The sequence below is a fragment of the Eschrichtius robustus genome, chromosome 1 (assembly GCF_028021215.1).
Source record: "Eschrichtius robustus isolate mEscRob2 chromosome 1, mEscRob2.pri, whole genome shotgun sequence".
In the NCBI taxonomy this organism is placed as follows: Eukaryota; Metazoa; Chordata; class Mammalia; order Artiodactyla; family Eschrichtiidae; genus Eschrichtius; species Eschrichtius robustus.
This window is the reverse complement of record NC_090824.1, coordinates 9,450,752-9,671,592: the sequence shown is the minus strand read 5'-3', so window position 1 is coordinate 9,671,592 and position 220,841 is coordinate 9,450,752. Positions and strand designations below refer to the sequence as shown.

Sequence of the window (220,841 nt, the reverse complement as noted above, 5' to 3'; positions counted from 1 at the left end):
ATAAATTATTTGTATCCAGAATATATAAAGAATTCTTACAACTCAAAAAAGACAACTCAACTAAAAAAAAATGGGCAAAATATTTGAACAGAAGCATTATCTGTGAAAATATACAAATAGCAAAAACATAAAAAGTTCCTCAACATCATTAGTCATTAGAAAAATGTAAGTTAAAACTCCATCGCATACCTACTAGAATGGCTAAAAAAACTAACCTTATGGCTAAAAAGACTGACCAGAATAAAGAACAATTAGAACTCTCATACATTGCTGATGGGAATTCAAATAACCCCTTTGGAAGACAGTTTGGCGATTTCTTGTAAATGTAAATATATACTTTCCACATAACCTAGCAATCTCACTCCTAGATGTTTACCTTAAAGAAATAAAAACAAATGTCCACGTAAAGACCTGTATGTGAATGTTATTGCAACCTTATTCACAATAGCCGAAAACTGGAAACAACCCAAATGTCTATCAGTTGGCAAATAGAGAAACAGATTGTGGTTCATCCAGAGAACGAAAGACTATGCAACAGTAAAAAAAGGAACGAGCTATTGATATAGGCAGTGACACTGTTGAATCACAAAAGTATTATGCCAAGTGAAAGAAACCAGACACAAAAGGTTACATCCTGTAGAATTACATTTATACGACATTCTGGAAAAGGCAAAACTATAGGGAAAGAAATCACATCTGTGGCTGCTGGGGGCAAAAGGTGAGGAGGAGGGGATTGACTACAAAAGGGCTCCAGGGAACTGAAGTACTAGTAGCCAGGTAAAGGATAGGGAACAGTCCAGGTAGAAGGAACAGGATGCCCAAAACCCAAAGACAAGGAGTTATGGCTCATTCAAGGAATTGAAAAGTCCAGTATTGACCCAAACAGAGAGCAAGAGATGAGAGATAGGAAAATGGCACCAGAACACAAAGGGACGTGTGTATCATGTTAAGGGTTTACTGTTTCATAGAAACCATAGAAAAGTTTTTAAGCCAAAGGTGACGTGATCAGATATACATTTGAAAAAGTTAACTTCATTCAGCCAGTGTAGAAAATGGAGAAGAGCAAAACTGAAGTGTTCGTTTGCAATAGTGTGAAAGATGTGGTAGCTTTGATGAGGTTAGGCTTAATGGGAGAGAGATGTAGCTGAATTAGACATATTTGGTAGGTAAAAATGTAAGTGTTCTACTCTCCCTTTTTATAGTTGTGGTTTCAAGACCACCAAGGCTCTATTTTCAAGGAAGTTGAAGGTGCAATTAGAACACTGCCAGGCAGTAGAGTTTTTCCACCTGGCCAAAAAGCCTTGCTAACTGTGTTTAAGATTAGCAGTCTTAAGAAGATACACAGATTGCCAACAAACACATGAAAGAATGCTCAACATCATTAATCATTAGAGAAATGCAAATCAAAACTACAATGAGATATCATCTCACACCGGTCAGAATGGCCATCATCACAAAATCTAGAATCAATAAATGCTGGAGAGGGTGTGGAGAAAAGGGAACACTCTTGCACTGTTGGTGGGAATGTAAATTGATACAGCCACTATGGAGAACAGTATGGAGGCTCCTTAAAAAACTAAAAATAGAACTACCATACGACCCAGCAATCCCACTACTGGGCATATACCCTGAGAAAACCATAATTCAAAAAGAGTCATGTACCAAAATGTTCATTGCAGCTCTGTTTACAATAGCCAGGACGTGGAAGCAACCTAAATGTCCATCATCAGATGAATGGATAAAGAAGATGTGGCACATATATACAATGGAATATTACTCAGCCATAAAAAGAAATGAAATGGGGTTATTTTAGTGAGGAGGATGGAGTTAGAGTCTGTCATACAGAGTGAAGTAAGTCAGAAAGAGAAAAACAAATACAGTATGCTAACACATATATATGGAATCTAAGGAAAAAAAAAAAAAAAGGCCATGAAGAACCTAGTGGCAAGACGGGAATAAAGACACAGACCTACTAGAGAACGGACTTGAGGATATGGGGAGGGGGAAGGGTAAGATGTGACAAAGTGAGAGAGTGGCATGGACATATATACACTACCAAACGTAAAATAGATAGCTAGTGGGAAGCAACCGCATAGCACAGGGAGATCAGCTCTGTGCTTTGTGACCACCTAGAGGGGTGGGATAGGGAGGGTGGGAGGGAGGGAGATGCAAGAGGGAAGAGTTATGGGAACATATGTATATGTATAACTGATTCACTTTGTTATAAAGCAGAAACTAACACACCACTGTAAAGCAATTATACTCCAATAAAGATGTTAAAAAAAAAAGATTAGATTAGATTTGTCACAGGATTAAAATTTTGTTGTTATTGTGCTTTGTTTTTAACAAAATACTTAAAACAGCTAAACATGAAACTTAATCTACTCAAATAGAATCTTCAGTTAGAATAAAATGTGGGAAAAAAATATACCAGTTGGGGCACATTCAGTATCTTTTTCATTGCCCCAGATCATAATTATATCATGCCTCTCTTTAGACTTAAGTGAAATTAACTCAGTATTTCTTGGCATCTCCTTTTTCAGGTTGACTTTTACTTCAATGATGTCTTTTGCCTTCACATCAATACTGAATCCCTGAGGCTTGTTTAATTTAGAACTGAAGAACCTTGACCTTCAGAGTATGCAATCTTTTGCCAGGAAGTTATCTAAAACTACTTTCTGCTTTTCCCAGTACCTTGAATAGCTCTCCTACAGAGTTTCAGTATCTTTTCACTCCTACAGGGGAAAATAAAACAACAGAAAAATTACAGCCATGGGTACTCACATCAGTGTCACAGCATTTGATTGACTTTTCCCACGAACTGGAATAAAACAATTTTCCTCTACCTTAGCATCAGCTCTTTTTCATTTGGAAAACACGTAATCTTAATTTATATTGCATTTTACTTAGTAAACAACATTCACACGGTGTTAGTGCTTCTGATGAACGATTTTCTAAAGGAGCTAAGAATTACAAAATCAAGTTTGCCCAGATTATTTTAATGTGGTTAAACCAAACTACAGACTTTAAAATTGATTTTAAATAACTTTATCATTCTTTCTCTCTTCACTACCCCTCACCAACCTATTTTCTTAGACAAATTAAATTTATTATGGTTTTTCCTCTTAGTTCTCATCCTCATAGATTTTCTTCCATGCAATTCTCTTACATCTTCCCCGTGTGACATGAGCCAAGCAAATCAGAATAAAAATACTACCAGGGTAGTTACCTGCTGTGATCTGAATGTTTGTGTCCCCCAAAATTTATGTGTTGAAATCCCAAGTTGATGGGTTTTAGGAGGTGGGCCTATACAGGTGATTAGGTCATGAGGGTGGAGCCCTCATGAATGAGATGAGTGCCCTTATAAAAGGAGCCCCAGAGAGCTTGCTTTCACCTTCTACCCATGTGAGGACACAGCGAGAAATCAGCAGTCTACAACCTAGAAAAGGGCTTTCACCAGAACCTGGTCATGCTAACACCATGATTTTGGATTTCCAGCCTCCAGAACTGTGAGAAATAAATTTCTGTCATTCATACGAGCCTGTGGTATTTTGTTATAGTAGTCCAAACAGACTAAGACTCTCCTATGTACATCCAGTATCTGGGAGAATTTTGACATACTGTATGTATTAGCTTGCTAGGGCTGCCATAACAAAATACTACAGACTGGGAGGCTTAAACAACAGAAACTTATTTCCCAAAGTTTTGGAGGCTGGAAGTCCAGGATCAAGATGTTAGGAGGTTTCATTTCTTCTGAGGCCTCTCTCCTTGGCTTGGAGGTGGTCACCTTCTCCCTGTGTCTTCACATGGTCTTTCCTCCGTGTACCCACACCCTTGGTGTCTCTTTTTGTATGTCTAATTTCCTCTTCTTGTGATGACACCACTCATTGAATTAGGGCCCACCATTATTTACCCATTTTACCTTAGTCATCTCCTTAAAGGCCCTATCTTCAATACAGTCACATTCTGAAGTACTGAGGGTTAGGGCTTCAACATACGAATTTTGTGGGGACACAGTCCAGCCCATAACACTATACAATGCTTCTGCCATCAATAAGGTCCTAGGATGCACATAACTGACCCCCGGAATGCCATCCTGACCTGAACACTGGCGGCAGCCACCTCCTTTGCTTGTTCAGTGTCCTGTTATAACCTTCTCTCTCACCTCATAATTCAGAGGAAAAAGAGAGGCTCTTAGGTGTGAATTCCCTGAAATCTCTGGCACCTAAAAACTCATTTCTTTCCAGATCTAGGGGTACCTCTCTCTATGTCATATACCACATTGCTTCTAGACCAGTTTTTTTCTGACACAGAGATCTGATTGGCTCGTCTCACTGCTTAAACTCTTCAGTTGCACCCCATCCAAACTTTTGAGCATGGCACTCAAGCCCCCCAGGACCCAGCTTCGATCTGGGTTTCTGGCCTCCCATCCTGCTCCCTGATCTCCTTGTTGCCTAGGTTCCAGCAACACTGACCTCTTCGTGCTGCTGGGAAAACACTCTCCTTTCCAAAGGCAGGGTGTTTGGGTCCCTGTGTTTTGACTTATTAATGGAGTTATTCTCTAGGTACTTGCTGGAAAACCTTCTCTTCTCTTTGTCTGCAGAGCTCCTTGTTCTTCAAAATTTTGCTTGAGTATCACCTCATCACGTCACTTCCCTGACTCCTCTCCCCCACAGCGAGTTCATGGTTCCTCCTTGATCCCGCAGCCCACTTCCCCGCTAAGCTGAGCTCCTCAAGGACACAAATAGTGGTTCTTGTGTCTTACTCATCCCTGTATCTCCAAAGTCCACACACAGCAAAAGTAAAAAGAAAGAAAGAGAGTGGGGGAGCGAGGAGGGAGAGAGAGAGAAGAGAATTCAAGTCTTTGCATGAGTGGCACTCACCACTCCCTTCGCGCTGTGTCTCCCCGCCTGAGCTGGCAGCCCCTTGGGAGCAGGAAGTGTGTCACATTCCTCTTTGTACCTCATGCACGTTGCACCATTCCAGGCACAAAGCAACAGCTCAGTAAAATCCCGCTGAACGAATGAACCCTGAAGGCAAAGACATCTGCCCTTTCGAAGTGACCGTCACTGAACCGGCTTTTGAACAGATACCAAAGAATATAGACTAGGCTGGAAGCAGAAACAAACGCATTTCCACAGGCTTCATCCGTGGCCGCCTCTCGTGAAGCCCCAGGTTTCAGCTGCAGGCTGAAGTAGACCCACTTTGCAAAGCTCCACCACGTGCTCTGTGGAACCATGAGTTTTTAGGGTGGTGAAACTATCCACGTCTTGTCTTTCCTGTGAGGTTTGGCGACTGAGCAGTGGAAATGTTTCTCCAATTTCCCACCCACGGTCTCTCAGCAAAAATCCAGTAGCGTCTCAAGAATGTGCATCTTGACTCAAATTGACGTTTCCTTGAGGCCTCCCCCCAAAATGAGCTGCGCCAGGCCCCCTTTGACTGTGCCAGGCCAAGGTGAGCTACTTCCTCAGCAGTCCAGCATTGTTAGGAGTTTTGCTTTGGGAATGGCATTGCAGCTCAGATGTGCTGCAGAGCGGCTTCTGGCGGGAACCGTTGCTGTCTGCTTTAAAGCCACAGAAGCCTGAACTGGTGCTGCCAGAAAGGCTGCAGCCCAGTGATTTGTTGCAGACATGCTGTTTTCTTAGTTGATTGTTCATTACAGCTTGTCTGTATCAATCAGTTTTGGGAGGTGGCAACTAATAAAAACCAAAACTTGCTACCTTAATTGACAAAGGGATTTTGTTGGAAGGATACTGTTAAATGCCACAATATATCCCTGTTGTATCCGAAGGACTGCTGAATAATCTGGGGGGTGGGCAGGAAGCAGGACAGGTATGAGAACCTTGACCGCAGAAGTTCGCACACCATCTCTCTGGCATTCTGCCATGTATATGACTTAACACCCACAAGTCCCAGTTCAAAATTCCACAAACCTGGGAGAAAGAATCTGATTGGCCCAGCTTAAGTCATGTGTCCACTCTTAGACCAAGTGAAAGAAACAAGGCTGTTGAGTCTCCCACTATGGGTGGGTGTCTTAGTTTCCTATTGCTGCTGTAACAGGTTACTGCAAATTCAGTGGCTTCAAACAGCAGAAATGTATTCTTTTACAAGTCTGGAGGTCGGAAGTCTGAAATCAGTTTCATCGGACTAAAGCCAATGTGTTGGCAGGGCTGGTTCCTTCTGGAACCTCTGAGGGGAGAATCCATCTCCTTGCCTTTTTCCCCTTCTAGTGGCCACCTGTATTCTTTGGTTCGTGGCCCCTTCATCTGTCTTCAAAGTGCATCATTCTGTTCCCAACATTACATAGCCTTCTCCTCTTCTGTAGTCAAATCTCTTTCTGCCTCCCTCTTGTAAGGACACTTATAATTACCTTTAGCATTGACCCAGATAATCCAGGATAATCTCTCCATCTCAGGATCCTTAACTTAACCTCATCCGCGAAGTGCCTTTTGCCACATAAGGTAACATTCATAGGTTCCAGGGATTCAGACTTGAATATCTTTGGAGGTCATTATTCAGCCTACCACAGTGAGGTAGGAGGTTTTCAGAGAATGACAGGTGGACAAACCATCCCAAAGATACCCACTACTGTGGTATCAGCTGATGAAATCAAGTGATGGCTATGCCCCAAGCATTATGCCGAATACCTTACATGCATTAATTTATTTGACCTTCAGTGCTGCTTTTAGAGTGGCCGTTATTGTTATCCCAATTTTGCAAATAAATTGGCTCATAGACAAAGACACAGATTATCAATAGAAGATTCGGTAATTAAGGGCATAGACACCAGTTAGTAGTGGACTTGGGATTTAAACCCAAGACTGACTTCAAGGGCTGAGTCACTAGACTTTTTACCCCTAGGCTATGCTCTCCCAAAGCCAATCCATAATGTTTCCGGGTTCATTGACATATGGGAGACACTGGGAGATTTGTAAGGACAAATTCTAAAGTGGACAAAGTTGTCTTCAACACTCTTTATGGCATTTTTTTCCTCTCCAACAACATTTTCCCAATACTTCATGCTGCTCCTTGGTAAATTCAATCCTTCCTCCAGATTTCCCCTCCCCAAATAAAAACACATGCTCCTGACTCATCCCATTTCATCAAGGTGACTATTTAATTTATTGTCAAAACCTGGGCAATAGTGAAGTAGGACACTATTAAAAATAATATCAGAACAATACTTGTAAACTGGCACTGTCCTAGGCAAGCTGGGTGTATAGTCAACACACACTTGTGTGTTCTGTGATTTATCTCCTCAGGGCCCCATTTGCAGACAGCTCAATGAAAGCAAGAAGGAAATAGGACACTGCAAACTTTTAATAGATAATGATGGGTTACTATCCCTCTCAGGGGTATGTATTAGTATTCTGAAAGAGATTTCTGGAATCACAATGATTTTCACTCCAAAAGGGAAAATCACAAATGCTAGTATTTCCAGTATTGAGAGAGCCTGGGGGCTAGGTGTGTGTTTGGGGTGGAGGAATGATGACACAGGGGAACCGCAGAAGGAAAGAATATTTTAGGTGGAGGTATTTCTATACATCTCATAAAAAACCACAACAGTAGAAACTCCTCTGCATTCCCTAAGGCTAGTCTTAGTCTTAGAGCTTCCCACCTTTGCTGTTGGCTATCTGATGCCCTTAATGGCAAGTCATCATGGGTCTCAGCAGTGGACCAACGGGAAAAGGCAGAGAGTAGGAACTGGATGGGGGTCGGGGTTTGTGAGAGTAGGGCACCTGTAAACTGGAGTCAGTGAGGTTCCCAGGATGCAAAAGATGTTGACAGGTCTGGGCTTGGTCCAAGAGGACTTAAATCTGTTGCATGGGGCCCAGTAGCAGATAAGATTCTCAGACAGCATCATGACTTCACATAATTTTCTAGTTTGTGATTAGATTCCAACTGGTAAGTGAGGATATTTAGATAATAGTATGGGGCTCCAAGGAATGAGATAGAAAAGGCTGGGCAAAGTATCCAAGTTCTAGCCTAGTTGGCAGGATCCAGGGCTGTTTTTGAACCTTTGCTTAGAGAACCAGGAGACAAACCAAGAACTTGGGCAGAAGCCCAGAACCATAGATTGGGGGCAAACAAGGCTGGAATATGGAGCAAATTTTCAAATTGGTGATCAAACAAGGACTACTGACAAGCCACCCAGCTTAGAGCGTTACCAGTTACAGCAAGGCAGGCAGGGCCCCCAGCTCCCAGCTCTCCCAGTGCCCAGCCTTGCAGCTGTAGGGGAGGAAAAATAATTTTCTTTCTACCGTCTGAGTTCTTGGCTGAGACCCCTGTACTAAAAGGCAGATTAACAAGAGAAAACAAATAGTTTGTTAAAACATGCAGCACACATCACGTGGGAGAAACCTAAACCAAAAGTAACTCAAAGTGGTGATTTAGAATTCCAAAGATATGGCATCTTCAATAAAAAATAATAAATTTGTAGAGAAATGACAGGACAAAGGAAAGCAGTTTCAGGCTCCCAAGGAAGGCAAACTTGGAAGGTGGGAGGGTAAACACATAGGAGGAAATGAATGGACTGATGTTCATTTGCAGATTCCTCTGGTGCTACCTCTGTGCTGATACGAATGTCTTCTTTCCTCCTCATCCAGGGAGGGTACCTTTCACATAGGAGTTTTATCTCCTGCTTTTAGGAAGAAAACAGGAGGGTCAGAGTGTCCTTATACTTGCCGTTTCTTGAATGCTTGTAATTCAAAATAATCCATATGCCAAAGTGGCATATTTTGGGGAGACACGTTCTGGTTTCCTTCACAGTGTAAGTAGCTTTCCCAGAGCCTGGCTTCTGCAGGACAGTGGTCAGCAGCGCCTAGCACCTACCACCCAGCGCCTTCCACTGGTGGTTTCATAGCGCCTCCGTGAGGTACCTCTCCAAGAACAACTTTCCCAACCACCTAGAAGATGGATTTCCAGCAAGTTCTGCCAGCGTGGCACCACAGCAGCTACTCTGACATCCAGTAAGCCTGCCCTGCCCTCTGACAATTTCCAGATATCAGCTCTCACCTCTTTTTTACCTGCAATTCGTCTATCCTTTAACGTTCTCTTCTTAATAGTCAATCCCTCATGACACCAGTCCCTGTTATAGTTAATAATTCTTTATATTAAAATTTCCCTTTCAGGGACTTCCCTGGTGGCGCAGTGGTTAAGAGTCCACCTGCCAATGCAGGGGACACAGGTTTGATCCCTGGTCCGGGAAGATCCCACATGTTGCAGGGCAACTGAACCCGTGTGCCACGACTCCTGAGCCTGTGCTCTAGAGCCCGCGAGCCACAACTACTGAGCCTGTGCTCTAGAGCCCGCGAGTCACGACTTCTGAGCCCGCGTGCCACAAGTACTGAAGCCCGCGCGCCTAGAGTCCGTGCTCTGCAACAAGAGATGCCACCGCAATGAGAAGCCCCCGCACCACAACGAAGAGTAGCCCCCATTCGCCGCAGCTAGAGAAAGCCCGCGCTCAGCAATGAAGGCCCAACACAGCCCAAAATAAATAAACAAATAAATTTACAAAATTAAAAAAAAATTTCCCTTTCAAATTCCTCTTTGGTTTCTGTCTCCTCATTGAACCCTCATTAATACAGAGAGTATTGATCACAGAGCCCGGGCATGTACTGAAATGGGGCTTGTGGCGCACTCTGTTAATGCCACCCAGTCTCCATTCTCTTATTCTATTAGTGAGGGTCCTTAAACTAGGTTCACAGACCCCAAAAAGCCTTTGAGTAGAATTCAGGGTGTCCATGCACCAGACTGAGAAAAAAAATCACATCTTTGTTTTGACTACCCTCTAACTGAAATTTAGCATTTCCTTCAGTTATGAATGTAGGTGATGGCCACGGTAGGATTAATACCGCCTGTGACTTTGTCACCAGAAGGAATCACAGATATTTTTATATCACATTACGACTGCAGATACCTTGAAGTTTTGTTTATGCTCATCATGACTTTGAAGTTATCGTAGTGATTAAACCTGCTGCCGTATTTGTTATCAATGCAATAATAAGAAGCACGGTTGCAACTATTTTCACAATTATTTTTAATGCAAATATTTTAAACGTTTTTTAATTAAAAATTTTGTTTGAGAATTCTGTGAAGCAGTTTCATCAGACTGACAAAGGGGTCCATGGCATAAGAAAGGCTAACAACCCCTGCTCTAGAATGATAGAAGTTTTAGGGAGGCATGTGGATAGCCAACTAAATGCTTCATTTCCCAGCATCCCTGGTAGCTAGTTGTGGCCATGTGACCAAGTTTTGGTTAACGAGATGTGAACAGAAATAATGTGTGCAACTTCTGGGTCAAACCTTTAGGTATGACCTCCTCTTTTCTCCCTTTTTTGGGACTAGAATAGGATAGGGCATACAGTGGTAGGGAACCAGATCTGTCGTTTTAGACAAGATGATAGAAGCTGCATGTTGAAGATGACAGAGCTTCAAGATGGAAAGAGCTTGGAATCCCAGTACCTTGGAGCCACCGTTGAGTCTAAACTTCGGTGAGAAACATAACCTTGTACCTTGTTTAGATCACTGGCATTTGGGGTTTTATTCTGGTAGAGGTATCAATATCCCAATACAAAAATTCTGTGAAGTCTGCAGAAAAATCTGAACAATATTAGAAACTGAATCTAAATTATTTGGGCTAAAACCTGCCCTCTTTGATGAACCTTGCTAGCTGAGAAAACTGCTCTGGAGATGGGGGATGTAGGTGGCTTTACTTCAGCTGCTCCTGGGTGGGCAGCTGACTGGCCCTTGTTCACTGTGGGTTCCAGTGTGTCTGGCAAGGATTCATTCCACTCCTTCCTCGGCTGAATCATTTGACCAATTTCAAGTATGACACACATTATATTTAATCCAAAAGAAGGGATTTTTTTCAAGGATTTAATTTTTTTATTGTTCCATCCATCCATCCAACCATCCATCCATCCATCCATCCATCCATCCATCCATCCATCCATTTATTTATTCATTCATTCTTCAACAAAAGTCTTTGGAGCACTGGCCGTATTCTAATATTCCCCTAAAGACTGGGGACACAATGGCAAATAAGTCCTAGTGTCTGACTTTGGGAAGCTCTCAGTCCAGTGTGAGGGCAGGAGATGAAGGTAAACTAGGTGTAGTATTACCCTAATGCTTTGCAGTTGCTTTATGGGGCAACATTGAATAGACTAAGTAACCAAGCCTCTGATTTAAGGTTTAATGATCTTGTATGCAATAAAACAGGTTTTCTAGTGATCTCTGTGATTCTAGTGATTGTATTTTGCTTAATATAAAGAAAGCCAGTTATATAACTTTCCTACAAAGTATCTATGAAAATGAGTATCTGAAAAAATCAACAAAAGATGACTTAGTTTTTGAGATAAATAAGAATAGTAATAATAGCGGTAATAATAATAGATTACGTGGATAGAACACTTTTTATGTGCCATTTACTGTGCCAACAGGTGGATCATAATCAAATGCCTGAGCACTCCTTCTCTGAACATCCTGTCCTGTTTAAGATGTCACCCAAGTCCAGTTAGTGGCCTAGTGCCATCCATTGCAGAGGTGAATTTGAACTCCTTCTGAGATTCTGTTTCGTCCTCTTTATACTGTCACTGCCCTGGTTCTAATCCTCTATTTCTCTTCTGAACTCGTTATAATAGCTTCCCAACCAGTCTCTCTGACCTCTAGTCTTAACCCGCTACAGTCTACCTCCGCTTTGCTTCCAGATGACTGTTCTCTTGTCTCTGCCCTGCTGGGAAGTTCTCAGTGCTCCCCAGTGTTCGCAAACTTATCACCCTGGAGTTCCAGGTCCTGCAGAAGCTGGTCCCTGCTTATGTATCTTCTTGCCCCATCATCTTACTAAGCTTCAGCCAAGCAGCCTACCCTGTTTTCTAAACGCATGATGAAATTTCACACCTCTGTGCAGTACTTCATGCTGTTCCTCTTGCCTGAAATGCCCTTCCTCTCTTCCTGTGCCCTTACAAAGCCTCCTGAGGTCACCCCATTCTGAGACCTGATGCCTCTCTGCTCCAGCCCCTACTCCCTGCGGCAGAACGAAGTCTTCCTTCTCTCTCCTTTCAAGGCACATCGCGTATACTTTTATTCTAGCACTTATTACAGGGTGTGGTGACCTGGCCCTGCGTGGAAACATCACCTCTGACCACGTCCTTTTGTTACCCTGAAATGCTGGTCAGCTGAAGGTAACTGAGAACACCATGGCCTCGCCTTACCCTCACCCCTAGATTTCCATTTCCCTCTCACCTCTCCAGCACTTTCCAAAAGTCCTTTCCCCTCCCGAGGGTCATTTAATCTCATCCCATCCCAATGACTGTGGCTTTAGGGAAAGCAGAGTAATTCCTTTTATATCTTCAAACCTCAGCCTTTCTTGGGCAACACAGGATCGGCAGATCACCGAATGTCAGCCTGGGCTGGAGGCTGCCTTAAAACTGTTCAACTGTTCAGAGTTCCTGAGGGCAGCGTCCTCGTGTTAATTATGTTTATATCTCTCAGAGTCTTGCAAAATGCTCAGAGCGTGAAATCATTTACAAAACTCCTAAATGAAACTCATCATGAAAGTGAACTAAGATCCATAAAGTACAAAACTCAGAGATATCCAATTCAAAGTATTTACAGTAGATGGAGCTATATATTTCCACTGTGATCTACTCTGTACTTCATATATCACGTGAAATTTTTAACATTTCGGCAGTTACTCGTCAGTTCTTTTTGCTTAAATAAATTAAAAGCCATGGGACTCACTTGCCCTGTTTATCCTTGTTAGCTATAAATTGTTAGAAAATGCTATTGAAGAGTTTCCCTAGAAACTGTACTCTGATTAAAAGCATTTGGAACAAGTAATAGACATTATTAAAAGCCAGAGATAAACCCTAATGTAAACTATGGACTTTGGATGATCATGATGTGTCATCAGTTGTAACAAATGTATCTCTCTGGTGTAGGATGTTGGTAACAGGAAAGGCTGAACGTAGCTGCAAGGAAGGCTGGAAAATTGTCTTTACTAAGAGGCGAGGTGCTGAACTAAATACCTACAACAGATAGTAAGGTACTGCTAATAGTATGCCACAGTAGGATGTTTTAAAACTTTTTATTATGGAAAATTTCAAGCATATAAAAGATGTATGATGAATTTCAAGGTGCCCATCATAAATCTTCAACTGTTAGCCAACCTTGCTTCATCCTGCTCACTTCCCCACAACCTACAGGTTTTTTTCTGGATTTAAAAAACAATTGTGGTAAAATACAGTCCCGTGGTATCTACTGGGGATTGGTTCCAGGATCCCCATGGATACAAAACTTCACAGGTGCTCAAGTCCCTTGTATAAAATAGCATAGTTCACTAGTGGCAAGACGGGAATAAAGACACAGACCTACTAGAGAATGGACTTGAGGATATGGGGAGGGGGAGGGGTAAGATGTGACAGGGTGAGAGAGTGGCATGGACATATATACACTACCAAACGTAAAATAGGTAGCTAGTGGGAAGCAGCCGCATAGCACAGGGAGATCAGCTCTGTGCTTTGTGACCACCTAGAGGGGTGGGATAGGGAGGGCGGGAGGGAGGGAGATGCAAGAGGGAAGAGATATGGGGACATATGTATATGTATAACTGATTCACTTTGTTATAAAGCAGAAACTAACACGCCATTGTAAAGCAATTATACTCCCATAAAGATGTTAAAAAATAAAATAAAATAAAATAAAATAGCATAGTTCAGTGGTCCTTTGTATCCGTGGATTCTGCATCTGTGGATACAACCAACCGCAGATGGAATTCAGTCTGCAGTTGGTTGAATCTGCAGATACAGAAGGCCAACTGTGTATGTACATAAAAGCTGGATTATCTTTAGCATGACATCTTACCCATAAATACGTCACAATGCCTCTCTGGTAATGACTTTTAAAAACATAATCATCTGCCATTTTTATACATTACAATATTAATAATTTGTTAATATCATCTAATTTCCAGTCCATATTAAAGTTACCCCAGATACCAAAATCAAACAAACAAAAAAACCCCACCAGGCTTTTTATAGTTGTTCATTCAAATCAGAGTCCAGACAAAGTCCATACACTGCATATTGTTGTTATAAGTCTCCTTTATCCTGTAACATCTCCCCAAGACCTGCTTTTTAAAATGTCATCAATTTATTAGGGAGACAAGGCCATTTTTCCTGAGTATAATATCCCACAATAAGTTGATAACGTCTGTTGAATTAGGTCCTCAGGAAACGTTCTTTAGAATAAACCTCTAGAATTTTCTGGTCCAAGGGCATGAACCTCTGTGTGGCTCTTGCTCACCACACTTACAAGCAGAAGTGTTTCTTCAGTACCTACCTAACTGCCACTGGTTAGGTATTATTATCCTGTCACATTCCTCACAGCTTGGTGAACACCAGGGCGCATTTGAAATTGTATGCTAATTTAGCACGTGTAAAATAATACCTTTATTTACATTTTATAAATTTAACATGCTTAAAGTAGCACTTGTAAGTTACGTTTCTTTGGTTGCCCTTTCCACCCGCGTATCTATTTACAGTTCATGCTCTCTCTTATGTGACTTGATTGTTCGACTCCTCTAATCCTCTAATGCTGCACCCCTCTAACCCCTCTAGGCAACTCTGTAGTAACTCCCTGTTATAATCATGGCTGTTCCTCATCTTTTGTTTTTAATTAAATTTTTTAAAAAGTTAGTACACTTTTTATTTTGTAGAGCAGTTCTTGGGTTAGGGAAAAATTGAGGAGAAAGTACAGAGGTTCCCATATACGCTACTCCCCCTTCCAGTTTCCCCTATTATTGACATCTTGCATCCATTTGTTACAGTTGATGAACGATACTTTACATTAAGTTCACTCTTTGTGTTGTATAGTTCAATGGGTCTTGACAAATGTATAATGTCAGATATTCACCATTAGAGTATTGTACAGAATAGTTTCACTGCCCTAAAAATCCCCTGTGTTTCCCCTATTCACCCCTCCTACCCTTCCCCATGAACCTTGGCAACTATTGTTCTTTTTACTGTCTCCATAGTTTTGCCTTTTTCAGAATGTCATGTAGTTGGAATCATACAGTATGTAGCCTTTGCATTCTGACTTCTTTCACTTTGCAATATGCATTTAAGAATCCTCCCTGGGGGCTTGCCTGGGGGCGCAGTGGTTGAGAATCTGCCTGCCGATGCAGGGGACACGGGTTCGAGCCCTGGTCTGGGAAGATCCCACGTGCCGTGGGGCAACTGGGCCCATGAGCCACAACTACTGAGCCTGCGTGTCTGGAGCCTGTGCTCCGCAACAAGAGAGGCCGCGATAATGAGAGGCCCGCGCACCGCGATGAAGAGTGGCCCCCGCTCTCCGCAACTGGAGAAAGCCCTCGCACAGAAACGAAGACCCAACACAGCCATAAATAAATAAATAAATAAATAAATAAATAAATAAATAAATAAATAAATAAATAAATAAATAAATAAATAAAATATTTAAAAAAAAGAATCCTCCCTATATTTTCATGACTTCGTAGCTCATTTCTTCATAGCTCATAGCTCATTTCTTTTTTTTTTTTTTTTTTTTGGTTGTGCCCCATGGCTTGTGGGATCTTAGTTCCTCGACCAGGGATTGAACCCAGTCCCTCGGCAGTGAAAGCATGAAGTCCTAACCACTGGACCACCAGGGAATTCCTGCTCATTTCTTTATATTGCTGAATAATATTTCATTGTCTGGATGTACCACAGTTTTTTCATCCATTCACCTCTTGAAGAATATCTTGGTTGCTTCCAAGTTTTGGCAATTATGAATAAAGCTGCTATAAACATTCATGTACAGGTTTTTTTGTGGACATAAGTTTTCAACTCACTTGGGTAAGTACCAAGGAGCATGATTTTTGGATCTTATGGTAAGACTATGTTTAATTTTGTAAGAAACTGCCACTCTGTCTTCCAAAGTGGCTGTACCATTTTGCATTCTCACCAGCAACAAATGAGAGTTCCTGTTGCTCCATAGCCTTGCCAGCATTTGGTGATGTCAGTGTTCTGGATCTCAGCCATTCTAATAGGTATGTAGTGGTATCTCATGTTGTTTTAATTTGCAGTTCCCTAATGACATATGATGTTGAGCATCTTTTCATATGCTTATTTACTACCTGTATATCTTCACTGGTGGGTGTCTATTCAGATCTTTTTCTCAGTTTCAATTGAGTTGTTTGTTTTCTTATTGAGTTTTAAGAGTTCTTTGTATATTATGGATACAAGTCCTTTAACAGATATGTTTTTCAAATATTTTCTTCCAGCCTGTGGCTTGTCTTTTCATTCTCTTAATGCCTTTTACAGTTAAACTTTTATTTCCAGATAATTGTAGGTTCACACGGAGTTGTAAGATGTAATACAGAGAGCTCCTCTGTACCCTTAACTCAGTTTCTCCCAATGGTAACATCTTGCACAACTATGGTACAATATCACAACCAGGATACTAACATTGATACAGTCAAGATACAGAACATTTCCATCACTGCAAGGATCCCTCGTGTTACCTGTCCCTCATCTTTTGAATGGTCTTTCTACACCTAGAGAAATTCCCGCCTATGGAGTCCTGCTCCCAATATAAGAACGAGAACTCTTATGAGAATTGAAGCTAGCATATGACATGGACACACCCATGTAAAACTGATTTGGAAGTGGGCAAAGTGAGAAAACAGGCTCTTGTATTGCTGCTGGTGTGGTGGTGATGGGGGCATCTGGCTTTGGGGGAGGCAACCATGGTGGGGGCCTGCAAAGTTGAGCTCCTTGTGTTGAATGGGCAGCGGGGGGCAGGGGCTGGTGCCTTTCCTGAGGGCTCAGTGGGGCAGGACCCCTGCAGAGATTTTCTCATCAAATTGGGTATTGTTCTCCAAGCTTTAGCCTCAAACCTGGTTCTCTACCCCTCCCAACAATTCTATGAACAAGCCCATATGCTTTTATTTACTTATTTAGTTTATTTTGGAGGACTTTATGGCCAGTTATACGAACGTAATAAATAAACAACACCCTCCCCAGCCCCTCCCCAGCATTATTCCTACTCCATCCCTATCATCTTAATTTACGTCTTTCTGCTTAATCATCCAGAATAAATTTCTTTTGCTTGGAACTAAGGCTTCTCACTGATCAATTTCCTTAAGACTCAGGTTCCACTGGACTCCAAGAGACAAGTGAACTTTCAAGCACTTGTGTTTACAGGAGTTTTGCTACAAAAATATCTGTGGAAACCAAAATAAAGCAGATGGCCATCTGAGACTGCGTACCAGATTGTTTATATCAGTGAGTTAACCCATGAGACAGGCAGCAAAGGAACATAGCCAAGATACAAAAGATGCTGAATTTCGAAGAATAATCTTCCGCATGAAAATCTCTCAGCCCCAGCCCTTCCTCTGAAGCAATCATCAAGATGTATGTTCAGCTACAGTGGAAAGTTAGATTTTAGGGACAGAGACATCAGGGTTAAAATTTAGATATTGTCATCAATTGCCTGTGTGCCACCTTGGACGAGGCACTTGATATTTCTCAGTCTCCATTTATTTCTTCATCTATAAAATGGGGAGGATAATAATCTACCTTCGGGGTTATTATTGTGAAGGTTGAAGGAGAACATGAGCGTGAAGTGTCTGACAACATTTCTGGTTTATGATAGATACTTAATTAGTGGTCATTATCATCAGTTGTTCCATTGGGAAAATAATGAGCTAAATCCATTTCCCAAGATGGATAAGAGGAGGCTGGAGCAGACAGTCCTCCCCAGGATTTGTTCTTTCTTTCTTTATCAACATATTCTTCTTTCTCACGGGGCAGCAAAATTCCTAGCTACAGAACTACATTTCCCAACCTCCCTTGCAGCCCAGGGCTGGCCATATTTCACAGTGTCGGCTAATGGGTTTTACATGAGAGTCTGTGGGGTCTATTTTATTTTCTGCTTGTAGTTTCCTTTTACTTTCTTGGCACAGAGATGTGAGGCTGGGGCTGCAGAGGCCATCTTGTGACCAGAAGAGACCATGATGGGGAAGCCACATGCTACGATGGCAGAATAGAAGACGGAAGAAACCTGAGCCCTTGATGACATCATGGAGCCACTGCACCTCAGGACCAACTGCTTCAATGTCCTGTGTGAGAAATTAACCCTGTGTGGTGAAAGCATTGTAGCCAGATTTCCGTAACATGCAGCTGAATTTAGTCCCTAAATGATGTGGAGACCACATCTACCAGGGCCATAGACCCAGGGATGAATTAGGTTTTTTTCCTTTTTTTAAAAAATTAATTACTTTATTTCTTTTTGGCTGCATTGGGTCTTTGTTGCTGCGTGCCAGCTTTCTCTAGTTGAGGCGAGTGGGGGCTACTCTTCGTTGCAGTGCGCGGGCTTCTCATTGCAGTGGCTTCTCTTGTTGCAGAGCAGGGGCTCTAGGTGCACGGGCTTCAGTAGTTGTGGCACGTGGACTCAGTAGTTGTGGCTCGCGGGTTCTAGAGCACAGGCTCAGTAGTTGAGGCGCACGGGCTTAGTTGCTCCACGACATGTGGGATCTTCCCGGACCAGGGCTGGAACCCGTGTCCCCTGCATTGGCAGGCGGATTCTCAACCACTGCGCCACCAGGGAAGTCCATGAATTAGTTCTTAATAATGACTTTGAAACATGAGTTATAGAATGTGCTAGGGAAGGGGAGGGCAGCCTAGACTTTTATCCCACTTATCACACAGTTGCTAAAAGTGAAAGCTACTACTTTTTGATAGATTTAGAAAAACTAAACATTTTCCCATAGCATCTATGTAATGGGGTGTCCATCTCTGGTTACAGGTCTCATTGGTCCCTGGAGTGCAACACCAGCTACTATTTCACATGACATACATAGGAGGACATTTCGGGATTTGACCCCCTCCCCAGTTTGTGTCCAGGCCTCCCTGAGTGTTTCAAAGGTGGGGAGAAGTCTGGTTTGGTTCAGTCCTGTCTGGTGCCTTGATGATCCTGGAGGATGCAGGCTTACTGAAGCCAGGCGTTCACCTGTGTCTGCAGGGTGACAGTTGGACAAAATCTCCTGCATCTCTGGTAGCCACAGGCCCTAGACAGTGCCTCGCCCTGGCAGGATGTAATTCTTCTAGTGGCGGGCCGGCCTACTTGCCAGAGCTGTGTTCGGTGAGGGAGGCTCATGGCTGGACCGGTCCAGGCTGGTTGGGACAAAACTCCTATGACTCCTTCATCAGCCACTTCCCAGGGCACTTGGGCAGCCCTGGTGCGGATGGGCTTGTGTGGTGTCGGCTACCTCAAGTGGGTGCTGCAGTGGGGCTGCCCCTCGTCCCCCCCTCCTCATCAGATCAAATGACCTTTCTCAGTCCAGCTATACCATCAGTCAAATAAGAAATACCACAGGCCTTTATGAAACTTAGAGGGATACCATCAAAACAACATTAGACCACATGTCTTCAAGTGCCTTGTACTCTTTGCAAGCAAACTGAAAATTATTAGAAAATAAACCAGTCAGCTGTGACCTAGAAGTTTAGATAAGTAGTGACTATTCATGAAAAACTATTGTGCTTGCACTGAGACAAAAACAAAGATGATAATTTCCCTTTAGAAGGTAGGAGGTGCAGGTGGTTTCAGGCAGTGCTACTCATGGGGCTTGTCTCTGGCTTCCTGCAGGTCCCTGGGCCTCTACGAGGTAAATTCATCTTCCAGGGATGCAACAGGATAATTTTTTGTCTATTGAATCTAATAATAAAAAATTAGGACTTGTATTCTTTATGTCTTTTTTTTTTGGTGGGGGGGTTTGTTTGTTTGTTTGTTTGTTTATTTATTTATTTATGGCTGTGTTGGGTCTTCGTTTCTGTGCGAGGGCTTTCTCTAGTTGCGGCGAGCGGGGGCCTCTCTTCATCACGGTGCGCGGGCCTCTCATTATCGCGGCCTCTCTTGTTGCGGAGCACAGGCTCCAGACGCGCAGGCTCAGTAGTTGTGGCTCACGGGCCCAGTTGCTCCGCGGCACGTGGGATCTTCCCAGACCAGGGCTCGAACCCGTGTCCCCTGCATTGGCAGGCAGACTCTCAACCACTGCGCCACCAGGGAAGCCCCTATGTCATTTTTTAATTTCATTTTTGGGGTATTTAATTTGTGTTGTATTTTACAAAAGTTGGTCTATGATAGATTGGAAATAAATACATTTTAAAAATGTCCTTTACCAGATAGCTTGGGAAGGCCTAGATTTTGGTTTTAGGGAACTCTGTGCTCAGATGTGCGGGGCTGCAGTCCTCGGTGCTCACCAGGCTCCGTCTTTGGGTGCACATTCCTGCAAGGGGTGTCGTCTGGGACCCTCCAGGGTCTCCAGGGACTGAGCTAATGTTGGTATTTCTTAGCGAGTAATTTCACATAAAATGGCACCTATGTGATTTGAAAGCGAACTGTACCCACCCCTGCCCCCAAACAGACAATCAACTTACAAGATGAAAGACTACACTCAGCCTTTAGTTTCTTTTTGTGGTCACTACAGACTGGCCAATATAACCCAGTAGGGCTGACTTAACATAAGGATTCTCAAACTGTCGGCAGTGGTGAAGCTCTCTACGTGAATTAATTCTGCCCCTTCATGCCAAATCTCAGTAGCTGGGACATCGCTGCCCAGGGCCAGAGAGAAGTGTAGGGTAGAAACGCTGCTGTCCAGCTAGAACATTGAAGCTGTCAGGACATTTCGAGGGTGATGGCAGTGGCACAAAAGAGTCTGCCAATGATGAATATTGGGTAGGAGGGGGTTGAGTTATAAGACAAAGATAATTGGAACTTTAGGACTCTGTTGTTTAAGGGAGAAAGAAAGAAGGATGCTCTTCTAATATCATGAACATTTGTCTTTGGGTTATTTCTTGGGTATTTTCACAGACAGTATCTCATTTCAGGCCTTGCCTTGGGGCTGTTATTGCTATTTCACATTTGAAGGAACTGAGGCCTGGGAACGTTGAGACTTACCTGGGGTCCCTAGGAGAGCTGACCCTGATACAGGGTGGCCAGGGAAGCTCCCCTGTCCAGTTTTCCGCCCCATGGCAGGATGTGGGCCTCAGACTGGAAATGGCAGCTGCTCTCTCCCTCCGGGCCTCTGTGAGCCCTGTCTGGGAGCAGCCGTGGACCCTGTGCCTCAGTTCACGTTCTCTCGGGGGCCATTTCCGGCGGGGGGCACAGAGGGCAGGCTGACGTGATGGGAAAAGTCTGGTGTCCCCATGTTCTTATTCTAACTCAGCTGGGCAGCATGTGAATGAAATCATTTTTCCCACCCTCATTTTTCCGGCCCCCCTTTTTCCCCACCTTCATTTTTTTCCTGCCCCTTCTCGTGGGCAGGATGTGGCCACCACCCCACGGGGTGTTTTGAAAGATTTATGATCGTGCAATGAGTTTCTAGTCCAGCATCTGGGAGCGCTCCAGAAATGGTAGCAGCGCCCATTGGGCAACGTTAATCATGATTTTTTAGTGATACCATCTATCCAGTGGTGTGATTTTTCTCCATGTTTTCCAATGCAATTAAATTCCAACTAAATGTTCATGCTTATTATTTAAAAAAAAAGAAAGAAAGAAAGAAAGAAAAGGTAGCCGCCCTCCATAGGCATCACTTTCCTCTCCGGCTCGTCAGAGAGCTCCTTCCAAGGACGGACTTGATCTCATTCCTGTCTTTATCACCGACGCCGAGCCCCGTGGACCCAGGAGGCCTTCCATACAAGACTGTGTAAGGAAGAAACTGCCCACATCCGGCCCAACCTGACAGGCAGGACTGAGCCAAGTGTCACCAAAGCTGCTAGCTGTCCTACAGCCCTCTTCCTCTTAGCAATTCACTGAGCAGCGTGCTTGGTCCAAGGACCCACGTCCTGCCTCCCTGGCAGCTGTGACCAGGGACTCAGCTCAGGCAATGGGATGAAAGCTGATGTGTGGTTCTTCTGGGAAGTCTTACAGGCGGGGGGGCCCACTTCTGCCTCTCCTTCCATTCCACAGCACAGGACACGGATGTGTGGTCTGGATGGACGGACGCCATCTTGGACCACGAGGACAAAGATGGTGCTCTAGGGAGAATGCAGCTAGAAGAACACTGGGGGCCGCGGGAAGGATGAGAAGCTGTCCAGCCAACCTGGATCGATGGCCTCTCTCTCAGAGAGACAAGAGTAGAACTTCCATTGGGTGTAAGCCACTGCTTTTGTGGGTTTTCTGTCAGAGGCAGCTAAAACTAATCCTACGTGTTAAGACAATCAATGGAAATAAAAATATCACCCCATCTTCCTTTGAGCTTTCTGTAGTATCGCCACCTTGTCCGAATTAAGACTCAAGCCCCCAAGTTCAAACATGATTATGCACAGCTGGTTACAGGCTTCAGCGATCCAAGTGCAGGGTCTCTCTTCCTATCATGTTACCCTCCCGCACCCTTTTTAATATGATCAGATGGTTCGATGTGTTTTCACCCTACACTTTCTCCATTCAAGCACGGACCAGCTTCTGCACATGTCAAGGGAGGTTTATGACGGGCCTTCTGGCATCTGCGTTCGAAAGATTAAAGACAGCAGGGGGAGAGGAGGGAAGGCCCGCCTTGGGGTGGGGTGCAGAGCTGGGGGCAGTGACAGAGCACCCAGTCTGGGGGCTCCTCGGGAATGGCCTCCTGGTACACAGGGGACCTGGGCTTCCAAAACCCATCAGGGGTCCCCAAGCCTCAAATGCGACATAGCAGCAGAGCAGCTAGGGGCCATCGGGGCTGGGCCATCCCGGGGTTGGCAGGTGACCAGTCACCCCTGGGGCATTCCCCACACTGTAGGACCGTGTACACTTGGGAAAGGAGACATCTACCAGTCATCTCAAATTAGCGTGGCAAGTTCAGACTCGAAACCTCTCCTCCCATGTCTCCCCCGTCTCAGCCCAGAGCACCTCCACCCTTCCTGCTGCTCAAGCCAAACTTTGGAGCCTTTCTTGACCCTTTCTGTCACACCCCACACCCAATCCATTAGCAAATCCAGAGGGTCTGCTCTCATAGTATCGATATATCCAAATTTAACCACTGCTCATCACCACCACGGTTCCCACCTTGGTCTGTACCATCGTCATCTCTCCCCTGCATTGTTGCAGTGGCCTCCTAGCTGGCCTCCATGCCCTGCCTTTGTTCCCCAGTCTACTCTCATCATGGCAGCCAGGGTGAGCCTGCTAAAATGTAAGTCAACATGTGCTCAAAACCCTCCAGGGGATCCAGCTCACTCAGGGTGAAGGCCAAGGTCCTTATAACATCCAACACAGCCCTACCTGACCTGCCCCAGTTAAGTCCTCACCTACTTCTCTCCCCTCTCACTCACTGTACTTTAGCCACACCAGGCTCTTTGGCGCCCCCTAAAAACACCAGCCATGATCCCACCACAGTGCCTTTGCACCTGCTTCTCCCTTTGCTTAGACAGCTGTCTTTAGTCAAATGTCTCCCTCTCAAAGAGGCCTCTCCGGATTATTAACACTATATCACCTCCCCATCCACCCCCAAACTGGTGCTCCTGTCCTGATCATTCTTACAAGCACTTATTGATAGGTATCTGACATACTGTATATGTTACCTATTTTGTTTATGTCTCTCTCCGCCACTAGAATGTAAGCTCTCCGAGTACAAGGACTTTGGTTTCGTTTATTACTCTATTCTCAGCGACCAGAACAGTGCCTGATGCCTAGTAGGTACACGATAAATACCTGTTGCACCACTTTTGATTTGCTTTCCCTCCTTCCTTGCCTCACTCTTGCTGCCCTGGGATTGCACCCACGCCCGTATCCCCCTGGCAATAATGCATAAGCACATAAGGTTTGACTCAGGCTTTGTTTTCTGGAAGACCCCGGCTACTATAGTAACTTGTTACAAATCACACAGTCGGTAAGAGACAGACCCAGGATTCAAACCCAAGCAGGCAGCATAACTCCACAGCCATAGAGCCACCATCACTCCTACAATAACTGCCACCACCACTACCATTATTGTTCCTTCTTGGAGATTTACCTGCAAAGGCTCAAGACAAGTTAATAGTTAAAAAGGGTAGATTCCCTTTTCTCTACAATTCTACAGCCAATTGGTGTCACCTTTACCTGGCAATAGTACTCTTTGTTGGGACAAAGGAAAGATAGAATCTTTTCTGGTTGGCTAAGGCGTGAACATACGTGGAAATAAGAATTATCAATGAGCTGGTCAATTCATGAAATTTATACTCAAAATTTTTCTTAAGGTTACATGTAATTTTACAAGACCATTCATCATAGCACCAAGCCTAATAGTCCTTAAGAGAAAACAGTCGAATAACAAATACTCCAGTTAATTTCCCACAGGTATAAATTATGCAAATAGTCATTTATATCTTCATTTACAATAGTCAATAAATAAGAGTGCATGTTCATACAATTTTTTTTACAAAGATACCTTTTTTACAAAGCTACATCTATGTATGTACTAAATAGACAAAATATTTCTTGTACTACAAAATAACATTTTGCTTTTTTTTCAATAGTTCTCTTAGAGCTCTCAGTAAAAATATTCAGACATTATCAATTAAGTCCTGCCATGACATTACAAGAAACTGTAGCATTAAATCTGTTAAACGTATTACAGACCTTGAAAAAATAAATACCTATCATCATCCAATACAATACACTTTGAACAAACTCCTGCTTCCAGGTTTAATAATTGGTCCTGACCATGTACGGTAGGGAACAACCATCCTTCCTCTTTTACTCTTTGTCTTTGGCTGATGTTACCAACACCAATGCAAGTGATGCAGGTAGCTAAATTAGGGTGCAATTTCAAGGAGACAGGGTCTCTGCTTCATGGCACCCCTTCCCCCAGTCCCACTCCCACCCCAGGGACATTCTATACAAACATGCCAGTCTTTGGCTTCAGGGATCCAGTGCTAGAATGCAAGCAGCCTCTGATTCGAGTGGAATTTCTGTGTCTATCTATTTCGAGTCTATGAGGGGATGGGGAAAGAGATGGGAAGGATAGAAAGGTCCAGTTGTTTACATCTATATATGCCTGCAGCTGAACTTGTGAATTTCAAAGAATCCAAGAATATTGCCTCGGATGCTGACTTAATTTAAGGAAACCAGTTTAGTTCTGGGAGTCCTAGGAAGCAGATCTCCCACATTCTACTCCAAACTCTCACCCCACACCTTCAACAGACTACCTTTTATTTTACCAAACCCTTTCCAAAGGCACCTTTCTCAGATACTAAGGCCGGAAGCCATGCCCTAAGCTTTGGAATTCACTTACAAATGCAGAGGTGCATTTATTCTAAGCAAACAGGCCACTTACTGGGATTAAAAAGAAAACAAAACTAATTTGCTAACCTTTGGATTTTTAAACCTAGGAAAGACTTTTAAAAGGAGGTCTTCCACCTTTCCACCCAGAGAGGTAAATGAATTATTCAAGGTGTCACAGCAAGTGGGCCGGAGCTAGGACCTGGGGTCCTGATGACCAGGCCAGTGCTATCCTACTTCGGAACAATGTCAGCTCTCTAGGTTACAGACACTTTCAGAGTTTCCTTTTTTTTTTTTTTTTTTTTTAATTTTTGGCCATACTATGCAGCTTGTGGGATCTTAGTTCCCCGACCAGGGATCGAACCTGCACCCCCTGCATTGGAAGGTGGAGTCTTAATCACTGGGGAAGTCCCCAGAGTTTCCTTTTAAATAGTGTTTCAATCCTTGCATGACATTTAAGAATACAGGCATGTGGTGGTTGTCCTCATAGCAAAGTCTTACAGAGAATAGGCTGGTACTGACTTCCGGTGGGTCTAAAAGAAGTCTGAACTTTTGCAAATGGAAAACAAACCTATTAAGAGACATTTTTCTATTCCTTTCTGCAACAATGCAAAAATCACAACTTTTCAATTCAAAACAAAGGAAAAATAATGATTCCTATCTCACAGGCCAACCAGTTCTAACTTCCCCCAAGTAATCCATGGTCTCGTCCCTATTTTACTTGTGCTCTGCCCAGCACAGTGAGATTTTCTTTTTGAAGGAGGAAGCCTCACTTCTACTCTGAAAAGCGTGTGTGAGAAGAAGTGAAGAGTGACTACCTGGGGGCAGTTAATTAAAGTCATTCAATCTTGGATGTTAGACACTGAGGTTATGCTGCTAAAGGCCCTTTAGACGCAGTCATTTTGGTTGTCAATTTGCAACCTTAGGTTAAAACCTGAACTTGGGGTGTCCTCAGTCATTTTAAATTTTTTAAATTTATTTTTTAATTGAAGTATAGTTGATGTACAGTATTAGTCATTTTTACCAAATGAGGATGAAGGAGATATTTAAGCAGTGTTGATATGGGTTGGGGGGTCAAAGTATGCAGAAACTTGGGAAGGGGAAGAACGCCAGGTGAGGGTTTGCAATGCGACTGCTAAACCCGCCCAACTCTGAGATTTCCACCCACGCGTGCCAACAAGGCCAAAGTCACCAACAATCAGAATCGCGTTAAGGCGTGACTTATTTTCTAAGCAGCAAAGTCTAGGGTGGAAATCAACGTTTGGAAGGAAGAGTCCTTTGATCATGGTTCTGCCACTTGCCAGCTCTATGACCTTGTTATCTTTCCTTCTTGTGTTTTAGCTTCCTCTCTGAAAGAACCACCTCCCGTGACTGTTGTTAAGGGTCCAGTGAGTTCGTGGGTACACGCTGGCTTCGGCTTCCTCTCGTAAAAGGCATGAGCTAGCTTTGAGAGAGCAGCTGGCAAGATCGAGGCGGATTGGAGAGAGGCTAGAAGAAGCGATGGTAAACTGAACGAACTGAAAGGAGGTCTAGTCAAAGCTTGGCGAGGAGGGACATGCAGACACGGAGCTACTGAGCATTTTACGACATTATAACAAGCTCACAAGGAAGCTATTACTCACTCAGCAAATATGTACTGAGTGTCGATTCTGTACAGAAGATGCTCAGAGAGGTAATTTGCCCAGTCATCCAGATACCTGGAGACAGAGCTGGGACTTGAACCTAGATCTGGCTGATTCCTGAACCTGCCCTCTTCCCCTATTCCATAAAACCTCCCGGAGAAGGGAGAAGGGATTGATAAAAAAAAAAGGGGCGGGGGGAGTTTCAGTTAAAGAGATTCCTGCTAGATGAAAGCTGGCCTTGACATCTAAGTGTCAGGGATTTTGAAGTTAGCAGTGGGATCAGGGCGGTAGATTATGGAGTGGTGTGTGTGTTTAAAACCACGTGGTCAAACAGCGTAAAATACTGGCTGTCTTCTTCCCATAAACGAGGATATTTTTCTGGCTTGTTGGTGCTACAGCCCAGGGCTGGGTTTTCATCAAGGTTCTCAGAACGAATTATAAGCACCTAAGTCGGTCTTCCCGCCGCTGAGGGGTCCGGCAATTCCAGAAGAGTCAGAGGGGCCCCGGAACTCTGATGACCTCTGCTGACCCTAGGGAAGTAGGGGCTTCTGAGAGCCTCCAGGCCTTTGCCCCTTCCCAAGCTGGTCGCGCCCACGGGGGTGGAGGACTTTGAAGGCTTGCAGGTCACTGTGGTGCTGTCACACGTCAGAGCAAGGAGGGCCAGGGCTCACCTGGAGCCTGAAGCCAGGGGGTGTGCATGAGATGGGAATGGAAGATTCTGGGCGCAATGCATGCAGAGTCCACGCTTCATGGGTATGGGGCTCACTTCCCTGCGCTGACTATTGTTCCTCCCCAAAGCGCCTGACAAGAGGCAGAGCCGAAAAGATCTATGGGACTCAACATCCAGCAAAGAACCCACGTCTCATTTCTTGGCTCCCTGACACCGGCTAACCGTTAAGGCAAAGTCCGCAGCTATTTCCAGCAAATAAGCGAGTTATCACTCACGCCAGCTCTCAGCCTTCAGCGGCTCAGCCCAGGTCAAGGCCTTCGTCCTGAGAGCAGCTGGACGGGCCGGAGGAAGAGCCTGATACTCAGCGGGGACTCTAGACAGCAGCTGCAGCCCCAGGACGCTAAGTCTCGCCCCAAAGGCGGTGTCAGCAGAGATGATGCAATGTCAGGGCAAGAGAAATAACACATCTGCACCCGGAGGGTTTCGTGGGCTCTTGTTTCCTGGCCAGAGTATCACTGGGAAGGTTCTGAGGAGCCACGTGGATCTGAAACTCCCACATTGACCACCTCGGGGACTTTAGGACGTGAACAGAAATTGCTGGGAAGGTCTCCAAGCCAAAAGGAAAGAGAGGCCACGGCTCCAAACTGCAGTGGGCCTTCTGGAGGGTTAAGGAAAACCGAGCTTGCATGAAAGAGTGTGTCACAGGGCTGCTCTCCAGTGACACGACCACGGAAAGAGAACAACTCTTAACAAAGAAGCCACCGTGAATTCTGATATTCAGAGATACATTCTTTCCTGGTTTACTCTGGCTTGTGTTTCAGAGATCAGCTCTGCGATGTTCTGAGTCCTTGGTGACGAGGGAAGTGCAGCTTAGCTGCAGGGGCTGGAGGCTGGAGGCTGGAGTTCTGTAGGAAACTTGGCATCCAGACGTCCCTCCCGAGGGCACTAACGAGCAGTGCGACTAGTCATTTCTCCTTCCCGATCGTCAGTTTTCTCATTTCCTAAATGAGGCACTAGACCCCGACGTGATCCCTAAGGCTATCCAATAACCTATAATTTATGAAGATCGACTACACAGGCAGGCAGCCTCCAAATCTTCCGCCTTCTATGAGCTCGACCCTCACAAAGATCAGGCCAGCACTGCACGGGGACAGGAAGAGAGAGCTGGGGAAACTCCGCTGAACCCCAGAAAGGGAGAAGCAGCCTGTGCCCAGGGTGGCTTCCAGGGGGCACGGAGTGGGGTACTCCCTGGTCCCCAGTCCTGGTGGGAGCCCCACTCCCGACAGAGGCCGGGCTTGACCAGGAGGAACTGCTCACAGAGTTCCAAACAGCCATCCAACAGAGGGAGCAGCCGGTTTGCTCGCGGGCTGACACCAGTGTGGACTACTTGTTTCCCAGCGAAGTGACGGTGGCAAAGAAACCCTAGAAAGTGCATGACTCCAGGAAGCTGGCGGGGAGCGGGAGCTCTAAGGTAGTTTTGTCGGGGCAGGAGGTGGAAAGGAGGGAAGGAAGGAGAATCCTATCTGTACCGTGGCATCCAGGGGAGCTCCAGGTGCTCTCTCGCCTCTCCTCACGCGGCCCAGCATCACATGAAGGCGCTCGCAGACCATGGCTCAGCAGGACTCAGGGCGCGTTCACAAGCGCGTCCACAGGGCAGCGAGCCACCTAACAAGCAGGGAGAGAGCGAACGTGGGACCTGCGATGCAAGATGGTGTCTTCCCTGGTGAAACCCCACGGAAATAAGAGCAAAGGAATGGAAGTGATGGAATCATAAAGACAAAGGGATGAAGAGGAGATGACAGTAGGCGAGAGATGTCAACCCACTTATGGCAGGGGCAGAACTGAGGGAGACGGGAGCAGGGCCGAGGAATCCCCACACCACGCACTGCCCGGGCAGAGGAGAGACACCAGCACCAAGCAGCGTCAGCAGACGACTCCTCGGGGGGAAGCAGAGGAGCTCTAACCCAGGGACACCAGGCACGGCGAGGCGGGAGCGATTCAGTGAGTCTACACACTGATCGTGATGAGATGCCTGCTCAGAGTCAGGATGCGGGCACTCAGGTGTGTGCCGGCACTCAGGTGTGCGCCGGCATCTCTGGGTACGGCCCTCCAGTCCGTGCACGGCACAAAGGTGCTTGGCTAAGGGGGCAATTGGGAGTTAAAATCTAGCCCTTACTCTGCTCCTCCAGCCTTTCCCTGGAGAAAGAGGCAAAAGATGCCTTCTGCCAGTTTGGCCAAGTGTCCATGGGTGGTTTCTGCACACAGGGGCACCTATTTCTAAGTCATCCATCCACTCAGAGGGAATGCCCTTTTTGAAACTGCATGAGGGCCCTGCATAGGCTCGTAGCAGCTCTGCGTATGTCCCTTTATCTCAGGCAGGAGAGAAGTGGAAATATCTCTAAGGAAACACAATGAGAAAAGACCTGCAAATATTGTTATGTGTGGTCCTCCCATGAAGAGTCCAGGTGCCCACCTGGTGACCCTACAGAAATATCCACCAGTTGACACACAGAACTTCCTATCCATTTTTTGATGTATCATTCTTACATACAAACCGATCCACCGGATCACTAGATATCTGAAGAAAACGTGTAATGTGAAAGACAGAGAGTGCGACTAAAAGAAAGGGAACTTAGAGGAAATAAAGGCAAAACAGAGAGCAGAAAAGAACTTCCCCCAAACCCCACTATCATGAACATCCACAGAGAAATAAGTTCTGCACCCATGAAACAAGAACAGGACACTATAAAACGTTTTGGAAATTAAAAATTAATAAAACATTCATCAGGTATATTGAGAAGATAAAGCTAAATAACTACCTTTGAAAGCAGATCAAAAAAAAAATTAAGAGATGAGAAATAGAAAAGATAAAAAAATATTAGAAGTCTAGCCTGGGAAGTCCAACATTGGAACAACAGGTGGTATAGAAAGAAAGAATGTGAACAATTACAAGAAACTTTAAGAAGTTTCTCATGAGAACCCAGCACGAGGTACACCATCAAGGGTACAATACCATCAGGACAGTTCAGAACACTAAGAATGAAGGGATCTTAAATGTTTCCTGGGAGGGTGGAGAAACCCAAGTCACAGCTAAAGGCCTGGGAATCAGAATGGCATCAGGAATCTCAACAACCACGCTGGGGGGTGGTGGGAGGGTATTACTTTCCACCCACAATTCTATATCCAGCTACACCTGGGTAAGGGCAGAATAAGGATATTTTAAGTTATGCAAAATCTCAAAATATTTACAATAATATTTACTTCCCATGTTCTTTTCTAAGAAAGTTACTAAGGAATGTGCCACACCAAAATCATCATCATCATCATCAATCATCATCATCAAGGAGGGAGAAAAAATTTGACAAGAAAGGACGTGTAACTATAGTACACTACTTGGCTCACAAGTAAACAGTCCTCATATGCCCACAATGAAGAGAGATGTACCAAATAACATATCTAACTATACTGGATAAACAAAGCATGGTATGGGTAAGAGTAAGATCCTTCTCTACCACGGTAGCAAGCCAGTAGATGTTTCTAGATTAATTTTAAAAGTAAAAGAAGTATAAGCATGTTATGTAGAAATGCGAAGGTAAATATTAGAAGAAACAGCTAAAAGAGGTGAAAGTGTTACTTCTAGAGAGCAACCCATAGGGGATTGCTAGTTTTCATTAAAAGTCTTATAGTATTTGTTTCTTTTTAAACTATGAACATGTATTACTTGGATAAGAGTTAAAAATAAATTCTTAAATACAAGCCATGGAGTGGTTTGTCCTGCAGGCTTCTTACCCACCTTCTATATCTGACTTCTTTCACACACGCCTGTAATCAAGTGAGATTTTTTTTTTCTTTTTAAAAAAAATCAGTTTGCTGCCACCCTGAACCAAATGACTTTCAGGCTTCTTGCCAGTAGATGGTTTTAAACAACATTACACTTTGTAATGGGTGAGAGAAGAAACCTGCAGAGACTTTTCTGAACAAGGTCTAGACCCGTAAAATGAAATGATTAACGTTCGGGTCAGCTCTTCCCTGGCTTTTCAAGCATCTAATTTAGGTGAGGACCGCATGGTGTCCAGGGTTATAAAATATCACACACGTAGTCTTTATTATCTGTACCTTTCAGCTTTCAGTGATGCCAGGGAGGTCACTAATTAGCTCATTTTCCATGGGACACTCGGCCTTCGAGATGGAATCGCTCCAAACTCCCAACAGCTTTCAGCTGGGAAGGCTTAGATTCGTTCGTGGAGAGAAAGCAGCCTATAGCCAGAGTGGGTTAGAGCCCAGGCTTTGGATGTCATCGACTCAGATGCGCTACATCAATTCTTTTGGCCATGCTGGAATTCTGTAAACTTGAGACCCCCGTTTGAAATAAGCAAATCCCTGCCTTGCTGAGAGAGAAGCGTGATTCCTGGAGTAACAACAAAACTGGTGTGTCAGCTGACAAGCTGTTAGAGCTGTCGAGGGTATTCCAGAAGGAACAGGCAATGAGCCTGAAAGTGAACAAAACTTCCTCATGGGAAAATCACGAGAAAAAACAAAGGTCGGTGGTTGACCTAAAAATTCTGGTTTTGTTTAAATGAGGACATTCTTATCTATTCATTTTATTATTTTTTTTTCAGGACATTCATGGGCCCAATGGAAGTTCCCTAAAAGAGGGGACAGCTCTGGATGGGGCATCAGGTGGCCTGGGTACACTTGCAAGTCCTCTGCTGGTTGGCTGTGTGATCTTGGTCAACCAGCTCTGCATCTCTGGGTTCAGCAGAGGAGATGCCGTCTGAATGCCCCTCCTGACCTAATAGGCTGTGGTTTTATAAGTCTCACCATATACACGCTTTCTGAGGGGGAGGACAATGGGAGGAGCAAGTAATACACAGGGATGCATGGCCTGCATCTTGGCAGGAAGCAGGGAGCGGAGGGAGCCCAGGGCAGAAGGAAGATGGAAGGGCAGGTGGATGCCTCTGTCCTCTCACCACCTGCCTGTTCTGGTTACTTCTCAGGGTGCTTTCCAGAAACCCTTTTCCTTTTCAAGAAACCCATCATAACTGACCACAAAAGATGCCCGTGCTGAGACTCGCATTGTGAGGCAGGTGTGCACAAAAGCTCTCTCGGAGCAGGAACGTGCTGGACCACTTCCTGCTCTAACATCAGTCAGAGCTCATTCTCAGCCAGGCCACTTCTGCATTCCTCCTCGGGGCTTTCGGGGGCTTTTTTTTGACAGTGCCCTGCGGGGCCTTGGGTACCAGCACAGATGCTTCAGGAGGCACGAGTGGAAGCCAGGAGCTGCCCGGGCAAAGCGAGAGGAATCCCAGGCCTTGCCCTGTGTCAGCCAAAGCTCTGCTTTTCATGTATCAACTAGACTGGCCCCTGAGAATCCACTTGAAAGGAGGATTCCATAGATGGGAAAGGTTTGAAAATCACAGCTTTACCTCAGTTCAATCAATGCAAAAGCAAAATTGAAATGCATGCCCCCCACAAAAAAGAAAACGAGGGTGAACAAGTGTGCACTGCAGCTCACGACCTAGCCTTCACTTTCCTCGAATTTTGCCGTTCATGGACGCCCTTTGCTGGACCCGGCAGCTTTGTGCTGCTCTGATATCCCCCCAAAGAAAACGACCAATCACCAGACCACAACAGGTGCGTGGACCCCCAGCACCTTCACTCAGACTCCCCTCTCGGAGGAAAGTAGGGCAGTTTTCTTCCCAGTGGGGGTCTCCCTGAGGCATCCATCCTATTTCTCATCGGGAGGCAAGAAACTCAAGTCCATCTGGGACCTTAAAAACCAGCACGTGGGGCGAGCTAAGGCCCAGTTATGAGTATTAATAACAAAGCTTAATACCTGACAGAGCAAGGCACTCAAACAAACCCCACCCAAGGATCTGGCCACACACGTGAGCGTTGAGTCCATAGCCAAAGAGAAAAGCGTGCTTAGGACTCACAGGAGAAAAAGGAAACGTGAAAAAGAAAAGTGGAGAGAGGGAGTCTAACTTTCCTCGGAGGTCCTCCACCATCTGCAGAAGTGCCCCATCCAGAACAGGCAGTAAAAGGAAGTAAGGAGACTGCCCGCCCCTGGCCAGGATCCTGTCTTTTTATTATGCAGACGCACGCATCAGAGTCTGTTGATGTCCAGCTGGGGGAAGAGCAGCAGGCAATAAACCAGGAGCCAGAGGAAGAGGATAAAGTACATCACGTCTGGCTGCTGGACGAACTGCATCAGCGAGTCACTCTGTGGGCTGTGGATCTCTTGCAGCTTGGCTTCGCCTGAGTTGTTGGCCTTCCTGCAGGAGGGGAGACACACCAAGGCAGTCACAAGTGGGTCCCCAGCCCAGTGGAGCCCCCTCCCTCCCTGTACTCCAGCCTCACTGCCCAACTGGAGAGCTGAGGGCTTCCCAGTGAGGTGCAGACCCAGGCGGAGGGCTGGGTCCCGGGGTGCTTTGAGCTTTCAAACCCACTCAGTTCATCTTCACAGCGCCAAGAGGGAGGAGCTGTTGGCCCCATTCTGCAGATGGGCAAACTGAGCCTCATGGAGAGGGGGTGGGAGGGGGGCTTGCTCAAGGCCAAACAGTGACTTTGTGATACAGCTGGGACCTGGGCCAGGTCTACACCCAGTCCAGGATGCTTTCCCTTACATCACAGTGCCCTTAACGCAGAGTTAGAAGCTGATGGCTCTTTGTCCTTCCCTAGGAATAGAGGGGACTTCCTAAGGAATCTAAAGAAAGAAATGGAGGTTCCCTGATGACAGATCATTTAAAAACAGCCATCAGCAACAAAAAGACACACCTCTGTACCACCAAGGTTTTGTTTTTGTTTTTGGAATCTAACCTTGCAAATAATTACCAGGTTACCAGCTTTTGGTCAGATGTATCTTTCTTCTCTTATTTTAACAGAAGGTAGTGCTAAAGTGACATTTTAGTTTTGCCTGGTGGAGAAAGCCCAGAAGGGGATTGTGTGGTGGTGACAGGAAAGGGTCAGAAGCCATAATCTGATTGCAGTTGGGCGTGGGGGCCTCTGCTTGCAGCTGCATTTGTAGAACCTAGAGTGTAAGCTTCTCAGGGTCATTTGGGGCTTCTCAAGGTCATCAGGGTGATGGAGATTATGAGAAGCGAAAACTACCTCCTTCTCCCTAGACCATCTCCTGATACAATGAAAGGCCAGGCCAAGAGGGGATTAAACCTTTGCCCTGGTCTGGAAACTGAGCGATTCCCACGCAGATAACAGACAACGGACAGAATTCCTTTCTCCTTCTTAAAACTGTTTTTAGAGAAATTTTAAACTGTATATTTTTATTGCAAGGGTAATAAATGCTCAAAAGCATGGAAAACACGACTGCACTTCTCAACCTTGCGGGTTCAATTTTCAAAGACTCTATCTCATAAAAGCTAAAAGTACTATTTTCCTATGAGGATGTCAAGGCTGGTGGAAAAGGTGAATTAATATTTCCATTTTATGGCAGGGGAGGGAAACAAATCTTGCCTCTTTTTTTAGTAGCCAGACAGGTGGACCTGTAAAGATTACACTCCTGGGTGTTGGACAATTTTCAGACAAGGTCTTTCCATTCCAATAATCTAAGTCCTTCCAAGCTAATTCAACCCATGGCAAATACTAAAAAAAAATCAATTAAATTAAGTAATTCAATAACTTTAACAGAGATAGGGGCATCTCAGAGTTGTCAGAGTTTTAGATTTCTCTGCCTGCCTATGCTCTAAATGGGCGGTGTTACAGCAATTCGACACGCTTAGTCTAGGTCATTTAGTTCTCCAACAGTAAGAAATACTTTCATAGACATCCTGGCATGTTTGCATTCCCTCTTCATGTCTGTTCTGATGCCATAAAACTGTAAAATCAGCTCAGTGAGCTTCTGAGTACTGTACCTGCAGTGGCGACACAGAATGAACACAGTTGTCAGGGGCTACAGCGTTTAGAACACACACAGTATCCCGTCCCCACCTCTTCCGCCTGGCTCTGCCTCAGAGGGCCAGCTTATACCACTGTGTCATCTAAATACAGCTACAGGCTCATGACCCAGACCTGTCTTTAAACCGAGTCATTTTCTGAACCATGCCCTGCCCATCAACATGAATTCATATCTACTTTCCCCTCCCACTCATATTCAATTTCCATTCATTTTTTCCGGAACGGATATTTTCTTTCATGAGCCCAGACTATTAATACTGTTATCCAACACAGCCTCGTTGGAGAATAGCCACCCCCAGAAGGTAGGCTGCATAATTAAAGAAAAAATATCCTTTTAAGCCCCACCAAGCTTGGAGTACTGCCACCTACCTGGTTAGCATTCGGTTTCTTCTGTCATCCAGATCTGCTGCGTTCCTCAACTGAGCATAGTTAAAATGTTCCTACAGTGAAATTTATAAACAAAACCCCGCAACCCAATTAGTAAAGATGAAATCTCTGAAACAGAAAATGAAATGATTTTAAACATACAAAGTCGAGCATGCCATGATTTTCTCAATCTTGCAAACATCTAGTTCCGAAGTAAAATGACTATGCAGTATTATTCTACGTTATTCCCACGGGCGGATGGAAGGGTCCCCTCCCCCATAACAACCTGGATCAGGGCAAGCTGTGGATCCCAGGGCTTTGGGTCCCAACACATCCACAGCTAAGTGGTTGCGAAGACAAAGCGAATCCTCTGCTTATGTGGCACCTCTGTCTTTGAACGTGATCTTTCTGGATGCGTGTGCAGGGGTGGGGTCTTGGATGCGTTTGTTATGACAAAGATGCCTTTGGGCTTTAAAATCATCACTTTATTTACATCCCCTATTGCCCAAACTGCACATCTGATTGGACTATGCTTAGGGACAAGGTTTCAATTTGCTTGTCTTCTATCCCAAAGCATAGCTGTTGCACGTCAGTCATTTCAAAGCTCTGGGCTGGGGAGGAGGAAGGATGGAAAGGAATTGATGAGCAGGGGCCGGATGAAAGAAGATGAAATTCACATACTAACCGATTCCAAAGACCTATTAGCATGTCGTCGAATGTAAATGCTGGAGTCACTGTGACTTGTCCTGCAAAATAAACACACGTTTTGAATTGGTGCCACCAAGAACTTCTTGCTGCCTCCATCCCGAGGCTGCCACGTGTGGATGTAGGCAAGCTCTGATTTCTGACCTAGTGACGGAAATGAGACATGGTACCAGTAGACCCCCCCGGGGTGGAGTGTGCTTACAAACGGCAGGATGATGTGAAAGGGACACACTGAGCCCTCGGCGACAAGAAAAAATAAAAAGAAAACAGTGAGAAAGAATTTCAAATAGAAAGCAGACCACATATTCTTAAAAATCATAGGATCTTGGGGCAGGAAGGGATCTCTTTTTCTAAGTATCCCGAAGTCTTGGGACTCACCAGATGTCCTCTGCAAGCTAAGGTCAGACCTGGGCTGAGACCTGGGACCCGGACTCCCTTTGCAGTGCTCCTTGCTGTGCCCAATGCTGCTGACTGCCTCGCTCTTGGGTGGACCACCTCTTTTCCTTTCATACACGAGGAGGCTAATTTTCTGACTATATCTTTGAGGCTGATGTGTTTCTCTGATCTTCTAATAAAGCTGGCTCACTCAGGGCTAAGGCAAAAAGATACCCAACAAGAGGCCTGGGCTGTCATCCTGGCTCCTGGTTGATTAACTGGCAACCTTGGTCAAATATTTACATCCCTGATCAGTTTTCCTTATCTGTGAAATGGCTCATCATTCCCACCCTACCTACTTCATGGAGCTGGCGGGGATACTAGCCTACTGCAGGTCAAAATGGCCCTGTCTTATTGCTCCACAGGAGAAAGAGGTGTTGCATGTGGATGGGCCTGATACAGAGACAGTCATGTCAGTTTCCTCAAGGCAGACCTACTATGTGGCATTATGGGGTCCAGGAAAGAGGCACCTGACCCACGAGTTTATTCCCATCATTGGCAGCCTTGTTGTTCCCGCCCATGGCTGTCCTCCAGACATCCCCAAGCTCTTCCCTTTCCTGGGGCACGTTTCCAGCTAACAGGTTTTGAGCACCTACTACATGCCAGGGGCGGGGCTAGGCCTAGGGAAACTTCAGTCCTTTTCCTTAATCCAAAGCCTGTGCTAGTTTTTCCTGGCTGGTATCACAGCACAGAAATGAAACAAAATGCACCTACAAAGAAAAAAAATAGACACTGGTGCCTGGAACCCAACAGTGTCCATAAGAGTCAACTCAACAAGTGGTCCTGGAAACGCAGGACCACTCTCCACTCCCCCCACCCCAGACCACGTATTTGTAATGTTTTCTAGTAAAAAAGCTCATCCTTGGTGGGGGGGGGAATCTCATTTTTCCCTCTCCCTCTTTTTTTTCAGTATGCTTTCTTGAAGGTGGTTTTTGTCTTACAGTAAAATCAATATGAGACGTATTCACGCTTGCATCCTGAACGTCACTCTTTCAGCAAGCATGATGAGGAGGCTACTGTGTGCGGCCCCGAGCGAGGTGCTGAGGACGCGCTCCGCCAGGAGCCTGCCGCGGACTGAGAGCACAGCCATTCACTTATCATTCCCCGCAAAGAGCTTTTGTTCTTTGAATGCCGACTATAAGGCAGGTGCCGAGCTAAATGCTGGGGTATGCTGGTGTGCCCTCCCCGCCTCCAGGGAGCTGGCTCACATGTCTAGGGGAAGAGCAGGTGATAAATACATCCTTCCATAAATGATTATGGAAATTATTGCTTTGATCAATGCTGCGGAGAAAAAGAACAGAGGCTATGAGAACACAGAAAGGGGAATCAAAAACAGCCTGGAAGAATCCAAGAAGGCTGCTTGGAGGAAGTGGTAGTGGAGCTGAGACCCAAGGGAGCAGGCAGGGGACAGAGGGTCCTCAAGGATGAAGGAACTTATGTTGGGGGGGCATTCCAGGACCTCAACTAAGGCCAGGGTGCTTAGTGTGCTAGGGATGGGGGAGAGGGTGACCGAGGGTGGACGGAGATGAGGCTGGGGGACAGGCCATGAGGGGTGGGGTCCTGCAGGCTCTGGACCAGCGACCTTTCTGCTGAGACCAACGGGAAGCCAAGGGGGTGACTGAGAGCCAGGAAAACAACCTGTGCCTTCCCTGGGAAGAGATGCCGGGGCTCTGTCCCATTCCATAGTCTCGGCCAAGCAATGACCTCTCTGAAAACGGGGAGGGCGGGTGAGATGGCCGTGAGCACAGGACGGGCGCCGGGGTGCGCATTCATTCATGGGCATGAGCGCCCCTCTATGCTCTCCGATTATTTCTGGCATGTAGCTTCTACCTCGGCTAAAATGCTTCATAATAGTTACAGCTTCGCCTGAAGTGAGATGGGATGGAGGAACTGGGAGATCAGAGTAAAACCTTTGCACTGAAAGGTCAGCCAGGCCTCACGCCCACAAACGCCGAAATATCAGTTTACTTTTCCATATCCCTCCCCCACGGTCCCATCTTCACCGGGGCAGGTTTTGCTGGTCCTTCCGAAGCAGCACGCACCCAATTCACTTGCTCTGCCCCACCATGCCCCCTGGTCTCTCCTCCCGTGCCCCCTCGCATTCAACAAATATTACCTGAGGTGCCTGCTACATGCCAGCTGTTCCTCAGGCTGTTTCTTCCATTGGAAAGTCCCCTGCTTCCCTCTCCCAAACCCAAATCCCACTCATCCCTCTAGGCGGAATTCAAATGACATCTCAGCGCCTAGGCTGCCCTGACCCTCTCCGCCTGCCTCTGAGGTCTCACCGTGAAACCTCATTTGACTCTCACACCTTAGGTGCCCACCCAGTCCCAGCAGGACAGATGGAGCACGTCTCCTCTCCCTCCAGCTGGGCGACCCTGGAGGGCAGAGCCATGGCGGACCTCTTCCGAAGTCCCCATGTCTCCATCACATAGTGACCGCTCAAAGACTGGTGAGGATTGACCTACTTAGGGAGAAGCGGGGCAGTCTGGCAAATGACCAGTGGCCCCTCCTGAGTTGTGGTTGAGTAGATGACAGCCCTGGACCACTTGCCAGGAAGTGCTCATCTGCACTTAGAGCGGGGTCGGGTCCAGCGGCACCTGAGACATAGATGTCTGCTGGCTAGTCACAGCCAAGGGCAGGGAGAAGGACTCTGGGAGTCACGGGCTAAGGGGGCAGCAGCCTTCCGTGGTGCCTTGAGCCTGCTCCCCCGGGGTCCCGTCTGCTCTCCCTTTGTCCCCCCACAGCTCAGCATGGGAGCCAAGAGGAGGGCAGGTGGGAAGCAGGGCATCGGCCGGCCTCTCCTCCGGCTCTCCCTGTATGGGCTTCCCCACTCACTCCCCCAATGCTTAGCTCAATAATTTCCCTTTGCATCCAGCATGGCTCACCCAGCACAGGCAACGCAGGGTCACAGAAGGAACATGGACCGTGGCATCTGACAGGTCTGGGTCCAAGACCCCAGCTCCGCCATCTCCTAAGCTGGGAGGTACCCCCCAAGTTTCCCAATGAGGCACAATCCCACCTACCTGCCTATCGGGGTGCCCACAAGAATTGATGAACAAATGTATGGGAAATGCCTCATACATAAGGGCTGGTAAATGGTGATCGTTGTGATGATGAGTGATAATGGGGAGAGACCAGGGTCTTCTGACATTCAGCAGCTACATATTTTCCCCGGGACAAATCCGGACCACCCAGTGGCCTCAGAGTGACAGAGCAGATGTGTGCCACAAGCTCCTAGCACTTCTAGCTCACCATCCTCCCTGCCTCCTCCTCCCCTGTGGTAAATCGACCATCCTTACTGCCTTGGACCCAAACTCGTGGGTGAAGCGGTCATACTAAAGTCCAGTTTCCATGCGACAGTGATAAATGGTCCCCTCCACGCATATGCAGTGCCTCCCTTCTGATCCTGTAAGATGCTTATAAACAGCTAAGTTTGGTCTCTACCTAGCCTGACCGGAGGTTATCAGGGGCCAGAGACGGCCGGCAGAGTCTCCAAGGCTATTACTTTTCATACCCGACCCCTACCTACGGTTCAGCCACCTCTCTGCTCACTGCCGGTTTCCACCCAGAGCTACTTGGAGTGAGGAGAGAAGGCAAAGTCCTTCTGGTTTTGCTGATTACGGGCAGGTCTGATATTGGCTGGGGGCCGGAGAGGGGGGAGCCCAGGTGTGAAGAACGAGGACTTTGCCTGAATCTGTTTTCCCTGCTGTCCAGCCCCACCCTTGCGTCCCCCATCCAATCAGAAACTGGAAATGGGATGAGTTCAGAGAGTAGCTTCCCAGCTCAGGCTCTGGGGTGAGAAGTCGTTAATAAAATACCTGGAAAGGACTTTGTGGTCACGGGTGTCTTCTTCCAGGTCATCTGAGGAGCGAACAGTTCCGGGTGCTATAAATATTGAACTTTCTACGTGGTCCACATGTTTTCTTTTTTCCTTTTTTTTACTGCTGATCGGTTCTTCCATTACCTTTTCTTCTAATGGGTTTGCTAAGTTTTCCGAGTTTGGAAGTTCCTGGGACTGAAGGACAAGACAACCAAACACAAATCAGAATTTTATGCTGAGATGTTGAGTGTGTGACACCACCCGGCAGCGCCCTGCTCCACCTTGACTCCGAGGCCCAGCTAGGGCGCCCCTTCCAATCCTGCCTCTTCCATGGGTTCCTTCCAGCACGGCCCGCCATGGAGGAGAAGCCCACCCGAACTCCTGCTCCCTGTGCAGAGTTCCAAATGCTCCAGACTGATGGATCAAAAACAGCGTGGGTTTTACAGTCAGTAAGACCTGGTTTCAAATCCTGGCTAAGTCAGCTATCTGACCTTGAGCAACTGACTATCTCTCTGATCCTTGGTTTCCTTGTCTGTCAAATGGGTATAATGATTATCAGCCTCTTCCCACTATACCACAGTGCTTCCTATAAAGGATGTCCCTCACAGTGGACAATGGTTGGACCCTTCACACAACCATCATCCACTTAAACAGAGGAACAAATCCTAGAGGCCAGGTGGGCCAAGGGGTGTGAAGGTGGCTCCTGTGTTTGGAGAGATGAATCTTCACTGTGCTTTTGGCCGAAGGTGGATGGTAGTGCCACCTTTGTAGCATTCATGTGATAAGGAAGATTCTTTGACCTCCACCCCCAACCCCAGGCACTCTGAAACCCACCAGCGACACTCCCACGTGAAATCGAGAAGCGTGAGAATTGCTGGCAGCACCTCTCAAGAATTCTCACAGGGGCTGGAAAAACCTGCTCAACAGGTGTCCCAATAAGAGGATCAGAGTGGCCAGGCCGTGCAGCCCAGGAGAACAAAGCTCCCTGCAGAAATTAAAACCGCTCTCAGCAATCTGAAAGGCCAGTTGCTCCTCCATCATCAATGAGCAAATGCTACCTTTTCTGAAAGGTGAAATGAGGAGAGGGCTTATTTTCTTAAAGACTAGAAGCAGAGCTTGCCATTTTCTAGTCTATTTAGAAGATAGTTTTCTCTTTTCTTTTTAAAGAAGGGCCAGGTATCAGAGAAATTCTCCACCCCCTGTCATCTTCTCTGCCTGGAGGCAAGTCATCCTGGGCTGCACCCCTTCCCCTCCCCCGCCCCTGCTCACTCACGGGGATCCGGGCTAGGGCTACACTCGGGAGCCAATGGCAAGGTGTGCTTGGGAGCAGTGGGCACCTGCTCGTCAGACAGGTGAGCGCCAGAGGAAGCAGATCAGAGCTGAGAGATGCGGGCGGCGCCAGTATCGCTCCCACACTGGACCCGAGAAACGCAAGCCCTCCCCCTCCAGCTCAGTGTAAGACGGATTCAAGCCTAGGTCTCCCGATCCCACTCCCAGCCCAGGGTTCTTCCAACCCCGTCCCAAATCACCTGTCCACATTCTGGCCACACACAGGTGCGCAGCCTGCTTTCGGAAGGAGAGCAGAAGAGAATGAAGTGCCTCATCTGCGTGCCCACAGGTCGCACTCCATCACTGGGGGAGGGGAACTCAGGCGCTCATTAGCCATTCTAAGTCACACAGAGGGGCAGAAAGGCACCTCAGGCTCTCCCCAACCCCAGGCCCCTTTCTTTTGTTCTAAAAGAGCTTTTGGCCTGTAATAATCCAGAGAATCACCCCAGTTGCTGTTGTCACCCCCCCAACCTGGGGACCCCGAGACCTGATGTCGCTGAGGGGCATTTCTCACCCCGCCGGATCTTCCGGTCTCCCACAGGACAAGCCTGCTCTGACAGACAGCAGACAGAGGGCTAGGGGCAGGAGGACAGGACGAGGTTCCTTTCCCCTGGGCAGAAGGGGAAGGTGGCAGGCAGGTCTCTCGCACGTATGGAGCCGCCCAGCCCTCTTCTCCAGCCGAAGACGGACAGAGAGTGGGTGTTCGGCACCAAAGGACAGGTCCGGGCACACGTGGCTTCTGGACTGTCAGTGCCAGAGAACTCTGCTCCCCGTGCTCGGGCAGCTACTCCCCACCGCCTGGAGTTGGCAAACCCATAAATGATGCTACCGCTTCTGGCCCATCTAAATCCTAAACGTCTTTTAAGGCTACTCAGATTCCCCTTCTCCTGCAGCCTCCCCAGGGCAAGGCTTTCTCACCCCTCCGGGTACCGCTGGGCCTCCGCTGGGTCCTGTCCTGACTTTCCATCACCTCAGGGTTTAATTTACCTGCCCTCCCCTGATACCCCAAACTGTCATGCAATGCACCTTGTTTCCTGTCAGGCTGGCCTCTGGAGCCCAGAGATTAATACACAAATGCTCACTCTCTCCCAGGAGAGAAAAATCACAACCCGCGAAAGCAGCAGCAGTCCACTAGAGAACCGTCGAGAATGTTATCACTCTAGATGGAAGAGTGACCGCTCTGCCTGGAGAGGGGCTGGGCAGGCTCCCGGGAGGGGCTGCTATTGGCATTGGGCTTTGAAGATGAGTAAGTGCTCGCCAAGCCAAGTGTGGGGAAGGGCGTCCAGATGGGGGACCGGCTCCAGCAAAGCCCAGGGGCAGGCTGGGAGGCAGGGAGGAGGTGGGCTTGTCCGGAGGGGAGGGCGGGGAGGGGGACCCAGAGGGACTTGCAGTCAGGGTTCCCCACACCCTCTCACTGCTCACTCTGGGGGGGCCCCTCTGAAGCTGCTGGGCCAGATGACATGGAGACACGAGGTGGCAGAGGAGCACGTGCCCAGCTGCTCCGGCTCAGAAGTGCGCATCCACCTTGCCCTGTTGACACAACCCACTTCTAACCACAGGAGCCAAACAATAGCGCTCAACAGGCAAAAGGCCTTTAAAAATCAAGGCTGGAGTCCAGTGTGAGGTCTAGCTTGGTTTTCCCAGGCTGCTGCGGGGCGGGCGGTAAAGTTCACTAAGTGCCTGCTAGGTAGAGCTGCGATTACTACTTAAAATGATTTCTGCTACTGCTATGCTGGACCCTCAAGCACCTCCAGCATGACCTCATCTGATCTCTTTGGCAGCCTGTGGGCAGGGCCCAGACTAGGGGGAGGCCAGCGAGGCACCCAGGGTGCAAAATTGACAAGTGTTCCTCTCGGGTGCTAACCCTGACCTTGCCTGAGCCTGAGTGAGTGTCTCCTTCAATTCTGGACCTGGGATGCCTGAGGGAAGCTGCTTTTATCTATTTTATGGAGGAAGAAGCCGAGCTTAGGAGAAGCACACAATTCCCCACTCAGCGTTCCCGAACCCGCAGTCAAGTACCTGATGGCCCTGCACGGGGACACTCTCTGCGGCCTCCCTTGGCTGGTGGTCCTCCTGCGGGGATGGGGGAGTGGGTTCCGAGGCTGGTCTGGCATCCTCCGCGATGCTGGCCTGGGGGTGGTCCTTGCCCAGCCAGCGGAAGCTGCAGCTGCTCTGGGAGGCCTCGGCCTCCTCGGCCTCCTCCTCCCTGGCCCCCAGGTCCAGCAGATACCCCTCTGGCTCTTCGAGGTCCACTTCTTCGTTTTTCAAATCCTCCACGCCTTCTGCATAAGCCTCCAAAACCGCAGCCAGGGGAATCTCATAATGCGGGTAGTAGAAAAGGTCATGGGGGATGATGGAGATCCTGGAGAGCGGTGGAGACGGCTTGAAATCCAGGCTTTCTTCGCTGGGGCTGTGGAGGGTCTCCAAGCTGACGCTGCTGCTTGGTGGATTGGAAGGCAATTCTCCCCCAAGGCCCCGTGGGCCCTCGGCTTCCCCTTCCTCCTCGTCCCGACGGCGCCGGGGGGACTTGTGCTTGGCCTTTTCATACACTTCTGGCTTTTTATCCACTGGTGCCTCCTCAGGGGCCAAAGAATAGCCTTGGTCTTCTGGACCAGGGTCCTTGTGAGGTTCTTGCTGGTTGGGCTTCACGGGGGGCTCATCCAAACCTGTCTTCCTGTGCGTAGATTTACCTCTTCTTTTACCCAACTTCTCAGCACGATCCTCTGACACCTCCTCCTCGGCAGGTGTTTTCTCATGAGGCGAAGGAACCTCGTGGAAAGCCTGGCTGGTGGAGGGAAAATCTACGAGGTCACTGTTAAATTTCGAGGCTTTTAATGGTATGCCTTCGAAAGAGTCTTCCTTATCCATAGCTTCTACAGTCAGCAGCTTAACCTTGATCTCCATGGAATCGGCCACAATGGTATCCTCTCCCAGGGATGAGGGGGAACGGCCCTCTTCCCCTGGGCTAGCTGCCCTCTCCGACGCCCCATTCCAGGAGGGAGAGGTCTGGGAAGTCGGAGGATGACTGACCTTACCATCCACCGAAGACACGTCGCTGGGGGCCTCACTGGAGGCTGCTTCCAGGATCTCTGGGGCCTCCTGTGTCAGTGTTTCTTCAGCAACCTCAGCTGCCAAGACCTGTCCGTCCTGCCTGGACGACTCCTTGGTCTCTCTTGGGCTTCCTTCGAAGCGAAGGTCTGGACTGTAGAAAGGGTCTCTACTGCAGGAGGCATCCTTGTAGGTGTCAGCTTCAAAGTGCACAGTTTTCTTGATTGGCAGAGAGTTGGACCTCTGGTTGTCCTTTGTGGATGATAAGATGGAAGATTCTGGAGCCAGCTCGCTGGTGCTGTTGATATTCCCTGGGGTCCCTTGGAGAACCTGGTCAACAATCTGGTGCATGAACTTAGAGGAGATGTCTGCCAGCTCCGGGCTGGTAACGCAGGGTTCCTTCACGTCCTCAGGCTTGTCACAGATGAAGACTTTGGAGGGTGGAGGGTGGCTCGTTTCGTGGTTGACGGTGTAGGCACGCTCCCCGTTCTCAGTCAGAAGGAAGACGGTGCTCTCTTGTTCAGAAGGGGTTTCTCTGATGCGAACGAAGGTGGATTCAATAGGGGCTTCTTTGTCGGAATCCGCAAAATCCTCCTGCCAAGAAATACAGGGCAACGTGAAATCAGCAGAGCGTCTAAGTGCCACGCAGCGTCCCCTCTCAAAACACAAAAACCAAAGTGGAAAAAGCACTTCAGAAGGAATGGAAGTGTTCTGATGCAGATGTAGACTGGCAAATGACTACTGTTCCTGCTGAAATGTGAGAACACCAAAGTTAAAAAGAATGTGTTTTTTTAAAGCTATGGCTGCAAAGACACATCAATGAACTGAACTCTGGAGAAGGATGAGCCCTTCCTAGGTGAGCAGAGATTGTCAGTGACTTCATACCTGTGGGCCGCTGCCTAGTCTGGGCATGGACAGGAGAGCAAACGCATCCGAGATAAGGAAAGATCAGCTAGATATTTATTGATTGTGTGGGCCGGCGTGAGAGATTGAATCTAGAAGGGGCCCAAGCACAAAACTAGTTCTCTTCATATACTAATTCTCCCACACAGGGACTTTTGCTAAGTGAGATGCAGCTGAATTATTCACAATAGCCAAGACATGGAAGCAACCTAAGTGTCCACCAACAGAGGAATGGATAAAGAAGATGTGGTGTACATATATATATATATATATATATACCCACACAGACACACAGACACAGAGACACACACACACACACACACACACACACACACACACAAATGGAATATTACTCAGCCATAAAAAAGAATGAAATAACGCCATTGACAGCAACATGGATGGACATAGAGATTATCGTACTAAGTGAAGTAAGGCAGACAGACAAAGACAAATATCATACGATATCATTTATACATGGAATCTAAAATATGATACAAATGAACTTATTTACAAAACAGAAACAGACCCACAGACATAGAAAACAAACTTATGGTTACCAAAGGGGAAAGGCAAGGGAGGGATAAATTAGGAGTCTGGGGTAAATATATACACACTACTATATGTAAAATAGATAACCAACAAGGACTTATTGTATAGCACAGGGAACTATATTCAATATCTTGTATCCATAATGACAAAGAATATGAAAAAGAATATATGTATGTAACTGGATCACTTTGCTGTACGCCAGAAACTAACATAACATTGTAAATCAACTACACTTCAGTTAGAAACAAAAAGATGCAGCAGCTGAGAGCAGGGCTGAAAAGCAGAGAGCAATCTCGGTGGTACTGCAGAGCTTGGCTCCCAATGCACTGGTAGGGAGAGTGGATTGACTTCATTATACAATTACTTGAAACTGGAGGGCTGAAATTAAATAAAACTGCAACAGAACCCTTATCAACTCCTGAGAAGGTCAAAATGATCAGCTCCTCATTATAGGTCCTTGTTTGGGAAAGGGCTATATTCTCTGGGGGAAAAATGTCATCTACCTCAACTGTACTGCTCTTTTATACACCAGATTTGGCATAAAATAAAAAAATTTAAGACACAAATAAGCAAGAGAAGAGACCCATAATCAGGAGAAACAATAGTCATTAGAAGTAGACCCAAAGATAACTTGGGGTTAGAACTAGTAAATAAAGAGTCTAAAATAACTGCTTAACCTATACTACAAGAAATACAAAGGTTTTTCCTCAGGCTGAAGGAAAGGATCACAGATGAAAGCCTGGAGCTGAAGGGGGGAAAGAAAAGTACCTGAAATGGTAAATGTACGGCCAATATAAAAGACTATTTTAAAAGTTGTCTTAAAAAGTCTCCTGTTTAAAGCACAAATAATAACAGAGCATTGAGGATTAAAACATATGCAGAAAAAAGTCAGTGACAATAAAAGCACAAAGGAATGGAGAAGAGGTGAGTGGAATGAAATAGTTGCATATATAAAAATATATAAATATGCATTTTATTTAATGTTGTATTATAGTAATCCGTAGTAGACTGAGTTATGTTCAAGATGAATATTATAACCCCTAGGAAAACTACTAAAAAGATAAAACAAGGAGATGTTGTTTTAAAGCCAACAGAGGAGATAAAATGGAAACCAAAAAAGTAATTGAATAATCAGAAAAAAAGTTAGAAAGGAAGGACAAAGGAGCATAGAACAGATAGGACCAATAAAAAACAACAATCAAGATGGTAGATTACATGAAGTAAATGGTAAAAAAAATACACTAATAAAATGACACACTAATTCTTGTCAGAATGGATAAAAAACAAGACCCAACTCTATACTATTTGCAAGAGACGTGCTTTAAACATAAGCATACTCTGAAAGGAGAAAGATGGAAAAAGATGTATCACACAAACACTAATCATAAGAAAGTTGGTATGGCTATATTCCTGTCAGACAAAGGATACTACAAGACAAAAATAAATAAAAATAGGGCTTCCCTGGTGGCGCAGTGGTTGAGAATCTGCCTGCCAATGCGGGTTCAAGCCCTGGTCTGGGAGGATCCCACATGCCGCGGAGCAACTAGGCCCGTGAGCCACAATTGCTGAGCCTGCGCGTCTGGAGCCTGTGCTCCACAACAAGGGAGGCCACGATAGTGAGAGGCCCGCGCACCGCGATGAAGAGTGGCCCCCGCTCGCCGCAACTGGAGAAAGCCCTCGCACAGAAACGAAGACCCAACACAGCCAAAAGTGAATTAATTAATTAATTAATTAAAAATAAATAAAAATAAAAATAAAATGATGTCATCAGGAAGAGACAACAGTCCTAAATGTTTCTACATGTATGGCAGAGCTTCCACATACATAAAGCAAAACCTGACAGAACTAAGAAGAGCAACAAATCCACAATCATAAGTCAGAGATTTTTAACTTTTCTCCCTCACACTCATTGAAAGGAAAAGCAATAAAAAAAGTCAGTATGTCTATAGGATATTAGAACAGCATATTAACCAACTCAACCTAATTGATATTTAAAGACTGTCAACGCTTTTACTGCACAAGACACATTCTTTGCAAGTGCACATGGTACGTTTACCCAAATAAACCATATGTCGGGCCATAAAGCCAGGCACAGTGTCTGGTATGTGGTCAGGGCTTAATGAATGTTTACTGAAATGTACTAAACTCAGCTGAATTGTTAAGCTTAAAAAAAACAGTGGTTTAATGGGAGTCTAGATTAGCTGGGATGGCTCATCTGTATTCCCCTGGGGATGTAAATGGACTGTTCTGTGGTGAGGTACTGTGTTCCATGAGTCAGGATGACCTATTCCAGGTATCATATCTCGTTCAATCTCTCTTGCCCCAGCCTTAGTCTCTGACCCCAGCACTGGGGAGATGCAAGTGTCAGATCTGCTGAAGCCCAGCCGTGACCTTGACTCACACAAATATCATAAATTTTAGTTAATTTTAAACTCTGCCTACAGCTTAAGAGCTCAGGGCTAATAAAAGCCCTGGTGCCTAGTATTTCAGAATTTAGTAATGGCCTATGAAGATTAAATTACAAAATAATATCACCACCATTTTCTGGGCATCAACTGCTGTGCCACGCACAGGAGTAAGTACTTTATGTATCTATTTATTCTTCACGTAACTCTCTAATGTGGGTCATCTTTCCATTTTACAGATGGCATCTCATACGGACATGTATCAGAGAGGTTAAGTAAGCAGCTCAAGGTCACACAGCTTCAAGTGGAAAAACTGACATTCCAGCCCATGGAATGCCTGCTTCTAAAGCACCCTGGAAAGTGATCTGTGGGCCAGAAACAGATGGGAAACACACACATAGGTAGGGACTGGAATGAAAGCCACATCCTGGGGAAGACCCAGTCTGGCTCTCCTGAGCTATGCAAAATGGGGTCTCAGTTTCAGCATATGTTGTAAGGAATCTAAAAGCCTGAACTTTGCAACCGCAGAGAACTGGGATCAAACCCCAGCTCTGCACTTGGTAGCTGGGCAACCCTGGAGAGCTCTTTAAGCCTCTTCGAGTATCTGTTTCCTCTTCTACAAAATGAAAATAATGATACCAAGTCAAGTGGAATCGCAGAGGTGGCAGTCAGCCCAGAGACACAAGGGATGGTTACCTGACAAGCCTCCAGCTAAAAGAGCAGCCCATTCTCCCTGCAAGTATTAGCTCGTTATGCTTTTTTCTTTTTTGTCTAGTACGTCTAACTACCTGAAATGATGACGTGTTTGCTGACTTGTCAACTGTTTTCTCTATTAGAACAAAGCTACAAAAGGTCAGGGACCTCATCCATCTTGTTTATTGCTAAGTTCCCCTGAGCCAGCAGTAGGTGTTCAGCAGGTTTCCAATAAATTCAATAAAGGACTGTCGTTATCCCTGTGATCATTGTTACTACCATCTTGGGCGTATGCATGGGTTGGCTGGAGGTTCAACAGAGCCATGACAACTTCTAAAAGGTCTGATTCTGCTCCAAAAAAAATCTGTCACCAAGTATACTCAGATTCTGAAAATAAAAAGGCATGCTTTTGAATGGTCATTGTCTATTAGAATTTTTCACATTCTGATAAAATCTGGTAGACTGCTAAAATGTTCCATCTGACGTCTAGAAAATCAAGTAGCAGGGCTTCCCTGGTGGCTCAGTGGTTGAGAATCTGCCTGCCAACGCAGGGGACACGGGTTCGAGCCCTGGTCTGGGAAGATCCCACATGCCGCGGAGCAACTAGGCCCATGAGCCACAACTACTGAGCCTGCGCGTCTGGAGCCTGTGCTCCGCAACAAGAGAGGCCGCGACGGTGAGAGGCCCATGCACCACGATGAAGAGTGGCCCCCGCTCGCCGCAACTGGAGAAAGCCCTCGCACAGAAACGAAGACCCAACACAGCCAAAAACTAATTAATTAATTAATTTTTAAAAAAAGAAAATCAAGTAGCTGATTCATATTACAAGTGGGCATCTCTTCTAACCTTAATAAAGTTTGGGATGGGAAGAGGTTTGTAAGAGGTGTGCCTAACTTCCCACTCTGCTTTTAAATGTCATACACGTTATCTATGATTTTGAAATGAAAAAGTGGCAAAGCAACGCTCAAGGCACTTGAGATTGAGTTTTGATCCTTACGGCTGTCACACAGAACAACACAGCCCGAACCCCGAGCTTCATGTGATGGCCAGCTGCTGGAAATGTATGGTTTCTGAATTATAGGTAAGGAAAACAGACATACGGCTTCCAACTCCGGGAAATGTTCTAGAAACTGAGCCACGTAAGTCACGATGGACTGCTCGTCTGGCGTGTCAACCATGATGTCTGTTAAGAGAGACACAGGAGTTAGAAGGACATGCAAAACACAGTTTTTATTTTATTTATTTAAAACGTTTGTAATTAAAAAATTGTTTTCCAGCTTTACTGAGGTATAATTGACAAATGAAAATTGTATATATTTAAGGCATACAACATGATGGTTTGACATACATATACATTGTGAAATAATTCCCACAATCAAGTTAATTCACACATCCATCACCTCACAGAGTTACCTTTTTTGTTTTTTGGGTTTTTTTGGTGTGCTGCGAAACCTCAAGATCTACTCTCTTAGCAAATTTCTAGTACGCGATACAGTATTATTAGCTACAGTCACCATACTGTATGTTAGACTCTGCAGAACTCATTCATCTTATAGTGAAAGTTTGTACATTTCCCTACTTTTCCCACCCCACCCCCAGCCCCGAGCCCCTGGTAACCACCATTATACTCTCTGGTTCTATGGGTTTGGCTTTTTTAGATTCCACGTATAAGTGAGATCATGTAGTATTTGTCTTTCTGTGCCTGGCTTACTTCACTCAGCATAATGTCCTCCAGGTTCATTCGTGTTGTGGTAAATGGCAGGATTTCTTTCTTTTTTCATGGCTGAATAATATTCCATTGTACATACACACAGCATTTTCTTTATCTCTTCATCCACTGATGGACGCGTCGGGTGTTACATGCTTTGCCTATTGTGAGTAATGCTGCAGTGAACACTGGTGTGCAGATATTTCTTCAAGATTGCAATTTCACTTCCTTTGTTGTTGTTTTTTTTGGTTTTTTGGGGGGCTTTTTTTTGTTTTTGGGGGGTTTTGGGCCATGCAGTGCGTCTTGTGGGATCTTGGTTCCCTGACCAGGGATCAAACTCAGGCCCACAGCAATGAAAGCACTGAGTCTTAACCACTAGACTGCCAGGGAATTCCTGAGGTTGTATTTTTTTGTTTGTTTTGTTTTTAAATTTCATTTCCTTTGGATATATATTCAGTAGCAGGTTTGCTGGATCACATGATTGTCTATTTTTAATTTTTTGAGGAACCTCCACACAGTTTTCCGTAAGAGCTGCACCATTACATTCCCACCAACAAGAACATGCGGTTTTTACATGGGATCTTGGGGTGCTTGATGGCGAAGGATCCCACAGACCAGGGAGGTTTTTTCTCTTTATTGTACAGTTCAGTAAATCTAGGCCCAGAGAAGGGGAATGATTTGAGTGAAGCCTCACAAGCGGCTGATGAGCAGAGAAGCTGGAATGAAGAATCCAGCTCTCCTTGTACCCAATATTCTGTTATTCCCTAACTGCCTTAGTCCCTCCCTGCCGGCAGCCAGCTCGCTGCCCGCCCCATCAGCGAGTCTGTTGAGCTGGGACCCTCACACGCTGCCAGAGGGAGCCCTAAATTAGCCTAATCCACATGGAAGGCGATTTGACAGAGATAACCAAGTGCCCTAAAAAGGTGTGTACTTTCTAGCTGTTGTCATTCCGCTGCCGGGACCTGGTCCTAGAGGAAATAATCTGAGAGGCACACTGAGCTTTAACCAATAAGATGTTCATTGCAGCGTTATATATAAACATGACTATTCTGAAACAACCTCGATGTCCACCAGTAGTAAAGAGCTAAGTAAATTTTGGTGCACCCACTAAATGGACCATTATGCAGCCAATAAAAATACGTAAGGAAGACCTCCTGTCAGCATGCAAAATACTTATGTCACAATTATAACGTTAGGTTTAAAAAAAGTAAGATACAAAACCGTACATACACTGAATGATCCCAATTAGGAAAAAAAATTGTAATTAGATGTAAGGAAAAATACTGGGAAAATGATCTCAGTGGCAGGAATACAGGAGACATAAAAATGACTTCATTAGATGTTTCTGTATTCTCCAGATTGGACGGCAGGTGTTACATACATGGAGAAAAAAAAAATTATTACGAAGAAAGAGAAAGAGAAAGAACCACATCTACCTTCTGGCTCCAGGAGCCTGGGGATGTGAAGGGCGTCGTGAGCGATGCTGAAAGCCTTCTCTAGATTTTCCCGCATGGAGTCTTCTAGCGCCAGCTTCATGTCGACCAGGCTGGGGTCGATGGCCTTGATCACTGCCAGGAAAGCCAGCCCGCTTCTCCAGCTGCCTGCAAAGTCCTGCACCGCCACGCCATACCTGAGGAAAAGCAGCAGCCTCAGTGCAGGTCAGTAAGCAGACTAGGGGATGCCTCGCTGGCCTCCGAGAGGGGCTGGGAGCTGCTGACCTGGGGAGGCCAACATGCCCCAGGCCCTGAGGATCGGGATAGCTGCACTGAACCATCGGTATTTCCATTTCCAGACAAACAGGATAGGAAGGTGGACGTCACACGAGGAGACATAATAGGACCTTGTGTTTCCCAGTTCCCAGATATATATATATTTATACACATATATATATGAAGGAGTCATTTTATACACTGTTCCTTTTATCAGTGATGTTCAAAATGCAGCAAACAGACGCGTTGTGTAATAAAAATGGAGTCCGAAAGACCCAAGTTCACACTCCGGCTGCCCCTCCGTGCTTCCGGTGCTGTGGCCTTGAGTCACAGACCTTCTAAGCCTCAAACTCATTTATAAAACAGGGCAGCTGTCACGGGCAAGTATTAGGTTGAATCCCCCAAAACGGCCACGTCACGTGAACGATCTAATGTGTAATGCAGATGGCACATGAAAGCCACTCACTAAGGGATAGCTAATGTCATGATTAATATAAATAAAATCATAACACTAAAAGTGACAAAGATAGATAATCCTGCCAGGCACTAATTTCCTTTGGACTCCGTCCCTTGAGACCACATCCGTCCCCGTCAATCTCTCAACTGTGATCCCTGAACTCTCTTGTAAAAAAATCCTGTTATTTAGAAATCATTTGAGATTCATAAGAAGTTGCAACAGCAGTACAAAGGGCCACTGTAGACCCTTCACCCAGCTTCTTTCAACGGCAGCATCCTACGTTACCGGCGTGTGTTAGCAGAACCAGGACACCGACGTGGGTACAGGGCTATTAAAACCACAGCCCGAATTAGGATTTCATTGGCTTCAGTGTCCCGGGGATGGTGTAAGTGCCATGACATTTTGTCACAAGCAGCCATTCCTGTGACCAGTGCCGCAATGGCGATACAGACTGTTCTACTCCCCGCAAAGACCCTTCCTCTCTGTTATAGCCACCCTAACTCCTGGCAATGAGCTCACTTTTGGTTGATTTATTTTAAAATACCATTTACTGGTTGCTCACATTAATCAACTCTATCACGCTTAACCCCTTAATCAAAACCCCAAAGATCCAACTTCTCTCTCATCTTTTATTTTTTCCTGTCATCTTTTATTTGCATACACTGGGGAGCCAGGATCTGTTGCTGAGCACTTACTAAGTGCTGGTACTCTGCAAGGTGCTTTCACAGAGTTGATTTCATTTAACCCTAACTCTCCCATAAGGGGGTGAATGGTAAGTCACCATCTTACAGATGCAGCTTAGAAAGGTAAGAGATTCACCAGGGTCTCCCCAGTCTGGAAGGGGTTAAACAGAAGGCCAGGAACTTGGTTTCAGTTCAGCTGTCTCAGTTTTGGACGGGTCACACCTGATTCTGATAGGTTGCAGCCTTTATCGTTACTTGTTTTTAAGTAGGTACAGACTCTGAAAGATACCCAGAAGCTTAATAATAAATGTGTCCATGTTATTAGGATCCAAGGGCCATCCCCACACTGGGATTTAATGTGTTGAAGACCCCTGGGATTTCTATTCAAATTCTATCATCAGCTTTCTGCAAACCAAACATTGGGCGAGTACAGTTTTGTGTGCAGAAACAGAAACTGACAGAACTCCCTTTTCTGAGAGTCTATGTGAAGCGCCAGGCACATAACTGAGTAAACGGTGATGCCCCTTTTCTTAGCCCTCCTGCCCCTGCCTGGCAGCAGCACGGGGTGCTGGGGAACAGGGCGCACGGCTTACTTCCTTGTTTTCCTCTGCACCCATGTCAACAGTGTCCTGATGGCCTTCCTCTGGTCTTTCACCGATATCACCTCACTCCTCTCTGCGGTGGGCGTGGGTGGGAAGCAGGAGTCTGAGTCTGTGCCCCCCGAGCCAGGTGACAGGCTGGAAGATGGAGAATTTCTGCTGAGGTTGCCGGTGAGTTCTTTAATCTGGAAGGAAAACGGTGTTTCAGACCCCGGAGGCAGACCCAGCACGGTCCCTCGTGGACCCCGGCTGGAGGGACCAGCTTGTGCAGGACTGGTTCTCCAGATCGGGAGAAACCCCTTCCTGAGGGTCGTGTGTCAGGTGTCAGGGCAGTACTCATGATGGCCTGGCTGCTTCTTGTGGCTTGTGGTGCGTGCAATGATGCTTTGCAGGGAAAACCATCTCTTCCTGGAGTCTCTTTAGCTCTGGCCAGAGGCTGCAGATGAGGTCTTGCTGACCTGACTCCACCTACCCTTACCCTGTCCTTTCATGGCCGTCACTCCCAGAGTGCATCATGCTGTTTCAAGCCCCACCGCCTATGCTCGCCCAGGTCCTGCTGCCAGGATGCCCCTCCCTTCCAACACTGAACTCCTGGCTACGCCAAATGTGCTCTTGCCGTGGGGTGCCTGTGAGAAATGCAGAAGCCCAGGCCCCGCCCCAGACCTACGACATCAGACTCTGCATTTCAATACCACCCCCATACCAGGTGACTGGTATGCACAATAAAGTCTGAGAGGCACTGGTCTAGCGAACTCCTCCTCATCCTTTCATACCCTGCTCTGGTGTCACTTTATCCAGGAAGTTTTCCCCTCCCCCCTGCCCCCTCTGAGATAGCTGCCCCAGCTTGGAGCTTTTACAACACTCTGTGCATATGCTGATCATGGCCTGCGCCACAGAATTCTATAACATGGGACTGACTTGTCTGAGATACCAGAAAGTCAGGAGAGCAAGACTTTGTGTGCTCAGAGCCTGGCCCGTGGGAGAAGCTCACTAGACATTTACCAAATAAATGAATGACGATCCAGAGTGGAGTTAAGGACTTTTTACACATTTCAGGACGTTTCCAGTCTATCAGGGAGTTGAAGAACAAACGTCAGTAACTGAAGTCTGTACATGACACTGTACAACTGACAAAGGGCTTTCCCACGTAGCATCTCTTGGTGCTCACCACATATTTGGACCACTGCTACCATTTCACAGATGTGGAAACTGAGGCTCAGAGGGAGCCTTTGGTTTTTCAAGTTCAGGGCTATTGTCTCCAAGCCTTGTTTGAGCTCATTCTTCTCTGAAGTGTAAGCATGAGCCTCTGTGCAGATCATTTTTATGCTTGGGAGACCCATTAAGCAATGAGCCATGATTTTCTATTTCAAAAGAGGGGGATTTTAGAAGATAAAACATCAGCTCACTCCCTCCTACTCAGGGAAAAGAACTTGAGCACAATTTGAAATATCCCCTTCATGCTCCAGCCACAGACCCTGTCCTTGCTCTATAAAATCTGCATTTCCAGATAGGGGCTGAGGGTGCTAAGGATGGAAAAACAAGGTCTTTCCTGTCACACACACCTCTTCCTAGAGCTATCTTTGTACAGGCTCGTTAACCGTCTCTGATGAACACAAGTCATTTTAGGAAAGTAACTCTACCAAGTTCAATTTTTGGTTGGAAGTATTCCCCAGCTCTTGTGACACTTTAGAACAAAATTACTTTTCGAAGTAAATATTTAACTCTTCAAGTACCAAGAGGAGAACAGAGCTCACATCACTTTTAGAATCACAGGAATTCAAAATCTTTAGCAACCAGGTTCTTCTAGTTCTTTCCCAGGAAACAGAAAAGTCGAAATCTGTTAGGAACGAAATCTCACTGTCTCCCTCCATCCAGCTCCACTCTTGTGTTGCTGGAGATCATTACCGTGTGTTATAGGAAAGAAATGATTTTACCTGGAAGAAGAGGATTATGTTCCAAATCAGCCCAAGAACCAAAGAGGGGTTGCCATCTGCTATTTCTGCCGCGTCGATGCTAACCAGTTTTACCTGGAGAGAAGCAATTTATAAGCTTAACGAGAGTGTCCAAATAGGATGCAACATGTTATTTACTGATGCCGTCGTCGTGGGCCTGTTTCTCTTTCTCACCTGTGCTGTTCGGGGCTGCCCCAGGCCACCTATCAGGGACCCCAACATGCAAAAGTGTATGTAAGTGTGTCTAATAAACACGTGCATAGTACTTAGCACGCACAGACACTATTCTAAGCTCCTTACAAGTATTCATCCTCACAACAACCCCACATCACAGGTTCTTCTATTATCTCTATATTTCCGGTAAAGAAATTCCAGAGCAGTCAATGTAATGTGCCCAGGACACACAACTAGTAAGAAAGTCATCCTTTTCCAAGAACAGATGGTAAATGCCCAAGGTCGGTCTGTGTACTACACGAACACCACCAAACCTCCAGATTTAACACGTCTTTGGACAAACACAGAGCACTGACATCGGCGATCAAGGGCCACGACAGCTAAGACAATTATCCATTACTAATTAGAAATAGTGTGTGGGGATAAGGCTGCTACCCAGCGTTTCTGCATCTTTCTGCAACAAAATACCCTACTGACTGGTTCAAATGGGCATATTTGAGAAACCTTTAAGAGATTGGTTATTTATTTAACTCTGTTCTGACCACAGGATGCCTGCCCTTGGTGAATGCCTGAGGCACTGGTTTTCAAAGTGTGGTCCCTGGACCAGAGGCATCAGATCAGCATTGTCACCTGGGAACTCCTTAGAAACGCAAATTCTCCCCCAGACCAACTGCATCAGAAACCCTGGGAGGGGCCGCAATCTGCATTTTAACCAGAGCTCCAGGTGATTCTGCTACACGCTTGGGTTTGAGGACCACCGCCCTAAGTCATCATTTTACTCCCCGCAAACAAAACCTGAGTATGTAGATCAGGGATCTGCAAAGTTCTGTAAAGAGCCAGAGAGTAAATATTGAGGACTGCAGGCCACATCCATCTCTGTCACATTTTCTGCCTCTTCATTCTTTACCACCCTTTGCAAATGTAAACTCCATTCTTCAGGGGGAGGAGAGGAGAAATCAAGTAAGTCATGGTAAATTTTTTCTTTTCTTTTTTTGGCTGTGTTGGGTCTTCGTTGCTGCACGCAGACTTTCTCTAGTTGCCGCGAGCGGGGCTACCCTTCGTTGCCGTACAATGGGCTTCTCACTGCGGTGGCTTCTCTTGTTGCGGAGCATGGGCTTTAGGCACACGGGCTTCAGTAGTTGCGAAGCGTGGGCTCAGTAGTTGTGGTGCGTGGGCTCAGTAGTTGTGGTGCATGGGCTCAGTAGTTGTGGCTCACGGGCTCTAGGGCACAGGCTCAGTAGTTGCGGCGCACGGGCTTAGTTGCTCCGCGGCATATGGGATCTTCCCGGACCAGGGCTCGAACCCGTGTCCCCTGCATTGGCAGGCGGATTCTTAACCACTGCGCCACCAGGGAAGTCCCAAGGTAAACTTTCAAATCCAAATTTGATTCACAAAATTCTGCTCAGGAGACTTGGGAAAGAAAACACGAAGAGAGCGTCTCACACAAACTTCTTTCTCTCCTTCCTTTGGGGCTTTAAAAAAAGATGGGTCTCTGATCCTACCAGTTTATCAGGGGTTTCTGACCACACCCATCAGTAGGGCCTGGGCTTTCCTAATCACAGGTGAGAATCCTGAGGCCCTGGCTCAGGTCTCTTTTGCAGGTTGATGCCCAGAGAATAATCCAGAGAGCACAAGCTCACCACTGGCGGGTTAGAGGCTGAAGGAAGTTGTCAATATTGTGAACAACAAAGCCAATCAAATTCAGGCCCAACAGTCCGTCCATATACATCATGACCACATGTCCCGTGGGATGAATCACCTGCGGTCTGTGGCTGATCCTGTACCCTGGACCTCTGCTCTGGCAGCTCCCTCCGTTTTTGTGGCTCACTGATCACATCCCAGCACGCGGGGAGTCACATCAAAGCACTTAGTCAAGGTGACAATCCTGGCCTTCGCTACCCCCTGGAGGAAGCCCAGCATGGCCTCTGAGCTGAGGTTCATGGAAAGTGTCCCAAAGTGAGAAATCACAGAGCTGCCTTGTAGGGATGTGGGGAATAGGATGGTGCACCCTCTTGGGACAAGGAGGGAAGTGGGGGGCAGGGAGCAGCTGCCACCTTTGGAGAATAAAGCACTCTGCTGGCCACAGGGACTGGGGAGCCTGGCTGAGGGAAGGCGGGGGTTGTGGATATTCCCGAAGACCTTGCCTCGGGTGCCCAGACACTGCTTGGCTCTCCCTGGCAAACAGACGATGTTAGCAGCCAGACATCAGTCAGAAGCTTCGGGGACAATGCCCTCCTCCTCCTCTTCCCGCTAACTTGGTGGTTTTCACCACACTGACAATAAATGGACCAACTGGCTTCTGGGAATATTCCTTCTCCCCCTCTGGCTGGCACATCCATCGTGGGTCAGTGATAATGGTCATCATGGTAATGCCCTCCCTGGGGAGTGCTGACTTCTGCCCAGTGGTTTTCATGGGTTAGTTTAGTTAATGCTCACACTATACCCATTGCATAGATGAGGAAGCTGAGGCTCAGAGAGGTTGAATGACCTGCCGGAGGTCACAGAGCTGGTCCTGTGGGGCAGCGGGTCTCTGACACAGGAGTGAACACTATGCTCTGAGCCTCATAGTTTCGGGGGAGAGAGGGAGGGACAGAGGCTGGCCACACTAACAGCACCTGAATCCTGGGGCAAATGGGACCTGACTGCTGCCCCTGCAGCACCCGCTTGGCATTGATCACCCAGTTCTGGGCACCCTTTTGGCTCAGGAGAGCCACTGTGGCCCGTCTTGCCTCGAGCTGGGACAGTGGGACAGGAAGGGGCCAACAAGGGCCCAGGAGCGCTCTGTGGATTCTGGCAATGGGATAGAGACCGCATCCAAAATGCCTGTTTCCACCTGCCTCACTCACCGGTGCTCCCCTCCCCACGGGGCCATTCACCTGTCTCACCTGCCGGCCACGGGAGCCAATGGGGCAAAGAGCGGACATAACACAACCACATTTGGCATATTTCCAGATTTTTAAATAAAAAATGAAGGAGAAGGGAGCTTTAATGTTCTTTTGTACCCCTAATGTTCTTTTGTACCATAAGGCAGCTACTGCAGTTGGGGAAACATTTAGGGACGGATTACAGAAGGCCAGGCCTGCCACCCCTGAGCATGGGCTAGTCCTACCTGCAACGCCCCCCCAAGCAGGCTCCCGGGCTGTTTGTTTTTTCGCTTCTGCAGGATCACTGCACCTCCCTGGGCCCCTGCAGTGATGAGCAGCCTGCTGTCCGCTGAGGCCTCTTCTTCGAGACTCTAAGCTCCTTGAAGCGGAGATGCGCTCCTAATGCAGCTTTATGTCCCCAAGGCTGAGCACAGCCCGGGGCCCACAGAAGACACTTTGTAAATGCAGGGGGAGAGCTCCGCCTACAGTACAGACCCATCAACACGTGGCAGTTGGCAGAGCAGGAAATTACTTAGGGGTTCACAAGCTGGAAGGCAGAACAGTGAGTATCCCAGGCAGTGGTCCCAAGGCCCCACGTTATCATAAAAACAACGCGCTTCGGAATTCAGGGGTGGACACTGCCCAGAAGGGCCACGCCTAACGCTCCCTTCCAGGAGGAGACAGTGGAGCTATGGAGCTGGGGAGAGGTAGCAAGAGCCACAGCTAACGAACGCAGCCCACGCCCTGCGCCCTGTGCCCGCACTTGGCTAAACCCCACCTAGACGGGTACATTCCATCCTCAACAACTCTCTGAAGTAGGTTTGGCTCTTATCACCTCTATGTAACAAGATGTGGAAATAGAGGCTCAAGGAGTCTACATCATTTTCCAGGAGTGGAAGCCGTGGCAGCGGTGCCCTGAACGTGCCGTCAGCACCGAGGCGGATGGCAAAACTGACTCTGCAGAGAGGCCAGCGTTTTCACGAAACGGGACGTGCTTTTTTAAAAGCAGCTTTATTGAGAGATACAATTCACATCCCATCCAATTCACCCATTTAAAATATACAATTCCATGGTTTTTTGGCATCACCGTAATTTTAGAGCATTTTCATCACCTCAAAAAGAAATCCTATACCCTTTAACTGTCACTTGTCTAATCCCCCAACCCCTCTCAACCCTGAGCAACCACCCATCTCTTTTTTGACTCGAGAGATTTCCCTGCTGGCCGTTTCATAGGAATCGATTCATAGAAGAAGTGGTCTTTTTTTTTTTTTTGGGGGGGGGTATTATTATTATTATTATTACATCTTAAGGAGTGAAACTAATGTACAGAGAAGTTAATTAACTTGTTCAGATTTACACAGCTAGAAGGTAGAGAAACCAGAAATAAAAAACAAGGTAGAGTGGCTTCAGAATGCGTAGTCTTTTTTTTGTTTGTTTGTTTGTTTGTTTGTTTTTTTATACTGCAGGTTCTTATTAGGCATCAATTTTATACACATCAGTGTATACATGTCAGTCCCAATCGTCCAATTCAGCACACCACCATCCCCACCCCACCGCAGTTTTCCCCCCTTGGTGTCCATGTCCGTTCTCTACATCTGTGTCTCAACTTCTGCCCTGCAAACCGGCTCATCTGTACCATTTTTCTAGGTTCCACATACATGCATTAATATACGATATTTGTTTTTCTCTTTCTGACTTACTTCACTCTGTATGACAGTCTCTAGATCCATCCAAGAAGTGGTCCTTTTTGTCCGGCATCTTTAATAACGTTTTCAAGGTTCGTCCACACTGTAGCTTGTATCAGCACTTCATTCTTTTTCATGGCAGAATAATATTCCATTGCATGGACAGACCACATTTTGTTCATCCCTTTGTCCATGGACGGACATGTGGGTTGTTCCCGCCTTCTGGCTATTATGAATGATGCTGCGATGACCAGAGCTGTGCTTTTTGGCCGTCACCACCTGAACTCCCTCCCAGGTCTGGGGCTTTCCCCACAGTACGGGAGACAGAGTACACCTCCCTCTTCAAAAGCCAAAAGTGCTTTACTCTGCCCTTGGCAGCCAGGACATGGGTGGGGATCCAGGCTTCTCAGCCCAGGCCTTAGAATCTGAATGAGTGACACTGAGAGTTCCTTCCAGGGGCTGTGCTGGGGGCAGGGGGGCAGTGCAGTAAAAACCCCTCAGCTTGCCCGACACATCGGCATGTACAGTAGATCATCACAAAGTGCAATTTGTTTGGGGTTCCTGACGGTAAACAACAGGATCTGATCTGGGCTGATTTAAGCAGAAAAGGAATGTGTTGAAAGGATGCCAAGGAGTCACAGAATGACTTGGAAGACGGGGGAGTCAGGGCTGGGATGAAACCCAGGGCTGCTAAGTGCCAGCACCACTGCACGGCCCCTCCCCCTCCCAATGCAGGGACCCACGTGGTCACTAATTAGTGAAACTTAATGAAAGGGGAACTTTGGAAATTTCATCCCTCTAGGGCCATTCCTTCCCAGTTTTGAAGGACATGAAGCAGAGAGTTCAAAACACAGAAAAGGCTAATTTAAGTCTAGAAAGTTATATCAAAGGGGACAGAATTATGTAATTTTCCCCCGGCTCATTTAGCCCCCTTTTCCTCCTTGCTTCTCCCATATTCTGAGTTCTAAGAAAAAGTTTTACACCCTGACATGCTCTTATCCCCCAAAATGAAAAAGAAATGTCAACTAAATTCTGAACATCTGAGAGCCTGATGGAGATGGAGGGGTGGGCAGGGAGCCAGGGATTGTATCTCCGGCTGATGGATTAGCTGCGTGAGTTCTGTTACATTTCAACTTAGTTTCATTCGACCATCTCAGCAGGGTCCCCTTTGCTCACATCTCTTGTGACGAGCATTAAACTTCAAATTATGTCCTTTTTGTCACAGGGAAGTCTGTGTTAACAAGATGTGTTTCAAATACTTACATTGCTATCTTCCAAAAACTTAAGTACTTTCGCTATGTTGTTCAACCGAAAAATACGATGGGATGAGGATTTGTACTCGTGCAGCTGTAACACAAACCAGAACAAAACAAGCAGTTAAGCCAAGACAGGCACTCAGTCCCCAGCGGTGCCGTTGGATGTGCTTGTCTTTTTCTTTACCTTTTTCACATTAGTCTCAAGAGAAGGTTGGGGCTCATAGCACAGCCCACACGGACCACATCCAAACCCGGGCACGGGGCCCCAGGACACACAACCGTAGCCTCAGGGGCCCCCAACGGTCACCTTATTTATGGTTCCTGGGACCAAACTCACTCGAGTTGGTGAAGGAGGGGAATCCAGGGGTTAAACAAGGGACAGATTTATCAAATTTTTCTCTCTGACCCAGCTCCTGGCTTTTGATACTCCTCCCTCCTCCAGAGACTGTCGGTGACATGCTCTTCTCACTGCACTGATGCTTTTTGTCAGGGCAGAAAGCGTCAGCCGGGGGTGTCACCCACAGCTGCTAAATCATCCGGTAAGCCCTCCCTGGCGGCCGCAGATGTTTCTGTTTTCTGGCCAAGAGCTTTGTGGACATTTATCCCAGGTCAGAGAGAGAGAGAGAGACAGACAGAGAGACAGAGACAGAAACACAGACAGACAGAGAACAGAGAGACAGAGAAAGAGACAGACACAGAGAGACACAGAGAAACATAGAGAGACAGAGACAGACAGAGAGAGAGAGAGAGAGAGAGAGAGAGAGAGGTGTTTGCAGAAGCAAAAACTCTGACAATGCTAGTCGTACCCACTAGGAGCACCGGCAGAGGAAACTCATCCTGAAACTGAAGTCCATCCCCGCTCCTCCCGGTGGGTGCTTTACACTATAAGGCAAGCCAGTGGGTATCACTTCCACATGGTGTGAACTGCCAGGCAAGCTAATGGGTGTGGTCTTGGATGTTCTTGGCTGGGCTCCAGGATCAAAGACTCCCAACAGAGGCCCCGCAAGGACATGGTAGCTCCTGACCAGTGCCCTGGCAACAAAGTGGGAGCCTGGGCTGCTGGGAACATAGAACGAGGGGCTAGAACGCGCTTTTTCAGGAAGCCTATTAGACACTATGCTGCCAGCCCATTGTGAGATGTGCAAAGAAACCAAATACAGTAAGTCCCCTGCATACGAACCTTCAAGTTGTGAACTTTCAAAGACGCGAATGTGCGTTTGCATGTCCAATCACGTAAGTTAGTTTACGTGTCTGGCGTACATTGCCGTGTGCGTGCATCCTCTACAAGTGGTTGTGCTTTTGTGTACTTTACTGTACAGTACTGTATAGAGTACAGTAGTACAGTATCCTTATTTCAAGCCCAGGATGTCCGGAAGCAAGCCTAAAAGCAGTGGTATATAGCCGATTGTGTCAGATGGGAACCTAGGCTAACTTTGTGGGACTTATGAACAAATTGGACTTATACACACGCTCTCGGAACGGAACTCATTCATATGTAGGGGACTTACTGTACTCCTTTTACTGCAGTGGCTTTGCCCTTCATTAGAATTCATAAGATCACTTTGCACAGCCCCCTTGTGGTGGAGTGGGGAGGCTATTGGGAAAGCAAAGGCAAGGAAGGGGTGTGATAGGACTCCAGCCACATTAGATCTGAGAACAGAAGTAGGGGCTCTTGACTTTAAAGCTACAGTTAAGAACAAATCCAGATGGGCTTCCCTGGTGGCGCAGTGGTTAAGAATCTGCCTGCTAATGCAGGGGGACACGGTTCAGGTCCTGGTCCGGGAAGATCCCACATGCCGCGGAGCAACTAAGCCCATGCGCCACAACTACTGAGCCTGTGTTCTAGAGCCGGCGAGCCACAACTACTGAGCCCGCGTGCCCATGCTCTGCCACAAGAGAAGCCACCGCAACGAGAAACCCACGCACCACGCAGCAACGAAGACCCAACGCAGCAAAAAATAAAATAAATAGATTTATTAAAAAAAAAAAAAAAAAGAACAAATCCAGAGAGGTCCACATGAGCTGAGCTATACCCCATTGCGGCACTTTTGTATCAGCCACGCTGGGTCACTTGGGCCAAATCAAACACTGGACTCTAGAGCCGGTTTCTCAAAATTGACACCACTGGTATTCTGACCAGATCACTGTGACCCCTCAAGGAACCTCTGGCAGTGCCTGGGGACATTTTTGGTTGTCACACCTGGGGGTACTACTGGCATCCAGTGGATAGAGACCCAAGGATGCTTGCTGTTACACATCCTGCAACGCCCAGGTCAGTGCCCCCATGACAAAGAACTACCCCAGCCAAAATGCCAACAGTGTAGAAGCTGTTAAACCCTGCTCTGTGAATTGGGGAGAGAGGACCGACCTATATACAGCAGATACAGGCAGCATGGAGCTGGTGAAGATCCAAAGTGGAAGGAACCCCAAGATCAGCTGGTTCAATTCAATTTTGGTCATACTCACACGAAGGTTCTAGAATTCTGTGTATCTAGTTTTAGCCTCTGGGTGGATTATAGATTTTGGCTGATAAGATGCCTTTCTTCTCCATCTTCCTGACTCTTAGCTCTCATTCTAGGTAATTTCATGGCTGGCTAGCTAAACTGTCATGATTCAGTCATGATCCTTAGCTTTGGGCTCACAGAAAACATGGGGCATTTATTTATTTACTTGCGAAAGTATATTTGCTTAGTTACACATGATTATATCAGTCTTAGTCACTGAGAAAGGAATGTCACCCTCCCAGGTTTCCCGTCATAGGATTTATGGATGGCCAGGTATATGTACATACACATAGATCTGTACGGAAAAGAACCCTTTGGCAATGTTTTCCTTTGCATTTTAACTTCTTCCTAACCCTTCTGGAGCATACGTACCAGATTTCGCCCAGACAGGACTTCTAACAAAGCCATTAGGATTTTGCCATCTTGTATATCAACGAATAAATCTTTAACTTCTAGAGGCGGGTTGCACTGTGGAAGAGGGGGAAAGAACGTAGCTGATTAGTGATCTGTGTAAGCCACAAAACAATTTCAGAACTGCAGGTTTCACTGGAGAAAAAACTTCGGGACATCCAGATGTGCCTACAGGCAGCAGGGCCCATCCAAGGAGGTAGCAATCCCCTCTCCCTGGAGGTGGCCCGTGGGCAGTGGGTGCGCTGGGGATCTGTGGAGAAGGATCTGGGTGGAAAACGTCAGAAGCCCCCTGCTTTCCTCTCTGACCTGGGGAGGTCTGAGGGACCTGTGTTGTGTCCACCAAGAGTTTGGCTGGGTGTGGCCTGGGGTCCACGGGGCCGGCTGGAACTTGTTGGGCATATGTCCCAGCACAGGGATTTCCAAACTGTGCTTCCCAGAACAGAGCTTCAGCAGAGCACTTCAGGGAGGCCTGTGGGGGCAGGGGGGGGTCCCAGACGAAGCTGATTCACGGCACTCCCTTCGATAGCTCTTATTGGCCTTTACTTAGGGTTCCAGGAAGACTTTGCTTAAAGAAAGATTTCTGTTGACTAAAACAAGCTTGATAAAAACTCCTTTAATGCAGGATGGTTAGGATTTATTGAATCTTGGGGGACAGGGTCCAGGAACCTTCATTTTTAATTAACCCCCCAGCATAAACTCTATTTACTTTCTGGTATTGGGGCATTTGGAAGCATTAGAACACTTACTGCTCTTGGGGACAACGAAGGGGGGTGTTCCCACAGGAGACCGGATTAATTGGGGGACAGGAATGGCGGCTGTCACCAGTCAGAGAGCCAGGGAAATCTTGGAGCTGTGGCCCAGGCACCCTTCCCTCCGGGAAGCCCTCCTCTCCGGGAAGGCCTCCTCCCCATGAAAGCCTAGGAGGGCGCATGTTTTCTTTTTTTATTCGGGAAGGTGGCATTTCCTTACCTCTTATACGAGCCCCCTGACTCCCAGTTAGTCAAAATACCGGGCAATTCCACCCACAGGTGCACAGAAAAGGGCTTTGCTTCAAGGGCAACAGCAACTTTGAACCCAAAGGCAAATTATTTTCTTTGCAAACTCCCCGCTGCTCTGCAGGAACATTCCACACGGAGCATGACGGTATCAGGTTACCAAGACTCTTATGGAAATGTTATTCCTGTTAACCTGGGGCAGAAACGCAAGACCTGAACAAAACAGCCCCTGATGGATGAACTCACAAAATTTCCAGCTAGCAGCCCCGACCGTGGCCAAACCTTGCTTTTGAGCTGAACCTGGAGAATAATTTCCATTGACAGTGTCTGTAAGAGCCTCAGCCCAGCAGCAGCAAGCGGGGCCTTGGCCAGCATCCATCTGCAAGATGGCAGGAGGAGAAATTGAACCCACTCCAGTGAAAACACTCCTCAGGGCCCCAGACGTTCCATGGGCTTCATGAGATTGGTATGGCCGAGTAAACAGCACCGCCAGGGGTTTCTTCATGATCTAACTCCTTGGGTAAATTAAGGAATTTTTCCAGAAGCCAGAGACCCCGTAAATATTTCTGACAGCCTTCAAATTGCAGTTAAGCCCACTTCCCCAAGGAGTTCCTGGGTTTCCTTTACATGAAAAGTTGTTCTTGAAAGTCTCAAGGTTGGAAACATGGCTGTGAATTTTGCCCTGTTTATTACGAATCAGTTTTAGGTGCTATCTGATTTATCTGTAGAGTGGGTGCTACCCACCTGCCCCAAAAAAGGAAGCAGAAGCATGGCCACGGAGAAAATTCTGGATGCGATCAATGCTAACAGAGGTTCGTTTGGGGGAGGTGGTGAGTGAGTGCGAGGGTATTTGCTCTATTACCCTCTGTACTTTTCTGTATTTATTTTTTAATTAAAAGAAAGAAATACGCTATGGCTAAACTCCGTCAGCCAGGAGGAATTTCCAGCTACCCTGATACACATCAGGCATTAATTTAGGAGTTCAGTGAACTCAAATTTTGGGAACGGTTTTCCTTTTTTTCGAAAAATAACACTTCACTGTGTGAGCACTGCCGAAAATGCACCAATAGTCAAAACAACTGGCAAGTGATTTATAACGCTTCATCCATGATATAGAGAGACTTTGCCCTGAAGAGTTCAGAAGCCTCCTGGGTTGAGTGTAACCCGTTCTACAGGTGGGGAACAGAAGTGTGGGTGGTCAAGCGTCTGCTCGGGAAATATTATAGGCCTAAAGTTTACGCTACGTGAATTAAAATTTCGGTCAAGTGCTCCACTTCCTAAAAAACCACATTTATTTTCTCTGCTTTCTAATCATTTCAGTGATTTCCTCCAAGAACCTTTCTTTGGGGTTAACTCTAAGGGCAGTTAATATTACTCTTGTGCCTTTTAAGAGGAGAGGAGAGAAGAAAATATAGGTACTAAACTCACGGAAGTAGGATACTTGAATACCACCAGCTTTGAAAGACATGAGACTACTGGCTGGGTCTATTTGGAGAACCAGATAGTGGAATTTAAGAAGACGTGAAGTGAGTAAAATGAATCCTGATAAACCAGCTTTCTTATAATAAGAAAAATCATCTCTCCTCCCCCAGCCCCGGGCAATTTAGAATGTTCTCTGTCGGGGGGCTAACCTAGTGGTGAGGAGGGTTCAGATTTCTCCTCCTCCGAGCTGTTTATTTATCCATTTCACATCCCGCCCCTTCTCTGCTGTTCATCCTTGTGTCCGGTTCAGCTGCTTTTGTTTTTAGGGTTTGTGTGCCTGAGAAGCCGGCAGACAAAATGCGGTTCAATGTTGCCTGGCCAGAGTATGTTAGCAAAAAAAGAAAAAGGGGAGAAGAGGGGTCACGACGTGGAATATGCAGGAGAAGCCACAGGCAGAGCTTTCTTCTCAGTCGTGGGATTGCAGAGAAGCGATTCAATGTCTCCAGGCTTCTGTTTCCTCATTCGTAACAAGATGGGGTGCGGGGTAAGGAGGGTTGTCTTGAGGATTAAAGGAGATGTGTGCTCGATGCACCCAAACAAGCAGATAATATTGTTGACCAATAGCAGCATTACGTGATGAAACAGGGAATCTGGCTTGGTTAAAAAGTGTGAGGAGTTTTTGCTTGAATCAACTCAAATACCTATAAATGGGTCTTCACGAGAGCCTCCCCGACCACCCCAGACTAGAGGTCGAGATCCCCCCAGCCCCATGTTTGGGTTGTTCAACAGTGAATGTTTCCTAACTTTTGCTCAGCAATTCCTATTTAAAGATGGACCCTCTCCTTCCCCAGCTAGACTGATAACCCCAGGAGGTCAGAACCCCATGTCTTACTTACCTTCATGTTCCCAGCACTGAGCTTGACGCTTGGCAATGAGAATGCCCTCAACGGATGTTTAAATGAATGAATGAAAAACAACAACACAACAAAAACACAGAGCACCCTCACCCCCGCTCTACTGAACTGTGCTCTCAGTTATGGAGGAAGCCACCACTTAACGACAAGCCGAGCGCCCTGCTTACCTTCTCCAGATGGAGATTTATCCATCGAGTAAAAGTCCGCTTCTGCACGTTCTCCCTCTCAACTGAAAACAAAGAAGTGCCATTAGCTGGGTGCAAAGAAATACATGCCAAATCCCACCCTCCTCTTCCCAAGGGGAGAATCTATGGAATCTCTGTAGGATGGGGAGCCCTGGAGGTCCCATATAGGGATGGAGACCTTCCCAGAAGGAGGCTGGCAAGGGGTTGGGGAGCACCTTGAATCCATTTTCTCCAGCCCAACCCTGAGCATCTTAAATAGATTAAAGACCCATGAATTCAGACACACAGAACAAAATCTTATGCACAAGCTAACGTGAGCATTGGGCATTTGACTCTCCAGCATAAGGAGCACCGGTGGGAAGACACAAATTTAAAGCACGAGGTGATGGTGCCACACACCTGCCTGGCGGTAGTGACGGGTCAGAGGCGCTGGGATGGAGGAAAGGAGGGGAGGTTAGTGATTAGGAATCGGGAGGGGGCTCGGGAATGTGTGGTGGAAAGAATTTGACAGTCCTGGCTTGGACTCTTAGCCTAGTCACCTCCCACCTTTGTGTCCTTCGGCCAGTCGCCTATCCCCATATCTGATCTTCCCCATGAAGGTACATGGGTGACAGCCCACTTCCAGGCTGCCGTAAGACTCACCTGCGATCCTGCAGGTCAAGCTCAACAGGGTTCCTGGCACAATAGCTGCTCATTTTTTTTTTCCTTTGTAGCAGTTATTTTTAGAGCCAGGGAATACTTTGTGCCCCCCAGGAGGGGAGAGCTCTGCAGAGCCCCAGTGAGCAGGGAGGACGTCAACCAGACACAGACCCCTTCTCCCACAGGACAGAATTTCCCAAACAGGTTTCTTAGGAGGAAAGGTCTTTCCTTTTCAAGAGTTATTGCCATCTATCTACCCAGCACTAATTGTGTCCTGGACACTTTGTTTCCAAAAATCTTTAATCCTGACAATACCACCTGCGAAGTAGAAACTAGTATTCTATAGATGAACAAAATGGGGCTCAGAGAGGTACCCTGACTTGCCCCGGACATCAGTTGGAGAGAGACAGAGCTGAGCATCTGTCTGTCTGCCCCTCATCAGCCAGCACCCTGGAAATGGAAGGCTTGGGTTTGAATTCCATCTCTTCCAAAAATTACGACAAAGGCATCTGCAGTAGTAATGATAATGATTTAAAAAATATTTACCGAACACCAGCTATGCGGCAGGTACCCATCTAAGCACTTTACATGCATTCACTGATTTAATCCTTCCTACAACCCTCACAGGGAGGGACCTTCAAGATGGGAAAACTGGGGCACTTGCCCAGCATCACGCAATTAGTAAGCGTATTGTTCCTATGAGGAAACTGAGGATGAAAGAGCTAATAAGCCACAAAATTAGGACTTGGAACTAGAGTCTGTGCTTTCCGCATTCGCTCCTGGGCTCTGTGGCATCCACTGGCTTGGCGCCCGGGGACCCGGAGGGAGTTTCCGTGATAGGCGGTGGTGCCAGTGCCTGGGTCTGGGTGCCCCGGGGACCATGGTAGCAGCCCCTGTAGCTCAAGACGCTACGCCTCTCAGGAAGCTTCCTGGAAATGTCGGAGCCAGAGGACTCCTAAATTACTAAGTTCTGGATTTCAACGTATTGGAAGAACATATCACATATGCTTAAAACCATTTCATATTTCTTTAGCAATAAGAAAATGAGAGGCAATTTATCTCCTGGCGGAGAGAAAAAGGCTACGGTTTTCTCTAGCGACTGTGGTTCTTTTTTTCTTGCAGCCTCATTATTAGGTAGATAGTGGTGCCCATAAATCAAATTTTAATATTGTGCCTTTCAATCTTTTTAATTGAAGAGCCAGCAGACAGTAATTATGCACATAACTGCTTCTCTCTCATTTTCCTCTTTTTCTGTCAGGGAAGGTCACTGGCTAGTAGGCATAAGGATGAAAGAGCTCATTCTAGTGAACTGTGTTTCGTGGGAGGCGGGAGGAGGGAGAAAGGAAAAGAAGCTGATGGAAACGGGGCCAGGAGGGGGGCATGTGCTGAGGGCCATGAGTTACAGAGTTCCAGAACTTCCCAGAAGATGGGAGAGACCTTTCTGCCTCTGCAGCTTTTTCCATAGTGTGGGTCTTCCCATAGTTTAGTGTCTGTCCCGCTGTTGATGGACATGGGCTATTTCTGGTTTTTCACTGTGTGGAGCAGTGCAGTAGCCAGCACTCTGGCACAGGCAAGCTGGCATGTGAGTCTCTGTGCACAAACGTGTGACTATAGTTCTTACACCTGACGACTAAAAGCGGAACTGCTGGGTCTTAGTAGTGGGCACATTTGAAAATTTAATAGCTACTTCCAGACTGCCCTCCCAAAAGGCTGCCCCAGTTTATACCTTCACCCCCACCTGTCTTTAAACAAGTTTATGGGGATTGTAAAGTATTTACACACACATTCAAACACTCAGGCTGGTTTCTCCATATGGCTTCAGAGAGAGCAAAGTCTGTCTCCTGAAACAGAAGTGCATTCAGTGAAAGCCTAAGAGAACCAGGCGTAGGCTGTTAGTTTAACTGTGCGAAAGGGTGCAAATGAGGAAGTGGGTGTAAATGAGGAGGTGGGTGTCTGTTAGTCTACATATGCCTCATCTATCTGCCCACTGAGCCACCTATCTGTCCATCCACTCACCCATCCACCCATCCATTAGTCCATCCATCCATCCATCCATCCATCCACCCACTCATTAATCCATCCATCCATCCATCCACCCACCCACCCACCCACCCATTAGTCCATCCATCCATCCATCTATCCATCCACCCACTCATTAGTCCATCCATCCATCCATCCATCCATCCATCCATCCATCCATCCATCCATCCATCCATCCATTCATCCATTCAGCCAGCCTTCCAGCTGATACTTACTCAATGATTACTACTTGCTGGGAACTATGCCCAACCCTGTGGGCAAAATCAGAGATGAAGAATTAAGCATTCATGGAATCTTGCACTCCAAGAATTCACAGCCAAATAGGAGAGAGAAAACACGGATGCCGCAAGGCACAGAAACAAGGAGAAATGAATTAGAAATTGCAAGAGCTGATGGGATGGGAGGAGGTGATTTCAGACTCCACGGGGGACTCCTCTGGGGGCCCTAAGATGATCCCCCCATAGAATTGGGACACGGAGGGATCCTGAAAGGCAAAGACAGCATTTTAGCCCTGCCCTGATCCACAGCCAACCTCTGGGTGGCTTCACTTCCATTCCAGCCAAGGCCAGTGGGTGAATCCGGGCACAAATCAGCTTCAAGAGCACAGTGGAGCCATAGGAGGGCAAGGTGATGACTGAAGACACCAGGGGACTGTGAGACTAAGTCACAAATAGCAGACGAGTCCCAAACAGAAATAGGGTACGGAGACCACACTTTCTGTTCCTGAAACTAGGACACGCCACTCAATACACAGGAGAGAGAATGCGAGAATTTAGCCTGCCCCAGAAGGCCCACCTGAGGGCCACACACCATTAGACCATTAGCTGACCTTGGTCAAGGTCAGAACTTTCAAAATACCTTTGTCTCAGTCTCCCCTCTGCAGGATGGGGATAACGGTGCCTCCCTCCCAGGAATGCTGTGAAGATCGAAAGGGATCTGCCAGAACGGCATTCCCAACAGCTGTTCCAGAAGGGCCACCTTTCCCCCAGCCCCATGGCACACCGCGTGTCCTTGGGGTATTTTATCTGGCGTCTCCACACAAAGGTCAGCCGCCCTTTCCGGGCCTTCTGCATTTCCAAACACCCACCCCCATCCCGCAGGCCTTTTCTACTTCTGGCCCTGCCAAGACTATAAACTTTATATAGTTTCCATAAACCCAACAGCCCCTTTTGTCCACGGCACCTATCACGTTGTAAAGGTGTAGGAAACCATTTCTCAGGAAGGGTCTGGCCTTCTTGCAGAGTGCTTGTGGGGCCTGGTGTGGGTTTACTGGGCAACACGGAGTAATAACAGCGCTGTAAAATCGCAATCCCAGCTCTGCCTGGCCGGCCAGGGTGCTCGAGCACCAGGGGGGGTGGAGGAGGAGGGGCTGCCAGGCCCGGGACTCCAAGGGCTCGCACAGAAGGGGCGGCCCAGCCTTCTGGCTCAACTCCACCATCCCAAATTCCAAGGCATGACTTTGGCGCCGGCTTTGCCTAGAACAGGCAATTTGAAAACAGGAGGTGTGACATTCCTTCCTTCTCAATGGCAGGCTCAGGGGGTTGGAAGCCACAGAAAAAGGGATACTAGCTCTGGGAGTTAAAATAGACTCATTTACCTTTGTGGCTGTCTTTCCGTAGGTCCACATTTCCCTCAAACCTACTTCCTATATCATATTTCCTCTATAACAGTCTGCTCTTCCCCACCCCTGGGAAAGCCTTGATGGCTTTATCTGTTGATGAAAATAATATGCTCATCATAAAAAATTAAAATATAGAAAAGCATAGAGAGGGAATTCCCTGGCAGTCCAGTGGTTAGGACTTGGCACTTTCACTGCTGTAGACCCAGGTTTGATCACTGGCTGGGAAACTAAGATCCCGCAAGCTGCCCAGAGGGGGGAAAGAAAGAAAGGAAGGAAGGAAGAAAGGATGAAAGAAAAGCATAGAGAAATATATCTCAAATCTCTTGAAATCATTACACCCAGAGATCACCAGTATTGCCATTTTAATGACCATCCTCCTAGAACTACACACACACACACACACACACACACACACACACAGGCTCAGAGTTAATGCACGTGGGTGCTCATGTACACAACTGCAACGTGATCACCTAAAGACTCAGTATTCGTCAAAGCATTGCCCACGGATCCCTAATATCAAGAGCTTCTGGGCTTCTGGGGTGACAGTTAAAATGCTAATTCCTCGACCCCAGCCAAGACCTACTGGGTCACACTCTCTGGGGCTGGGGCCTGGGAATCTGAAATGAACCAGCTCGGGGGTTATGATAGTACACAGCTGAAGAACCTGGGTCTTCCTGGGAAGAGACAAGTGGCACAGTTCCTTGGTCATCTTTGGGCAGAGTAGAGATGGCAATGGGACGTCACCTGGCGGAGGAGAAAGGGCCAGCGTTCTGGAGCCAGGCCCGCAGTGCCACCCCACACCCTGAGATGGAAACACGGATAGGGCTCCCGGGTTGGCTACAGTATTGCTCATTGGCACCGGCAACAAAAATTCCTTTCCTGCTTTGTCAAAAATGCTCTTCCTGATAATGCTTTAAGTCACTAAATTCATGCAGTTGCTCTGATACTCCAGAGAGATGAATCAGAGCTCGCCTAGGAGGACCGCAGAGCAGAATCCCGCAGGGGAGGCTTATCCTTCGACGTCCATCCAGATGCGGCAGCTGGGGGCACCTGTTTCCAGCTGCAGGGGCACTGCCCGGGCGGGAGGGAGGCGGCTGGGGCCAGCTGTGGCCGCACCTCCAGGAGCTCAAAGCCCTCACCCAGAGCCGGGCACAGCGCATGTGCTGAACAAACGCAGCTGTAGCTGTTATCGTTAACCTGTGACAAGCTGCTGAACTTTTCTGAAGTTGAGTTTCTTTTCTGTGTAATAGAGACAACGCCTTCCCCTACCAAATGAGACGATGATGCCTCTGTGTGTGTGTGTGTGTGTGTGTGTGTGTGTGTGTGTGTGTGTGTGTGTGTGTGTGTGTGTGTGTCGGACACACAGAGGACCTCAGTAAACAGACTTGTTTCTTCTCACAGTTCATAGCATTCCAGGGACCCATACGTGGGCCCTACAGACCGCTTTCTGTAGGATGGGGCGTGGCTACCCTGGTGACAGCTTGGTGGGCCCTCCCTGTCCCCAGTGGAAAGGTCACTGAAGTCCCCCACTCACCCCTCTCTATCCAGGAGGCAGGGTGGCAGGAGGCCCCGTACCTTTCAAGTTTTACTCCTGTTTTGTGTGAGGGCAGGACCCTGGCACGCATTGGCTGCTGCGCCCCAGGCCTTGTTCGCCAGAAGCCCGGGTCTGTAGAGAGGGCCATCTCAGCTCCAGGGGAAGCCACAGCCCCTGACGGTGACAGTCTCAAGGGGTTCCTCCGATAGCATCCTGGTCCAGAAACCTCTTGCCCCACCTTATATGAGCGACGTCCTGAGACACTCACATACACTTTCCCATTCTGGGTCTGAGCTGACTTCCTCCACTGGCTGGGAAAGCCACTATCCTTCTTGCTTCCATGGCTCAGACCCCCACTCATTCTAAGTGTCCCCCTTGGCTCCCTTCAGCTGTGCCAGCTCTTTCCATCATCTGGGGATCTTTAACCCAGGCTCAAGGGCACCCGCCGCCCCACGGACAGCACACAAAGAAGCTAGCCCTCGGGGGGAGCCCCTGCATGCCTGGCCCCCGCCCAGCCCTTGGCACTGCTGGACCCCCAGGAGCCTGCGGCCGCCCCCCGAAGAGGCCGGGTCCCCCACCTCATGGTTTCACTCCTTTCCCCATCTTTCAACACCTCCCAGAAACACAACCTCATTACATGGCCCCATGCTGGTTCATTTGAGAAATAAAACTCAGAAACAAATTAAACGGCAATTTCTTTTTCAGCAGGAGGGGAGCCAGACTTCAGGAATACCAGGCAAGCAGCCTTCGGTTCCGACTCCTGGGGGCTACTTCCCGCCATCGGCTCTGGTGGTATTAAAAGCCGAGGCCTCCAAGTGGTTTGCACCAGCGGTGATTTTGCATTTAATTTCCTTTGTTTTTCCTCCCCCAATGTTTGCTCTGACCCAAGTCCCTCTTATTGAGACTTTGGTAATAAAATGCAAAACCCTCCTTGGGACCACAGGCCAAGGAGCATGCAACCCCTACCAATCGGTGTGCAGGGAAGTGGCAGACAGAGCTGGCAGGGCCCTCTCACCCCGCTTCTAGTTCCTCTGCTGCCTTTTCTCCTTTGTCCCTTGTGGGGCTGGGGATGTGCCGATGGGCCTCAGGACCAAGAGTGAGTCCAGGCTCCAGCCGGTGCGAACCGGTGGTCTCCCCAATATGCACCCGGGGGACTCCAATAAAACTGCCGAGCTCATTCGAACTGGGGACTTAAATCCAATTATCTCACAGGTCCCAGAGGCCACCAATTAACATACCATGTCCTGCCCCACCATGCCCCTGCTTCTTAGCTGCTCCAAAACACATAACCCAGGGCTCCAAAGAGCTAGTCCCAATTACACACCAAATTAAGTTTTAAGCTATATGTATATATATACAGGGCGGGTGCCTGTGACTAACATAAAGAAATAAACCCACTCTAGTTTTTCCTGTGAGTGATCCTGTCTAACCTCAGTGCTCAACCTCGGTCCACCTTGATTTATGACAGATGACGCCAGCCAGCCATAAAAACCAAGGTTGGGAAAAGGGATTTTAACATCCACCCAGATGGGCAGACCAGGTGACATGACCAAGTCAGGCAGACTGCCCGGACACATCCAGTTGAAACGGAGACGGAGATTTTAAGTGGTGTCAGACAGATCATTCACACAGCCATCCAGGAAGCAAATGGGTTGATGCTTACACTCAACCATGGAAAATAAGAATGTGGACCCCGTCCTCATGGGCTTCCTTTGCCAGGTCCCACAAGGAAGGATGGAGAGAGGGAGGGGAGGAGGGAAAGAAGGAAGGAAGGGAAGCAAGATAGAAACATATTCTCTTCCCATACTACGGAGACCGTGATTCCTGGGGGACTGAACTCTCCCTTGTGGACCACAGATTTTGATGATTTTCTTTTTTCTAATACCAGCATTTTCGGGAAAGTATCCTGGCTTCTGAATACTAACTTGAGTAACTTCTAAAACAGTGTTTTCCAAACCACATTCTGCAGAGGACTAGTTCTAAGAGGCCTTTCAAAAGAGGAACCCAGTAAAGCTGGGAAATAGTGCATCCTCTGTTTCCTCTCATGGATATATATGATCAGTATTTTTAAGGCTCTGATAAGTCCTGCAATAAAGACGTGTTTCACTTGGTCTCAACCAAGCTCATCTGAAGCCAGACCCCTTTTCTGGGTAAAACTGATCACAACTTTCTTGTAGAATCCTGCTTTGGAAATAGAGAGAGGTGTTCATTCATGGGGGGGTGTCTCCACTGGGTCCTCACAGCCACTGAATTAGGCAGCCGCACTTCCTGTGACAGAGACTCCCATGTGTTTGCCAAACCCTGTTTCCTTTTTCTCATGGGCACATAGCCAAACTACATTTCCCAGCCTCCCTTGCAGGTGGTGGGGACCTCATGGCTGCGTTCCAGCCAACGGTACGCGGGTAGGTGCAAGCATGCCACTTTCAGACAAGGCCAGGCCAACGCTTCATGCCTTGTGCCAAGGATGTAGAGGAGGACCGAGCCATAGCAGGGAAGGAGTCTGGACTCCCAAATCCCCACTGGGACAGGGATCACCCAGTAGTGCCACCCCATGAGGAATACCACTGTGGGACTGTTGAGTGAGTGAGAAATACACCTTCACTGAGTTAAGCCAGAGTCCTTTGGGGATTGTTATTATAGCAGCTGGCCAACCAGGCTTATACCTGCCTTAAGTGAGAACCAGCCTCCCCTGTGCCAGAGAGGAAGGGGAGAAGGGAAAAGTCAACATTTCTGCAGCCTCTTCCAGGCACAGGGAGAAATACTCCGCCACTGAATCCTCACGGCAACCTCAACAGGTGAGCGATGGTGCTTCTGGTGCAGATGGGGAAACTGAGTCTCAGAGAGGGGAAGTGACCTGCTCCGGTGCTTGGCTGCACAGCCGAGGGAAGAGTCTAGCCTGGTGAGCCAATACCCTCTCCACGGCACCTTGCTGGGCTGGTGGAACCCTTCAAAGCAAACATCTTATTGAAGAACCTTCACAAAGAATCGGTTTCACACCCAGGTGAGCTCGGCAGAATACAGGCTGACCTGGTGTTTTGTCCCCGAACAGAGCTTAAACAGGCCTAATAAGAATTAGCTTGACTTCTTGGGTTCAGCTCTTTTTTAAAAAGGAGATTAAAATGCTCAGCTGCATACACATGACCTTGATTTGCATTTTTAATAAAGCCCCACACTCACCCTTCAAATACCAATGTTTTTATGTACATGCAAAGGCCAATCAGCTGCGAGATTCTCTAGAATTAGGGTGACCAACTGCCCTGGTTTGCCCTGGATCGAGGGGGATCCCGGGACACAGGACCTCCAGTGCTAAAACTGGGAAAGTCCCAGACAAACTGGGATGAGTTGGCCATTCTAAGCAGTAGACACAGCACTGTGTCCTGGAGAGCAGGCGGGAGGGGACAGCTGCTGGGAGGGGCAGAAGGCCCTGGGAGCCACGTGGGAGACCAACACAGCGTAGCTCAAGGTGGTTAATATTTGCTTTAAATGCCAGGGACAGAACAAACCCTGAAATTCCCATTTACAACTTTAAACTACCAACGAAAAGTGACACCAGTGTGAATAGAAATTCCTGCCCTGAGCAGGAGAGGTAACATTGGAAACTATGATGGGGAAAGGCAAGAGGTGTCAAATTCTCCTGAAGCTGGAAGTGTCTCCAAATTTCCTGTTAATTATTAGCCTGAGAGCCCAGAGGCTGCCAATATGACAAATACAAATGCTTCACACACCATGGGTTCCTTTTTGAAATGCATATGTTTGAAAACAGACAAAGGTTATCTATATGCACAGACCATCCAAATGCACACACTTGTGCATGCCCACGTGTGTGTGCATGCCAGAGTGTACACACACACACACCTCAAGGTAATGTGGGTCACCTTCAACCTTCTTCAGGGACCTTTAGTTCCCAGGGTCACTGGAGGCATTTTGTCATTGCAAGGTCTCCCTTATGTCACAGCCATAATGGTTCAGACCTCAAGGACTGCACTCACACTGAGGTCAAGGGCAGATCATTGCCACTGAGTAGAACCCTGTAGAATGGCAAATTCCAGTTCGGTAATCCTACAAAACCCACTGAGACTAGACCCGTGATGCTCAACCCTCACAGTCACCTGGGGAATCTTTAAAAAAAATCAGAGATGCCTGGGCTCCATTCCAGACTAATTGAATCTGAATCCCTGGGGGCGGGGCCCAGGCATCTGCATTTTTAAAGCTCCCCAGGTGATCCTGACACTGAGCCAGGGCTGAGAACCACTGCTCTCAGCCAGGAGTTGGCAAATTTTTTTTGTCAAGGGCCAGATAGTAAATGTTTTAGACTTTGCAGGCCATATGGTCTCTGGCAACTAGTCAACTCTGCAATGGTGGTAGAAAGCAGCCAAGGCGATACCCAAACGAGCATGGTGTGTTCCAATAAAACTTTATTTGTAAGAACAGCTGGTGGGCCGCAGCTTGCCAAGCCCTGCTCTAGACTTCACAAGCCCCATTGCCTGATTTAATCAGCCATTCTAGACTTTGCTGGTGGCCATAGCCTTCACGGCCCAACTTTTAAAAGTCAGTTTGGGGCTTCAGGAGCAGGGGGTTGTTTGCATTCTGTTTACTGTTATAAGAAAAGCAAACAGCGGTGGTGGGGTGGATGGGGCAGAAGGTGTATGGTAAGTAAGAGTAGCAGAAAAACTGAGTATTTGGTCCCTGCAAGTCAGAGAAATCCACTTGGATTTTCTCCTCCCATCACCAAAACTGTAAGAAAAGTCACATTTGGGCAACCAGACTTTTAAATGATTCTTGTCCTTATTTTCCTTCTTCAGCAGCTGGCCTTTTTCAAACCAAGTCCTATCACCTAGCCTCTCCCTCCTCATTCCCTGCTAAATATCCACTTTGTCTGAAGAATCCAAGGGAGCAAACACGGAGAAGGAAAACAACCCCACACAATCATTATTTTTTTTCCTTCTTCTTTTGTAAAGTTTAAATGGAAACAGGCTTAAAAAAAAATCAAACAGAGCTACCCGTAGGCAAAATTTCTTAGCAGATTAAACCTTGTCCAAGGAGAGTAATCTCCCTCACCCATTTTCTTAGCACCGCAAGGAACCCAGAATTATTCTGCCCGTCAGAGCACTCGGCAGTTCAGTGTGCTGGCTGGAGAGGCCATTAAATACTTAGGGTAGCTTCTCATCCAACCCTGCCATCGAGGCAGTCGTCCAGGGTCTACTTGAATGTGTCCCAGGATGAGGCACTCAGTACCTCTCCAAAATCAGGCTTCCATGATCTCAAAGCTTGTCTTATGGCAAAGGGGAAAGTGCAGTGGGTACAAGTTAGGAGCTAGAGGATGACAGGTTTCGGTTTGATATCAGGAAGCTAGGCCGTCAGAGCTGACCGATAGTGGGATGGGGTACCAAACGTTTCCAGCTCTTCAAATCTTAACGTTTTAGAGGAAAGCTAAAAACACACAGATGTTCTGAGATTCTGGCTAGAAAGCCCTGGTAAATGTTTTTTCAGGCTGTTGAAAAATCTGGTGAGCTGGAAGAAGGTTTTGCTACCTCTCCTGATAACTACCGTAATTCCTCCAACTAGATACGCTATGAAAACTAGTTCTTGTAACAGGTTGGTTAGGGGTGAATTTTTACTTGAAAATGGGTCCGTATATTTATGTAGGAGATGGAAACACACTAATTCACAAAAAAATGGGACATAACCATATCACTAACAGATTCTTGAACAGGTTCTTATACAAAGGGACAGGGGCCACTGCAAATATTCCTCTTTGGAGGAATCTCATAACCAGTTCAATTTCCTTTTTCACTTTGCCTTCAGGAAATTCTTCATTAAACTTGAAGGCCAAGTTTAACAAATGAGCGGAACTGTGGCCCGCATGTCTGGATACTAACTTTCCCCTGGACCTCAATTTTTACAAAAATATTACAGTCATACCTTGTTATCTGCAGGGGATTGATTCCAGGACCCCCATGGATAACAAAATCCGTGGATGCTCAAGTCCCCTTTATAAAACACTGCAGTATTTGCATATAACCTACACACATCCTCCCATACACTTTAAATCATCTCTAAATTACTTACGAGACCTAATACAATGTAAGTGCTACGTAAATAGTTGTCCCTGTGGCAAATTCAAGTTTTGCTTTTTGAAACTTTCTGGAAATGTTTTTTGGAATATTTGTTATCTGAATCCACAGACGCAGAATCCACAGATATAGAGGGCCAACTGAATTTGATACAGATTCTTTTGTTTATAAACTTTTCAACTTTATTTTATGGATCAGGTAAACTACCTTAAATGTTTTTGTTCAAGAAAGTAGAGTATAATAAATGAATGAACAGACATGTGAATGAGTAAATCCATAAGTAAACAGAGTGTCTTACCATCCTCCATCCCACCCATGCCTGGTGTGTAAGTAGAGATGCTTGTTGAATCAATCAATCAATCAATCAATCAATGGAAAACCCACCTACCACGGCACTCATTGCATCTGGCCTCCAAAACCACCAGGCTCATCCTGATACAGCCTGGATCACTCACTTCCCAGCTGCGACCCTGACCCCCAATCTGTCCATCTAACCTCACCAGTGTGGCTCTAGAAACACAAACTAGGTCTTCTCCCTTTTTGTACCTGCAGTTCCTGCTCACAGTATCGCTCAGGCTGTTCCAGTGAGCCAAGTCTCAGGTGGAATCTATAGGACTGAACCAAGAAAGCCCGGATGAAGATACCCAGGAATCAGTATGGGGACCAACGCTGTGGTGCGCTGGCCTGGGGGGCTTACGACCATCTGTCTCTGGTGGAACAGATCACCATGGCTCTATCAGTGAGAGCTGAATCTGGATTTCTCCCAGGTTCAGGTATCAAGAGAACAAGCCTGACTGCAAAAGGACCACCACCTGGCCCACCTTCCCCTCGGGAAGAAAAGGGGCGCCGTGCCACGTGACACCACTGTGCGTGAACTAACCTTCATGATTCCTACGAGTTTTTGGTGTCTGCTTTTTGTTGCTAAAGCTGCCACATTTTTTGGGCTCGCCATGTGCCCTGTGCTACACATGGCTCATCTCTTCTCTGATCCGTGACCCTATGGGACGGGTACTGTCATGGTGGTGTGCACGCCGGAGTGCCCTGCAGGGCACCCCCTGGTGTGGGGATGCCCCTCCCTGGTCGTTGATTCAGGTGGTAAAGGCAGTGGGACCCTGAAAGTCAACGACACGGCCACTGGATCAGGGTTGGGCCTGAGCTCCTTCTTGGGAATCGGACTGGGTCTGATTCCAGCCTCCATCTGACTGGTCCCTTGAATGGAGCAAGCAGCACAGGGGCCATTTGCTGCCACTCGGACTGGAGAGCAAACAGGTCAATCAGGAAGAAAGAGAGACACAGAGATGAGAGATGGGGTGGGAAAGATGGAGAGGGAGAAAGCGTACAAAGGAGAGTTCTGTTCTGGCCTATTTTCAAGGCCCTGCTACACACACCCTGGCCTTTGGATTCAGTGGGACCCCTGTACTTTTCTTAAAGCAAAGGCAGCTTTTTAACTTAATCACGCTCTTGTGAGTTTCTGTTGGTTGCAGTTAAAAGCATCCCCACTAATTTCTTCAACAAGCAAACTGCAAGTTCAAAGAGAGAGATGAAGAGACACCGATAGATTAAGAAAGGCTCAAGGGACCCCCTCGGATTGCAATGTATGGCCCTTATTTGGATCCAGATTCAAACACATTGTTATGAAGATAAAATAATTGTATTCTGGAAGTTCAAAAACATAGCTAAAATAAATTCTTAGCAAATTATAAAATGCCAAAATCAGCGCAAGAAGAAATAGGGAATTTAAATACATCAATAAATGTTAAAAAAACAACAACAGGGCTTCCCTGGTGGCGCAGTGGTTGAGAATCTGCCTGCCAATGCAGGGGACACGGGTTCAAGCCCTGGTCTGGGAGGATCCCACGTGCCGCGGAGCAACTGGGCCCGTGAGCCACAACTACTGAGCCTGCGCGTCTGGAGCCCGTACTCCGCAACAAGAGAGGCCGCGACAGTGAGAGGCCCGCACACCGCGATGAAGGGTGGCCCCTGCTCGCCGCAACTGGAGAAAGCCCTCGCACAGAAACGAAGACCCAACACAGCCAAAAATAAATAAATAAATAAATAAAAATTAAAACAACAACAACAACAAACAGTCCTTAACTTGAACATTCCTGATTCCCATTTTACAGACGCACTAACTGAGGCAGGGACGAGTTTGGCCACCCATGTGGTCAGTGACAGAGCCGGGTTTCATACTCAGGCCTGGCCCCAGAGCCTGTGTCAAACCCAGCCTGCTGGGCACACTGCCTCCCGACCTCAACCCTGACCGGGACACCGGACGCCACCACCACTCCCAGACTTCGCAGTAAACCAGGGCGGAGCTCATTAGCAGAACTATTCTAAGACCTTCCAATTTAGGTCACTACCACCTCCTGCCACGCTGTGTGCCACCTTGGCGGGTCCCTCTGCAGAGGGATGCCTACTTTCCGAGGCTGTGCTATTAGCGATTTCATATATTTTGTCAGTTCTCCCACACTAAACCACATCTTCTACCCAGGAAGAACCCTATCTTCAAAAGTCTAAAACCTATAAAAGCGCTTCCCGGTAGAAGCGGGCCTGAAAGTGCAGACAGCTAGGGAAGGAGACTACAACTTTTATCACAAGCTTGTCTGTATATTTAATTTTTTAAATGATGTGCATACATGTGATAGAAATTTTAAGCTTTACTTTAAAAATTTTGCTATGTACCCAACCCTGTGCATAGTGCAATCTTTTTTCATCTTTTGTCCTTAATACCACTGGGGGAAATGTTTCCAAACGCCAGATCTGACAAAAGAATTTTCTGTTTGTAAAATTAATAGATACCTAAAACACAAAAAAAATCAGAAAATACAATGGAAAGAAAAAAGTCACATGGATTCAATTATTCCAAGGCAAGTTTATTTCCTTCCATTCTTCCTCTACATGTTTTTTATTTTTGCTTGCTTGTTTGAACATAATTTCGACCATATTATATATGCCATGTGGTATTTCGTGGGGTGGGCACTGTTGTTTGCCTGCTCAATATCTTTTCTCACCTTTCCTGAATGGTAGTAGTAGTAGTTATTATTATTATTGTCATTATTATTATTATTATGTCATCAATCTTGCCCCTTCTCCATCACTGGGTCTTGGCTGTGTTGGGAGAGGGGGCAAATAACTTGTCTTTTAGTTTATAGGTACAAGGAACCAGACAGACACTTTCAAACCTGATAGGCAACTGGCAGAGCTCTTCATGATCCTGGATTTTGAGCCCTGGCTCAGAGTGAAATTTTCTGACTTTTCCTTGGGAATGTTCTGATATGGAACATTCATATGAGTTCTGAGATGGAAAAAGGTATGTATGGATGGTGGGTAGCTAATGGAGTGGACTGTAGCAACCGCTGGCTGCCACCCCAATATTCATCCTTCCCTTCTTCTCAACTAATGGAATGCTGATTTTGAGCCAGCAATCTGCCTAGTTTAAAAATGATCACTTCCCAGCCTCCCTTGCAGTCCGGGGGAGTCATGTGACAAAGCTTGGCCAATGAAGTGGAAGAGGAAGTTAGGGGGTGGGGTTTCCAGGAGTGCCCTGTAAAAGGGAGCAGAGAAGGCTGAGGTTTACTTTGCCTTTAATCATCTGGCTTCCAGTCACGAAACTATGAAGCTAGAAAACATAACAGCCACTGCTAGGAATGACTGAGCAGTGAATAGAAGCAGCTGGCTCCACGACGGCTCTACTGGGCCCCAGAACTGGCCCCAAGCTGCTTATCTCCAGGCTTCAGATAAATAAATCCTATTTGATGAAGTCACTGTAAGTTGGGTTTTTGTTACTTGCAGCTCAACACGATCTTAACTGACACAATACACATCCTCTTGTATGACGTGATAAACCCAACGTAAACTCTTCAAAGCTTACTCAACCATATCCCTATTGTTGGATAGTTAGGCTAGTTCCAAGTTTGGGGGTGCTGTTAATACTTCAGTAATAAGCACATTTATGCATAAGCACCTGTGGGTCCTTACGTTTCTGTAGCAAAACTCTTTCACGTTCATTCGCTCACAAAGCCAGAGGAAAATGATTCAAGATAGCATGGCTCAGGGGCCACATTATAGGCACCAGGTTTTCCATGATGTCTTCTCTCTCCTTTATGTTTCCCCCTAACATGTATGTTCTGTTCAAAAAATCATCCAACTTCAGTAAATGGTGGCGGCTGAATCCGAGTGAGAAATGAGAAACAATTCCAACTTGTGAAGAGCTAGGGATATGTCATCCAGGTTCTAAAACCCTGCAGATTAAGCCTATTGGAGGTCACCTCGTGAAGCCAGGAAGCCTGTCTCTAACCGCAGGGTGCAAAGAACGAATGACTGCAATACATTAAGGCATAAGCAAAGGCTCAGGAATACTGTATATTGCTTGGGGCCTCTGAACAACATGGGGGGGGGGCATGGGACAAAATCCTCAGAGATGATAGCCGATGTTTGCGTGTGTCGGGGCGGGCTGGAGGAGCAGCAGGGAGTTTGGGAAGGTGTTAGAAAAGGTGGCAAAGACTATGAGATCTTGAAAAGGTATTAGGAGAGGGCTGCTTCTTAACGACAATACAGGAAATCTGCTCCAGGGACCACCTGGAACCAAACATCACCCCCTCTAACCTCTAGGTTTCCTGAGGCCCTTTTTATTTCCCATGTATACGTATATGCATTTGGCGTCTGCACACAGCTATCCCACGTGGGGGGGGCGCGGGTGGGAGGAGTGGGAGAGCACTGAAGGACCAAAGACAATGTCCATTTCTTAGTTCTCAGGTGATGATGATAAAACCACCACCCGCCATCTTGTGTTCTGGAAAACCTTGGTGCCTCTGCCCCCTGATGTTAGTTTTGTGGATGGGGTCCAATCACTCTGGCTGTAAAAGTGAATCCTGTATTCTCACTGACCGACCCTATAAAATCAGAGATGTAGTAAAAGAGACTCATCTCCCAGTCAAGTGGTCTTTGTACTCTTTTAAACACATTTGTTCCCTATGTGTCCAATCCAGAATGTCTTCAATTTTATAAATAGAATTCATTTATTACAGAACAAGGACTTGACATCCTGGCATTAAAATCACAAAGATCCTCTCTTACCCTCAACTGTGAAAACTAGGACCCTATATTTATTGAGTTCTGGGCTCTGTGCTGGGCACTTGTGAGGTGGGTATTAATATCTCCATTTTACAGATGAGGAAACTGATCCTCAGAGAGGTGAGGGAATTTTGTGTTCAGGATCAGACAGGAGGGAAAAAAAGGAATTCTAAATGTCTTAAGCAAATGTGCTCTAAATTCTAGAGCGAGCAGTGTCACAGAGAGAATTGTTGGGTCTTTGTTGGTGGGGGGCCCCCTCCTCCCTCCCTTCAATCGCTTCTTTCATAAGGAGCAGTTGGAACTCTTCCGGGCCTGGTGGTTTTCTGAGACATTCCTTTACTTTTGCTTATTCTCAAAGCTGCAGGCCAGGTTCTAAACTCAGGTCCAAGGGCCGGGGCCAGACCTTGGAGTCTTCACGCAGAGAAGAGTTTTCTGCCCTCGGCCCCTGCAGAGGGGAAGGATTAGCAGGCAAAGCCCAACTTGATTGAAAAATAACTTCCCTCCCGGCTGCTTTATGGCTTTGTGTCTCTTCCTCCCAGCTCTGGCTGAGTCTGGCCCCAAGACCACTGCACTCAGGGTGGTCCTTCCTTCTCCAAGGGGTTGGAAATTACCAAAGGAGCACCGGAGGGGTGCTGAGCAGGCCATCTGAAGTCGGGCGGCAACTTACTCATGTTTTTAAAAAGTTTAAAAATGAACGCAGCAACAGTAAAGGCCCGAGGCATTCTGATGCCACCACGTGCCAGCTCTGCACCGCTGGGCAAAGTGCCTCCCCTCACTGTCCCCATCTGTAAAGTGGGGGGACCGTCCAAAGCACCGCGGGGTTGGCATGAGGATGCAGTGAGAGCAGGTGTTTACAGAATGCTTAGAACTTGACACATGGCGGTAACGGCAGATGGGACAGGCCCAGCCCTGTGATAGGGTGTGCACGTTTACATCCATCAGGCCAGCCAAAGCTGGTTCCTGCCAGCACGTCTGAGTAGCACAGAGTCTGACTTTGGCCAAAGAGAGGACTAGCCTTTACCCTTGGCTTCTGGGAGGTGACCTACGCCATCCAGCAGGAGTGTCCTTGTTTAGGGCAGGGGCTGACCACGCCAGAGAGACCAACAGTGTGACCTGGGATGGGGGCTGTGGGTCACATAGTACCAGTGGGCCTGGAGACTGAGTGCAACCACGTGGGCCACCAATCAATCAATCAATCGATTGATCAATCGTGCCTACTTAACGAAGGCCCAGTAAAAACCCTGGGGACCGAAGCTCACACGAGCTTCCCTAGTGGGTGATGTCTGTGCGTACTGTCACACATCAGTGCCAGGGGGGTAACGTGAGTAGAACCGCTTTCAGTGAGCTCTGTTGTCTTTCTAATGAATTATCAAACCTGAGGGTGGTTTGGGGAACCCCTCGAACTTTGCAGTTAGTGTCAGAAATGAGGGTGAATTCCAGACAACTTCCCCGACACCAACCTTCCTGAGTTTCATGTCCACTGGGACCCCCCCAACCACCCAAACTGGAAACAACTAAGTGGAGCGTGTTTCAGATGCAATCTCATGGGCACCTCAGTTTCCACATCTGTAAAATGGGACGCACAGCCGCCTACCTTTCCAGGTTGTGAGTTGCCAGATCAGGAAGGACTTCATGGAGCTCCCTACATCATTTTAAACCCAATTCGACTGATAAAAGAGCACAATCTGATCAAGCTCATGAGTGTTTAGTGAGAAGGAACTCTCTCCTGGTGTTGTCAGAGACGGTGAACCTTGCCTGAAGAAACGGCGACCACTCAGTCGCTTTGTGATTCAACAGAGAATTGCCGGGCTTAACACTTAGAAAATGACTCCTTTATGAGCTCGTTGCTTCCTGGGAAAGGGCAGCCGCCTAGAGTAACCCCCACCTCCTGTGCCCCTGGGAGGGCATCTGCCCTGCACGCTGGCTGAGTACCCAGTGAGGTCCCAATACCTCTCTTCCCAACCATCTCTTTTTTTTTTTTTTAATTGCATTAGTTTAAAATAATTATTTTATATTTATTTTTAATTGTGGTAAAAAAACATAAAACTATCTTAATCATTTTTAAGTGTGCAGTTCAATAGTGTTAAGTATATTCACATTGTTGTGCAGCAGATCTCCTTTTTCATCTTGCTAAACTGAAACTGAACACAACGGCTCATTTTCTTCTCCCCCTCAGCCCCTGGCAACCACCATTCTACTTTCCGTTACTATGAAGTTGGCTACTTTAGATATCTCATAAAAGTGGAATTGTACGGTATTTGTCCTTTTGTGACTGGCTTATTTCACTTAGCATAATGTCCTTAAGGGTCATCCATGTTGTGGCACGTGCCAAGATTTCCTTCCTTTTTAAGCCTGAACAATATTCTATTGCATATATACCACACTTTGTTTATCCATTCATCCATCAATAAATATTTGGATCGCTTCTACCTCTTGACTATTGTGAATAACGCTGCTATGAACATGGGTGTATATGGACCTAGAGTCTGTCATACAGAGTGAAGTAAGTCAGAAAGAGAAAAACAAATACCGTATGCTAACACATATATATGGAATCTAAGAAAAAAAAAAAAAAGAAAGGTCATGAAGAACCTAGGGGTAAGACGGGAATAAAGACACAGACCTTCTAGAGAATGGACGTGAGGACACAGGAAGGAGGAAGGGTAAACTGTGACAAAGTGAGAGAGTGGCATGGACATATATACACTACCAAACGTAAAATAGATAGCTAGTGGGAAGCAGCCGCATAGCACAGGGAGATCAGCTCGGTGGTTTGTGACCACCTAGAGGGGTGGGATAGGGAGGGTGGCAGGGAGGGAGATGCAAGAGGGAAGAGATATGGGGATATATGCATATGTATAGCTGATTCACTTTGTTATACAGCAGAAACTAACACACCATTGTAAAGCAATTATACTCCAATAAAGATGTTAAAAATAAATAAATAAATAAAAATTCATTGATTGAAAAAAAAATTTAATGGTATAGAATAGAAAGGAATATTGCTTTTTTGCATTAGCAGTTAACTTTTAGAACCCAACTTTTGGGTAAAATGTGACTCCAGTGTAAACATTAAAATAATTCAACCTCACAGTAGAAGTAAATAGAGATAAAACAAGATACCATTTGTCTAAATGGGACTACATCAAACTTAAAATTGCTGTACATCAAAGGATACAATCAACAGAGTGAAAGGCAACCTACAGACTGGGAGAAAATATCTGCAAATCATACATCTGACAAAGTGTTAGTATCCAGAATATAAATAGAACTCTTATAGCTCAACAACAGCAACATCAAAAAAACAAGTAACCCAATTTTAAAAATGGGCAAAGGACTTGAAGAGACATATCTCCAAAGATGATACACAAATGATTAACAAGCATATGAAAAATGCTCAACATCATTAATTACTAGAGAATTGCAACTCAAAATCGCACACCCCCCTCCCCAAAAAAAAGCAAATTAACAAGCGTTGGCAGGGATGTGGACAAACTGAATCCCTTGGGCACAGTGGATGGGATTGTAAAATTGTACAGCCGCTATGGGAAACAGTGTAATGGTTCCTCAAAAAAATTTTAAAAACAGAACTACCATTTGATCCAGCAATCCCACTTCTGGGTATATGTCCAACCATCTCTTGAATATTCACTCAAGACATTGAAATGACCAGGTGGCTCCTGGCTAGACGTTCCTTCATTTATTCATTTAAAAATGAAACTGAACAATGCACTGGACGCATAATGTGTGTCTGTGTTGGCAGGAGAGAAAAACTGCTGTATACAAGGGCCCGGTCAGCACCCTGCCAGGCACACAGACACAGGGAAACTCAATGCTCGGAGAAGGGCTCTTGTGGTGGATGGAGCCTCCGATCAGGAACTTCCCGTGTGGGGTGGAGTTGGAGCAGGAACTTGAAGGTCCAAGGTCAGCAGAGAGGGAAGGGGGGGCATTCCCTGCAGGGGGACAGAGAAGGCTGGAGCGTGACCAATAACAAAAGGTAGGTTCTGAGACCTGTCAGCCCCCAGCTCCTGGGCAGGGAGAAGTGGGGCAAAAACGGGGGTGGGGGGGACACTCGGTGAGAGAGCCTTGAATGCCACCCAAGGGGTTCCTTTGGACCAAATATACAATGAGACCATTATTCCTATGGATTCCTTGAATTGGAACGTGTGATCTTTCACCCCGGTTGCAGTGTGTGCGAATTAGATTTGAGAAGTAAACCAAGGCAGAGGCCAGAGTAAAACAGATGATTTATACTTTGTTCATCCAGTGAAACAACTGTTGAGGACCTGCTGCTAGCTGTGTCTAGACGAGTAGCTATTTGTTACTGTTTTTATTCTCTCTTCCCTCTTTATCTTCCACAAGTAGTAGATTCCAAGTCATTCTCTTGGATGTGAAGGATGCCAACTGTAAATAAGGTGTCTATTCATTGACAAAGACCCAGCAGGAGCCACTGAAAATGTTTTGCTAATAGAGTAACTCTGTGCTTAAGTGTTTACAATATTTGAACTGCACCTCATTAATCCAAATTAATCTCCTCCAATTAACTGGCATTACCTCATGGGTGGGTGGAGTAGAAGGGAGCTAACTAGAGTCAGGCAGTGAGCTAAGAGTGCTCACCACCATCTTGTTTAATTTTCTCAACGATGGTGTGTTCAGACTCTGTCTTTGGGAGACTGCCCACTTGCTCCCCTGCCCCTGCCCCTGCCACATGGTTATAAGGGGTGTGGAGCTACTGTGTTCTGGCCCTGCCACGTCTCAGGACCCTGCCCCTCCCTGGTCACAGTTAGATTGACTTAAAGGCCACGGGAGCCCAGCTGAGCCAATGAGCTACTTCCCTGGGAGCTTTGGACTTGGGACTACAGAGGGCATCGGAGATGTCCCTCCCATGACTGAAGCCATGATATTTGAAATTGGGGGCTCATGGAGACCACATTTCCCACTTGGTGGAGAAAGCTGGTCTAGAGCATAAGAGAGACTTAGTCAAAATGCAGAGAGGAGCAAAACAGTTGGTGATATTTGAGTCCCGGATTCCTTTACTCCTGGGGCTCAGCCTCACCCCGACCCTGCCAGTGGCTTCTTTGGTTCCTCTTTCTTGAAACCTAAAAGCAGATTCCTTCCCTTTTGTGCTTAGATTAGTTCCAATCAGGTTTCTGTCACTTGCTACCAGGAGTCCTAAGAAGCAGGTGTTATTATCACCATCTCACCAACGAAGAAACAAGGCTTGGGCGCTTGCTGGAGTTCCAGAACTAGAATTTGTTGGGTATGTGCAACAGAAGGAACAGTCTCCATGCCTGACCCTATGGGTCCTTCTGGTTGGAATGCAGGGCATCTCCAGAGTTAAGGACATAAAGGCATCAGCAGGGATGGAAAGGTTCTGTTCTGCTCCATCCTTTCCCATCAAGTCCCCTCACCCCCAGCAATGCCCACAGAGCCAGGGAGACAGCCCTCTCCAAGAAGATTGCTGTTGGGTTCTGCTCTGGCCCCGCATGGCCTTTGCCAGCTGGGGGATGTTGGTTTCTCTCTTAGCTCCACCAGCCAGCTGTGCGGTCAAGGGTAATTTGCTTAACTTCTCTGTGATGGGCTGAATTGTGTCCCCTCAGAAATTCGTATGTTGAATTCCTAACCCCTCAGGATATCAGAGCTGACTGTATTTAGAGATGGGGTCTTTACAGAGATAATTAAGTTAAAATGAGGTCATTAGGGTGGGTCCTAATCCAATAGGACGGGTGTCCTTACACACACTCAGGGGAAGACCACGTGAAGACACAGGGAGAAGACGGCGGTCTACAACGCAGGGCCTGGAACAGAGCCTTCCTTCATGGATCTCAGAAGGAACCAACCCTGATGGCACCTTGATCTTGGACTTCTGGCCCCCAGAACTGTAGGAAAATACATTTCTGTTCTTAAAGCACCAGCCTGTGGTACTTTGTTACGCAGCACTAACAAACTAATAGACGCCTTGACATTCATTCTTCCCACCTGTGCAATTAAAGCAACACCTGTGGCCCCAGGGTGCAGGGCGTGTTGTGATAAGAAGGAAAAAGCAGGCACACATGGCAACCGCATCATGGGCACACCTGCAGCGGTAGCTACTTTTTCTGTTCTAACAGTCACACTGCCCCAAGAGCTGCAGAAGTTTCTCTGTCCTTTGCTAGTCCTTCAAGGAAGCCCGTTGTTTCCTTGACAACAATGTTCCAACAGGAGGCGACACATTTCCATCTTTCCTGAACAGACTGCTCTAAGCTGAAGGGCTGGTGGGAAAAGCCAGCCGGCTCTCTACATACGTGAGACGAAGAAGCTTCCAGGTGTGGGCTCATCCCCAGAGAAGAGGGAATGAAGTGTCCGTGGTTCACTGGATGCCCCCAAAGAGCCCAGTGTGGAGGGACGGGGTGAGCGCAAGTCCGGCGGGGGGGCAGGTGCCCGCCCCGTTTGGTGCGGCCGATGGTAACAAGCGCTGGCGGGGAGCCTCAGGCCAAGGGGCCTGTGATAAAGGCTCCAAGAGACGAAAGACACAGTGCTGGGAAGCAACACCTGTGAGGAGTGTATGTGTATGGCGTGTATAGCACATGTGTCGTGTGTTTGGAGGGGCTACACCGTGTGTGGGTATTTTTGTGTGTCTGCTGTGTGTAGCACATGTGGTGTGCATGTGCATGTGTGTGAGTAGTGTGTGTGGTATGTTGGCTGTGTAAAGGTAGTGTAGGGTATGTGATGTATGTGGATGTTTGTGTATAGTGTGTGTACTTGTATGTGGTGTGTGTCTCTGTGGTGTGTGTGTATCTGTGGTGTGTGTGTCTGTGTGGTGTGTGTGTGTCTGGTGTGTGTGTCTGTGGTGTCTGTGTGTCTGTGTGGTGTGTGTGTGTCTGTGGTGTGTGGGTGTCTGTGGTGTGTGTGTCTGTGTGGTGTGTGGGTGTCTGTGGTGTCTGTGTGTCTGTGTGGTGTGTGTGTGTCTGTGGTGTGTGGGTGTCTGTGGTGTGTGTGTCTGTGTGGTGTGTGGGTGTCTGTGGTGTCTGTGTGTCTGTGTGGTGTGTGTGTGTCTGTGGTGTGTGGGTGTCTGTGGTGTGTGTGTCTGTGTGGTGTGTGTGTGTCTGTGGTGTGTGTGTGTCTGTGGTGTGTGTGTCTGTGGTGTGTGTGTGTCTGTGGTGTGTGTGTGTGTGTGTGTGTGTGTGTTTGTTCAGGGATTGCTCCTGGACCTGGAGGCATGAGCGGCTGGCCCACCAGGGCTGGGAAAGGAGTGGGAGCCGGACAGCGCCCCCCCGAGGGCAGAACGGAGGGAGGTGACCATGTGTGGCTGTGACACAGGACAAAGCGGAGAGCTCGGATGCTGGCTGGACGCTGGCTGGGCCCTGGCCGTCCACCAGCTGCCCCCACCCCAGGCCTGACCTCAGAGCAGGGAGGAAGGGCAGCATGGACCAGCCTGGCGGGTGCCAGAGAGGGTCCTTCACAGGACACAGGAGGATGCCCCACCCCCACCTCTGCCCAGACCCTCCTGGGGTTTCAAGAACCAGCTGGGAGGAAGCGAGAGGGCAGGGCCGGGCCGCGGTTCCCACAGAGCTGCTGGGAGCAGGACAGAAAAACACGAACTTGACCTGCTTGGGGATCCTGTTTTTACACCCAGCCAGTGGGGCTGGGACAGGAGTTGACTTGCCTGTGCCTCCCCTTTCTGGGCGTGAGCTCCCTGAGCCCCTGGGACACCTTAGTCCTCTGACCCCACCAGCCAGCACAAGGTGGATACCTGTTCTGAATCATGTGCACGTGCTGCTGAGCCAATTAAGGACCAGAGCATCACGCCTAACCGCAAACCCCTGAGTGCTTAACCCCCCAAAGGCCCTTCCTAACTCAGGACTCCTCAGTGTGCAGATGCGAGGCCGCGGGGGCCCAGCCCACCTGCCTGTCCTCCCCTCTCCTCACTCCCGCTCTCCCCTGCTGCTGCACGTCTTGTAGCTCCCTAACACGCCTGCCCACCGTGCCTCTGGGCCTTTGCACATGCTGTTCACGCTGCATGGAACACCCTTCCTGCCCTTCTCCACCTACTCATGAAATTCCTCTGGATGTCCACCCTGCCCATCTTAGGATGGGGAGGCGCCTCCTCTCTGTTCCCCACAACTGCAGCGCCCGGGATTCTTTGTCTTGTGACTTTCTCATCATTACTGCCTCCCGTGGGTGCCTGGCATTCAGTGAGCACATCATTCCTTCCTTCCTTCTTTCCTTCCTTCCATCACTCTTGCATTTATTTGCTCATTAAAAGGATGAATCCAACATGCAAATCAAATTAATGAATCAAATATCTGCGGAAAGACTCAAACACACTCTACTATGAGTAGTGCCCAAAGAATTATAACAGACGCATTCCCAGCTTTCAAGAAGCTCGTGCCATTGTCACTCTGTAAGATAAATGTGTGGGGAAAATGACTAATATCTTACAGTCAATGTCACGTGTCAAATCAGTGGTAAATAATACATACTGTGGGGTGAGATGGGGTAGGAGAAAGATCTCCGGAGGCTGGAGAAACCAGAGGAGGCTTCCTGGAAGGCGTGGCTCTGCGTTAGGTCTTAAGTGCCTATATGACCCAGTTTATTCCTATTGACCAAAGGTAATACAGTTGATTCTCGTTATTCACAGTAGTTACATTCTAGAAAGTCACCACGAACACTGAATTAGCAAGTACTGAATTATTGCTCCTTGAGGAAACACGGGTTTGGGTTCCTGAGAACCTCTGGCCACATTTTTGTCAACCAATCAATACATACCTTATTTTATGTGTGTTTCTGTATAAAGACACCTTGCTTAATATATACTGTTGACTCATTAACATTGGACTCAGGGGACTTCCCTGGTGGTGCAGTGGTTGGGAATCCGCCTGCCAATGCAGGGGACACTGGGTTCAAGCCCTGGTCTGAGAAGATCCCACATGCTGCAGAGCAACTAAGCCCGTGCGCCACAACTACTGAGCCTGGGCTCCAGAGCCAGCGAGCCACAACTGCTGAGACCGTGAGCCACAACTACTGAAGCCCGCGCACCTAGACCGCATGCTCGGCAAAAAAGAGAGGCCACTGCAATGAGAAGTCCATGCACCACAACGAAGAGTAGCCCTCGCTCACTGCAACTAGAGAAAGCCCGTGCACAACGACGAATACCCAACGCAGCCAAAACCAAATAATAAATAAATAAATAAATGTATTAAAAAAAAATGTACTCAGCGCCAATACTGCTATAACTCACGCCTGAACAAAGCTTATCTAATGCGTGTATTTTCTCCTTAAGTTACATCACAGCCTTCTTGAATTTTAGCACGATGTGTGGGGGGCATTTTAAACAATGAGATCACCAGCGAAAAGCACAAAAATGCTAAAAATGTGGCACTAACTAGACCTCGAAAGGACACTTGTTGACAGCATGAGAACTGAAACAAGAAGACAGACTGATGCTTTGTTCCATCTCAGCTGGAACATGTGCGTTAGATACTCAAATTTTTTGCCACTCTGTGGGTGTCTGCAAATGACCGTGAAAGCACCACGAGTATTGATTTGGGGGCTACAAATAAAGTTAGCGAGTAGGCGAAGTGCAAATACGGAATCCGTGAACAATGTGCATGGAATGTAATTAACAGCTTCCCCTTTCACTCTCCACAGTTTGAGAGTCACCAGGGTCTTGAGACCTGTGCCTCTGCAGTGGGCCCAGCAAAGCACATAACTGCTGTTGGGCAGGTGGCTCTTCCGCCCCTGGTCACCCTAGGCTGCCTGCAGGTGTGCTGGCTCCCCCATCCCCCCAGGTAACATGGGGATCCCCACAGCCCGTCTCCCATCCACAGCAAGAACCTGGAAGCCATCACCGTCCTCTCACTCCCAGGCCTCCTAAAGCATCCGTCAACTTCGTTCTGATAAGGAATGAATCCTGACAACCTGCAAGTAGCTCCTTCTCCAGATGCGTTTCCTAGGAATTCCTCCTCCGAGCAGCAGCTCGGCTCAGGGCCCAGGAGAGCCAGCATCAAAAGCCTGGATGACAGGTGCTGGGACTCAGCCAGCATCCCCGCCTGCATTCCCAAACGTCCCGGGAAATCAATCTGAACTCTCCACGTGTCTCCCCACCTCGCGCGGGGCATCAGCAATCAAGTGTCATCACCTGTTCCAGAGCATTAAAGCGAGTCTCAGAGCCGGCTCCGGTGACTCTCCTGAAGTCCACATTTTCTCAGGGCCCTGTATCTGCCCTGTGGTTAACCCAGTTTTTAGCCGGGCTACTGAATATTTAGCCTTGCCGCAGCTGTTCTGCTTACCAGAAGAGCAACCCTATCTCCCTCCACAAAAGACAAATACGTTCCAGTGACCGGAGGACAGCTCAGCAAGATACCACCTGAAAAATGATCTAGAGCGAGCAGAGAATCAGCCAAGAGATATCCACTTGGCATTTATTAAATGACTCATAAAAATAGAAAACTGTTTCTTGGGTCTTCCCTGGTGGCGCAGTGGTTAAGAATCCGCCTGACAATGCAGGGGACACGGGTTCAATCTCTGGTCCGGGAAGATCCCACATGCCGCAGAGCAACTAAGCCCGTGTGCCACAACTACTGAGCCTCCGCTCTAGAGCCCGTGAGCCACAACTACTGAAGCCCGGGCACCTAGAGCCTATGCTCCACAACAAGAGAAGCCACTGCAATGAGAAGACTGTGCACCACGACGAAGAGTAGCCCCCGCTCGCCGCAACCAGAGAAAGCCCGTGCGCAGCAACGAAGACCCAAAGCAGCCAAAAATAAATAAATTAAAATAAATAAATTAAGAAAAAGAAAAAGAAAACTGTTTCTTGAGCGCTTGCTGTGTGCCAGGCAGGCAGTCTGCTACACGTACTTTAGAGATACTATCTTATCCAATCTTACTAAATTCAAGGTAGGGGTTATCTTCCAGATTTTCTCACCATTTTCTGGTTGAGGAAGTTGGGCTTAGGGAGTCAGGGAACATGCCGCAGGCCACGTGGCTGGTCCTCTGGGTGGCAGGATGTAAAGCTGGGGATCATCGCCACTCCCACCTCATGGGGTTGTCATGAGGACTGAATGAGTGTCTGGGAAGAGCGTAGACAAGTGGCCGGCACAGCAAACGCCAGTAAGAAGGTTGTCACCAACATCATTATGGCCTTAGACTCTCCAAGTCCAGAATGAACACCACCATCCCCGAAGGGGCCTTTTGAAAAAAAACCTGTTACTGATTGAGCACCAGCCAGGGGTGGGGGTCAGACCTGGATTCCAGGTTCCACTCCTCACCAAGCAGGTGTATAACCCAACCCTGAGCCAGTCCCCTAAATGCCCTGTCTTTAAACCTGGGGAGAATCACAAATCCACTATCCTTGGTCAGAGAAGGGGCTCAATAAACGGCCAGTATTTTTACAAGACCACAGAGGCTCGGAGAGGTTACAGTTACCTCCCTAGAAAATTCAGGAGGGAAGATTCACACCCAAGCTTCCTGGCGTCCATGCACTTTGCAGGCCAGCCCACCACTTCTGTGAGCATGTTTGTAATAAACCCAGTGTGATGGTTAACTTTATGGGTCAACTTGACTGGGCCATGCACCCAGATATGTAGTCACACATCATTATGGATGTGTCTGTGAAGGTTCTTTTTGAATGAGATCAACATTTAAATCAGGAGACTTTGAGGAAAGCAGAATGCCCTCCATAACATGGGTGGGCCTCATCCAATCAGTTGAAGGCCTGGAACAGAACAAAAACTGAGCTCCCCCAAGTTAGAAGGGATTCTGCCACAGATGGCCTTTGAACTTGAACTGTGACTCTTCTGTGGGTCTCCAGCCTGATGGAGATTTTGGACTTGCCAGCCTCCATGATCACATGAGCCAATTCCTTAAAATAAATCTCTCTCTATATGTAGACACATCCTGTTGGTTCTGTTTCTCTGAAGAACCCTAATACACACAGGGCTGCACTGTGGCATGCATGAGTGTAGGAAAGTGGAGAAAGTCACTACCTGCGAATCAGACCTCCTGGCTGCAACCGTTTGCCATTGCTCCAACCACATCAATTTCTCATTTTCATTTCCAGTGAATCATATTCCGAGCAGCTGGCTGGGATCAGAAGGAACAAGGCATTCTTTTCACGCTCAGACACGGCCCTCTTGAACATTGGCCTTCCAGTAGCCTGAAGTAGGCAGAGGGAGGGAGGGCCTCCCTGTGACATTCTCCAGCCTTGAGGAAAAAGAATATTCTGGTCGAATAAACTTGAGTTTGAATATAATCAGATTTCCTCTATAGCAACAGCCCCACAGCACAATCCTCTTCGCAGCTGTGAGCCATCTCCTGGTGAAACCCAGCTCACGCCTAGGCCAGGGGAGAAGCCTCCATCAGCGTCTGAGACAGCAGAGCCTTGTGGGACGGTCACATCTAGTCCTCGGCTTCAGACCTGAACGACGTGGAGGAAGCAAGCAATGCTACGGTCTTTTGATTTGGGAGTTCATAGGTGTTCCTGTAAAAATATGCTTCCCCTCTGATTGGCAGATCTCCTGAAAGGTGGTCAGATGGCCTGACCCTGGCAGAACTGAAAGGACTTCATCCCAGCTCGTGACTCATGATAAAGGTTACAGCACTTTGTGTTCATATGGTGCCTTTCAACTCGCCACAGGGCTTGTACTCATGGTCCCACTGGACAATGATGTGGCCTCTTGACTCCCAGGCTCCCCTCCTGCATCCCCCAGCCCAGCTGCCTGTCCACCAAGGTTCAGGCTCCCCTTTCAAAGTGTGGAGACATTCCTGGGAGGTGACTGCATCTCCTGGCCACTGTATCTAGCTGGGGTCATGTGACAGAGTTCTGGCCAATGGATGGGGTGGAAGGATGTGTGTCACTTCCGGCCTGGTCATCCGCCCTCTCTCTCCCATCCCATCTACCGGCTGGAGGGCAGTATGACTTGGCATGAGTAAGAAATTAACTTCTGCTACGTGAAACCACTGTGACGTATGGGCTTATCTGTTAGAGTAGCTGGCATTCCTCTAACACTGGTTTCCATTTTATGAAGAAGCAAACAAAACCCAAGGAGCAGGATGACTTGGCCAGGGTCAAACAGCCTGCAAGGAGGGACAAGCCCAGGATTCAGGCTGTCGGTGGGGACCCTCCCCCTACAACGTGCCACATCTTGGCCAAACCGTGGTCCAGTTAATGCTGTCTTTGTTGACCATCATCACCTAATTCAGTGTTTTCCAGGTAATTCAATGAAAAATAATTAATTCCCCCTTATATTTGTCAAATGCCTCACTCATTTTTTCGAGGTATAATTTACATACTATATACTTATTTAAAGTACAGGTCCATGGTTTTTAGTATATGTGCAGAGTTGTGGAAATGTCACCACAATCTAATTTTAGGTCACTTTCCTCAAAAGAAATACTATACCCATTAGCAGTCATTCCCCATTCCCCATGCCCCTCCCTGCCCCAGGCAAACTTTAATATACTTTCTGCCTCCCTTAATTTGGGACATTTCATATAAATGGAGTCATATAATATGTGGCTTTTTGTGACTTGCTTCTTTCATTTAGTATAATGTTTTCGAGGTTCATCCATGTTATAGCATGAATCAGTGCTTCACTCCTTTTTTACTGCTGAATAATATTCCATAGTACAGATACACAACATTTCATTTATCCATTTCATGTTGCTGGACATTTGGACATTCAGTTTTTGAATAATTCTGCGATGCTGCTATGAACATCCACGTATAAGTTTTTGTGCGGATGTATGTTTTCATTTCTCTTGGGTATACACCTATGAGTGGAATTGCTAGATTATATAGTAACTGTTTGGAATTTTGAGTGACTGCCAAACTGTTTTCTAAAGCAGCTGCACCATTTTACATTCCCACCAGCAGTGTATGAGGGTTCTAATTTCTCCACATTCTTGCCAACACTTGTTATTGTCTGTCCTTTTGGTTTTAGCCATCTAGTGGGTATGAAGTGGTATTTCACTGTGGTTTCTATTTCATTTCCCTAATGATGTTGAGCACCTTTTCATGTGCTTTTCGGCCATTTGTATATCCTCTTTGGAGAAATGTCTATTCCAATCTTTTGCCCATTTTTAAATTGGGTTGTTTGTCTTTTTACTACTGAGGTATAAGAGTTCTTTATACATTCTGGATACAAGTCCCTTATCAGATATATGATTGGCAAATATTTTTTCCCATTCTGTGGGTTGTTTTTTCACTTTCCTTTGAAGAATAGAAGTTTTTAATGTTGATGAACCTGGCTCATTTTTATAAGTTATTCCTGATGAACCAAAATATTCTGAACAATTTGATCCCAGAACAGCAGCCTCGCTCTCCTGGTCTGTCTGCAGAACCATATCCCTGAGAAGCACAAAGATGATGCCAAAGATACTGGGTTTTCCTTCTCCTCTTACATCATTTCAGAAGGATTTTCTACCAGGGAACAAAATTGGTCTGAAGATACAAATGAATCCATGCAATGGAATACTATGTAGCCACTAAAATTACAGTGCAGATCTACACAATGTCAGTATGCTTAAACAAATGAGGTGAAAGTGTCAGGGAACAGAGCAGCACATAGAGCACAAGACTCTCTTTTTTATTTCCTCCAACTGAAGCATATTTCAGTACAACAAAACATACAAAAGTTAAGTGTACAGCTCAATGAATTTTAACCTATATGTATATCTGTATAATCACCACCCAGATCAAGAATGTAAACATTTCCATCACCCCAGAGAGTTCTCTTGTGCCCCTTCCCAGTGCATATCCAAAGGTATGCACTATTTTGACTCTCATTCCCATAGATAAACTTCATATAACGGAATCACAGAGTACAGAGTCTTTTTTGTGTCTGTCTTCTTTTGTTCTGTTAATGTTCAATATTCATCCATATTATTGTGCGTGTCAATAGTCTGATCTTTTTTATTATTATTATTTCTGTGTATCATGTTATTCCACTGTGTGACTAGTGCACAATTTGTTTATCTGCTCTCTTGTTGATGGGCATTAATACTGTCTTCTTTTACCCTGAATAGCCAAAGCAATCTTGAGAAAGAAAAATGGAGCTGGAAGAACCAGGCTCCCTGACTTCAGACTATATGACAAAGCTACAGTAATCAAGACAATATGGTACTGGCACAAAAACAGAAATATAGATCAATGGAACAGGATAGAAAGCCCAGGGATAAAGCCACACACCTATGGTCAACTAATCTATGACAAAGGAGGCAAAAACATACAATGGAGAAAAGACAGTCTCTTCAATAAGTGGTGCTGGGAAAACTATACAGCTACATGTAAAAGAATGAAATTAGAACACTCCCTAACACCATACACAAAAATAAACTCAAAATGGATTAAAGACCTAAATGTAAGGCTGGATACTATAAAACTCTTAGAGGAAAACACAGGAAGACCACTCTGTGACATAAATCGCAGAAAGATCTTTTTTGATCCACCTCCTAGAGTAATGAAAATAAAAACAAAAATAAACAAATGGGACCTAATTAAACTTAAAAACTTTTGCACAGCAAAGGAAACCATAAACAAAACAAAAAGTCACAGAATGGGAGAAAAATATCTGCAAACAAAGAGACTGACAAAAGATTAATCTCCAAAATATACAAACAGCTCATGCAGCTCAATATGAAAAAAACAAACAACCCAATCAAAAAATGGGTGGGAGATCTAAATAGACATTTCTCCAAAGAAGACATACAGATGGCCAAAAAGCACATGAAAAGATGCTTAACGTCACTAATTATTAGAGATATGCAAATCAAAACTATAAAGAGGTATCACCTCACACCAGGCATCAAAAATCTACGTACAATAAGTGCTGGAGAGGGTGTAGAGAAAAGGGAACCTTCCTACACTGTTGGTGGGAAGGTAAATTGATACAGCCAATATGGAGAACAGTATGGAGGTTCCTTAAAAAACTAAAAATAGACCTACCATATCATCCTGCAATCCCACTCCTGGGTGTGCATACAGAGAAAACGTAATTCGAAAAGATACATGCACCCCAATGTTCATTGCAGCACTATTTACAATAGCCAGGACATGGGAGCAACATAAATGTGATGGACAGAGGAATGGATAAAGAAGATGTGGTACATACATACAATGGAATATTACTCAGCCATAAGAAGAATGAAATAATGCCATGGATGGACCTAGAGACTGTCATACTGAGTGAAGCAAGTCAGAGAAAGACAAATATCATATGATACCGCTTATATGTGGAATCTAAAAGAAACAGTACAAATGAACTTATTTACGAAACAGAAATAGAGTCACAGATGTAGAAAACAAACTTATGGTTACCAAGGGGGAAAGAGGGGGAGGGAGGGATAAATTGGGAGATTGGGATTGATATATACACACTACTATATAAAAAATAAATAACTAATAAGGACCTATGGTACAGCACAGGGAACTCTTCTCAATACTCTGTAATGACCTATACGGGAAAAGAATCTAAAAAAGAGTGGATATATGCATATATATAACTGATTCACTTTGCCATACAGCAGAAACTAACACAACATTGTAAATCAACTCTACTCCAATAAAAGTTTTTTAAAACTCCTGTCTTCTTTTAAATATAAATAGGTGAATGGAGAAAAGTGTGGAAAGAAAAATGTCAAAATGTTAAATCAGGGATTGTCCTTGGGTAGAGTGAGGTACTCAGTCCACCAGTAGAAAAATAAAGAGAGGAAGGATGAGCAGGGGGCTAGAGCAGGCTGTGAAGAAGAGGGGGGGCTGAGATGGAGGAGAAGTTTGCTGGGAGGCTGCTGGCTGGGGAGGCGAGGGCAGGGGAGGCCACTGTAGGAAGAGAGGATGAGGGGGTATAAGAGTCATGCTCACTGCTGTAACAGACAACGCCCAAGCCTCAGTGGGGCCTGGGAACAGAATGGGTGAGGGAGACTCCAAAAGGCTTCAGAATGAGGGGAGATGAAGTTATCCGTTTACACACTCAACAGATCTCTCCTGCACACCTACTAGGTGCCAGGCCCTGTACTGGGGGGCCCGGCACCTTGGGCATTTCAGCAGTAAATTCAATGGACAACCGTGAGCTCCATGACATCCAGAGCAGTGTTTAAAGTGGGTAGTTTGGTGGCTATAGATTCAAGTTCAGTACCACAATACACCAGCCGCATGTCCTGAGTTAGTTCATTCTTTCTTAATTTATCCAACCATCAAGTCAGGCTGTGTGTCCAGGCCTGTACCAGATACCAAACAACTAGGCTGACCTGGGCCCTGGCTGCGTGGAGTTCAAATTCTAGAGGAGAGAAGAAAGGCCAAATCAAATGAATCCATAAAATAATTATAAGCTGCTCATTAGTGCTCCGAAGGGAAAATATTGGGGCCGAGGTTGTGAAAAGCCTCCCTCACAATGTAAGTTCGAATAAACCCTCGCCTGGTTCAAAATTCAAAAAGTATAATAAAAGTGAATTATGAAATAATAAAAGTGAAGTCTCCCATCCCTCTCTCTCCAGCCAATTTCCCTCCCCCAAAGCAAATGATTTAGTTGCGGTTTGTGTGATTTCTTCCAGAAATATTTTAGCCCTTTATAAACAAATGCACATATAATATCCCACCCTCCAATCGGCAGAATCTAAACGACTGGGCCCTGCAGAGGCTGGCAGAATGGTGGGAGAAGTTTCCAGAAAGAGGGACAGCAGGTGAAAAGCCACCAAGGATGTCCGGAAGGCCCAGAGGTGTAGGGAGGATGGTGTGGGCATCTGCTCTGAGGACATTTCTGGGGTGATTTGCACCAGTGAATCCCCCCCACCCCATCCCATCAGAGGTCACACATCTGGGAGAAGTCATCCCTCACCCCTGCTCAGGAGGGTTCCTCATCCGTGTGTCTCATCGGGGCCTGGTGCTTATCAGCAAGGAGGAGGAGGTGGCAGTGCTTATGGGAGTATAGTTCACTTTTATAACTGGGAGCTGCACATGGCCAGCTCTGCCATCTGATTGGGCCTGGCACCCCAATTGAGGTTGGCTCACACCTAAATAAATAATACTCCCAAAACAACGAGTGTGTTCAGGAAAGGCCCCGAAAGGCTCAGTGGTGTTTGGGACGGATCGGTAACAATCATACACTTAGTGCACCCATACACTCACTGCTATGTCTAGGGAATTTAATAACCTTGACTGTCTTAGCCCGGGGCAGGGCGGGTAAGTGTGAGTGGGCATTTGACCTGTGGTTCTATAAATACCACCTCTGCCCTCACCTACCTGGTTTCCCCTCTGACTACACACCTTAGTCAATAACAATACTAACAGCTACAAATTTCTGTTTGCCAGAGCTGGCCCAACAGTAAAATGATCGCATGCCATCCTCAGAACCCCTCGCAAAGGCCTCCTACAGAACCATCTTCCATCCGGCCAAGCCTGCACTCAGAATCTCTCTCTGAACTCAGCTCAGCTGTCCAATTTTGAACGCTTTACTCACTTCAGTTGATAAATAGAGAACAGATTCTTTACCCACGTGGTTTGAGAGTTGTTTTACTTCCTTTTCCCTAGGCACGTTTATGGCAGAGAAAGATAAGGAAGAGTTTTACCTTGTTCTCTTCTTGGGTTCATGACTAGGGCTCTGGCTTACTGATCAGTTTCACCCCATCCTTTATTGCAATCCTTCTATTTCCCAATTATTATAATTTTTCTTCCCCGCATTTGCAGTGCAGTCCCTGCCCCGTTTGTTTTTTTTAATTTTTTAATTTAATTTTATTTTTTGGCCATGCCATGTGGCATGCGGATCTTAGTTCTCCAACCAGGGATTGAACTCGCACCCCCTGCATTGGGAGTGTAGAGTCTTAACCACTGGACCACTAGGGAAGTCCCTCTGCCCCCCTGTTTTTTTGCTCCAGCTTGTTTCCTCTTGGAAATGCTCAGCTCTCAGATCTGCACACCCATAGCCCTCTCTCCTTCCTCTGGTCTTTTTTCCCCATTGCTCTGCTTGGAAACGCCTGTTTTCTTTCTTTTCCCCCCATCAGACCCACACTGCACTAACCACACCTTTCTAACTTCTCAAGGCATCCAGGACCATGAAATCAGCCGGTATTTTAATTGCCACCCCTGCCCATGCTTGGCAGTCATGGACCCGTGATTAGTCGTCATCATGCCATAATGTAGTCAGCAAACATACCCCCTAGGAAGCTGCCTTCGTCTCTGCCCGGCAGCGGTGGCCAGACGTCATTTCCTGTCAGGTTCCTGGACACCTGGGCACATGGCCCTGGCCACTGGTTGGGAGGGAGGCGTGTCCTGAGCTCCAGGGAGCTGGTCCCAGAACGCTGCCGTGGAAGGATGTCTCCAAACCTGCAGCTCCTTGTGGGGGAGCCCCTGACTGCCTTCTTCCTCCTGTGTGTGTCTTGCAGTATTGTTATAAAACGATCACTTCTTCATTCAACAAACAATTACTGACCCCTCCTATGGGTCAGACAGTGGTCTAGGCCCTGGGGAAACAGCATAGGAGGGTATCTTGCAAATGATGCAGATGAAAGTCCCAGATGTGTGACACTTGAAAGTCTGATATGGAGAGGCTGACGATCAACAGGATAGATACGTAAAATGTCTAGTCTGTTAGCTGGGCATAAGGGCCAAAGAGAAAAATGAAACATGAAAGGGGAAGGGGGATGGAGATTGTGGGTGGAGGGGGGGATGGATGAAAAGCGGTGCTATCTTATTTCTCCCAATTAAAATTAAAGTCGATAGTACTCATTCTGGCGTGATTTTGCCCGCAGGGGACATTTGGCAATTCTTAGACACGTTTTTGATTGTCACAACCGGGGGGAGGGTGCTACCGGCATCTGGCGGGCCGAGACCAGGGAGGCTGCGCAACATCCTCCAATGCACAGCACAGCCCCTCCTGACACAGAATTATCCGTCCCACCATGTCTCTAGGGCTGAGGTCAAGAAACCCTGGCAAAGGAAGCTCTACTGAAGAGGTGATATTTGAGTAGAGACCTGAGGGGAATGGATTTGTATGATCACATGCACACGCACACACAGGTGAGCACGGATTCTGAAAGAGGTCAGGCACGTTGTACGCATCTTTTCGGTGAGATTCACTCTATATCCCTGTGTCAAGTTCAGTACCACAGACACCTGTGGGACGTTTAGAACACAAACATCCCACGGAAAGGCAATAATAAGGCAGGAACAAGAAGACGCTTGTTCGGGGAGGTGGAAGGGCAGGCGGAAGCTGAAGGGAAGTAGTGTAGCAGAGGCCGGGGAGCTCACGCTGGGGCCGGGCCGGCTGGTGGGGCAGGAGCGGCACCGACCCATCTAAACCCTCCAAGGATTTCTGAGTCTCTTTCAGAGTTTCTCCACTAAGATATCTGTGGACAAAATGATCTGAGGTCTGCGATTTGCTTCAAAACCACCAGGGCAGGTGGGAGGGGCGGCCTGGGGTCACAGGTGACACACGAGCAGTTCGATCACCGCTGAAGCTGCAGAGGGGAAACGGTCCACTGTCTTATTCTTTCTACTTTGGTGAATGCTTGAAATATTCTATAATCACTTTTTTTTTTTAATTAATAGGGATTGAAATATATAGTAGCTCTAGGAAAACGTTTTGGGGGAATCAATTTCATCATGCCCTCCTGGCAGGCAGAAGTGGGTGAGGGAATCTATCTTGGGGTCCTGAACTGGTACTTCCTGGTGCCACGGATACAGGGACATAAGGGGAGGGAGGGGCTTGTCACAGTGTCGAGGCCCCTGCTGCTGGGACCCTTCACTATCTTCCCCACTGATCAAGGCCTTAACCAGAGGCTAGCATTTGGGACAGGCCTTCTCAAGGTGCTCTCAGAATAAAATGGAGTTAGTGCCAAGAAGCCTTTGCCAAGCGCCCCTCTCCCCCAGTCCCGGGCCACCGAGAGTATCTTACAGGTGGGGACCTAGGCCAGGCCAAAGAAGAAGAATCAAGCTTAGACGTCAGACTTCTGATTAATTTACATTCTGGGGATGCAAGCAAGTCGGGAGCCAAAGTCTTAGGTGCAAGTTCATGTCCCACCTGTGGCCCCTTTGAATCATCTCAAAGAACAGTGTTTAGGCAGGTCATCAGGACAGAGCTATTCCGAGTCACACAGGCTCTAGAAAACCAAAGTTTATCTCCTGATGATCCAAACTCCTTTTGATGGAAATCTTGGTAAGCTCGCTAACTTTCCTTCTGATGTTTCAAATAGAAAGTGGCAGTCACTTTGGTACAGCAATTCAGGGCAGTGATTAGAGATTAGTTAGGCTAGTCAAGAGCAGAAGAGAAATAGGAAGTGAAAAAATGAAATGGGGAGATGAGGGCAAAGCATAGAGAGTCAGGTGGGGGCCAGGGATTCCCCCAAATCCAGACTAATCAATCAACGAGTGATTACTTATTCATGCAACAAACCCTGAGCACTAACTCTGTGCCCAGCACCGTGCTAGACACAAGAAATAACAAGATGAAAACACATCCTCCCTGCCCTCCAGGAGCTCATGGTCTAAAAGCGAATAAGCCCAAGTGACCATCTCCGGGAGAGGTAAGCTCCTCACCCCCTTGACTGGGGGAAATCAAGGAAGGTTCCCAGAGGAGGTGATGCCTCGTGGGGCTAAGCTTTAAAAGGATACATAAGCGCTTTCCCGGGCAGTGTTCTGGGTCAGTCTGAAACTGCCAGCATCAGGAGACCTTTGGATGCACGAATCCCTCGGTCTTGAAAATGCGAAGTGGTCTCTCTGCTTAGAAATGCTCCATCAGGCCAGGGGAAATAGGTGGCAGGTATTTCATGCTCACACACAAGTAATCTACTCTGCAGAACCAGAATGAAGTCTATCACTGGGAAATACTCCTGAGATTTCTTGTAATCTGCTATGACAGCATATCTTGGCTTGAAATTAAGATGGACCCATCAAAGTCATTCCTAGCTGAAATCTTTCTATCCACGTATGGACATTTGGAAGTAAGTTTTAGAAATTCTGACTTCCAACCCCCGATGACTGTTTGTGACAACACGCTGTTTCCTTGCACAGAGATGGGCTACTCCAACACTGGCAGATGAAGGGAGAGAGGGAAGTGGGTAGGCATGTGCTCCTCCAGCCCCCAATTTGCCAGAGAACTGCTCCACCCTTATCTGCTGTGGGACACACCTTCTGGACTTGGTTGCGTGTCCCTGGTCATGGGTAGTAATTTTCTTCAGAGCATCAGCTGCGTAAGATGAGAATATGTGAATTGGGTCTGAAGGATGAATAAGAGTTCACCAGGCACAGCTGTTGGAGAAAAGAATGTGCAGGGAACAGTATGTGAAAAAAGCATGAGCAGTTTGGTCTTGCAGGGGCAGAGGATGGGCAGAAGCCAAGTGCCAGATCTTCACTGGTTTTTCTTGCACTAAGATTTGGACTTCTACAGAACCATAGGGAATGGCCAAATCAGACTTTGTCAGAACATCACTCTGACAGCCTATGGAGAGGAGGCTGGCGGGAAGCAAGTACAGGTCAAGAAGCCAGTTAGGAAGCTGTATCAGTCCAGGCACGTGTGATGGGGGCTTGGACGAGAGCAGGAGCTGGGGGCTGGGGGGTGGGAAGGGTCAGATCTGAGGAAAGTCCCAATGATTTGTTCAGAGTTGACCCTGAGGCAATGGGGAATGGGGTGGAGCAGGCTTAAATGGGCAGCTGAGTCCAGTATGCAGGGGCAGGTAGGCACTGAAGTGGCTCCTGGGGGTCTGGGGCAGAGTCAGGAGACATGATTTCCAGGGCGTTTCCTGCCTCAGTCCTGGAAGTTTTTACGTTCCTCCTGGTCAGGGGCAGCCAGGCATATAAGAGGCCAGAACAGGGTGCTGACAGGGAAGACGGGCTATTTCTAACCACCTCCCTGCTTCTTTTGCTTAAAGCCCTCACTTCAGCAGGACTAGCCCCTTCTTTGTCAGAGGCGGAGTGGAGGGCCATCAGATGCCCTCCACTGGCAGGGGGATCACTGATCACGGAGCCTACGCCCGTTTATGCACAGGAAGACACAGACGACCAGGGGATGGGGGGCAACCCACCCCAGGTCGCAGAGCAGAGCCGGGGCGGGAGCAATTCTTGGGGCTTCAGCTCCAGGGCTGTTTGCTGTTGCATGATGCCACAGCTTTTAGAGTTTGATTCTGAATAGGATGAAAAATTAAACCCTAAACCACCTATCCTTAGCTGGTGCCTGAAATTATACCGATTAGAATCATTCCTTTAGGTCATCGAATTCTCTCCAGGAAATGAGAGTATGAAATTCAGGTGTGTGTGTGTGTGAGTGTGTGTGTGCGTGTGTGTGTGTGTGTGTGAGAGAGAGAGAGAGAGACAGAATATGAATCTGAGCCAGGAAGGCAGGGCCCACGTCTGAATGCTGAGGCTTCTGGGTAATACTCTAGCTTTTTTTGTGCTGTTGATACAGTGCTGGGGAGACTGAGTAAATTGTGGAAGATGGCTTCTTCCTCTGGAGACATAGGACAGGGCCCATAAAGTCCAACAGAGTTAAAGATTAATTATGACTGGAGGACCTGGGAAGGTTTCAGAAGAGTGGACTTTGAGCTGGGTATTAAACAGGGCAAGATCTTGGGTGGGTGGGAGGGTGGGTGGAATGTCAGGGAGCATGTACAGGTGCCTGGATTCCTGGAATAAAGGCAGAGAGACTCTCTAAAATATGTGGCTAAAGTAAAGGGTCCATGGTGCTACCACATCCTCCACTGGTGCCCATGGCAGGCATCACTAATCAACTAACGCACTTTCCCACCAATCCCAGACTTGACCTCAAAATACTTCTGTACTGCGCCCTCAGGCAGCCACTGACAATTGATCCACGTGGAACCACATGATAAAGTCGATGTGAGATCTTTGGTCTGGGGGAGGAGGAGGAGAGGAGACGAGGTAAGCTTGCGTGCCAAATGCCAGGCTGAAAAACTGCTTCCTCTGGCTCCTTGAGGATATTAAGGAATTATCATGAATTGTTTTAGGTGTGACCATGATATTGTGGCCACGCTTTTTTAAAGAGTCCTTATCTTTTAAAGAAACATTCTAAAATATTTATGGATAAAATGGCACCATGTCTGAAATTTACTTTAAAATAGTAAGTCCCAGATAGTGAGATGGGAGAATGGGCAGGGGAGATGTAATATCCATACTGTAGAATATCATTCATCCATAAGAACAGATGAAGCACTGATACACAGTACAGCAGGGACGAACCCAGACAACATTATGCAAAATGAAAGAAGCCAGACACAAAAGGCCACATATCATATGATTCCACTTACATGAAATATCCAGAATAGGCAAATCCATAGAGACAGAAAGCAGATTAGTGGTTGCCAGGAGTTGGGGGTGAGGGTGGGGATTAACTGCTAATGGGTGTAGGGTCTCCTTTTAGGGTGATGAAGATATTTTGAAACTAGATAGCAGTGATGGTTGGACAACACTGTAAATATACTAAATGCCACCGAACTGTACACTTTAAAATGGTTAATTTTATGCACTTTGGTTAAAAGAAAAAAAAGTTATCCTCCAAAATAAAAATGCTATATTTTCAAATAAAAAATAATAATAAAATAAAATACCCAGGAGTTAAACACGTGAAGATGAAGCGTCTGGAGACGGGGGACCCTTTTCCTCCAGGCAGAGGGAACAGCAAGTTCAAAAGCCCAGACCTCATGGCAGATCATTTGGGATCATTGAGGTTTCACTCATCACCCTCCGCTTGCCATGTGAACCCACAGAAAGTCTGCACGAGGTTTTGCAGATAGACAGACACGCAACGTAAAAGGCACATCTATAATTTGGGAGGAAGCATGAGCAACTAGCAAAACAAAGGGCCAGTGGCTATACCTTAAGCTGCCTCCCAGGTCATGTTCCCCCAGGGTTGCTGCACTTTGCTTCCATCACCCTTCCCAGAATCCCAGTACCCGCCTAAGCCGGCTCCTTGAACCTCCCCTTGGACACTCCTCTCCTGTGAATCTGCAGAAAGAGTGAGAGGCAATTCTGATGGGCTGACTTTGCAAACCAGGATAATCCTGTGGATTTGAGCACCATGTCGGCATCTATACAAATAAACAAAAACCTGTCCGCCCACGCCAGCCCTCTCTGCCCACAAACCCTCTGTCTGATAGGCAGTGCCTCTGTGACCTCCTAACCCAGCCCCGTGGTCAGTCTCCACCGAAGCCCAGTGCATCACACAAGCCAGAGGGCCAGGTGTGCGGGGCCGGCCTCAACCTGCCTGCCCTCCTCAGCACAGGTCTGGGACCTCGGCATCTCTGGGGAGGCAGCTGCATCAGGAGGCAGCAGCCGGATGCGTATTTTTCAGTGACTCAGAGAGGGAGAGAAGGGTCTGTGTGTGTCCCCATTCCCGGAGTGCAGGGGTTGTCAACCCTGGGCGCACATCCAAATCACACAGACTGCCCGGTCCCGCACCCAGAGTCTCTGATGCAGGGGTCTGGGGTGGGGAGACTTTCCTGGATTCTCTGGATGGGCCCAATGTCGTCACAAATCTTTATAATAAGGGGGCAGAAGGAGATCTGACCCAGAAGACAGAAGAGAAAGCCATGAATGGAAGCGGAGTCAGAGACAGAAGATTAGATACTGCTGGCGTTGAGGGTGGAGGAAGGGGCGGAGAGCCAGGAAACACAGGTGGCCTCTAGAAGCTAGGAAAGGTAAGGAAACACATTTTCTCCTGTAGCCTCCAGAAGGAACACAGCCCTGCTGGTCCCTGGGCAGTGAGACCGCGTCAGACTTCTGACCTCCAGAAGTGTAAGATAATAAAGTTGTGTTCTTTGCAACTACGAAGTGTGTGGTCATCTGTTACGGCGGCCATAGGAAACTCACACACCTCCTTAAGATGCTGTGAGGTACTGAATGTCAGATCAGCTTTGCTAGTCTCAGAATTTCCCAGCCCCACCCAGTGGAACGGCCGTGGGTGCCCCCAGTAACACCAGTTGTATGAAGGGAGTATACAGTGGAGGTTAGAAGCACAGATCTTGGAGACAAACAGACCCCGGTAAGATCCTGACTCTGCCCCTTCTCAGCTGGGTGAGCTTGCACAAGCTAACCTCTCTGAGCCTCATCTGTAAAATGGGTGTCATTTTATTTTATATTTGTTTTGTTTTGTCTGTATTACTCAGATTCCAAGAGCTCATTGGCGGGGGGCGGGGGGCAGGGGGTGGTGTTTGGTACAGGACCAGTAAATCTCAGCAGTCCAGGAATAATGATGCCCAGAAACTAGGATTACTAGGGGCATGCATCCCATATGGTTGCAGGGGAGATCACAGGAAAACATGCTTGGAAAGAGCGGAGCTCTCTGAAATATTCGCTGTAGTTGTCATTATTATGAATAGCCTCTTAGCTATGTGCTAGGCTCCAAAAGAAGAGGAACAACTTAAAAAGACACCACCTTGGGAAAGGCTTTAGCTGGCTGGAGCAGGACTGGGGCCGCCTCCGTGTCCCTGGTTACTGATGACAATATCCACTCACTGAGCGGGAGGCGTGGCGCCTCCTGCCTGCCTGGGACTTGGCTCGCCACCCGGGAAACCACCTGTTGCAGCCACGTTAAATGGGAGCCCAGCTGCCTAGCGATGGCTCTGTAAACAGATGCCTCCCCTGTCCACGCCAATCTGCATCATCTTGTCCCCTCAGCTCCTGCCCTTCTCGCCTTCTCGGAGCTAATAACTGGGGTTGCATACTGCCGATGCCAGAAAAAAAACAAAAAGCAAAAAACGGACACCTGCATCCTCCCTGGAAATGTTATTAGCCAGAGTGTCTGCCTCTCATCCACAGAGGCTCCTGGTTACAGGCATTGTTGGGGATGGTTACTTGTGCAAATAAACATCAAACCCCACAGAATGCTGGTGAGGGGAGGGAGACTGGTCCTAGCAAAGCCGTCTAGGGAATGTAAAGCGGTATCACCCTCCTGAAAAGTAATGTGGTCTCGCGTTATCGGGAGTCCCAGAAAGACATTCTTGTAGCCTGTGACCCAATATGTTTGCACGGCCGTATCTGTCCTAAAGATCATCAGAAACCCGGAGAATGAATGAATGGGCAAGGAACTTCATCACAGTGGGATGTATCAAAACCAGTGAAAAGCTGGAGAAGACCTGAATGGTCAACAGTGGCTAAATAAGTCATAGGGAGAACTCTCACCAACCACAGAAATGATGTTTATTCAGCTTTTAAGACACAGGGAAATTCTGAGATCTTAATACAAAATGAAAAAGAGCAGGGTCTAAAATTGTGTATACGACTGACCAAAATTGCTAATGGCGACGACAAGCATTTATTGAACGCTTACTGTGTGCCTGGCGCTGTGCTGGGGCCCAACATGTCCTTTAGCCTCACTGCAAGCCCGTGAGGGAGGTCCGACTTTAGGCCCATTTCACAGAGAAAGGGATTGAGGCATGGAGGGAAGTCTTTAGTTCAATTATTACTCGGCTTGTAAGCGGTGACATTGGGACCAGAATGCAGTTCCAAGTGACTGTGCGTTAAACCATTTATGCTCAAACCATCAACACATTTACGGGAAAAAAAAGCCTGAGAAGCAAAATGTAAGGAAATATTAATGGTAGTCATTTCTGGGTGGTGCCATTTGAGATGATTTTTATTTTCTTCTTTATATTTTGGATATTTTCCAAATTTTATACAGTGGACATGTGCTACTTTTAAAACCAGAAACTGTGCTATTTTTAAAAGCCTCCAGAGATGCCATAACCTCCCCTAGAATGGTTTAAATAACAACAACACAAACAAAGACCAGTAATGAGAGACCTGCCCTCCCAGGACTCCCCGCCCCGCTTGGTATGGGCAAAAGCCTTACTGTCTTACACATTGATTTTCCTTCCCAGGAGATGATGCCCTTGACTTTAAGTAGCTTCAGGTCAAAAGCCTGAGAACAGCTTTTCCCTTCTGCCCACTCAGGGGGCCGAGGGGGGCCGCTGGCTTCACCTGCTCTCCAGGTTCCCAGGCTGCCTCACCTCCCACCTTGCTAAAAACACCAGCTTTCCCGGGAGCCAGGATTTGCTGGGAGCAGGAGAAAAATCGAGGATTAGCACAGACAAGCTCGGGAGGGCAAGATAAGGCTCGGAGAGGTCAGGCCTGTGAGAGCACAGGATGCAGTGGGGACAGGAGGCCCGGAGTCTGTGCCTCTCCAAGGCCACGGCGAATTCAGTCCCAGCTCACCCAACCAGCCATCAGACATCATCAGATGGAAGCAACCAAGTCCCAGGAAAAAGAAGTCGGTGAGTGACGCAGAGCAGAATGCAATTTTGCACGTAGCCTTTTATGGCCGTGAGAACAAATAAAACTGTATTTGGGAAATGATTAAAAATGAAAAAAAAACCCATAAAAAATGACAATAATTATATCAGAGTGAATGGGCTTGAAGGTACTTTTCTTTCTTTTCCCCCCTATTTTCAAAGCTTTCTCTAATTTATTTTTAAATCAAATCAAATGAACATATATATTTTTGAAACTCTCCTGGGAAGTTTGCCAGGCTCTGGTCTTCACTGTTCCCTCTGGACCACGCCCAGGAACAGTTCTGAACTGGCTCTGCATCAATGCCAGTGGGGAAGGGCAGAGCCATACTGGTGCACTGCCCCCAGGAAGCCCTCACTGCTTTGTGAAATGGAAAAAGAAATCCGTGGCGACAACACATCCCCAGGCTGCGGGGTTGAGAATGGGGCCCAGGCTCCTTCCCTCCCTCCTCGGGGCAATCAGACAAACCTGATTTCCTCAGAAACCAGCCCTGGGGTTCCAAGTGGTAAGGAAGGCGGAAGCATAAAGAAAGGAAGAGGAAAAAATCCCTCCCACTAGTCTCTCACCTAATGCTGCAGCCAAAGCTTGTTGAATGCCAGCAGGGAGGGTGCCAGTCCCACGCCTGGCTGGGGGTGGGGGTGGGCCGACCACACCCCCACTAAGAACAGACCAATGGGATGCCGAGGAGGAGGGGAGGGAGGAGGAGGAGGGTGAGGCAAGAAGTCTGGCCCTGAAGAGCTGCCCTGTTGCCCCAGGCAACACCCTCCCACTACACCCCAAGCAGCCAGGACAGCAGGGTCAGCCTGCCTGCTGAAGGACCTGCAATGAATGGGTAGGATGCATTCATATTTCCAGAGGTATTTACTGAGCATCTATTATGCGCCAGGCACTGGATGAGGCAACAGTGTTGAGCAAGATGCCTGGTCCCTGCTCGCCTTGGGGAAGCAAGAACACACAACCAACCGTAGAATCACAAAGTGCGATTGTTGCAAGGATGAAGAAAGCTAGGCTCTAAGACACTGAACCCCGGAACACCTCTGGAAGGAGGTGGGCTGGGGTGCTTGTCCGGCAGGCACCTTGCACGCAGTAGGTGCTCAGGGACCCAAGCCCATTGGCAACTGGGTGGAAGGGTCAGGTCGAGCAGAAAGACCCGGGAGACAGACCTGCATCCACATTGCAGCTCCCTCCCTCGCCTGTTCCTTCCCAGCAGCTCGATCTTGGGCAAGTTACTCTTGCTCTATAATAACATGCAGAAAAGGATGCTTATTTTAAAGTGCTGGGTTGAGGATTAGGATGCACGTTCCTGTGCCGTTTAGTTTCCATTTGCCTAACCCCTCCCTCCAATTCATGCCCCATCTGGGAGGCGGACCCCTCCTCTGGGCCTGCAGCTCTGGGCACCCCTGTCCTCTGGCCACCTGCTGGGTTTGACCACTGGGAGATGCTGGCAGGACCAGATGGGGGTGGAGAGGGGTCCAATGATTCATCCCCCTGCTCTCATGCTGGCCTCCCCAGTTGTTGTTTCAGCCAGGGCTGCATTCACCCACCTCGGCCCACAGCTCCCGCCGGGGGCCCCTCGCCAGGCTACGGCTTTGGGGGGTTCCCTCAGTTGCGCCCTTCTCCTTGCCTGGAACAGCTCCCCACCTCTGCTGTGAGTCCCCGAGGGCTGCGCCTCCCTTGCTGGGGCCCTTCTCCCGCCCCACCCCTGTAAACAGCCCTTCACCAAACCCTGCAGACTCTCCCCTGTGAGTTTCCTGCTGGGCTCCTGGCTGATAAGGCCCCGTGATAAGCTCAAGGCATTTTTTGTCCTGATTACAGGGTGGAGGACACTGTCTCCGGGGGAAAATGTGTTCGGGCTGCCACGCCCATAAGCTGGTGAGTTCAGGCTAATCCCAGAGGTTGGGAGCTGGAGAGGGTAAGCAGGAGGCTTCGGAAAAATCAGTTCACAGGTCAGAGGTCTCAGGTACTCAACAAATGTTTCACCTCCTGCACACCAGGCACTGTACCAAGTGCTAAAGATAGGAGAAAAAGAGACAGCTTTTCCTCCTGGGGAATGGCCCAGCAGAGGGGACAGATGTATAAACAAGCGACTGATGCAGCAGAATAAGGATGATGAGAGCCGAGGCCTGAAAAGGGGGAAACTGTTAGTCTGTACAGGGGTGGTGTCAGGAGGGGCTTCTCAGAAGACATTGGGTTGGGCCTCTTTGGATGCGTAGGAATTCGCTGGCTGAAAGAGCATGCAGGGCAGAGGGAAAAACATGAGCAAAGACAGAGGCCTGGTGGGGCAAAGGTCAGAGTTCTCATGTTGATCAAAGGACCAGGTCGCTCCATGTGACGGCTGGCCATGACAGAAGAGCGACCCACAAACGACTCCTACCCCAGGACCTTTGCACTCGCTGTTTCCTAGGCCCAAAGTATTTTTTACTCAAATCTTTGCATAGCTGCTACTGCTCACTGCTCATCTCCTCAGAGCCTTCCCCTGACCACAAAGAGCTTCCTGTATGAGTTTTCCCTGGCTGCTGTAACAAATCAACACCAACGTGGTGACATAAAACAACAGAAGTTTATCTCATAGTTCTAGAGGTCAAAAGTCTGAAATGAGACTCCCTGAGCCAAAATCAAGGCTCTATTCTTTCTGAAGGTTCTAGGGGAAAACCCATGTTCCTTTTCCAGCATTTAAGGGCCACGCATGTTCCTTGGCTTGTGGTCTTCTTCCCGCTTCAAAGCCAGGAACAGCTGGTCAAGTCCTTCTCAACCTGCATCACTCTGACTCTGACCTCTCACCTCCCTCTCTCACTTAGAGAGACCCCTGTGATTATGCTGGACCCACCCGGATAATCCAGGATAATCTCTTAGTCACAGCTGCAAAGGCCTTTTAGTCATGGAAAGGCACATATCTGCAGGTTCCAGGAGTTAGAATGTGAACTAATTTGGGATCCAATATTCTGGCTTCCACATTCCCCTCCCCCCACCCCTCCTTCCCTAAAGCCATCTTAATTTTCCTCCAGGCACTTCTAACATCCAGATTTTGATTATTTGTGCGCTTGTTTACAGCTTATCTCCCCCACTAGGATGTGAAGCTCCAGAGAAGTGGGAGCTCGTCTGTCTGGCCCACCTTGTGTTCCCAGCACCTAGAACCGTGTCTGGCACATAGCAGATGCCCAATCAAGATGTGCTGGGAGGGAGGGAGAGCCGGCAAGTGAGGCCCACCTGACAGCCAAGTCTTGGCAGGCTTCCCCTCCCCCCGCCCCCGCTCCTGGGAGGCAGCAGTTTTGAAAGCCTGGCTCCTGCCTCCTGTAGGTCACAGGCACTGAGGCCAGCTTCCTCATGGAGCTGCCAAAGTTGATGGTTCTGGAACAGTCACCAGGGGGCCAATGGAGGAAGGTTTACAGTCAGGGGGGTGGGTGCTAAAGACAAGACGGCATTGGGCCCAAGAGCAGAGAGAGAACAGGGGGAGAGGCATTATAGGTCTGCGGCTGGGACGCTGGGGACCTGGGCATCTGCAGGCACAGAAGGAGTGGCCCGCAGCCAGCATGAAGCATGGCCCCGGCCCCATCCTGGCCTAGAGGGAACTCCTGTCTGAGGGCCTGGGGCAGCGAGCTCCTGGGAAGGAGACTGATGTCCCCACTCTCAGCCAGAGCCCAATTTTTGTTTTGCACTGGACTCTACCAATTATGTGGCTGGCCCTGGGTACGGCTCATAGATACACAAACTGTCAAAGAGATTTCTGAGATGGGAATTCCCTGGCGGTCCAGTGGGTAAGATCATGCATGCCGCACAGAGTGGCAAAAAAAAAAAAGAGAGAGAGATTTCTGAGATAATCTAGTCCTGGGACAGTAAATCCTTCACTCATGTTAAATACCCCCAACCAGCATCACAGCAGACATTGCTAATCAAACCCAGCACGCCATTCCACCAAGCCCAGACTTGGCCCCTCTCCTTACCTAGGCAGGCACAAACCATCGATCAGAACAGGCAGCCAAATCTAACCCTGTATTTTTTTTGGGTGAAGAAACAGGCCCAGGAGAGAATGACCTGCCGACAACTGCACAGAATGGGTAGCTCCACTCTCTGGCTGGCTAACATTTTAGGTTTTCTAGGCAGCCTTTGTCAGACAATGAACTCTGAAAGCAGACGTTGTAAAGCCGATACTCCTTTTGTAATGTGAATTATTCATGAGTTTTAATACATTCCATTTTCATCTACAGTGGTGGGTTAAAATGGAGACAGATGATCTAGTGGGGTGGATGTGTCTGTGGGAAGGCAGGACTGGGGGCGGGGCCCGGAAGAATGCCTCCCATGCAGCAGGCAAAATGTTGGAAGCTCATTCTTCAAAACCTTTGCTTTTCTTATTAGTAAAAACTCAACATATTGTTTGTAGAGAAATTGGGGAACACACATAAGTGAAAAGAGGAAAATATCAGACAACCACTGGTCTAGCACACGGAGAGGAACTCCGTCAGCAGACTGAGGTCCATCCTGGGGCTTTTTTTTTAAAATAAATTTATTTATTTATTTATTTTTGGCTGCTTTGGGTCTTCGTTGCTGTGCGTGGGCTTTCTCTAGTTACGGCGAGCGGGGGCTACTCTTTGTTGTGGTGCGCGGGCTTCTCATTGTGGTGGCTTCTCTTGTTGCAGAGCACAGGCTCTAGGTGCGCGGGCTTCAGTAGGTGTGGCATGCAGGCTCAGTAGTTGCAGCTCGTGGGTTCTAGAGCACAGGCTCAGTAGTTGTGGCGCACAGGCTTAGTTGCTCCGCGGCATGTGGGATCTTCCCAGAGTGTTCCCTGCATTGGCAGGCGGATCCTTAACCACTGCACCACCAGGGAAGCCCCCATCCTGGGGCTTTTAAATGCAGCAAAATTCTCCTCCCCGGTCTCTGAGTGAGGGAATTGCAGAGAAAAGGCACTGATGGCAATGTGACTGTCAATGATGTGGCAATGAGGGGGGCTTGGGCCCCTCTCCCACCTTGAGGACCTGGCTGACCCCCTGGGCGCAGGGGGCCTGTTTAAAGGCAGGACAAGGGTCTGGCTCTGGACCCAAGGAAGAGGGCACTTTGGACCCTGACATGCAAGGGGGCTCATCCGCAGAGCAGACCCCCAGCCGGGTGCAGAGGAGGCCACAGAGCCGGTGAGGGCCACGGCCAGGACAGTCCAGGGGAGAACAGGCCACTGCCAAGAGATGCCAGGTGCCTCCTGAGTGGAAACTCCCACTCCTCTCAACCAGGCTTGGTGTAGGGCCCACGATACGGGGGGAAAAACAAATCAGAAGCCCAGAGGGGTCACACAGCCGGCAAGCGGCGGGGCTGGGATTCACATCACTCGGTACCCGCATTGTCGATGACACGCCGCCCACATGCAGTAATTATTCTGAAGACCAGCATTTCAACCGGAAATGGAGTAAATAGCCATGACCTCTTCTAGCCCGCTGCCGACGGCGCACCCCACTCGCTTCATCATCGCCACCTTCTCCCCCTGCCTGGTGTGCCCTCCACCCTCCGCCTACACCATCTCTCTACCCGGCTACTTTTCTTTCAAGGGGGCATTGATCTTGGGGCTCCCATGGCCCCGTGTAACGCGCCTGCCCCCCTGCCCCGCCGTCCTGCCCTGATGCACAGTCCGTCCCTGCACAAAGCCACGGGCACCCACGACACACCGAGAGAACCCGGACCCCGCCCCACACTGCCCGGGCTCAAATCCCCCCGCCTCTCACTGGCCGTGTGACTTTAGACAAGTCCCTAAGCCTCTCAGTGCTTCAGGCTCCCCCTGCGCCCAGCAGGGATGGCAAGAGCATTGTTGCCTGCACACAGGGCCTGCCACAGGGTAAGTTAGCGGTGATACTAGGATATAGTAGCCTGGTCCCCAGGGCCCATCAGAGTTAACTGCTGAGTAAATCTGGTTGGATAACTGGATCCTGGGTATCTGCAAAGTGTGTCCCTTCTTTATGGTGTTCTCCGCTGTGCCCGCTTAGCCCAGATGTTAATAACCAGAGACCATTTACAGAAAACACAGTGGGAGTAATAAAAATGGTTACCATGGGGAAACTGTGCCCCAGGAATTTTATATACATTATCTTGTTTCATTTCCAAAACCAGCAAGTGAGGAAGGAGTTATTGTGCTTATTTTACAGATGAGAAAAGTAAGACCTCAAGAGGTTAGAGATTGGTCCAAGGCCCCACAGCAAACACACGGCAAAACTGAGAGTTGTAGTAAAGACTATTGGTTGCCCCTCACCTCAAATATCCCTTCCCTCTTTTTTCCATAAAAATAGACCCGCTGTTCTTAGGTGGGCACCACGGACTCTATTTCCCAGCCTCCCTTGCAGTTAATTACAAGCATGTGACCACATGCTGGCCAATGAGATGAAAGCAGAAACCCCAAGGGGCAGTTTCTTGAAACTTCCACTAACAGAGAGCTAGAGTTCACCCCTTGACCCTTCTTTATTGTCCCTTCTTCCATCCTGCTGCCTGAAACACTAATGCAATGGCTGGTGCTCTAGCAGCCATCTTGGACTGTGAGGTCAGAGCTACACTGGAAGATGACAGTGCGATGAGCTAGAGGGAGCCTGGGTCCCTCAGATTTTTGTGGTGGACAGTTGACTACCAGCTTTGGGCTGCCCACGCAGAAACGCATATCTGTTTATAACACTGTTATTTGGGTTTTTCAGTAACTCGCAGCCAAACCTAATCGAGACAGATCCAGCGTCACCCCCAGGTCTCTCTCGGAGGCAAAGAAAGCAAAGGCAGGCCAGCTAGTGTGCTCCCAGGCTTGGTGCCTGTGGAGCCTGGAGTGGAAGGGTGGCTGTCAGACTCCTACCTGTGGCCCTCCCTGCGGGTCTCACTTTACTAGGCTTGAAAGAAGTCTGTAAAGTCTCATTTACAAGGTAAATCTATGCCCAGAGCTCAGTGGGGTCCTGTGGTTTTTATGAGGAAGAGATTTCAAAGATCAGTCTAGAAAGCGCTTACTTACATCAGCGGTCACAGGACCAAAAAAGGCCACTTGTGTGCCGTCCTGTATAAATGGACACACCAGCATTATGAAAACAACTGTGATACAGAGATTCTCAGCTTGTCTGTGGTGTCCCTCTCACTCTCTTTGTCTCTTTTGAAAGTCAGATTTATTGAAGTATAATTTACATATAGTAAAATTCACTCTTTCTCATGTACAACATTGTGAGTTTCGACGAATAAATTCATGGAACCACCTCATTCAAGATACAGAATATTCTATCACCCCACAAAAGTCCCTCCATGCCCCATGGTAGCCAAACATCTTCCTCCAATTCTTGGCCCCTGATAAACACAAGGCCATTTTAAAATTCTGATTATTTTGCCTTTTCCAGAATGTCATTTAAATGGAATCAGAAGTAGAGCCATTAGAATCTTTTTTCCTTCACTTAGCATGTTTTGGAGATCCAGGCGTGTTACGTATACCAGGAGCTCTTTCTTTCTCATGGCTGAGCAGCATTCTACTGTCTGGAGGTACCATCGCCTGCATCCCTTCACCGACTGAAGGGCATGCGCATCGGGTCCATGCACACGATATAAAGCGGCTACATATATTCCCATATAGCTGTGTGTGTGGACAGGTTTCCATTACTCCGGGTAAATACCAAGGAGGGGAACTGCTGGGTCGAATCGCAGTGTATGTTTCACTGGATAAGAAACTACCAAACTTTGCCGAAGCAGCTGTGCCATTTTGCATTCCCACCGACAGGGTAGGAACATTTCAGCTGCTCCAAGGCCTGGCCAGCACTTGCAGAGAGAGGACCACTGTCAAGGCACAGCATCCTAGACAATCCTTCCAATTGCAAGGTCCATCACCACCCAGACCCAGCCCACCTGGCCACCCCACCGCACCCAATTCCCCACCAGTTCCTGCCTGCAGCCCTCCTCCTCTCCCACTCCCCCCTACCCCAGCGCCCAACAAGTCTTGTGCCCCAGTTAACCACAAAGCACAACGGGGAGCCTGTGTTCTCTCTTGTTATGGACGGAAAGATCTCCCTGAGGGTGAGGTGCTGGACTCAGCTCGGTCTGTCCCAGGTCACCCCCCACTGCCTGAGAAAGGCTCCCCTTTTGGCCACCACAACCTTCTCTTGTCCCGCCTGCCACCCCTGGAGACAAACTGGAACAAGAAGACAGAGACTGTTCAAGGGACCACAGAGTCACCAGCCCGGGGACCCCGGGGGGAAGAAGGGGTCAGTCGTGCAAAGAGATGGTGACCTTGGTGACAGGAATGCGACTCCCCCACTTGTCAGTGTCACCTCCCCCAAACACACAACCTGTAGGAGGGAGGAAGAAGCTCTCCACCCAGGCTAGGAAATCTCGGGCTGAAACACTGGCCCCAGGGTAACCCAGGAGGACCCGTAACAGGGGAGCATATGCTTTGCTCACAAAGGTACATCTATACCCACAAAGAAGGGGCAGCCGAGTTGGCAGAAGCAAACGTAAAATGAGATGGCTGCACAAAAACAAGCATAGCCGCCCTAACCCCCTGGGGATTTGGGTATTTCATCCTCACTTTACGGCACAGCAAAGAGAGCTCAGAGGTGAGCCATAAGCTGCTCAGGTCACACAGCCAGAGTGGCCAGTATGGGATTCCAGACGGTTTTTCCTGACTCCAAGGTACCTTTGGAAGGAAACGTATTTTAAAAGCTCCAATGGGGCTTCCCTGGTGGCGCAGTGGTTAAGAATCCGCCTGCCAACGCAGGGGACACGGGTTCGAGCCCTGGTCCGGGAAGATCCCACATGCCGCGGAGCAACTAAGCCCGCGAGCCACAGCTACTGAAGCCCGTGAGCCTAGAGCCCGTGCTTCGCAACAGGAGAAGCCACGGCAATGAGAAGCCCGCGCGCCGCAACGAAGAGTAGCCCCCGCTCGCCTCAACTAGAGAAAGCCTGCGTGCAGCAACGGAGACCCAACACAGCCAAAATAAATTAAATAAATAAATAACTTTAAAAAAAAAAGCTCCTATGTTACCATCAGGTTCCAGGTATTTCTATGCGCCATAGAAAGCCACTTCCAGCACTTGCCAGGATTCATTCATTCATTCATGCAAATGTTTTCAAGTGTCCTCTATGTACTGGACACTGTTCCAAACATTCGGGAAGCATCAGTGAATGAACAAGACAAAATCCTGTCCTCAGAGCACTAATGGTTTGGTGAGCCAACAGGTCGGGGTGGGGCGACGAGGCTGCCCAGGGTCCACCCTGTGGCCCCCCCAGTCCCTCTCCCAACCCAAAGAGGCTCATCCAAGTCAGGAGGGAGCCGCTGGGGAAACCCAGAGCCCATAGAGAACTTCCTGGGTTCCTCAGTGCCCAGCCCCCACTGGGATCCACATCAGAAGGGGAGATGCTCTGAAAGTAGGAGCAAGAAGCACCAGGTCCTCAGGCACCAGGTCCCTCATCCTGCCATTCCATGCATTCATTGCAATGTTTGTCGAGCACTCATTCTGCACCAGGCACTGGGGACACAGGAGGACCACAGCAGAGCCCCGGCCCCATAAGGACTCACAACGCGGAGGGGAGGGCTGTCAGCACCCACTCAAGGACAGAGGGCTAAGCACTGGGGCACTGGAAGCAGGATGGGGGAGGAAATCAAGGAAGGCTGCCTGGAGATGGTGAGTGGCAAAGGTAGACAGGTGGGGTATAGAAGGAGGGGCATTTCGCATCGAGGCTTCATCAGACCTTCCCACCGCTCTGTGAGGAAGGCAGGCCAGCCATTTCAAACCTCCATCTCAGGTGAGGAGACTGAGGCCAGGAGGCTGGTCTGGGTCCCAGGGCCTCCCATCAGCTTAGAACCAGTGGCTGCTGATTCTGGAGGGGCTGCTGGGCCTCGGGTCTGGGTTACAGAGATGGTGGGCATTAATTAATCTGCACTCCAGTCCTGAGGGAGGTAGGAGAACTTCTCCCCATTTCCCACGACACAGTCACTTGTGCAAAGTCACAGGAGGCACCAAGATTCAAACCCCGGCTTGAGGAGCGTTGCTGCCCGAGACCAGCACTGCCATCCTCACACCGGCGTCTCCTGTTCTCCGAGGGCCCGTCAGGCTTCAGCTGCCAACACCAAACCCCACCACACAAAGGGGGATGAAGGGGCCCCAGGCGGGGGGAGCCCCCGGAAGCACCCGGGCAGGGGGCAGGCCAAGCGACGCCCCCGTCTGAGTCCTGAGGTCCTGCCCAGCCGCCGGGACGGGAGACCAGAGGTCCCCAGAGCTGGCGCCCTGGCAGCCTCCTCCTGTGCCCTCCTGGGCCCCCCCCCCCTTCTCCTCTGGAGCCTGGGACCGAAGCCCAGGGATCCTCCCCTTCCTCCCTCTGTGAGGCTGATAAGCAGAACTGGGAAGAGACAAAGGAGCGGGTGATCTCACCTCTTGGCAGCTGCAGGGCCAGAAGGCTGCAGCTGGGCTGAGGGCGGCCCCTTCCAGAGGAGAGCTCAGCCCCCTGTCAGGGGGTGATGTGTCCAGAGACTTAGTGTGAAGCCTATTCTTTGAGCCTCAGTTTCTTCATCTGGAAAACAGGGGAGCTGATAAAAGCAGCTCTCTTAGGGGATGGCCGTGAAATGCAGGTGATCCCTTTACACCGCGTCTGGCGCACTGCGAGCTCCCAAAAGAGCGTCAGCTAGGAGCCTAGGTGATGGCTGTGCGCTTGGCTCACAGATCCATCTCCTCAAGGGACCAGCAGCACCTGGGGACCTGCTGAATATGCAAATTCTCAGCCCCACCCCAGACCTCCCGGGGGTGGAGCCCAGCGGAGGTTCAGCAAGGCCTCCGGAGGATGCCCAGGCGTCAAAGGCCGTGTGGACGCTCTGGGCTGCATCGTTCTCCGTGGTGAGTGCTGCCCTGTGCATTGTGGGACATTGAGCGGCATCCCTGAGCTCCACCCACTAGGTGCCAAGAGCATCCTTGCAGCTGTGACCAGAAATGTCCCCAGACGTTGCCAGACGTCCCCTGGAGGTCACATCATCCACTGACCTAAAGTTTGAGAACCTCTGTTCCACAGGGCACGAGGCCGACTCCCTCCCTCCAGGAGCCTACAGGAGAATTGCTTTTAGTAACAGTAACCTGCTCCATTGGTGGAGTCACCAGCTGGATGCCAGGTCTCACTCCTTACAGCGGCACCATGTTATTGATGAGGAAACAAGCTCCGAGGCAGAGCCAGAATTCAGCCCAGGCCGTCGGGCTCTGAGCTCCGTACTCTTCATCCCACCCCCCACTCCTGACACTTGCTGGTGTGTCCCCTCCTTCTGTCTCCTCACCACAGCTACACCTGCCCGTACAGTCCCCTTTCTCAGGGAGCTGCCTCATGTGGTTCTGTCCGCTCAGGCTGCCCTGGAGGACTCCTCGGCTTGCATGCCTGGCTCTCCCAGGGCAGCCGTCAGTCAGCGCCCCGTGACCCGTGCCAGCTGGGTCCACTCAAGCTTTGGTTGGACCGTTCTGCTTCATTTGTATTCTTCACTTGACCCTCTCCCATCAGAGCCAGCTTAACACTTCATTTTTCCGCATAAGTGCCAAGTGAAGGGAGTCTGGGGGATCCAGAACCCCACTCCCAAAAAGAAGGGCAGAGGCGGTCCCGAGATGAAAATTCACTGTGAATGTTGATCAAGAGCCACATGATGTTTGACCTGGTCATCATTATTCAGGGACCCTATCCTGAGAATACATCACCCCAAAGTGGAGACGGCTGTACAGAGTCAGATGCTCAAGAAGGCAACTCTGCTTGGAGGGCAACCTCGCACCTCCCAGGAGGGAGCTGGTTAAGAAAAGTCCGGCCCGGGTGCTCAGTGGGACGCAGTGTGTCCATTCTATGGGCACTGCTGGACCAGCCCATGGAGGTGGCTCAGACCAGACCCTCCTGCAAAGGGCTCGCGTCTGATGGAGGAGCAGACAAGTCACGGCAGAGTGACAATGAAAGGACAAGAGCTGAGACACGATGCTGAGGGCAGAGGGGTCAGGGGTGCCAGTTCGGGGTGCCAGGGAGGCCACCAACAGCACGGAAGAAGGCGCTGGATCAGATACGACAGGGAAAAGGAAAAAGCAGGACTCAGACGGGTAAGGGATACAAGTGTGAAAAATACAAACTCATATCAAAAAGACCAGAAGGGACCACACAAAACTAACAGCGGCAGTTGTGTTAGGGTGGTGGCCCCAAAATGTGATGGTCTGACTTTTATAACCCTGTGAAAACAAAACCAGCAATTGCCACAGATGATTAACCCAGCGGATACACACCGCTGTACCGTGCCAAGGGCTTCGCATACATTATTAATAAGGCAGGACTTGGTTTCCTCTACGTACATTGGGGAACAGGGCCTGGGAGGTCAGGGGTCTCGCCCTGGAGCCCATGGCTTTTGTGGCATGTGAGGGCTTTGTTTCAGACAGCAGAGCCTTCTGTCCTACACCTGCCCCCTCATCACCACTGCTCCCCAGAACTGCCCCACTGGCACCCTAATGACCATTTTAACTCTTCAACCCCAGAGCTTCTAGATCTGAGCCCCCTGAAGCCCAAAGAGATGGACCAGCGTGGGATCTACGGCCAGCGGAGAGAGGATTCCAGGTACGTACTTGATCCATTTGCTCAGGAGCCTCTGAGTTCCCTGCACCAGGTGCAAAGTCAAATCTAGACTCCAACCCACATCCTGGCCTCCAGGGCACAGGGCAGGGCAGCACCACCACCACCCCCACAACTCGGGACCAGCAGATCAGCAGGGGGCGGGTGGCTCATTTATCTCTGCGGCGTCCCATCACCAACAAATCTGCTAGAGAAATGAAATGGACACCATCCATGGCAGGGACGTTGACAACCGCACCTGGAATCTGTTGGGAGGGTGACAAACATCGGCTACAGAATGTTGAGTAGGGGGTGGGTGTGTGTAGAGCTCCTGCTAGCGTGGGGCTTTACCAACATCCTTTATCAGAACAACCCTGTGAGGAGGGCAAGATTCACCTCCATTTGAAAGTTGAGGCACTTGAGACTCAGAAAGGTGAAACAACTTGTCCAGGGCAGAGGGTGAAGCTGGAGCAGGTGAGTTTCTTTCCTGCGATGGAGTCAGAAGTCAGGCAGGAGAAAGGATAAAAGCCCCCCCTAGAGAGTCAACCATAGGGCAAGGAAGTCAAAGGGGGCTTGGGGCTTAAAGACACTGCACAGGAAGAAGAGAGATGCAAGCCCCGGAGTCTGCACGTTGAAGCATTAAAAGGCTCTAAGAAATCATAGTCTAACCTAGCCCTGCCGAGTCGAAATACAATGCAGGTCTCGCGTGTGATGTTACATTTTTTAGTAGCCATGTTGTAGAAGGTCCAACGAAACAGGCAAAATTCATTTTAATAATATACTTTATTTAACCTACTATATCCAAAGTATTTTCATTTCAACATCAAAGCAAAATATTTTCAAACTATTCATGTTTTACATTCTTTTTCCAAAAGTCTTCCAATTTTGTAAGTCTTTCCAATTTTCTTCTACATTTTACCCTCACAGCACATCTCAATCTGGATTAGACACAGCCTCGATAGGCACAGGTGACTGGTGGCTACCGTAGCAGGCAGCTCACCCCTCAGTTTACACTGCGGATACTGAGGTCCAAAGAGGTGACTGCATGAGGCCAGAGCCATGTGCTTGTTGATCGCAGTGCCTGACTCAGCTGGGGAATGAGGGTGACTTAGCAGGTTTTGGAGCAAGAAATATCCAAAGCCAAATTCCGACCTGGCCGCTCACCAGCTGTGTGACCATGAACCTTGTACTTGACCTCTCTGAGCCTCAATTCCCCTCCTCATACAGTTACAGTGAGAATTAAATATAAAATACCCAACAGAGTTCTTGGCACACAGTCGGTATTCAACATGGAGACATGACAGTGATACAGGTGGTGAATATATTGCCTTCACCATCTGCATCTTCATCATCCCCAACCCAGAAAAATGAAGCTTGAAAGGAGCAGTCTGTCTCAGAGGCAGATCTGCCTGGACTGGGTCAGGGCAGGAAGAGGAAATGAGAGAGGTGGGCGTGGCGAGAGGAGAGGACATACCCACAGGGCACCAGTACCACAGTGCCTGCTGCGCCCGAGGCACCCCAACTCTGGGAACCAGTGTGAGAGCTAACCCATGTTCTATCAGCGGTGGGGAGCCCCTCTTCAGAGCTGAGCCTATCTGAAAGCAAGTGATGGACTTCCCTGGTGGTCCAGTGGTTTAAGACTCCGTGCTTCCAAAGCAGGGGGCATGAGTTCGATCCCTGGTCAGGGAATTAAGATCCCACATGCCACGCAGTGCAGCCAAAAAAAAAAAACAAAAGAAAGAAAGCAAATCATAGACTTTTTGGTCCCTGTGATAATGGCCCAGCGCCCCGATCTATTGCTTCGTTGAATGGGAAAAATCCAGAAGCTCTACCTCCAACTCCAAAGACATCTTCACCCAGGGTGGGGCTCAAGGGTTCCGCACACGAGGTGCTCCAGACTGAATAGAGCCCCCAAGCCCCCCGCCCCTTCCTCTCCAGTCAGTAGAGCCGTGTCCATGAGCCATGCTCTTGCCCGCCTCAGCCTCTGGGTGAGTTGTCTCCTCTGCATGGAACGTCCCTCTCCCCCTTCCATCTGGCTAATTCCCATGTATCCTTCTCTTTTCAGCTTAAAATGTCACCTTGTCTGAAAGCCCTTCACGGCACCGGCTGCAGGGTTCCCTTGTTGGACGCTCTCACGACTGTCCGCCACCACAGTCATCATTATATCCTGGCGGGACTGCGGGGACCGATACCCTGCCATGGACCAGAGACGAGGGCTGTATCTCCCTGGAGCCTGGGAAAGCAGCTGCCACCAAGCAGGCACTCAACAAACATCTGCTGCAAGTGGCCGTTGCGTGAAGTTCACTCAAGAACCAGAAGGGCTCTGGTTGGTTTGACTTGGAGAGAAAAGAGGCAGTGTTTTGGAAAACAAACAAACGTTGCAGCATCTGCACCTAACGCATTAAGTAATTTTCCACGGAATAGTCCAAAGGGTCACGCATTGTTGCGTCACTTTGCTGGATTCTTCCAAGAACTGGCGAGGATTTGGTTATAATGGACACAATTCACAGAACAACTATTACATCAACCATTGATTTTCCAAGAGCCTCAAAGCTGGAGGTTCCTCTCAAAGAGTCTTTTGAGTGAGGGGCACACGTAGTTACCATAGCTCCTCTGTGTACGAGAGTGGAGATGGCTCTTTGGAAAAGCACAGCTTCCCCCTTTCATCTGCATACATGGTGCCCTGTTAGTACTCAAATGGGTGGTACCACTCCCGCAAGTGGAAGGAGATTTCGATCGTCACATGATTGGCATTTCTGTGGGCTCAACCAAGGATGCTAAACCTCCTGTAACACGTGGAACATCCCACCCAAGGAGGACCATCTGCTCCAAAACCCAATAGCAGCCCCCCAATACCTACACATTGTGGAATACTGGCCAGAGGCCAGCCCAGGCCATGCCCCCAGGGTGAAATGGCAGCAGAGAAAAAAATGAGTCCAAAACGGCACTTCATTATCAATGAGGATCCACTAACACCGTCCCCTCTGGGCCCTTTTCCCACCCACCCAGGCTGGACCAGTCACCTTCTGAAGACTCCAGCACATTCCTGCCTCTGCACCTTGGCTTGTACCAACCTCCTCCCTCACCTAGAGAGCCAGCCCTGTCAACCTCCACCTAACCATCCTCAATCTCCACCCAACACAAGGTCCTGCTACACGGCCAGCACCTTGCTGGATGGCTGGGCCCCCATCATCTCGCCCACCTCCAAGGGACTCCAGGCCTCCAACTAGACAACTTACTTAGTGCTTGTCAACTACTGCCCTGTGGTCTCCATGACGTGATCCCTGAGTATAGACACCAAGTCTGACCTCAATATATTGACTAAGTGATGGATTCATTCACGCCATTCAGTTGAACCCCTACCCAAACATCAACCACCATACCAACACAATTCCTCTTTTACTTTAAATTAAAAAAAAGAAATATTTATTCAAAAGGTCCTGATTAGTATCGGGCACTCAGCATTCACAGTTTCACTGAATCCTCCAAACAACCCCGGGAGGGCATTCCTGCGATTGAAGTCACATTACAGGTGGAAGAGATCAAAACTCCACAGGGACACGTAATTTGGCTAACGTCCTACAGCTACAAAGTGAAGGAGCTAAAATTCAAGTTCACCCCTGGTTTCCAACACCTCATTCTGCTGTAGACCAAGCAGGCTCTTCTTTCTCTGGTTTTGTTCTTATTGATCAACTGTGCTTACTCAATAAGGGCTGCGGGATAAAGAGGCATCATTTCAGGGGTTCTGGAGGGTCACGTATTGATTCGGTCTTTACTGGACTATTCAAAGGGTGTTTCCCCTGTGCTCCTCCTCCCAGGTAATCCAACCCACTCAAAAATCTAGACTATCAAGTCAAGTCAGCCTGGCAGTGTCTGATGGAGGCTCAGGCAGGATAATCTTTAATCTTGCCATGAAGAATAGCTTAACTTTCAAAGCCTGGCCCCAGCCAATTCTCCCCCAGGTAGCCTGTGCCTTTGGGCTTGGGAAGGTTTTATAAAAGCAGGAAGGGTTCCAACATCAAATAATGTAGAAACCAAACAACCTGTTCCCTTCAGTGGTTTGGTTTTTGTCTCCCGAGGCACCAAGGCAACCCGTGGGCAGCAGAGGCTGCAGCTTTAAAACAAGAACAGCAAAAACAAGCGCGTAAAGGTTAGCTCCAGGGTTCTGATTAAAACCCCACCTGTCAAGCTGAGAGGAGCTTTTAGCCCACTGATCAGGGTGTTGAGGCCTGGGGGAATCTCAGTGGCAAGTTCATGGGAGGAAGTCCTTCCATCCACCCAGATCCTTGACCCCCAGGCCTTGGGTCCCCAGCCCCAGGTAACCATAGTGTGTGGCTGGAAAAACAGCCATCAGGTGACTGAAGCCCTCCTGCTATTTTCCCGAGGTCTCCTGGTAACAAGTATTCAGCAGCTGGCTCTGGAAAACAGCCAAAAGGGAAGGGAACATCGCCAAGCAAGCATCTTCACACTTGGAATCTTCAAGGCTAAGGTGAATGCAGCACCCACCTGCCAGCTTCCTCCGCGGCTGTCCCGAGACACTTGGAAAGGTGAGGGAGTGACTTCTCAGAGAAGAGGACACACAGAACACGGGCTCTAACTCCAGTCCATCTGGAAACTCCACTAAAACCTAGAGTAAAGGGATCTTGTCTGTTGGATGTATTGTGTATATAGAATAGAAACCTTCAGGATGGAAAGGACAGAAGGGGACACAGGGACAAATTCTGCAGGGTGGAGAGAAGACTAGCCTCTCATACCTGATTTACCAAACTCAAGAAATCTATATCCAAGTGGCAGCGAGAAAGGACAAAAACCAACCCAACATACAACGCGGATGTCCCAAAGGTTCAGGAAAGAGTGGTGACAGGTATCTCTAGAAACGCGGTTGGGATGGAGGAATGCAAAAAGAGGATTAGAGGAAAGAACCAGACAGGCCCTGGTATCCCTTCCCACAAGTCTCCTAGCTGGGGACACCGTCCCTCCTCCATCGGGCACAAGACTGGAAGTTTATTCCCTGAAGAGGGTAAAACAGAAGGTCTCAGTGTGAATTGTACTCAAAACAGGCAGATTAAGTGATTTTACACATATTGGAGGCAGAGGACCTCCCTGCCCTAAGCCCTCTTCCTTCTTTCAGCTCCCAGACCCCCAGCCCTTACCCCCGGCAGCTCGGCCTTCACCCTCCAGACAGGAGACTGTAAGACCCTTCCGTGGGGAGTCTGCCCACCCAGCAGGAAAGACTTAAAAATAGTGACATCGGGGTTCCCTGTGACACAACCCACAGGGCACCCATCAGAGGAGCTCTAGTCAAGGAGCCCTGCCCCCTGTGCTCAGAGCCTGCAGGATTCTTTTTAGTTCCCAACTCTTAAATATGAGTAGCCAACCAAGGACTGTGAATGACTCAGCCAGCTAAAGAAAGAAGTTTCTAATGTGAAAGCTCCACACCAAACAAACGCAGTAAACAGAGGGAGAGGCAAAAGGAACACACACATTTCAGCACATCCAATGTGCATGGGCAGCTCTCAACCCTCCCCGTGTAGTCCCTCCTGTAATCACTGCAGCTCTTGAGGCAGACATCAGTCTTATTATTCGCATTTTGCAGACGAGGTGTTTGAAGAATAATGAGATTAAATAACTTGCTCGAAGTCACAAAGCAAGGAAGTGGCGGAGGTGAGATTCAAACCAGGCCATGTGGCTCAGTGCTCTCAACCACTGCCTTTCAAAGCATCACCCCGGCCACCACTGTCCATCATCACTATTGTCAGTGTGGAAGAGAAGATTCTGGACTTCTCTTAAGAATAAGAAAGAGCTCTTCATGGGGGGTGGGGGGGGTGGGGGGATGAACTAGGAGATTGGGATTGACATGTAGACACTAATATGTATAAAATAGATAACTAATAAGAACCTGCTGTATTAAAAAAATAAACTAAAATTCAAAAAGAAAGAATAAGAGAGCTCTTGCAAATTAAAAATGTGGTAGATTAAAATATGGAGTATAAAATTGATGCAATCTCCCAGAAAGTAGAGCAAAAAAGCAAAAGGGATGGAAAATAGAAAAAGATAAGAAAATTGGAGTATTAGTCCAGGAGGACCAATATCCAAATACAAGGAGTTCTAGAAGATTAGAGAAAACCAAGGAGTAGAAACCATGATGGAATAATCCAAGAAAATTTCCCAGAACCGAAAGACAGTTCCAGATGGAAGAGTCTCACTAAGAAGAGCTCAGCATGACAGATGAAAAGAGGCCAGCACCAAGGCTGGTCACCCTGACGTCTCAGGGCACTGGGGACAAAAAGAGGATTCTATAAGCTTCCAGAGAGAACAAAACAGGCCACACAAAAAAGAGTCAAAAATGGCTTCACGCTTCTCAACTGCAATCCTGGAAGCCAGAAGGCAGTGGAGCAAGGCTTTCAATACTCGGAAGGAAAATGATTTCCAACCTTGAATTTGATGCCTAGCTAATCTAGCAATCAACAATTAGTGGAGGGACTTCCCTGGTGGTGAAGTGGTTAAGACTCCATGCTCCCAATGCAGGGGGCCTGGGTTCAATCCCTGGTCAAGGAACTAGATCCCACATGCATGCCGCAACTACGAGTTCATGTGCTACAACTAAGGAGCCGACGAACCGCAACTAAGACCCGGCGCAACTAAAAAAATAAATAAATAAATATTTTTTAAAAAAGAGTTAGTGGAGAATAAGCTGATTTTTCCACGTGCAAGTTCTCAGAAAATTCACCCCCTAGGCACACCTTCTCAGGAAGGATGTGCTCCTGTATTCAAGGGACGAAGCCATACGAGGCAGACAGGAAATGGCAGATCTGACCCAGGAGAGAAGGGAACCACAGGTGATGGTGACAGAGGGAGCAGGTAACAGCCAGGTCCCAGGTTTGGGGGACAATGAGTCCAGACTGGAGACAGGTCACAGGATCCTGAAGTGCTCGGGAAGAGGAAATGGAGAGAATTTACCTGATGCATCCAAACAACATGAGGGGCTATCCAGAACGCTAACAGAGACTTTGAGGAAGAATTTAAGCACATATGCCAGCAACAATAGACAATTTTTAACTCCAAGGAAACCAGAAAGTACAGCAGGAGAGGTGATCATAATTTACTCCACGACAAAGCTCTGAATCTCACTGATCTAGTACGAACAGTGTAAACCCCAATTACTGATCTTACCAAAATTATGATGACAATATACCAGGAAGTTGGGAGGACAGGAAAGAGCTGAGGTTAAAAAGGAGACCCACATCCTTACCTTCCATAGTAGGAAATAGGAGCCTAGAACCAAAAACTCAAGACCAAGGAATACATGCATGTTATTTACAGACATGGAAGAAAATACCAAAATCATCCTCTAAAACAGGGGTCCCCAACCCCTGGGCCACAGGTCCGTGCTGGTCTGTAGCCTGTTAGGAACCGGGCTGCACAGCAGGAGGCGAGCGGCAGGCAAGCGAGCGAAGCTTCATCTGCCGCCCCCCATCGCTCGCAGTACCGCCTGAACCATATCCCCCCACCTACCCCCACCCCCCGCCCCGGTCCGTGGGAAAATTGTCTTCCACGAAACCAGTCCCTGGTACCAAAAAGGCTGTGGAGTGCTGCACTGAAATAATGTGCAAGCGATTGCCTCTGGGAAAAGGGGCAACAAGGGGGAACCACTGTTTTTCATATAAACCTTGGAGAACTATAGTCTCATATGACTTGGAAAAGGCAAGGGAGAGGGAAACTGACATTGATGAAGACATGTGACATCACCGAATGTTCTCACAACTAAGAGAAGTTGGGTTTATCCCCCTCTTCACCAAAAAGATATTGTCAGGCTCAGACTATCTACAGCTAGGCAATACTAAAAAGAGGCTAAAACTTAAACCCCAGTTCTGCCAGATCCCAGAATCTACACTTTCCTTTTGAGTCTCCATTCATATATTCAACCAATATGAACTGAGCACACACTGAGCCTGGGACAGGAGGCTAGGCCCAGGGACCGATCCAATGAGCCTTCTGGTCTACCAGGGCAAACCAACAGTCAACAAGCCACCACTAATAACAAATCCAAGTGCAGCAGTGCCCACCCTGGGTGGTCACAGTCTATCAAGGGTAACACTTGTCTGGTTCCTGGCCTCCCCCTCTGCCAGCCCATCATTGGTCCTGTGGCATCATGGCACCTCATCCCCCCACCGCCCCACAAGTGAGTCATCACATGCCACTACTTAGCTCTTGCCCACAACACTTCTGGGAACTCAAGAGGCCATCACCCAGGCCTGCCACCACACTGCCACCCAGGTCCAAGGCCCTCAGCTTTGATTTGGAAGGTATCATGTTTCGTTTTGTTTTAGATCAGAGTCAGGCTCAAAGGCCAGACTGGTTCTCCAAGGGAGAGCTCCACACACACAGTCCCTTGTGTACATGAAGGGAAAGTGAATAACCTTGCACAGACCAGCCTCAGCAAGTGCTGGTGGGTATGCAGGTCCAAAGTCCCAGACACCAGAGTGTGGAAGGAAACCTCAGACTGCTGCTCACTAGCTGTGGGACAGGGCAAAGCGGTTGAACTCCGCTGGGCCTCAGTGTCTGCATCTGTAGAGTGGGGCTATGACACCAGCCTCAGAGGGTTCCAGGAGAATGAAAATGATGTAATGGGGATGACTGTGCTTTATAATCTGCCATGGCCATAGTACGGCCCAGGATGAGGATGGCAGGCTGGTTTCCCACGGCTGCCTCCAGTCACCTCTGCCATAATTCAAGGCTACAGGGATTTCGTCTTCTCAACCTCTGAAAAGGGGATCCTTGTCCCTGCAATTCCCAGATCTGCCCCTGGGAATCACTAGTCAGGAATCATCAGTTAGGAATTTAGACTTTACTTTGTCCCAGTGTGAGGAGCGTGGTATGTACGTGACTATAAACAGCAGAGTCACCGAGCCCACTCTGATAAGAAGCAATACCCGAGGCTGGCTGACTGCTTGCCAAACAGCCTTTAGCCTGGCCCAGCTTTCTTCCTGGGTTGCAAATCAAGTGCCCCGTCCACAGCCAGCGGGGCCTTGAGCCAGGGCTCATCAAGTCTCTCCCCTCCCCCAAGTCCACATCGCATTAGTCTCCCCTCTTAACATCCCCTCCCCGCAACTTACTCCCTCTTCCCAGACTTGGTTCTGATTCCTGGTTCTACCGCTTACTAGCTCAGTAGCTTGGCATTCATGACACCCTTGCTCAGCCTTAGTTTCTGGGGGGATAGATAATAATGCCCACCACAGGGGTTATTTGGAAGATGCGGTGCAGGATCCAGCAAGGGGTCAACCCCCATCCCCCAGACTCCCCATAATCACAACATCAATGCCCTATAACCAATTAAGACAACCCCTGACTTAACTGATTTTTATAGAACCTGTACTCTATATTATATATTTTACGACAGCAATGCCCCAAATTCTCTTTAGTCACTCAAGCTGCGTCTTGGCTAAATCACCCTGACAAGGAAGGGGCCAAGCTACAGCACAGGGGAGCCTTTTAGCTACACTGCCATCTTCATTGTACCACGTGTTTGGGGAGTTACTGGAACATTTGATTGCAATTCATCCTTGTTTTATAAAAATAAGTAGAAAGAGAAAAAATGGAAGTGTCATTATCAATGATCACTATTGGTTTCATAAACAATACCATGGAGCCGATGGAACCAGAGCAATGAAGGTTATGGGGTGACCTTTAACTAAGCAGAGAGGGGAAGTTCAGGAAAATAAATGAAATAACAGACGTACAGTATGATGTCATTCAACCATACTTAAACAGTGAGGCATGATTAGGGTTTTCCTTCCATCCTCTGGGAATTTAAGTTCCTCATAATTGTATGTTTAATGCTTGATGTAATGTAGCCAAAAATCAGGAACTGCATATAAGCCAATCCTCTAATGATGCTCTCTTGTTTTCTGAATAGACTTTGATATTTCACATGAACTAGAAGAATATTTATCCAAAATATTCCAGACTTGACTCACTCGGGGTTATCAGCATTTCCAGAGTTCATGTATCTCAACTCTAAAACAACACAAGGATTAGAACAGAGATGTTATTGATGCCGGAGCGTGTTGTATCCCAGGGTCCACACAACAGGGTATGTACCTGGAGGCTGCTGTGACATCACCCTCTTCCTGCTGGACCATCCACACCGCCAGGGCCACAGGACATAGGCCATAGGGCCAGCCCATGACATCGTCCCCTGGTTATTCACAGCCCGGCGTGTATCTCTGATCACAGCACTGCTGCATTTGGACCTCTGGGCAGAGAGTCTCTGTAGGCCCAGGCAGGCTCCCTCTCTTGTCCGCTCAAGTCCTGCCCTGCTGCCCTTGGTCAGGCAGCCTTCCCAGGTTCCACAACCGAGCAGCGCCAACCCTGTGACCAGAGCCCAGGTCTCTGCACTCCTGGCTCAAACTCAGCTCAGCGCCACCACCCTGGGTGTCCATCACATTCCCACAGAACCTAAAGGGTACTCCAGGTGTGCAAATGTCCCCCAGATGTGTCTCTTCCAGGAAAAAGGAGAAGGCTTGATAAGCCACTTGTAATTCATTCATGTATCAGTTTCCTGTTGCTGCTGTCACCAATTACCACATTCTTAGAGGTTTAAAACAACACAAATTTGGGCTTCCCTGGTGGCGCAGTGGTTGAGAATCTGCCTGCCAATGCAGGGGACACGGGTTCGAGCCCTGGTCTGGGAAGATCCCACATGCCGTGGAGCAACTAGGCCCGTGAGCCACAGTTGCTGAGCCTGCACGTCTGGAGCCTGTGCTCCGCAACAAGAGAGGCCGTGATAGTGAGAGGCCCGCGCATCGCGATGAAGAGTGGCCCCCGCTTGCTGCAACTAGAGAAAGCCCTCGCACAGAAACGAAGACCCAACACAGCCATAAATAAATAAATAAAATTTAAAAAAAAAAAACACAAATTTATTATCTTACAGTTCTGGAGGTAAGGGGTCCACAATGGGTTTGACAGGCTAACATCAAAATTATCAGCGAGACTGTGTTCCTTGAGGCCCGAGGAAAATAATCCATTTCCTTCTCTTTTCCAGCTCCTAGAGGCTGCCTGCATTCCGTGGCTCACGGCTCCTTCCAGCAATGGCATCGCTATGACCTCTGCTTCCATCAACATATCTCCTCTCCGACCCTCTTGCCTCCCTCTTATAAGGATGCTTGTGATTAATGGGACCCACCTGGATAACCTGGGATCATCTCAAGATCCTGTACTTAATCACATCTGCAAAGTCCCTCTTACCTAGGAAGGTAACACATTCCCAGGTTCTGGGGATTAGGATGTGGATAGTTAGGATTAGGATAGTTCAGCCGACAATAGTCTGGCAAACAGTTCTGGCGACCTACTCCGTGTTGGGGGCTGGCGGGACAAAAATGCATGCACTCCTCTAGGGACCTACTCAGGGCTGGGCGGCAGGAGGTCCAGGGGAGGTGGCTGTGAATTCCCCCGAGGCAGGGTATAGGGAGGCTGCCGTAGGTGCAGCCACGGTCATTCTCTGCAGAAGGAGCCATGCAGACAAAGGTACAGGGATGAGAAAGGAGTGGTTTGTGGGATAAACAGGATGATTTCCGGGGCAGCTGGTTGATTCCAGAAAGGACAGAAGTGAGGGTGCCCAGAACACACAGCAGGGTTTCTGCCTGAGGGCAAAGAGGAGTCTGGGTAGAGGACGGACTTGGCGAGGGAAAGACTTCCGGATCTCAGGGCTGAAGCGGGACCCGGGAAGCTGGAGGCAGGAAAACAGTGGTCCTAGCAACTGACAAGGAGAAGGTTCGCAAAAGCAGGCAAGAAAGGAAAGGTGTAGATGAGAGAGACGCTTGAGGATGCGGGAGGTGAGGGAGGGGCCGGTGGAGGAGCCCATCCGAGGGCTAATTTATTTCACCACCAAACTGTCGGGCCATCTCTGTGCCCTCTCCCCACCTCGCCCCAGTTCCCAACAAGAAGGCCACAGAACGCTGCTGCTTTTTAAGTATGTCATACCATAGAAGATTAAAAATAGTTTAAAAGGGATATAAATATTGCAAAGGCTCCTGCCTACTTGGAGGGCCCCCCAGGAGGGGGAAGCAGGAGTGGGGCATGACGTCATCGGATCCCCAATGTCTTCCAGTTAGATCCCCCAGTTCTGCAGGAGCTGCTTGACACCAGAATGACTCCAGGGATTCTGCAAAATTCCCCAAATCCTCCCTGGCTTTTCCTGGTCCTCGGGGCTTTGGACCGTCACCTCCAAGAAGCAGTCAAGGGGAATGCAGCTGCATGGGTCCTCTGGGACCCACCCCCCTGCACTGGCCCCCCCAACCCTGGCTGCAATCCCACCAGAGAGGCCCCTCCCAAACCCCTACCACACTCCCCTACCCCCTGGTTCCACACTGCCTGCCTTTGGGATTACAGGTTTTTCCAGGCCTGCCTTTGGGATTACAGGTTTTTCCAGGCCACCACCCTTAAGACTGCATCACGCCTCCCCTCCCCCCACACTCCTGGCTGCACACACCGTGGCATCCTCAGTCCTAAAATGCTCATCTTAGCCTCATGATGCCCGTGTCCGCTGTGTTCTAGGGACTCCCAGAGTGTCCCATCCATCCCTCCATCCCAGCTCCCAGCATTTCCGGGAGGACTCAATAACTATTATTTGAACAAATGGCCAGGCTTCCAGTGGGGAAGCCCATTTCTAAAGCAGGCGCAGAACCCACTCCAGGCGTGCATCAGCCTCTGCAAAGAAGGCTGGGCTGTTACACATGCAGCGACCATTCACAAACATCTCCTACTGGTCACATGCCCCGAGTCTGGGTCTAGAATACAAGGTCCCTGCCACCCCACAGGAGGCTCTCTGGATTCCCACATTCCAAATGGGCCAGAGAGTAAATATTTTTGGTTTCGTGGGTCTCCTCTGTCACAACTACTCAATTGCCATTGTAAGTGCAAAAGCAGCCCTGGAGAATATGCAATCAAATGGGCATGGCTGTGTTCCAATAAAACTTTATTCCCCAAAACAGGTAGCCGGCTGGATCTAGCCTTCAGACCGTAGTTCACCAATTCCTGCTCTGATAGGAAAAAAAAATTAATAAAAGCAAAGCAGACAGACTAGTGAGGGAAAAAAACTGTGAAAGACTCTTTCAAGCCACACTTGTGATTTTTGATGCTGCCTCTAATTCCTTCTGTGACTGACACAATCCACCACTGTTTTAAAAAATAAAGAGGTGCGGGGAGGGGGTGGGGGAAATAAGAAAAGGTTTCTATGGGAACCGGGAGTTTACTTTTAATGGTTCAACCACTAAAAAGAGAATTGCTTTCTTTTTCTCTCTTCCCCTCTGAAGCGGAGCAGGCGTGACCTCTGGCTTGTTGGGCAGGACTATGCCAGTGCCTCAGCTGTTCCAGGCAAAAATTAAATGCCAGAGTGTTCCCCAGGTCCGGGAGGGCGGTTAACGTAATCTGGGCCTCTTGGGCAAAGGGTTGTTTCCCCAGAGCGCTGGATCTGCTCAGAAGCCTCACCTCACCCCGCGGGACTGCTCTGATGGAGTCAAGGTCAACCATGACCGTGGCCACTAACAAGGGATTCAGGGAGAAACCTCTTCCGGGGTCTGCCCTCTGGATGGAGGGCTTCCCTCTCACGGCTGACAAGCCCTTTCGGTGAGGGGCTTCTGTTTTACCTGGTCTCGAACGTTCCTCAGCACAAATGTGCATGTGCAGGACGTGCCCCCCTCTGCCCAGTTTGCCAGGACCGTGGGCAGGTCCCTAAACCTCCCCGAGGGCACCTTCAACTCTGCCCAGCTGGTTCAGAGTAGGTGTCCCAGGCCTTTCCTGGGCTCTTCATAGAAACCATAATTAATCAGCCAAGAATAAACCAAGGAGGTACATCATTTACCCACATGTACTTTTACAACAGAGCTCAGGAACTGCGACCTTTTCTACACGGAACCCTTAGTGGTAGTGAGTCTCCTGAACCTGGCAGTGAAAAGAATTCAGGAACGCAGGCAGCTGTGCTCAGCGGTGCCCAGAGCTACACGACGGCCACCCACCCATGTGTTCCGGGGGCTGGGATGACGATGGCTTTACGTGGGCATCTCTGTCCAGGTCCCACCCTCCTTACACCACCTTCAGCGGGGGTGGGCCATGTGAGCCCCTGAGAGTCCAACCCTCTCCTTTTGCAGATGTGAAAACTGAGGCCCCGGGAGGGGAAGAGATTTCCCAGGATCCCACAGCAAGTCAGCAGCAAAGCCAGGACCCAGACCCAGGCCTTCAGCTGCCCTGTCCTGGCTGTGTCTTCCCCAGCTGCTCAAATGCTCCACCTGGAAAGGCTGCTCGAGAAGAATCCACACCCGGAGGGAGGGATGCAGCCAGGGCTGGAACACAGCCTTCTGTGGGCAAAATCCAGAGTTAACTCAAAGCCAGTGACCTGACTCCAGCTGGGGGCTGAAAGCAATGTTCTACATGATGACTCATCCTTTAGAACCAAGCACACAGCCCCTGGGCTGGGCCCTAATGGGAAGCAAGTTCTTGGAGGACGGTGAAACCTCTGAATTTGATTTTCTTTGGTTTTTATACAGAAACCTCCAGCAGCTTGCTGTGCCCTCCAAGAGCTGAGGGAGACAGAAGCAGGAAAGATTTCCTCTCGGCTCCTTGGTTCCTCTGGATGCTGGATAACTTTGACCACGGCGACATCCCTAATCCCACGGCTGTCTGCACAGGAGGTCTAGAGGTTTGGAGATAAGAATCTAAGGACTGGGAGGGGAGGGTACTGGGTGCGGGGAGTGGGAGGGGAGGCTGGTGTGGCATCTCGAGCCAGACCCCAGAGGGCCTCGCCCATCAGGCAAAGGGGCTTGGACTTGACCCAGTAAACCAGTGCAGCCTGACCTTTCTTACATGCCGGCATTCGTGGGCATGATGCTATTAGTGCTGGGTGAACAGGAGCTGCCCTGGGCCCGCAGGTTGGCCGTGGAGACCCGCTGAAGGCATTAGCAGGGACGTGTGTTGGTGGCTGGGTGGTGGGTGGCTTGAAGGAGGTGACACGAGGCCCGGAGCCATAAAGAGGTCATTGCGGAGTCTGGGCAGGCGTGAGGAGGGCCTGGGCTGAGCCTGGGCCGGTGGAAGGAAAGGAGGAAGTGGGTAACAAGGCACGGGCCCATCTTGAGCACGCAGGCACAGTCCTGCCCCCGAGCCTGCCTTCAGGAGATCCCAGCCACTTTCCTGCCTACCGGGTTGTGCAGCACAGAACTCATTCAGTCAAGTTTCTGCTCTGCCCTCGAGGTCTGGTTCCAATGCCCCCACTCTGAGAGGCCCTCCCAGCTCCCAACCCTGAGGCTACCAGCTCCTTCACCCGTGCCGCCTTTGCCCAAGATTTACAGAGCCAGTGGGATGAGAAATGCAGCTTACTCTGCCCCAGGTTCAAAGCCCAGCTCCACTTACAAGCCCATGTCCCTGGGCAAGTCATTCTACCTCTCCACTTCTGAAACAGCCTCAAAGGCTTGCAGAAAGCATTAAACACAGCAGTTTGCGCCGTGCCTGGCACGCAGGCTGCTGGAAGTCGGGTTCACTGTTACTACCTCTGTTTGGCAGTCGATTCCAAGTGCCCTGAGTCACAGTTTCTGTTTGCTAACCCTGGGTGGTACCGCTTCCCAAGAACTTCTGACTGAGGGAGACGCTGAGGCAGAGGGGGAGGGATGATGTTCAGGGGGCTCCAGCCAGCGGGGCCCAGCTGGCAGCGCCGGACACCCCTACCTAGCTGGCAGCGCCGGACACCCCTACCTAGCTGGCTGCCCCAGAGGTGCAGTGGGAAAGCCTTATGTGTGCCCAGCCTAATCTAACTCCGTCCACCTCCAACTCTGGCCAAGTCGCTCGGAACAATGAGGTCAAAGTTCACAGCATCAGACCCAACAGGCGCCAGAGCAACAGGAGATGGTCCCGAACTGAACGGACGTCTGTGCTGCCAGAAGCAGAAAATCCCAACCCCGGTCTGGCCGGGTGCCGTGATGGCTTCACGCTCCTTCAAGGCAGGGACAAGAACCAAGTCTGCATTCCCTGGTGTCTGCACGATGCTAGATGCTTGGCACATGTTTGCTAAGCTCAGCAGAGAAGGACTGTGAATCCTGGGGGTGGTGGAGGCTCCCTACAGAAACGGGAGCATCTTCCAAACCCTGGCCTGACACCTGCCTTGGACCAAGAGTCAGGGGACCCCGGAACTGGTGGAGCATTCAGCTGGACCCTCAGGCCAAGTCAAAGAGGGAGAGGGGGCAGCCAAGCAGCCTTGTCATCGGAAGGGCACCAAAGCCCCTGCTGCCCACAGCCCGGCTGAGAACTAAGGCACAGACCTGAAGCGCCGCCTCCAACCTCAGCTCTACCCCATGAGGCTCCAAGGAGGTGGGGGCCACCGGGCGGAGGCTGTCCACATCCCGCAATTCCACATTCTCCCCTCCGAAAAGGTCAACAGCTGGGCCGCCCCCGTTTCCTTGCGAAGGACCCTGTGAGGGTGGCACAGGCAGCTTCGCCCAGATGGCCATCCATGCTCCCTGCCAGGGAGTCCTTCATTTACAGACACTTTTATGAGCCATCGAAGTGAGCACATCAAGAGGACTTCATGTGCTCATGTGTCAGGTACAGCGAGTTGTCACAGCCCTCCTGGGAGAGGCCACGCTTTCTGCCCTGCTCCCCCCGAACTGGGGGATGGTCTGGTGACATCACAATCATATTTGCATGGATTCCACAATTCTACAGGGCCACAGACAAAAGCTTGATGGAGGCTGGGGATCCGCCTCAGTCCCTATGACGGCAGATTTGTGAAATTCCCCTGTACCCAGCGTCCCATCACCACGACAACTGCTTCTACCTGTGCTCGTGAAAGAAGCACAGAGTCTGAAAAACAACCCTTCTGCCTGGACTCCTGACTACCACCCATGCCGAGTTCAGATGAACAAGGCCCCCGCCCATGGCCCACATGTCACCCAGATACGTCCAGGGCCGGCCAACACCCACCAGCTGGTTTGGGCAGACGTTCTAAGCATGGCGAGGGCTGCCTTCTGGACCCAGCCCTTAGGCTGGACTTCCTGAGCACCACAGAGACAAGGAGAGAAAATGGTTGTTTAGCATCCTTAAGAGACGGGGATGCCCAGGGAAAGATGGAGAGAGACAAGACAGATTCCTGGCCCACCGCCTCTCCTAGCCCCTCCTCAGCGACGCTGGGCAGCAACTCCACAGCGCCTGCCGGGACTGACAGCTCCATCCACTGAGGACAGCCCCCAGCTGCAAACCACCCAAACGTCCCTCACCGAAGAACAGATGAACAAACTGTGGTACAGCCTGGATGAACTATGAACAGCCTGGATCTAGGGCTGGGAGCGAGACTGACACTGATGCTGGGCACTAGGGGCCGTTAGCAGGTAATGAAAGTGTTCCCCAACTGCATTGTTGGGATATTTGCACAACTCTGCAGAGTTACTAAAAATCATTGAATTATAAACTTAAAGCAGGTTGAATTTTACAATATGTAAAACTGCCTCAGTAGTTTTATAAAAACTCTCTTAAAAAAGGAGCTACTGATACAAGCAAGAAAGTGGATGAATCGCACCAACATAATGTGGAGCAAAAAAAGGCCATTTCAAAAGAGTATATATACTGTGCTGTTCAATTTTATAAGAAATTCTAGAGGCAAAACTACAGCAATAAAGATAAAAATAGTAGCTGCTCTGTTGGAGGGGGGGAGTGGGAAGGGAGACAAAGCATCCATCCGGGGTACTAGAAAACTTCTACATCTTGATCTAGGCAGTGGTTACACAGGTGTATCCATACATAAAAATGTGTTGGGCTTGTACTTGAGATTAATGCATATTTTATATACATGTACATAATCATTAATATACATAAAGTTTAAAAGTTTATTTTTTTTAAACGGCAAAGCCCATTGATGTTCAAATTGCAATTGGCAATTGCCTAAAAGTGAGGACAGTTCACTGGGAGCTGAGAGAGAGGAGCCCACTCAGTGAACTCCTACCCAACCCTCAAGACCCATTTCAAATTGTCCCCATTGAGTGAAGCCTTCTCTCACTGTTCCAGGTGTAACTAGCTGCTCATGTTGTTGAACATCCCTTCACAAAAGTCGATCTCCTTTTTACCGAGAGTTGAGGAGTGCAGGAAGTTGTTGCACCAAGAATTGGTTCGTATGTGCTTAATAAACACCCACTGATTGCCTAAGACACACACACACACACACACACACACACACAACCTGACAGCCCAAACCAGATGCCATCTCAGCAAAAGATACTAACACCCACCCCCAAAATAGGATGTCAGTTCTCAGGCAACAGGACCCAGACGTGAGGCTTATCGAAAAAGATCATTTTCAGCATCTCCAGCTCAATCCTCCTTACTTCACACAAATCACAGCAGAAAAAATCAGGGGAGCCCAGAGCAAACTCAGTTTCCAGTGTCCAGTGCACTAGGCTCCCCTCCTCCCCACTGCAGGTCACCTCTGCCTGCACTGTCCTTGCCCAGCCTAGGGGTGGAGCAGGCCATGTGGGCTCCCAGGAAACATTTTATCAGGTGTAATGTTTAAACTTGACTGCCTAGTCACCCCCCAAGACTGCACCCTGCCCTCTGGGGCTCTCTGCCCTCCAGCAGTAAAGGCAGGGCACCTGCTTGGGATGAGAGGGGGGACCCACCGCCCCACCCCCTCTCTGTCCAGGCCTCCCAGCTCTCTCTGAGCTGCCCCCTGACCCTGCAATCTCTAGAAGCCCAAGCCCGCAGAGGAAGCTTCTAAACTTCCCTGTCCAGGTCTATGTGGGTGAAGAGAGGCGGAAGGTGGAACTCTGTCCAGTTCTGCAAAGTCCACATATGAAAAGAGAGAGGCTGGAAGTACACCTCCATGAAAAGCGGCTTTCTTCGTGTGTGTGGGGGGGGGGGTGGGGTGCATGGGTTATGGGGTGATTGTTGGTGAATTTTTTCCTTTAAATATGTTTGTGCTTTCTAAGTTTCCACAATGAACAAACTCCTCTGGAAGATAGATTCGTTTCATCTGTGGCGGGAGACCCCCTACCACCACCAGCCCTTGTCAGACCTGCCGGCTCCCGAGCGTGTCTTTCACCTTGTCCCAAGGCAGACGCAGGTCCCAGCGTCCCGCGCCGGCGGGCGGGCCTCTCGCCCTTACCCCACCCTCCCACCCCCGCCCGGGTGACCCCCGGGCCAGGGGAGGGGCAGCTCCCCGAACAAAGAGGCCGCCTGACCCACCAATCCGTGCCTCTGACCTCTTTCTCCCGCGTCCACCCCAAGGCGCCGCGTCCCATTCAGTTCCCCTAGCCCCGGAGGTACTTAGGAATTGTGCGAACTCAGACACACACACACACACACACGCACACACACACGCGCGCGCACACAAACACACACGCACACACACACAGGCGCACACACACGCACACACGCAATCTCACTTTCTCCTCCCCTCCCTGACCTGGCCCGCCGCCCCCAAGGGCCCAAGTACAAACTTCTCCAAACTCGCAGCTGCGGCTGGAGGGGGAATCGTGACGCCCCCGCCCCCCGCAAGCAAATGGGATGCTCCCCCCCCCGACACACACACACACACACACACACACACACACACGTGTGCCTCCCCGCCCCCTGGGCCACTGTTCATTTGGCTGGGGCGGCAATGCCGGGGTTTGGGGGAGGGTGTCTCGACCCCCTTCCCCTCCGTAAGTGACAGGACCCGGTCAGGACGGGGCAGGGGGCGGCGCGGGTCGGGGCTTCCTCGGTGGGGGTGGGGGGAGCCGCTCCCGGGGCTCCCGGGCTCCCCCGATCCGCGCCCCTCTCCGGGGAGGCTCGGCGCGTTACCTTGAAGGTTCTGGACTCGGATGTCGCTGATCTGTCCGATGAGCTCCTCGCGCTGGAACCAGTCCCATTCGTGCGCAGCCATGAAGCGCGGGCAGCAGGGCCGGGGCGCCGGGGCCGGGCGCGGGCGGCGGGCGCGGAGAGCCGGGCGGGCGGGCGTGCAAGCGGCACGCACCCGGCGAGGGCGCCGCGGAGCCGGAGGAGCGCGGGCGCGGGCGGGGCGCGGGCGGGGCGCGGGCGGGGCGGGCGCGCGGTCGAGCCGCCCCCGCTGCGGGCGGGCGGCGGGCAGCGGACGGGCGCGGGGCGCCTGGCTCGCGCTCACTCCCCCATCCGGGGGCGGTGGCCCCGGGGGGCGCGGGGGAGGGGCGGGGAGGGAGGCTGGACTCCGGCTGGTTTCTTTTTTTTTTTTTTCCGGGGTGTCTGTTGCTTGGATTGTTTGGTTGCAGACGGGTTGGTAATGAGGCGCGGGGTCCCGGCCCTCCGATTGTGATGTCTCAGGGGGCGGTGGGCCGGGTGACGCAACCCGGGGTGAGCCCGCGGGTCCCGGTACCCGGGGGGGCCCGCCCCGCCCCCTCTCACCCTTACTCCCAGCTCCTCCTCCCACCCCAGCCCCGTCCCAGATGGGAACCTGACACCCACACCCTTCTACCCCAGGTCCTCTGCCCCAGCACAACTGGGGGAGGCAGCACCCTGCGGAGGGGGGGGGTCCCCCAAGCCGTGCCCATCCTCCCCCAGGACACCTACCGGCATCAAGAGGGACTGGGTAGGGGGCCAGCGAGTGTGGAGATGATGTTGGGGGGATTCGCTCGTTTGTCTCCAGATTGGGCACTCGTGGAGAGAAAGACTTCTTTCCTGGGTCTGGATATTGGGAACCTTTTCCCCGGGGATCCAGTCCAGAGATGACCCCAGATTCTGGGGAGGAGGGAGAAGCAGCTGACACCCCGGGAGCTAGGGTACTCCATGGAGTCCAAGTGAATCTTGGAAGTGACCCTGAATCTCCAAGTGACCCCCTCTGGGGCTTTACTGAAAGTGAAAAATGAGTATGGGCCTTTCCGGTGGGGTGTATTTGTGTGTGTGTGTGTGTGTGTGTGTGTGTGTGTGTGTTTCTTCACTGTTTCTTTTGAGTCTTGAGAGTTCCAGGATCTTATCTTATTTGGTGCTCACAACTCATACCTTAGGCAGAGTTCTTTATTGGTTTTTAAAACACAGAAAAAAGGAGGCTTTGGAGCCCTGGAATTTGCCGAAGGCTGAAGAATGAGCTAGGGACGTGAGGTCCCAGCCCCCAGCTCAGTACTCTGACCCTTTCCAGAAAACAAATACCGACACACACACACAGAAAGAGAGAGGAGAGGAGAATGGCTTATATATGAGATATTCCAAGAGAGAAAAAACGGGCAGGGCTCAGTGAGCATTTATGTACATGGGCCGTGTTCATCGTTGCCGTATTCGTGGTACTGAAATACTGGAAACCCAGATGGCCTACTTCCTAATTAACAAATAACTAGGGAGCCCCCGCTGATAGACAGACCCTGTGCCTTTGAGGCATGGCCCTAAGTTGAAGAAGTCTTACCTCAGGCAAATTCCTGGGAACAGTGGACTGCCAACAAACAAAGAAACCAACTGCAAACAGAAGTGAGTTCAAGGGAAAAATCCTCTTGGGATAAGTAATTGGGATGGGGAGAGGGGTCGGCGAAGTTCTGAAGACTGACCTTGGAGCTGAGCCTGAAGGATGAAGGGAACCACCACTGCGACAGCAGTTCGGGCAGGGGGTCAGTGGAGACATCCCCGTGGCACAGCCAGGGACATGGCTGCCCGCGTGCACTGCCTCTGCCGTGGGGGGCGTTTATCCAGAGGGCGAACAGGAATCTGCTGTCAGGGTGCGGAGCTCTAGCTTGCTTTTTTCTTTCTCCTTGTTCTCCATTTGCCAAGTTTCCCACCATGAGCACATATTTTTACAATCAGGCAGAAAACCAATACGTTCTCTTTTAACCTCTGGAGGCCCTTTCCAGGAGTTCCCAGCCTGCCCCAGCTCACCTCATCTGCGGGTCTGGGAGCACAGTGGAGGCCCCGTGATGCCAATGGGGACCCACGGGTGTCTGAACACATGCCCCCAGGCTGAGGCTGGTGCTGCCTTCTCCCTGATGTGATTTAAAAGTGCATGGTCATTTCACACTCCAGGGGGCAGGGTCTGCTTCTGTGTCTGCAGAGTAGGGTGCTAGAAGCCAAACCTTACCTAATTTTGCCCCATCGGCTAGCCATCTCCTGTTTTTACACTTCAATTTATTTTGCATAATTGTTATGGGCTGAAGTTGGGCGGAAAGTCATATTCTTTTCCAAGTAAAGAACCAAGAGAATCAACCTTCCTTGACCTTAAGATCTCAGGGAACAGAAGGCTTTAAACAAGCGGTGTGGATGTTAGCTGCAGGGATGGGCCATTTTTCATGATACAACGATGTCTGTTCCTGTGAATGAAATGCTGCATCTTTGGGGAACATTGCATAGGTGGCAACAACTCCCTGGCAGGGAGGGGCCACGGTCACCATTGATGGAGCACCAACTGTGTACCGGATGTTGGATCACCAGCCCAAAGAACTTCTTTCTTTGTATCAAAATGGAAAGAATTTTAGGTGGTTTTTAAAGTGGGATGGGAGCCTGAGTCAGCCCTCAGCATGAGGCTGGCCGCTACAAGGTGCTTGAATAGTCATTGAACCAATGTGTCAATATCACCCCCTCTACCCTTCAGTGTCTTCGGACTCTGGTCCTCCCCGACTGGTCCCTGTGCCACCTCCTTGGCCATCAGTCCTGGTTTTACACTTTTTGACCACGTACGGCAGGTCATGGCCACACCCGGTCACCTCCAGGCTTTTACTCATTCTCCTCCCTCTGAAATGCCCTTTCCCTTCCCTGTTCCCTGCCCTTCACCTTTACCTAGATTACTCCTGTACAATTATGTTTACTTGATGGTTACCCCCCCCCATTAACTGTGAACTACTTGAGACCAAGAGCTGTGTCTCATTAATTTCTCTAGTTGAGCATTAGCACAGTGCCTGGCACAGAGACAGGTCTCGATATTGAGTGAATGGATGAATAAATGACTAATTATTGGCCTGAACTCAGAAAGCCGGGACCAAATGACGAACAGTTGACCCCCCCCCCCAAGTCCTGGGCCCAAGCAAACTTCTGGGGAGGCGATCAAAAAATGTTTGCATATTGGTAATGGGCAAAACCCATGCTACTGGGCACCAGGCAAGTACCACACTGTGAAATGTCCCTTCCTTCCTCAGGCCTGTGCAGCCTCCTGGGTCTGGAGTTCTGTCTGGGAGAGAGGGCCGTGTGACTTCCAAGGGGGATTTGGTTATTTGCCCTCTTGCATGAATTAACAGTACTATTTTTCTTTTGCACTTTTATTTTGGAGAAGGAAAAGTACTCTGCCTGAAGGCTTGGCTTCCCGGGAGTTTCCAGAAACGGATTTTCTAGAAATTGCCCAATTCTGCTAGAATCCTTGTCATTGTTTAAAACTGACTTCTGCCAAGGGAAGGGAAAAGAATTGCAGAGAATCCCTGGTCTGAACCTCAGAGATCATCAAACCCAACATCCCTGCCCACGTAAGGACTTTGAAACATCTGGCGCAGTGATCTTCCTGTCTCTGCTAGTGGAGACTGATGACTTCACGCAGATCATCTGGACAGATGGTTTACATCACCACACCCACAACCCCACTGGGAAAGAAGACAAACAACAAAGATAACCCTGGTGGACCCTCCCAACCACTTCCAGGGGAGGAGTGTGTTGGCGACATCCTATAGTGGGAAGCTGTTTTCTCTGGTCACTGTCATGGCCCCGTTTGTGCGCACAGCCCTTTAGGGTTTGGACAGTCCTTTCTCAACCAGAGCTAATCTGGTCTTCACAGTGACCTCGTTAGGCCAGCTAGGCAGGGATCATTTTTAGATGAGGCTTAAAACTGCTTAGTAACCTGTCCAAAATCACAGAGTAAGGCAAAACCAGACTTTGTCCTGTAGCCCTCACTGCCCACTCACATCAATCCCAAATGCCTATGCCTTGTCATGTTTATATAACATTTTAAAAATCATAGCTCCATTAAAGCCATAGCACTTGTCAGCATAGGGAAACTGTTAGGAGTTTCATATTAAGTCCAGTTAAGAGGTTGTGATGAATCCTAGCTAGATAAACCAATAATCATCCTTTAAATAGACCAAGATCATCTTCTGGGCAGGGTGTCTGCTTTATGATGTCATAAGGCTGCATTGTAAGGTAAAGACCATCCTCCCCCCTCCCCCACCTCATTTATTCATTTAACAAACATTGGTTGAATGCCCACCTGTGGCCTGGCCCTGCATGAGGACCCAACAGAGGACAAGACTGAGAATCTGCCTGTGAGGAGACGTCCCAGCACAGGAGTTTGGACTTTGTTGTAAGGGCAGAGAGGAGCTTTTGCAGGATGAAAACGGGTCACATTGTCCCTTGAGTTGCAGTGTGGGAAGGGATCAGAGCTCAGGAGACCCTGTTGGTCTCAGTGGCACAGGTGCCAGACGGTGGTAGCCCACACCAGAGCAGCTGCTGCAGAGATGGATTCTCAGGCTATTCAGAGAGTGGAACTGACAGTACCTGGTGGCTGGCTAAGGGATTTTGTGGCACCTGTTCTTGTACTTGTGCATGTCTCTTAAGCCCACTTTACTGCAAATTTCTCAAGAATGCTGTGCAAACAGGGCTGCCTAATTCGTCACTGTCTTACCAGAGCCCAGTTCCATGCTGGGCACATAGTAGATGCTCATTAAAACTTAGTTGCATATATGAATAAATAAATTGTATTTAACTTCACCAAACCGTAACTCTAAAAACTCTTTGAGCCCTGGGCTCCTCAAGAGTCAGGGTCTCTTCTACGCCTTAGGAATGCCAAATGTCTGTCCGTCTGCTCGTTTTTTCCTGCTAAAATTTCCCCATTGATTGCTACCCACTTCCAGGAATACTGCGGGAAATGATGCCAAGGCTGGTAGCAGAGAGAGATGCTGAGAAACAGAAGGAATTCGGGTCCAAGCAAAAGGAGGGAGGACCTGTGGTGTAGTGGACAATGGGCAGATAGTAGAGGCTCATGCTGTGGGACCTTGGGCAAGTTTTTAACCTCTCTGGGCCTTTAGGGGTTTTATCTGTAAAATGGGGCCCAGAGTTGCTACCTGGCAAAATTGCTGTGAGATCAAAGATAGAGAAAAGATGCTTCAGTAAGATTCAGATAATTTCTATGGCATAAAATGAACTGCACTCAGAAGAAAAACTGCCCCTGAATTTGGGAGATTACCCATAATGTAAAATATTAATGTATTCTCTGGGATTTTATTACTTTTTGGTGTGTGGAGGTGTTGATGGATGGTTTAAAAAAAAATCTTGCTTCCCTAAGTATACAGCACCGGATGTCCCAATTTCCACAAATAAAACCCTTCATTTCTTCCAGGTTTGAATAGTCAAAGGATGCTTCCCTGGAGACAGCGCTGCTAATTTTTTTTTTTTTTTTTTTTTTTTTTTTTTTTTTTGCAGGCATTAGAACACTATTTAAGGAGTCTACATTTTCCAGTAAAGCAAATGATGAAAACTTTTTTCCCCCATAAATTGTGAGATGTTGGCCATGTGAACATGTGGGGAGAGACAGAATGCTGTGAGGGAGAATAAACACCCTGTATAAGGTGCTTGCAACCGCCTTGGGGAAATATATTAGAATTTAACATTTTGGAAACAAAAGAAAACTTTGTTGACGATAATTCCAGGAAGGGTGGTTTAAAAGTCAAAACTTAGTGCAGATAAAAATCCCTGGACCAGCTCCTCTGGAGCCGACAGTCCCTGCACAGGCAAATCAGTTTCAACAAACTTATTGTGCGTCTCTTGTCTGCTGTGCAGCTAACCTTCACCGCAAATTCACTCTTGGCCAAGGATTGTACAAAGTGCCTTGCATTATCTCATTTACTCCTGTCAACAACCCTTTGAAGGAGGTACGATTATCATCCTGGTTTTACTGATGAGGAAACAAAGGACAAAAAAAAATTCAGTAACTTCCCCAAAGTCACACAGGTCGTAGGTTAGCAGAGAAAGGACTTGACCCCAGATGTCGTGCAGAAACCAAGTCTGATTTTTCTTCTCCATGGCTGCAGCTGTAGACTCTTTTGAACTGGCCCAGGTTACTAAGCAGAGCAATTCACGTTGGAGATTCACTGGGGAATGACTTCAGCCTTAGGTAAACAAGACCACGGGGTGGGGGTTGGGGTCAAGTTTTTCCTACTAGGTCAGGAACAGAAAAACTGTGTCCATTGTCCCCTGCAGGGAGGTTTCTTATGTTTGTGTGAAATGCTGGGAGGCATTTCTACTTCTGATCCCTGAGCATCTCAAATGGCAGCATTTCGTTGTAAAGAACCCTCAGTGTGGTTCTGCTGGAAAATTACGTACGTTTTATGCTGTTGAAATGGATTTTAACAGGTCGATTCTTAGGGAGTAAGGGCAAAAGCCTTTATCTAAACCAGTAATATAAGTCCTGAAACCTAGGATGGATTTGCTTGCCCAAGAGAATATGGTGGAAGCGATGTTCTGGGACATCCGAGGCTGGGTCATAAGAAACCTTGCAGCTCCTGTCCTGGCCTCTTAGAACACTTACTCTGGGCACTTCCCTGGTGGTCCAGCGGTTAAGACTCCGCACTCCCAACGTAAGGGTCCCGGGTTCAATCTCTGGTCAGGGAACCAGATCCCACATGCCACAACTAAGAGCCCGCATGCCGCAACTAAAGATCCCGCACACCTCAACGAAGATCCCATGTGCCACAACTAAGATCCAGTGCAGCCAAATAAATATTAAAAAAAAAAAAAAAAAGAACTTTTGCTCTGCGGGGGGAGCCAGCTGCCACTTAATATGAAACTGCCATGCTGTGAGGAAGCCAAGCTAGTCATGGGACGGCGAGGAGGAAAGAGAGAGAAAGAAAGAGGCCTCACCAGCCTCCAGCTGCTCCAGCCATCAGGCACCAAGCACCAGGCACGGGAGTCAAAAGCCGCTGAACAGGAGCTCATCTTCAGCCCTGTCGTGCTCTTGGATGACTCCAGCCCCGGCTACCATCTGACTGTAACCGCAGGAGAGACCCCAAGTGAGAACCTCCCAGCAGAGCCCCATCAACCCCAAAATTGTGGGAGAAAGGGCATCGCTGTTTTAAGCCACTAAGTTGTGTGTGCGGCACTAGATAACCAGAACACCAGCCTCCTGTGTCCACCTCCCCAGGCGTCCTGGTCCAGGCCACCAGCATCTCCCCCTCACACAACCTCTACCCCCCACCAGCTAGGTTCCTTGCTCCCCCTGACTGTCCCCAACCTCACATCCCAACCTATTCCCCACAAGCCCCCAGAGCGATCTTAGATCGCATGTCACTCCCTGGCTTCCCATTGCACTTTTCATGAAAACCAGCCTCCTTCCCAAGTCCACTCTACAGGGTTTCACCCCTCCCCTAATGCACGCCCTGTTCAAGCCACCTGTTTCCTTCAGTTCCTTGAAAGACTTGCTTTATAGGCGAACCCCGCGACCCAGCAATTGCATTGCTAGTCTATACCGAAAAGACATGTACACATATATTCTTCAAAAGATGTGTTTGAACAGTATTCACAGCAGGGTTATTCTTAATAAGCAAAACAACCCAAATGCTCATCAGAAGGAGGATGGATAAATGACGGAATTCACCAACAAGAATGAAAAGACAGCAAGGATGGGTCTCAAAACCCTAATGTGGCGCAAAGAAAGGCAGACACAGAGGACGGCGTACTGCAGGGTCCACCAGTAAAAATCTGCAGTAACATGGATGGACCTAGAGAACATTATGCTTAGTGAAATAACAGAGAAAGACAATGCTGTATGATATCACTTATATGTGGAATCTAAAAAATAATACAAATGAATGTTTATACAAACAAAAACAGACTCACAGACATAGAAAAGGAACTCGTGGTTACCAATGGGGAGAGGGAGGTGGGGAGGGATAAATTAGGGGTATGGGATTAACAGATACAAACTACTGTACATAAAATAGATAAGCAACAAGGATTTACTGTATAGCACAGAGAATTATACCCAATATCTTATAATAACCTAAAATGGAATGTAATCTGCAAAAATCTGAACCACTATGCTGTATACCTGAAACTAACATGATATTATAAATCAACCATACTTCAACTTTTTTAAAAAAAAGTTCAGAAGCCATCTATGAAGTTTAAAATTCATAAGTTCAAAAACACTTCTTTTTATGACAGAAGTCAGGATAGTGGACAGCTTTGGAGAGAGGTGGTGGGTGGAAAGGGACATGGGGGGTTCTCTGGGGTGCTCGTCATGTTATGATTCTTTTGTGGGTCTGATTATACAAGTGTTTATTCACTCTGTGATAGTTCACTAATTTGTGCATTTTCTGGGTGTATGTTCAATAAAGTGTTCAAAAATAAAAGTGCTGCTCTGCCTCCTGCCAAAACACTTTTACACGTGCCCTTGCTCTACCTGGAATTCTCTGCCCTCTCTTAGTCTTTCCCTGGTTAATTCCTGTTCAGATCTAGCCCAGACCTTCTGTCATTAGGAAACCCTTTTCCTATTGTATCAGTCAGTCCTGGCTGTGTAACAAACCACCTGAAAATGTGGTGACTTAAAGCAGCAATCAGTAATGAGCCCATGACTCTGTAGTTGCCAATTTGGGTCGGTCTAGTGCTGGTCTCCCCTGGGCTCACTCATGTATCTGCAGTTAGCTGGCACCTTGGCTGGACTGGCTGCCCCAGGGGGGCCTCCTGTGTGTGGCAGTTGTCACACGGTTGCTGGGAGCACCTCAGTCCTCCTCCATGTGGCCTCTCCAGCAGGCTTGCTTGGGCTCGTCACATCATGATCTCAGGATTCCAAGGGCCACAAAACAGGGCACGCCTCAACACACAAGAGCTTCTTAAGTCTCTGCGTGTGTCACATTTGCTAATGTTCACTGGCGAAAGCAAGTCACATGGCCAAGTTCAGATTCAAGAGGTGAAGAAATAAACTCCACCTCTGGATGGGAGGAGTCATGGTCATATCTTCCAAACAATCTGCCCTGCCCTCACCCCACACAGAGAACAGCTTCCCTGTTATATACTCTCACACTCCCTGAACTTGCCCTCGGTGGCGCTCACCCCCCTGTAATTGACTATTTTTACAGTGAGTTGTTCATGACCTTCCTCTCCCACTTCCCTGTAACTCTGTACAGGCAGGGGCTGGTGTGTGGTCACCGTGGCCAGCACAGTGGCTGGGACACGATGGATACTAATAAATATTTGGAAAAGGAAGTAAAAAGAAGAGAAGGAAATACAGAAGAGAGGGAGGGAGGGAGGAGGAAGGGGTGGGGCATAAGAGGGAGGGAGGGAGGGAGGGAGGAAGTCCTGGGAAAATGGAGGCATTTCTGCGGCAGAGGACAGACTGGACCGTCTCTGGGAGGCCGGGCACCATACGTATCCCTCCAGCTCACTCTTCTCAGGTCAGCCTCTGCGTCTTGGCTCATCCTCTTCCTCCCATCAGCTGCCCTCCCACCTTCTCTCTTCTGCTTTCTTAGCCCTTGGTTCCTTCAGCGGCTCAAGGGTCCCCACCCAACCCGAGCAACTTTCCACTCCGTCCCTGCTGAATATCTGCGTGGCTCAAGTGATCCCTGGCATTCACTGTCACGAACACGTGCCTCTTCACCATCTCAGTTCAACACCCGACCAGCCCCAGGAGAAATCCAGGATGACTGTGTCGATATTTCCATTAAATGGATGAGAACAAGGGGCTCAGGGAAGCTCTCCGTCCATGGTCAGCTGCCAGGAAGAGGTGATGTGGGGACTCAGTGTAGGCCAGTTTGGCTCAAGGCTCCCCAAGCTGCGATGTCCTCAGTGAGGCTGCATGCCCCTGAAGGAAGAGGCATCCTCCTCTGTCTGCATGGGACTGGGTTCGTTGCTGGGCGAGGCCCGGAGCTGGGGGACTGGGGCTCGAGCAGTTTGCCTTCATGGGTGCTGGAGCTGGAGGACCTGGGTTCTGCCGTCCGGGTGATAGCAGATGGAGGGCAGCCAACAGGAGCAAGGAGGAACCTGCCTTCTCCTGGCCAGCCAGGAGGGGTCCTGAGATGAAAGGGCACTGGGGCAGACCTACAGCTCCCTGGGCAATGCCCTGTGGGAGGTGAGCAAGCTTGTCTCCGTTGGAGTGTCAGAGGGAGCCCAGTGGCTTGTTCAGAGAAGAGGTGAACCTGATTCTCGAGAGGGGAAAAGGCTTCCAAGACCACACAGCAAATTAGGGCAGCCTGGGATCCCTGACTGAGGCCAGGGCTTTTCTGTCACGCCCTATCCTTCCTTACTGCTTTCCCAGCCCCCTCCTCCCCAGCTCCACAGCCAGCTTCCAGCCAGGCTTGCAACCCGCCCAGGGACTGAGACTAGTTGTTTTTGTTTGTTTGTTTGTTTTTCGTTAAACTTTATTTTTTAATATTTGTTTTTAGTTGAGATATAATTAACAGATAACACTGTATTGATTTTAGGTGTACAATGTAATGATTTGATACATGTATATATTGCAAAATGATGACTACAAAATTTAGTTAACATCCTTCACCACGCATGGTTACATATTTTTTTTCCTTCTGCTGAGAACTTTTGTTTTATTCTCTTAACGACTTTCAAATGTATAATGTAGTATCATTAACTCACTTTAGTTTTCTGAACATAGTTATAACAGCTGCTTTGAAGTTTTTGTGATAATCTAACATCTGGGGTCTGTAAGAGAGGGTTTCTATTGACTGTTATTTTCTTGTATATCTGGTCACACTTTTCCTCTTTCTGTGCACATCTCATAATCTTTTGTTGATTACTGGATATTTTAGATAATGTTGCAAATCTGGATTCCGATCCCAAGGATGGCATTTGTTGCTGTTTGCTTATTTGTTTAGTGACTTGCCTGGACTAATAATTCTTTGGGCTCTCTTTTCCTGCATTATTAGCCACAATGTATTAACATTTTTGTTTTCATTTTTAAGACTTGTTTCTTAGAGATCTCCCTGGATCAATATAGCTTGTTGGTTAGCCAATGAGTGGTTAAAGGTTAGCCAATGAGTGGTTAAAGGTTAGCCAATGATTGGCTAAAGGTTGAGCTTAAACACTTTGAGCCATTAAGTCTTCCATCCCTTTTTTTTTAAACATCTTTAGTGGAGTATAATTGCTTTACAATGTTGTGTTTGTTAGTTTCTGCTGTATGGAAGCAACCTAAGTGTCCATCGACAGATGAATGGATAAAGATGTGACACATATATACAAAGGAACATTACTCAGCCATAAAAAGAAACGAAATTGAGTTATTTGCAGTGAGGTGGATGGACCTAGAGTCTGTCATACAGAGTGAAGTAAGTCAGAAAGAGAAAAACAAATACCGTATGCTAACACATATATATGGAATCTAAAAAAAAAAAAAAAAAAAAAGGTTCTCATGAACCTAGGGGCAAGACAGGAATAAAGACGCAGATGTAGAGAATGGACTTGAGGACAAGGGGAGGGGGAAGGGTAAGCTGGGACGAAGTGAGAGAGTGTCATGGACATATATACACGACCAAATGTAAAATAGATAGCTAGTGGGAAGCACCTGCATAGCACAGGGAAATCAGCTCGGTGCTTTGTGACCACCTAGAGGAGTGGGATAGGGAGGGTGGGAGGGAGATGCAAGAGGGAGGGGATATGGGGATATATGTATACATACAGCTAATTTACTTTGTTCTACAGCAGAGACTAGTTGTTGAAAGAGCCAGTTCCTGAGACACAGGACGGAGGGGAGAGGCAGAGGGAACAGGTGGACACCGCCGGAATCGATTCCATAATAAGCCTTTGTGGCAGGTCTGTGACCATCTTTAGAGCTGAGCTTCTAGCACAGGTGTGCTGGTTAACTCTAACCTACGCCCTGGGGCAGGTCGTCAAAGTAACATAATCTGGAATCGCGCTCCACAGAACAGCAAGCCTCAAATAGGGTTTGTTGAATTGGTCCCAAAGGTTTTAGCTAATTAGCAGAGAAGCTGTCGCAAATGCTCTCTCACTGGTGAGATTATCAGTGTGCAAGAAATTCGTTTGCTGACTGACACCACACAGGTCCTTCCTGTCTGCGTGAACCAAGTTCAAGGATCCTGTGAGCCCCGAGGCCTCATACCTTCAGAGGCGCGCTCAGGCCACAGCTCCAGCTGGGCCCGTGCCACTTGCTAGACAGGAGCTCTGAGATCACTAGGAACCTCGGATCCTGCCTTCCCTCGAGGTCCAGCTTTCAGAAGAGGGTCAGGCATGCCTCAGGGCCACTCTGCCCTGTAGGGCACTTGACAGATGCCCCAAAGGACAGTAAGTGGTCCTCACTCTGTGCCTATGATGTGCCAGGAACCGCTCTCCATGCTGTTTATGTGTTACTTTGTTGAAAACTCACCATGGTGAGTGGATGAGCTGTGGTCCATCCAGACGATGGAATATTATTCAGCACTAAGAAAGAAATGAGCTATCACGCCACGAAAAGACATGGGGAAACTTATGTATTACTAGGTGAAAGAAACCTATCTGAAAAGGCTATGTAATGTAGGATTCCAACTATGTGACAGTCTGGAAAAGGCAAAATTATGGGGATGGTAAAAAGATCAGTGGTTGCCAGGGGTTAGGGACAGGGAGGGATAAATAGGTGGAGAACAGGGGATTTTTAGGACAGTGAAACTAGTCTGTATGATATTACGATGATGGATGCATGTCATTGTACGTTTGTCCAAACCCATGGAATGTATAACATCAAGAGTAGATCCTAGGGCTTCCCTGGTGGCGCAGTGGTTAAGAGTCTGCCTGCCAATGCAGGGGACACGGGTTCGAGCCCTGGTCTGGGAAGAAGATCTCACATGCCACAGAGCAACTAGGCCCGTGAGCCACAACTACTGAGCCTGCGCGTCTGGAGCTTGTGCTCCGCAACAAGAGAGGCTGCGATAGTGAGAGGCCCGCGCACCGTTATGAAGAGTGGCCCCCACTTGCCACAACTAGAGAAAGCCCTCGCACAGAAACGAAGACCCAACACAGCCAAAAATAAATGAATAAATAAATAAATAAGAAAAATGAAGGAATTCCTTTAAAAAAAAAAGAGTAGATCCTAGTATAAAGTATCTGCTTTGGATGATGATGATGTGTCAGCGTGGGTTCATTGACTGAAATGAATGGGCCACTTGGTAGGGGGGCTGCAGATAACGGGGGATCTGTGCAGGTGTGGAGGCAAAGGTTATATGGGAAATCTCTGTACTTTCCACTCAATTTTGCTGTGAATCTAAAACTCCTTCTAAAACAATTCTATTAAAAAAAACAACAACAAACAAACAGCAACTCACTGTGACACTATGACACCCCATGTCACAAAGGAAGAAGTTAAGGTACAGAGTGAGTAAGTCCCTTCCGCAAGACCTCACAGTGAGGAGGGGATGGAGCTGGGATTTGAACCCGGCTGTACTGTCTGCCGGCCGAGGCTGTGCTGCAGACCATGACGTGGGGCAGCCTCCATCCTGCAGCTGGGAGCCGGAGGCCTGTGCAAAAGCGGGCTTAGGTGGCTGAGTTTGGAAAAGACCTACAAATGTCCCTCCTTGACTTCCTACCCTCCATGGCTCTGGCGCCGAAGACCGGTTCCTGCTCTCACCAGGCCCTCCAGCCTTAGCCCCCATCTCTCATGCTTGCTCCCTGCCACACTGGGCTCCTGGACCACACCAGGCACTTACACACTTACTATCCCTGCTCATCTGACTCGCCCTCTGCTGCCCTTCCCACTTCTGCAGCCACGGCCCAGTAGGTAAACACCTACTCAGGTCTCATGACCTCTGCAAAAAGAGTGAGACTGGACAGCCTATGCCCTTTGGGAGAGACTGGCCTGAGGTCCTCCCTCACTTGGCCTCACTTTGCTGTGTGACCTTGGACAAGTGACTCAACTTCTCTGAACCTCAGTTTTTTTCATCTGCAAAGCAGGGCAATGATGCTCACCTTGTGGTCGTTGTATGGGTTAAAGAAAACACACATCAAACACCTGACAGAGCTTCTGCTACATAATAGGGGTTCCAAAAATGGTACTTATTTTTAGGAAGCTTTTCCTGCCCCATTTCCCCAGGAGAACTGGACTCCATACACATGTATCTCTGTACCTGTAACATCTATGTGTATTAACCTGCAATAAGAAACCCACCACTATCTCACTACCCTGGGTCTTTCTTTGTTAGCACTTTTAATGGGCTGGTGTGATTTATTTGCTTCTGTTCGTCTTCTCTCTCCTCCATGCCCTTGGTGCTGCAGTCCCGGAGGTACAGCTCCTTGGGGGCAGGGATCTTGTCTGCCTTGCTCATCGCTGGATCCCAGTGTTTAGAAAGCTGCCTGGCATTTGGTAGGCCCTCAATTAAAGTTCGTTGGGGAAATGAATGAGTGACAATGAATGAACGAATGAAGAAATGAATCCATGCTCATCTCCTGCATTCTTCTTATTTCTCCATTTGTCCCCAGGTCTTGGCACCATGACTAGCGTGGGTGTTCCACTGAGAACGTAGAAAGACTCTTCTTATCAATACTTTATTTTTGCATTTATAAAATACAACGATCTAACCAATGCATCCGATCAACATGAACGAAGCCTTCCATGGAACTTAAACAAGACTGATGGGCATGGTATGACCATTCTCCTTCTCCATTCCTTGCTTGCTAGAAACCCATCCACCTCTTCCCTTGGCCTCAGCAAATCTTTGGTGAAGAGATTGGCAGAGACCTTGCAGTCCAAGAGGACTGGGCCTCCATTCAAATGTTCAACTTTTCTTTGATTTTACAAGTTGCAATTCGCATGCTCCCAACTCTGATTGCTGGAAATGCACACGGTCATGAAATAACACCTGAGAAAGGACATCATATGAGGGGGATTTGTGGTTGGGGGAGGGATTATCATGTTTCCCAGATTTTCTAGGTGAGACCTCAGGACCAGAAAAATCTGTAGCTCCACTCCTGACCCACAGCCCTCTACAACTGAGTGGAACGAATATTATTGCCACGGAATATCTTTGCCAGGAGGACCCCAGGTCCCATGAAGTGATAGAGGCTGTCACCCCACACACCCGTGCCTAATTTGGGAAGGAAAAGAATGCAGACACACGAGAAGGGGTGACTTTTTCCAGCTAGGGCGTATGGCCAAACTTTGGTAACACCTCTCCATTCAAATTGATGTCCCTCTTAATCGGCAGTGATGGGGGGATTGTTTCTTAAATGCTGCTAAATACGAAGAAGGGTCCCTGGTGAGAAGGCAGAGTTCTCGCTAGCTCTCCACCAGGATGTTCCACAGCCGAGAAGGGTTTCTGGCAGCCCCCACCTGTGACGAGGGCCCATTTCCTGAGGTAGGTTGATGTGCATCCGGAAACCAAGAGTTGTCTGCACCTTGCCTATACGTGTCCTCCTGGCCCCAGAACCATTAGTTTTTAAGAAAAGCAAAAATTAAAGCTTCATCCCTCGCAGGAAGAGTGAGGGGGAAGCCGCGTGCCAGCATCTGGGAACTTGCTCACCCCCCAAAAACGACTTCAAGTGAATCCACATAATACTCTTTCAATGGATAAGCAGAACCATCTGTATGGCCCAGGGAGCCTCACTGAGGAATTCCACATGAGGTCCTCCTGGAGGGATGCGGTGGCCCCGTTGGTGCCAGGGAGTCAGGCTGCTTACTTGGGACGTGCAGCCCCTGAGCTGTGCCTGCCATCGTCACTGTGGAGCCACGCAGACCTGAGTTGGATCCAGCAGTGACCACCACTAGTGAGCTATTTAGGTTCTCTGCGACTTGGGTCCCATCTGGAAAACAGGCTGGCCGTGAGGATTGCGTGAGAATGAACATCCGTATGGCTCACCTCTTTCTTCCTGGAAGGAAATAGCTTCTGGATTCAAACAAGCAGCCATGAACACCTAGCCCTTATCTAGTCCCAGATGCACAGCCATCCGGCTGTCATCCGCGTGAGGGATGGTCACAGTATCTTGCGACACCCTGTGGGCTCTTTACCCTGTGCAGGGCACACACAGCTACTCTGTTTGTTTGTTTGTTTGTTTTTAAATTTTAAATTCATTTAAAATTTTTTAGCCATGCTGCGTGGCATGTAGGATCCTAGTTCCCCAACCAGGGATCGAACGCACGCCCCCTGCATTGGAAATGCAGAGTCTTAACCACTGGACCACCAGGGAAGTCCCATGCACAGCTACTCTGAATCAGCACCGCCTTCCAGTTAGAGGGGTATCATTGTCTCCATTGTACAGATGAGGAAACTGAGACTCCAGAGGGGGAGTGTAGTAGACGTGAGTTGATTTTTTCTGACCACTCCTTCTGATAATAGTATCCTGACTTCTCTGGGAGGAACTGCCTCTTCCCTGTGATGTGCTGGCTGGTGAGATTATCAATGAAGGGACCCACATCCTCTGGCCAAGGTCCATCTGGCCAAGGTCCTTTGGCCAAAGTCCTGCCCTGGTCTAGCTCAGCCCATCAGAGGCTCTCTCTCTCAACCCCTGGAGTTTCTATCTCAAAAACTGAAAATGGCTGAGGCTGAAACAGCCCAGAGAGGAGGGTGAGGTCGCCTGCAAAGGAGACCCTCTTGCTGGTTCCTGCTGCCTGGAGTCCCATCGAGCCCCATCCCCACCCTGGGCAACCTTATCCTGCCTTCACAGTCTGGTCCTTCACTTTCCTTTTAATTCTGAAGCCCTCTCGGTCCTGCCCTTTTTTGCCTGAGGTAGCCAGATGGGTTTCTGTTGCTTGCATCCCCCAGACTCTGGCTGACACAGGAAGTGAGTCCTTAGGGTCCCTCAGTGGATTAGTAGCAGAGTCAAGACAAGAACCCACGTTGCCAGGCTGCCGGGCCAGTGCCCTTCCCACCATGCCACATGGCTGGCCTTGGGGAGGCCCTTCTGTGAGCGGTGGGTGGGGATGGCATCAGCAAAGGGTGGTAATGGGAACACACGTGGCCTCGCTGTCGTGGAGCTGTCGTGGAGGCCAACGTGCTGGAGCAGAGCTTTGAAGGCATCCAGTGGAAGCAGACTTGGGAAGCCCAAAAGCTCCCGTCACCACACCTTCTTTTGTCAGCTTTTCATGGAACATCTTTACTGCTCCTGTCAGCAAAGTACTTTGCTATTCAAGTCCTCAGCTAATCACAAATGTTTGAAAGCAAAAGTGGAGACCTTCCTGAGACAGGTTTCCTCATTTTACTTAACAATGGGGCGATATTGACTGAGCTCTAGCATTCTGAAGAACATTCCCTCACACCCTTCCTGGTTTGGAGTCCTGCCCTGGCCCCCACCCCTCGGGCAAGTCACCTGAACTTTCTTACCCTCGGCATGTCCCGGACCAGCCACGGGCTGTGACAGAGGCTTTGGGATCAGAGAAATTCCTGTTCACGTTCTCACCCTTACACTTAATTCACTTACCATGTGACACAGGACAATTTACTTGAGGCTGTGAGTCTCAGCTTTCGAATCAGCAGAAAGTGAGACTAACACCATCTGTCCCGTAGTTTGGGGTGAGAACGGTGCATTGTGTCCGGGAACGTGACACGTGGTATTTGCTTGGTCTCCATTCAGTGCCCTGTGCCCCTTCCTTTGGCCAGTGGACCTGAACTCCTTACAGCTGATGACCCACCAGCCAGAAGCGGATCCAGGTCACAGGAGCTGGCTTTGGAGAACGATTCCCATACCCGCCTGTGGCCTACACTGTTGATTGTCTACACAGCAGCTGCTGCCAGCCTTTTTCTTCCCTGCCCACTTCCTCTTCCAGTAGCTGGAAATCCTAGATACTCCCTTTCCCAGACTCCTCTGTGGCTATGAGTGGCCACATGAGCTGGTTTGGCCAATGAGATGACAGAAGTTTCCCTTTCATCTCATTGGCCTCTAGGGGGTCTCAGGGAAATACTTATTTCCCCTAAAGAAGTGAGAGGCTGTGGGAAAAGCCCCTTTTCTTCCTACCTGTGGGTGTCTTCAGGTGAAGATGCTAGGGGCAGAGCCCAGGCCAGGGCTGGCTTCGAGGGTGTGTGGTCAGTGCAGTCACTTTGAAGAGCCCCATGCTTGGGGTTTCATGCTCTGGTTGCCGTCCTAAAATTCTGAATAATTTTTTTTTTTTTTAATAAATTTATTTATTTATTTATTTATTTTTGACTGTGTTGCTTCTTCGTTTCTGTGCGAGGGCTCTCTCCAGTTGTGGCAAGCAGGGGCCACTCTTCATCGCGGTGTGCGGGCCTCGCACTGTTGCGGCCTCTCGTTGCAGAGCACAGGCTCCAGACGCGCAGGCTCAGTAGTTGTGGCGCACGGGCTTAGTTGCTCCGCGGCATGTGGGATCTTCCCGGACCAGGGCTCGAACCCGTGGCCCCTGCATCGGCAGGCAGACTCTCAACCACTGCGCCACCAGGGAAGCCCAAATTCGTAATAATTTTATCTTTGAGGTTGTGTTTTGTAAGTGAAGTCTGCTGGGACAATGGAGCGTGTGCTGGAGGCTGGGAGCCTTGGCTTCCCCACTCCCACTGCCTTCCCAGGGGGAGTCTTGGCTGCCTGCTCCCCACCTCCTGCTGCTCGACGTCCCAGCTGGTCACCAAATGTCAGTCTCTGGTTGGGGGAGAGGACCCTGGCAGTCAGTGTGTCCAGCTGCAGGGCAGGACCCCCAGCCACCCTTGGGCCCTCACGAGGAAGCACAGCATTAAATAGCAAATAAAAACACCAAGACAGGTTGAGAAAGAGACTATGAAAGAAAGGAAAATGTCTTATATTGTGGTATACTTTACAGTATTTTTTTTCCTGCTTTTTAAATAAGGGGCCCTGCATTTCCATTGCACTGGGCTACAAAAACTACATAGATGGCATTGGCTGAGATGGCAGGTTGGAGATGGCAGAGACTGAGGATAGAAAGGAACTGGATTCCTGATTTGTTGAGCTGTTAAACCAACCCCCTCAGCTGCTGACTGAGATAATTATCTTCATTGTTTAAGCCACTGTCAAGTAGGCATCTTGTTACTTGCAGCCCAAAGCATCCTAACCCAAAGCCATTTCATTTTTTACTCTCAGGATGATGCGTTCGATCCTCTTTGACCAGCTGATTGATAGCACAAGAAACAGCAGTCTATGTGTTTCCTATAGACAGTGAGGACACCACTCAGATCACCAAGCAGCACTTAGCCTTGGACCTTGTATTAGCAGCAATAATAATTTCATGACTCATATTACGGTGCCATCTTGTATGATTCTGTTGTCAGTATTATTTTGCTCACTTTTCACATGTGGAATCAGAGGCTCAGAGAGGTTAGGTAACTTGCTTAAGGTCACACAGCTCATAGGTGTTAGAGGCAGAGATCGGATCCATGATGTTTCATGTCTAGAAAGATGACAGTCTTTCCACTACGTCCAGCCTTGAAGGAGTTATTTGCTCCTGTACCATTCCCTTGTCCCTGGTACCTGCTGGAATTCTGATACACACCCCAAGCTGCTCTAGGGGTCACTCTCTGGCTGCCCATCTTCCCCAGGACCTTCTCCCCAAAGCCACTGCCAGGACCAGAAGGCAGTGAGGCGGCATCAGACACCAGCAGGGTCCTATACCTTTGTTCAGGCTCCTGTATCCTGTCAAAGTCACCTTTGCTTTGTCCTCATGCCTGAAGCGAGGCCTTCCTCTGGCACAACATTTACAGCCGTGCCCTCTGGTCAGGACCCGGGGCAGAGGGCTGATGTCCGCCTCTCTGGCGAGGCACAGCTGCAGCCGATGGAGACAGAGCCCAGAGCCCACGGTTATTTTCCTTGCTGGGCACTAGAACTCAGCTTCTCTCCCCACATATTTTTCCAGGACCTCCGCTTCCTATTTGTCCAGAGAACATTTCCAGATTCCCCTTTGCTTGTCTCTGGGTCAGCAATCGGAGTTGAAGCCTGAAGTGTGGTAGGTGGACACCTTGGGATTCTCTTGGGCCTCCCCCCAGCCCTGCCGGGGATGCTCTTACACGTGCTGTCAGAAATGTGCTTCCACGGCAGTTTGGGGGAAGCCAGGCAGCCCTTAATGGTAATAGCTGTAACTGCAGCCAATTTGGGGTAATTGGTGGCATTTGCCAGGGAATTCCTGCCTGCCACAGCAGCTCCTTCATGCTGCCTTTGATCTCTACCAGTCTCTGTGAGACACGAAATATTGTTGTCATCTTCAATTACTCCAAGGGGCAGCGTGGCCTCGACCTTGCCTCCAGACGTCCCCAGCCCACACGAGGCAGCGGCAGCCATGGAGGAAGGCTGGGTGGTGGGCACGGGGAGTCCCGGGGCCCATTCCTGGGGACCGGGCCCTCTGGAAACTCAACTGATGCCATGTGCTAAGATGGGGCTCCAGAGCTGAGGGTCCGGGGGAGGAAACGTGCTAGCAAATCATAAAAAGCACAGGGCGCTGAGCACGTGTTTGCGCCAAGCACCTCTCCTTTCTCTAAATCTGTCCGCATCTTCTCTGACAGGACATATAATTATCCCTAGTTTATAGAGGAGGAGCCGGAGGCTAGAGCAGGGGAAAGCCATGGCCGGTGGGTGGGGAGGGGAGAGGGGATGCTGGGGGGAGAGGGTCCGGTCCAGGTTTGCCTGGCTTGGGGCTGGAGTTCTTTCCACACTGCACAGCTCCTTATATCTGTGGGTGAGATGCAAGCTCCATCTTCCCTACCAGGCTGTGAGCTCATTGAGGAAAGAAATTGGGTCTCATTCAAATCCGTGCCCTCCCACAGCTGCTAGTACAAAGCCAGGCTCAGCTTAGTGTAGTCAAGCCCTGGGATCAGTTCCTTGGTTTTCTTTTTTCCACCACACTCACTTCTCGGTGATCTCATGCAGGCTCCTGGCTTTAATATATCAACTCTACCCTGACGACGCCCACATTTATGTCTCATAGATCCAACTGCCTACTTGGTATCTCTTCTTGATGTCTAACAGACATCTCAAATTCAACACGTCCCAAACTGACTTTCTTGTTTTTCCTCCAAAACTGGCTCCCCCAGCAGTCTTCCAGATCTTAGTATTTGGGTACTCTCTCTGTGCCTAGGACACCCTGTCAGTTTTACTAAAAAAAAAATAATAATAATTCCACCATCCAGCCATTTCTCCCCACCTTCCATGCCTCCATCCTCTCGCACCGAGATTATTGCAGTTGCTTCTGGACTAGTCTCCTTGTGTCTGTCCTTGCTCGCCCACTGCAGACTAGGCTCAGCCCAGCAGCTGGACGGATTCTGTTAAGATTTCATCCAGATGTCAGCGCTTTTCTGCTCCAACCGTCCTGTGGCTCCCCACTCCGCCAGGGGAAGATTCGTGAAGGTCACTGACACAGCGCCTAGCATCTGTGAAAGGGGAGTGCCACCATCAGCGGAGTGATAAAGGCCACAGCATGAGCTTTGGACGCACAGGGCAGGGGGATTCATTCTGACTAGTATGGATGGGAAAGCTTCCAGGACGAGATGTCATTGGCCTTGAACCTTGAATCTTTTGATGGTGCGGTCAGGAGTTTACGACTGGCAGATAGCAGAGCCCTCGGGGCTGCATGCTGGCCAGTGTCCACTGAGGGTTGATCCCATCGAAGAGTCTGCCCCAGCCCCTGAGTGTACACTTGCTCACACCCACAAGCCTTTCCTGCACTCCTGCTGTGTGCCAGCCCTGGGCAGGTTCTCAGCACGCAGCCCAGGACTCAACATCTTCACTCTCCACCATCATGGAGCCTATATTCCACTGGGGTAGACAAATAACGAACAATATGCAAATGGGAAGGCTCTTTGCGAGAAGCACAAGGATTATTATTATTTACATGCAATAATAAATACCTGCACCAGCTCTTAGCCATTGCACTGGGTCACCAAGCTGAGAGGCTTGTGGAGCCACAAAGAGGTCACATGCGGATTTCCTTCTTTCAGGGCTGATTCAGGACCCACCGCTTCTCATCTCCCAAGCCGGTGAGCACTGACCTGAACTGCCTGTTCTAGTGAGTTTGTCCTTCCCCCGACACACCAACCCCGCATTGCCCACTGCTGCCCTCCGGGCTGAGGTGTGCTGGGCATACAGCAAGAGACCTTTGCACTGCACTTGGGAAAATTATTTGATGAGAAACTTTTTGCATTTTTCTTTTCTTCTTGCCACAGACTTCTGTATACATAACTCTGCAAACTGCTGTGCTAGTTCCTTGTAGAAGCCTAGGTAATTTTTATTCTCTGCCTTCCTTCTATGTCAGTTCCTTCTAAATAGTTCTAGGGCCACTTCCTCCTTTCTTTTTTTCCAATTGTACATCTTTATAACTATGTCTGCACCTGTGTTTATAGGTGCTATGTAGGTGCCACTCCCTCACCTTTATTTAAGCATTTCAAGAGGAGACTGAGATCTGAAGCTACAAGTGAGAATTGTCTGTTTATCTACCTAAGACCTCAAAAATAATTCAGAGTGAGCAGGTCAGGGTCAAGGTGATGCTTCCACAAAATTGAATTCCAGACCCAGGAACATGTGGTGAGTATATCAAAGTGCTGACTCTAAAACTCTGGGAGCTCAGACACTGGCCCTGAAGTTCACCAGCTCAGAGAGCATTCACCCCGCCCTGTTTGTGCAGAAGGACTGGATAATGTGGTGGAAACCACATGGGCTTTGGCCTTGGCCAGATTGGGGTTCAAATCCTTGCTCTGCCAGTTTCCTTGGACTAGCTCTTTAACCACCCTGGCTGTGGTTTCCTTGGTAAACAGTAATGATGATATTTACCTGGCAAGGTCTTGGGAAGACTGTGTCATAAACCTCACAAAGAACTTATCACAGGGCCAGACACATAGTTGGCACTCAATCCCCTTTATGGCCCGTGGTTGGACTCTGGAAATATCAGGCATGTGGGTGGTGTTTGGCAAACGCACAGCGCTGCACTGATGGGTTGAAGTTTCCTGCCTGGGGCATGTTCTCTTGCAGAGAAAGGGCTCTGGGAAGGATGGACTGAGAAATTGGGCTCCCTGGGCACCCACTAGCTCACACCCAATCACCATCATGATGGAAGAGTTTTCCCAGGGGCTGGTGTGACAGCTTGTGAATTTTGCAGATGTTTTGCTTCCGGTTTTTTTCCTTCCACTAACTTAATGGCTGGGCACTTTGCATTTCTGTGCCAGCCCTACTTTGGTAAGCAGAGGAAAGAACGTGGCATTTGGGTCAGTCAGTTTCTTCAGACGCTAGAAACACTGTGGGTGGGCATAAGGGAAAGGACACAGATTCCTTTGCTCAATCAACACATATTTATGGAGTTCCTAGTAAGTGCCAGACACTGTTCCAGGCACTGGGGATACAGTAATGAATGGGATGAAGACCCTGCCCTTGCAGAACTTACATTCTTTTATGGAAGGCTGAATGAAAAAATACATAAGTAGTTAATAAAATATTGGGTAGCAATAAGTGCTAGGAAGAAATACGAAGCAGGGCAAGAGGTTGGAGAGGAATGAGGGGATGGAATGGGGCTATTTTAGGTAGAATAGGTAGGCAAGTCCCCTCTGCAGAAATGCATTTGAACAAAGACAAGAATAAGGATATGAACCATGTGAGTATTTGGGGAACAAACTTTTCTGGAAGAAGGTAATGACCCTGAGGTGGTGTATTAGTCAGCTATCGCTACAATGATGCTGCATAACAAACACCACCCCTTCCCCAACTCAGTGGCTTAAGACAACAATTATTGATTCTTGATGATGCCTCTGCAGATCCGCTAGCAGGTGGCTGATCTAGGGTGGCCTCAGCTGGGCTTGGCTCTAAGGTACATATCTGTGTCTCTCATCCTCTTTGGATCAGCAGGCTAAGGAGGGCATGAGCAATAGGATGAGCAGAAAGAGATGAGTTCTCGTAGAGTCTAGCTTTGGAACTGGCACACTGTGGCTTCTACCCATATTCTATTGATCAAAGCATATCACATGGTCAAGGTTAACATTAATGGGGCAGAGAAATATACTAAATACACTTTAACTCTAGTGGAAGCAACTGCAAAGTCACATCTAAAGGGCATGAATAGAGAGAATGTGAAGAATTGGGAACAGTGATGCTATTTGCCACAAGTGAGAAATAGTTTTGTGTGTTTGAGTACCAGTCACAAGGTCAGTGTAGCTAGAATGGAGTAAATGAGGCAGAGAGAGGTAGAATTTAAGGTCAGTGACCTGGGCAGGGCCAATCATATACAGCCTTGGTAAGAATTTGGACTTCTGAGTAAGATGGGAAGCCACTAGAGGGCTGTTTGTCTTTCTTTTAATTTTAATCAAGGTATATCACATACTACAAATTATACAAATGTTAAGAAAACACATCAGTCAGGACTTCCCTGGTGGCATAGTGGTTGGGAATCCACCTGCCAATGCAGGAGACACTGGTCTGAGCCCTGGTCCGGGGAGATCCCACATGCCACGGAGCAACTAAGCCCGTGCGCCACAACTACTGAGCCTGCGCTCTAGAGCCCGGGAGCCACAACTACTGAGCCCACGTGCCACAACTAGTGAAGCTCACACGCCTAGAGCCCATGCTCCACAACAAGAGAAGCCACCACAATAAGAAGCCCGTGCACCGCAATGAAGAGTAGCCCCCGCTCACCTCAACTAGAGAAAGTCTGCATGCAGCAACAAAGACCCAAGGCAGCCAAAAATAAATAAAAATTTAAAAAAAAGAAAGAAAACACATCAGTGATAAGTTTTTACAAAGTGAAAAGGTAGTTTTGCCCATTTTTAAACTTTATATAAATGGAAATATACAGTACCTGTTTCTTTGTGCCTATCTTCTTTTGACCAACCTTGTCTATGAGATTTATCCACATTCATGTATATAGTAATTAGGTCCTTTTTTCCCCCATCACTATATATTTTTCCATTATATAACTATACCTTAATTTATTTATCCATTCTATTGTTGCTAGTCATTTGGGTAGTTTCCAGTTTGGAGCTATTAGGAATAATCCTGCTAACAATGTTTTTGTTCATGTTTCTTGATGCAGGTATGTAAGCATTTCTGTTAGGTATGTATCCAGGAATATGTAGTATGAGTTCATAGTATATTTGTATGGTCAACTTTAGTAGATATGGCCAAAAAAAAAGTCATTATTAGATATACCTATTACAAGTATCTTCTCCCATTTTATGGCTTGCCTTTAGACTCTCAAAAACATCTTTCAGTGAACAGAAGTTCTTGATTTTAATGTAATTCAAGTTATTAGTCTTTTCCTTCATGGTTAGTGCTTCTTATATTAATTTAAAGAAGTCTTTGCCTAAACAATTTAAATAAATTTTTGCCTACACAAAGATCATGAAGATATTCTATGTTTTCTTCTAGAAACTTTATTGTATTAGTTTCAACATTTAAAGACTCATATTGAAAATGTTTAATGAACTCATACAAATCAATGACAGACAAACCTATTTTTAAAATGAGTAAAATTCTTGGATAGGATCTTCACAAAAGAGTGCTTCCAAGTGGCCAATAAGCACATGAAAAGATGTTCAACATCATTAGTCATCAGGGAAATGTCAATTCAGACTATCTGAAATTCCACTACACAACCACCTGAATGACTAAAATTAAACAAAACAGAAAATACCAAGTGTTTATGAGGATGTGCAGTAAACTGTTGGTGGGAAGGCATATTAAATGCAACCACTTTGGAAAACTTTTTGATGGTTTCTACTAAAGCTGAACACACAATATATCCTATCAATAAACACATCAGGTGGGCCCAGGTTGAGGGTCATCCCACAGAATTGTTGAGGACATAAAAGATAGAAAAGAATGAGAACCCATTTCAGATCAGAGGAGACTGAAAGGAAATGACAACAAAATGCATCTTGAGGTTTCGCATGACCAGACTCTATCATGATGGTTTTGCTTCTTCTTTTACAATCTTAATATATTTTTCTTGCTTTATTGCATTGGTGAGGACATCACCTTAGAGCTGTAAACAAAGGAGTGGCATGATATTATTTATTGTTTTGAAAGAGCATTTTGGCTGCTGTGTCGAGAACAAATGGGACATAGTGGGCCAGCAAGGGGGCCAGTTAAGAGACTCTTGAAATAATCCAGGCAAGAGATCACAGTGACATGGACCAGGGCAGGAGCAGGGAGGAGACAAGCAGTCAGATGCCAGAAATATTTTTAAGACATCGCCAACAGAATTTGCCAATGTGGGTAGAAGGGGGAGAAAAAAGGTAAGACTGACAATGTGAGGTTATTGGTCTGGATGAACAATGCTGTCATTTACTGAGATGAACAAGGCCGGGAGACCTTAATGTGGTTAGATGAGAAGTGGGAATCAAGAGTCTAAACTTTGAGATATCCAAGGCAGGGAGATATCAAATAAGCAGTTGGCTTTGTGAAGCTCAGAAGAGAGGACAGGACTGGAGATAAATATTTTAGAGTCATCAGTGTAAAAAGATATTTAATGCCTTGAGAATGGACAAGGTCACTAAGGGTGTGGTTGTAGGAAGAGGAGAGGAAAAAAGAGAAGAGAGGAGAGGGGAGGGGTGGGGAGGGAAGGGAAGGGAAAAGAAAGGAAAGACCAAAGGAGGACAGAATCTGGAATTAGAAGCCAGCTAAGTGGGAGGAAAGCCCATGAAAGTGTGGTGTCTGAGAAAGTGTTTCAAGATGGAGGAAATAGTGATCAACCATGTTAAATACTGCCAGGAAGATGAGGGTGAAAACTGACCAGTGGATTTGGCAAATTGGAAGTTCTAAAGACTTGACTAAAAGTGAGACTAGGTAAGTGAATTTCATTGTCAGACTGTCAAGGATCAATGTCAGATGCAGAGCTCATAATCACTGTCACTAGTACAGTACAGGGAATAGGTCCCTCACACCTCTTGAATCACGAGAATGGTGACCCCAGTGAAAAGTGAAGGAGCGACCATCACAACTCAAAGCACCGACTGTAATAGTCTCGGGACCTTGGGATTTGCCAGACTCAGGACGCTTGGATGCTTTGCTGTGTAGACCTGAGGTGAACCACACCCTTGCTCCCACTCACCAGTCTATATTTCTGGGTGAATGGGGTAGTGAAATCTAGATACAATTTTATGCAGAGAAAATCCCCAAGCCTTATTTAGCCACCAAGTCCTCATTCAAATTCTCAGCAGGGGTGGTAACTTAGGGCAAAATTCTTTGAGGAAAATTTCACTTCTTCTCCTAGTACATTGATTGATGGATGGATGGATTGGGTTTTTGACCTTTGATGTATCCATTCTACATTCACTCATCAATCATTCATTCAATAATCCTTGCTAAGTACAGGCCCACTAGAGCTATGTTAATGCGTAAGCCAGGGTTCAAAATCCTCTGTGTGACTGTGTGTGTGTGTGTGTGTGTGTGTGTGTGTGTGTGTACATGTGGGGGGCATGACATCAGGTGAAGACTATGCAGTGGGTGGGATTAGTGCCAGGATAAAGGCAGATTAGATGCTGCAGGGAGCATCAGAATAAGAGAGGGGTCAGCTTCATCTGGGGAGGTTGAACAGTCTGCCAGTGTGGCCATGGGTTGACAAGGGCTAGAAGGAAGGCGTTAATTCTCCAGACTGAGAGTGGGATGAGAAGGCATCCAGGGGAGATGAAACAGCATGGGCAAAGTCAAGAAACTGCAAGGCATTTGGAAAGCTTCAACCATAAATGGAGAGAAGCAGAGAGAAGCTTTGCAAGAGCTGAGCCTGGCCAGGTCATGATGCTAATTAGTAGTAGTAACAAAAGCCCTGGCTAACATTTATTCCCTTAGTTGAATAGCAACACTTGTTGTGTGGTTGCTGTGCACTAGGCCCTTTCAAATGGAGAGAACGTTATATCCTGTAGTGTTTACGCGGAACTATTTTATTCTCTGTTTTTATCAAGGCCCTGAAATGATGGTTCCAAGGAAGAGACTCCCACATTCTAAAGGGGATTCCAGACCACCTGGGTGGAGCTTGCCAAGGAGCGGGCCGACAACTGATTTTTGTGACCTCTGAACGCTCATCCACCCCAGAACAGAAAGGAAAAGCCAGGAAATTATAGGAGTTCTTCAATGAAGAAGTCCCTGTACGTGAAGCCCCCTCCCACCTCCACGCTCCTAACCCCTCCTCCAATCAGGAGAAGTGGGTGGTGCTTTCCTCTCATCTAAGGCTAGTCAGGAGGGGCTTTGAGGAGATCTCAGAGAGCATGACGTGTCTTTGACAACCTCAGAGACACAGTGGGCTGGTGTCTGACTCGACCTTATGAAACCTCAAGGGCTTTAAGAGGCTGCTTGAAGTGGCTTTGGCAACAGAGGAGGGGACAGTTCAACTGTACTTGTGTCGATAATGGGACAAAGGATGCAGAAACGTTCCCCAGGAACCACAGTGCTTCCAGCCCTTCGTTCCCTGCATCAGGCCCTAGCCAAAGCAGGGAGAAGCTTTAACTTTGAATGAAGTTAAAAGTTTTGATTATTATATTGAATGAACATAATATTTACCAAAATGAGACCAGGAGACCACTGTGACCCTCAGATTGTTATCAGTAGTGGTATTATCCAACAGTGAGCAGATAAGCCACAAGGACTGCCCAAGATTTCATCCAGTGGCAGGAACAAGCCCCCAAGAGTAGGTTTGAATGAGGCTGTAGAAGGGGTGATGGAGTGGCTTAATAATTACACCTTCAAGCTCTGCCAGATCATGGCACAGTTACAGGCCTTCCAGCAGTGAGATGAGGTGGGACCTATTATTCTTATTATTTTACACACGAGGAAACTGAGGCACAAGGGTGTTGAGAGGATAGATTGGAGGTGGTGGGGGGCTTATGGCAGCTCCAGAACTTCAACATAGGACAGATTGATGGGTCTTCCTGAGAATGGAGGAGATAAGATACTTGTATTAAAGCTGTTCCCATGACAAGCAGGCTGTTTTCCTCCTGGATTGATGTGGAGTGGCTTGGGAGGGATGAGGCTGGTGGAGACTGGAGGTGGAGATGGTTAAGGCCCCCCACAAAGCTGGCTTTGGGGCTCCCACTGGGTGAGACCCAGGGCAGTGCAACAGTCCTGGGGTGGGTCTGGGTACACAGACCCTGCACTTGGGATGGAGGTGCCAGGAGGAATTCAGCAGATGCAAAATGTTGGAAATTTACCCTGGAGTGGGGCTGGAGAGAAGAGGGATTGCAGGAAGAGCCTCAGATTTCTGCTTCTGAAAAGAAGCAAAAAGAAGCAAATTTCATGTAGGCGCAGAGAAAAAGCCAAACAACCACATGTCCAGCAGCCTTAAAGATGTAGGGGGAAACTAACAAGGCGTCTAGAAACAGAAGCCCCTGGGAAATGGAGACTGGGTGCTTTTGTCATCTGCGTGGCCTGGGGGACAGAGGCAGGAGCTGGGAGATGGCACACAGTGGGAAATCTTCAGCCTGGGGCAGCTGCTCAGCCCCCTCTTCTCATGAGTACCCCCTCCTAGAACAAGTTTCCTTCCAGCTGTGTCACCCTGAGAAACACTGCTCTGGCCTTAGGACAGCTTTCAGATGTTTACACAGGTTTGCAGAGGAAACCAAAGGCCCATCCCTAGAAGCTCACCACCCCCAAGGGCTGCTTTGAGCTCCTTTACAGCAGAAGGGGTAACCCCGCCCCTCCATCAGACCTGCTTGGCCAGAACTCCAGGAAACGACCTATAGATTCTAAAGATAGTCCTTATTTGTTTAACATTTTACTGGCCCCACCTGGCTCCAGGGCTATTTACAAGTGACCATTATATGGCACACACACACACAAAATGTCCCAGCTAAGCCTCCAGCAACTACAGCAATTTTGCACATCAGCCTCCCAACCAGAGGGGAACACCGGAATCTGGTGCAGCCCAAAGGCTTGGAGGACAAAGATGCGGGCAGGTCTGGAGTCCCAGCTGTGCCCATGACTGTGGGTCCTTGGGCAAGTCACTACTTCCCTCTGACAAACGATTTTCCCTTCTGTGAAATGGGCATGCGATCCTCACCCTGGGGTCTTAGGAGGTGGTTATAAAGATCAAATGAGACAAGGTGTAGGGCTTTACAAGTGGTGAAGTGCACGTTCAGGTAAAGACGTGGATATTGTTCTAAACCTACGAGTACCTCCCTCTCCTCTTAATACTGTACGGTGGTTCTAGAGTCTGCGTGAATGGGTGCTGCAGCAGGTGTGGGTGTAGGACCAGAGCACAGTCGGGAGGTGTTCTTAGGACCCTCCTGGCTAGCTGTTCTGGTTCCCAGGGGCCAGGTGAGGGAAGGTGGCTGGGTCAGCAGAAGCCACACTCAGGGCAGATCTGCTAAGGTGCCTTTGTGCCCGCGCTGAGACCTGCGTGCTCTCCTCCAATACTCCAGTGCCCTGAGCGGGGCGGTTGCATGGGAAATGCCTCGTTCAGACACAGGCAGCTGGTAAGTAGCAGAGCTGGGATTTCAGTTCTGCTTCCCTTCAGTCCCGGCTGCTCCTTCTGCCCCCCACTTTCGCAGCATCACACCTGTGACATGCGGGACGCCACCACAGCAGGTGGAGCACGTGGCACTGGCAATACAGAAGCATCTTGTTCGAGAATCAGCCTTCACAGATATTTATTTCTCAGATAACTGACAGTTCCTTTAAAACCTTGACCACTTTGTAAGTCTTTTTGGTTAAAAAGCTTTCTAGGGCTTCCCTGGTGGCGCAGTGGTTGAGAATCTGCCTGCAGTGGTTGAGAGTCTGCCTGCCAATGCAGGGGACACGGGTTCGAGCCCTGGTCTGGGAAGATCCCACATGCCGCGGAGCAACTAAGCCCGTGCGCCACAACTACTGAGCCTGCGCGTCTGGAGCCTGTGCTCCACAACAAGAGAGGCCGCGATAGTGAGAGGCCCGCGCACCGCGATGAAAAGTGGCCCCCGCTTGCCGCAACTAGAGAAAGCCCTCGCACAGAAACAAAGACCCAACACAGCCATAAACAAATAAATAAATAAATAAAGTGAAATTCTTTAAAAAAAAAAAAAAAGCTTTCTAAATCATATCACATGTGTCTCTACTGCCTCAATGGAATACAGACAACCCTCAAGTTTATAATAAACTTCATTTCCAATGCAAAGATACTGCCTTGAAATAACATCCACCGAATCTGATTTCTCCAAAGAAACAATGTCATAATGATGGGCTACATCCCTCACCAAGGATCCAAGGCCTACTCTTTGATAAGAATGAACAAATGATCAAATTCAATTCGCCACTAATTAATGCAATTAGCTATTGTATCTCCAATACCTAGCACAGTGCCTGACAGTAGATGCTCAGTAAACTTTTGCTGAATTAATGAGGGAATAAATATAGATGAGATAGAGCTATAAAATAAAATACGATCAATAACAACATTTATTTACTATATCCCCCAGAGGAGGGGCTGAATGCCAGGGAGCCCTGAGATGCAAGATATACGTACAGAGTCTGGAGAAGTTATCCGAAGCCCGTAGCCAGGGGAAAAGGGAGCTGCGTGCAACATCAGGACCAAATAATTTCAGCTTTTCTATTTCTTCTTGATCAGTTTTAATAGTTTCACTTTTTGAGTAATTATCCATTTCATCTAAGCTGTCCAACACATTGGCATAACGTTATTCATTATTATCCATTTAATGTTTATAGCATCTGTAGCAATGTTCCCTTTTTCATTCTTTTTTTTTTTATAGACTCTAGGAATCTGTATTTTTATTTATTTATTTATTTATTTACTTACTTACTTACTTACTTATGGCTGTGTTGGGTCTTCGTTTCTGTGCGAGGGCTTTCTCTAGTTGCGGCAAGCGGGGGCCACTCTTCATCGCGGTGCGCGGGCCTCTCACTATCCTGGCCTCTCTTGTTGCGGAGCACAGGCTCCAGATGCGCAGGCTCAGTAGTTGTGGCTCACGGGCCTAGTTGCTCCGCGGCATGTGGGATCTTCCCAGACCAGGGCTCGAACCCGTGTCCCCTGCACTGGCAGGCAGATTCTCAACCACTGCGCCACCAGGGAAGCCCCCCTTTTTCATTCCTGATATTGATAAATTGTGTTGGTTTCTTCCTCTCACTATTTTCTTTATCAATCTAGCTGGGGATTTATATGTTTTATTAATTTTTCAAGGAAACAACTTTTGACCTTGTTGACTTTTGCTATTGTTTGTTTGCTGTCTATTTCATTGGTTTTGACTCATTTTTATAATTAAATTTCTGTTAGCTAAAGTTTAATTTGCTCTTTTCCCCCTAGATTGTTAACCTGAAAGCATAGATCATGGACTTTAAAACTTTATTCTTCTTATAATATAAACATTTATAGATGTACATTTTCCTCTAAGTGTTTTAGCTGCATCCTTCAGATCTTACTATGATATATCTCATTATCATCCAGTTTGAAATATTTTCTAATTCCCTTTGTGACTTCTTCTGACTCATGGAAAGAGGAAAATATAACAATATTAAAGAAGAATCAATGATGGTGCTTTTCTGATCCATACTGTAGCCCAAGGCAAAAGGAAAAATCAGGAACACTGATCTCATTATTTAACATTTTGATGTTTCGTTCCTTGTGGATTTTTTGCATTCATTTTGATTTTTTAAAATATTGCCTTAAAATATCATTTACCTTGATTACAGAGTTTCTTGGTGCCCTTTAAATTTTGCACTGAAGGTGAATGTCTCACTTGCCTTTCCCTAGTCCTGACCCTGGTTCTATGAGCTACTGGTAAAATAATTGTTAAAATCTCCAACTATGATTGTGGTTTTGCCTACTTCTCCCTTTTATTCTTTGATTTTTTGCTTCACCTGTTTTGAAGCTCTATTATCCATACATATACATTGAAGGTTGTTATGATTTTTTTATGAATTGATGGTTTTAACATGAGATGTTCCTCTTTTTCTCTGGCAATACATCTTGTCTTAAACTTGACTTTGTCTGCTATTGTATTCACACTAGCTTTTTTGTGCTTAATGTTTTCATGTTATGTACTTTTTCTGTCATTAGACTTACAGATCTGTTTTCTTCATTATATTGCAAGTTCTATCTTGTTGACAACATGGAGTTAGGTCTTGCTTTATTTTTTTATTGTTTTTACTCTTTAATCCAATCTGACAGCTGCTGTCTTTTCATTGGAGTGTTTATTTTATATGTAAAGTAATTATGGATACGGTTGGGTGTAAGCCTTCATTTTCTACTTGTTTTCTTTTTTGCCTCTTTTCCTCTTTGTTTCTTTACTGCTCCTTTCAGTCTTTCTTTTGGGATGATAGAGTATTTTTTAGCGTTCCATTTTCTCCCCTCTAATTTACACTTTAGGATTTATATTATTTTTTAGTGGTTACTTTAGGTATTATAATATGTACTCTGAACTTATCACAGTTTACCTTGAATTAATATTTTACCCCATCATGTAAAATGCAAGAACTACAATGGCATAAGTTCATTTATTTTCTTGTCCTTCTGTGTTTTTCTTTCAACCATTTTACTTCTACATAAGTTATAAACCCTACAATACATATAAATATGTTTTGCTTTAAATGTTTAATCACATTTTAAAGAAATGTTTTTTAAGAATAGTCATTTATGTTTACCCACATATTTAACATTCTCAGTCCGCTTCTTTTCTTCCTTTAGATCTGTACTTCCATCTGTGTCAGTTCTCTTTAACCTGAGGAATTTCATGCAACATTTCTTGTAGTGTGAATCTGCTAGTACAAAATTCTCTCAGTGTTTGTTTATCAGAAAATGTCTTTATTTCCCTGTATTTTTGAAGAAAGTTCTTACTGGATATAGAATTCTAGGTTGGTGGTTGTTTTCTTTTAGCACTTTTAAAGCTGCAATTCCATTGTCTTCTGTCTTCCCATGTTCTATTGAGAACGTACCCATCACTCCTGTTGCTGTTTCCCTGTGCTGAATGTATCCTTTTTTTATTCTACATGCTTTTTATTCTATATGCTCTTTACCTGTGGTTTTCAGACATTTGACTACAATGTGGATTTATTCATATTTTTCCTGCTTGAGGTTTGTTGACCTTTTTTGGATCTCTAGTTTGTTGCAAATTTGAAAAGGAAAAATTGTGGCCATTATCTCTTCCTGTGTTTTTCTTCTGACCCCTGATCTCTCTCCTCTTATGAGACTCTAGTTGAACATCTGTCAACCTGCTGGATCTGTCCTGCTGATCATTTAGGCTCTCTTCATTGTTTTTCAATATCAGTTTCTCAGTTTGGACAATTTCTATTTTTTTCTTCAGTAGAAACAATATGTTTTCTTTAAGTTCACTGATCATTTCTTCTGCTGTATCCAATTGGCTTTAAGCCCATCCAATAATTTATTGATGTATAATTGGCATACAGTAATTTATGGTTTTAATGATGTATAATTGACATACAGTAAATTATACATATTTAAAGTGTAAACTTTGATGAAATTTGACATATGGAACAACCATAAAAAATCACCACAATTGGGACTTCCCTGGTGGCACAGTGGTTAAGAATCTGCCTGCCAATGCAGGGGACATGGGTTCGAGCCCTGGTCCGGGAAGATCCCACATGCTGCAGAGCAACTAAGCCCCTGAGCCACAACTACAATAGGTCCCTTAGGAATAAGCTGAGTTCCAGCTGAAAAGCCTCTTTTGCTTACTCCTTGGAGGCAGTGTGATGTAATGAAATGGAGACAGGCCACAGAGTCTGACTTGATCTAGGTAAAAATCCTGACTCTGCCACCTGGCAGTTTCATGACCTTGGTAATGTACCTTACCTCTCTGGACTCAATTTCCTCACCTGTAGAATGGGGCTGACATGAATCTCCAGCTTACTGTAGGGATGAAAGTGCCCTGCACAGCTTCTGGCACATGGTAGGTGCTCACCACAAATGACTTTCCCTCCCATTTTTCTTTTCCTCCTGTGTGGAGAACAGCTGTCAACTTAAGGTACCTCTAGATAACAAATTAGGATGTTTCTAAGTGTTAATACATACTGAGCCAATTTGCTTCTTAATTTTTCTTCCATTGCATATGCTCTAACAAATTATGAAGGCATCAGAGATTCTGTTTAATATTGCAAACACTTCTCTCGTATGTCCACTTTGTATTAGACACTCAAGATGAGTGTCTGGGAGTGTACCAAATGACAGAAGTAGCAGGATCTTGTTTACAGGTTAATGAAGTCCATCCATTTACTCTCAGGAGACCGTGTAAAGGCTGAGGCACCATCTGACATCCTTTATGGGTAGCGCTGGGGCAGATGTGTGGATGATTCACCTGCCTTCACTGAAGTATGGCCTCCAGCAGACCAAGCATCATGCAGCTGCCTTCTGCTAAAGAGCTGGTTCATTCCACAAAAGAAACATCAGACTTCCCAGCTTCTGGCCTCAGAACTGACTCTTCCTCACATCTGTCTCCTTCACTGCCCTTCCCCTGAAAACTTAATTTAAAATCGAGCAGGGCTAGGGAGTTGCTGCTCCTGGAGTGGTTTCAGGAATTATCACAGACTCTTTTCAAAGTGTATAATGTTCTTAAACTGAGAGGATAAAGGGATTAAAATTCTATACCTTCTAGAATCCAGGCTTGGGAACTCTCCTGAGAAGAGAAAAGCCTGGCTGGTGGAAGAGAAAAGCCTGCTGTAATATCTGGCAGGTTGTCTTCAAAGGCCAGCACACTGCCCATTCACATCCAGGCATCCACTCGTTTATTTTTTCATTCATTCATTCATTCATTCATGCACGTTTATTCATTCAATTGTTTGTTCACTCATCAAACAAATATTCCTTGAGCACCTATTATGTGCCAGTCATCGAGCCAGGTACTGGGATTGCTAAGGTGAATGAGGTGACCCAGCTTTGCCTGCTCAGTACCCACTCCCCATTCTTTTGTTTAGGGAACAGACCCAGCTAATGGATACAGCCTTGGTGGGGCTGTCATGCAGGTGGGACTGTCCTTCTGTGACCCAAGAGTTTTCCCCTGGAATTTGCATATGGAGCAGAGTGACATGAAGCTGACAAAGGGCTATTGTTTATTTATGGCCTTGGCACCTCAAAAGACTCTCCATGTGCCCCTGCAGCCTAGAGCTCCCTCACTCCTTTCTGAATCCAGTTTTAGATTTTTATCGGGATTCTTCAAGCTCTCCCAAATTCTCCTGATCAACTCTGTTTTTACATAAGTAAACCAGTGTTTCTCTGTTGTTAGCAACCCCAGAATCCTAACATCCTCCCTGCCCTCCAGGAGCTCACAGTCTAGTGAGAGAGACAAGTAAACAAATGATTTGGGTTCAGGGTACTCTGACCGTGATCATATCGGAGGCTCTGGGAGCCCAGAGGAGGGGCCCTGATTAATTTCTCATCCTTAGTTCTCTTTAACCAAAGAGCCCTGAAAGCCACTCCCAGGGGTTCTGGTTATCCATTGCTGTACATAACAAACCATCCACAGTTCGTGGCTTAAAATATTGATGCGTGTCTCATGATTTGACTGGGCTCAGCTGGTTGGTTCTTGCTTAGGGTCTTTCATGCTGTTTGCATATCAGAATTCAGCTGGGGTTGGAATTATCTGCAGGCTTTACCTTGCAGATGTCCAAGATGGCTTACACAGCATGATGACATGCTGGCTGTCAGCTGGGAGAGCAGTTAGGGCACCCCAAAATGGGCTGTCCATGCGGGGACTTCTTACAGCGTGGTGGCTGTGTCCTGAGAGAGATCACTCCCAGATCAATCCAAGAGACCCCAGTGGATGCCGCATGGTTTCTTATGACCTAGCTCTAGATCCCAGACACATGCTATGGGTCAAGCAAGTCAGAAAGGCCAGGCCAGATTCAGAGAGAGGGGAACTAGACTCCACGTCCTGATGGGAGAGTGGAAAAGTCACACTACAGCAAAGCATGTGGAATGGGAGATACTGTTGTGACCACCTTTGGAAAATAAGATCTGTCTCACCAGGCAGTCGTCCTAGAACATTCCCTGGGCCACTGACATGACCCAAATAGGTGGTGGATGCTTGGTGTTTGATCTCGAGTCTCTCCCAGATGGCAGATGTGACTCATCACTTTGGAAATACCAGTCCTCAGAGTCTCCTGGCATCATCATGAAGCTTGGTAACAGGGTCAGGCCAAACTCAAAGTTTTAAATCCATACTCTTGGGGACTTCCCTGGTGGCGCACTGGTTAAGAATCTGCCTGCCAATGCAGGGGACACGGGTTCGAGCCCTGGTCTGGGAAGATCCCACATGCTGCGGAGCAACTAAGCCCGTGCGCCACAACTACTGAGCCTGCGCTCTGGAGCCCGCGAGCCACAACTGCTGAAGCCCGTGAGCCTAGAGCCCGTGATCCGCAACAAGAGAAGCCACCGCAGTGAGAAGCCCGTGCACCACATTGAAGAGTAGCCCCTGCTCACCTCAACTAGAGAAAGCCCAGGCGCAGCAACAAAGACCCAACGAAGCCATACATACATACATACATACATACATACATACATACATACATAAATAAATGTTTAAAATAATAAATCCACGGTCTTTCTATACTTCACTCTGCTGATATTGTCGTAAGGCAGGTAGCATTACAAGTGAGGAAACAAGCTCAAATAAAATTTTTTTTTTTAAAGGAACTCCTTTATTTATTTATTTATTTATTAATTTTTGGCTGTGTTGGGTCTTCGTTTCTGTGCGAGGGCTTTCTCTAGTTGCGGCAAGCGGGGGCCACTCTTCATCGCGGTGCGCGGGCCTCTCACTATCGCAGCCTCTCTTGTTGTGGAACACAGGCTCCAGACGCGCTGGCTCAGTAGTTGTGGCTCACGGGCCTAGTTGCTCCGCGGCATGTGGGGTCTTCCCAGACCAGGGCTCGAACCCGTGTCCCCTGCATTGGCAGGCAGATTCTCAACCACTGCGCCACCAGGGAAGCCCTCAAATAAATTTCTTATTCCAGTCACTTGCTGTGAGATTTGAACCCAGCTCTTTGAGCCTCAAGGCCTGAATTGCTTCCCTAGGAGTTGTTTTTGCATTGCTATGGACACTGGAAGGGCTTGGGGTTAAGACTCAACAGATTTTGGCTTAGGGCGCTCCATAAATGCTGGCTGAATGGAAGAATGGTGGATGAATTAGCGGATGAACTAATGAACCACCACCTGGCACTCTGCTCGGGATAGCTTCCGGACCTTTGAAAACTCAACAGCTTCTCTTACCATTCTCATATTATGTCCTTCCCTGCAGTTCAAGGAGATGAAACGCGCGTTTGCTTCAGGTTGAGGTTGCCAGAAGAGTGAGCAGGCCTCCCCGTTCTGTTCCTCTAGCACTTGGTCACACTCTATTAGGGTGCCCGCCTCCCTCCCTCTCTCCTTTTCTCGAAGCTTCCTCCACCTGCCTTTCTCCACTGAACACACTGAACCAGGCGCTGCCCTTGCACTTAGGAGTGTGGACGTGGCCGCTGTGTCTTGCAATATGTCATCATATCTGTTTACACGGCCGTGATAACTTGACGCAGACGTCACGTCTTACTCCCTGCTTAGGTAACCCCCATGCCTTGAACTGGGTCTGAGCCACAGGACAGTGGCCAGTATTTATTCGACGGATAAACAAATGCACAAACATTCCCAGTGAATGACTTTGGAAAGCTCGCAAGTGCTGTTCCGGTTCAGTGAAAAGCAAACATTTGGCCTCAGCGGGGGGTTCCTTCCGCCTTGGGTTCCTGGGTCATTTCAGTTCAGGGCTCCGTTAAGGAATGTGGGGTTTTGCCTGTGCTGGGAAGGGTTGCCCTCTCTGTTTGAAAGCAGTCAGCCAGCGATGGGTGCCTTAATGAGGGCCGGCGAGGGGCCCGGGAAGGCTTTCTTTGTGGAAGTCCCCACTGCCCAGGGCCTGAGACAAACGCGCGCCCCAGGCACGACCTTGATCGCGGACCCACAGCGGCTGCGTCTGGCCTCGGACAATGCACAATGCGCGCTCGCAGGGCCACAGGCGCTCCATTGAGCCGGCTCCGAGCGCCCTGGAGGCGGGTGGAGAGCGAGGAGCTATGAGGATTCTTTGTTCAGGAGCAAACGCGGGGCAGCTACTCAGCCGCCCACACAAATATGCAAAGACTCCCTCACCCTGGCTGTGGATAAAACCCACCCGCTCACCCCAGAACCAGAACCAGAACTGCCGCTACCAAGGAGTGCTGGGAAGAGGGGACAGAGCCGGGTTAGTCCTCGGCTGGGGCGGGACCACGCACGTGTGATCTCATTCCTTAGAGAGGTCCTGTTGGCACTGGCCTTGGAGTCGGTTTTTAGGTGGGGAAGTTGAGGCTCAGAGACGCCAGAGCGCTTGGCCAAGGCCAAATGAGGGCGGCTGATTCTAAGAAGGACTGGAAAGTCCCCAAACGACGGGAGCGCAATGATTATGACCCTAAGAGCAATGGAGATGAAGATCCCAGAAGGATACTTTCCCTTGTTTTAGAAAACAAGGCTGCTGTGTTTCTGATGGGAGCTCTGCCTGAGGCAGGCCAGGTAATGCAGAGAATGTGGGCTTTGAATCCAAAGTCCTAGATTCAACTCCCTGCTCTGTTTGCTATAGCTGTGTGACCCTGGGCTGGTTGTCTAACCTCTCTGTGCTTGGTTTATATTAGTACCTACTTCACAAGCTGCCTGTGAGGATTAAATGAGATAACACATGCCCAGCCTGCACGCAGGGCCAGGAACATGGGCTCCTGGTCACGGCTTCGTTGCCCAGGTTATATGGGGACTCTCAGAACTGTGACACCTGTGGGCCTCAACATAGCCAGGTCAGGCATCTTCCCCTCTAAGCTTCAGTTTCCCCATCAGTAAAATATTAGGAGGCAGAAGTGCTGGACTAGCATGGGCTTCTCACCCTCAGCAAGATGGGCATCTTAGTTCAAGTACAAAGGCCAGGTCGTTCTTTGTGGTGGGTACTGTGCTGTGCATTGTAGGATGTTGAACAGCATCCCTGGCCTCTACCCACTAGATGCCAGCAGTACCCTCTACCCCTGCCATTTGTGACAATCAAAAATGTGCCCAGACATTGCCATATGTTTCCCGGAGCAGAAGATGATGTTCTCTCCTCTGCCTATCAGAGCAGGTGAGGAGAAGGCAGTGCCTACCTGCACCCAAGGCTCTGCTGGGGACAGCAGGTGGCATGATCACAGGGACCTCACCTTCAGATTGGAAACACTCAATAAGCATTCACACAAGATCCAAATTCTGCAGGTATTCACCAAGTGACTTCTCCAGGCCAGACCCTAGTGGGTCCTGAGGTCCAAGGTGAGGCATCACCCCCTCCAGGAAGCCACCTGGATTCTTTAGGCGAAGTTAAAGTCCTTCCTCTGTGCTTCCAGACATCATCTCCGTGGCCTCCCAACAATCCTTGGAGATGATTTTTGCAGATGGGGGATTTGAAGCTCCGTCAGAGATGGGGCATGACTTGCCCAAGGTCATGCTGCCACTTAGAACCTGGCCTCTCCCCAGTAGGGCCCAGAATCTACATGACTGTATTTGGGGGTGCTGTTGAAGGCTGGGCCAGCTGGTCAAGGAAACCGTGGATCCTAGAGGAGAGACAGCCCAGCTGGAATGACAGGACATGAGGCTGTGTGGGTCAGTGGAAGGAGCCGGGGCCTGGGATACAGAACCCCAGCTCTGATGCTCATTGTACTGTGTGGCCTCTGAGCCTTGCCTTTCACATCTGTAAAATGGGCATAATTATACCTAACCCAGAGGCTTCCTGTGAAGTTTTGGTGAAGTAACACAGTTAAAGCGCCTGGCACACAATAGGTGCTCAGTAAACAGCTGCTGTAATGATGATTACTGTTATCAGCCCTAAGGATGCAGGGCTGCTAGGGAGGCCTGGGCTGGGCAGCCTGCAAGCACCAGCTCCCTGAGCCTGCTGCAGGGCTAGAGACAGGGCCCCACCCCTGGGGAGTGCAGGGGCAGAGCCCACACAGAGGCAGGTGTTTGAGCTCCGCCAGTGTGGCGGCCACAGTGCCCCCTCCTGGACAGTCTGCAGAGTTGGAGGGGGCGCCCAGCCACCTTGGCATGGCTGGTGCCGCTGCAGGAGTGACCCGGGCCTGGCTGGCACCTCCACTGGCTGGCTTGGCAGATCCTTCCAGCCAAGGAGCCGCTCAAAAAGGTCTTCCTGAGCTGGCCCCTTTCCCAGGTGAATCCTTTTGTGTCGGCCGGAGGAACCACATCCTGCCAAGGACTGCTTTCTTGGTTCAACCCGGTTCATTCTCCCGTTTCTCTAACTTAATGCCAGCATCTCTCCTCTTGAGAACAAAAGTAGAGAAATCTGCTATCATCTGACCCATTGGCTCTATGTAGTAGGCAGAGCAATGGCCTCCACGGGCACCGGGCAGGGGTCTGGGCACAGGCTCGTCTGCTGAGAAGCTCTTCCATCACAAAAAGGGGTAGGGTTCATCTTTCTTCAAGTCCCTTTCAGCCAATATTTAATAAGCTTGTCATGGAGCAGACCTGAGCCTTGGCATCCAGCACTCAGAGAAGCCTCGAGAAGGGCAAGTGTCCACCCAGGTAGAATTTCACTAGAAATGGTGACCTTCTTTAGTCCTCTGAGCATTTCCACAGAAGGCGAGGGCAGTAATGGGACTCCTGATCCACTTGCTCTGATGTTAGGACGGCCAGTCAGGAAGGAGCCTTGACTCCTCTCCTGCTGTTTAATGAAACAAGCAAATGTGGTCCTCACTCTGGCAGCCAGACTCTATCACCCAACATGGCTAGAAATACTGTGGGCTCTCCTGACCCGAGGAGTGACTTGCATGTGGTCTATGGTTTTCCAGGTCCAAAGGGCTGCTCCATCAGACATCAGCTTCTGTCTGCGATCAGTCAGTGAGTTGCTAAGTTGAAAGGAGATGGGGAGAGAAGATGAGGGATCCAGTGGTTTCAGATGCCCTCATTCCAGGTCCATCCCCATCTGTGCATAACTTCAGGGAAGGACTATCTTGTTGAGCCGCAGTCTGGAGCAGAGGACAAAGAGATGGACCATGTGGGTTGCAGCCTGCTTTGCCCCCTCCCGGCGCTGTGACTAGCTCAGTGTATGTAATGACTTCCTCTTCCCTTAATTGAGTAAAGAGAGTGTCTGTCTCATGGGGTGTGCGAAGCTTCAGGGAGGCATAGAGCATTCACTAAGTGGACCTCTCTGCTCTCTTGATGACAAACTCAGTTCTAGTCACATCAGCTGATGGCTGCCAGGACGTCCCATCACTGCTCTGAGCTTGGGGAGCTTGGACTAGCCAGCCATCAAGTCCCTCCAAGTCCTGGGACTGACACTTTCCTCTTCTCTCCACTCGGGGCAGCGAGCGTGGGTTTCCCAGCACCAGAGGATCCCAGCTCTGGCCCTCGCCTGCTCCACCTTTCCAGTCTCCCTTCCTCATCCTTCCCCTGGGGATTTTCACGCCGGTTAAAGGAGACCAGGTGCGTCCAGCCTCCGGCACACAGTGGATGTTCCATAAATGTCCGCTCCTTTCCCTCCCTCCCTCCCTCCTTATTTCCCCTCCCCCTCTCTTCTGCCTCTGGTCCATTCTCTTAACTTTTAGTTTGCCTCAAGTGACATAAATAATAAACGACTCCCTCCCCCACCCTGTGCTTATCAGTCTTTAGGCAGATTACTTTCAGGTGGTAAGAATGATAAATATTACTTGCAAATTTCTCATCTTTTTTCTTAAAAGGCTTTAAAAACCTCACTAATATTAGAATTTCCCCCAGGAACTAAAAACTATATTCATTCAATCAAAAGCAGTATTCTCAAAAGGGGTGGGGAGCGTTTGCCCCACCAGGAGGCATTTAGTGTTGTCACAATTGGATGGGTGGGTAGAGGTCATCTGGTGGGTAGAGGCCGGGATGCTGTTAAACATCCTACAATGCACAGGACAGCCTCCCAACAACAAAGGATTATCTGGTCTCAAATGCCAGTGGTGCCGAGGTTGAGAAACCCTGGTCTAAGTTAGCAGCCATGAGGGATGAAGCATTTCTGTCGTAGGAGATGGTCACTGCTAAACCACCAGGGCTCCGGATCTCCCCACTTACGGGATGATCTGTGGGAGAAAATTTGTATCTGCCACATCCGGAAACAGAATTCCTGGGCAATCGAAGCCCTCTGCATCTTTCCCTGAGCGTTTGCAGACCCTGTGGGCATCAGGGTCAGCTGGCCTTAGCATCAGAGGCCAGCCACAAATGCTGCTTCTCTGCCCTCCAGCTGTGTGCCACTGGGCAGGCCACTCAGCGTCCCAGGTCCTAAATATGAACGTGTCTGCCAGCGGTTCCCAAAGAGTGGGCTGACTCTGGAAGCCCAGAGGTGACTTTGGTGGCACAGGAACTGTCGCTTTAAATAACACCAGACCACAACACGAAATAATTTTTCCCTTTTGAGTTTGCTTTCAAACCTCTGGTTAAGTCAAGGAGAGAGTCTCTGCTGGGTGATGCTCTGTCCCGAACACTTCTTTGACCTTCACTTATCTCCCTCTGGGAGCAGGCAGGCCCAAGTTCAGAGCCATGGGCAGGTGATGGCTCGTCAGGTTGGAATTTAATAACCTCGGCTTCCTGTCATCCGATACTTTGTTAGGGCTGCAGTCTTTTCACAGTAGTATAGTTTCCTCCGAAGGTGAATTATAGTAAAGTCGCCAGGTAGACTTAAAGGAAAATATTTAGTAAATAGCAGCCTGGCTGATACACAGAAGTGGCGAGTTCATGCCAAGTGTCCAGGAAGGCCTGGGGTTTGGAGCCGTCAGAGGAGAAGGCGCTGTGCTCCATCCCGCAGCTGCAGCCTCAGCTGCCTCCTATGAAAAGGGAACTAACGATCCGTTCCCTCCTGGGCCATGAGGATGGGTAACAATCCCGCAGCGTGGGGCAGGTGACAGCCCTGGTCCCTCGTCCCCGCACACCTGTGACAACCTCTGTGCAGTCGGTCCCCTGTCTCAGGGAGGAGGGCTGCACTCGTGTGCTTACGCCCTCCTCGGGGCTGGGGCTCAGAAGGGAACTAGCATCGCCCACGTGCCCCACCCCACCCCATCTCATTTAATCTCACAGTACATCTGGCAGGAAGGTCTTATGTACCCACACTTTATAACAAGGATTCAGTGGTTTAGGGAGAGGTAGTCCCAGCTCGAAGCCCATGTTGGTGAATATATAATAAAGTCAGGATTCAGACCCAGTTCTGTTTGTCTTCAAAGCCTGTGCTTTTCCCATCACACCCCCCATGGGATAGGCTGCCCTTGACCCCAACCACCTGCGATCACAGTGAGCAGACAGTGAGCAGGGGGTCACGGTTAGGGTCACCAGCCAGGCCACGGGTCAGGATGGCTACTTAGAACGTCACCTGGAGCTCCCTCTGTGCCTGTACCTCCCCTTGACCTCTGTACACACACGTGGGGCGGAGCAGACAGTGTAGCCTCTTTCCTACACACCCCTTTAATATTTACTGCTAAGTTCAGCACACGTGTTGTTGCTCTAGGCATTCCCGTTCTGGAAGAAACCCTGGTTTTGGAATGCTGAGCTCAAATCCCAGCTTTCCAGTTTCTGGCTGAAGGACCTCTTTGGATCCAGTCTCCTCTCTGTAAAATGGACTTAACGATAGTAACTGTCTCATATAGTTGATGTGAGATTTACCAGAGACTATAGAGTTGACATATAATAGTTGATCCTCCATAAGTAATAGCATTTTATTAATAATAAAATAAAATGCAAGTGCAATTAATTAAAAATAAAATGCAAGTAACCATAGCTAACACAGCTCACACCAAAACCAGAGCCATGTCAGCTTAATCAACAGTGTGGAAAGTTGTTGGCTGGAATTTTTCATCAGGATAATTAACAGCTAAAATAATAGATGTGATTCGGATTAGCATCTGTTTTATTGGTACCATCACCTAAGAAACTAAATGTGTGTGTGTGTGTGTGTTTGGTTATTTTGTTTGTCTTTTGACCCTACTAATTTCTAGAGTTCCAAGTGATGCATCTTCATTTCCAACAGCTATACCAATCAGCAGTCCGCTTTATTTCCTGTTTCAGCCAGCGTGGAAGGAATTTGCTGGTTTCTTCTGCAAAATAATCATAACCACTGTTTCCCCTTCCTTTTCTGCTGACAGGATTGCCAAAGGATGAGGCTGCCTGTATTTGCCCCTCTGAGTCACTCTCCTCCTCCTTGGTGCCTCAGTTTTTTTGTCTAGTAAAATGGGTGTCATAATTCTGGCTGGTTTCCACAAGTTTCTGTGGGGCTGATCACAAGTGATCACATGACTGAAGACTGTCTTTCCATCAGAGTCAGTGCACTGTCATTTTCATTCATTCAATGGCTCATTCATCTTACACTTTTTAGGTTCCTCGTCTGGGCCAAGTGCTGAAGCTACAAAGGTGAGTACCAGAGCATTCCCATCTTTGTGTAGTTGAAGTCGGGAGGGCCAGACGCAAGTGACCATAAAATTGCAGCAGTGTGAGAAATACTGTGATAGTCAGTTGTGTAGAAAATGATGGAACCCTGTGGAGAGAGAACTAATCTCTTCAAGGTCAGGCTGAATAGTGGTGGGGAAGAAGGCATTGGAGCCGGGTCTTTTATTTTTGGCTGCGTTGGGTCTTTGTTGCTGCGCGCTGGCTTTCTCTAGTTGTGGCGAGCGGGGGCTACTCTTCGTTGCGGTGCCGGGCTTCTCATTGCGGTGGCTTCTCTTGTTGCGGAGCACAGGCTCTAGGCACGTGGGCTTACAGTAGTTGTGACTTGCGGGCTCAGTAGTTGTGGCTCGCGGGCTCTAGAGCATAGGCTCAGTAGTTGTGGCACATGGGCTTAGTTGCTCCGCGGCATGCGGGATCTTCCCCGACCAGGGATCGAATCCGTGTCCCCTGCATTAGCAGGCGGATTCTTAACCACTGCGCCACCAGGGAATTCCCCCCTGAGCTGGGTCTTAAAATTCAAATAGGAGTGAGTGTGATGTGTGAACAAGAAGAGGATTGGGAGGGGGTGGGGCTAAAGGTGAGTTTAGTAAGAAGTTTTCAAACTGCAGGTTGGGATCTTCCTGAAATCAGTAATAGGTCATGATAAAATGGTAGATATTTTAAAGAATGGAATGGAATAGAATAGAATAGAATAGAATACGCTGTTTTAGGTGTGATCGTTTGTGTGTGTGTGTGTGTGTGTGTATGCACTACTTCCTGTTATAAAATATTCTTACTTACATAAATTAAAACCCTATGATCTAGATGGAAGTCTGGATGTCCTCCATCAATGGCGTGCTGGTAAATTTTTAACAACTGGCTCTCTAGGAAAAAAAAGTATGCATACATTTATATATACATGTTTATTTTACATTTTACTGATACAAAGGATGTGTAGCACACAATTTACAAATAAGAAAGTATATAATAACCCTTATTGTAAATTCTGTATAGCCACTGGATTCCCACAGAATATTTCTGTTAATGTTGGCTGAACTTTTGTACCTGTAACCAATGTATGGTTACATTTCAATCATAATTTGACGAAACAGATCACAGGTAAATGTTTGAGTGTTATGCAGTTCAGCGAAGAAGTGGCTCACATCACTAATGAAGTAGTATAGTTCCGACATGAATGTTGGTTGATATTTTCATTTACCTTAATTAGTAAAACAAAAATAAAACAACGAGGCCGTGTCAGAACTTAACTCATTCATCAATGATGTAAGCCTCTCCTTTGCGGAAATGGATAATAGTTTTCGAATTCCAGAAAGGCATTTTCTCAGTTGTTTTGTGCTGTTCACAATGTAACAGCCAGAGATGAAATGCACTTTTAATCTTGTCAGGAAAAATTGTGGGAGATTTTAAAATGGGTAAAAGAGATGATTGGATATTCTTTTAATGGAACTCTGGACCCTCCAGGGATTGTCTCATCATACAGAGGTATGTGCCTTTGTTTGTCTTTGTATTTTACGACTTGGCAGATACATTAGCCTGTAGAAAATGGAGAGTAATGCAAATGTTTTATGTCCATGGCTATGCAAATAAATTTTGTTAGGTAGAAAATATAAATCACTGTAATGCAATTCTTCATGTGAACCAGTAATAGTAACTTCTTACTATTTCTTCACTAATTAATGAGTTAGGTAAAATATTTCACTTGTATTTATTTTATATCTAGATGAGAGTCATGATTTTATTTTTTTTGGAAAATCACCTTGTAACAATATTATTAACAGTCTCTCCACCACTTTCTTAAGTCTAGACCATGAATAAAGCAATAATTCAGACTCTCATTTTTAGCACTTACTGATTTCCATGGTGTAAATGCTCCTACAGTGATGATCTCAAGCTCAGAACGTGAGTGACTTGATTGAACCTGAAGCTGGAAGTGATGTGAGTAGCACACGATTACATAATACCACCACCATACACCTACAATAAACTAACCCCAAGAGCATAGTAAAATGTAGTGAAATAATCAGAAAATGATGTTTTGAGTATCTGTTACCAATATTTTAATATAATTATAAGCTTATAAACTTAATTTTTATTGTATTTTGAGATTGTATCAACAATCTCAAAATTCCTAAAATTTAACAATGACCTCTCATGAGATCCCTATATACCAAAAAAGGAGCTTGTTTTGCAAAGCAAAAATTCCAAGCAGTGAATTTAAGTGAAGGAACTAGGTAAAGATCTATAAACAGCTGGATAATTCTTTGATTTCCACCTAATCGGAGCCTAGGGTAGTGTCATCCCAGGTCTCTTTACCTGCTGGGGAGGCTTCCCAAGGTGACATGGCCGGGTGGATCGTGTCCCACCTGGGCACCCCTGAGCCAGTGGGACCCACTCCTGCATAGCCCAGGGGCTGCGGAGTGGAGAGGGAAACAGAGTCCCGCCCTGGCCTGGGAGTCGGGAGACCGGGGTCCCAGCCTTGACCTTGCTGTGGGCCCCCGTCTCTCTGGGACCCAGTGCCCTCTCCAGGGAGTCAGTCTTGAGTAGGAGCAGGCAGGTAACCTACGTAAGAGAATCCGCTGATCCTAAGATCTCAGGGGGTAGAGGGCATGGGATGAAAATCAGGAGGGCACATGCCCTGCCTACGAGCATTCAAATTCAAACATCTAAAAACTACTGTGAGCTGCTGACCAGCCAGACTTGGTCCGTAGGCTGCCAGCGTGAGACCCCTCAACTAGGTTCGTAGGGCCAGTCTGGGTTGACACCCACCGCCAGGTGAAGCCTCACCCTTCTCCCGCGTTCCCAGGCCTGGGTGTGGGTATGAAGCCCACCGTTCCTACCCACACCCAGGACCAGGCTACAGAAGGGCTCAGGAAATGTTTGCAGGGGTGTAGCCATGGCACTAAATACACTATCTGGGGATACGCTCAGTGATTGGGAGTTTGCCAGCTGAGACCATTTTCAAAGGGGAAAAAAAAGTCTTTGAATTAGACAGTCAGTTTCTCTGGACTCCAGAGGGTACAAATCAGCTTTTCCCCATGTCCCTTCAAACAAGTGTCTGTATCCGTGGTAAGCCGAGAATAAAGGAGCTGGCTTACATTTCAGCGTCATAGGGCAGAAAAATGGATGTATTTAAACCCTAGAGGACCCCAGGATGACCAGCGCTCCCACCAGGAGGGGTGGCAGGGCTGAGATGGTGGAGGGAGCACAGATTTATGTCTCCCAACCAGAACTCACTTATGCGAGGCCCGGTTCACTGGGTGGAATTGCAGGAAACACAAACATGCCATTTACACGTGTTACTTCTCTCTCTGCAAGGCCCTGTAGATTAATTTGCAAGTTAAATGTATTAGGTTACAGCTGCACCATACAAGGCAAACAATCTTCCTCTTACAAAGAGTAACCAACTGCCTGTTAGGAGAACTTATGAGGACGATCATGCTAGTAATGTAATATAACATAACATAACATAGCATAACAGCATAATATAATATAATATAATATAATATAATATAATATAATATAATATAATATAATTTAATGTATATTTTTGGCCTCATTACCAAAGACCCCCTTCTGTAGTCTCAAATGTCTTGTGCTACCCTAAATTTGAACACTCATGGACACGTAGGGCTGCCAGACAAAATACAGGACACCTACTTACATTTGAATTGCAGGTAAACAATGAATAATTTTAGTCTAAGCATGTCCCATGCAACACTTGGGAATACTTATACCACAAAAGTCTTCATTTACTGTCTAAATTTCAAATGTAAGTGGGCATTCTATATATTTATTTGCTAACTCTGGTAACACTATGTACACATAAATACACACATTTGTGCTTGTGACTCTGCACACAAAAACACCCACTCTGTGTACACAAATATGTACTCACGTACACATAAGACTGGTAGGTCCAGTGCCGGTGGATTCAGATGTGCATACACACACACACACACACATTTCATCCTCCTCTGTCGCTGAGCCCATTTGGGTCCCCAGGGTGTCCTCAGAGTTGAGTTTACAACCATGGGGTCTCTGGTTGCTTCCTGAGGCCAGTTCCTCCCAAGTTTCTCCAAGAACCTGCAGTTGCTGGGCGGTCTTTACTCCTTCCTGAAGTTCCCCTGGATTTTATGGCTCTGGCCTGGTTTTGGAGCAGGGCCTGGGCAGGGCAGGCAGCTTCCCCTCCTGCTCGCTGACCTTGGCCTCTTTCCCTAACGGTGTCTCCATTACTTTCTGGCCTGTGGGCGGCTGGCTGGTGGGCCTTCTCGGGACAGGCCTCTTCCCTCCCAGCTCCCCAGCTGCTCATATCCTGGTTTACGGCCTCAGGGCAGAGCCTCGGGGCCTGCAGGCTGGATGTTCTGAGATTTTTATTGGCATCTCCATCAAGACGAGGGCCATGAGGGTCCTTCGGGCCTTCCTGAGCCACTTTATGGGAGTTGGCCTTCCAGACACGCAGGGGAGCAGCGATTTCCAGGGGAATCTGGCTTCTCTGCTGGGCTCACACCCTGTTTCCTCTGTGTTTGGCTTGGCAGTGCTGGGCCTAGCTTGTTTTGATCCCCACCTCGTGTTGGGCCTTTTGTGGCTGCGGGGGGATGAAGTGGCGCGGGGTGACCCCTCCCCACAGCCCAGGGACAAGGGCAGGTGGAACAGAAAGAGCTCAGGCCCCGCCAGTGCTCCGGGGCAATGCTCTGGAGTTTGAACACATTAAAACACAAATAAAAGCCCCTCCAAACCATCTACACCTTGGGAACCCAAGCTCGCCTGTGAGGAGATTGAATGGCCGGGTCTCAATGACTGTCAAGCCCTTTGGGATCCCAAATAGGAAAAAGAGGTGGGCGGGATTAATATTCTGCAAGGGGATTTAAATTTTAAAACCCCACTGTGAGTTCAGGTCACTCTCAGCTCAGAGCAGCGGAGTGAAGGAAGTGCTGTGGGAGAGACTGCCCGTCCCAGAGGCTCCCATGTAGGCCTTTCTCCATCTGGTGAACCCCCAAACCAAATGAACAACCAGCCCACTCTTCATAACAGATTCAAAGTTGGTATTAGGGACCAGACTGCATTCCCCTAAATTCATGTGTTGAAATCCCATCTGCCAGGACCTCACAACGTGACTGTATTTGGAGATAGGGCCTTTAAAGAGGTGATGGAGTTAAAATGAGGTCCCAAGGATGTACCCTAATCTAGTCTGGCAGGTGCCCTTATAAGGAGAGGAGGTTAGGACACAGACACACACGGGGAGACCATGTGAACACACAGGGGGAAGACGGCCGTCTGCAAGCCCAGGTGAGAGGCCTCAGAGGAAACCAACCCTGCCGACACGGGGGCTCCTCCTCCGTCCTGCCTCACTCTCCCCACCGTCTCCTCATCCCTGCTTCCCTGGATCACCTCCCAAATAAACTGCCTTCACCTAAGTCCATGTCTCAAGATCTGCCATCAGAGATTCCAAATTAAGACCCCATCTCTCTGTGCCCAGTGCTGGAGTGTGATGGATGTATGGTATGATTCGAGTGTATCTGCTTTGCCTTCTTAGGCAGGGGATTAGGGACCCCAGCTGTGGTCACATGGCTTAGCTGCCTTCTTTAATCTGGCCATTTCAGTAATAAACCTGGTATTTTAAAAAACTCCGTCTGTCTGGTTCCTGGATCTATTTCTCAATTGTTTCTGAACACAAAGAGAAAAGAGGTATGATTAATTGGCATTTCCCCAAACCCCAATATTTATACGAATATGACTATCTTTTTACTTTGTTTTTTTAAATTTTATTGACATATAGTTGATTTACAGTGTTATGTTAATTTCTGCTGTACAGCAAAGTGACTCACTTATACACATATATATTCTTTCTCATATTCTTTTCCATTATGGTTTATCACAAGATATTGAATATAGTTCCCTGTGCTATACAGTAGGACCTTGCTGTTTATCTATCCTATATATAATAGTTTGTATTTGCTAATCCCAAACTCCCAATCCTTCCTTCGCCTTTACTGTTACTTTAAATCAATTTTACTGAAATATCCTTTTCATGCAATCAAATATACAGTTTGATGAGTTTTGACAAAGTAGGTACCTGAGTGATCATGACCCCACTCACGATGGAGAATAGTTCCATCATCCTAGAAAGTTCCCCTCTACCCTATCTCAGTCAAACATTCACACCCACCCCAGCCAGGCAACTTCTGATCGATTTCGATCTCTCTAGAATAGTTTTGCCTACATTGCAGGCTCATGTGCGTGGAAGCATATAGAGTGCCCTCTTCTTTCACAAGTGTCCTTTCTTTTTTACCACCGAGTTGTATGCTACTGTAGAGGACTTTATTAAGTCATGTTTCATTTCTCTTGGGTAAATACCTAGGAGTAGAACTGATGAGACGTATGGTAGGTTTATGTTTAACTTTACGAGAAATTCCCAAACTGTTTTCCAAAAGGGTTGGTCAACTTTACACTCCCAGTCCCCCATGGGCGTTCTGGTTCCTCCTTGTCATCTCCAGCCCTTGGTGTTTTCAGAATTTAAAATTTTAGCTGCTCTGGTGGACATGTAGTGGTATCTCATCTCTACTGTACATTCGTATCTTCTTTTGTGAAATGGCTGTTCAGATCTTTTGCCTGTTTTTAAAATTAGGTTGTTTGTTTCTTTATGTTGTAAGAGTTCTCTATATTTTTTGGATACAAGTCCTTTAGCAAGCGGATGGATTGCAAATATTTTCTCCCAGTCTGTGCTTTGCCTTTTCAATTCTTCCATGGAGTCTTCATTGTTGTCGTTGTTTTACAATGAAGAGAAAAAGGGCTTCCCTGGTGGCGCAGTGGTTAAGAATCCGCCTGCCAATGCAGGGGACACGGATTCGATCCCTGGTCTGGGAAGATCCTACATGCCGCGGAGCAACTAAGCCCGTGCGCCACAACTACTGAGCCTGCGCTCTAGAGCCCACGAGCCACAACTACTGAAGCCCCCATGCCTAGAGCCCGTGCTCCGCAACAAGAGAAGCCACCGCAATGAGAAGCCCGCGCACCGCAACGAAGAGTAGCCCTGGCTCACCGCAACTAGACAAAGCCTGGTGCAGCAATGAAGACCCAGCACAGCCAAAAAATAAATAAATAAATGTTAAAAAAGCTCTATTTTCTTTTTTTTGCCTTTTGTTTTTAAATTTATTAAATTTTATTGGAGTATAGTTGATTTATAACATTGTGTTAGTTTCAGATGTACAACAAAGTGATTCAGTTATCCATATATATATATATTCATTCTTTTTCAGATTCTTTACCCATATAGGTTATTACAGAATATTGAGCATGTTTTAAAGTTTTTAACAGCTTTATTGAGGTATAATTTACATACCATAAAATTCACTTGGTTTTGGTGCACATAAATGGTGTATGGTGTTTTTTTTTCCTTTCACTATTCAAAAAGGATGGAAACTATTTAGAGGTTCAATCCAATGTTTTTACCCATACTTTTTTTTTCCAGGGGAGTGGAGGATTGGTAGTTTTTTTAATGTGTGATTTTAATAGAAATATTTGTTCAAAATAATATAAGAAATATATGCTTCTTAAACACAAATGGCGTAGACAAAAATAAGTTAGAGATGCACCCAAGTTCACCTTCAGCCTTTTGGTAGTGGCCAAAATATGATATTTGTCTTCAGCTTTGGCTTGGCCTTTGGAAAGTCAAATAGTTGATGCCAGCTTCAGTATCATTTCTGGCATCCCTGAACTTGTGTGTGGCCAACAATCATGTGATTGCATCGCATCTAATCATCATAACAACAGCAGGGATATGAACAAGGCATGACATTCAGATTTATTCATCACTAAACATCCATCCTGAAATATAAACAAGACTTCTTGGTGCAACTTGGTGTGAGAATCTCTGTTGTGCTTAATATGTTGAAATTCTATCAATCAGTTGAAGTAAAAAACGTGTATTATTGTATAAATGTGCTCCAATAACTATGAGGGTGAAAGTTGTTAATTTTAGGCACAAAAATTATTCTGAACTTTCAAATAGTAAAATAAATAGGAGAGTAGCTGACAATGTGAGTGGTAGGAGAGACTATGTTAGCTAGACAACTTTAGGAAAAACACTATATCCTTCTACCATTTTTGTGAGCCAAAATATTATAAAACCTACCTTGGTTGAATGCAAACATTTCTTCAGTGAGATGGGACCCCTCAGTAGAGGGACCACAAACATCTCATTAACTGATGCTTCCCATCAACTGTTTCTGTCAGCACTTCAAATGTCACTATAGTTTTAATAGAAACTTGTAACAATAAAGTTTTCATAGAAAATTATGCATGGCTTTGGCCTCCTCTTTGGCTGAAAAGATTTTTTAAATAGACTTTATTTTTTAGAGCAGTTTTAGGTTCACAGCTAAATTGGGAATGTGGTACAGAAATTTCCCTTAAACAACCTGCCCCAGGAGTGTCTTTTTAAAAGCAGATTTAAACTTAGTAAAATCTGATTGATCAGTTTTTTTCTTTGATGGTTCACACTTTTTATGCTGTATCCTAAGAAATCTTTTCTTGCCCCAAGGTCAGAAATATTTTCTTCTATGTTTTTCTTTTTTTAGGAGTTTCATGGTTTTAGCTCTTACATTTAGGGCTATGATATATCTGAGTTAATGCTTGCATGTGGAGATGGGTATTGCTTCTTGACCTTTTCAGTGGACAGAGCTAGAATATCTATAATATGCAAAAACTGCTCCATCAGTTCACATTGATGTTTCCAAATCGAATCAGGACTACAGGGATTTGTTTTGTTTTACTCGACTTAACTTTTCTATCACTTCCCTATCTTCTTTCTTCCAAAATGAACACCTTACTTATCAAGGACACAGGGGATGTTAGAATACAAATATCCCATAATTACTCATTTGCATTATGTCATACACTCAATAGTCGTGATAATCATGTTCATACAACCACCACCAATTATGATTATTGAAAACAGTTGAAAATCTTTCTACATGTGCTTCCCTTTGCTCTTCGCATTGTTTTGTTGTTGTTGTACTGTATCTTCATTGTACGCGTGGAGAACATACGGCCAACACATCTACAAATAAGTATGTATTTAATGCTCACTGCTGTCCATCTGCTGATGTCTCTCTATGATTTTGGTCATCTGAGCTCATTCTCTAGCAGATTTCTTAGGAAGGAATCATGAGGAAAATATTTTCTGATTCCTGCCTGTTGATGACAATTTGTGTCATCTTTATACACACTACATTTAGAAATTGGTTTTCTTGCATATAAAATCTTTGACACATTTTCTCCTCTTGCTGGTCTTAGCTGAGTTATTACATTTTCTGGCATACATTGTTTGATATTAAAAAAAATTGATAGTAATCCAGTTTTTCTTACCTTATAAGTCACATGCTCTTTGTATCTCAGCTCCCAAAACACTTTTTCTTTTTCCTTAAAGTGGTTTTAATAGACTATGTCTTGGTGTTGGTTGTTCTTGGCCAATGTTCTTAGGTACACAGTGTGCTCTTTCAGTATGAAGCTTTCAATCTTTTTCTTTCAGGAAAGTGGTCTTGAATTATGGTTTTTAGTATTTCTTCTATTTTCTTGCTTTGGTTTTCTTTTGTAGGGTCTCCCATTATCCGTATATTGTATTTTCTTTGCCTATTTCCAGTATTTCACCTCCTATCAAATCTTCTTTGCCTCTTTCTTCTTTTTCATATTTTAAAAATTTATCTGCATTTTATCTTCTATTTCTCTTAAGGCATGTTCTGTTATGTTGTTTGCTGTGGTTTCTTCCATTTTTGTCTTCATTTCTAAAATGATTTTTCCTTCTATTTCCAATTCTTGAGTTCTGTTTCTTTTTTTTTTTTTTGGTTTTTGGAATATAATTTATATATTTTTGTGTCTTGTATCATATTATTAATGACTTTTAGCTTTTTAAAAAATAACAGTAGGTTTCAGTTTTGACCTATTTTCTGAGAATGTCTTTCCTGTATGCTTCATTGTTTGTAGGTATATTGTTCTCCTTATGCTCTTTCTTCTTATATTAACTTGGTATAGGATTTTCCAAGATAATTTTTGATTGCTCATTTTAATGTTAATTTAGTTTCCATGAACTTTTTCTAGGGGCTATGGTTCAGGTAACTCTTCTCAATTTGCAGACCTTCTTCTTCTGTTGTTTTCATGTAATATTTAAAAATGTGGTATCCAGGGCTTCCCTGGTGGCTCAGTGGTTAAGAATCCGCCTGCCAATGCTAGGGGACACGGGTTCGAGCCCTGGTCCGGGAAGATCCCACATGCCGCGGAGCAACTAAGCCCGTGCGCCACAACTACTGAGCCTGCACTCTAGAGCCCGCAAGCCACAACTACTGAGCCTGTGTGCCACAACTACTGAAGCCCACACGCCTAGAGCCTGTGTTCCACAACAAGAGAAGCCACCACAATGAGAAGCCTGCACACCACAACAAAGAGTAGCCCCCGCTCGCCACAACTAGAGAAAGCCCACGTGCATCAACAAAGACTCAACACGGCCAAAAAAAATAAATAAATTTTTTTAAAAAATGTGGTACCCAGCTGTCTGAATTTTCTGACTGTTCCTCCCCCAACGTTTATCTGTCTTTCTCTTTCCATCACTCTGATTGTTCCAATATTACTGTTTTGATTCCCCTTCTAGCAATTTCTTCTCAGTGCAGATCCCAATCCTATGCTTTTTCTAATACACAACTAGAAATGAATAGATCCCTGACTTTGAACTTTTCCAAGGAATTTCACAGAGTGTTTCTGAAGGTGAGATGCCTACATGTAACTGACAAAGAACAAACTGAAGGCATCGGCTTCCCTGTGTGTGTGATGGTCCTCAAATGAAAAATGAAAAGACAACTAACCCACAGTAGGGCAGCAAGTTTAGCCTAGATATGGGAGAGCCAGAGTTTGACTTGGGCTCTCATAGGAAATGAACAACTCCAAGTACTTTCCTTTGGGTGAATGTCTGTTCTGAAGCCCAGACGTACTGGACTTGAACTGTTTAGGGCTTTCCATTGACGTAGCGAGCGAAGAGCACTGTGAGTCTAAAATGGTGGCCAAACTGGTTATGATATTTATGATTGTGGCTTAATTCATTTAGTAGGCAAATACTGGGTGAGCCTCTACTGTGGGCGAGCCTTGTTTTGGGGGCTGGGGAATACAGGGACAAACAAGACAGATGGTGTCTGTTCAAGTGAACACTGTCCTATTCTCCTATTCATAAAATTAAAACTTTATGTACCTCTGTAAAATATTTCCAAGCCTCTAAACTCACATTTTTGCTATTGGGAAGAATGACTCATGAGTTTAACCTTGTTGAAAGTAGAATCCTAACAGGAGGATATTTGCATTTCTTTCTTCTAAAATGCACATACAAAACCCAAACCAACAGAACAGAATATGGTACTCATGTCTCAGTTTCTGGTTTTAATTTTCTCCTTTGGGGCCCAAATCAGATTTGAGTTTCTAAGGAAGTTTTATCAGTGGTGGAAGTGAAGTGGGGATTTTATATTGCATGGAACTCTCCCGTTTGAAGCCCTTGTTATGAGTGGGTATCATCTTCTGCTTTTGAACAGATGTTTCTATGATCTCCAAACCGGCCCATCAGTGAGGGCTGACTCTATCATGAAATGTGATAAGTGAGGCCAAAGGTCACCTTTATTGTTCAAGGGAAGGCTAAAACTTCACAAGGAAAACATTTATTATCTGAGCACTTGCTGGCAGGATTTACAACTCTTGGGGAAAAGGAGAGGGTCATCAAAGTTCAATATCTTGGTTTCCCTACAATTAGGGAAGAAGAAGACTCCAAAATAGGATTAATTTATCAAATTGTGTTCTCTGGGTGGTTTGTGTCCTGAGTCATTTCAATTCACCCAGTATCATTCAGCTCCATCCCTGGACTGGGGACCAGGCTGCATTCTCCTGAGCCAAGACAGTCCCAGCTTTTAAAAGCAGGCCGAGGGGGAAGAGTAAACTAACATTTACTGGTCACTTTCTCTGGACCTGGCCCAGGGCTTCAGTTTGTCTTTACAGCAACCCCAAGGGGGATCACAGGTGAGGGATTGGGAGCCCCAAGGGGTTGTGCAAGGTCAAACGTGGTCAAGATAGGACCGGGCCAGTTCTGCCTGTGTCCATGGCTCCTACATAGAAAAGAGGCAGGCAGGGGTAGTGGAAGCCTCACGTTCAGTCCTAGTTGCATGTGAAAGTGCTGGGGGAAGGCAACATCTCACAGCAGATCATCTGCTGCTTTAAGGAGTCTGAACCATCCCACAGTTTTCATATGATTGAACAGATTGAAGGCTGGGGAGGCACAAGAAAGAGTCTTGACCTGGCAGCAAGCATGGATTGCTCTGTAGCAAAAGGCAGCGGGCAATCTGCTGCTTTTAAAGCATCAGGGAGCAGGACTCAGTTTCCCTCTTCTGCCTCCACCCGCCTCCATCCCCAGGCCTGGGCATTTCAGAGCCAGGCTCTGTGTCTCCATCCTGCGTCCCTCCCACAGTAAGTCCAGCCCTGCCCTGGGCCGGCGTGTGTGCCAGGAGGAAGGAGGGTGTAGGCCAGGAGCGCCAGTGCCCCCTCCAGCTGGACTGCGAGTCTGGCTCTGTGCCTTCGGAGTCCGAACTCAGCCCACTCCTCTCTCGCTTGGGTTGTGGGAATAACCTCCTAACAGGGCCCCCCTCCCCACCCGCTGTTTCCCATCCTGCTCCTCCAACACTCCCTCCCCAACAGCAGCCGGGGGGTCCTTGTCAAATCCCTGAACTGGCTCAGGCCTGGCATGTGAAATCCACCCAGGCCGCTCCCTGCAGCCTACAAGGCCCTGCGCCACCTCCAGCCAGCCTTGCCAAGATCAAATCCTGGAGGCCCGTCACATGACAGGCGCTGTGCAAGGCTCTGAGCTCTCACCACTGAACAGAACCAAGTCCCTGGCTTCCCGGGGCTTACAGTGTAGCGGGAAGATAAAAGTAGCATCAGACAAACCTGTAGGGCAGGGGGTGACGTGAGCAATAAAGAAAAACCCAGCATGTCAGGGGTCTGCTGTGTGAGGGTGGGGGGCTATTTGAGAAGGGGTGGCAGAAAGGCTGCTAGGACAAGGGGACATTTGGGCAGAGGCCTGAGGGAGGAGAGGGCATGCGCCTGGTGGGCTGGGGACCCAGGGCCCAAGTCCCAGCCTTTCTGCCCTTCCTCACGTCTGCTAAGCTACGATCCCTTCCTGCTCCATCCCACCCGGGCCTCTGCACACCTACAGCCCACGCCTAGTCTAGCAGTGGTCACTCGACCCCCACCTGCCCACTCACCTGTCTTAGCAGAAGAGACATCCCTCTTCTATTCTGGGGCCAGTCTCCCCCTCTGTGCTCTGGATCTGTCCCCAGAAAGCAAATCAGCCAGCATCTCTGCTCCACGGTACCTAAGATGGCAGTGCGGGCAAAAGCCCAGCATGGGAGTGGAGGCAGCGGCTCTGGGAAGGGCACGTAGAAGGGGAGGCCTCACTGGATGACCAGCAGGTGTTTTTGAAAAGCTCCCCTTCCTGAGATTTACACCAAACACCCCCGGGCAAGCCCAACCCCGCAGCCCCCCTGAGGCGCCCAACCCTTCTTCCTTAGACCTCCGGGTGTGGGGGGCGGGCGGCCCTGGGCCTAGAGACCTCCCTGATGGATATGCTTCCTGTCTACCAACCCCACTTTCTCATGGTGGATGGCAGAACCTCAACTCAAACTGCTTAAAGTAAAAATGAAGATGTGTTGGCTTGTGTAACAGAGCCCATGAACGGGGCTGGCCTAGGGACTAAAATAATGTCTCTTCATCGGGCCTCCATTTCCCTCTGTCTCTCTCTGTGGGACACGCACACGCACACACACACACACACACACCCGTGTGCTTCTCCTTGTGTGGAACCTAGTTTTTCCACTCCAGGTGAGCTGCTCCGCGCAGTCGGAGGAACGGGTCGTGGCTGCAGAAAGCTCCAGGTGAGAGCCATCCCAGCTCGGCCATCTCGAGGTACAGGAGGCCTTTTCCCTCCCAGCCTTTGTATGGAGAATCCCAGCTGGGGACTGGTCAAACTGGGTCTCCTGCATTTCTTGTAGCATTACCCCAGGATGGCCAGAGAGATGGGAGGCAGAGATTGCCCAGGCCTGGGTCACGTGCCCACCAGGAGCTGGTTGGCAGCTGTACTAGAATCACGTGCCTGGAGGACAGAGCAGTTCAAAGAAGGGTGATCCTATTTTAAGAAGACGTGGGGTGGGGGGACTTCCCTGGTGGCGCAGTGGTTAGGAATCCACCTGCCAATGCAGGAGACACGGGTTCGAGCCCTGGTCCTGGAAGATCCCACATGCTGAGGAGCAGCTAAGCCCGTGCGCCACAACTACTGAAGCCCGCAAGCCTAGAGCGCGTGCTCCGCAACAAGAGAAGCCACCGCAATGAGAAGCCCGTGCACCGCAACAAAGAGGAGCCTCTGCTCACCGCAACTAGAGAAAGCCCGCGTGCAGCAATGAAGACCCAATGCAGCCAAAAATAAATTAAATAAATAAATAAAGTTTAAAAAAAGGAAGACGTGGGAAGGGATGCTGGGCGAATAAAAATAGCAGCTGACCTCCTCGCCACCTCTTCTGTGGGTGGAGGTTGGCAGGACTCCTGGGTTTTCAGAGGTATTTATTCTCCCTCCTCATCTTTCTAGTCTAGCTGTACTTTATCTGGCAGGTTCTTTTTCTATCTTATTGTCCGGTGAGTGTTCTGGTACCGCCATGAAAGATGCCAGAGTATAAATACACGCAGAAATGCAAGAGCAGACACTGCTGATTGGATTTCTTACTTGGGGTCCACATGGCCTCCCTTTAGTCTGGGCTGGGAATACACATATCTCCCCACCTCTGTTTTCCTTTTGCTGAAGGTGGTTGAGGCCAGATTCCGTAAATATTAATTCAGCACCTACTAGATGCCCGGAGCTTTCACATCTAAGCCCTGGTTATAGCAGAGGGAACAAGGCTGAGAGGTGAATGCCATTGTCTTAGTGTCTTGGGGCTGCTGTCACAAAGTACCACACATGGGGGTGGATTAAAAGAACAGAAATATATTCTCGTAGAGTTCAGAAGGCCAGAAGTTGAGAATCAGGGTGTTGGCAGGGCTGGTTTCTGCAGAGGGCTGTGAGGCAGAATCCGTTCTCTGCCTCTCTCCAAGCTTCTGGGAGTTTCCAGCATCCCTTGGCGTCCTTCAGCTTGTAGATGCCCGACTCCAACCTCTGACTCCATCATCAATGGCCATCTTCTTGTGTGTTCTCACATTGTCTTCTTATAGACACCAGACCCACTGGGTTAAGAACACATCCTACCCCATTGTGAATGCATCTTAACTAATTACATCTGCCAAGACCCTATTTCCAAAAAAAGGTCACATTCTGAGGTACGGAGGGTTAGGACTTCAACATGTATTTTAGGGGGTGGCATGATTTAACTCCTAGAACCCACTGAGTAGTGAAACCAGCCTCAAACCCAGGTCTGACTGCAGAGCACATGCTCTTTCGGCCTGAAGGTGCTAATAATGACAGCTGGCATTTTCAGGGTGCTTCTCTGTGTAGGTGATTCCTTACCTTTTGCCATTTTAAAATCACAACAGCCCTACCAGGTAGGCATGGGTCCATTTTCCAGGTGAGGAAGTTAAGGCATGAAGAGGCTAAATGTCCCAGGTCACACAACTTCTTAGGAGCAGAGTTGCGATTTGAGCTGATTGGCCTGTCTCCACCCTGCTGAGATAAGGGGCACAATATAAAGATTTGTAAAGTGCCCTGGGAAGCCTGGGTGGGTAAAGGCCCCGGCCATCTGCAGATGGTTGCGGTGGGGCTGGCAGAGGGAAAATATCTTGAAATCCTTCCTGGAGGAAGTGACATTTTAACTGGGTCCAGAGAATGGGTCAGATTCTACTGTGCAGAGATGGCAGAGAAGGATGTTTTGGACAAGGCAATGAACAGAAGCAAGACCTAAAGGCAGGAGAGTATTTGGGGGGAACAAAGGGGGACCTCTGTCTGGCTAGTCCAGAGCCCAAATATTCCCATGAGTATAAAAGGGAAGAGGGTATCTTTAAAGGGGATGAGAATGGAATGTCCGTGTTTACCATCCAGGTCCTCCCTGTTCTAATGGAAATCCACTTCCGAAGCTGCTTTCCACCCAAAAGCAGTGGAATCCCCAACAAATGGGGCCAGCCAAGGGGGCCCATTGCCCTCTCCTTCCCCCGTACCCACCATAACCCCACCCAAGCCCAGAAACCAGAGAGCTGTGGAGCGGCCAGTTCGGGCTCCATCTCCAGAAGGCCGAGCTGAGATCTATTCTAATTCCCCCGAGAGAAAAGGTTTCCAGTGTGTTTATCCCGTTACCATGGGTTTGCCTTCTGCGTCAGGCGCTCTGTCTGTCAGACATGACAACTGAATAATATTTTTATTTTTAGGCATGGGTCACCGAGTCTTTTCATTCTACTGCCGGCCTCACCCCCGCACCAGAACTCCAGGGAACTGGGCCCCTGGATGCCTGGGAAGCGAGTGGCGGCAGCAGCGTGCAGGGTGGGTGGTCACTCTGTCTTGAGCCAGACCCTGTGTCCTGGAGGGAGAAGACCCCGTCCTGGTGGGGGGTCTTTTTTGCGTCTGGGCAGAGCCTGGTGACTGCAGCTGGTCTTGCCAAGACCTGGACGCAGTCGGGCCCGTGTGGCAAGGCTGGCACTGGGGGAGGGCAGGTGGGCTGGGAGGGGACCCACTGTGGGTGGTGAGAGGATATCCACATGATCCATGGCGTGTGATGAGGGTGACGGGGAGCCATAAGTGGAGGCAGGAAAAGAGCTCTCAGGGGTCTAATCAAAGAGGGGGACTCGGAAGTCAGACTGTCACACTAGGGACCGAGACAAGTCAGGCAGAAGCAGAGTTCCACGCCCTTGGCACTGTTAACATTCAAGGCTGGAGCATTCTTTGTTGTGGGCCGCTGTCCTGCGCGTGGCAGAGCCTTTAGCAGAGTCCCTGCCCTCCACGCACTAGATGTCCATAATAGTCCATAATACAGTGGCCCCAGTTGTGACAACTAAAACTGTCTCCAGACGGATATTGCCAAATGCTCTCAGGGCCGGGAGGGGCAAAATTGTCCCTGGTTGAGGCTCGGGGGACCTGGAGACTGAACAGGTTTGGGATCTGGGGGGCAGACCCAGATGCTGCAGAGTCAACACAGATCCAATTATTGGAACAAGTGGCAGCTCCTCAGCTTGCCGCACACTGGTTAGGACCTCTGGTGGCAAACCACGGAAGTCAGTTCTGGCTAACATTCCCCCAAAAAGGCAACATATAGGAGGGATAGAGTAGAGGTGGAGGAACATTCCTTAAAAATAAGAAAAGGCTAGAAGATCTAGCTTAGAAATGGGCAGGAACCAAGGCAGCCTCAGTTTTGTGATCTGTATAATGGGAATAGCAACAGTGCCTGCCTCCCAGAGGCATTGTGGGGATTGACTGAGTTAATACACATACCTGACATATGGTGAGCACAGTGAAAGAATTAGCTCTTCTATTACTGCTGTTGGTTTCTGTTTGTCACTTCCCTATTCATGACCTGGCCATTGTCTTTCTTTCCATTTCTGTGTCTTGTCATCTTCTTGCCCCCAAAACGCCAGCCACCCCAAGGCAACTTCCCGTCTCTCAAAGGCTAAACCATTTCATATTTCCACCCAGCTGAAGAAACTCCCATGGAATTTGTTTCACGGTTCTGTTGCTGTCTTTCAAGTGTTTAGATGGAGGAGACAGGCCCCTTGAAATAGCAGGTTCCCCAGAAATAGTTCTCGGAGGAGGGGTTGAGTGTTAAACGCTAGAGAGCTCTCCCGAGAAATGATCTGTCGCCTACAACCATTTCATGGGCAGGTCAGGAAAAGCATCCCAGGCGGGCAAGAGGCAGCCCTCCTGTGCCAGGCAGAGATGGGTGTCGTGCAAGGTGGCTGTGTCTCTTCTGCCCTGAACTTAGAAGAGGGAAAATCTAGGCAGAGGGTCCTGAGTGATGGAGAGAACAGTTCAGAGTATTCCCGGAAACTTGCTGTTCGGGGAGCGATGAGGAGCAGCCAACGGCAGGAGGGACCGTGTCACCAGCACCTCTCACCTCTGGCAGTGGGGACTGTTTTCTCGAAGGGTCTTTCATAGCAAAGAGGTGAGAGTTTTAACCTCGGAGCCATGAGTGGTGTCAGAAGGCTGTAGACAGGTACCTGGCACTTCTCATCACCTGGAAGCACCGCAGGTGAGGATAAAACAGTAAACGGCGTCTTCTCTTCAGGGCGGATTGGGAAGCCAGTCTTGGATGGCGGGCACAGCTGCCTTCAGTTAGGGAGGCACTGGACGTGAACCCAAGTGCTGTGTCTGTGTTAAGCCCACTTTATATTGAATCTGGACCCCAAATTGTTATGCAAAGAGTAGTCACTGTAGGTAATTAAACATTTATGCTTTTATTTAACAGCAATTTCCAGTTCAGTAAAGAAAGCCAACTTCATCAATCCCCTGACACTTCTTACCTCTGCCCAGAGCAGGCCCAGCTTCAGGGGGACCCAGAACAACATTGATCCCTGGTCCCCAGGGACGGCCCCCAGAGTGTCAGGCAGAGGGCGGGGCTGCCACCCCATGGTGGTGTGTGCTGACTGATGGAGAGCCTACCTTTGACTGTCATGACACTTGGGTTCAAGTTCTGGCTCCACCTCAAACTCGCAAAAGTAACTTCTCTGAGCCTCACTTCCCTCGTCTGTAAAATGGGCATGAGAATCTCTGCCTTGTGGGGAGGCTGTGAAGCTGAAATGAGATAATGATGAGTGTTAATGGTTCCCAGACATCAGGGTGCACAAGAATCAAAGGGAGAGATGGTTAAAATGCAGGTTTCCAGGCCCCTTAGGTTTTGTTTGTTTGTTTGTTTGTTTTCTCATTAAGTAAGACTAAACGGGGGCTCTGGGACATTCTGACAAGCTTCTAGGTGATTATCACCCAGGTGTGTCGGTAAGAAATACTGATGTTTAAAAAGGATTTAGCACCGAGCCCAGCATATAATAAGTCCTCAGTATACGTCATTGGTAGTTGTTGTAATTATTATTCTGTATCATCTATTACAACAATAATGGAATGTGACAAACTATCCCCCAACTCCAACTGCTCAGAACGATAAGCATTTATACAGTCGGTGCATATGTGGGGTCAGTGACTTAGACTGGGCTCAGCTGGGTGGTCCTTCTGGTTTTGGCTAGGCTCACTCACAGGCCCAATGTCAGCTGACTGTCAGCTGGAACCACGCGGGACCCTGGCCGCAAGACTCTCATCCTCCAGCTGGCTAGCCTAGGCGTGTTCCCGCGGAGATGGCAGAGGTTCAAGTACTTCAGGCCTCTGCTTACCATCGCGTCTGCTACCATCCCAGTGGTCAAAACAAGTCACCTGGCCAAGCTGAGAACCAAGGCATGGACGGCAACCCAGCCAGCGTGGGAGTGGGAGGGTCCTGATAAGTGACATGCCCGAGGGAGAGGATAGAGGGAGAGTGATGATTCGGGACACTCAATCCATCTATAGCGAGTATTGTTTTAGAAAATAACAGAACTGCACCTTCTTTGTCTACCAGATTTGTTTCCATGATCATGCATTACATTTTCAATCAGAAAAAAAACGTGTTATTTCCACTTTGAAACAAAAATAGTGCTTAGGAAACAAGAGAGGATTATTTTGAGGATTAAAGGTGATTTAAATATGTCAGCGCATGAGGGAATGCATTGTAAACTGCAGGGAGTGTGGAAGGATGGTTTGCCCAGAAAGAAGCCCCCCCGCAGAGTATGAAGAGTTCTTTTCTCCATCAGGCCTGCGAGCTGCTCTGGATCAGGCTAAGATGCTCAGGCATCACCCATGACATTAGGATAAGAGGATAAGGCGCCCCCTCACCCTTCTGTAGCCCCGGAGCTCCCATGACTAGTCTCAGGCAGCAACGCTTACTCACCCTCAGGGCTTCTCTTTATCTTCCGTTTATCCAGGTCTTATCAAGTTATGCATGTGCTCTTGTGCCCCACTAGGCTGAGTGCTCCTTGGAGGACAGCACGTCCTAAAAGTGGTAACAATAAAAACAAGAGAAACCATTTTTTGAGCACTTGCTATGTGTCAGGCACTGTGCTTTTTTTTTTTTTTTTTAATGACATTGTGTTTGAACATCGGTAGACCAGGATTTAAACTTCTGATCTATTATTTATCAGCAGGGTACACTTTGTTTTTTGTTTTTTTTCATGGATTTAATTAATTAATTTATTTATTTATTTTTGGCTGTGTTGGGTCTTCGTTTCTGCGCGAGGGCTTTCTCTAGTTGTGGCAAGCGGGGGCCACTCTTCATCGCGATGCGCGGGCCTCTCACTATCGCAGCCTCTCTTGTTGCGGAGCACAGGCTCCAGACGCGCAGGCTCAGTAATTGTGGCTCACGGGCCCAGTTGCTCCGCGGCATGTGGGATCCCCCCAGACCAGGGCTCGAACCCGTGTCCCCTGCATTAGCAGGCAGATTCTCAACCACTGCGCCACCAGGGAAGCCCGCACTGTGCTTTTTATATATTAGGTCACTTAATGCTCCTGTGAGGTTGTGATTTACTTTCCTATGGCTGCTGTAACAAACTACCACATACTTGGTGGCTTAAAATAAGACAGATTTTTTTTATCTTAATAGTTAGCTTAATAATCTTACTAAAATTAAAAGTAAGTTTGAAAATTGGGCTAAAATCAAGGTGTCAGCAGGGCTGTGTTCCTTCTGAAGGCTCTAGAGGAGAATCAGCTCCTTTCCTCTTCTAGCTTCTAGAGGCCATGTGCATCCCTTGGCTTGTGGGCCCCTTCCAGCAATGGGGATAAAAGGCTGGCTGGCTGGCTGGCTGGATGGATGGATGGACGGATGGATGGACATCCAGAAAGTCTTTCGTCTCCTCGAAGTCTCATCTCCAAGGCTGAAACAATTGCAAAGCTTCTCTCATCCCCACCCCCATCTCTACAGATGTCATTTTATTCTACCTTGTCAGCATCGGGAGTCTTCCCACTCAGCTTTGTGGGTGAGAGCCTATTCTCTTTAGAAACCTCCTGAAGAACCAGTCCTCTTCAGTTATGGGAAAATAACTACATTGCTTAATCACCAGTGATGTCAGTCAAGGAACCTTAAAGAGATTAGTTCTGCTTTTATTTGTTGGGACAATGGAGAGCGTGAAATATTTCACAGCATCGTAATGTGGAACAGATGGGAAAGATACTGCCTTTCAGGGCCTCCCTCTGTCTCCCACCTTCCACCAACAGCCAAAACCAGGAGGCCGTTTAGGACAATTTATGGGCTGGAAGGCAGCCAAGGGATTGCTTGCCCAGGGGCCTCTGGTACCCGCCCAGCCCTGATAACGCCTACAGGGATATTCACTGAAGAGGATCAAGTTACAATCCTCTGAGCACTGGAAACGCACAGTGCATCCGGATGCGACATTGCGTTCAAGTCCTTGCTAGCTTTGTGCTAGTTATCAAAGAGTGTTTTTCCATTAGTGCTGACTATGTCAGGGAATTTCCACCCAAAAAACCCAAAAGCTTGAAAAATCACCAAGGAGTAAATTTTAATTTTGTTATGTGCTGTGCAACCTTAGGCAAATTTGTAACCTCTCTGAGCCTGTGCCTTCTGTCACAAAAAACAAGAGAGGAGCTAGCTGGAAGAGCCATTGTAAAGCTGGAGTGAAATAATGTATGTAAAAGCTTGGTGATGGGCACGTAGTAGGTGCTCAAATTGATCTCAGGCCAAGTGGATGAGGGACCAGGTTTAGAACAATGGGTCCACTGAGAAACGTATCACGTGCACATGGTCTGTGGATCTGCATTCCACAGACTTTTAGAAGTTTTGAACTAAAAGGAATCTTTGGGACTATTTAGACCAAAGGATGCAAAGTGAAGTCTTGGGGCCACATCCAGATGAAAGACACACACACACACACACACACACACACACACACACACACACACACAGTTTGCACAGGTATTTTTTAAGTATTCAGATTAATTGCCACTTAAAAATTGTATTTCTTTTTAAACATTAAAATCTGAAATCTTGAATGATCTCGAAACTGTCAGACTCAGGGACCCAAAGCTTGCATACCCACAGGACAACAACCGGACAGCAGCGTCCCCAAAACCTTCCTTCACGACATCTTTTACACTTTGTTTAGTCTCTCACTTGGGCTTCCTCTCTGGATTCTGCATGCACGTGAGTTTATGAGGCCAGATTGAGGGCAATCCCTTCACTTTTACAGGTAAAGAAACTAAGGCTTAAGAAAAGAATGCAAACATGAGTCCCCCCATCCCCTCCCATAACCAACCCTCCGCACCCCCGCCATGGTAGACCTCCCCATGAGATCTTGGAGCTCTTTGCTTAATTACACCCTCAGAGCCCTTCTTAACACAGTGCTTTGGGCAGTCATTCAAGTAACCTCTCAGATACCTCTGGGCTAAGAGATATTGTTCAAGATTCTCCAGTTCTGCCCTATTAACCTTAAGGTCTTGTTCTTTCTTCTATACCCAATAAATAGTCTTCAGGGTTAGACACAATAATACCTTTGACGTCTTTTGGAAGAACCAAATAATGTGTGTAAAAGTGTCAAGCAAAATGTGACTCTTTCATTTTCATTTTATTAAGCCTGGTATGCATGACCCATCAAATAAAGGCCTCCCTCCCTCACTTCCCCAACTCCTGCGTCAATTGGGGTTTTGACACGGGTTAAAATATAACTTGTGGGAGGTTTTCTAGCAACCTGACTACACGTTTTGTGTTTGGCCCCTTGAGCCTTTGGTCGGGGTTGGACATACCTTTCAGCAAAATCATGATTGTAAGACGTTTCTTTAATTAAATGCAATCTCTTTCTTTATAGCCCCTGCGTTTCTGACCCCCTCCCCGACCCCAGCAGGCAAGCTGGCGGGTGCTCACGGCTCTGATGGCTCCGGGACCCAGCCCTCCGGACCTCGCCCACCAAAACGCTCCTTAGCCCACACAGCAGTGTTTTTCTTTTCAAGCCCAGTTTGAAAAAAAGAGGCGGAAGTCCATTCATTCTCTTTTCCTTGCCCAGAGTCATCCTCAAATTATGCACAATATCTGGAACAGAGAAATGGCCCCAAATTTAATTTTCTGGTTTCTTGAAGAGCTGACTAATTGGGCTGAGAGTCAAGGAGGGCTCCCCCCAGGGATGTGCCCCAGAACTGCAGTGGGGTTCCCACTTTAACGACCCATGAAAAGCCACGTGTGTCCATGTGGGTCTGTGCATCTGTTGGTGTGGTGTGTGCCTCTGTGCGTGGTGTGTGTCTGCATCTGTATGTGTCTGTTTGTGGTGTGAGTGGATGTGTGCATCTAGACATGTGTTTGGTGTGTGTGTGGTATGTGTATGCTGCCTGCAGGTGTGTGTGGCGTATATGTGCAAGTGTGTGCTTGTATCAAGGGTGTGTAGTGTGTGTGTGTGTGTGTGTGTACATGTGCACCTGCGTGGCTCATCGTCCACGGCCCCGGCATGAAGGATGAATCGTGGGCTCCATCTGGAGGTTCTGGACCCTGCCTGGTGCATTGTTCTCTCCGCGTGTTCCTTGTGATGATGTGAAGGATGGTTTGAAGAGATTGCCATGGGCGATCTCCAGAATCATTCACACCCAAATCCCCACTTGACAGTGAGGGAATCCGAGGAGCAGAGAGGCAACTTGAGTTGCCAAGAGTCACAAAGCAAGTTGGTGGCCATCGCTGGGGCTGGAAGCAATTTCTCCCAATGCCTGATCCAATGTGCTTTCTCCCTGATCCACTTCAGGGGGCTCAGGGCCAGCCTGCCAGGGAGCTGGTCTTACAGAAGGACCTGGGTGGGACTGGCGGGAGTGAACAGCTCAGATATGAGGAGGGACTGGGCGGGAAATTGTGCAAGCAATACCATAAGGGTGAGTTGACAAATGCTTCTCTAAATTGCCAAATGGGAAATATTTTAGACTTTAACAGGCTAAGAGACAAACTTGAAGACATTATGTAGGTACTTACATAACCATTTAAACAGATAACCACTTAAAAATTTAAAAATCATTAACCGAAATTGACTCGCAGGCTAGCCCCTGTTTTGGAGGATATAAGCGTCAGAACAAATAGACAGACGAATCTGAATTTATGGAACCAGAAACTGGACCAAAGACAACAGGGTCAGAGCCAGTGGAAGAGAGATGGGAACAGGGAACAAAGAACAAGGGTGGGCGTTGCGTGAGAAGGTGCAAAACAACAGTCACAAATTGGCTTTTGTAATTGGGAGGTCAGGCCCCTGGTGTAGGAAACTCTATCATGGAGTGTTCTCAGAGGAGGGGCTGCATCGCAGCAGCACAGGATGAGTCAATGGAGAGAAATTCCATGGCGAGGCGGTGCTCAGGTTGTCATGAGCCCACCAGCTGCTTGTCCCACGTATCCGTCACACAATGTCTGACCCCAATGCCATTGTCCAGTTGCTGGATGAGTGCCCAGGCCCGAAGTCCTTGCCCACTGTCCAATTTGGTCCCCCTATGAGCCTAATGCACGTGTGATTCACACCCCAGGGCACCTACACCTGCACAGCCCTCTCTCCCTCAACCCACACCCCTATGGCCTCACCTGGAGGCCCGTATGACCAGTTATCTTTGGAGTAAAGAGTTTGGCCTGGGACGATATGATGGAACCAGCCAGAGGTATAGTTCTATAGGATTATAACCCTGCTGAAGGCTGGTGATGAAACATCGTAGGGAAGGGAGAGCCCCACACACGTGTTTCAGCTGCACCTTTTTGTGGTCCATTTTGCCTGGGAGAAGTGGCTGGGAGTACAGATTTACATGGATTGGTGGGCAGCAGCCTGTACTAGAAAGTAAGCTCCAGGAAGGCAGGAAGTTAGTGTTTTGTTCGCATTTATACCTGACATTTGGTAGGAGTTCAATCATATTCTTTCCTTAAATAGTCTTTCCTTGATTCTTAACTTGACTTAAGGATGATCAAGGGCTTGAAAAGAATAAGATTAGGGATTGATAACAAAGAGGCTTGAGGAAGAGATGTGTGGGTAGCCCTTTCGGAGTGGATCTCGGGTGTAAGAGTGTGGGTGGTATCTAGAAACTTTCACCAGAAGTCTGTCCATGCAGAAGAGGTTCCTGATAGGTGGACAAGGCAGTCCATCCCGTGGACGTCACACAGTCTCTTTCCCCAGCTACCCCTGTGCCCACTCATGAATCACGTGGGCATGGTGGCAGGGATGGGGGTGCTTAAACTTTTAATTTAATTTGCAGACTTCAGGACATCAAGTCAAGATTGTGAATGAAACTGAAGAAAACTGATAGAGCATAGAAATAAAAAAGCTGACTAGTGACACGCTGCTGTGCATGCACCTGTTTGTACAGAGGTAGCTCCATTACATGGAATGTGATCTTATTATTCGTGCTGTGGTTTCTCTTTGGAAGTTTAGATATGGAAATGGGAGTGTGCACAGATATTAAGTCTCCAGAGGGGTGGACTGCGGGGCATCGAATGGATTTTGCTCATTCATCACTCATTAAACTCCTTGCAAGATGCCTTCCTGTAATGCAGAAAGGGTAAAGCTAAAATGACATCTCCTGACTCCTTTGCTGCCAATTCCAAATGTGACCTAGATTTCACCCACTCAGATTCTCCCGCACAACTCTCAGGATGGAAGGGAAGCACCGAGGAGACAGCCTGACATGGGGTATTTGTTTTGCTGCTGAGGATGGCCGTGGAGACAAAGAGACTCTTCATTCAGCGGTTTCCTGGTCTGGCAGCTTCTTACCATGGTGAGGGCCCCTTTCTGCCTCATGGAAGAGGCAGAGTGGCCGTAGGGCCAGAGTTATTCCTGGAATCTCAGACTACAGCCTACTGCTTCAATCTTTTCCAACAGTTTTGTAAGCCACCTCATACCTCATAATAAATCCTTTTCTCAGACTAGTTAGAGTGGATTCTGTTGTCTGCAACTGAACCCTGACTGATTCTAGAATCTCCCCCAACAAGTATCCCCCAGGACACTTGCAAGCCCACAGGGGACACCCCAAACCCCTAGCGGTGCTTGCAAGGCAGTACTTTGGGATCAAACTAAGTATTCTAGAAACTCCAAGTTCAGATGGCTAAAACAAGACACTTCTTCTGAACCTGCCTAGCATGACTGAGGAAGCCGCTGGGATGGGAGTTGAATAAATAGCTCCCACTGTTGTGTTTATTCTGTGCCAAGCCCTGTGCAAGCTCTTCAGGACTGTCTCATTCATCCTGGTGAATTCATCCTTGTGAACAACCATATCCCTTTGAATCATTCGGGAAGATTGAAGAATTTTCTCAAGGTCCATTGTCTTGGAGATGCGGCTGCTGGGAACCAAACATAGATCAGACTGACTCCAATCCTGCTCCGAGAACAGATTCACCCTATTTTAAGGGGGCAAGTTAAGGGCAAAAACGAACACTCATATTTTTTTTCCAAGGCCATAAAAATCTATGTTTTAAAAAATAAAATTTATTTTGGAATAATTTTAGAAAAATTGCAAAAAGAGCACAAAGTTCCCATACACGCTTCACCTGATCTCTTCTAAGGCTCACATCTCACGTCACCATGGGACATGTGTCAAAACCAAGAAATTAACCCTGGCACAGATTTACTAACAGGGCTGCAGACTTCATTCGCATTTCATCGGGTTTTTGGCCAATGTCCTCTGACTGTTCTAGGATGCAATCCAGGATACCAAATTCCATTTGGCTTCCTTTTTAAAAAATTTTTACTTTTTGTCTTCCCATCACCTCATTCCAAAGCAGAAGGGCCTCCATTATTTGCACATGCTCGAGGACGGGAACCACGCTCTCTCCAAGTGAGAGGGGCTGTACGGCAGGACAATTTGGAACAATTTCCCTTGATGCCCATTGGTAGAGGAGCCCTCCTGTTAGAAACTGGCAGCAGAAGCCACAGTGAAGACCAAGCGGGAGCCGGGAGCAGGGACCAAGATGCATGCCAGAGGGCAACGGCCATACAAAATCCCAGAGATGGAAGCCCCAAACAAGTGGCCCCTCTTGATGCATGATTGGGAGAAGCAGAGTGGAGAAAGGTCGCTGCAGGAGCGGCTGGAGCCAGGGTTGGCGAGACAGTGACAGAAAAGGCCAAGGCCAAGTAGCTGAGTAATGTTCCCACCAAGGGGTTTCCACGAAAGATGATGAATCTCTCCTATTAAACATGTCACGGCTGGGCTTGGAAGCCACAGATGAAAACAGAGGTAAGATAATTACTTCCATAGCATGCCTGGTTGTGAAAAAAAAAAAATATCCATAGTCATAAAAATGAGTTAATCACCCAGCCAGGAGTAGGAGAGAGAGCTCTGTAAAGATTTAGAAACCGTATGTGTGTTTAATATAACTTTCACAGTGGGTTGGATTCCCCCAAAGGTGCGAAATTAAAATGAAGGAGACTGAATCTAGTTTTCCCACTGAGTCAGTGTTTTAACACTTGAAGTTTCTGACCCAAGATTTGATGTCTCTGTTGTAGAAGTAAACAGGTACACCATGCTTAGTTACTATAGACGATGCCCGGCACACTATTCCATTATACGAATTAAAGCTTAAAATCAGCAACACCATGACCAATTCCACATTCACCTAAGGGGCAAAGGACCCCAGCAGGCAAAGTCCTGTCTTCCTTCAGAGGATACGCTTTATTTTTTTGGACAACTAATTAGGAGGGAGGGGCCTCCGTATCCCCGACCGTAGGACTACAAGCATTCTTTGAGGGCATGTGGTATTACACTGAGACTTTAGTCAATGGTCCGGAGATGCCTGGTGACTCCCTTCTTCCAGCTGTAAATTCCTTGTAGCAAACAAACGTTGTTCTTGCTGCAGTCTGATCCTTTGATCTTTGTCTGCAGAGCTGCTCCATCAACTCAAAAACTCAAATGTGTAGCACAGGGAACTATACTCAATATCTTGTAATAACTTATAATGGAAAAGAATGTAAAAAAGAATATATGTGTGTGTGTGTATATATATGTATGTATTATAATGGAATCGCTTTGCTGGGCACGTGAAACTACCACAACATTGTAAATCAACTATATTTCAATAAAAATTGTTAAAAAAGAAAAAATAAATTTAAAGTAAGGTGTGTTAAGGTGAAGGAAAAAAAAAAAACCTCAGCTAGTGATTTCAACAATGTCGAACTCCAGGGCATGTGCAGTGGAACCTGATCCTGAATGTAGAAAGTTCCAAGTCTTTCTCACTCACAGTTCTGGATGCCGCTTAGGCTGAAGCAGAGTCTAGAACCTTGTTCTACCTTATCCCAGCATTTTAGGGGTAAGGGATTGCAGACACATCACTTCTCGCCTGAGGCGTCCTTCTCTCTCTCCTCCCAAAAGGTGAGGAAGTTTTCTTAAGATAACAGATTAGAAAAAGTATTACATGCATTATTAAAACAATGGCAGATTTTTTTAGTTTGGGGAATACATTATGCAAGAGGCAGACCCTTTCTGTTTTAAATCCTTCTCATGGAACGTGTTCTAGACTGAAGAGTACACATCCGTGCCTTTGTCAGCAGATTCTGGACCAAAATTTTCCTTTTCTTGGCAAGCCAGGGCCCTAGTTAGGAGCCTTCATTAACTGGGTTCACGTGCTGGTTTCTTAGACCTTTCCTCGAACCTGGGCATGGGACTCCCCTTCTCCTGATTCTGCTGTCCCCTCCCTGCAGCATCCAATGCACTGTCGGTTGGGAAACCAGATCCCCAAACCTAAGAACAGTTTGTTAAACAAACCATCACAGTGGGGTTTTGA

At 47.9% G+C, this 220,841-nt stretch overlaps 1 protein-coding gene across 1 annotated transcript; it reads right to left on the bottom strand.

The window, feature by feature from the left end:
• Positions 1–33,594: 33,594 nt before the first annotated feature.
• CLMN (calmin) lies at positions 33,595–146,835 on the bottom strand. Its single transcript, XM_068541093.1, has 13 exons — positions 146,754–146,835; positions 69,193–69,254; positions 65,656–65,751; positions 62,787–62,870; positions 56,783–56,875; positions 54,843–55,033; positions 52,837–53,030; positions 50,793–50,875; positions 44,114–45,736; positions 40,764–40,960; positions 36,488–36,548; positions 35,806–35,876; positions 33,595–33,800 (listed from the first exon to the last, which is right to left on the bottom strand). Exons 1-13 carry the CDS (start codon positions 146,833–146,835, stop codon positions 33,632–33,634), a joined length of 3,006 nt encoding a protein of 1,001 aa, XP_068397194.1. The 3' UTR covers positions 33,595–33,631.
• Positions 146,836–220,841: the final 74,006 nt, after the last annotated feature.

Excerpts from the sequence above, each read along its gene's own strand:
- CLMN (XM_068541093.1), bottom strand. The coding sequence starts at position 146,835 with ATGGCTGCGCACGAATGGGACTGGTTCCAGCGCGAGGAGCTCATCGGA. Across the intron at positions 55,034-56,782 it reads ACATAATCCTCTTCTTCCAG|ATTAAAGAACTCACCGGCAA; the intron begins GTAAAATCATTT and ends TTTTCCTTCCAG. Across the intron at positions 35,877-36,487 it reads CTAATAGGTCTTTGGAATCG|GAACATTTTAACTATGCTCA; the intron begins GTTAGTATGTGA and ends ATTTCACTGTAG.